This window comes from Bactrocera neohumeralis, chromosome 4, assembly GCF_024586455.1.
Source record: "Bactrocera neohumeralis isolate Rockhampton chromosome 4, APGP_CSIRO_Bneo_wtdbg2-racon-allhic-juicebox.fasta_v2, whole genome shotgun sequence".
NCBI classification, from domain to species: Eukaryota; Metazoa; Arthropoda; class Insecta; order Diptera; family Tephritidae; genus Bactrocera; species Bactrocera neohumeralis.
In genome coordinates, this window is record NC_065921.1 from 82,122,892 (window position 1) to 82,411,249 (window position 288,358).

At 33.2% G+C, this 288,358-nt stretch overlaps 5 protein-coding genes across 27 annotated transcripts; 2 read left to right on the forward strand and 3 right to left on the reverse strand.

Moving 5' to 3' along the window:
- The first annotated feature begins 7,216 nt into the window (after positions 1–7,216).
- Positions 7,217–16,676, forward strand: LOC126757300 (uncharacterized). The gene is made up of 3 exons (XM_050471087.1): positions 7,217–7,301; positions 15,115–15,490; positions 16,453–16,676. Exons 1-3 carry the CDS (start codon positions 7,250–7,252, stop codon positions 16,607–16,609), a joined length of 585 nt encoding a protein of 194 aa, XP_050327044.1. The 5' UTR covers positions 7,217–7,249; the 3' UTR covers positions 16,610–16,676.
- Positions 16,677–27,305: 10,629 nt separating this feature from the next.
- Positions 27,306–33,020, forward strand: LOC126757297 (procathepsin L). Of its 2 annotated transcripts, none has more exons than XM_050471084.1 (4): positions 27,306–27,395; positions 30,572–30,748; positions 31,962–32,158; positions 32,228–33,020. In XM_050471084.1, exons 2-4 carry the CDS (start codon positions 30,593–30,595, stop codon positions 32,928–32,930), a joined length of 1,056 nt encoding a protein of 351 aa, XP_050327041.1. In that variant the 5' UTR covers positions 27,306–27,395; positions 30,572–30,592; the 3' UTR covers positions 32,931–33,020. The 2 variants fall into 2 exon arrangements, with proteins under 2 accessions (XP_050327041.1, XP_050327040.1); XM_050471083.1 differs by having other exon boundaries at positions 27,317–27,422.
- Positions 33,017–34,521, reverse strand: LOC126757299 (U3 small nucleolar ribonucleoprotein protein IMP3). Its single transcript, XM_050471086.1, has 3 exons — positions 34,291–34,521; positions 34,026–34,237; positions 33,017–33,312 (listed from the first exon to the last, which is right to left on the reverse strand). The coding sequence occupies exons 1-3, from the start codon at positions 34,425–34,427 to the stop codon at positions 33,113–33,115; spliced, it is 549 nt and encodes a 182-aa protein (XP_050327043.1). The 5' UTR covers positions 34,428–34,521; the 3' UTR covers positions 33,017–33,112.
- Positions 34,522–38,721: 4,200 nt separating this feature from the next.
- LOC126755576 (patronin) lies at positions 38,722–83,040 on the reverse strand. Of its 13 annotated transcripts, XM_050468239.1 has the most exons (27): positions 82,961–83,032; positions 82,009–82,214; positions 80,187–80,498; positions 79,922–80,010; positions 79,724–79,862; positions 79,410–79,660; positions 79,215–79,315; positions 76,807–76,956; positions 72,985–73,074; positions 72,323–72,478; positions 69,546–69,608; positions 67,839–67,988; positions 67,625–67,754; positions 66,601–66,836; positions 66,393–66,532; positions 66,193–66,303; positions 65,878–66,024; positions 61,887–63,110; positions 61,277–61,822; positions 60,472–60,708; positions 58,639–58,828; positions 57,468–57,545; positions 53,434–53,505; positions 52,592–52,690; positions 46,868–47,056; positions 41,214–41,496; positions 38,722–40,411 (listed from the first exon to the last, which is right to left on the reverse strand). In XM_050468239.1, the coding sequence occupies exons 2-27, from the start codon at positions 82,039–82,041 to the stop codon at positions 40,267–40,269; spliced, it is 5,361 nt and encodes a 1,786-aa protein (XP_050324196.1). In that variant the 5' UTR covers positions 82,042–82,214; positions 82,961–83,032; the 3' UTR covers positions 38,722–40,266. The 13 variants fall into 13 exon arrangements, with proteins under 13 accessions (XP_050324196.1, XP_050324198.1, XP_050324197.1 ...); XM_050468241.1 differs by having other exon boundaries at positions 65,878–65,991; positions 82,009–83,040; XM_050468240.1 differs by having other exon boundaries at positions 46,868–47,050; positions 82,009–83,040.
- A 1,719-nt stretch (positions 83,041–84,759) lies between these two features.
- Positions 84,760–174,014, reverse strand: LOC126755583 (transcription factor collier). 10 transcript variants are annotated; one of them, XR_007666505.1, is made up of 12 exons: positions 167,084–167,486; positions 156,819–157,036; positions 156,481–156,536; positions 131,787–131,860; positions 124,225–124,293; positions 94,318–94,399; positions 93,002–93,182; positions 92,307–92,588; positions 92,064–92,211; positions 91,757–91,980; positions 89,271–89,479; positions 86,362–86,460 (listed from the first exon to the last, which is right to left on the reverse strand). XR_007666505.1 is itself a non-coding variant. In XM_050468262.1 (11 exons), exons 1-11 carry the CDS (start codon positions 173,925–173,927, stop codon positions 86,369–86,371), a joined length of 1,545 nt encoding a protein of 514 aa, XP_050324219.1. In that variant the 5' UTR covers positions 173,928–174,014; the 3' UTR covers positions 84,760–86,368. The 10 variants fall into 10 exon arrangements, 4 of the variants coding, with proteins under 4 accessions (XP_050324219.1, XP_050324217.1, XP_050324215.1 ...); XR_007666502.1 differs by having other exon boundaries at positions 91,712–91,980; XR_007666507.1 differs by having other exon boundaries at positions 89,271–89,449; positions 167,084–167,482.
- Between the last annotated feature and the right edge of the window lie 114,344 nt (positions 174,015–288,358).

Below are 288,358 nucleotides of genomic sequence, written 5' to 3' on the forward strand. Positions count from 1 at the left end.
CTGAAACAAGTGCATTGCAGCGGATTCTTCATTCGGTGTGTTAAGGTCACACTAAGCTCAATGATTGCAAACTAAGATATGAATATATGGACTCCACAGTTAGGTAAGCTATTACAGCCGATTCCTGGTATAATTCTGTGTTAACTGAAACTTCTATAGATGGATTGAAATTTCGGGTTTTCGGCAAAATGAAACAACGGGTGGTGCAGTGTACTGGAAGATCTCAACGAATTGAAGTTCAAGAAGCTCAATTTTTAGGTTTCGTGGGCTCGAAATTACTACACATTTACTGTATTGTAATATTTGTAATAATTTGCTGTGTAAGTGAGCGGATGGGTGAAAACTAGTACGGAAAGTAGGAAGGTGAGTTTTCTGTAAGGAGCTTTCCATCAATCTTAGCATCAGGCTACCGAAGCACTAGCGCTGAGCTCGCCAACTATGTGCTCAAAGATAGTCAAGTAGTGATTTTCCTCATTAGAAATAGCATGAAGCTGCTTCATAATCAGACTCTTTCGGGTTCTAGGTGATAGTGGAATATCTGGCTCTGAGCCAACTCCATCTTGCCGCAATCGTAGGTGTTTTTACTGGACACTGTCCAATACGCATTCATGTAAGGCTAAAAATCTTGTCAGACGCTAGCTATCAAAGTTGTGTGGAGGAGGGTGAGGTCTTTGCTCGACTGAAGCTGAAACATCTCGGTGGTCTTACCTTCGACAAACCAGAAGACAATGCCAAAACTTATATTAGCCATCTCAACAAAAACAACGAAACGGCGTTCTAAGCTGTTCAAGTGAGATTCTCGTTAGGATAGACCCTTTAACATAAGTTAACCTAACCGGAAATGGATAATATATATATAAATGTATAGAAATGGGTTATGTAAGCGAAGCAAATGGATCTGGTAGTCAACGAGGATAAGGCGAAATATCCCCTGTCATCAAACAAACAGTCGTCGTCACTAACGACTTGGCTTCCACGTCACCGTTGACTGTCTTAGATAATTTCGTCTATCTTGGAATCAGCATTAACATCAACAACAACGCCATCCTCGAAATTCAACGCAGAATAACTCTTGCCAACAGTTGCTACTTCGGACTTAGTAGGCAATTGAAAAACAAAGTCCTCTCTCGACGAACAAAGACCCAACTCTACAAGTCACTCATCATCCCCGTCTTGCTATATGGTGCAGAGGCATGGACGATGGCAACATTTGATTAGTCGGCGTTAGGAGTTTTTGAGAGAACGGTTCTGCGCAAGATTTATGATCCTTTACGCATTGGCAACGGCGAATACCGCAGTCAATGGAACAATGTGCTTTACGAGATATATGACGACATTGGCATAGTTCAGCGAATTAAGAGACAGCGGCTACGCTGGCTAGGTCATATCGTCCGAATGGCTCTCCGAGATTTCGACGCAGTATACGCCGGTGGAAGCAGAGGAAGAGGAAGACATCCACTCCGTTGGAAGGACCAGGTGGAAAAGGATCTGACTACACTTGGAATTTCCAATTGGCGTCAAACAGCGAAAAGGAAGAACGACTGGCGCGTTGTTGTAAACTCGGGTTATGTATTTTTTTGTAATGCAGTATCTAAGCTGATCTCTTCACACTACAAATGACTGTATTTTATCGATTTGTAGATAAAACTAAATTACATATATTATGGGGTCGCGCTTTCCATACTTTTTTTGTGATAGTTTTGTCTGCAGCTAAATTTTAATAACCTGTACGCAGACGCACAGAAGTTTGTGCTTTCGAAAAAATTGCTATAATTCGCCGATGAGCACCGAGCACCTTCGGACGATACTTAAAACTACATAAAAATACGCAATGATTCGACGCGCTACGAGTATTTGAAATAATTACCACACATACGCCAACACAAGACACGACACTGGAGCCACAGAGAACGAGAACGAGACCGAGATCGAGATTGACATTTGCAATAAAGCCACCTTTCAAAATCCATGGATAACAACTATAAAAGTGTTTAAAAATAGAATGAAAACGATCGCATTGGACACTGGCTGGAAGTGGAGAAGAATTCCTTGCGCATTGGCCTTCGCCTTCGCCTGCAACAGCACCAGCACCAAAGCCGTAGCCAGAGACAGAGCCAGAGCCATCGTCAGCGTCATCGGCATAGCCATCGCTAGCGTCATCGGCATTGGCATCGGCAAACGGCGATGGCCATCGTCTTCGTCAACAGCGGCGGCCGCGCACGCGCACACATCAAGGTAATCGTAAAGGCGCGCGCGCAAAAGACCAATTTCTGCCATTATGCCAATATCTAGGAGTGTTGGACATTACGATTGCACCGGCGAACGAGTGCGCACCTATTTTTAATATCAGCCCTGCGTTGGGCATTCATTTGAAATTATCTCGCATAAAGTGCATGCCATGGCACTTGGAGCACCAAGGAAACGAAAAAAACCAACCACAAAAGAGTAACAATAACAAAAAAAAAAACAAAAAACAACAATAATACAAATAATAATAATAATAACAATAAGAGATAAAATAAAATGCGCAAATAAAGCAGAGTCCATCAAATAAAGTTTTAAATGAACAATGGGAGCCGGGGTTCAATTCAGTAGACAACGACAAATTGTTGAAATGAAAAAATAAATACTATGCTCGTTACAATCGTGCGCTCTCGTGCGGGTACGAACGCTACACACACAAACAGAAATCCACGTTTCTATGGGTGTGTGTGTGTGTGTGAGTGGAGAAAAATACGGGCAAAAATATATGGATAGGGGTATGAACCTGGCTACGGGAATAATACAAAAGAGCCGGGCGCGAACGCACGCGAGCGGCCTAGCCAAACGCATTAACCCATACACAAAGACACCGCTACATATTTATATTCCACATACATACATACATATATACATACATACATGCAATCATACATACATACTTATAAACATACATATGTCCGTTTGTATGTAAGCGCACCTTCTCATAGCTGGCATATTTAGTGTCCCAACATAAAGCCATGCATGCCACTATGCTGATGGCCCCACTAAACGCCTGTGTATGGGCGCGCATGCGTATAGGTGAGTTGCTACTAAGACTAACTATGGAAAAAACTATTTCCGACCACAAAACCACAAAACGTGATACAAAAAAATACCACACAAAACAAAAAAAAAAAAAAAAAACTAGAATAAGATAGAAAAAGCAGCAGCAAGTTGTAAGAGGAATATTATAAGAATCCCACTGGAACGGAACAGCTTGGACGTCTCTGTCTTTAGGCGCTATTGTGCACCGTAATACGCTACAGTGGCGTGAAAAATTATATAAGTATGTTTACTTAGTGTTGCTTTAAAAGAGTCAATAGTGGGAAACCTGGAATTTAAATTCATGCTATGTTGTTAGGTTAGGTTAGTTTTGATGAAAGATGTTCCCTTTCTGAGATACCATCAATAACGTGATTACTTCTTTTGATATCCCATAAAGCGATCTATCTGTTCCAATAGCTCCACATATAAGGAAGGTGTGGAGATTTGGAGATCGCACTTGGCTTACTATATGCAGTCCTCCTGAACTCGACAGGAGTGCAGAACTCCTGTACTCGCTCTCAGAAGTAAGAAAAGCTACTTGCGGCCAAAACAAATTTACTCAGGCGTTCAATATCTATCCCCACCAGCTCGGTGGGATATCTGAAAGTGTGAGCTCCCAAGTGTTTGAACCTTAATCTCTATCTATCTAACTAACTCAAGAAAGCAATGCTGAGATGTTTCCACGTCGTATACACGTGTATATGTATTCGTGTATACAGCTTCTGCAGCTGGCGCCGAGTAAGATTCCCAACCTTACAGCATGGACGGCGATAAGGTAAATACCTAATAGAACCCTCACAATTAGGAAAAGGCTTACTGAGGGAAAAGAGCTCACTGGATCTTTTGTGATCAATATTGGGCCAAAAGTATCATACGACAACGCATAAACCGATCACAGCTTAACGCTGGGTGAGTTCCCGTGAAGCCCAGCTATCCAGTAGTCGAACACACGAGGAAAGGGGAGAACAACCCGTTCCCATTCTACATATAGCGGAGCTAGAGGACTCTTTCTTGCCAGCTCATCAGCTTTAGAGTTGCCTCCGATTCCGCTGTTGCCTGGCGGCCCATACTAGTCTTATCACAAAGTGATTCGTCATTTTACGTCGAGATCTTAAATTGAAAGCGTAAAAAATCAGGCTTATGCAAGAAATGACTCGACCTTCCCAAGCGACTTCGTTTCACTCTATGGGCTTTTGAAAAGTTCCAAGGAGATCCGACGTTTTCTAGCCAAATTTTGTCCAGCGATAAGGCCCATATCTGGTTCAATAGGTATGTAAACAAGCAAAATTGCCGCATTTGTGACAAAGAGCAACTAGAAGAGATTCAAGAGCTATTATTTCATCCAGAAAAAAACAACGGTTTGGTGTGGTTTGTGGGCCGGTGGAATCATCGGTCCATATTTCTTCAAAGATGATGCCAGTGAAAACATTACCGTTAATGGCGACCGTTTTCGCGCCATAATAACCAACAATTTGCTGCCTGAAATTAAAGCTCGTGACCTCGGCGACATTTGGTTTCAACATGATATTCCCCACACACCGCATCAATCAAAGGATTTATTGAAAGAACATTTCGGTGAACATATGTAAAGTCCAAAGTCTATGCGCACAATCCCGTTTCGATTCAGGCCTTGGAGCAAAATATCAGGCGTGTCATTCGTCAGTTACCAGTCAAAACGCTCGAAAATTGGACTCTACGGATGGACCGTCTAAGATGTAGCCGCGGCCAACATTTGAAAGAGATAATCTTCAAAAAACAAGTGTCAAAGAATGTTCTTTCGAAAAAGTATGAAACCTCGAAATGGGTCACCTTTTACTTCGTTGTTGTAAGCACAATCCTTATCATAACAAGAAGAATTTCCACTGCAGTGATCTGGTGGATGAAATGAGTTGGCATTAAATGGAAAAGTAGTTTAAGACTTTATATGAAGAGATGAAATCGCAGGTGATAGTAGAAATAACATACAAGTTTAATCGGTAATATAGCTTGAAATTAATGAACGGATTTACTACCCAATCAAAAAAGGTCCAACCAAATAAAAAATAACCTAATTTAATCGGGTTTTAACAAAGATGTAGGGATAGAATTGGATAGTATGGGGTAGATTTGAAGAATCTAGTCTGATATGGTGAAGTAGGAACCAAGAGTAAATAATGAAATCGGATTATATTGGATCAAGAGCTGAAGGTTTTGATCTAATAAGCTCAAATAGGATTCGAAGAATAGAATTAGGATGAATAGAATCAGATGGGAACAATTTTTCGCCAAATATGAAGAGGTATAATGGTATACTATAATACAGATATACAAACATGATTCTGCGCTAATAAGATAGTATATATGATTCGAAGAGAAAAATTCGAATTGGATGAAATCAACACCGGAAAGTTTGATTTGTAGGAAAAGGTCCGAAGAAATTCCAAGTGGATAAAAAAATCGAATTCGAATAAAAGTACTTGCACGGAATAGAAAGATGAGAAAAAAATGAGAGATAAAAGGGATAGAAAGTGCAAGATAAAAGTTAAAAAAATAGCAAACAGTAAAGAAAGGTCCGATTGTAAGACTTAGTAAGCAAATCTTTCCGAATCCGAAGAAAGATCCGATTGTAATCCTCAGCAAGCAAATCTTGCAACGAACTCAAATTCGAGGAGAGGCAGCATAGTAATATTTCTTTACGCCACTGTACATTTGGAGCAACACCCGGAATCTTGTGCGCCTCTCAACGCTTCCTTTTTTACCAATATTTATTTATGCGCTACGTTCAGACGCCACCGCCATCGCCACTGCCATCACCACTGCCACCGCCATTGCCAGCACGGTGACCATTGTGGCCACCTTCGCCAACGACGCGGACGCGGACGCGCATTGATCTCGCTGGCATTCTTCACGGCTATGCGATAATGTCTATGCTGGTGTATGTGCGGCTGCATATACACGCATGTGTGTGTGTGTGTTTGTGTGATGTTCACAGTTCACATATCCCATTTATCCGCATATCCGCCTATGCAACAACAATGAGAACAAGCAACCAACAAACAAACGAACGAACGAATGAGCCGTTTGCCTGTCCGCTGGGCCGATTGTCCAATTGTTTTGGGAGGGACAGAGGCAGAGGCAGAAGCCGAGGAGTCGGCGGGAACTGCTCGAAGTCACCAGCAACGAACTTCATTCTTAACCTTAGTAACCGTGAACTTGATTAAAAAGCATTTCGCACATCACTCAGTTCACCAAACGAGCGCGCAAGCGGCAACAGCAACAGCAGCAACAACAACAACAATAACAAAAACGTTAATAACAACAATGCGAGCTCTACGATAAAGGCACAAAAGTAAAAACCAAAATCGAAACAAAACAGCGACAAGATTTATATGCAGGTATGTAACTGTATGCAATGCTGTTTGCCCGTATGTGTGTGTGCCTTTATATATGTATGTGTGTGCGTTTGTGTTTGTTTTGGCATGCTGTGTGGAGCCGTAGGGCATGGAGCAGCGCTGCCGCGATCGCATCACATTAGCAGTCGCCAGCCCGAACGTTACCTGTCCTCAAAGAGCAGCACCAACAACAACTACAACATCAGGAACAACAACAAAAACAACTTAGTGACTTTGTGTTTGCGGGTGTTGGTGTATATATTTGTGTATGTATGTATGTGCGAGTTGACTTGCCACTGCCAGCGCTGGCTCAAAGGATTAACACACACACACACACACGCCCGCACACAAGTGTATTTGTAAATAATAGCCGAGTCAAAAACGTAGCGAAGCGACAAAGCGACAGCGAACACACACACACAAAAGTCAAAGCAGTCAAACGTAATTATGTCTGTGTGTGTGTTTGTAATCGAAGTCACAAAGCCACAGTTAAAGACGAAGCCGCCATGGTTTAAGAATTCTTCGGCGAGTCTTCGACTTCAACAACTTTAGAGTTCTTGGCTGTGCGGAGTTTGTGTCAGTTGGTCTTTTGCAGCGATCAAGAACGAACGTGTCTTCCACTCGTTCACGGAACAAAATATAATTTTACAACTACATATATCCTTACAAATATACATATATACATATATATATACAGCAATATTGTGGTGTAGTTCTATATATAATAGTGCAACAAGTTGAAAAATTGGTTATTAGTGTTCGATTAATTGGCGGAAAGAGTCTCTCTTGTTTTGTGTCTTCACGTAGCAGAAATGGCGAAAATTATTTTGATCTGTTTACTGAGCGTGTTAGCCTGCGTCTCAGGTTTGTACAAAACTCTACATACAAACATACACAACATACCTAATATTTAAGTGCAGAACAATTTTTAATGGCAGCAAATCGTTTTTGAAGGAACGGAAGTATCAAAAGGTTTTGAATAAAAATTCGAGCGAAACTATTAAACATTTCGAAGAAAAATTCGAAAATTTTCATTAGAAATATTTTTAATTGCAATTATTGTTAAAGCATGCCTCCTGTACCAAAATTTTTCAAGAACTTTTCGTCAGCATTCGTTACGTGCATCCCGTCTAAATGCAGCATAAGCTTTATACAAAGTCTAATACAGATGAGCATGGCATATTTTTGGATTTCTGTGAAGTCCTGTATGTATCTGGCGCAGGAAAATTGTAAGGTTGCAAGAATGTTGCTCAACATTTCATTCAAAGAATTTCAAACCAATTAAATTTAAAAATTGTTAAAGGATATAAAAAACTGTTTTTATCGAGATTTTTGAATATTTTTTTGTAAAAATTAATTAAAAAATTGCCTTTATGCAGATTTTTGCAAGTTTTAGTGGAAAATAGAAAGTAAACCTTTTGAAACTATTTCGGGAAAAAAATATCTTTTACAATTTATTAGCAATTTTTGAAATTTGAATAATATTTTTTTATTCGAAAACTTATTTTTAACGAAATTTTTGAATACTTTAGTGAAAAATTAAAAAAATTTTAGCCAGATTTTTAATTTTTTCAGTAATAATAATAATTAAAGAAACAAAAAAGTATTTTACCGAAATTTTTGAATACTTTTGAGAAACAACAAATATTTTCAGGAAATAATAAAAAAAAAATTAAAAAAAAAGAATTTTATGAAAATTGAAAAATGAAACAAACATGTTTAAAATAATTTATTACCAATTTTTTAAATTTTAATAACATTTTTTTTATTCGAAAAATAGTTTTTATGAAGATTTTTGAATGTTTTGGTGAAAAATAAAAATTAATTGCTTTTAGCCAGATTTTAAAATTTTCCAGTAAATAATAATAATAAAAAATAATAAAAAAAAATATCTTAAGGAAATTTTTGAATATTTTTGAGAAACAAAAAATATTTTTTAAATTATTTATGAACAATTTTTTTTACTAATATATATTTTTTTTAATTGTTTGATTGAGATTTTTGAATTTTGGTTTTTGTCAAAAAGAAAACTTGCTTTTCCATGTTTTAAGAAAAGTTGAAAAAATTTTAATTTTGTGAAAAAATATATATTTTAAATAAATTATTAGCAGTTCTTGAAGATTGTTTAAATAATATTATTTTTTTATTCTAAAAATTATTATTATCAAGATTTTTAAAACTTTTCGTGAAAAACAAAAAATTAAAAAAATAATTTTATCGAAATTTTTGAATATTTGTGAAAGAAAAATATATTTTTAAGTAACTTATTAGTAATTTTTAAGAGTTTTGGTTAAATAATCGTTTTTTTGTTTATTCTTAAAATTGTTTTATCAAGATTTTTGAAACTTTGTATGAAGAAATAAAAATTAAAAAAATCGTTTTTTGTAGCTTTATTGAATGTTTTGGAAAAAAAGAGATTTAAAAAATTATTTCTACGAAATTTTGAAAAGATTTCTTAAATTTATTTTTGTTTTAAAAAAGTTTTTAAGATGTTTTTTTTTTAATTTTTAGTGAGAGATAAAATTTGCTTTTATCGAATTTAGTCTTACAATGAAAATGGATTAGAGAAATATATAGTTTGTATAATAAAAGACTATAGTGTCAAGGTGTTATTCAAAGTGAAGCTTCCAAAAAATTAATTAACACACAAAACAACAACAGAATATCTACATATTTATATATATATTTGGTCTAACAAAAAAATATTTTTCAATCTGTAAAACTTTTGTTTTTGTTAGACCAAATTGATAAATATATATTTTTTAATTTTGTTTAATTATTTTTTTATGAAATTTGCACTTAAATTTAAAATATGTTTGATTATTATATTCTTTTAATAAAATCAACAAAAAATAAAATTAAAATGATAAAATTTTTTTTGTGTTGTTAAAAGTTGCTATACAAAAAATAGGCAGGAAGTGGTTGTAAGAAAACAGTTTTTAAGATATATTACCATTTCCTAAAAAATAAAAATATATAATTTGTACAAAAAAATAATCACTATGAAAATTATAATGCTTTTCGTTATTTCTAATTTACTGAATCAATTTGAAATTAAAAAAAATTAAATTTTGCGAAAAAGTTTAAAATAAAAAAAAATTAGAAATATTAAAATATCACAGAATTCAGTGCCAAAATTTGAAGCACTCACCATAATTTAAATCTACAAAAACATAAATGGAACAATAATATAAAATAAAAAATTATATAAAAAATAATAATAATATAAAAATAAAATATTTCAAAAATAGCATTGAATATTTTTTAATCAAATATATATAAAGAAATATTATAAAATAAAAAAAACCTGTTTTAAAAATTTTATAATATTTTTTCCCTGCATTATTCATATAATAACTTATAAAAGCACTCACCCAAAATTTTGCTGGCAGAAATTTCTTAGAGAAAAAATGCTGAAAAAGAGAAAAATAAACGTAAATAAGTATTGAAAAAAATTACTTGAATTAGAATGGAAAAACGAGTAATTATAAATATTTCAGTTTAATAGGCAAACAAGAGCTACATACATACATATCGTCACCTAAAATGCAAACAACGCATCATCAAAAAATAAAAATTAATTTTTTTATTGCTTACGATTTACTACAACATATTACATATATGTAGCATAAAATTTTCAGCTGCCGCTGTCAGATATAACTAAATTATAACCAATATATAACTACTAAAATATAACCAATAATAACTAAAAAATAACCAATATAACCATTTTATAACCAAAACTCAAATTTTGTTTCAATATTAGTGGTTTCTATTATATCGTTTTTCCTTCGCCAGTAAACTTATGAAAAGTGATGTTAGGTTATTTTGCATTTTTTCTCTCTTTTTCTATTATTATTATTAATTCCAAATTTATTTAAATGTGCTATTGCACACCAAATAATTGAATTCGCTTTGCCAAACAATTGTTGAAACCGTTAGCCATTTACATAGGCAAATAGCGTGGATGACTATATTAGTTGTGTGTGTGCTTTATATGGAACTTTATTAAATAAGCGTGTGGACTTCAATGTGGTTCTAATAAGCTTGCAATAAAAATATTTTAAGTTGTTAACCGTTAAATAATAATTGTATTAGTTATGAATTAACGGTACGTTGACCTTTTTATTTAATTATAATTTTTTGGTTTTAATTGAAGCAACACGTCATTGCATATAAATATGTACATACAAGTATAATATATAAAGAGTCGGACATAGCTTTAAAGTGACTCACAAACTTTTTAAATATTTAGTTGATGAATATTTTTTTTTGTATATCTCAAATACAAATACTAAAAGCATAATAAACAAATAAGTAATAATAATAATATTTTAAACTAAAGACTTAAGCAACGAACTTGCTTCGTTTCGTTGCCTTGGAATCAATAATGGAACCTATTTTGGCAAAATAAAATTTAAAACAGCATGGTACGTTAACTTCGGCTGCAACTAAGCTATAATACCCTTCATAGGTGCATTTGTTACAGCATAAAAGCGTATAAAAGGATCTTTATCCTGATTTGGACTGATCAATTTGTATGGCAGCTATATGCTATAGTGGTCTGATCTGAATAATTTCTTCGTATATTGTAGCTTTGGCTTGGATAATAATCTGTGCGAAATTTCGTGAAGATATCTTATGAAATAAAAAAGTTTTTCATACAAGGACTTGATTTAGATAAGCCAGTTTGTATGGCAGCTATATGCTATAATGGTCCGCTCTGAACAATTTGTTCGCATATTATAGCTTCGGCTTGGACAATAATCCGTGCGAAATTTCGTAAAGATATCTTAACAAATAAAAAAGTTTTCTATACTAGAACTCGATTTGGTTCGGTCAGTTTGTATGGCAGCTATAAGTTATAATGGTCCGATCAGAACAATTTGATCGTAGATTTTAGCGCTGGCTTGGATAATAATCCGTACCAAATTTCGTAAAGATATCTTGTCAAATAAAGGAGTTTTCCATACCAGAACTCGATTTAGATTTATCGGTTTGTATTGCAGCTATATGTTACATTGGGCCGATCTGAATAATTTCTTCATATATTGTAGCTTTGGCTTTAATAATAATCTGTGACAAATTTCGTGACTATGTCATGTCAAATAAAAGAGTTTTCCATATAAGGCCCGTATTTGGATCGGTCAGTTTGTATGACTGCTATAAGTTATAATGGTCCGATAACGGCGATTCTAAGAAATGAGCGTTTCTTGGAGAGAAAGGAGCGTGTGCGAAATTTCAAATCGATATCTCAAAAACTATATCAATTAATTCACTTAGTTGAGTATAAGGAATAAATAAATTTCCCCTACCTATTATGTGTATGTGTAAATTTTATAAAAAAATACAAACTTTAAATTAAATTTTACTCAAAAAACTCATTATTAAACATTCCTAGAACACGCAACGGGTTAACACTATTCCTTTCTATATTTACTTTGACACTTGAAACCTAATAAGCGCGGCTAATATTGAATGAGTCATGTTTGCCTGCATACAACAACAACAGCAATAGCTCTTTCATTTTCATTTTTGGTTTGTTTGCTTGTTGCTTTTAAACCTTTTCAATGCGTTGCGGGCCAAAAGGAGTGCGCACATGCCGTTGCAACTTCCATACAAACACACAGACATACATACATACATATGTACATATATGTATGTAGAAGACATTAGGAGGAAGACATTCTTCGGCGCACACCGGCATACAAACAAGCGAAATTAAAAATGCACAAACACACATACATACATGCTTATAAGAGTTAATGTATGCAAATATGCTTGTATGTTTGTATGTTTGCATATGTAAATAAATAAATTTAAGTGCAGCGCTTACATTGCAGCCAATCAGCCAGTCATGCCACACACACTTACACAAACATACGTACAATTTTTAAAAACCGACGTTGACTGTCACGTTTCCACAGCTGAGACATACGTCAAAACTAAATACACGTTGAAAAGAAATCAAACAAAATATGGGTGCATTGTATACAAACACACACACACACACACACACACACACACATAGAGAAGTGAAGAAGGTGAAAAATATCAATGAAGCCCTGCAAAGACGCCCAGGCATGGCAGGACATACCTATATTTACATTTATATATATTTACATAAATCTTTATAAGTGTGTTTGTTTGTGTGAAAGCCTGCTTGTCACATTAATGCAGGCATATTTGTTGTACATGCCACCCAGCTGCAGGCTGACAACGCCACACAATGCACTTGTAGAGACAGGCCGCTTGCGTGTGTGTGTGTGCCTTTGTTTGCCTTCGCCTTTTGTTTGTACACACACTGATTAAAACTATGCTCACACTTCGAGGTGCTCAAAACAGCCATCGGAAGTGGGAAGCTCATGTCCAGAATAATTTAAAATAATTTATAAAAACGACTGCTTCGGTTGTAGGTGATGCATGTAGGTATGAGGTGTATATAGTATGTTAGCGGATAGCAAAACGTTTGAAAAATATTGAACATTTTTTTATAGGTCAAAAGCATGAAAAAAATATCAAAACCTATAAAATAATATCAAAAATCCATAAAATTCTTTAAATTTATTTCTTAAATATTTTATATATTTTTTATATATGTATGTATTATATATAAATTTTTATATGTATTATAATATATAAAAATATTCAACTATAAAAAATTGTTAAATAAATTTAGAAAATTTAAGAAATAATTTTTTTTTAATTCAAAAATAATTAAAATAATTCTAAAAAATTGAAAAATAATTTAAAAAATTCAAAAAACGAATTAAAAATGTTAGAAATAAATTCAATATATATAAATAATGGAACAAAAAATGTCAATTAAAATTTTTGATAATTTTCATAGAGCAAAAATATAAAAAAAATATATAAATAATTTTTCAAAAATTATGAAAAAATGTAAAAAAAATTAAAAAAATATTTAACTAATACATATTATATTATATAACAGATTTAAATATACAAAAACAAAAATCGCAAATAATTTTAAAAAATTTAAGACATTAATTCAAAAAATATAAAAAATAGAATAGAAAATGTGAATAAAAAAGTATTTTAGAGTTTTCATGTTATAAAAGGGTGAAAAAATACATAAAAGAAAAAAATATATAAAAAATATTAAAAAAAATATAAATAATATATTTAAAAAAATATATATAATAAATGTATAAAAAATTAAAAAAAAAACTATACAATAATACAAAAAATACGTAAAAATATTATATGTATTACATATTATTTTAGAAAAAAACAAGAAAAAACGTTAACTTCGGCTGCACCGAAGCTAATATACCCTTTACAGGTGCTTTTCTTTTAGTAACTATGTGTTCAGTTTGTATGGTATCTATATGCTAGAGTAAACCGATCTGATCAATTTCTTCGGAGATTACAATGTTGCCTTAGAAAATAATCTATACCAAATTTGGTGAAGATACATTGTCAAATGTGAAAGTTTTCCATACAAGAACTTGATTCAGATCGTTCAGTTTATATGGCAGCTATATGTTATAATGGTCCGATATCGGCCGTTCCGACAAATGAGCAGCTTCTTGAAGAGAAAATGACGTTTGCAAAATTTCAAAAAAATATCTTAAAAACTGAGGGACTAGTTCGAATATATACAGACGGACGGACGGACGGACGGACAGGCAGACAGACGGACATGGTTAAATCGACTCAGCTCAACATACTGATCATTTATATATATACTTTATAGGGTCTCCGATACTTCTTTCTGGGTGTTACAAACATCGTGACAAACTTAATATACCCTGTTCAGGGTATAAAAAAATAATTTTTATAAAAATATAAAAAATTTCAAAATTATATGTGAATGTATATTTTAAAAATAATTAAAAATATATTAAAGAATATTATAATAATTAAAGAAAATTAAAAATACATAAAATTATATAAAAACTACATAAAAATAATATACAATAAAAAAATTATATAAACTGAATTTCAAAAATAATTTAAAAAAATTGAAGAAATATATAAAAAGAAATATAATTGATAATCTGAATTAAAATTTCGTTGCAAGTTTCTGTAGGTCAAATAAAAACAACATATAAAAATCCATAGAAATATTATAATATATAAAATATTTAAATATACATATACAAAAAATTTCATAAACAAATAAAAAAATTAATACTTATTTTAAAAATAAATAATTTAAAAAAAATGAAAAAATTATATTGAAAAATTAAAAAAAAAATTAAATACTTATCATTTAAAAAATTTATTTTAAAAATAAATTAAGAAAGTAATTTTAAAAATTCAAAAAAAAAATATTTTAATAAAACATTATTAGAATCAAAAAGAAATTTATTAAAAAAAAAATAATAATAATTTTAAAAAATTAAACCTAACCTTCCATTTTCCCTTTTTTATAGCTGAATATATTTTTATTTATTTAATATGGCGCTTTGCTACCACGTGGAGCCATAGGATACAATATCCATATATACACATTTGTATACACACATACTCATTTACAGTACAAGAAAAGAGAAAGGCATTAAAAATGCAATAAAATAAATTCAAAAATATAAAAATAAAAAAATTAAAAAATGTTCATATAATTTATGCATTTATGCAACACACACTCCACACAATTAAAATGAAATTGAATAATCATCAACAACACACACACTTTATATGCACACAGGTCAACGCATCACCACCATTCACCTGGATGGCGTACAATACTTCATTAGCCGCATGAATCCCTATTCGCCCGAACTCAACTACTTCCTCGCCTATCAGTATTGTCGTTCGTTGGGTCTGCAGTTGGCGTCGTTCGAAACGAAAGAGAAAGCCGAATCAATGACGACATATCTGAAGAATGCCGGTTATGGTAATTATGATTTCTGGACTTCCGGCAATCGTTTGGGCACCGGCATGTTCCTATGGATGAGCACTGGCCTGCCGTTTAATGCGACCTTTGACTTCTTCGAGAATTCAGCCGATGCCATACAGGCTGGTCTGCTCGATCCTGTTGATCACAATAGCAATACATCGCCACAACGGACGGCGCGCGACAGGTAAGTGAACGTTTACAGTTTACCGTTGATGTTTGTCTTCAGTCTATGTCATTAAGTTCGTCTTACGTGTTGCGGTTAATGCTTGTAGAAGGCAGAAATGGAAGTTGTTATCAGAGTTTATCTAGTATAGTAAGCATTCCTTACGAGGTCTTTATTGAATAGGTCGTTATGTTCTGGAAATATTGACGGAGTTCTGTGTAATCCCACAAAAAAGCAGCGATTGATAGAAAAATCTCAAATAGTGTCTACTTTATTTGCTGCATGAAGATGATATCTACTCTGCCGGTTTTTTCTGATTAATCCCCTAATTTCGAAGAACACGGCAACAAAATCGTCACCCGGTTCAAAGTTTTGCCCTTAAAAAGGGTTTAATTATTTTGTTTAGATCAAAACCAAATATGTTTTAAAGGTTTCCCCACTAACTGTAGCTGAAAGTCTCTGCAGGCCCTCTTCAATTTCGATTAAAAAGGATTGGTTGGTTGAAAATTGAGGCACATGAGCGCTAAACCGCAGGGAACCTTACTTAGGCCATCATTAGGTACCTGGTGGTAACCAAATTAAGCCATATCCGATGGATTTTGTAAAAAAAACTGATTTTTTCCACTCCATCGAACATCTCTAACGTTGGAGCATAAGAAGTCATGGATTACTACAATAAAAAGATTCCAAATCTATCATAGACCTGTACACTTTCATTTTTCCTTTGAAATGTTCGCTAAGCAGTGTAGAGACCACAAATAGGAGAAAAGCAACAAAATGATGATTTGAGCTCTCGAGCTCTATAGTCAAAAACTACTGAGAGACCTTGGAAAAATTCATGACTAGATCTCAGGATCCCAGATCAGGTTTAAGGACCTTATACTATATATGTATATATATTATTTAACTTTAATCAAGAAATCTTATGTATATCAAGTTTCTCACTTTACACTTTCGTACAACACTTATTTGACCCTTTACAGCAGTAGCGGCGCTGAAAAGGGTTGCGTCATTTTGAAACAACCCACATTGAAATGGATGCCCGAAGACTGTTCGGCTGTGAAAGATTTCATTTGCGAACAAACCCGATGCTATTACTACAATTACGGCAGTATTCCAGTGTCATCGGCGCAGGGGTAAGGACATCAAACTACTACTCTTACCTAAAAAAAATCACTGAATTCACAAATCAAACAACAACAAAAACAAATAAATCAATAATAAAATTAATAAAAAACTTAAACACTGACTAATAATTAATAAAAGAAATTAAAGAAAATAAAAAGTAATTGAAATAAAATTAAAATAAATTGAAGAGAGCAAGAGCTGAAAGCGCGCGAGAGAGTGGAAGAGAAAGAGAAATCACAAAAATATTTAATGAAAACAAGATTATGGAGAAATAACTAATATTTGCAGACTCTAAAGCTTGCTCTAAAATTTGTACTACAACAAATCTCTTGCACAAAAACAACAACTGAAAGAAAGCATAGCATTCTGCGTGAATTTGTGAAATTGTTTATTAAAGTAATCTATTTTTAAAATAATACGCTAATTTTTGTAAAACTGAGTATATACCAAGCAATATATATTTAAATACATATATATTCACCAACACAAGCGCAACAATGAAGCGTCAATAAAGAAAACAAAACAATACTTACAAATATAGGTGAGCTAAACCCCAAATCATAAAAAATACAATAAAAAAATTAGAGCTAAAACACATTAAAACTAATACTAATACTTAAGTTAACACTTAAACAGTGACTCAGAAAATTGTGCAGGTGTGGATTTCACGACTTTTTATACATTTTTTTTAATGATGAGAGAAAAAATGTTTTAATACATTTTTTTCTAATAATAAAATAAATAAATTTTAACAAAAAAGTTTGTTTTTTATAAATTTTACAAAACAATTTTTTTTTTTAACAAAAATTTTTCTTATCCAAAAAAATAAAAAAAAAAAATTCTAATAAATAAAAATATATTTAAATAAAAAACTTCCTCTTTAACCACTTTTCAGCATTAATTTTTTTATGAAAACACAATAACAATAAAATTTAAGAAATGTTAAAATTAATGGCAAATCTATTGAAACCATTTTCTTTTCGTTTCTTACTGTTTTTGGCAGTATTTTTTTTTTATTTGAGCAAAAAATATACTGAAAATTATAAATATTTTTTTTACTCTTTTAGTTTTTTGTATTACCATTTTTTACCGGAATTTTTTTTCAAAACTTTTAATTAATAATAAATCTATAAGTATAAAAATCAAAAAAATGTGTTTCTAATATATTTCTTTTTACCCTTTTCAACAGTAATTTTATTTTTTGAAAATTTTGGCAGAAATATTCCAAAAAAAAAGAATTACATAATTTATTAAACATGTGTACAGGAAAGGAGGAAAATTTAAATCATTATTTTAGTTTTTAAATATTTATTTTTAATTATTTAAAAAAAAATTTTTAAATTTTTTAATATGTATAAATAAAAAAATTAATGAAATATAAATAACGCGATGTAAATTTTAATGAAACAATAATTATTTTTTTTAATTTCAAAAAAACTTAAGATTTTTTTAATAAGTTATTTTTAATTGCAAAATGAAAAATAAAAACTTTAAAAAAAGATTTATTTTCTTTTAAAATGCAAAAAATCAAATTTCAAATAAAAAAAGAAAGAAAACAAAAGAGTATACAAAAAAAGATTTTAATTCCGAAAAAAAATTAATTTCAAATTGAAAATATTTTTTAAAATTGAATTAAAAAAAAATAGTAATAAGATTTTTTAAGAAAATTTTAAATAAATAAATATTAATTATTTTTTTTTGTTATTTGAAAAAAAAAATTAAATAAGTTTCAAATAGAAAATGAGTATTTTTATTAATAAATTATACTTTAATTGCAAAAAAAAATTTAAAAAAATAAATAAACATTTCAATAAACAATTATTTTTTGCCCAAAAAAATTAAATTTCTAATTAAAAGTAATTTTTTAAATTAAATTTCAAATAATTAATAATTATTTTTTTTTTCAAATTGAAAAATGCTAAAACAAACTTAAATTTTCAAATATAAAATAAAGATTTTTATTAATAAATTATTTTAATTACAAAAAAATGCAAAATAAAAAATTTAATTAAAAATTTTTTTTAATTTTATTAAAAAATTAATTTCAAAACAAAAACATTTTAAAAATATATTTTTTTAATTGCAAAAAAAATGCAAAAGGAAAAATTAAATATTTATTTAATAAATTATTACTTTTTTTAATAGTTAAAATTCCAAACAAAAAAATTAATTCAAAACTAAAAATAGTTTTAATAAAAATGTAAAATAAAAAATAATAATTTTTTTTTTAAATTGCAAAATATATAAAATTTCAAATAAAATGTGAAGATTTCAGCAAACAAAATTAATTCGAAAAATAAAAATTGATAATAATAATTATTATAAAAAAAAGAAGTAAATATTATAAAAAAACTCCAAAAATATTTGAAAAGCAAAAATCATATAGCTTATACTATTTATACTCTAACGGTCACAACACACAGTCTGCATAATTTTCTGAGTCACTGTTTGCGCCATATATGCATTTACACATACTCATGTAGTTTGAAGAAAACTCGAACGACGTTATAAAGCAATTAGTTTGTCATTTCTCAAGTGCAAATAACGTTTCATTTCGCTACTAACAAGCCTACAATAGCAATAACAACAAACACAGCAACAGTAGAAGCAGAAAAAGTACCGCAAATAAATAGCTAAAATGAAATTTATGCCGCTTTTTCGAATTTATTTTTTCATATTTTTTACGACCACAATTACTAACCTCAAAATTGTAACCGTTTTGTATATGTCCATAACAGATATTTTTAAGAATTTCGTGGTTTGGGGCTTAGCTGCTTGTAAAACACAAAGACAAAGATCTAAAGCAAATGTCTGTTCGAAAAAAAATTACAAAAAAAAAAAAAAATAAAGAAAAAAAGTAAATTTTTGAGTTTGCCATGTTTTGGTGTTTATAATCAGCGCTGATCGGCTAACAATCAGCATAAAACGTGCATTAAGGATTATACATATCTACACACACATATCATGTCGCCTCTTTTGTATTGCTATTTGTAACAGTAAACTCTAAATACAGTTGTTTGTATGTAATGTCTCAGTAGTGGCTTGAAAACGCAACTCTTTTGCACCTCTAACTCTGAAGCTTTGTGCCGTCGCCATGTGTTCGTGTGTATGCGTGCATGCCACAGTGTCAACATAAAAGTCGATACGGTATATTAATGACCATATACATATGAACAGACGAATGCAGACGAACACATGCGCACGCACGCACGCTGACTTTCGCAAGCTTTTCTCTTAAGCGCTATTACTTGACTACAATCTTATTTTTATTGCTGGAAATTCATTTCTAATTGCATTTTTATTGCGTTTTCTTTCATTTTCCCCCCGCACGCACATAAACAGCCGTCCAGTCACCTCGACCACTTCACGCCCCACTGTCGACCCCACCAAGCTGAGCCTATCCACAACTCCGTTGCCGCTCACCATGTCCACATACACACCTTTCTCGAAGCGCTCCCATCATGATGACGAGCATGATGAGCCGCAGCTGTCTTTTGTCTCCTTGAATCTCGATCACGATCTGGAGAGTGGCGAAGAGGAGGCCAAGAACGATGAGCACGACACTGAGCACGAACACGAACATGAACATGACAGCTTCGATGCTGACGATGAGGAACCGGAGGATGAGAAGAAGCGCACATTGCCCGTCTATGAGGGCAACAATGATTTGCATATTGGCAACAGCAAAGAATCAGCCGAACATCAAGTCGAACAAGATGTACACAACGATGCACAACAACAACAGGAAGCGGGCGAAGAGGAAGACGATGATGCCGCCAACGAAGAAAACAACTCGGCTTCGCATGAGGATAGCGGTGATGATGTCGATACCAAGCGGAATACGGTTGGTGAAGATCAATTGAAGACATTGCCGATACCAGCTATTGCTGCGCCCGCCGAAGTGCCCACTGTTGAGGTGCGTCTCAAGCAGATCTCACAGGAGATTGAAAAGATGGCCGCTGCCAGCAATGAGAATCAACGACATAACATACCAGCGGCTGGTGTATTACATCATGACAATAACAACAATGATGTCGATCGACAATCGTTCCTCTCGCTCACCGATCTCATACGTACACTACGTCCGAATAATAAGCAGGAGAGAGAGAGGGAGAGAAAGAGAGAGAGAGGGAGAGAAAGGAGAGAAAGAGAGCGAAAACCGCAAAACAAAAAAGAAAGAGGAAGATCTTAGAAATGAGAGCGCGATCATGAGAAAAATAGTGAGTTAGAGAAAGAGAGCGAAACAGTAAAAGAAAACGAGAAATCTTAGAGATGAGAAGCATGATTTTGTGCAAAAAAAGGAGAGAAGGCGCAAAAATATAAGAGAAAGCGACGAAAATACAAAAGTGGAATAGAGATAGCGAAGGAAAGCGTAAATAGCAGAGTTAAAAATAAAAGAGAGATAACTTACATGTGAGAGAGGGTGATCTTGAGCAAAAAAACACGGAGAAAAAGTGCAAAAATATCAGATAAAAACACAAAGCGATGTGCGAAAGAGACAAAACGTTGCGAGAAAGAGACAGAGCGATGTGAAAAAGAGAGCGAAGCGCTAAAAGAATTTTAAGCGCGGCAACGGAGACAATATTACATGTAAACCACATATCACTATATAACGCATAGATCCTTACGATCTCGCATTTACTGTTATGCGGTAAAATTATAATTTAAAGAGAGAAAAAAATATTTGAGCGTAACTTGAAAGAGCATTATAGATTATACCCACCACTATTGTAAACCTTGACTAAGTAACTACTGATCTTAAATCGCAAATCCTACATATATTTAGTAATTTTGCAAACGAGCACGATTCGTGTTGCAAAAGCCTTAACTATACGAACTATGCCTTAAAATGTAGCCATAAGCTGCAGTAAAATATTTTTTGTAATGAAAATCTAATTATTTTTTGAAGCCCGAAAAGTATTAAAACAAAAATTGTACGCTTCGGCTAGACGGCAGGTGATCAACGTGTCTAACGGTTACGCGTAAAACTGCAACGAATACAACGAGCGAGTAAAGCGAATAAAGCGAGTACACAAACCTAAAGCAACAACGTGTAGACGAGCGCAGCACCGGCGCACGCTTCGTATATGTTCGTTTGCAGTGGCCGAAACGTGCGAGTACTTTCACATGGCGTTAGTATTAACAAAAAATAAGAAAAAAACTATAAAATAAAAACACAAATTAATAAATTATAAACTAACTCTAGTAAGCGCTGGCGACGAAGACTACTTAGCACGGAAATTTCATGAATTATTTGCGATGAAAATATTTTTAAATTTAAAAGTAAATACAAAACAAATATTTTTAAAGAATTTTTTATGCGAAAAAGAAAGTAAAATTTCATGAAAAACAATGTAGTTCGTGTGTGTACGAATTATATAATATTTACCTAACAAAAAATAAAAATAAAATAAAGATTGCAATAGAAGTATGTACCACAAACGATTGCTATCGGCAGTAAAACTAGATTTGTAAGCGTAAAATTTAATGTATGTAACTTTTACGAGCCTATACAGGGCAAATGAAAATTTGTGCGCGTATGTGTATTCAATAAAAACATACATAAAACTATAAAAGATAATGAATTTTAAATTGAGCAGCTGTAGATTAAGTTATAAAACCGTAATTGCTTACTCCATTAACCCTGAAAGCAGGAAATGCCAGTCAGTGGAAATATACTAACAATATGGGTATGAAAGGGATGGGTATAGACGTAGATAGAGAGGGAGAGAGAGAGAGAACGAGAGATACAAAAAAATAGCTTCGGCTGCATCGAAGCTATCATACCCTTCACAAGTGCTCTTCTTATAGCAAGAAAGGGTATAAAAGATCTTTATCTTGAATTTTATCGGACAATTTGTATGGCAGCTATATGCTATAGTGGTTCGATCTGAACAATTTGTTGGTAGATTGTAGCTTTGCTTTCGGCAATAAACTATGCAAAATTTCATGAAGATATATCAAGAAATAAAAAAGTTTTTCCTACAAGGACTTAATTTCGAAGGATCAATTTGTATGACAGCTATATGCTATATCGGTTCGATCAGAACAATTTCTTCGGATTTGGTAGCTTTGCCTTGGACAATGAACTGTGCCGAATTTCATGAAGATATATCAAGAAATAAAAAAGTTTTTCCTACAAGGACTTAATTTCGAAGGATCAATTTGTATGACAGCTATATGCTATATCGGTTCGATCAGAACAATTTCTTCGGATTTGGTAGCTTTGCCTTGGACAATGAACTGTGTTAATTTTCATGAAGATATCTCGTCAAAGAAAAAAGTTTTTATACAAGGACTTGATTTTTATCGGACAGTTTGTATGGCCGACAGAGAAGTAGAGAGAGAGAGAGAGAGAGAGATGTACTACCGATGCAAAGAGAAAGTGAGCAAGAACTCTTATTACTGCGTAAGCTGGAAAGCATAGTTCAGTTAGAGATCGACAACGAACTCTACATACAAACGGGGTAATAACTGCGGTTCTTAAAAGCAGTCGATATAGAGATGACAGCGGAGCCATTGGCTCACTCACCGAAAGTGATCCTCTGGCTCTACGTCCCCATAGTCAAGCCCATTATGTTCTATGGAGTCTTTATGTGATGGAGGGCTCTAGAAAAGACCACACTTGCAAAGAAATTCGAGAGCGTTCAACGGGCGGCGCTCATCAGCATGTGTGGTGCTCTAAGGTCCACTACACCCATGGCACTTAACGCCATCCTGCACATATTGCCCGTGGACATCGCCGCAAGGTGTATGGCTGCGAAAGTTGCCATCAGACTCAAAGGTCTGGGTTCCTAAAAGAACACGAATCTGAACACTCGGAAATCCTCACTCACTTTTACTTCATACCGGATCACTTGGATCATGGAGTGGCTAAACCGATCTCTTACGGCTGCGGCTCCTTCTCAATCCATATACCGGCGAGAGAGTTGTGGATAGGAAGAAGCCATTGGACGAGAGGAGTAGTGAGCTTCTTCACGGATGGGTCAAAGCTTGGGGGGAAGGTTGGTGGAGGGGTCTACTGTCGAGAGCTCTCCATCAACTACAGTTTCAGACTTCCTGACTATTGCTGTGTCTTCCAGTCCGAGGTTGCAGCTATTAAGGTACTGCTCCGGAGTGCATTCTTCTTCAGTGAAGTGCACTCAGATAGCAGAGCGCCGACAATAGCCTTGAACTCAATAACAGTGCGTTCAGGACTGGTGAAAGAGTGCCTAACCTCGCTATCAATAGCATCGAGTGTTTTTATGAAAATATTGGTATGGATGGCAGACTTCTGAAGAAAAGGTATCCTAGAACCGCTATCGGTAGAATGGGAGGCGATCAGTGCTCCCGTATCCTCTTGTGTTCCACTAATAGCGGGGCTGGACCACCATTGGTACATGCGCTGTCGCAAAAGCCTTTTGGCTCAAGAGCGATCTAAGACTAGCCTATCCCTAGTTTTGGGGCTTTTAACGGGTCATTGCCCTATTGGCATCCACGCAGTATACTAGTTGGAAATCCTACCAGACACCATCTGCAGAAGCTCTATGGAAGAAGATTAGGTGGAAACAACTCAACACTTCCGTCTTGACTTTCTGGCGTTTGGGAGCTCAAGACTTAAGCACCTCGGAGCGCATACCTTCAGACATCCACCGATACTGAAATGTATAACTTGTTTTCGATCTATGTAAAAGGCAATGTGACGTATTTAGCCTTAAAGCAGACTCCTTACAAAGTCAATACAACCTAAAGATTTGGTAAATTCTTTACATTTTTGGAAAATTTCGAAATTTCCATGAACTTTTAGAAGAACGAGACTGTAAATATGTCTGTTCTTTTAGGTTTCTTCTGTACCATCTCAACATTTCTGACGAAAATAGAAGTCAAACCACTTTAATGTGATATATGTAAGTTCACTTGTGGATCTCTCGTCTATGGCTTCTACTATTTAACTATTAAGATTTTTTTCCGACAAAGCAATCTAAATCTGTTGTCTTCTTGCATTGAACCGTTACTTTTATCAGAAAGCGGGAATAAAAATTCTAAAACCAGACAAAAAAATATTGGTCAGTGATGCCATCGTGTGACTAATTAGCATAAAGAAATACGTATGCATATTGGCCTGAATAACTGGATTATGCGCTTAAAAGAATGCAGACATTAGGGAGGTACTTAAAATGTACACGGTTTCACATACAAGTACAACTTTTGATTTAAACATCGAAATGTTGCCTTTCAAACGTCAAAATAAAACATTTTCTATGGAAGCTTAACAAATAATTGATGCCGATTAGGTGCGCAGGCTTCTAAAGAAATGTATATTGAGAGAATTTATTGAATCTGAAATTGACCTTGTCCCAAAACGATTTATCGTTAGAGATCAACATTTCTACGTGCTAGCATTACCCGTATTAATATTGATTGTGGAAGCAAGCTTGAAAAAAATCGGTTTTGAAATTTTTTAAGGATCACCCTAATGCGCGTACAAACACTAGAGTAATTAAATGACTGCGTCAAGAAGTCTACCAGCAACTTTCTTTTTTCTTTGCAATTGCTGTCAATACATACGCCCATCATACTAATAAGAATCTACTAGTGTTAGAGATTCTTTGCCGCTACATGTTTCGGATTCGCAATCAATTAAAATGATAATTCGAGTTATTAGCAGTTTTTCAGCAAACCTGTCTGTTGGAAGGTGATACAAGTTCTGTGCAAATCAATCGATATCAGGTAGGGATATCCCGAATTACTTGTACATACATACATATGTATGTATGTATGTAAGTACGTGTGTACATACATATGTATGTACATTCGGGATTTTGGTGAAAATTAATTTATTACTATTTTCATATTTACAACTAATGGAGTTATGAGAAATCCCGAAATTTTTCGGGATCCCGAAATTAATTTTTAGTAAACTCGAATTTTCGTTATGCACTAAATTTATATATGACATTTGTAGTGAGTTAGTTATTATAGGTAGTTAATAAAATTATGAAATCCCGAAAATTTTCGGGATCCCGAAACTAATTTTTAGTAATCTTCAAATTTGTTAGCCACAAAATTTTTATACATTATTTTTACCAAAGTATGCTAATAAAATGGAAAATTCTGAAATTCTTCGGGATCCCGAAATTAATTTCTTTACGATTTAATTACACTATCTGGCCGGGCATAATATTTTAAGTTACTGTAAATAACGAAAAAAGGTCTCGTATGTCAAAAGGCCCTTAATATGTATAACATCAAAAATGTCAAACTTTACGCTAAAGTAAGCGGGTCGGGGGTTGAATCCGGAGAAATCGGATCTGCTTGCGGCTCTTGAACTAGTAGTAAACCTGCCACCCATAGCCCTCTTCGCTGAAAACTGCGCAGCAAAATCGGCGGGACGACTACTGGCAGCAGGAGAATTTACATATAGAATCTTTGGACATACTATAGCTCGGTGGATAATGGCGGTTGGCATGAGCCCACTTTTCAACTCGGAAAGAAGGTACAAAGTAAACATGTGAAAAGATGCCTGGCGCAAAGATATGTTAGCTAAGCGCAACATTCTAAACATCTGTACGGATGGCACGAAAATGGACGATGGAGTTGGTGCTGGAATACACTGTCCAGAGTTAGGCATAAGGTAATCTTTTAAGTTGCCGGACCACAGCAGTATATTTCAAGCTGAGAACTTTGATATTGCGAAACTGCGTAGCTGGCATCTAATGCACCTGCAGCTAAATCCAGAGTCAACATCTACATACGTAGACAGCCAAACCGCAATCAAGGCAGTAATTTCTCTCGCATATCGGCCTGAAGTGTTTTGGGACGCAGGGCAGCAGTGGAAATTGTTGCCAGAAGTAAGCAACTTCACTTCTACTGGCTTCCGAGGGCAATGAAATAGTGGTCGAGATTGTCAAGAATTGTGTACGGCTAACATCCGAAAACGTGATCAACATTGGAAAACCCATGCATTGTCTATTCGACGATCTTGACAGAAGCATAATAAAGAAAACCAAAACACGATGGAACGAGCTACCTGGGTGCAAAACTGCAAAAGTCATGTGCAAAACGATAGATCGGAAACACACAAAATTGCTATTGGCACTCGGTAGAAGAGATTGTATAAACATGATGCGAATACTAACTAGTCCTGCCCGCAAGATGGGGTTGACAGATCGAGAAGACTGCAGGAAATGTCTAGAGCAGGGCACCAGGAAAACAATGAAGCATCTATTGTGCACTTCTCCCGCATTGGTAAGCATCTAGAGTCCCCACGGTGTGATACACTGATGGAGGTATAGATAGTGATGCCGCAGAGTTTGTTAAAATATCGCGTCAAGCGCAGGCATCCTAAAGGAAGACTACTCCGTTGAAGCAAACTGGTCTATGCGTGGTTTATTGGCCTACCAGACCTTACGCTAAAGAAGTGAGTCGTAAGATTGCAACACTAGAGTTGCCAAATCCCGAAATAAAAATAAAGGTAATCTACATATAACCCCTTAAAGAAAAAAGTTGTGGTGATTCCCTCATAACTCAATTTTCGACCAGCAACGGTAGCGTCTTAAAACTTGAAGTGCGCTTCTAGCTGCGTTTCGAACGAATTTCTAATTAATTTTTTTTAATTTTTTTATTTTTTTTTTTTTTCAACCAATAGCATTTTGAATTAATTAGTGACCATTAGCATACGCTAAGCTGCTACCTATATCAAGCAAATCTTAATTGTGCTATAAAAGCGGCATCATCTGACCGCAGAATCACCATTAGTAAGGTGGCTACTGTATAGCAAGCATCTTCGACTCGTTCCGACTACACAACCCAACTACCGGTTATTATTATTATTGTTTTTGACATTGTAAGTGTGTGTGTGTGAGTGTGGCTTGTGTTTTTGTGAAAATCTTAATTCACTGCCAAGATCAGGTGCTGAAGTAAGCACAAAATTACAATATAAAAACAAATTAAAACAATAACAACAACAATGTGCTGTAAAGTAAATATAATATTGTGTGGTTGGTGTAATTACAAAAACAAAGCAATAGTGATATAAGTAAAAAGGTTATCAACTAAAATAATGATTGATCTGAAGCTAATGATATAGAGAAGCGCGATTAACGGAACACAATGAGAATCAGAGGATTCAAATATTCTAAGTAGAAAAATATGCATGAGTATGTGTGCGTGTGTGTGCCATTGGAGCCACATTGATTATGTAAATGAGAGGAAACAGTTTTGAAATTATAGTTTATGTTTTGAGGTTAAAAATTAGCTCCACAAGGTTATATTTGAGTGGTTATGAAACAAAAATGGAAAAATGATAAAAAATAAGTATAAAAAAATTAAAAAAATGTATGTATGTAAAATAAAAAAAAAAAAACACATATATCTGTATGTATTACAAAATATAGTAACAGTAAAAAAATAATAAATAATAAATACAAAAAAATTAAATTAATATTAAAAAAAATAATAATAATAAGATAATAATAATAATAAAATAAAAAAACAGTAAAATAATAAAACAATAAAAGCAATAAAAAATAATAAAAAAAATAATAAAAAATAAAAAAAAATAATAAAAAATAAAAAAAAATAATAAAAAATAAAAAAAAATTATAAAACTAAAAAATAAAAAACAGTCAAAATAAAAAAAAGAATAAAAAAGGATAAAAAAATAAAAAAATTTTTACAAGGAAAACATGTTTCCACGCGTTATTCAATGAGAAAAAATTCTAAAATGTTAAAATAAAAAAATCTGAAAAATTAAAAAATATCACACCCAGCGATAAGAATTCAAAGAAATTATGTCATTTATATAAAATAAGTTTTTTAAATTAAAAAAAAATCTAAATTGTCAAAAAAAAAAAATCTGAAAATTGAAAAACATCACATCCAGCGATAAGAAAGAAATTATGAAATTTGTAATTTTAATAAAATTACATAATTTCTTTCTTAATTCCTTAATTTTTATAAAAAAACTTATTTTTTAATTTTTTTCTTAAATTGTCTTTGTGGCTTGAAATTTTTAAATTAAAAAAAAAAATTAAAAACAAAAATTAATAAGCATTTTAAATACTCTTTGTGGCTTGAAATTTGTAAACTTTTATTGAAAGAAACTCATTTTTAAATTTTTTTCTCAACTATTTTTTTAAATTTTTAAAAATTTTAATTTTTTTTCCATACTCTGTGGCTTCATTTTTTTTTTAATTTTTAGGGAAGTTATTTTTTTACTCCAATACTCTGTGGCTTGAAATTTTTAATTAAAGGAAACTTATTATTTAGTTTTTTATCTTCAATATTCTTCTTTTGTTAATTTAAAATTTTTCTCAAATACTCTTTGTAGCTTGAAATTTTTATAAAACTCTGATTTTTTAATTTTTTTCTTAAATTCTCGTCGTAGCTTGAAATTAATTTTTTATCAGAAATACTCGCCTTTTTTAATTTTTTAAAATTTTTTGTTTTTAATTTTTTAAACTTTTTTTTTTAAATTCGGTTTTTAATTTTATGTCAACTACTCTTTTTTTACATTTTTAGAAAATATACTTTTTTTTTACTTAACTTTGGAAAAACATTTGAATTTTTTAATTTTTGGAAAAGTCAATTTTTTTTTAATTTTTAGAATAATATTTTTTTCTCAAATACTCTTTGTGGATTGAAATTTTTTAAACTTTTATTAAAAAACTATTTTTTTTTCAAATACTCTCATTTTAAATTTTTAGAAAAAATCAATCAAATTTTTTTTAAATTATTTTAAATTTAAAATTTAAAAAAAACAACTCATATTTTTTTAATTTTTAGAAAAATAAACTTGTTTTTTATTTTTTTCTCAAATGCTCCAATAAAATTTTTTTTTAATTTTTAAAAATTTAAAATTTTTACTGTCTGTGGCTTGAAATTTTTTATATAAAAAAAACGTTTTTTTTTAATCTTTATAAAAAAAAAACAAATTTTTTAAATTTATTTCTCAAATACGCTCTAAGGCTTGAAATTTAAAAATTTTGTTTTAAATTTTTTTTTAATATTTTTCTCAAAACCTCTTTCTGGCTTGAATTTTTTTAAATTTAAAAAAAAAAAACTTTTTTTAATTCTTTTCTCAAATACTTTTTTAATTTTCTTTCAAATAGTCTTTGTGGCTAGATTTTTTTTAAATCTTATTAAAAAATTGTAAATCGATTTTTTAGTTTTAATATAAACTTTCTTTTACTTTTTTTTTATTTTAATTTAATAAAAAATATATAGTTTAAAAAATAAAGGAAATGTGAAAGTCTTGTAGCCCCTAAACCGATAAAAAAATACATTTTACTTACCTTTGACAATGTATAAGAATTCCACTTTTATTTTTCCCACTCGACGGTTGATTTTGAAGCCCAAGCTGGCTTTTCACACACACCAAAAGGTGACCAAAAGTTGCGTGACAAGTCATAATTAAATACAAATTGCTGATTTATGCGCTGAAAACAAAATAGAAATGTTAGAAATTAGCTTATTTATTAATAGTTGACGTCTTTAAGTACAATTAGTCTCAGATTTCTAAAAATTTTAATGTTTTCTTTAAAATAAAATAAATCCCCGATTGCATCTTTGTAATAGTTATTACAATACATACACTCACACAGATATACACATGTACATATAAACACACATACATACATATATAACACTAAATTGTATAACACTGCACACATAACTGTTTCAGTTTTCAATTTTGTATTTATTTCTGTTTATTTTTTATTATTTCGAAATTGTTTTTTTTTTTTGTTTGTGTCGGCACGCGGACTCATTTGCATATTGCCATATTTACATAATTGATTAGAAACGGAAAAAAGCGAAGAGTTTTGTCTTATTTTATTTCCACCCAAACAAGTGATTACTGTACTTCGAAACGGGTCTACTCATTAGCATTTCTTAAATGCTTTGGCAAAAAATAAATTTATGAGCTTTATAAATTATACGGTTTTTTTATAATTTTTTTAATAAAAATTTTTGCTAATTCTTTATATTTGGCAGATTTTTTACATTTTAGGCAAAATGCGTTTTGGCCCGGTGGTGTGGTTGTTACCCCTCCTTTTCGCTTTAACTGCGGCACAATTTTCGAGTTTATTCAACGCGCCGAAGAATATAGGAAGCGGTCTTAGCAACCTCGTGACAAGCGGCCTGAATTTTGCGGATCATGATGACTTCTTGGTAAATATTTAATATTTATTATTTCGTTTTTTATTATAAAAAAATTTATGAAATAAACATAAATAATATTAACAAAAATAAAATAAGAAAGTTATTATTAAATATAGAATAATGAGAAAATTAATAGAAAAGTAAATATATGTACATATATACGTGTACATACGTATGTATATGTATGTATAAAAAAAAATATAATATAAATTTTTGGTTAAATATAAAAAAAAATATTTAAAAAAAATTAAAAAAAACAATTAAAAAAAAATATTTTTAATAAAATAAATAATTTAAAAAAAAAAAATATTTAAAAAAACATATTAAAAAAATTTTAAAAAATATAAAAAAAATATTTTAAAAAATATAAGAAAAATATTTTAAAAAACTTTAAACAAAATATTTTTTAATAAATAGCTGTTTAAAGTTATTTTAAATAAATTATATTTTAATTAAGATAAAAAAATATATAAAAACAAAATAACGTTAAATTCTGTTAAAACGGTATAAAAACATCATTATAATTACAAATATTTTGTAAAAATATAAAAAATAAGAAGAAAAAATTGTAAAAAAATATAAAAAAATTTAGAAAAATGTAAAAAAATATATAAAAAAATTTTGTAAAAAAAAAAATAAGAAAATAAAAAAATTTTTTTGATTAAAGAAATAAGAAAATATCAAAACAAATTTTTTTGATAAAAAAAATAAAAACAGTTTTGTAAAAATATTAAAAAAAAAAATGTTTGATAAAAAAAAAATAAAAAAATAAAAAAATAAAAAGAAATTTTGAAAAAAAATAAATAAAAAACATTTTGAAAATAAAAATTAAAAATTTTAAGTTACATTACAGTACTTGTCCAATAAATTACGAACGAAAACAAAAATTTAATATTTTTAATATAATTTAATAATATTGAATATGATTCAATACAAAAATATGATAATTTAAGTTTAATGTATATAGCATATAAAAAATATTTTTTTTTTAAATACGCCAAATATTTATGTTTTTATTAATGATTAAAGTTAGAACTCCGGATAATTTTTTTGTTCGTTCGTAATTTATTGGACAGGTACTGTAAATATTTATTTTCCTTCCATAATTAACTTAGCTTATATTGGTTATAACTATTATATAAAGATCACAAAGAATTAAACAAAAAACTACTAATTCTCTCCATTTAAATCTCATTTTCTCCCTGCCTCTCACTCAATACAGCTAAAAACCGGCAAAAGCTATTTCGATGCTGCTGAGAAGCAACTTCGTGAAGCACAATTTAATGCAAATAAAAATTTGGTGGCCTTGACCAATACCGCCAAGAAGGGTTATACATTAGCGTTGAACAAGTTTGCCGATATAACTAAAGCAGAATTCTTGAATTTCTTCTGCGGCAACTCCAAATCAGCTAGAGGCGAGTGAGTAAACGAATGCAGTACACAAGTCTCGAAAACTGTAAATATATACAAATTTAAACATATTTTTAGAGCAAAGGCCAGCGTAGATCGTCAGGAAGCCAAACCGCCCACCACCAGAGTGCCGGACGCCTTCGATTGGCGCACTAAGGGCGGTGTCACACCGGTGAAATTCCAGGATAAATGCGGCTCGTGTTGGGCCTTTGCCACCACTGGCGCCATTGAGGGACACATATTCCGTAGCACTAAAAAATTGCCAAATCTTTCCGAACAGAATCTAATCGATTGCGGTCCAGTTGATTTCGGTCTAAACGGTTGTGATGGCGGTTATCAGGAGTATGCGTTCGCCTTTATTAAGGAAGAGCAAAAGGGTTTGCAAGACAGCGCCTCGTATCCGTATGCGAATCAGAAGGATACTTGTAATTATAATGCCGGAAATAAGGCAGCCGAAGTAAAAGGTTTCGCTGTGGTCAAACCGAAAGATGAGAAAACAATGAAGGAAGTTGTCGCCACCTTGGGACCGATGGCCTGTTCTGTGTACGCCATAGAATCGTTATTGCTTTACAAGGACGGCATCTATGCCGATGAGGAGTGCAATAAGGGCGAAGTGAATCATGCGGTGTTGGTTGTAGGCTATGGCAGTGAAAAGGGCAAAGACTATTGGATTGTAAAGAACTCATGGGACAGCAGTTGGGGAGAGGAGGGTTACTTTAGATTGCCACGCGGTAGCAATTACTGTGGCATCGCCGAAGAATGCAGTTATCCAATTGTTTAAATTATGCAAGGGATTAACTAATTCTTCTACATAGTGTAATTTGAGAGAAATATACGATTTTATTAAAAAAAAAATTGCATTGTAAATCATTTTTAGGCACATCATATAACATATGACTTATATTTACTTAAAAGGAGTCGTACAAATATCTTTCATTAAACAAAAAAAAAATATTAAATAATTTAAACTAAAGCGAAGTCATCACGTTCATCATTATAATTCAAGACGTGCTGCTTAATCTTGGAGCTATCCACCCATGTGACGAAGTCTTCCAAATTGCGTGTTACTAAAAATGCCGGATCGGTAATCATATCAGGGCCCACACGTATATGTCCTTGCTCAATGAGATCTGTCGCATTTTTGAGATTTTGTGATAGACGATCTTGAAAAATATAAGATGGTTAGCGTTTTTTCTTTAAAACAATTTATATATAAGAGTCAGAAAAAGCATTTGTACATACACACATTAATTTATAACAGGAATGCAATTTTAACACTGGCATACAAGATATCGAAAAATTTGATTTTGATAATTTTTAATTTATGATATTTTTTTTTTGTATTTGTTAACACTAATAGCGGATGCAGAATTTTTTTTTAGGGGACTTTTACCTTCCAACACATTTTCAATATTCATGTTACTTTGTCAATTCTTCTGAATTTGAAATAATATTTCTGAGTTTGGGGGTTTTGACAACCAAAAACACTCCGATGGATCCGCCACTGGTTAACATAAGTCGAAACTATTCGTTTTATATTTTCCAAATAAAAAAAAAGAAAAAAAAGATGGCTTATAATACCCTTCACAATTAAAATAGTTTCCATACAAAAACTTAATTTTGATCAATCAGTGTGTACGGACATGGCTAAACCGACTCAGCTCGTCGCGCTGGTCATTTATATAAACTATATACTTTGTAGAATCGTCGTTGTTTCCTTCTCGCTGTTACAAACTTCTTGTCAAACTTGATAATTATATGCTCACCGGAGCTCATACATGTACTATTTTTTAACTGCACACTTGTTTCATTCACTCTTTGCTTAATGCTAACCACTATATTAATTCGATTAAATATTTCCAACAAAAAAACTTACTTTTCACCATTACCACCGGTAAACGACGTCTACAAAAACTACTCGCCGACACAGTGCTTGCAACCGATAAATCCATAGTATTGCGCGTTAAGCCCATGTCATAGAGCTTCTGTAGCAACATTGAACCCGCTTCGGATTTAAAAGAATCCGTCTTCTCCAAGTTGGCAATTTTTTCACACAGAGTGCGTATCTCACGCGATAACTTGTTGTATCTAATATAAAAAACATTAATACAATAAAATATAAATACAAATATGAAACTCACTTGGTATAATCGGCTGGCTTGCGTATGTGATAGCGCCGTAAGATTTTTGTTTCTTTTCCACCATTATCTACTTTCCATGTGATGAAGTCAACTTTCTTAAGCAATTTCTGCTCATGGTATTTTAGTTTTCGTACCATTTTATGAGATTTACTGCAAATAAATTATTGCAATGTGCACTGTTTACTACAAAAAAGCGTGTTAAAAGCGCGGTCAGCTGTTTGGTTGTGCTACGTTGGAGATAGATTTATCGGTTGCCAAATCGATAAATGAATATACACTGTAAGTGATTTTTATGGATAATATGCTATATATTGAAAGTATAATAATATATGTATATGAAAATATTGTAGAATTTGTCATTAATCATATGTTATTGCTAATAACGTTTTTTATTTATTGTTGCTAGTGCTACAAACAATTGCTTTGTTAATAGAGTAACACAGGATGTCGCGTGCGTAATAAAAATTTTCAGACAGGGTGAACATCGTTAAAAAAATGTCCAACATTTGTATAAACAACTTGTTGATCAGCAACATTTCTTCATTGAACATGTTGCTAGCAACTAATTAAAAGTCTTTAAAGAACTTTTTTCTAAATTATTTTAAGAAAATGGAATTAATATGACGTTTTGGCCATACAATTCTTACTTTCGGAATTCCATAGTTGAATGCTTATTTGCTATACCACTAACATGGGATTTAACGTTGTGAATTCGAATATCGGAGCTTTTCTCTGAAAAAATGTGTTAAGTTTCGAAACTTTAGGAAAAGAAAAAATGCACAGTGGGCTTCAATAATGTTGTGGACAATGTCAAAAACTCCAATACTTTGGAGTCAGTTAGCTCCTGCTGTAAACTATTTTTTTTTTTGTATGTTCAATGTTTTTTACCTTGAACTGGATATAGTTTAAGTTCTCCACAAAGTTTGTAACACCCCGAAAAACACTGATGACCTTATAAAACAATAAGTTCTATATATATTTTGTTTAAATTTGTTATAATTTATTTATATGTATATTTTTTGGAAATAAAAATACACGATCATGCGTCTCTTCACCTTCATTTACCTTCACTTATTTTGTTATTTTCTGCTCACAGAAGAATATTTTTTCTTTTAGATTTACTTTGTTCGTTTTATATAACTTAAAATAATGTTTAAATATATGTATATATATATTATAGTAGGTGATAGTACAAAAAGGTTAAATAATACAATGAGCATAAGAATTTGAGTGATTTTCTTTTGTTATAAAAAAATAATGTGAAAAAAGCATACTATATGCTAAAATAACAATCTTTTAAAATTTATAGAATTTTCTTTTTGTAATTTATTTGTTTTGCTGTTTTTTAATTATGGTGTGGCACACAACTCAGCCCAAAATAGTAAAATATAGTTTCTTAATGAAAAAAAAAATTACGTACACTGAGCTAATAAACCAACAGTGGTGAGTGGAATACTTGAAGACTTGCCTTATGTGCTTAACAAATAAGATAATTATTTTCACTATGAAGCAGTTGAGCAAAAAGTAACTGAAGCTAAAGGAAAGGGCAGTATGGAAAACAGTTTTGTTACATATACACATAAATAAAACTAAAAAGCAGCTAAAGCTTGCGGTTAAAAATCGTTTCAAGAATTTTGAGTTGAGTTTTTAGTTATACACACATATACATACACCTATGTACATACATATGTATTTTAAAAATTGTTTTTTTTTTATTAATTTTTTATTTTGGAAAATGTCTGTGAATCTCGCTTTGTCTTACAATTACATTCTTTCAGTTATGCGTATATACATACATAAGTACATAGGTATACTTGACCGTCCTTTGAAGATTTTGGAAAACAATTGTTATATTTTTTGTTTGCTTTTTAAAAAAAATATTGAAATATTTGCTTTTTAAAAAAAATATTGAAAATTTTGAGTGCTACTCAATAATTATCTGGTGGACACAACAAAAGAAAATTATTAAAATTTAACAAAATTTTTTAATTTAATTAATGTAGGTTATAACATCAATAACACCAGTCTAGACGATTTTTGGGTCTAACTTCTATGTTAAATTTCAATTTCACCTACACCAAAAATAATAAATTTTGCTTTTGGAGAAAAATATTTTTTTTACCAGTGTAATTATAAAAATATATAATTTTCCACATACAAAAATATACATACATATTTTTTATAAAATGATTTTAATGCAATAAAACTTGATTTCAAGAAATTGAGATTAATTAAAATGTTATATTTATAAATAACATAAATAATTTAGTAAAAATATAATTAAAAAAATAAAAACATATTACATACATACATATACTTATTTTTTGAGATATAAGACAAGTTTGTATAACATTTTTTTTGTAGCAAAAAATTTAAAAAAAAATTAAATTAAAAATAAATAAAAATTAAGAAAATAAAATTAAAAAACTAAAATAAATTAATAAAAATTAAGAAAAAATAAATAAATAAAATAATAACATATTAAAAACTAAAAAAAAGAAATAATAATAAAAATTAACATTCAAGAAAATAATATTAATTTTGTTTTGCCGAAATTTAAAAAATAAATAATAAAAAATAAAAAAAATTATGTAAATTAAATAAAAAAAAAAATAAAATACTAAAAAACTAGCTTCAAACAACATAAAAAAATATGTCAATTTGGTGAATTATTGCTTATTGAAAAACTTAACACGTTTTGCTAAATATTGATAGAAAAAATTTAAATTTTTGAAATTTAAAAAAAAATATAGTAAATTTTTAAATTGTGCATAATATGTTTACTTAAAAAACAAAAGAATTAAGAGAAAAATATATGTATATTAACAAACCAATATGTGCCCAATTTAATATTTTTCAATAAAATCAAATTTTATGTCTATAAAAATTAAAAAAAAAAGTATTAAAGAGGAATTTTTACAATTTTATATCTTTGAACAAACATAAATTAAAAAAAAAATATTAATTAATGTTAATAATTTTGCAGATAAATACTGTCAGGTGTCCACCATGCTTAATAAAATTTAATCTTAAAGTACTATACAAATAATTTCTTTGAAAATAACATTTTTTGAAATTTTTATTAACCAATTTTCTTTAAAATTACGTTCACAAATATATACACAATTATTTGACTGCGACAAATATGCTTATGCGCCTAAAAGTAAATTTTAAAAATGTTTTTGATCAATTCGTTAATGGTTAACCGCCTAAAAGTAGGCAATATATTTCAAAAACATTTTGCTCACTTCTTAAGCGCCTAAAAGTATGCAATGACTTTCAGAAAACATTTAATAAATTTCAAAAAGTATTTTTGTTCACTTCTAAAATGGTCTTTTAGTAGTTCTTGAAGTTTTGCTCACTTTGAAAATGATGATGCGCCTAGAAGTATGCAATGAGTTTCAAAAAACATGCAATAAAATTCCAAAAATTCTTTTTGCACAACTCGAAAATGGTCTTTTAGTAGTTCTTGGTATTTACTATTACATTAGCCGCCAATAAAATACAATTTTTTGTGCATGGAAACCCAAAATTCCAACAGGAATTACTTCGTAAACCAAATAAAATACATAAAAAGCAGAAATTTTTTTTATTTTTCCGCGAAAAGTTTTCCGACTGTGGTATGAAAATGTACTTAGCAAGCAAGCAATTAAAATCGTGAAAGGTAACTATTAAGCACATCACAAAAAAATTTCGTTTCGATTTGCGCGCGTATTTTAAACGGACCAGTCCGAGTCAAATTTGATCAGCTGCTATGTATGTACATTAGGGTGGGTAAAAAAAAACACGAAAAATGGTGTTTTTTATTTTTTTTTTAAGTAACGAGATATTGATTATCAAATATGAAGGCCGATCAAGAGAGAAAAAAATTAAAATATAAAAGGCAAGAAATAAAAAATAAAAAACACATTAAAATAAAAAAATATAAAAAAAACAAAAAATAAATTAGAAAAAAAAATACAAAAATAAGTTTAAAAAAATTAAAAAAAAAATAAAAAATTAAAAAAAAATAAAAAATTAAAAAAAAATTAAACACAAAAAACAAATAAAAAATAAATTATATAAAAACGCAAAACAATGCGAACAAAGAAGAACAAACGCTTATGAAAAAACCTCACAGACCATTTGGTAGAGTATTTCCTACAAAATCTATAAACCAAGATATTTTTTTCAAGTACTTGGAAAAGAGACTTGAATTTTTCTATCCAGCGGAGGACCTTCTTGTTGCAATTAAGCGCCTATATTTGGAGAGATTCTTGTAGAGTTGCCAAAGCATATATTTTTCAGCGTACAAAAGAAAAAAAAAAGCATGCGTTTTCGAGCCACCCTAATGTACATATTTATGCAACACATGTCTGCTGTCAGCTGCATTGTCTTGCTTACACCCACTTGCTTCACAGCAGCAACAAAATCCACAATTTATGCTTGTAAGTATGTATTTATGTACGTATTCATATTTATTCGTTATGCTTTTGTTAGGATATCCAACACTTTGCATATGTGTATATATACATATATATGTATGTAATTTATGTGTATATATGTATATATATATATGCTCTAAGTATGTATGTATGTAGTTGTTCCACATTCAATTTATTGCTACAAAATTATTTCTATGAAAGAGCGTTTAAAAAAAATCCATTCTATATATATTTGTTTTTTTTTTCACATAAAAAAAGTTTAAAATATAACAGTATTAATTAATTAATTAAAAAAAATAGTTAAAATAATAAATCTGAGTTCACTCAAATGTAAGATTACAGTGAATACTATTAGTTTTCGTACTTATTTGTTTTTATAGCTTATTTCGTTTGCTGTTGTTGTTGTTTTGTAAAATTAGCATTTAAAATAACTAGTATTTAGTACAGACAACGAGTAGGTGTGTGTGTGTGTGTAAGTGTGTTTGTATGCTTTTTTTTGCTTTTTCTCTCGTTTTGTATGTCTGTTTGTGTGTGTGTGTGTTAGTTAAAGAGCAAAAGAAGTATACAAGTATAACTTTGACAAGAGCCGTTAAGTTACATACAATACAATACATACATACGTATTACATGTACATACATTTGTATGTATGTATGTACTTATGCATGCATGCATGTATGTATGTATATGTAGCATATTACATAGTGATTATTTTTAAATAAGTTCAACAGGTGTTTTATACTATCAAGCTTATAAAAGAGAATTAATTAAATATATGTATACATATATATATTTATTATTATTATTATTATTAATAATATTTTTCTTTAATTTCTGTATGCATGTGTACGGATATATGCCTATATACATAGATGTGTATGTATATATGAATATCCTAGTTGTATAAGTATGTGTGTGTGTACTGTAGTGTGTATGTGTGTGTGTGTGTGACAGTTTGCGCCAGCTTAAGCTTATATTTGGCTTTCCAGCCACACAACAAGACAGACAGTTACGTTTGGACTAACTCTCTCTTGCACGAGCGCGCTCTTTTTCTCTCTTCTTCGCTTTACACACTTTACGGCGCTGCGCAGGCGCCTTTTAACTTTAAGTTTTGCAGTTAGTAAATGTTAGTTATTTACTGTTTTTTCAATTTTTCGCAAAATTGTTCTTGCTTTTTGCTTTTTTCTTTGTAAAACTTGCGCGCTTTGTTCCTATTTTCCTTAATTTTTTGCTTTTTTGCATTATCAATCAATGATGCCATATATATATTATATATATAAGTTAGGTATGTAAATGTATATGCATATATGTATATATATAACTTTCGAACCAACAATTTACATCTACATAGAAGTATGTATGTATGTAACTCAGGCAACAATTTTCATGATGTCTCGGCTGTTTTTGCTTCTTCTCTTCGTTTTCCGCCAGCAGCAACAATATTATCGGGCAATTCCTTCAAGCACACATACACACACACACAGAGAAGCGTTGCCATATGTGGTAGTAGTAGTAAAGCGGCCACTTGCGCGCCATATTATGTAACGCTACTCCTTATATAACTAACGCCATATCCTTTTTACTGGGCAAATGCACCTTCTTGCCCTGCCACAGCGAGTTGTGAATCGTAAATGCATCGATGGTGACCGTTAGATGTTTTGTATGGACTTGTGAAAAGCATTTTCCGCCTGAGTTGTATCTATTAAAGAAAACAAAAAAAAATTTAAATTATTTATGCTCACATTAGGGTGGTTAAAAAAGAAACAAATATTTAAAAAATAAAAATTATTTATATTTTATAGCGTGCGCCAAAAAACCGCTAATATTAAAAATAACATTAGGGTGGGTCAAAAAATTCGAATATTTTTTTGCACTTGGTACTTTGAAAAATACATGTCCAGACATCTCTAAGAAGGTATGGGCTCTTAATTGTAAAAAGTTCGAATTTATGCTCATTTTGGGCCAAAAAAACCGAATATTTTTCACTTGGTACTTCTGAAAAATAGAACTCCAAGAGGGTGTGTCCAGTTGTAACGGGAAGGTTCGGTCCTCATTTTTTTTTAGAAAATTGAATGCCCTAAATATTATCTTAAACCTTACCGTTTAAAACATATTAACGGTTGAAATTTGATTATTTTAGGGCAATTTTTTTTTCTTCGGAAATTGTATAACACAATAAATCATTTAAATTATGATTATATTTTTGTAAAAAATTTACGACACTACAAAAATGGAAAATCTGCAAGGCGGAGGACCTTGTCATTACAATTGAGAGTTCAAGCCTGCTTAGAAATGTCTAGAAACGTATTTCTCAGAGTACTAAGTGAAAAAAATATTTGAATTTTTTTGACACACCCTAATGTGAATAAAAATAATTTTCATTTCATATGTGGCAAAATTTTCTTATAGCTGTCTAAAAACTATTCTTCAGCATACCAAGCAAACAAATTTTAATTTTTTTGAACCACCCTAACTCTACTACGTACAAAGTTTATACTCACTTGAAGAATTTGTCAAACATGACTTCATCCACTTGACTAGGTCCCGTACCGTACAATTTGGTTACTTGATCCATTTCGGGCACATAGCTGTACAATGCACGGAATTGACAGCCGGCATCGCGGAAGAGCACGAGAAAATGTTTCGCTTCGGAGCGTGCAATCTTCTCGAGTACTTTTTGTTTGGCCTCACGATTCACCGCACCGGGAAAAACGCAATATTCGACGGCATTCAATATGATGCCACGATTCGATTTGGCCGCTGGTTGCTTATACAGTTTCGGACCTGAGAGAGCGAGAGCATAATATTTACTACAGAAATGTAAAAATAACATTTTTTTGTGTTTACAAAGACTTAATGTTTAGGACAGACTACCCATATACTATATGTATGTGTATAAACGGTAAATATTAAGTAAGGCATGTAGGTACGGTACAAGTGTAGCAACAATAAACTGCAGTTAACGGTAATATTAAAAAAATGAAAATATTACAATTTATATTTATTAACAACTTGAATAACTTATGAGTAGAATATATTACTAAATTTACGAAATATTTGGAACTCAACGAGACTATACGTTTAGGGAGCATACTTGTTCAAAATTTTAAGGTTATGTATGTAGTAAAATATAAAAATATTTTTTAATTGAAGGTAATAATAATTATAATAACAATTATATTGAACATATTTGATACTAAAAACATATTTACTAAAGTTTTATATAAAAAACTAAAATCTCTGCAAAATATAAAAAAATATATAAACAAATATAAAAAAAATTAAAAAAAAAAAACAAATTGTTAAAAGCGTAATAAATTGACAATTTTTCACTATATTATTAGATTTGACAAAAAAATACGAATAATTTTTTTTTATTGTTTAGTCACCCAAATGTTTGTGTCTAGTTAAGTAAATTTTTTCGAAATATAAAAGAAAAGTTAAAAATGTAATAAATTGACTATTTTTCACTATCTAATAAGATTTGATAAAAAACAAATGAATTTTTTTTTATTTTTTGGTCACCCTAATGTTCGTATCTATTTAATAGTACATTTTTTTCGAAATACCAGCTATTACCTACATACATATGTATATTGAATAGATTTGGTACAGAAAATGTATTTATTAAAGCTTTATAAAAATAGTTAAAAATCTCTATAATTTAGAAAAAAACATGTTAACTTAAAATTAAAAAAAAAAATACTTAAGTGTATAATATAACAAGTAATTTTCAAGATCTGATTAGATTTTATTAAAAAAAATAGTAAATAATTTTTTTTTGTTTTTGGGCCGCCTTAATGTTCGTATTTAGTTTGGTACACAATTTCAAAATAACTGCTTTTTAATGCGATTTTTCTTAACGTTCAACTTAAATAAAAAAATAAACAGTAATAGTCATACAAGATTAATAATTAAAAAGTAATAATAATAAAAAACTATAATTCTTTAATATTAAATTTTTTATTCCAAAGCTTGAATAAATTAAAACAAATAATTTATCAGCATAATATTGCATAATTAGATTTGATTTCAAAAAATTCGAATTAAAATATTTTTTCGTTTTCGAACCGCCCTAATGTGGTTTTTAGAAATACCTACTTTTTAATGCGATTTTTTTAAGATTTTACTTAAACGCAAAAATAAATAATAATAGCAAAATAATAATAAAATAATAACAGTAAAATAAAATAATTTTTTCATATACATAATTCGTTAATAATAAATTTTTTCAAAAGCTTAAAAAAATCAAACTGAAGCAAATAATTTATCAGCATAATAATAGATTTGATATTTAAAAAAATTTTATTCTCAACTTTTTCTGCCCACCCTAAGGTTTATATTTACTATATATTTTTCGCAAGACGTTTGTTATAAATATTTTCCCTAATATTTGCTTAAACTAAAAAAAAAAATTAAAATTAAAATTAAAAAATAATAAAAATTAAAAAAATAATAGAAATAAAAATAAAAAAAATTAAATAAATTATTTTATAAATTTTTTTAAATTAAAATTTTTAATAGAACTAGAAAAAAATGAAATTAACCCAAATAAATTATCATCTTAATATTGCATAATTAGATTTGATTAAAAAAAAAAATACTTGTTAAAAATTTTCTCAGTTTTTTATGCGCACCCTAAAGTTTATATTTAGTATATATTTTTCGCATGGCGTTTGTTATTAATATTTTTCCTATTTGCTTGAACAAAAACGAAAAAATAAATAAAAAAAAATAACAATAATAAAAAATTTAAAGAAAAATATAAAAAAAAAATAAAAAAAATTAAAAAAAAATTGTAAAAAAATAAAAAAAAAAATTTAAATAATGACATAAATTATTTTATAAATTCTTGAAAACTAAAATTTTTACTCCAAAGCCAAAAAAAAATAAATTTCAGAAAAAAACATTTATAAGCATAATATTGCATAGAAGCTTCCAATATTTTTTTCGCAATTCCGCACCACTTTAACTATATATATTTAGCATTATTAATTTTTCACTTCTTGACTTCCTATTTTTAAGGTATATTATATACATTCTTTTGGAAAAATTCGAATTTTACGTCTATTTATTTTCTGTTAGTTATTATGCTAATGTTTTGGTTTTCAATGAAAGAAAAAATAAATAGAAATACAAAGCATGCAAATAAGAACATCCCTAAAAGGCATACATATGCCAACTATGCATACAAGTCTTCAAAACTAGCGAAGCTTGCATATAATGCGCACTTATTTTCATAAAATATTCTTCAAGCAAAAAAAAACTTAAATAAATGATACATGCAAAAAAAAAAAGAACAACCCTAACACATTAACATAAGGATAGTATTTTGGTAATTTAACAAAATTTCAGATGGCTTGAAATAACTAATATGTATAATACGCAGCCGACAATATTCTAGTCAACGAAAAAAATATTAAAAATAAGTCTAACGCAATAAGAACAGCCCTAGTACTTGTGTATGTCACATATTTTTCTAAGAAAATATTGTCATTTCTACAAATACATACTTAATAATTTTTTTTTATATCTTATTACGATAAAAAAGACGACACAAATAAATAACCACGCCCATTTTTGGTCTTAAAATTATTACTTATACATATATTTTCGTTATTCGTTATTCGAGGATTCGGATTTTTTTTTTATAAATAATTATTACAGCGATTAGGCGAAAATGTTTGAGATAATGGAGCTGAAGTCAAAGAAATGATACGTGTGCATGTATTTCTATTTTTTTGTTCATGTATATTAGGGTGAGTCGCTTATGACCGAGAAAAAATTATATACATATGTATAAAAGCATAAGATCTTACTCGTTCGAAATTCTGAATTAAAATGACATTTAAACGAGTTTTTGGTAGGGTTGACTAATTATTATTAAAAATAATATAAATAAACAAAAATAAAAAATAAATAAAAAAGTTAAAAGTGTAAAAAATTAAAAAACAAAGAAATTCAGAAAAAAATTTAAAAAAATATATAAAAGAAGAATTAAAAAAATAGTTTAAAGTAAGAAACAAATTAAAAAAATATATATAAAAAGTTTAAAGTTCAAAAATAAAATAAAAAACAACGAAATTTGGAAAAAAATTTTTTAAAAATTTAAAAAAGAGTTTAATGTAAAAAACAAAACAAAACTAAAAACAAAGAAATTTTGAAAAAAAAAATTAAAAAAATATATAAAAAGTTTTAAGTAAGAAATATAATAAAAGAAAATTTAAAAAAAAAGAAAAAATTAGGAAAAAAATTTAAAAGAAAAAAATTAAAATTATGAAAAAACTTCAAAATATTGAAAATATATAAAAATTAAAAACCCTTTTAAAAAAATTTAAGAAACAAAATTTTAAAGAAAAAATTAAAAAAAAATAAAAATATATAAACAAGTTTACATTAAAAATAAAAAAAATCAAAAACAAAGAAATTTGGGGGAAAAGATTTAAAAGAAAAAACACAAAAAAGTTTCAATAAAAAAATCTAGAAAGAAAGAACCAAATGGAGATTAAATTTTCCTTAATTTTTTTAGAATAGCCATAATAATAAAAATATTTAATACTTTTTAGTTAAAAATTTATGAATTTAAATTAAAAATGAAACTAAAATTAGTTTTCAAACATTTTTTTGTAACTTTATTATAATTTTGCGCAAAAAAAATGTTTTTTTTAAATCATATTTATTAAAAATTTTTTTTGAACGTACGAAAATTTTTAGATCCAATATTTTTTTTTATTAATAAAAATATTTAAAAAAAATATTTTATTTGTATATTTTCATTAATAAATAAAGAAATATATTTTTTTTTATAAAAAGATTAAAAAATAATATATAAAAAATAAAATATAAAAATAAAAAAATTTAAAAAATATAAATATAAAATATTAAAAAAAAATAATAATAAATAATCTGCCACTTGGCTGCTGAATAATAAATTTGTAACACAAAAACTTTTTGCTGACTTTTTTAAAAACTTATTTTGAACTAAAAATGTTTGTAGACCAAAGTCAATTTTTTAATGTGATTTTTGTTGTAAAACATTAATTTTCCATTTTCTAAATTTTTAACTATTTTGAACAAACGAAAATTAAAAAAAAAATTCAATTATTTTGATAATTAATATGATTTTTGTTGTAAAAACAATCAACTTTTAAAATTTTCAATTTATTTTTTAATTATTTTGAACTTACGAAAATTTTAAACAAATATACATATGTATGTACATATGTATATAATTTTTTATTTATGTTTTTTGATGCAAAAAAATCATAATTTTGATGTAAGAATTTTTGTAAATCCAAAATAAATTTTTTATTAAGAATTTCGTTGTAAAAAAATAAATTTTCTAGTTTCAATTTTTAACTATTTTGAACTTACGAAAGTTTTAAAAAAATATTTTTTTAGTTATTTTGATTATTATAATTTTTAATTTATTTTTTCAATAATTTTGATTATTAATATGATTTTTTTTGTAAAACAATCAATTTTAACTTTTTTCAAATTATTTTTTGTTTATTTTGAAATTGCAAAAATTAAAAAAAAATATTATTTTTTAATTTATGTTCTTTGTTGTAAAAAAATCATAATTTTGAGTAAAAAAAATATCATATATAAATAATTTTTTTAAACACATGGAACCCACCCTAATGTGTCGAGAATAATATATTGCAATTGAACATAGTAAAAAGGCACTCCTTAATGTGTGTATGTATGTAAGTAAGAATCACTTTACGGAGATTTTTCAATTTAAATAATTTTTTTAATTAACAAAAATAAAAAAAAATAATAATAAAAAAGTATAAAGAAAGATACATTTTTTTAATGCAGAAAACTCAAAAAAAAAATCATCAAAATCAGGAATGAAATAAATTAAAACTCATACGAGTACACACATATGTATGTATACATATGTATGTATACATATGCATGTATGTATGTCTGTGTGTATGAATGTACTATATGTGTGAACTGTGTATATATACAAAAATAACAGTATATGTATTTTCATATAAAATGCATTTGATGCGTACGTGCTTGTGGCTGAGTGTGCGTGTGTGTATGTGTTGTTCATAAAAACAAAAAATGTATGCAATAGATATGTATTTGTATTTGTTTTTGTATTGATTAGTTATGCGTAGCAAACAAAAAAAATACAAACCCGAATATTCCATTGAGCCTAGATTGGCCGATAGCAGGCCCGATCCATCATCGAAGCCGCGTCGTTTCGATATCAAACCTGGTGGCAGTGAGCCCGGTCCGGATGGCGACGGCATATGCCTACCTGAGGCCATGCCCGGCGATGGCGCACGACGTGGCGGTGTGGCACGACCCAATCCCGAATCTGTATCTAGGCCAAGGTGCGTTTCGGTACAAAACAACAATACACAACAACAACCAACATGAGCAACGACAGCGAACGTTCATGTGTAGATAGGCAGAGATACAGGCAGGCAGGCGGGCAGACAGGCAGGCGGTTAGACGGGCAGGCAGGCGTTCACACAGCAATATTCACACACGAGTACGGTTCAGTTACAAAGTAGTGTTTTTGTTTTTCAAAATTCGAGTTTTTTTTTGAAATTTTGAGTTTTTTTTTGTTTTTTTTTTTTTCAATGCGGTAATGACAGCGAGCGTATGGGCGAGCACGTTAGGTTTGACCCGAATTTGTATGATGTTAGTTTGGAGAAAAGATAAAAAAACAACAACGCATGTGCATAATTTAACATTTGCCAAATATAATGAAGAATGTGTTTTTTAGGTTAAGTTTAGTTTTGAGCTTTTGGTTTTTTTTATAATTTTTTAGATTTTTTAGTAAAAATAAAATTATATTAACTGAATGCAATAAGTAACTAGCGTTTTTGTGGTTATGTAAGTTAATATTTTGCTTCGAATATGCGACTGTTTGTTAACTCAATGTAAATATGTAAGTTTATAAGTATGTATGTACATAAGTTTTGTGTTAATCATTTGTGCAATCTGTCAAGTTTAATGCGAATGTTTTGGAAAACAGTTGAAAATTCTTGAGGAATTTCAATCACATTATGACAGTAACATATATTTATTAATATATTTTGTATATGTAAACATATATGTAGGTATGTATGTATTTACATATGTACAAATGCGGTTATGTAAGTGTTTGAGTATGTAAAATATACATATATTTGTACATAAGTATGTAAGTGGTTTGGTAAATTATATTTGTAAGTTATGAGAGATTTATGGTTAAAATATTATGCGATTATTTCTTTTAAATTCTTTATGAGCACGCTTCGCACACAAACTTTATGTTTTCATTAACTTTTTCCTGCTACTAGGCTGTTGACTGCTGAATTTGTAGCACACATATTTTTAGATCGAATTTTTTTTAATTTTTCGAAAGCGTTTTGAAACAAAGTAAGTAAAAGAAAAATATTTAAAAAAAATATTAAAAAAAGAAGTATAAAAAATTATAATAAGCAAGTAAAAAATAAAAAAAAATAATGAATAAAAATTAAAAAAAATCATAATAAGAAATAAATTAAACAAAAAAATATTAAAAAGGTTAAAAATTTAAAAAATTAAAAATTAAAAAAAATAATAAATACGTAATATTAAGAGAAATAAAAATACATTATTTTAACTTTTAATTAAAAAAATGGAAAATATTCCAATACAAAATATTAAAACAAATATTAAAAAAAATAGAAATGAAAAAAATTAGAGTAAATTAAATTAAAGGAAAAAATATTAAAAAATTTAAAAAATTAGAAATAAAAAAAATAGATAAAAAATATTAAAAACAAAAAAATACAAAAAAACATTAAAATATGTTAACAAATTTTAAATTCAAATAAATTACATATTGCAATTAAAAAAATGCAAAACAATTTCACCAAATATTTTCAAATACAAAATATTCAAAAAAGTTAGAAATAAAAATGTTTAAAGTAAATTAAATTAAATATTAAAAGAAAAAATATTAAAAAGGTTAAAAATTAAATAAATAATATTTTTTTATTTAAATAAATTTTTATTTTTTATTTACAAAAAACGCAACATAATTTCACCAAAAATCTATTTATGCTATAAAAAAAATTTTAAGTACAAAAAACATTGAAATAAAACAAAATTCCAAAAATTAAAAAGTTAGAAATTAAAAAAAAATTTAAATTGCAATAAATTAAATTAAAAAAATATAATAAATTAAATATCTTTTTAAATTAAATAAATTAATATTTTCAAAAACCGCTAAATAATTTCACCAAAAACATATTTATGATATAAAATTTTTTAAAATATAAATAACATTGAAATAAAAAAAATTCCAAAAATTAATTAAAAATTGCAATAAATTAAATTAAAAATAAAAAAACTAATTAAATATATTTTTTTAAATTAAGTAAATTAATTTTTAAAATACTGGCAAAATAATTTCAACAAAAAAGCGTGTATACATTTTTTTAAACATTCAAAGGAAAAACTATATTACATTTAAAAAAAAAATTAAAAAAGCTAAAAATTGAAATATAATATTTTTTTATTTAAATTAATTCATTTTTGTTATTTAAAAAAATATTTTTTATTTACAAAAAAATTTCAAATATAAAAAAAGGTTAGAAATTAAGAAAATAAAAAATTAATTGAAAATGTAATTAAATTAAAAATTTCAATAAATTAAATTAAAATTAAAAAAATTAATTAATTAAAATTTAAAAAAAATAATTAAAATAATAAAAAATAAATTAATTAAAATTAAAAAAAAATAAAATTAAAAAAATTAAATTACAATTAAAAAAATAAATGAATTAAATTAAAAAAAAAGTTAATTAAAAATTAAAATAAATTAATCTGTTTAAGATTTGTTCTAATAGATAACAATTCAATTCAATCGGTAATAATTAAAAAAACATTAAAATTCAAATCGTAATTAACAAAAAAATATTTAAACTTAATAATTCAAAAGGCATAACAGATTAAAAATGTTAAATTGAAGTATTTTTTTAAATAAATTTTTTGAATTTTCTTAGTGAAACAAAAATAAATGCAATTTTTTTTTGGTTTAATTTTATAAATTTTTTTTCGTAACTGTCTTTTCTAGTATTACTTTAAAATTTTTTGAATTTTAAAAAACATTGGTGTGTTACAAACTCAGTCACTTATATCCTATTTGTGTAGTTCGAAAGTTGTCTATTTTCAGAGCAACAATAATTTCAAAATTTAAAATAGCATTGCTAATTTTAAGACGAAACTTTCAATAGCCTAAAAGTATGCAACAAGTTTTCGAAAACTTCGTATATAACAAGCTCTATTCGTATATTCAAAACTCGTAGTACTTTTGGACAACTGCTCTTTTTTTTTTTTTTTTTTAACTTTTAGTGCAATTATCCCAGAAATATGCAATAAATATTTCAGCAAGTTTGAAAGCAGCATATTTTGCGGGAAATTTTCGTAACTAAAAATCACAAAATGCGTAAACAAACCAAAATTAACTGTACTTGTATGACTGAAGTTTTGTTAGAAAAATGGGCGTGGTTATTATAACATTTCAACTTAATTTGGTATTATACACAAGATTTTATATGGAATGTGGCACGCATTTTACAATTTGAGAGTATTTTATTATTTAATATGAATCTGAAGTTGTTATAAATATTCCTGACGTTAAAAATTATTTAAAAAAAAAAGCAACAAATAATTAAAAAAGTTATTCATATGTAAAAAAAATAGTAGGGTGGATCAAAAATGGAGTAATTTTTTTCGCTTGGTACACTGAAAAATAGGTTCTTGGCCACCTCTGCGAAAATCTCTACAAGCATGAGCAATGGTAACGGACTCCGTCTTACATTTTTCTATTTATATTTTAAATTTTTATTAACAGATAGAAAAGTTCACATTTCGCTTCCACCTACTTGAAAAATTAGGAGTTCATACTTGGAGATATTTTCGTATGAAGGACAAAAAAAAATTTTTCTGAGTAATAAATTTAAAAAAAAAAATACTTTTTTTGATCCACCCTAATAAATATGTATATTTTGGATGAATTTCATGTAATTATGGAAATCTATTTTGCAAGATTTAATTTTTTGCTGTTTTTTTTTATTTTCAAATTTTAAATTTAATTAAAAAAATTAAAACAATTTTAATTTGAAAAAATTTTTTAATTTTTAATTTAATTATTTGAAAATTTTGTTTCGAAAACAAAAAAATTATTATTATAAGAAAATTTTTAAAACATCTTTTTTTAAATTTCAAATAATTTAATTTTTCAGTTTTAGTTTTATCAAAATGTTAAATCTGAATGAAAAAAATATATTTCTTTGAAAATATAAAATAAAAATATAAAATAAAAAAAAATATATTTTTTTGAAAATATTTTTTTTTAATATTTTTTTTTTTTTAATTTTTTCGGGCAAAACATTATTTTTGAAACATTTTCAGACAAACAATTTTTCAAATTGTTTTAGTTTATTAAATCTGAATGAAGTATAAAAAAGTTTTGCAGCAAAATATTTTTTTGAAATAATTTCATTTTCCAAGTTACTTTTTTTTAATTTTCAGCAGGTAAGAAAATGTTTTTTTTTCCGCCAAAAAATAATTTTTTAAACTTTTTTCGACAAAGAATTTTCTCAAATGAATGAAGTAAAAAAAATGTATGCGACAAAATATTTTTGAAATGATTTCATTCTCCAATATCAATATTGTTAATAGGAAAATATTTTTTTAAATTTTTTTCTGGTAAGAAATTAACTTTTAACACTTTTATTGACAAACAATATTTTCAAATTGTTTTAGTTTCATCAAATATTGAATACAAATTTAAATATTTTTAGAAATTTATATATTTTTTTAAATAATTTAATTTTCCAAAATTAATTTCGAATTTTTTTTCTCTAATTTTTATCCGGTAGTAAAATATTTTTTTAACTTTTTTCCGTTAAATTATTTTTAAATTATTTTTAAATAATTTAATTTTTTAATACACATTTTAATATTTAATTTTTTGATAAAATGTTAATTTAGTAATAAAAATGAAATTATTATTATTTTTTAATTTCTTTCGGATAAATGAATATTTTTTTTTAATTTTTTTTTCAAATTCTTTCATTTTTCAAAATTAAATTTTAAGGAATTTTTTAAATTTTTTTTCGGTAAGAAAATATTTTTTTAAAAAGTGAAATCCTTCTTCCAAATGCAGCACTAATTTTTTATGCATTTACACTATATTCACCTCACGGCTAACATGAAATATCAGTATGTGTTTTTTATACAAGAATAAAGAATTTTTTATTCTTTTTTTTTTATTACTTTACAAAATAAAGCTCAAGCACAAAACTTTCAATTTTACAAAATTTACATAAAAAATGTATTAATTAATAGTCTAAGAGACAACGACAATAAAATGTATGAAATCTCACAAAACACTATAAAGGTGCTGCGCACGCGCTGTATTGCGCATAACGCTACTGAACGCATTAAACGTAAAAACGATTTTCGAAAACTGTACAATACGTTTATGTATGTACGTATACATCACAAAAGATAAAAGTTCACCACAAGTACAATTCTCGAAAGTAATATTAAGGCCAACACAAATGAAAAGTGGAAAGGAGGAGTAAGTAAGATATAAGTAAATATGTATGTATATTGTTTAAATACGAGTATGACGCGTATAAAATACTATACTTTGGGAGCAACAAGTTGGGTAAAAACAATAAGAAACCAAAACCAGAACCAAAACAAAAACCAAACCACCAACCACCAGAGAGTAAGCAATTTTTGTTGTACATATTTTTTTAAAAGGCTACGCAGATTAATATTACTTGCTTTTAGCCAAAATGCTTTTGTTTTTTTTTTTTCATAATACAATTTTTTGTTTGTTTTGTAATTGGTCTTCGGTTCTTACCACACAGATTCATTAGCGAATTCGACTTGCGACCACGGAAATTAAGGCTACTTCCTTTAGCTACAGATATACGTGAGCGGCCTCGATCGACGGTTGGTTCTGGAAAAAGGCCCATAATATAGGCGTTTGTTTTGGTTTGTACACATTAATTAATTTAAAAATGTTTTTTTTTTTTAATTTTTTTTTTGTTTTTGGTAGTATATGCGGTATTGAAGTAGTTAGAAAAAAACGGAAAAATATAGAATGCTCTTAGAATAGTAAGGTTAAGTATGAAATAAAAACAATATGGTAGCACTAAAATAATTGAATTGCATAAGCGACCACTTTGCGGGCCGACCCGAGTGCCAACACCACTTCTTCCCCCACTTGTGTTTGTTTGTGTGTGTGTATATATATATAAATAATAATAACTAGGGTTGCTAAAAGATATTTATAAAACTTAATATATATATTTATATATATAATATGCAATAAATATATAGTTATATACACTTTGCCAGCACAAATCAGTCGGGAAGCAGTTCACCTTCTGCACCAGGTGAGAGACTAAACGCACCGTGGGTACATGCATATGCGCGCATGTCTGTATGTATAGTATGTGTAAGTGTATGTGTATATATAGGTTATATAATTGTACCTTTACGCATATATAAGGATATTGCTATGTACTTAATGGGCTTATATGTACTAACACATACATATATGTATATTATGTATAGGTAATTATAAATATACATATGTATATGTGTATGTATAGGTAAATAATATTCGTATGTATGTTTGTTGGTAAATAATTGGTAAGTTTCATAAGTGTTTAGCTTAAATTAATACCCATCACCAACCTCTTGATGCTTTATATGATCCCCTGCGCCCAATCGGTGTCGAACTTGTGCTTGGGTATTCATCAGGTGATTCTGTTCAAAAAATACACATATGTATATATAAGTATAGTATGAGTTGTTTAAAAATAGTTAGATGAAATAAGGTTGCAAGTGCAATGAAATGGTTATTATGTAATATATGCCTTATATAATAAAATAAAATAACACTGCAACACTAGCATGCTAAAAAATATATATTAGAAATTTATGTATGCAAAAAAAATATAATACATTTTTTACTTTTTTCAATATTTTTTAAAAACAATTTTTACTAAAAAAATATTTAATTGAAAAAATATATAAAAAAAATGTATTTTTAAAATTTTTATTTTTAATAAATAAATAAAAAAAATATTTTTAATGTTTTTTTATTATATAAATTATTTAATTTTTTAATAAAAATTCAGATAGAAGAAATTATTTAAGTATCTTTTATTAGAATAAATTTTGTATTATTTTTTTAAATATTTAAATTATGACTTTTTAACTTTTTTAATTTTTAATTAATTTATTTAATTTTAATATTATTATTTATTTATTTAATTTTGTATTATTTCTTTAAATATTTAAATTATGATTTTTTTTAACTTAAATATTATTATTTAAATCATTTAATTTTTAATAAAAATGTCGGGTAAAAAAATTATTTACACAAATTTTTTTTCCAATTTACACAAATAATTTTTTTATAATTTTTTAAATGAAATATTTTTAAATAAATTATTTAATTTTTAATCAAAAAAATACATACAAAAAATATCTACTATATTTCATTTCATAAAAACTAAATTTTGTAATATTTTTAAAATTATTTAAACAAATTTATTTTATGTTTAACTTTAAATTAAGATTTTGCGCTATTTTTTTAATTATCTAAACCATTTTCTTCTTAATTTTTATGTTTCATATTTGAATTTTTTACTATTTTTTAAATTATTTAATAATTATATTTATTTATGTTATATTATGTTTATTTTATAATTTATATTTAAATTTTAAATTATTTAAAACAAATTGTTTATTTATATTTTTCAGTTTTAATTTTGTATTATAAGTATCATTTTATAAATTCTTGAAAGTAAATCTTTCATTAGTTTTTAAATTTTATTTACTAAATAAACAATTGCAATTAGAAAAAATTTTTAATTAAAATCATTTTCAAAAAATTGTTTAAATTTATATTAAATATTTTTTCATTTTATATTAAACTTGTTTAAAATTTTAAGAAATGTTATCAAAGATTTTTTAATTATATATTTTATTATTAAAAAAAAATTATTTATTTAAAAACATAATAATTCATTTAATTAATTAATATAATAAAACTCAAATAAATATTATTTCTTAATTATTATTTTTTTTATTAAAATTTTGTGTTATATCAACATTTAAACCAAATTTTTATAAATTATTATTTTTTAATTAATACTTTAATTTTTTTAATTAATTAATTTTTTTCAATTTTATACAAAAATGTTGCGTTATTTCCACATTTAACTCAATTTGTCAAATTTTTATAAATTATTATTTTTTAATTAATACCTACTTTAATTTTTTTAATTAATTTTTTTCAATATTATATTAAAATTTTGCATCATTTCAACATTTAAATCAATTTATACGTTTTCAATTTGATATTTAAAGTTTGCATTATTATTATTTTTAAATTATTAGAACCAAATTTTGTATTAATTTTTAAATTTTTTTTTTGTAATTTTATTAATTTCATAAAAAATTGCGTTTAGAAAAATTATTTAATTAAAATAGAATCTCTGAATCTAAAAATTTTAAGATTTATTTTAAATATTTTTTAAATTTTATATTTAAGCTTGTTTAAAGATTTAAGAAATGTTATCAAATATTTTTTTTAATTTAAGTTTTTTAATTTTGATTTAAATATTTTTAATATTTTTTTATTTAAAATTTTGCTGCTAAAAAAATTATGTAAGGTTATTATTTCCAATACTAAAAATTGTATATATGTATTTCAAAGTATCAAAGCGCCTAAAAGTATATTATAAAACACAAGAAAAAACGTTAACTTAAATTTAATGAGGATACCTCGTCGAATAACAAACGATTTCCATACAAGCACTTGATGCGGATCATTCATTTTGTATGGCATATATGTACATATGTATGTACATATATTTTGCTATGATATAGTGGTCCGATATCGGCCGTTCCGACAAATGAGCAGTTTCTTGGTGAGAAAAGAACAGGTGGAAAATTTCTGATCGATATCTCAAAAACTGAGGAGCTAGACAGATTGATATACCAGACAGATTGACGGAGATGACTAAATACCGTTCCCACGGTAGTCGGGTCTAAATAACCGGAACGGACTCGGATTTTTATTCGCCCAAGGACTGTCAACTCGGCACTATAACTTTGGGAATGTTTTGTGCCGCTACAAGCACAGCAAGAATTAAATCGTAAACGTATCTGAACAATTTTGGCGCTAATTCTTAATGTAACAGTTTTAAAAAATTTATACTACTATACTAAATTTATACTTAAACTGCTTTTAGGCGCATGTAATAAGACTTAAATGACTTTTAGGCGCTCAATCCTTATATTAATTTAATACATATTTTCAATAAGAAAATTTATGCAAAAAGCAACAAATTGAGTTAATACCATTAAACAACAACACAACAAAAACTTAAAACTTTTTTGCAATCAAAATTGCTACAAGACTGCGAAACAAACTCGAAATGCAAAAGCAAAGTTTAAAGAACGGCTGTTTGTCGCTTAGATAAAAAATAATAATAAAATGGAATATAAAACTGCTTCACAATATTTAAATTATGTTTTAAAAAAATAAATGATTTTGTAGACTGGCTTCAATCCGAGTTAAAAAGCTGTCGCAATTAATATGAGGTGAATTATGCAATTTGAAATTTTTATAATTTTTGTTAAAACATTTAAATTAGTCTTTAATGCATGTAGGTTGGTTGTTGTAACGCTGATGATATATTGTATGGCTAGCTGTAACTGCATGCTCATATAGGCCATGCAATATTGCTTATGTAATTTATGAAATGAAATTATTATTATTTGTTCAGTGGTATATTGTTTGAGTTGCTGTAGCTAAAAATATTTTTTTTTTAATGTAAAATGTTGTTTTGTTTTTTAAATACTTAGTAACTTAAAGATTTGACTATTTTAACTTTGCTTTTTATTTTTAACTATAATTATTTTTTTTTTAATTTCTTTTTTCCTTTTTAATTATTAATTTTTTTTCGAAATTATTAAAAAAAAATTTTAAAAATTTGGAAAAATGTATTTAAAAATAAAAGGAAAATTAAGAAATGAAAACAAATGTTTAAGAAACTAAAATAAAAATTTGAAATATTTTTTTTTTTAATTTTAATTATAATATTTTAAAAATTTGGAAAAATTTATTTAAAAATAAAAGGAAAATTAAGAAATAACAAAAAAATGAAAGAAAAAAAATATTTAAAAAACTAAAATAAAAATTTAAATTTTTTTTTAATTTTAATTAATTTAATTTTTTAATAATTTTATTTTAAAATTATTTTTTATTGAAATTTCTGAAATATTTTTATTTAATTTCTTAACTGTTTTAATCTTTAAATAATTTCTTTCAAATTTCTTAATTTCTTTTTTTTAATTTATTAAAGTTTTTAAAATAAATTTTATTAAAATTTCTTAAAAATTTTTATTTAATTTTTTCTATTATTAAAATAATTTGTTTCAGAAATTCTTAAATATTTTTTTTTTCATTTTTCCAAATTTCTTAAATTTTCCGAAAATCTCAAATATTTTTTTTTAATTTTTCCAAATTTCTAAATATTTTTTTGTTAAATTATTAATTATTTTTTACCTCGTACAATATTTCTTTAATATTTTTTTCCTTATACTTTTTTTTAATTTTTCCACTATTTTTTCTGCTAACCCTTTTAGCTATACTATATTTTCATACACACAAAAAAAAATTAGTTTTGCTTATGTTTTAGTGGATTATTTACCTTTCACAGTTAGAGAATCGTGCGAGCCTCTATAAAAATCTCTTCTCAGCGTGTTGGAATTGCTCAATGTACCGTAGGCTACATAGTTTTGCAGCGAACAAATGCAGCCAAATGGCGTAATTAACACACAACGGAAAAAAACAACAACAAATAAATTATGAACATTAAATAAACAAATAAGAAAAATACAACAAAATTTTTGGGTTTAAAGCGAAATGTAAAAACAACAATTGGAGTTGATTGCTTGCATGCCTCGCATTCTGATTTTGTTTTTGTAAGAAACAAATTAATAAGAAAAAAACGCTTTTAAAACACAACACAAAGATGTTTGGGAGGAAAATAAGCAAAATGTCACGCTGCACAAAAACAAAAAATTAATAATTATTCGAAAGCAACAAACACAGCACACAAAAAATACATTTCGTTTGGAAAAAAAAAAATTTATTCAAAAAAAAAAAATTAAAATGTACAAAAAAAAAAATTTTTAATTCAAAAAAAAAAAATAATTTAATTTTAAACATTAAAAAAATTAAAAATATTTTTTATAATTATAATACGTTGCAAAAAAAAAATGTGTAAAACTTATGTAGTGTACTGCCAAGCCCAAAAGCTTGAAAATATGTGCATTTTGTATTTGAAAATTCAAAAATAAAAAAATTAAAAATATATAAATGTTTACTACTAAAAGCTTTACAAATCACTCAAAATGCAAAAAAGAAAAATATTTTTTTACATACCATTACATAAGATTTCGTTATATACATTTGTATATGTATATACCCACTGCTATTTTAAAAATATTTTTTATTCAATTCTAACCTCACTTTTGCAGTGTTTTTAAAGTGGTGCGATAAAAAGATTTTTTGTGACTTGTGTATGTGTGTGTGTGCACGCTTAAATCATAACTGTAAAGCAGCTTTTATGTGATATTTGAATTTATAAATTTTTTGGTGTGTTTTTGATAAATTACAACAATTATATACAAGGAGAAGTAGAATGTAAGGCATGTAAGTTGCAAATAGTTTTGAAATTGTATCGAGCAATAGAAATACATTTACAAAACGTAGCAAGCAACAATTTACAAGTAGAAGAAAACTTGAACTCGCTAAGAAACGGAACTAAGGATTCTTTTTTTCAAGTGTGTGTATGTGTGTCTTTGGCGTTTGCTCACCTGTTAGATTGGTACTAGAACCTTTTTTACTACGACTAGAAATACTCGATGCTTCACTCAAGTCCACGGAACCGTCATCGACATGTATGGTCTTGGGACGTGGCCGTGTGGGACGCGTTTGACGCAGACGTGGCGTTGTGGAATTCTGTGTTGACTGTTTCATTGTTAATTCGCGATCAAGCGTTTTACCCTAAATTGGATTGGAGAATGGATAATGTTATTGAAAAGTGTAATAAGACGAAAGTTTATTTCAAAAATTAATTAAGGTTAAAATTTTAAATTTTTCAATAAATTTAATTCAAAAAAATTTTAAAAATTAATTTAAAAGAAATTAAAAAAAATTAATTAGAAAACAAAATTAAAAATCGAAATTAAAAAAAAAATAATTAAAATTAAATAATTTAAATAAAAAAAAAATTACTTAAAAAATTATAAATATTAATTATACTGATTGGAGAATAGCTCTTGTTATTGAAAATTTGTAATAAGATAAAAAAATTATTCCAAAAATTAATGAAGGTTAAAAATTAAAATAAAAATATATATATATATGTATGTATATACATATGAATATACATAAAAAGAATTAAAATATATTAGAAAATTAAAAAAAAAATATTCTGAATTTAAAAAAGTAAAAAATAATTAAATAATAAAATAAAATAAAAATTTTAAAAATAAATAATAATAAAAAATATCATAACAATAAAAGTAAAATAAAAAAACAATAAAAGCAATGAAAAATACAAAACTGAAGTTAATATAAACCTTTAAAAAAAAAAAAATAACAAAATTAATTTAAAAAAAACGTTAATTGAAAAAAAAAAATTTAATTAAAAAAAAAATTAATTAAATAAAAAAAAAAATAAATTGAAAAATTAAATAAAAAAAAGAAAATAAGAAAAAAAAAAATTAAAAATTGAAAAATAAAAAAAAATATTTTTTAAAAAGAAAAAAATAAAAAAAAAAAAAATATTAATAATAAAATATAATAACAATAAAAGATAAAATAAAAAAAAATAAAAGCAATAAAAATAAAATTTTTGGGGAATAATATAAATTTTATGGAAAATTAATTAAAAAAAAATAAGAAAAAAAAAAAAAATTAATGAATTTAAATTAAAATTTTAAAAAAATAAAAAATTTTATTGAATATTTACAAAAAAATAAAAAAATAAAATTAATAATAATAAAAAATTTAAAAATAAATAAATAATAAAACCAATGAAATAATTTACAACTAAAATTAATATAAGCCCACAACTAAAAAAAACAGAAAATATTAAAAAACAATTATTGAAAAATAAAATTAAAACTAATAAAAAATTAAATTAAAAATACAAAATTCATAAAAAAACTAATATTTTGAAACTATAAAAATAAAACAAAAATAAATAAATTAATTAATTAAAAATAAAATTAAATAAAACAATTCTTTAATTAAAAAAATCTAATAAAATAATTGTAATTAAAAAAAATATGAAATTAAGCCATAATTAAAAAGCACAGAAAATATTAAATAATAAAAAAAGTTATTGAAAAATAAAATTAAAACCAATAAAAAATTAAATTAAAAATAAAAAATCCACAAAAAAAATATTATTTTGAAATAAAAAAATAAAACAAAAATAAATTAAATAAGTAAAAAAAAAATAATTAATTAAAAAAATTAATTCGAAAAAATTAAAAAACCTTAATTGAAAACCAATTAAAGAGAAAAATGTTAATTAAAAAGAAATTAATTTACAAAAATTTTATGTTCCAAAAAAATATGTAAAAAGCTAAGCATACAATACATAATTTTACTTGTTTTTATATTTCCATTTTGCTTACCTCCCGTTCGGCCTCTTCGATTGCCTTTTTCAATCGATGTTGCTCCAAAATTGCCGCCCGTCGCGCCATTTGTTCTTCTTTCTTGCGCGCCTTCTCCTCTTCCTTTTCGCGCTCCATTTCACGCTTGCGTGCCGCTTCGATTTCTTTACGCGCCTTCGCCTCCTCTTGCTGTTGGCGGCGCTGTAGTGACTGTAGCATGATTTTTTCTTTGCGACGCTCCATTTCATCGATGGATTCCTGGGTGTGAGAGGAATGTGAAATTATTGATTGGAAAATGTAAAAAGTAAAAAAAAAAGAACGAGAAGTTTATATGAAAGATAATAAATAAGGGTTACTAATATTCGTTATTGTGATAAAAAAATATTTATTCGTTAAATGAAAACGTTTTCCATACAACACTTTTTTTCCGATTGTTCAGTTTGTATGGAAGCTTTATGCTATAGAGATCCGATCTGAATAATTTATTCGGAAACCATTTCTGCAGGAACTTGCATCATTGAAGATAGACGTAAATGAAAATTTTTGCCAATTGATTCCGATGTTCGGTTTTAAGATATCGATCCGATCTGAAAATCGGAGAATAAACTTAGGTTATGTCGGATTTCCTGAAGATATCTCGAAAAAGGGAGTTTTCTGATTGATGTTCATTTTGTACGGCAGCTATATGATATAGTGGTCCGATATCGGCGATTCCGACAAATAACCCGCTTCTTGGAGAGAAAATGACGCGAGCAAAAAATCTGATCGATATCTTAAAAAACAAGGGCTACTTCGCAAAAAACACAAAATCATTTTCAACACTTACCCGATCCAAGTTGGTCACGTCGGTGCCGATGACCAACGCCTTCGCCTGACTACTGCTACCACCCGCACCGGCGGCATTTGTAGTTTGATGACTACGCGTTATGGGCGGTGAGGACGACAGTGCCGCAGCCGTCGCCGAAACACTGAATTGATGTACGGGCGAACGTGGTTGCGCTACTGGCGCTTTTTGGCTATTGAGGTCATCATGGCGTAACTGTATAGGCGCATCTGTGTACTTATTGTATGTAGCCGTATTAATGTCGCTCATTTTGCCACCATTCTTAAGCGTATCCATATTGCCGACGCCACCGGCGTACTGACGCAACAGCGTGCCACCATTGTAGGTCGGATTGTTGTCTTCGCTGATGCTGTGCGAACGATTGAGTGGCTCCATTTTGGTGCCGGACAACGCCTGGTGATCGGTGCTATCCATGCTGCGCTCCTTCTTCGGCGAACGTTTCGCACGCAAGGGTGGTTTCGGGCGTTTGGGTTGGTTATCGTCGAACGAAATGTAAAAGCCTTTCTCGGTTTTCGCATCGCGTGGATCCTGTTAAAGTGTGTAACGGGCATAATTATATAACGGTTTATATATTGCTTATAGCAGGCATTACCTGAAAACTGTTGGCGTTGACAGCGGGTCTGGACGGCGACGGTATGCGATAGGTTAGGTTGCCGCTGGTTATGTGCAACTTTTGCGGCAACAGCTCGTTGCCACCGTCGTAGCTGCCGTCACTGCCGTGCTGTTGATAGTGTTGCTGTTGTTGTTGTTGTTGCTGCTGCTGCATTTGATACTGCTGCTGCTGGTGTGCATAGTCGGCGATGCGCGTATGCTGCATCGATTCGATTATATTACGTTCCAACTCCTCCACATCGTCCTCATCGCCAATAAAGCATATGCTCTGTGGCGCCATCATATCATCGCACATTTGTTGGCCACCCGAAGAATTTGAGGAAGACGTCGCCGCTGTTGGCGGCGCTTGTTTCGTTGTCATTGGCATATTGGTGATAGAGTGTTGACGCTGCAGGCCGCCACCGCCGCCGCCGCCGCCGTCGTTGCTGTTGTGTTGCATGTGCTGCGGTGAGGAGCGGAAGAGATGCTGATACTCACCACCGCCATCGTTTTGATGCAACACAAATCCACCTTCACGTCCACTGTTGCTCGCCATTTGATTGGACTTCTTCCAAGTGTAGTTGCCGTCCATGGGCAACGTTGAACGTTGCTTTTGCTGTTGCCATGCATTCACATCCACCAAAGGCGCTTGCGACTGCTGATACTGTTGTTGTTGTTGCTGCTGTTGCTGCTGCTCGTACACCGATTGATTCCACGTGCGTCGTTGCGGTTGCGCCGGTTGCGGCGACATTTCATGCGGATACATGGGATTCGGTTGTGGTGAGCTCGGATCACGTCCGTAGTCATCGTACATGCTGGCCCGATTCATGTATTGCGGTGGCGTTTGGTTGTGGTGTGGTACGTATTGCGGCGGACCGGGTGGTCCACCGTAGACGTGATTGTTGTAAGGAACCATATTATCGTTATATAACTTCTGTGGTTGCATGTAGTGTGGTTGTTGTTGCATCATTGGTGGCGGCTGCTGTGGCGACACATATTGCCCGTGTTCGTTTATATATTGCATTGGCATTGATGGCATTTGTTGCTGTTGCTGTTGTTGTTGTTGGTAGGGATCGCGACTGGGCGGACGCGAGTTGTAGAGATTGGCATGTGGATTGTATGGGGAATGTGCAAGATGTGGTGTCGAACCGAAATTGTGCTGTTGTTGTTGCATTTGCATTTGATTGAAATTGTCGCTGAGATGTTGTTGTGAACCGTACGGTGGCTGCGGCGGGTGAGAGGTGTGTATGTTATATTAGTTTTTAATTTACAGTTATGCGTGTATGAAACACAAATAATAAATAGAAACAAAAACAATTATTGTTGTAAGTGCGCACATTGGGTTTGAGGCGTTTAGGCATTAGTGGTGGTTGCGGTTTGCCACACAAAAATGTGGTTTTAGAAACAAAAACATTTTTCCATAAATTCTAGGTTATAAAATTAAGTTGCATGAATTAAAAAAATTTAAAAATATTTAAAAGAAATTACAAACAATTTGAAATGAATTAAAAAAATTATAGAATTAAAAAAACACGAAACTTTGTGGAAAAAATATTTTTTTTAATATAAAATGTTAAATATTTTTTTTTAATATAAAATATTAAATATATTTTTTATGCATATATTTTTGTTAATTTTTAGAATTTTTCCACAAGTTTGTTTTATAATTTCGTGTTTTTTATAATTTTTTAAGATTTTTTTTACATTTACTTATGATTTATTTTAATATTTTATACTTTTATTTTAAATCTATTTATTTATCTAATTTGATTAATTTTTCAAAATTTAAAATTAATTTTAAATAAATAAAAAATTAAAAAAACACAAAACTTAAAAATTGAAAAAAAATTATTTTTTAAATATAAAACGGTAAAATTTTTTTTTTATAATTTTTTAAGCTTCTTTTTAACTTTTTCAGATTTCTTTAAAGTTTTTTTAAATATTTTATACATTTATTTAAATTTTTTTATTTATTTAATTTAATTATTTTTCAAAATTTAAAATAAACTAAAAAAAGTGCAAAAAATCAAAATTAATTTAAAAAAATAAAAAAACACAAAACTTAAAAATTAAAAATTGTATTTCTTTTTAAGTAAAATAGTGAATATTTTTTAGTTCATATTTTTTTTTTAATTATTATATTTTTTTTTTTAATTTTTATAATTTTCCTTTTCATTTTTATAATTTTTTTAAGTTTCTTTATATTTTTTTTTTAATTGCTTTATAGTTTTCGTTTTATGAATTTAAATATTTATTTAAAATTTTCTAATTTAATTAATTTTTCAAAAATATTAATTTAAAAAAATATAAAAATTAGAAAAAATATTTATTTTTATAATTTATTTTTACGTTTTTTAATATGTAAAAACATTTCTTAAGTTTTTTTTTTAATTTATATTAAATTTTTAATGATCTTATTAATTATAATAATTCAAATTATTTGTAAATATAAGCGTTAGGTACAATTTTGCAAAAAAATATAATAAAAGTACAACCATGCTATATAACCTCAAAAAATTTGTCGAACTCATAAATCGCTTGATTTGTGGCGAGAATTTTGAAGCGTAATCGCGTTAATGAGCAGCTTGAGCAATCGCCACATTTAAGCTTCAATACTAATTTAATAAGTTATAGCGCCCGAAAATATGCATTTTAAGGGTCTAGTCAATATTCCCTCCTACTGTTTTTAAATATTTTGATTGGAATATCCACAGCATAGCGAATAAAAATGAATTAATATTAATTGCCAGACTGCCAAATATCTTAAAGAGCACGGGAAGAAAAATGTAAAGCTTCGAAATTCGGCTAACGGTACTTCATTTGGTATGCATAAAACCCTACCTAAGTCATAAAAACTCTATAAAGATTGGGTCATCAAATAAATGAAGCTCAAAAGTTGGAACTTTGGTTAACGGTACTTTATCTAGTACGAATAAATCGCTACCAAAATCATAAAAAAACCTTAGATAAATGTCATTCCAATTTACGCATTATTCAAAAAACAAAATAGTAAACTAATTAGTTCTAATATTATCTCTCAAAAGAACAATCTAAAAATTGCGAATTTCAATATAAAAAAATTGTTTTTCGAAACAATTAAAGGGATGATTTACCCTGAATCAAAAAAAGTAACGGGAATAAGTGCCTCAGATTTTGAGATATTGATCTGAAATTACGCATTCGCCCTTTTTTCATCAAGAAGCTGCTCATTTGTCGGAACCGCCGGTATCGGACCACTATAGCATATAGCTGTCATACAAACCGATCGGTCGAAATGAAGTCCATGTATGGAAAACTGTTTTATTTGATGAGATATCTTCATGAAATTTGGCATGGATTACTTTCCAAGGTAGGGGTACAATTTCCGAACAAATTGTGATGTTCGGACCACTATAGCATATAGCTGCCATACAAACTGATCGGTCAAAATGAAGTCCATGTATGGAAAACTTTTTTATTTGACAATATATCTTCATGAAATTTGGCATAGATTATTTTCCAAGGCAACGCTACAATATCGGAGAAAATATTTCAAATCTGACTACTATAGCATATAGCTGCCATACAAACTGTCCCAACAAAATCAAGAAAAATATCATTTTATACCCGTTCATGCTATAAAAATGCACTTATGAAGGGTATTCTAGCTTTGTTACAAACGAAGTTGAACTTTTTTCTTGTTTTTTAAACTCCTCAGTTAGCTTTTAACAAACAATTCAATTTTTAAATGTAACTCCCGAATGTTACTTCACACAACAACAATGTAACTAATAGGAAATTTCCTATAAAAACCGCATTTTCACAGAGCTAATCGAAAGTTATTGTTATAATAAGCTACTATAATACTGATATGCGAACCAAATTTGCGCACCTTAACCTCACTTTAACGTTTTTCTTTTGCTTTTTTGATATGCGAACCAAATTTGCGCACCTTAACCTCACTATTACGTTTTTTTTTTTTGCTTTTTTGATTTTTTTTTTACTTAGACTACCTGATTCAACATGTTGGCCATATGCTGTGCGTGCATCAGTTGTTGCGCTTGCAATTGTTGTGCTTGTATTTGGTTTTGTTGGACTGTTAGCTTTTGAATATCCTGTTGTATATCCTGTAAATTCATATTCATAATAGCCAGACTTTGCTGTATTAGAGAAGTACAACAACAACAACGACAACAAAGAGAGAGAGATGGTGTTAATAAATTTAAGGGTTGGTTAGTTAGCATTTCAATTAAAACATAAATAAGTACATATTGAGATAAAAAAACAAGTTAAATTCAGCAATATTAAGTATTAAAGACAAGCGCTACCTGATACTTATCCAAGTCGAGCGGATCAAGATCTGGCGTACGATTGGAATCGTTACTCAATGTCTCCCATTTCAACACCTCCGACGAGGCATCCAAATCCTCGCGTGCAAGCTTTAAATTTAATGCGTAAGTACGTGTAGTTAGGTGATTAACGGTTAGTAAGAGATTATAGTATGAATACTGAACATTGCAAATGTTACCTTTTCCTGATGACGCAACAAGGCCATTTCAATGCGTCGCTTATCCTGTTCGATGCGTAAACGCTTCTCTTCGAGTTTCATGCGTATATTGGACAATTTGGAGGCGTTCTCCAGCGTGCGCAGATCATCGTCGTAGGGATCTAAGCGTATAAAAATATAGATATAGGATTAGTTTGCCTTTCAGCCAACAAGTTCAAATGCTACGCACCAATTTTACTATTATTCCAAGCCTCCACTTTGCTTGAGCCAGAACTTTGTGTTGAGCGTCTGGTCAACGTTTGCTCATAATCATTCGTGCTGCTGTCCTTGCGTTCGGCATACTGCTCTTCCAGATTGTCTTTTTCAATGGGATGTTGACGGCGTGTCGAGGGCATCGGACTGCTAACCGTGCTGACAATGCTGTTCAGTTGAGTATTGGAGGCATTCATGTTGACATTATCGGTGCTGGGGGGAGGGAGGAGAAAGTAGAGCATAAAAATATGAAAAAATATGTTAGCTTCGGTTGTACTGAAGCTGTAAAACGCTGCACAAATAAAAAAGTTTCCATACAAAAGCTTGATTTTGGTAGTTTGTATGACAGCTATATGCTATAGTGGTCCGATCTGAACAATTTGTTAGAAGAGTGTAGCAATGTCTTAAGCAATAACCCATGTTAAATTTCGGAAAGATATCTCGTCAATTGAAAAAGTTTTCATACAAGAACTTGATTTTGAATGGTCAGTTTGTACGACAGCTATATGATATAGCGGTCCGATCTGATCAATTTGTTAAAAGATTGTACCCTTGTCTTAGACAATAACCCATGTTAAATTTCGGGAAGATATCTCTTCAAATGAAAAATTTGTCCATACTAGTACTTGATTTAGATCGGTCAGTTTGTATGACAGCTATATGATATCGTGGTTCGATCTGAACAATTTCTTAGGAGATTACACAATTGTCTTAAATAATAAGCCATGCCAAATTTATTGGCGATATCTCGTCAATTGAAAAAGTTTTCCATACAAACACTTGATTCCGATCGTCCAGTTTGTATGGCAGCCATATGCTATAGTGGTCTAATCTGAACAATTTTTTCGGAGATTACATTAATGCTCTAGTCAATATCTTATTCCAAATTTCGTGAAGATATCTTGAAAACTAAAACAGTTTTCCATACAAGAGCTTGACTTTGATCATTTAGTTCAGGGCTCAACAATATAAGGGTTAAATTTTTATTTTTTGTGTAATACCTTGCATGTCGCTTCATTAAGTATTTCTCGGTCTCACGATCCTGCTTCTCCGAACCCGAATCGGTATCGTAGCCAAGTTGTAGCGTGCCGCGTGCATCGGCAATGGAGGAGCGTACGGCAACAGCGGGTTCTGCGGATGTAAAATATAATAATTTCATGAAATTCGTATTTCTATGCTCAAAAACTATATTTTTCAATTCTTTTTCGTACTCACCCACACTAACATTGGATAGCTTTCGTTCGCGTTCACGCTCACGCTCGCGCTCAAAACGTCCGACCGCATTCAATTGATCTTGAGAGCCACCGAAATTCTCAATTGTCAATTGTGAGTCTTCGCTGGATGAGTTTCTGCGTGAGCGTCGTCCTGAAATACGCAGTAAAGTGTGTGAAAATGTTACAAAGTGTTTACTGTTAATTTATACATGAATGGACATGACAAATTATGAGCTTCCAAAACTAAAAATATTAGTGCGCAACTACAAAATACGAAGAACATGCATTGAAAAATAAGCAAAAAAAAACTTTGCGTTTTGCAGTTAGACAATACAAGAGAAAATGAGAGAGGATGCATTTTGTTGAGTATAAAAGTGCAAATAACGGTTCGTATAAAATATTTGAAAAACTCGTGTAACGTAGTAACGGTAAATGTGCAATGTAGCATAAAACTGGTGATGTCCAATAATTTCTACTTAAGTTGCTGACTTACAAGTACGAGTACACTTATGACACCAAGAAAGCGGTAAAGAGTTCTTTTTTTGAAATATGTATTATACATCTTTTTTAAATTACTACGATTTCTAATTAATAAATTTGAATTTAAAATTTTCAAGTTATTAAATTTTTTTCATATAAAATATTTGTATTTTGATAATTTTAATTATTTTATTTAAAATATTATTGTATTTAAAATATTATTTAAAATATTAAAAAAAAATTATTTAAAATATTAAAAAAAAAAAAAAATTATTTAAAATATTAAAACAAAATTGTATTTAAATTATTAAAAAAAAATAATTATTTAAAAAAATTGTTTTTGATCTCAATATTTTTTTTGTTATTTTAAAATTTTAATTTTCGTTTTTTAAATTCTCAAATATTATTTTTTCATATAAAATATATTTTTTTAATATTGAATTTTGTGTTTTTTTAAGTTGAAATATTACAAAGTTTTATTCTTTTTTTTATTTTAAGATTTCAATTTTTTTTTTTAATTTCAAATATTATTTTTTCATATAAAATATATTTGTTTAGTATTGAATTTTGTATTTTTTAATATCAATATTTTTTTATTAAAAAAAAAATTTTTGATCTCAATAACTTTTCTGGTTTAAAATTTCAATTTACGTTTTTAAAACTTTCACACATTATTTTTTGATGTAAAATAATTTTTTAATATTGAATTATGAGTTTTTAAGTGCAAATATTTTAAAGTTTTGGTCCACAATTTTTATTTTAAAATTTCAATTTTCAATTTTTAAATTAAAAAATAAAATTTATATAAAATATATTTTTTAACATAATTTTTTTTATTTAAGAAAAATTGTTTGATCTCAACAATATTTTTTTGTCGTTTTAATTTTCGTTTTTTAAATTTTCAAAACTTTTTTATATTAAATATATATTTTTTTATATTATATATTTTAAATAAAATAATTAAAAACAAAATTTTTGTCTCAATAATATTTTAACATTTTTTTAGTATTTTAAAATGTCAATTTACGTTTTTCAAATTTGAAAATTGTTTTCAAACACGGTATATACATATGTACATATATAATTTTTAACCTAAAATTTATGTTTAATTTAACTACCAATTTTCCTACCACTTTCTTGGTGTTGTTGTATGGACAAAAATTTATACAATAATATATATAGAATATATATTTTATTTGTACTTTTTTTCGTTTTTCATGGGATTTACCTGCATAACTAGGACGCCGATTTTGTTCCCAATTGCTGGGTCTGCCTGCTGGTACGTAATCACCTAATTTATTGGAATGAGTTTGATTTTTAATATTTAGAGTACGCATTTGTACGTGTTGACAATTTGTATGTGTTGTTGTACGAGACGAGTAAATGATGTTAATATATATGTTTCGAGAATACGTAAATTTCAACGATTTTAAAAAGCATTAAAGACGAAAAATCTAAAACTTGTTTTGTACACAATTTTTACAAAAAAAAATGTTATTTTCTATGATTCATAAAAGCGAAAATTCAAAAAAAGTGTAATAAGCTTTGTTAACTGTTTCAAAAAAATGGTAAATGTAAGCTAAGATTTATAGTACATTATAAGTAAAATGCAGCTAAATGTGACTTTAGTTGAGAAAACAAACTCAAAGCATTAGCGCGCACATACACATTGACAGGTGTTTCATACAAGAATTACAAAAAAATTTTAAGCTAGACTTTCAGTACGCACTTGAAATGAAATTTTGAAAATAAAAAAATATTTTTATGGAAGTTAAGAACACAAAAACAAAAAAAAAATACATATAAATTTACAAAAATAAAAAATAATAATTTAAAACTAAAACTACAATAAAATACATAAGAGAAAATAAAAAGTATTGAAAAAACCCCAAAAACATGTAAAAAAATAAAAAAAAAAAAACAAAAAAATATTAAAAAAAAAACAAAAAATTAATATTTAAATAATGAACAAAAACATATCAAAAAAAAAAATAATATTTAAAAAACAAAAATATTAAAAAAAAAAAACAAAAAAATTAAAAAAAAAACAAAAAAATATTAAAAACAAAATATTATAAAAAAATTAGTAAAGTCAAAAACCTAAGAATTAAAAAATAAATAAAGTGAAAAATCTAAAAATTAAAAAAAGAGATAATTTAAAACTACAAAATAATTATAACATGATTAATTAACTCTAAAAAAATAAAAGAGGACAAAAATAAAAAACTAAAAATAATAAAAAAAATTGAAAAGTACATTTAAGTTTAAAAAAATAAAAAATATGAAAAAAAATTAAAAAAAATAAAAACCAATAACAAAATAAAATAATAATAATTAAAATAATAAAAAAAATTTAAACAACAAAAAATATTTTTGTGAAAATTAAAAATATAAATGATAATAAAAAGAAGATATTTTTATGAAAATGAAGAAAACAAAAATTGAGAAAAAATTTTACAAAACAATATAAAGAAATAAAAATAAACAAAAAACTTTAAAAAAGGATAATACAAAAATATGGAAAAAATAAAAATCCAAAAAATAATATAAAAAAAATATAAATAATAATGGAAAAAATTTAAAAATACATTTTATGAAACACAAAAAACGTATAAAGAAATGTAAGATAACAAAAAATAAATAAAAAGAATGAAAATATAAAAATATGAAAAAATGAAAAATAATAATTTAAACCTAAAAATTAATTAAAATATGAAAAATTAAAAAATAATTATTCAGAACTAATATATGTATATAATAAAAAAAATTGGAAAATGTGCTATTTACAAAAAAAAGACATTTTTTTATTAGGGAAACAAAAATATATAACAGAAATAAAATAAAATCAAAGAAAAAATAATAATTTTTATATATTAAAATTTAAAAATTAATAAAAAAAAATGGAAAAGACAACGAAAAATATTTTTGCGAAAATTAAGAACACAAAAATTTAAAAAAAATAATGATACAAAAATTATAATAAAATAAGAATAGAAAAAAAATAAAAAACAGAAAAATCATAAAAAGTTGAAAAATATAAGAAAATTAAAATAATAATAAAAAAAGTTACCTTTAAGAAAAAAAAACAAAATAAATTAAAAAATAATAATATACAAAAATAAAAAATTAATAATAGATAAAACAATTAAAATAAAAAAGTTATAAAACACGAATTTAAAAAAAAATAATTAAAATAATAACAAAAAAGGATATTTTTAAGAAAAAAAAAACAAAAAAATTAAAATAAAACAAATTATAAAAAAATATAAAAACTAATAGGATTTAAAAATATATATATATTTTTTTAATAAATAATTAGGAAATAATTAACAAATTCACTTTTATATTATGATATTGATCAACTAGCTATATAATTATAAATTTTTTTAGTAATAAATTGTAAAAAAAAATATAATTTCTATATACATATGTATGTATGTATGCAGTAAATTGGTAAGCGGAAAGTTATAAAAATATTTGAGAATAGATTAGATAAAAAAAACCGCTCGAAACTACAATTACGAAATTGAAAAAAAAAACAATAAAGAAATTGTTTTCTAGCAAGCATAATCTATTTTAATGCAATTTTTTTCTAAAACGTTGAATTTGAAAGATAAAGCTGCTGATCAGTTAAAGAGTTTATTAGAATATATTTTTTAACCAAATTTTTGATATTTCATTAAAAAAAATCAGATAAATATAATAAGACAGAAAAGAAATTAAAATAGTCAGAAAAATAAAATAAGTAAGAAAAAATAAATAAAAAGTTGTCAGAAAAAATTATCAACTAAAATACAAATTTCAGTTTTGAAAATCAACGAGAGTAAAGCGTTTTTGAAAGCCTAGCTTAAAAAGTGTTAAAATATTAGAATTTTTCAAAAAAATTTGTATCACATACAAGCATACAATCATGCACATACGTGCATGTACAGTACATATGTATGTATGTGTGGCCAACGGCACGTTAGTTCTTACGGTACATACATATGTTAGTTATTTACAAACCTCTTTCATCAGCCTTAGTCTCGATATTTGATTTTTCTTTCGATTGACGCAAACGTGCGGGAACCAATGGCTCCTGTTGCTGTTGATTGTGTTGTTGTTGTTGTGAGTGCAACGACGATAGGGTTGTAACGCCACGTGACTTATGAACAACAAAGGCTACGCAATGCAAAATTGAAAAAAAGTGGAAAAATTGGAAATAAAAAAGTTCAAATTAAAAAAGAATTCTGCTGGTGAACATAAGAAGCATTAATGAGGAGCCGAAGGCAGGTGGCTAAAGTGCGAGCTTAAAAAGTACATATGCTGCTAGAGACGAAATATAAACAAATTTATGCAAATTTAAATTCCAAAATAAAATATGCACACAATTTAGATTATAAAAAAAAAATTCATAAAAATAAAACACATAACCTCAAAATCATATTTAAACACATTTAATGCAATTTTTGAACGAAGAAAACTGCAAACTGGTTTTTTGGCTTGCTTTACACAGCATTTTGTACATTTTCGTTATTTACAAAAATTCTTCTTCAAAACTTTTCACTTTCATATAATTATAGCACAAAATATAGCGTACATAAAGCGGACTTTGAGGCCAATTACGATTCTAACCTCAAAGTTAGCTTTATTTCGCCGCTAATATTTATTTGTAAATAGTCGTTTACCTTCGTTTTCCGAATTTCTTAACCCCGCATTTTGCATTATTGTTGCAGTATTATTTCCATACACTACTTCTGACGAGGCCGAATTCGAAACTAAAAAAAGAAAAGAAAAATAATAAACAAAAAAGTTTAACGGTTTATTTTCAACATAAACGACCTAAGCCACCTTTGCAGAGACTTGGAAGATATGGCTGGTTTAGGGTTAATTCATTCTATTTTACAGTTGTTTTTGGCAGCAGGGGTCAGCTGGTGTGTTCGGGGATTGTGCGTGTGCGGACAAAAACAGTTAGAAATGAGTTTTGGTTAGGCATTGCACGCGATTTGAGCAATTCAGGGGCTTTGAGGTTAGAACAGCATGGCAAATATTGCGGAGTAGTGATATATTGAGTGAAATAGAATTTAAGGTTTAATTTTACGCTTTCGATCGATATTTTGGATTAGGGAAAGACAAAAATCAAGGAAATATTTGAAATGCGCCTAAAAGTAGATATTTAAGTTTAGAAATCATTATTTTTATATATGAAAAATATATTAAAAATGAAGCATACTTTTAGGCGCGCGTACTTTTTGTTAAAAGTGCTCAAAAATTTATTAAGGGATATTTTTCAGTTGTAAATACAAAGGTTATTTATTGGGCAAAGATTTTTTAACCAATTTTTTTGCTCGAAATTTTAAGAAATCTCTGCGAAGAACTTTTTAAACTCTGATTATATTTGAGTAAAGCTTTGAAATCACATTTCAAGATATTATGGCGGCTCGCAACAGCGTGTTTTAGTTTTCAAAACAATAACTTCAAATACTAAATTAGTAAAAATATAAACAGAAGTTAACGAAAATACAAAAATAACTTAGTTCAAAATAAAAAAAATAGCAGAAAATCGAACTAGTGTTATTTTTAAATATCAAGCAAAATTTTTTGTTTTTAAATAATATTTTTCTGGTTAAAAATAAAATTCAAAACACTAAGAATAATATAAAAAGTAAATTATTAAATTTAAAAAAAAAATATTTGTTTTTTGAAAGTTGCAAAAAATATTTTAAACGGAATTAATGAAAATGCGGTAATGTTTTTTCTACTTTTTTAATTTTTTCGAGAAATATTATTATTTTTTATTTATTTTTTTTTAATTGATTATAAACATTTTTTATTGTTTGTTTTATTATTATTTTTTCATATCTTCGAAAGAAAAAATGTACTAACATTTATTTTTTTTAAATTGTTATTTTTAAATTAAAAAATTAAAATTCTGAAATTTCTAAAACATTTTTTTTATTATTTTTTTTAATATTTTTTTTTTGTTTTGAAATTCTCAAATGCTATATTTATAAAAATAATTATTATTTTCAACTTAAAAAATTAGAATTTTGAATTGAAAATTTCTTTTTTGATTTAAAAATTTCAAAACCCATTTTTAATAATAATTATTATTTTTTAATTTAAAGGATTTTAATTTGTTATAATTTTCAAAAATTATATATAAATATTTTTAATATTTTAATAAAAAAGTTAAATTTTGGTTTTGGAATTTGAAAAAACTATAATTTTTATTTTTTAATTAAAACAAAAACCATTTTCAAAATTAATGTTATTAAAAAATTATTATTTTTAATTTTAAAAACTACTAAACCAAAAAAAAAATAAATTAAAAATAGTTTTGAAATTTTGAAATCAAAACAAAATATTTCAAAACTAAAATAACAGTTATAAAATATTTTAGTTTTGATATATTTTGTTTTGATTTCAAAATTTCAAAACTATTTTTTATTTATTTTTTTTTTTTAATTTTAGAATTAAAATTTATACAGTTATAAAATATTTTAGTTTTGATATATTTTGTTTTGATTTCAAAATTTCAAAACTATTTTTTATTTATTTTTTTTTTAATTTTAGAATTAAAATTTATATTTAATAATGTAAAAAATCATGTTATAAATTGTTAATATTTTAAATTAAAAAAATTAGAATTAAAATTTAGATTTGAAATTTTCAAAATGTATATATTATTATTATTAATATTTTAGTTTACTAAATTAAATTTTCAAAAATGTATTTTTAAATATTAATATTTGATTAAAAAAAATTTAAATTTCTAAAGAATTGTAGTTCCATATAATAAGAATTATTTTTATAATATAAACAATTAGAATTTTAAAAATTTAAGAAACGATTATTGTAATTTTAAAAAATTTGATTTTGATTTCAAAATATTTTTTTAATTAAAAAAAATTTAATTCAGATTTGAGAATTTCAAAAATTATGTTTAAAAATTAATAATACTTTAATTAAAAAAAATTAAATTTAAAATTCTAAAAGCATATTTATAATAATAATTGCTGTCATTACTTAAATTAAAATTAGTTTTAAAAATTTTTGATTTTGATTTCAAAAAATATTTTATTAACAATTATAATTTTTTAATTGAAAAAAATTTAATTCAGTTTAAAATAAAAAATATCTAAATTAATAATTAAAAAAATTTCAAATTCTCACAGCTACATTTTTATTTAAAAAATTAGTTTTAAAATTTTCAAATACTATTTTTTTATAATTATGATTATTTTTTAATTTGTAAGATTTTAATTTTGATTTGATAATTTTAAAAACTATTTGTAAAACTATTGATTTTTATTAAAACAAAAATTAATTCAGATTTAAAGACTTAAAAAATTATTATTGTATTATTATATTATATTATTGAATTATTTTTATTTGCTTAAATTCAAAAAATTCAAGTTGATACTAACTAGATCAAATATACTTTAAAATGCAAACAAATGTACTAACAAATTCTAAGTAGCTATAAAAAATTATAGCAAACCAGTATCTATTCGGGTCTTTAAATTTACCAGGGAAAGGGAATTGATTGAAAGACTGCGAAACAATTTGTAAACGTTTTGGAACACTGTTAAACCACAGTAAATTGAAAATTAAAGCGCAAAATTAATAAAGACATACGAAATGCGATATTTTCGAAAATTCAAAAAACTATTTCGAAGCATGTAATTTAAAAAATAAAGATTCTAATGGACTCAAATTGCTTGGCTGATACATTTTAGGTGACAACACAACATATTTACCATTTTTTGTGATATATTGCAATATAAAAGAGTAAATAATTGTTTTTGGTACATTTATTTTTTTGTATATATTTTTAAAAAACCTTAAATTTCACAGAATCAACGCTTTGGCGTATTTGTTAGTTAGTAGTGTGCTAATTTGCGCTAAACGTAAAAGTGCGGCTTGCTGGGCAAAGCTGTTAGGAACTGAACAAGACAGTGAGGCTGCCGAGTGCTTAAAGCTGCCGTACGATGCTTGCTTGCTTTGAGATGCGTGAGTGGCAAAGCTGCCGCGGCGTTGCAAGGCACACCAAAAACGCTAATGCTATAGGAAATGAGAACTAAGCAATGGCGATTGTTGTTGCATGAAATGCTGAAATGCTACGCATGAGACAAAAAATTATGAAAACTGATGAATTCATAAGGAAAATGCGAATGAAATCAACTTCGAATAAACGCATACAAAAATATATTATATATGTATGTATTAGAAACTGAACTGCAAAACATTGGAACGCAAAAAATCAGGTGTTTATGTGCGTAATTAAACGAAAATTTGTAGAAATGCGCACAAATGAACGAAAACATGCACTAATTAATTAATTAAGGACTGCAACGCATTTGAAACAATTGCAACAATATTGAAAAATTATATATTAGAGTATGTAGTATATAATAGTATATGTATGCAACACATAACAATGCTAAACAAATATAGTAACGGAATTTTTTTTGATACTGTTTTTCTATGTTTTATTTGTTAAAGACCTTGAAATGGAGGTCGATTCGTTGGCGAGCCATAATTCGAATCTGAATCGCTTCTCAGATCTGGAATTGGTATGACGGGCTGCATTGTGAGACCCCTGCGATGACATATTCCATGCTCATTAACGCCAAAGTAACGCTTACTGATGATCTCTACAAGAATGCGTGTGGCACACGGTTTTTGTTGTTTGTTATTATTATTATTTTTTGATTTTTTGTTTTGTTTTCGACATTTTTTTTATACAGAGAAAGAGAGATTAGGTATAAGTGTGTTGGTAACTGCATTGAATTTCTGTTTTAAACAATTAATTGTTAAAATTTTAGTTACATTTTACGTTACTTAATTAAATTTAATACCTAAGCATGTGGGCGATTTGCGGTGGGAAGTACACCGAACAGTTTTTATAGAGTTAATAGATAGTAGGGAGGGTGCCTAGACGAGTTGAAAGCAAAGTAATCGAAAAGTTTTGAAATCAAAAAGTACTTTACCATGGAAAAATACAATAACGGTTAATAAGTTAAAACATTAAAAATATAAAAGTTGAAAAAGAAAAAAATTTAAAAAATTAAAAAACATTTAAAAATTATAAAAATTTCAAAAAATTACAAAAAAAATAAAAATAATAAAAAAATTACAAAAAAAAATTCAAATAATAATTAAAAAAAAATTCAATAAATTGAAAAAATATCAAAAAATAAAAAAAATTTTAAAAAAATTTCAATAAATTAAAAAAAATCGAAAAGTTAAAAAAAAAAATTTAATTAAAAAAACTTCAAGAAAACCGTTAATTTCCTTTGCACAGAAGGAAGGAAATTGCACCCTTTTCAGGGTATAATTAAAGAAATAAGTCATACTGCGTATGTGTGTGGAGCGCGTGGAGCAAGCCAATTTTCTAGACTAGTGTGAAATACTTTGCGCTTTTAAGGAATTAATTGATATTTTTCTTCTCAAAGGTGGGTAATGAGCAAAATTGCAAAAAAAAAACAATTATACAAAAATGTCACAAACAAAAATTCTAAAATGATAAAAAATAAAAAGAAAAAAACATAAAAAATTTAAAAGCAAAATTATAAAAAAGTTAAAAAATAAAACAAAATAAAAAAAATAAATTTATAATTATAAAAAATAAATATAAAATAAAAAGTAAAAAAAAAATAAATAAAAATAAGAAAAAAAAAATAAAAAAACCTAAAAAAATAAAATAAAAACATTAAAAAAATAAAAACAAAATTTATAATAAACAAACAAAATTATAAACAAATAAATAAAATTAAAAAACAGTTAAATAAATATTAAAACAAAACGATTTTACTTCTCAATAAATTGATATTTTTTGCATTAAAATAATTAGGAACAGTTAAAATTTAAAAAATAAAAATAATAATTAAAATTAAAATTAATTAATAATTAAAAAATAATAATTTAATAAAAAATTTAATAACAGATAAAAATAAATTTATAAAAATTGAGAAGCATAAAAACTTAAAAGCAAAGTCATAAAAAAATGCAAAAAAAACTGTAAAAAATTAATTAGAAAAAGTTAAAAATAAAAAATTTTAAAAAATAGAAATATAATAATATAAAAAAAAATTTAATTAAAAACAGATTAAAATAAATTTATTAAAAAAAAAATTGAAAACAAAATACAAATAACAAATAAAAAAAATTGGAAACAAAATTATAAAAAATAAAAAAAAATATTATGGATAAAATTAAAACAATCAAAAAATTAAAAGCAATAATTATAAAAAATATGTAAAATTAAAAAAAAAAAACAAATTAAAAAAAGAACAAAACAATTTTACTTCTCAAAAAGTTTATGTTTTTTTGTGGATTAAAAAAATTAGTAAAAGTTAAAAAAAATATGAAAAAGTAAAACAAAAAAAAAAATAAAACATTATGACAATTAAAAAAAAATTAAAAACAAAAATTATAAAAAATTAAAGCACAAGTTTTAAAAAAATTATAAAAAAGAAGTATAAAAATTAATACAAAAATTTTCTTTCTCATTAATAGGTTTAAGTTTTTTTGCATACGGCAAAATTTACAACAGCTGCTGCTGTCTAACAAACACTATTGTCTGCCTGACTTTTTGCAAGTGCAAATGTATTGAAAGTACAAGTACGCGAAAGGTAGAACAGAAAAAGAAGAAGCAGCATATATGTACATATGTAACAACTTCAAAGAATTGATATTTTACAGTATTATTTGGCAGTTTGCTTTGCTTCCAACATATTTGTAGGCGCGCTCATGAGCAGATGTGCAAACAAAACCAAAAAACAAAATAATAATAATAAAACAAAATAATAATAATAAAACAAAATAATAATAAGTACAAGTGGAAATGCGCTAATTATAGCAATAGCTACTTAAATACATACAATAAAACTCATAATGCGGGGCAACTTACCTGGCGCATCCATGCCTGGATAGCAAACACATTTTGCAGGATGGATTTCGAAGAGTAGAAATAAATCCGCCAAAAGTACAACTAAATTCAGCTTCATTGAACTGTGAAAAATAGAAAATGCAAATAATAAGAACAAGATGCACACTTGTAAATGCTAAAAATATGAAAGGAAGGAATATGTTTGTAGGTACGCACTTGCGCATGTATGTAACATCTTCGGGCATCATATGGAACACATTATATGGCAAATGTTTTTGACAAAAATTGCTGACTAAAGACACATTGTGTACGGAATCCTCGACGGCTGGTAAGTAATTAATACGCACAAGCGTCCATGGTAGCGCTTTCGGGCAATAATACGATATAAATAAAGCTAAACAAACGCCATCACATAAGCTCTGATAATCGTGCACTGCTGGAATGTTGGGCACTTGTAGGCGCACGCCCTGTCATTGAAGAAAAAAATAGTTTAACATTTTTGCAACTTTAAAATGGCATGTGCATGCTACATTTTCATCCGTTGCGCCCAATTCGACCTCGCGGGCGATGCGTTTCTTCAGCGAAGTGCACGCATGTGAGATCCACAGCAACAGCAGCTGATCGAAAGGCTGATCGTGTGGTAACGTTTGGCCATTATTACCCGTAATTCTGTAAGAATGTAAGAAATTCGTTTAAACTGTTATTATTTGTTATTTTGTGGCACTCACCTGGCAACAGCGTTAGCTATGCGATCGCCCGAAGTTATTTCCTTTGCGTACAAAGTCATGAGTGATTGAATCACGGACATGTGGGCGTTCTAAAAGATAAATAGGACAATAATTAAATAAAAAAGCAACAAAAAGTTATGTTGATACTATTTCGAAATTTTTTGAAAATCAAAATTTTATTTCGAAAATGTTTACGTTACGTTACCATCCTTGATACACAAAAAATATCTTTAAATATAAAATAATAAAAATATTTAATACTTACTATCCTCAAAGGATTGGTTTGTATCAAAACCGTTTCGGTTAATGGCATCTCTGGTGACTCAGCGACTGGCACACCCTTACGTGACAATGTCTGCAATATGGACCAATGATTCAGACTTTGATAATTCGGATCCGAATATATGTTGGATAATGTCTGGCAGTATAGCGTTGCATTTCCCATTTCCACGACAATTTGCGGTTTCAGCCGTTCCTGATTGTCATGATCGGTATAGAAGGGTTCACGCAAATTGTCTGGAATATTATTGTTGAAGGCTTTGGCGAGCAGCCACTTCACGGAAGCACGATGATGTGCCTGCAGAGCGAAGGAGGTAGAAAAAATAGATTTAGTTATTTTGTTTTAGATAAAAAGTATAAATATGATTTGTTCTGCAATAGGCGACACGTTTTGCTACTTTTATAATTAATTATTATAATACTTACGGCAAGTTCATTGCTACCTCTTTTGACCACCATTTCGCGACATTTTTTTCGAGCGTTAAGCACTTCGTATAACCAATGTTGACATAATCAACAGCATAAACGACAATCCGACCCGGCAGTAAAAAGGTATTTATATACTAATAACAACAACAGCATTTTTTTCTTTGTATGCTATGTAGAGGGCGTAAAAGGGGGTAATCAAAGCACAACAGCGACTTTTTGGCATGCCATAGCTTTGCTCACTTTTTGGGTGTAACCAAATCGTCTGATGGCTATCAGCAGCGTAGGTAAAATAAAAAGCTTACGCGATAGTGAAGACAATACACTTTTCTTTTAATCATAATTTTTTGTTCTTGTTTTTGCATATGCAAAATTTTTCTTATAATACATTGACTCACCTAATTTTTGTTATTGGATTATTGCAAATTCGCATATGAATTTTGCTTTGGCTAGCAATTTGATTTGTAACCAAATAGGAAACAATACAATTTGTTGCTGTTACAGTATTTAAAATGACAACATGCCTGGGTTATTTTCTTTTTTACATTTTAGAAGCACTTAAGCTGTTATAAAGAACAGCGAAATAAAAACCTATCATACATACATAAAAAATGTAAAAACAATAACAATTTTAAGGTAAAAACGTAAAAAACTGGTCGCTGACATATTTATTGAGTAGGTGGTTCGCCAGGTGCTTGGCTCATAACGCTTACGGCAAAACGTACAACTTGCAAAGCTTGTATGTAAGTAAGTAGGTGGACAGAGAATGAACCCGACAAAGGCATATATTTATATTTAATATATAACCAACATTTAACGCATGTATATACACATAGTTATTTAAGTGAGTTACTATGATCGCAGCTATCAATTGTTGGTCTTTACGCTTTCGATTTCCTAATTGCTTTTAGATTTTCTTAAATGCATCTAATAGCGTACTGCCAGCAGGCGTACACAAGTTGCAACAATTAAAAGCAACTTGAAAAACTGCTACCTACAATGTTAGCGTGCATACTCGTCCATATCTACAACAAGTGTATGTACTACATGAATGAATGAATGTGGAGTACATGAGCAGCTATGTAGCATACAATGCGCTTCCACTTCACAGTTTCTACTAGACGAAAAAGCGAAAAATGCTGTTTGACATTTGATGATATCATAGTTTTTGCCTTTATGCTGCCGCTACGAAATTCGTGGGTAAACAAGTGCCAACGACTGGGCTGGCATACTGGTGTTTTGCATACATATTGAGCACACGCACATTATAGATAAATATGTATTTACACACTCCTATATTGAAATCTTTTCGGTTTTATGTTGTTGTGCTCGTTGCAAGTGTGTCGCTTAAAAATAGATAAGAACGCACACATAATACATACCTGTCTAGTTTCTTGCTGTCCAGCATCCATCATGCATCAATTATATCCAGATCAGACGTATATCTTCTCCCAAATGACCAGCAGCGGGTCGTTTCAAGAACCGATCCGTCCGATAGTCGTCGTTGTCGTTGTGGTCGTGGTCGTCGCAATCGTCTTTCGCTCAGCCACGAGCACCGTAATCCACAAGAAGACAACAGCAATCAATCCTTCGATTCATGCAACAAAAAAAAAGAAGAAAGCAAAAAGCCTTCCTAAACGAAACTTTCTTTCACACGTATCTCATAGACACACAAATATTTCAACAACAAATTCCACATTAATAAGCATAAGCTAGTGCAGTTTTGGAAAGGTGCTACGCCTGCTTAAAACTTGTGAATCACTCTCTGGCGTGTTTTTTGCTTCTTTTTTTCTTATTTTTTTTTTGTTATAATGCTTTAAGCCCCACCGGCGTGGGGGTTTGCTAGTAAAGATTAAACGCACCAGTGCATCAGCTGTTGCGACTTATCGATATTTAGCCACATAACACGCACTTCCCCAACACAATTACTTCAAATTCAATTAATTATATAAACAATTAACAATTTGTTTGGCTTTTCTTTCACTTCGCTGATGTTATTTGGATAAATACAAAGATTATCTCATTATTAAATTCTTTGCTCAAAAATTTTCTTCAACTTTACACCAAAACGACAAAAAAAAAATAAAACAACACTTGTCTGCTCGTTCGCACGCACACTTGCTACATGCAGCCGCAAGCAGTGGCTTTCTCTATCTCGCACATATGTTTAACACGCGAGCCACGACCCTAACCGAAAATGGGAGTCGCGTAGTGAAATTTTTATTCGGCCGCTCGAGAAATTTGCTATTTTTCATTTAAATATTACAATTTCACTCTGTATTCAAATCGATTTCTTTACCGTCTGTCTGCTAATACCAATTCAACATTACTCACAATTAATTTGCAATAAAATTTTAACAATTTTCGTTTAGCTTTCGCAGCTCAATAACAGCAGAGCGAATTTGATCAAGTGAAAGAAAACGTCATCTGCGTTGTTGCCAGATGTGTCGTAAAGAGAAAATGAGAAATGTCTGAAATGACAGCAGTCGTAACGCCATTACGCTGCGTTACGTTTAATAACGAAACGGAAGTTACGTAATGACGAAATACGTTAGGTAGTTATATAAAGAAATGTAATTTGTGATTGGGAATTGAATATTTAATGAATTTCGTTAATGTATACCAGATATACATACCAGATAGTTTCATATGGTGTACTCTAATTTTTTTGTTTGAATTTTTTTGCTTTGAGTTTGCAACACTGTATTGGTTTGGGAGATAAAACGAGCGGTGTTTGGAGTCGGCAATCGGCTGGCGGAAGCCCCTAAGGTTTATTAAAAAAATTGATATTTTTTATAGAAATGTCTACACTTTCTTCGAATTGAGTGAGTTTGCTTAGCAGAGCTAGTTATAATTTAGTTCAGAAGGAGCTGCCAGCAGGTCCAGGTTATAAGCCTGTGTGTTTTAAATTTGTGTATATCATAGTCCAGTCATTTTTTCTGACATCTCGGAACTCAACATAAAATATCATTAATTTTTTTTTTAATTCTACTTCAAGGAAGCGAGTTTCATACTTACAGTTCAAAATTACAACATACTTACTTAAAATTTCCTTTTACCACTAAATTTATTTTTTTCAACACTGTTGAAATAAAGTAAACGTACGCTTTTTTACAGAATTCAAAATGTGTATGTATTTTAATAATTAATTATATTTTAATTTTTATTTTTAAATTAATTATTTAATTTACATTTTCAATATATTTTACAAATATTAATTAGAAACACTAAATATTACCGTACGAAACAGTTACTGCGTAAAATGCCATATTTTTTTACAATACTGTATTCGTACAGGCAATTGTAGCTTATAACTATAATACAAAAAAACAATTTACGGCGTGTTTGGTAATATGGTAAGAGTATTTGCAACAACAACGTGATAAGAAAATTTCGGAATTAATTAATTAGAAATAACAATTAATTTTGTAATAAAAAATATTAAATTAACATATACATATTAATTTAAAAAAATATAATTATAATATAATAAATTAATTTTAAAAGAAAAAATGTATGTAATTAAATTATATTAATTAAAAAATAAATATAATTTTATTAATTTTTTTTTATATAAAATTTGAATATTTTTCAACAAAATTTTGTATTAAGAAAATCAAATATAATCGTATTAAATACATTTTGCTTTAAATGAAAAAAATATAATGTGTAAAATTTTTAAATAAAAAACTAAAAATTTGTAAATTTTTTATGGAAAATATGAGTTTTTCAAATAAAAATTAAAATGAAATTATTTAGTTAAATTATATTCATTTTAAAATAATAAAAATTAAATCTAATTTTATTAAATAAAATTTTTGAATGAGATTTTAATTTTTTTATTTAATTAAGTCTAAGTCTTTTAAATAAAAAAATTTATAATTTTGTTAAAATAAAATTTGTTTTTTAATATATTTTTTAGAAAAAAAAATTTATCTAATTTTACTAATTTAAAAACTTTAATTAAAAAAATTAAGAAATTAGATTTAATTTTTTAAAATTAAAAAAATTTATAAAATTAGATTTAAATTAAAAAAAATAGATTTAATTTTTTTAACTAATAATTAAATTAATTAAAAAAATTAAATCTAATTTGATTAATTTTTTTTTAATTAAAAAATTTGGTTCAAATTTATTAGACAATTTTTTGTTAAATTATAAAAAACATACAAATTATTTTCATTTTGTTGTTGCGAAATATCCCTAACCCATTAAGTATCAAATTTTTTCAACATGCGTAATTTGTTTCATTATTATTCAACAATATTAAAAACATGAAAGAAATTATAATTTTAATTTCAAAAATCTTTGCGCTTATAAAGTCACTATATTAATAAAAACTTGCAAATTTTCATATTTTCATATTTTTTTATTCATTCATATATTTATTATTAGATTGCTAGCATTGTTCTAGTTAAGTATTTATTTTTTTGTTCAATATTTTTTCACTGTGAGCAAAAAAGAAGAAAATTCTTGCTAAATATCGGCTAAACTTTAATGCTAAGCTATTGTAAGTGTGTATGCTTGAGTATATTGTTTAATATATGTATGTGTGTGTTGGTGTGTGTACAAATATGTGTGTATGTTTGTATATATGCTTGTATGATCAACTTTATGTGTGTGTTGCTGTGTGTAATTGCAGTTTTCTATTTTTTGCTTATAATATTTTATATTTTTTTTGATAAATTTATGCTGTTAATTTTTTATATTAATTATGTTGTTGTTGCAGACAGAAACTTCGTATACAAATTCTTCTAAAATTCATTAACTATCTACAGTGTTTAATTTTAACTTTTTTTTTTTGAAACTTTTTTCAAAACCTTTTTTGAAACTTTTTTCTAAATTTTGTTTTTGAAAATTTTTAAATTTTTTTTTTTTAATTTTTTTTTATTAATTATTTTTTAATTTGTTTTCACATATTTTTATTTTATTTTAATTTTTATTTTTAATTTTTTTTTCTGTTTGTGTGTTTTTTGTTTTGTTTAGTTTGCTGATATGAATTGTTGCTGCTATTTACAGTTGAATATGTTCGTTTGATATTATTTGTCATTTTTATATATTTTGTTCTTAATAAATAATTTTTAAATTTTTATTTTATAAATTTTTAGTAAAAAAATGTATTTACAAAAAAAAGTAAAAAATGTAAATAACTTAATATTATTTTTAATTAAATATTAAAATATTAAAACAAACCTTTTTTTTCGCTTCTGTATATGTGTATGTATGTCATTATTAACAAATAAACTGTAATTCTTTATATTGCACGCGAAAACAAAAGGTAATACATATTTATAATAATTTTAGCTTACTTAATTATTTATTATTTATTTTTTCAACTATATTATATGAAATGATTTTTCATGTTATGCATCTATTAACGCTTAATGTTGAAGAAAACGATATATGTATATATGTATTTTATTGAATTTACTTTTTACAAATTCATTTTTTTCTATTTTTCTTATATGTATGTATGTATAAGTATTTAAATTTAATTTTAATATTTTTATATAATTTATTTTCAATATTTCTCAATATATTTTCAATATTTTGTATATTTTTTTGATTGATCATCGTTTTTCCATCCCCGCCTTGGCTTAACACTAGTAAAAAGATATGTAATTTCGAATATGATTTTTGTTGTAACCAAATCGCAAATGCTCATATGTTTTATGTGAGTATGTATGTAGTAGATTTCTTTGATATTTGCTGTTCCCATATGTTTGTAAGCCAATGCGCATTTTATTTGGTCGATGTCACCAGTTGGCTTGTGCCATAGCCTTGGGTGTTGCACGTTGGCAGCGTGAATGGATTGAAGCTGAGGCCGCTCACTCCTGGAAGACATAAAAATAAATTTGATTAAAATCTAATTTATAGTTGTACTGTATAAAAAATGTATTTGCTTTGCACTGTAAATGCCTCAACTATGCAAATTTTGACTATATAATGTGGCTGAACGAAAGCTTTCAAGCAACGCTTTGCAGCTTTTATTTATCCGAACTTAATGCTTTCATTATACCTTAACAACTACAAATAAACCACAAAACTTTCACAAATCTTAAAAAGTTCACAGAAAACGAAAGCTTTTAAAAGCTTTGAAGATAATTTTTATACGAACTATTAGCAAGCTTTAGCTTTTTTGACACTTTAGTATTTTAAATATGTAAGAATTATAAATAATGCGTTTGCTTAGCGATTACAATAGTTAATCAAGCTTTAAAGCTGTAAAAGAGCTTTTCAGATATACTACTTTGGCAAAAATACTTCAAGAAGCCAAACATTTCAAGCAGAAAACAGCATAAATACTAAAACAAATTGATAATCCAAATAAGCTTTTAATATCTTCTACATCTTTATAAAAAGCTTTCGTGCAGCTAATTTTTTTTGTTTCAAGTTCAAGTTCGTATTCAAGGCAGAAGTGAAAGAAAAATAAAAAGTATAAGTAAAAAAAAGTTCAGAACCCAGATAAGCTTTTAATATTTTATAATTTTTTTTTTTTAAAAAGCTTTATGGCAGATAATAATTTTATAATAATTTTTTGAGTTCAAGTTCGGATTCGAGGCAGAAGTGAAAGTTGTTGTAAATGCAAATAAGCTTTTAATATCAACTTCCACAGGTTTTAATTCATACAAAGCTTTATAAAAGCTTAAACATACAGCTTTTTAATTTCGAATGCTCTAAATTATTTATTCATTTCAGATTAAAATGTGAACGATTAAGCTGGAGTAAAGAAAAAAGTTTTAAAAGTGAAAAGCTTGAGAAGAGCTTTGGCACTGCTAATAACCAGCAGCAAAATTTTATATTTTAACTAAATATAAAAATATTTCTTGAAAATTAAAAAGAGTTTGCTAACAACTAAAAAACAAATTAAATTGCCAAGAAGCTTTCAAAGAGCTTTTTAAAATTTTTTAAGTTTTAACTCTGCTTACACAGAAATTCATATTTTAACTAAATATGAAAATATTTGTTGAAAATTAAGAAGAAAACTAAAAAAAATCAAATTGCCAAGAAGCTTTCAAAAAGCCTTTTTTTATTTTTAAGCTTTAACGCTGCTTGCAGTGAGAATTCTTTTTGAACTAATTATAAAAAAATTATGAAAATTAAAAAATATATGTTAAAAAAAATAAAACTTTTCAAAATTGCTCAAATGCTTTTTTTTCAATTTCTAATGTAAGATGTAAAACTATTAAGCAATTATTTCTTTCTAAAATTAGCTTTATTAAAAAGGATTTTAAATGTGTTTCTTGTCCTATTTTTTTAGTGAAGTAAAAAAGCTCGAAAATTGCTAAAAAGCTTCCAAAGAGCTTTTTTTTAACTTTATAGGACATAATGCTCAAACAAGCCATTATTGTTTATTAAACTAAACTTACTTGAAATGCAAAAATTCTGCTCAAAATCTTTTTACCTCAATATAAAATAAAAAACGATTAAGTCTTCGTTTCTTAATAAAAAAATCTTACCTAAATAGCTTCGTAAATAAATTTTTTGTGTTACTTTGTTTATTGAAATAGCTTTTCTGTAAAAGCTTATAAAAATTCTCCAAACTGTTTAACAGCTTTCAAAGAGTTTTTTTTTTGAAATTCCTTAATATGAAATAAAAAACAGTGAAATAAAACAAATTTATTAAAATTAAAAAAAAAATTTCAAAAATTATTAATTTTTACAAAATTGCGCAGAAGCTTTAAAAGAACTTTTCATAATTTTTTAGTTTTTACTGACATTAGTTTACTTAAAAAGCTATTTTAATAACAGTTTTTGTATTTTTGATGAAATTGTTTTTCTTTAAAAGCTTAAACAAATTCTCAAAATTGCACAAAAGCTTGCAAAAAGCTTTTTTAATTTCTTAATATTGAATAAAACACAATTAAGGCATTTTTGCTAAATAAACTAAACTTGCTTAAAAAGCTTGCTAAATATCATTTTATATATTTTTTTCTCTAAAAGCTTATGAAAAGTCTCGAAATTGATTAAAAGCTTCCATAGAGTAATAGTTTTTAATAAAGTAGTTTATCAATCAAATTGCCAAGAAGCTTTCAAAAAGCTTTTTTAATTTTTTTAAGCTTTAATTTTAAAAGCTTATGAAAATTCTCAAAATTGGTTAAAAGCTTTATAAGAGCTTTTTTTCAATTACTTTATAAAATAAGAAACAATTAAGAAATATTTTTCTTAAACAAAGACCTTTTGTATTTTTTTAATGAAATAACTTTTTCTAAAGCTTCGTAAATAAAATTATATATATATGAAAAAATGCAAAGCTGTTGTATGTACATAATTAAATATGGATGTATGGAGTGAAGTGCTTTTTATTATTTGAATTTTTTGGAACAATGCTCAGGCGCGTACCCGGAAATGGTTACCTGTCCTTTTCTATGCAGACAAACGCAAAAGGAGCAAGAAAAGGAAAACATTGTAAAAGCTGCTGGTACGCACCTGCGGGTTTCAAGTCACAAAAACCGGACAGGTAACCTACAGTGTTCATAGTCGCCGCAGCTCAAGCGCATAGTGCGACGTGGAAAAAAATTATTTGAATAAAAAACAAAATCGAAAACTACTTTTGCCACAGTATTTGCATAGTAGACATTTCATTGGCAACACAACTAAGTAACTTAAATGTAAAAAAATAAATATTTCTCATTTGTTATACCGTTAGCTTTTCACAGAGCAAATGCACGTAACTCTCGGGCTGCACGCTCCGAACGCTCTACACGGCGGCGGTTGCGATTGAGGCGGCTGGATTGTGCCACGGCTGGTGCGCATGGTGGTGGTAGTGGTGCGGATGTGTGTGGTGGTGTTGCACTAGCGCCTGATGCCACGGTGACGACACTGTTGAGATTAATGGCGAAAAGGCACTGCCTGAGCATATTTCGTATTTTTGATGTTTTTTTGTTTTTGTTTTTTTTTAGTTTATATATTTTTGTTGTTTGTAGTTTTTTTTGTTTATCAAATAGTGTTTTTTGTTTAATTTTACAAATTTTACAGCATTCAATACAAATTTTTGCAAAACATAACACCAAATTACAATACCGTTACGTGTAAAAATTGTATATTTAAATAATTAATTGTGTGTGTTTTTATATTTCAAAAGTTTTTTTTTTAGAACAAGACCATGCAATGAAAAGAGAAAAAAGAAAAAGAAACAAAATCGCTGCGTTAACAACTAAATCAATTATTTACATACAATACACACTAAGAAAAAAATTAAAATAAATTATTACAAATATAAAAAAAATATTAAATATTCATTTTATGCCTCGCATTTATTTTAGAATTCACTACAAAGCCTTTGGTGGCACACGAAATGCTTAAATATTAAAATGAATTGATAAAATACTTTCAGCTGCGTGAAATATTTAATTATTTTTCACAACACTGTATACTAAATGCATAAAACTAACTAAAACTACAGTGCTGTGTATAATAATGGGTACAATAAAGACAGAGTGCAAAATCGTATGGACTGAAAACAAATTTTGAGCGACGTCAGTTTAGCAGCGCGCTCCGAGAGCAAGTTGAGCGAGTAGAAACTGATGACACACCAACCGTTCGCACGACATTCAGGTTACGTAATCAGAACGGACCCGAATTTTTATCCGGCAAAGGACTGTCAAGTCGACATAATTCTGGCACTACAACAACGAGAGACCAACTTCGCCAAATAAAAAAAATCGCTAGAGTCACGTAGACCGCGCAGATACGCAGATATTATTTTATACTCCTGTAGAGAAGACATTTTTCAAAAGGTGGGGTCTCTCATTGAAAGTAGTACTCTGGCTTTATGAAACCATAGTTCATTATGTTCAATGAGGTCTTTGTGTGGTGAAGGGCTCTAGAAAATACCACACTTACAAGGAAGCTAGAGAGGGTTCAACAAGCGGTGCTCATCAGCATGTGTGGTGTACTAAGGTCTATGCCAATCATGGGTCTTCAAGAGATTTTGCGATATTGCATAGATATATCCGGAAGGCGTATGGCCGAGTAAGTTGCTATCAGCCCTGAGACTCGTTACTGCTCGCAGGTTTTGAATTTATACCGGGTCTTTTATAACATGAAGTCGCTAAATCAAATACTGGTGGTCGCTAGAGGACAGGGGCAGTGAGCTTCTTTACGGATGGAGACGAAGAGGAGGGAAGGTTTGTGGATTGATACATTATCAGGAACTCTCTATCAACTTCACTTTCAGACTTCCGGATTATTGCAGAGTTTTCAAGCCGAGGTTGCTGTCACGAAGGTAGAGGTAGGTTTACTGCTGCAGAGTACAGTTTTCTTCAGAGGAGTGACTAAACACTCGGGGCTGTGAAACTCACTGACCGTGCGTTCAGAGCTGCTTAAGGAATGCCAAGCCTTGTTATCAATGACCTTGAGTGATTTGGTAACAATACTACCAAGTACAGAGGAATGCAGGCAACTATAAAGCTGAAGAGCTGGCAAGGTAAGATATCATAGCTCCGCCATCGGTTGAATGGAACCGTGTCGGTGCTGCCCTCTCCTCATCTGTTCGACTCTTGGATAGCTGGACTTCGCAGGGACTTGGTCAGCGCTGGGCCGCCATCGGTTTATGAGCTGTCGCAATATCCTTTTGGCACAAGACCGATCGTAAAAGATTTAGAGAGCTCTTAGCTCTTAGTAAGGCTAGCCTCTCCCTAGTTGTGGGAGTTCTAACAGGCCATGGTTCCATCGGTGAAACTTATTTCATAAATAAGTGTAACGACAGTCAGATTTTCCAAATAACCGGTTTTTTTATACACCGGGGAACAAGAACAAGGTTCTGCCTATTTTTCTCAGAAAAAAATTTTTGAAAATCGGGAAAAAAGTAAGCTTTGGAGCGTCCTTATACGTGGAGCTCTTAGAACAGATAGATTACTTTATGAGTTATCAGAAAAGTAATCGGCTTATTGATAGAACCTCAGGATGAAGACAATTTTATAGTCGATGACTCATAGGACCCTAAGAATTACGCGTCTCATGCATAAATTTGTAAACTACGTTCAACACTGCGTACATGTCTAAGAATACTTGCTACAGCTAATACGTTGTGACACATGCACTCAACTATCACTCTAAACTTCTACAGGTACTTAAACTTACTGCTGGTGGAGTTGAAAACACTGGCTGGTGAGGAGGATAACGTACCCATATTGGTTGTGGGGCCATAGCCATTAGCGGCCACCGTAGCGCCATAAGAGCCGCCCGAACTGTGTGGCGTCGAAGCGCTGCTGCAATAGCCGCCACGTGGACTCACGCTGCTCGATTGGGCGCGCTGATAGTCGTCTTCGGTCCATTGGCCAGCGGTATCCTGAACGCTTACAGCCAGCTGGCCGGTGTATGAATTGAAGCCGGTCGAACCGCCGGGAGATCTAAGAGATAGAGAAGAGAAAGGTAGTAAGGAATTTGATTAGTTTTGTGTATAAAAAGCTGGTGTACTGAGCTTGCGGCTTACCTTGGCATGGAGTACAAGGCCTCGACCAAATCGGCTGCGCGTTTGAGTATGATTTCCTTTTGTAATTTCTCTGGATCGCCAGGATGACGTGGTATGAGCTTTTGCAAACGTTGAAAACCGTAATCGATGGTCGGCTCATTGAGCGCTGCTTAAAGAGAAGAGAAAAGAAGAGTGGGGAAAATGGGGTTTAGTTATTAGTATATAAAATATTAGGTTTTTTAATAACCATTTATTTTTACTCACAAACATAGACAAATCGGCCAGGCGAACCCTTGCAGAACTGTTTGCTCTTATACGACAAAGTCACCTCCACCACACCGGGTATGTGACGTGGTGGTGTTTGCACACGAATGGCATGCGATGTAATCAATTCGCTCCAAACGAGCATTGTGCCGAAGACCACTTGGAGGCCATCAAAGAAATTATCACCCACAATAATAACGGTTGCGCCGCCAGAGGTCCAACCCTCGCTGGGCGAAATAGCTTTGATGCAGGGCGTGGCCACGGGCAATGGTGGATAAAGACCTGTAGCGAGAAAGGTTGCAGATTTAGTAAAGTGTGGCACATAGTATTGTGGGTAATGATAAGCGGGAAAGGGATGCGTGGTTAAGTGTACGACCGTATTGTAATTTTTAAGCGAATTCGAAAAAAATTAAGCAATAAAATAATGAAATTTGAATAATGAAAATAATAATGGCTAAAACTTAATTTGCGCCTGAAAGTGTGCCATAAGATTTATATTTAAAAATCAGAGGCATACATTTAGGCGCAAAAACTATTTTAATTATTTTTCTAATTACAACTAAATTCAAAATTGTTAAACTATTACTAAGTTGAAATGAAAACAGTTAATCTACTGCAACATTCTCAAATGCTACTCTTTTCTTTACTAAAAAATTAAAAACCAAAATAAAGTGTAAATCAATTTCGTTACGGACCATCATAGGTACTGTCAGGCGCAAGTGGGTGACCCGTTAAGGACAGGGAGGAGTTTCCTGTACCTTCCGTGGTATCCAAACGTTTGGCGCGGCGTCCATGCTTCGAATTGTTGTGTACGAACATATTATCGGATATAGCCAGTAGTGGGCCATCAACGGTCACTTGTGTGGAGATGACAACCTGCGGGAGAACAAAAAAGTTGTAATGAAAAAATTCAAAACTTTTTTATGGTCAAAATTATAAATTTATTATTTAATAAATTAGTTTTTAAAATTATTTTCTCAAATTAAAATATAAAATTACGAAAATTCGGGATTAACGACTTTTTTCGGGATTTACTGTTATTAAGAGAATATTTCATTATGACATTAATTTAATTAAAAACATGTTAAAATACAAAATCCTGAAATTTCGGGACTCATAAAACTTTTCGGGATTGGAAGCTGTTATGCCAAAATTTTACCATGACACTAATTTACTTAAAAACGCTTTAAAATACAAAATTCCGAAATTTCGGGATTCAACAAATATTTCTGGATTGGCTGCTGATAAGCGAATACTTTATTATGACACTAACGTACGTAAAACACGTTAAAATAAAAAATCCCGAAATTTCGGGACTCATAAAACGTTTCGGGATTGAGTAAGAAAATATTTTATTTGACAAAAATTTAAAACTAAGTTTAAAATATTTATGTATTTATGTATCAAAAATTGAAAAAAAAAATATATATTATCAAATATTAAAAAATACAGTCAGACAGCGCTAAGTTGAAAACGACAAATATTTAAAGTTATTCTATTTTTAATAATTAAAAAAGTAAATTGTACAAATTTGGTATTTAATAATTACCGTTAATTTTTTTTTTTATAAGTAATTTATATAAAAGTACTTTAAATTAAAAATCCCGAAATTTCGAGACTCAAAATATATTTCCGGACTGAATGCAGAAAATTTTATTAAGATACAAAATAAAAATTAATTAGGAAAATTTTTCAAATATTAAAAATCTCGAAATTTCGGGATTCGTAAAATGTTTCGGTACTGAATGCCAATAAATGAATTTGGCGACCATGACACAAAGTAAAAATTAATTAAAAAATATTTGTCAAAATATGCACAAATATTAAAAAATACAGTCAGACAGCGATATTCTGAACAAAAAATTAAAAAAAAATTGTAATAAAAACTTTAAACATTTTATATTTATAAAATAATTGTTTAAAATAATTACTTTAGCTTCCTTTAGTCTAACATATCCATATATGTACATACAGGTAACTGTATAAAACATATAATTTTTAAGTACTGTACCTGAAAGCGTCTCATATCTCTGGGATTGCCGGCATTTTTTAAACAGTTTTGATTGCATTTCAAAAAGAATTTCAGGAAAAATCTGAAAATAAAAAATATGAAAAAATGTAAATTGTTAAAAGTGATGAAAAACATTTTGATTTATTAAAAATATATTATTTTAACAAATATATGATAATGTTATAGTTTTATATAAAAAAATATTAATAACTATTAATAAATATTAAATATTTTAGTTAATATTTTATTAATATTTACTAATATATAATATTTTAAGATAAACATGACATTTTTTAATTATTGATATAATCCACAAAGTTCTTGTTCGAAATTTTTAAATTTATAAATTTTTTCCGTCGACAAATTAAAAAATATATATGTATATCCAGCAGTTTCTTTATATTTTTACAATAAATTGTCTCTCTCTTTCTTACAATAACCTTCACGCTAGTTAATAACATAACCTCAACTGGTTTTACTGTGTCTTTATTCTATTAATTATCTTAGTAAAGGCACTAGCGATAACCATTTTCACGTCAACACCCTTGGAACAATAGAACTTGTTTTGACAATCATTGTACCGCTACAAACATAAGCCGTAAACAACAAACAATAACATATGATAAAAGTGGATACTCGTAAACAAAAAACAAAGACAATTTTCTACTGTCAAAAGCGTCGCATGATAGTCCTATAAATAGCACTAGAATCTGTAACAAAGACTAAAATATATATTTTTTACTCTGCAGATTGATAATGAGCCTTTAACGCGCTCTCAGTCAGAATAGGTACGTTGATTCCGTATCGGAAATATAGGCAACTGATAACTGAGTTGAATGTATACACTCATATGGAAGGCGAGAGATTTACAATGTCCTCTACCGGAGAAGCAACCGGTAGATCAACTCTCAACTTTTGGATACGACAACGTATTCAATTGACAGTTGGCGGTTATGAAGAACAGCTGATTTATGTTTACCTGCCGAATGTTTGTGGCATATCTTTACGTTACGTACACCAGTTCATTCCCATACTTATCCGTCATTGACGTTTCACGTATCCATTCTAACGCCGCCTTTAGTAACTTGGCTATGACAAGAGAGTACATAGATTGTACTGCTAATTGATGCTCTATTTATGCGACAACCAGCTGTTTGCCACGCATAACCGTTATGACTTTTCAGAAATTAATATTTAAATTTTCTGATTCTGAGCTCTTGAGTCTTATTGAGTAAAACCCATTTACTTATCTTTAAAAGTTAGATAACAGCGATACAAGAAAAAAAGCCTCGAAGAAGTTTGATTTCAAAGAAGATTTCCTGCACCAACTTCATAAATGTCACAATCGGATCTGCGATTTCTGTGGTCTCTGGAGCTCAAAGTGTTAACAAGCAGTTTGAGTAAGCCAAGTATTATATAATAACACTTACATGATGGTTTAGCAAACTACTTGTATAGTCTTTACTTGAACATATTGAATTTGAAGATCTATTATAAAGGATTTTACAAGGACTAGTACCTAGCTAAGTAAGGTAGAGAGTGGAGAAAGCTAGTTTTTGAAACTGACTCAACTACGTACAAATTTTTTAAGGTGTTTCCATAAGCAACCATTGCCTTTTCTTGAACAAATAATATAGATTAAATGGGCGTGGAAGTGAATGAGAGCAAGACGAAATATCTGGTGTCACCAAACAGTCGTCCCAGTCGCAACTTGTTTCCCACGTCACGGTTGACAGTGATAATCGATTTCATAGATAATTTTGAGACCAAAAATATAAAACTCTATAAGTCACTCATTATTCCCGTCCTGCTATATGACGCAGAGGTATGGACGATGACAACATCTGAAGAGTCGACGTTACGAGTTTTCGAGAGAAAGGTTCTGCGGAAGATTTATGGTCCTTTGTGCGTTGGCCACGGCGAATATCGCATTCGATGAAACGATGAGCTGTACGAGTTATACGATGACATTTACATAGTTCAGCGTATTAAGAGGCAGCGGTTATGCTGGCTAGGTCATGTTGTCCGGATGGACGAAAACACTCCAGCTCTGAAAGTATTCGACGCAGTACCCGCCGGGGAAAGGAGAAAGAGGAGAACCTCCACTCCGTTGGAAAGACCAGGTGGAGAAGAACCTGGCTACACTTAGACTCTTGGAAGAACGGCTGCAGCTCTGTTGTAAACTCGGATATTACCGCCTAAGCAGTGTCTACGTCAATAAGGAAGAATTCGTGCGTACATAACCTCAAAACCCCCGAAATTTTCGTTCTTTATCATAACAGTTGCCCGCAGAGCGTCGAAATAATTGCGCCACACTTTTATTATTATTATTAATTTGTCATTTTGTGTATTTCCGATACGAATAACGGCATCCGATTGACTTAAGTTGCATATTTAAAATAATATTTAGCTCACTTTCATATGGCCGCGAGCGAAAAAAGCAACAATATACGCACTCAACGCGCACAAAATAGTGTCAAGCACTCGCACTGCCCTCATTCCTTCCTCCCACCCTCAATCCCAATAATGAATAATAAGGAAAACAGATGTTTGCCTCGCGGCGTAAAAGTTTATTTGCCTCTTTAGTTGGGCGCTTTTTCCTATACCAATGACCTCGGGTGCTTTTCGCCAGTTGATCTTTATCGAATATACGCTTAGAAGTACATATGTATGACAGCAGGCAGTCCGGCGACGTGTCAGATTGTCCTTTTGGTGCGGTTGTGTGCGTGTGCGCGCTCCTGCGGCGTTCACAGCGCTGAGACGTTTAAGGGTGCCAGCCAGTGTGTAAGGAGCACCGCGGCCGAGTGTTAATAACAAATCAGCCGAAGTGGCGTACACCGGAAGCCGGTGATACTCTTACTTATGTGCATAAACAAATAAACTTAAGCACTTAAGTGCTGCCTGTGAGAGGCACTTATGGGTTTTGAGTTCTCATACATACACACATACATACATATATATGTAGAGGTATACCAGGTATTGTTTAGCAATTTGTTTAACGCATTGAGGGTGTTAATAGATGTAAATTATATTAACGAATGCTCAGCTATTGCATTTTTTCTCCACGACAAATGTCGAGTTTTCACTTTTTCCGGACTAATATTTCAACACTTCGATTCCGTAATAAAAAAAATTGAGGAAATAAGCGTCACAGGCATGTAAATTTTGTAGACAAATGCCGCGCGGCTCATATTTCTGCTATTGATTAACTACTTTGCGTCAGTTAGAGGGGGGTGGGAGAGGAAAGAGAGGAAGACACGCAAATTCTTGATTATGCTGTGTTGAAAAATGATTCCGGCAAGGTTTATATTTCGATTTTTTTTCTAAAGTCAGAAATGCACAGATGTTCAATTTAAGCAAGCGAGATGGAAGTAGAGACTAGATGACGATATTTGTGGAAAGGTAAGGGTTTTAAAGCGGTGCAAGCGTTTGCTAGAATTTCTTCGGCTAAAAGCTTGATTGCTAATTGAACGAAGTTTCTTTACTATTTAAGTATAGCATCTTAATTTTTTTCTAAGATACGGATAATCTTTTTAGAGACACTTTAGCTAAGTACGTTTGTCCATTTTAACCTTTGATATCAGAAGAGCCTGGTTTTCGAAGATATGTTAAACATTGGTAGCCTATTTCTTTTCCAAAAAACTGTGCATACAGAGATTTTTCCAATAAACTGGATATTTCCATATTTGTTTTAAACATTTTTCGACTCAAAATGTCTGAATCCCGATCCCGATTCTGATTTTTCAGTCCCGAAATTTCGGTATTTCTTTGAAAAATTCGAAATGGGAATTTTCGCATTTGTTTAAAAAAAATTAAATTTTTTGTAAAATTTTTCAATCCCGATCCCGATATTTTAATCCCTCGATTTTGACATTCTGAAATTTTGGGATTTCTTTGAAAAATGCGAAAGTCTGAATCCAGAAATTTCCGTATTTGTTTTATAAATTTTGCGATGTATAATTTCTCAATCCCGGTCCTGATTTCTTAATACCAAAATTTCGGTATTTCTTCTAAAAATTTAATGATTCAAATTGCAATCTCAATTCCGAAATGTCTGAATCCCGTTCCCGATTTTTTAATCCCTCGATTTTTAGATTCTGAAAGTTCGGGATTTCTTTGAAAAATGTAATTGTCTGAATCCGGAAATTTCCGTATTTGTTTTAAAAGTTTTTTGATGTAAAATTTCTCAATCCCGATTCTGATTTTTCAATCCCGAAATTTCGGGACTTATGTTAAAAATTTCATGATTCAAATTGCCTGCATACCGATACCAATCTAAATCCCTATCGCTATCTCGGTTCTGAAATTTCGGGATTTCTTTAAAAAATGCAAAATGGAAATGTCCGCATTTGTTTAAAAAAATTTAAATTTGATGTAAAATTTCCCAATCCCGATCCCGATTTTTTAATCCCGAAATTTCGGGATTTCTTTAAAAAGTTTTCCGATTAAAAATTCCGAAGCCCGGTTTTTTAATCCCGAAATATTAGAAGTAAATGTCTGAGCTTCATGTGGCCTACATCAACAAATTATTCAGTGACAATAGCTTTATTTTTTAATGATGCACAACAATTTGCTCAGCGCTCTCGCATTTATTTGCTGTCTAACTAATTACCATATATGTATGTACATACACATACATACATACATACATACATATGTATGGCATAGAAACGCATAATAGTTGGCCTAATTTGAGCTTGAGGCCATCTGCTTGCCGAATTTTTATCTCAAAGCCGAGCAATGTACCAAAGATTGATACTGTGCGATGAACTCGTGTATGAATGTATATTTGTATATCTTTGCGATTTGCTTGTGGATAAATGGACAATATTTTTTTCGAGATAAGTCAATTTTTATGTAGAAATAGTATTTATGGGATTTTAGAAGTGCATAACTGCCGATTTTTGTTCTTGACAAAAAGCGAAAAATTGAGGTTATGTGTTAATGTTTATGAAGAAAGAGTGAAGAAAAGACAACTGTTTGCAAAGGGAATGTGGTCCAAGCCAAGCGAAAAACTTTAGAGTAATTTCGGCTATTTGAGTTCACAGCGTGCGTCAAAATTTTGTTTTTGAGCTCCATATGTACTATAGTTAAGGCCATATCGACAGAATATCCATGAATCGGCGTGAATAATTCAGGAATTATAAAAGCGGAGCAGTTTATGGAACTTTACTTTAAAAGCGCCAAAAACCACTCTGCTCTTTTAAATAAATAATATTGTTTCAAATATAAGACTAAAATAATATCAAAAGGGTTTGCGACTTTACTAAAAAATTTTGAAGTGATATACATTAATATGTCCGTTTAGTCACTCAGTTTTTGAGATATCGTTCTGAAATTTGGCTCGCGCCCTTTTCTCCCCAAAAATCTGTTTATTTCGCGGAACCGGCGATATCGGACCAGTATAGCATATAGCTGTCATACAAACTGAACGATCGGGCCCAAGTGCTTGTATGGAAAACTTTTTCATTTAAGGAGATATTTTCACGAAATTTTGGACAATCATGAATTTTAGAAATTCGGATCTAAAGCAAATACGATGCTATCTGGAAAACTCATTTGACGAGATATTGAAATTTTCAGCTTTAATCTGACAATAACATCTCAGAAGAAATAGCATATATATAGCTGCCATACAAACTGAACGATCGGGCTCTAGTACTTGTATGGAAAACTTTTTCATTTCACGAGATATCTGCACGAAATTTGGCATGAATTATTATCTGGGCCAATACTGTAATCTTCGAAGAAATTGTTTAGATCGGATCACTATAACATATAGCTGCCATACAAACTGAACGATCACAGTCCATCAATTTTGTATAAGAGCTGCTATACAACCGAAGTTAACGTTTTTTTTATTGTTATCTGTTAAAATCTGGATATTCTTTAACATTTTGTGTAATAAATTACGTTAAGTGTGGCAACTCTGTTTTGTAAATGCATGCATAACAAATAATATTGAGTAATATATCAAATCCAGATGTTCACTGGAAGACAGACAACTGTGTATACATAGGTATGTGGGTACATACATATGTATGTGTGTTCAAATGTATGTTTGTATGTACATATCCAACAGTATTTTGATAGGCGAGGCAGCGCCTAAAAATTGTGTCATCCCAAGAGACACTTAAAAAAGTAACAAACAACTACAAATGTATTTGCATATGCAGCTTATGTGTCTATGTGTGTGTGTGCATTTATTTTCACTGATAGTACACAACAACAACACCAGCACTATACAAATTTGTTAAGTTTAAAGCATATTAAAATGTTAAAAATAACGGGAGGCTGGCAGACAAACCGGCTGAAAGGCCGAATGGGACCTGTGCGCCCCGACGATTTGCACCGGGAGGGTGTCGGGTGTCGTGTGTCCGTTTATCGCTGGCACTAAAGTGGCGTAGGTTTTTCAACAATTTTTTTGTTGCTCGTTGCAATCGCCACTGCATGTGTTGGTGATTTTTATTGTTATTTTTTGTTTTTGTTGTAGTAATGTTTGTGCGTGCGTGTCTGTTGCAACTTGCAATGGTTTTGCGTTGCATGGTGGCGCTCGCATGTGGAAATGCAACACCAAATACTTGTCGCTGGTAATTTGAATACCGAAGAGCGCATCGTTTTATTGCACAACAACAATAGCAACAAATGTTTGAAACGTTTATGGCTCATTTGTAGATTTGTATGCGAGACATTTATGCATTTACGCGCACTTATACACACAGCTATGCATACTTATACATACATATACATATACATACGTATGTATGTATGGGTATGTGATTCTGAAGTGTTTTTATTGTTTTCATGCTGCGCCGTCGACATGTTGTCACTACAATCACTTAATTTTCTCAGAAGTGTAACGAAGTGATAATGATAATGATTAGCTGTAAAATAAGGAAGTTGAAAAATTATAAGGGAAAATTGGGTAAAAACCGAAATTTTCAAAAAAATAAAAAATAAAATATAAATACTTATGTCTGTATGTATATAGTTAACTTTTATATATGTACATATGTATATGTATGAAGTTGAAAAAATATAAGGGAAATTTGAAAAAAAAAATTTCAAAATTTTCCAAAAAAAAATATATATACATACATACATATGTATGTACATATGTATTAAGTAACTAAAAAATTAGTAATAGCATTCTCTGCTGTAGAAAAAGCATGTCATTGCCATTCGCCGGACACATAAATATTTAACCAGCTAAATAATAAAGCGACAGAAACATGCTCATTTGTCGCAAGGACTTGCAGATGGGTGTAGATTTCTATATTTGATTGTAGTTATTGTAATAAAACTTGTAAATTATGACTACAGCTGTCATGTTTGTATGTAAACGTCGATATATAGTATACTTTGTAGGACATTTTCGTCTCGTCTGTGCGTTACAAACTACGTAGCATTCTTAATATACAATATTCAGGGTATAAAAGTACAAAAGCAACAAAAAAATATGTATATGTATATACATACATACATATATTAAGGTGGGTCAAAAAAATTCATATTTATTTGGCTTGGTACTAGGTTCTTAAACATGTAGAAACCTTTAAGAAAATCTCTCTAATTGTAAGCCTCTAGTTGTATCGGGATGGTCTTTCGCCTTACACTTTCCCATTTGGTTCTTTTTATCAGAAAGAAATGTTCTAGTCTCACTTCCAACTAATTGTAATACAAATAAGCGCTCATACTTGGAGAGATTTTGAGGAGTTGACTAAGAACCTATTTTTCAGATTGCCAAGCGATTTCTTTTTTACAAACTATTTGTATTCTTATACATATATACATATGTATATAGAAATGATATTGTGTAATTTTTCTGAAATTTCTAATGCAGTTATTCATGTTTTCAATTTTTTTTTTAATTTTTCTAAATTTTTTTTCATATGTTTTTGGAATATTTTTTTATGTTGTTAGATGTTGCTTTTGTAACATGCATATTTTGTTATTTTACTGAAATTTTTACTATATTCTTTTTTAATTTTTTGAAATATTTTTTTCATTATTTTTTAAATATTTTTTTTTGCTTTATAATGTTGTTGGTTTTGTAATATGTTAATAAAAATGATATTTTGTTGTTTTACTTTTATTTTTACTGCATTTTGTAAGTTTATTAAATTATTATTATTTTTTTAAATTTTTTTTGCAAATTTTTCGGATTTCTAATATTGTTGTTTGTATAACATGCTAATAGACATTTTTTACTGTATTATTTTTTTTAAATTTTCTAATTTTTTTTTAATTTTTTTAATTTTTCTTAATTTTTTTTTTAATTTTTTAAAATTTTTTCCACATGTTTTATTACAAATGGTTTTTCTTTTACTTAAACATTGTTACCGTAAATTCTTTTTTATATGTAGATTTGCAATATTTTTCTTTTACATTGAAATTTTGTTTTTTTTGAAATTAAACTTTTAATAACATCCTTATGCAAATAATATACATATCATATTTTTCTGAAACTTTTATTACAACTTTTTTTTCGTTTTTCGATTTAAAAAAAAAAAATTTAATTATTTTGCCTTTTTATAATAATTTTTTTATTTATTTATTTTTATTTTATTTTTTCCCACTTTATAATATTGTTGCTTTTGTAACATGTTTATAGAAATGACATACATATCTTATATTTCTGAAATAATAAAATTTTAGTTTTGGCAAGCGCGCAGTTAAATCACCATTTTCGTAAACTCTGCCTGCGTATTCTTCAAATCTTTTTGTGTTCAATGTTGTGTGTAATTAGCCATTAAAACTTTCAAGCGGCACGTGAACGTGACCAGCTGTTCTTAATCGGGGCAGTTCAATAAGTAAATGTGTCTCTATTCACGGAAGGCAATAAAAATTGCCTTAAATATTTTTTTGTACAATTTTTTGTTTTTGCTTGAGAAAATATGTTTTCTAATGCTTTTTTCAGTAAAATTGGAATATAAATAAAATTAAATTTATATAATAATAAATTATTAAATAAATATATAAATAAAAAAAATAAAAAAAAATAAGAAAAAAATAAAAAAAAAAATAAGAAAAATTTTTTAAAAAATATAAATATTTTTTTTTTTTTATAGTTGTAATATTTTATTAAAAATAATTTTTTTGATTTTTTATTTCAATATTGTTATAAATATTTATAATAATGAAATTATAAAATAATTTAAAAAAAAATATAACTATTTTTTAAAAACAAAAAAAAAAAATATATAATTTTATTTTTTTAAAAAAAATTATAAACTTGATTTTACAAAACATTAAAGTTTTTATGTAAGCATTGTATTAAAATAAAATTTTTTAAATAATTTAAAATTAACAAATTTTCGCTATCAAAATTGCCCTTTCACAATTATAATATTTTTTTTACCTAATTTTTTGTAAATTTTTTGTGTTTATTGTTTTAAAATTGTTATAATTTTTACCTGTTTTACCCACTTTCAAAATATCTTTTTATAAATATAATATTTTTTTACATAATTTTTTGTTAAATTAAAAAAAAAATAATAAAAAAATACATATGTTTAATAATTTTTTTTTTTTGCGGAAATTCAATAAAAAAAATTTTAGAAGAACTGTATTTAAATAATAAACTTCAAAATCTGAAAAATTTGCACTTTAATTTTTTTTTATAATTATAATAATTTTTTTGAAAAAGTTTTTTTAAGGTTTTTTCAAATCTGTTTTTTACAAAAATGTTTCTAATAATTTTTCCTACAAAAATTCGATAGAAAAAGTTTAATAAGCACTTTTCGTAAAATTTCTTAAATAAAGAAGAAACAATTTCAACTTAAGCATTATATTTAAATAATAAATTTTAAGAATTTAAAATTTCGTCTTGCAAAATACATTTTTTTAAGTGTAATAATTATTTTTTTATCACGCTTTGTTAATTTTTTGTTTTTAAAATTATAAAATTATTATAAGTTTTTTGTTAATTATTTTAAATTAATTTTTTGTGAAAAAAAATTAAAGAAAAAATTTCAACTTAAGCACTATAATTAAATAACAAACTTTAAGAATTTAAAATTTAACAAGTGTCCTCTTCCTGCAAAAAATCAATAAAAAAAATATTTTTACTGCCGGCACAAGAACGCCATAAAAATCGAAAAAAAAAAATATTGCAAAAACACAAATGTTCGGTTTGACTCCACATTTTAACGGTTTCAATGTCAAAGCGGCAATTTTTTGGCGAACAAATGTGTTTGCAAGCAACTGGAGACACAAATAAATGGAATAACGCTAGCAATACAAACACACATACACACGTGGGCACAGCAAGGCTTTCACCTATACAAATGCCTCGTTATGCACCGGCCACCACCATTTTGTTTTAGTTATTGTATTTGCCGTTTATTGCCGGTTACACGCACACAAACACAAATACACATGTCTTTTATGCTGCCGCAGCCTTTATGGACACCAAATCCATATAAATGTATATATATATATACATATGTATGTATGTATGTATGTGTGCAACAATGTCCTGTTGTCCCCACCTACTGCCCCGCACAGCCACTGTCCGGCATCCACGGCCAGCGCAAATCGACATTTCACGCACCGCACACATACACACGCACACGCGCGTATTTGGGGTGAATCCCTTTAAGCGCGTTGACTCCCCCGACTTATTTCTGTATCCCTTTGCCAACACTTTGCTTGTTCTTCGTTCGTTCTTCTTTTTTATTGCTCTTGTTATTGTTATTATTGCAACAACTATATATTTTTTCCAACCGTTACTTTTTCTTGTTGTTGTGCGCGCTCTTATTTTATGCCATTTGTTGGCATTGTTTATGGTACTCCCCCAACAACAACACACACACATTTTTCGATGGCTCGGCAAGGCAATGGCTGGCAGTGATGGCGGCTGGGTTTCCTGTCGCTTGTGGCAATGTTGAAAGTTCATTGTTTTCGGCTAGAACGCCGCGCACAAGTATATATATAGCCGATGTGATAAGGGTTACTTGATGACGTGATTCGACGTTCTTGGCTCCATAAAAGTGGCTAAGTCGCATAAAGTCACGCAGAAAGCTCTTACTTATGGCCGTTATTTGGGAGGCAAGTAAGCAGCAAACACAAATACACACAGCCACGCACACAAACGCACACTTACGTACACATATACACACATTTATAAACGCTTACGGACACGCTTGCATAGTTAAAAAGCAACTTTGTGTTTTGCATAGCATACTTTCAGGGGGTGTTTTGGTTTGTTGTGCCTTTGTTGTCTCAAGCTTTCACTTTCGCTTTCTTTTCGCACACATACACACGCAAAGCAACGCACTCTCATGCATACATACATATGTATGTGTCACAGCTTCTTTGAGTAGTCACTCAATTAGCACTCACTCAATTGAATTGTCTTTGAGTGCTGTTTTTGTTTATGTCAAGGCGTCGGTAAATAAAAGCACCATTGAAGTATGCGAAGAAAGAAACGGTGGTTTTGCTTGTGAGTATGTGCGTTTGTGTGCGCAAAAGAAAGCTTATGATGCACTCAACACGCATTTTCCTTTGTCAGCATACTTATTTATATTCTTCGAAGTGTGAAAGTGCTTTTTTCGTGTGTCACGCATTTCGTGCATTTCTCTGCTTCGCATTTTCGTGCTTATAGGTAAATACATACATATATATGAATGTGTATATATACTTATATATGTTGGTGAATGTCTATATTCTAGTTTTTGGAAAGGTTTTTTACGCACAAACTTACTTGCTCATCGTTTGTTTTGGTTCTTTGCCCCGAAACTTTGGCAAGAAAGATTATCTACATCGTCGTCACGGTGTTTGGCGTTAGCAGATACACACATACATACATTCATACATATATACATACAATCTTGGTTATAAACATCCTTATAAATTTATATACATCAGTACAAATGCCGTTGAATTAAAGTGTGCCTTGTGAAAATTCTTTTTAAACACAAATATTTGTTTTGCGGCATCATTTCGTAACTGTTATAGATATTTTTTTGTTATCCAAGTATTGGTTGTATTTTCAGTAGCCTTTCTTTCATACAACTTTATTATGAAAGTGTAAAGAATGTGTTTCGCGTGCTTCGCTCAACTTATGTTCAACGTAATCGGCCTACTGAGCGTAGTATTCGTAACACCATCACCCATCTTGAGACCCAGCATTCATTATTGGATAATATTCGACCGAATAGACCACGTCCAGCAGTGAAGAAAATATAGCAGCCGTAGCTGAGAGTGTACACCAAGACCGTGGAGAGTCGATTCGGTGCCGTTTGCAGCAACTCGGACTGACGTATGGAACGACTTGGCGCATTTTAGGTCGAGATCTTAAATTGAAAGCGTACAAAATCAGCTTATACAAGAACTGAAGCCGCTCGACTTTCCCAAGCGACATCGCTTAGCTCTAGGGGCTCTTGAAAAGTTTCAAGAGGATCCGACGTTTTCGAGCCAAGTTTTGTTCAGCCATGAGCCCCACTTCCGGCTCAATGGGTATGTAAGTAGGCGATATTGCCGTATTTGAGACGAAGAGTAGCCTCAAGAGATGCAAGAGCAGCCATTTCGTCAAGAAAAAACAATGGTTTGGTGTGGTTTGTGGGCGAGTGGCATCAGCGGTTCATATTTTTTCAAAAATGATGCCGGTGAGAACGTAACCGTCAATGGGCGTCCATAATCGCGCCATGATAACCGACTATTTGATGACTGAAATTGCAGTTCGTGATCTCATTGACATTTGGTTTCAACAAGACGGCGTCACTTCTCACACCTCGCATCAATCAATGGATTTATTGAGATAACACTTCGGTGAGCTGATAATTTCACGTTTTGAGTTGGTCGATTGGCCACCAAAATCGTGTGATGTCACGCCGTTAGATTTTTTCCTGTGGGGACATGTAAAGTCTAAAGTCTATGCGAACAATCATGCTATACTATTTTAATCTAGAAGTTCCGTTTCGACGACAGTCGGGTCTACGTAATCGCAAACGATTGGATTTCTAGCCGGCCATGGACTACCAACTCTGCAGAATTCCTTAAAAGCGAGTTTACGTTTTTGCTGACTAACCAACTGCGCAGAGTAGAGTCATGACAGTTTTTCACAGAGACACGAAATCATAAGCCAAGGAGGAAGTTTGTGTTGTTCTTTTTCAAAATCTGCTTAAGAAGTCTGATTTTTTATATAAGTTTTCCTATCGGAATGAACACACTAGCTTCTTTCATCTTCAAACTCATCCAATGGGGAATATGTAGTGTTTCAGAAACTCTCTGAATTTATTCTTGTTCTTGCGACTTTTAAGATGAACCCTAAGTCCTCTATCCGACGAGTATCTCTTCCAAAAAACTGACTTCCGTCTTGTTAGAAACAAAGTATTCAGTGGTTATCAGCATAATTCTGGACTCCACATCATGGTTTTCAAATATTAGAGCCGATAGTCGATCCAACATCGGGTTGTTCGTAGTTTTTTAGCGTCAAGCTACTTTCAACTCGTCAAAGTTTGGCTATAATCTCAGTTTCCTACGTATCAACTAGCAGGGCAAATGTATGAAATGAAAATACGTGAACCCAGGCGCTCCAACTGTTACCTCACCTTTCGCTATGCTGGGTTTAAACGAGCAGAACTCAGAATTTTTTCACTGCAATCATCAATTTGGAGGATGGAGTCATTTGTCTCTACACATGACTCCATCTTCCAAGATGATGAAAGTTCTTTGATTGCCATTCACATCGGAGTGGCCAGAAACGATTCTTTTACATATGGCTCAAGCAGCTCACGCCTTCTGCTCCTAGACCAAGCATCCTCTGGGTAGCCTAAGAACATCCGTTTGAAAGGTGAGCTAAAGTGAGAAGGCGAAACATGCCCTCTACAAGGTTGTGCGCTGGGTTTGGGACCCGCCACGAAAAAAACGCCCCAATGAAAAGGAACAAAAGGCCTCGGAAGAGAAGCTGTTGTTAACTCGGCTATAATCGCGTAAGGGTTTTCTACGCGAGTAAAGAAGAAGAATCATCATCTTGAGCTGAGCAAATCTCCGCTTTTAACTGCATTTCGACGGAATTCGTGAACTCTGCTTCTATAATCAGCTTAAAAAGTTTCCTACATAGATTTGCTTGAGACAGTTTCCGCTAAGTCGGCTTACTAAACTTCGTCAAATAACAAACGATGCTTCATAAAAGAACGACGACTTTCAACCTTTACTTTTTTGCTTTTGTAAATGGCCGCCGCAAGCTTGAGCTTGAGCTGATCGCCAGCCACAACCAGCCGTATTTTTCGTACTTTTTGTCTGCAGAATATATTTTTAGAGCGAACTAATCCCAGCTCGCGCTATTATTAATATACGCCTCTACCAATTGTGGATCATGTACTGGGCCGCTGCTGCCACTTCACACGTCAACACGGGACCGAAAGTGGGCATTCAAAACGACGCAGAGCCGACAAAGTGCGCGGTAACTTGACTTTCATGGCTGCGCGGCGCATGGATGCACGTAATCGGTATTGCACAAAAACCAAAAGGGACAAAGGGCAAGGGGAGGGCAAGAAAAAACGAACGCCTTAACGAATAGAGTTACCAGCCAGCCGAGTGCAGGCGGATCAAGCAAAGAAATGAGAAATATATATACGCATTATATACATATACATATGTGTGTGTGCAGGAATGGAGGGGGAAAAAAGCGCGCGTACGCGACTGGCGTGCTGAATCCTTAATAAGGAAAGCAATTGCCAATTGACAATCAGCAATTGCCAATTGCAACACTGCCATTGCGAGCGCTGCGTGCATGCGGGCGCGTGAATGCGTGCGTGCGTGTGCTTGTGCGCAGGGCATCTTCAAAGCGTTGCCATACCTTGCAATAATGAGTAGATTAGCGCAGAGATCGATGCGCTTTTTTATGCTTCAATACTTTTTATTTTTGTTTTTATTGTTGTGCGGTTTTTCATTACGATTTGGGTTTGTGGCAGCCAAGCCCTGTTGGCTGGCTGGCCACTTGGCTGGCTGTTGGCTGTTGGCTTGTCGCGCAACGCTTGTTTCATGTCCAAAATCGTAGTGAACCACTTTGGTGGTCCGCGGATCACATTTGGCGGTGGCCAAGAGTGCGCGGTAAATTGTTTGTCACGCTCATGTGGACGTGACATTTGCCAGAGTCGCGCCGCGCCGCCGTTGGGCTGATGAGCCGCGCGGCCGCAGGAGCCCAACTCGGCTGCTGACAACCGGTGGCGTTGCTGATGATGAGTTTGCGGCTGCTGCGAGTGATGATGGGCATGTTGTTGGTGAAGCTGTTGCGGCGGGCAATGAGAGCGCAGGAATTTCGGCGACATATAGAGCGCGTTTGCGGCTCAACAATGTAGTGTGTCCGTCTGTGCGTGCATTTCTATGTGATACAATTCAATGAAACAAGCGTGCAAACAAGCTAAATGCGTTCGATTCCCGCAGCTGCAAAAACAGTAGCTACAAAAACAATACGCGAAAAGTTGTATAAAATTGTGGGCAACAACAAAAAATAAAAATAAATAAACGAGCGCGCGGCTGCATAAAAACCGTGGAATGAAATGAATGTTGTAGTTGTATGGTTTTTGGTGCTTGTAAGCAAATGGTATAACAAAAGCAACAACACACAACACATGCACTTATTTAGTTGTATGTTACAGTGGCTTAATTGAATTTTCGCTTTTTTATAATTGAATGCTCGCTGTGTGTTCCGCCTTATGTAAACTGTTTCGTTAGTTTTTTGTTTTTTTTTTTACAGTTGTTTCGATACGTTTTCGAAAGTATGCTGTAGTTGCTTTATAAACTTTAAAATTCCGTTAATTAATGCTTTTGCATAACTTTTTTGGTGGAAAAAAATTATTATTTAATTGTGTTTGAAGAATGACGCGGTTGAGAAAAAACAGAAAGAAATTATTATTGAAATAAAAATTTAATAAAAATACCAAAAAAATTTGTTTGAAAAACAAAAAAAATTGCAAAAGAAAAAAGTTATTAAAAAAATAATTTTTGAAAACCAAAAGACAATCGTTTTTGAAAAATAAAAACAAAATTATTTTGAAAAAAACAAATTTTTGAAAAAGACAAAAAAAAAGTTTTTGAAAATCAAAAAAAAAAAATTATTTTTGAAAATTGTTTAAAAAATAAAAAATAATAATAATTTTTGAAAAAGACAAAGAAAAATTATTTTTGAGAAACAAAAAAAAACATAATTTTAAAAAAGACGAAAGAAAAATTATTTTGAAAAAACAAAATTTTGTAAAACAGAAACATTCTTAACAGAAAATTCTTAAGCACCAAAAGTTTTAAGGAAAATATTCAAATAGTTTTTATGCAAATTAGAAAAGTAATTTTTGTCAAACAATACTTTGACAAAATAAAATTTTCAAAAACAAAAAAATATGAAAAACATTGGAAAACACCATTTTTGAAAACAATGAAAAAAAATTAACAAAAATAAAATTAATAAAAAAATATTATTAAAAAATACATCCAATTGTGTAAAAATTGATTTTGAGGATAAATTAAAAAAAAATATGTACATATACATACATACATACATACATATATTTTTGAAAAACAAAAAAATTGAAAAGTCAAAAAACAAACAGAAAAAATAGAGTAATTAATAAGAGTAATTAAAACTAATTAAAATTAAAATTTAATTAATTATTAATAATAACATATACATACGTAAGCATATACATACATACATATATTCCAAAGCACTAAAATTAAAAAAAAAAATTAAGTAATTTTTATACAAATTAAATGAAATATTTTAAAGCGTAATTGCAAGTAAATACAGAGTAATAGATAAAGAAAAACAAACGGTTGAACAATAATAAATTATTATTCAAAAAAATTGGGAAACATCGAAAAAAAAAATTTTTTAACAAATTAAAAAAATATTAAAAAAAAAACAAATTATTTTCGAAAAAAAAATCATTGCATAAAAAAATAAAAAATAATTTTTGAAAAAAAAGGAACTCAGGATCAAAAATGTTGTTTGTATAATTTTACGGAAAATTTATCGTAACTCTTGCCAACGGTGCGGTGCTACTTCGGTCTGAGTAGGCAATTGAGAAGTAAAGTGCTCTCTCGGCGAACAAAGATCCAACTCTACAAGTCACTCATTATCTGCGCCCTGCTATATGGTGCAGAGATGGACGATGACAACATCTGGTGAGTCGGCGTTACGAGTTTTCGAGAGAAAGGTTCTGTGGAAGATTTATGGTCCTTTGCGCATTCACAGCGGCGAATACCGAATGGATGATAACACTCCAGCTCTGAGAGTATTCGACGCAGTACCCACCGTAGTGAGGACAGGAAGCGGAATACCACCACTCCGTTGGAAAAGAGAGTGGAGAAGGTCCCGGCTACACTTGGAATCTTCAATTGCCGCCAAATAGCGAAAAAGAAGAACGATAACCGCGTAAACGGTGTCTACGCCAATAAAGAAAAAGTTTTACCAGAGATTATAAGATTTAAAGTTTGATTACGAAAATATGTGGCGATTGACTATCTTCATTTTATATTGCATATAAAGTTTTTTAACCAAATAACAGCACCTACTACACCCCTTAATCCATGTGACCCTTCATCCGTCCTCAACAATGCTTCATCCTTGCAACGGAGAGACAAAAAAGTCCTAAAACCATAAGCACGTACGAAAACATCGTCGTAACTGTCAGTTAGCTGCCAATATGTACGAGCGTCGTTCGCATTAGCCGAGCGCTTTATCTCGAAGCTGCCGAGCTAAGTATGTAAGCTTACCACCGCCGCTTGTCGACAGCAATAACATCACGCGCTTATCACTTTTTTCGCCGCTGTACTTGTATGATATTAAACTTACAATATTTACGATTATTATTAATTCAATCCTCACGCTATTAAATGGTGAACAACAACAACACACACGCACGACCGAAGAACCGGTGGAAAAAGCGAGCCAACGACAGCGACGCACTATTATTTAGTTGGCTAAGCCAATTTGCACGAAACGACGACGGCGGCGGCGACGGCTTAAAGTGGGAAATCAATAACGTCTTTCAGCGACGCGGCTTTTGTAGTTTGCAGTTTTTTTTTGGTATTTTTATTTAAAATAAATCTGCTTGATGACTCCAGAGAATACTCTTAACGTACATTTAATAAGCGACACACACATACACACATACAAGTCTACCTCATGCGACCTAAGTACACGTGTATCTAGCCCCCACCAAGCGCGGAGCGGACGCACAGCAGCTCTTCTAGCCCGCCGCTGATCCTTCGCCATGCAACCCCACTTTAGTGAGCGCCGCCAGCGTCCGAGCCAGCGTCACCGTCACCGTCACCGCCACCTTGACTCTTGGCATTGCCTAAGGGACTCGTATTTCTGCGCGTCGCGTGCCGCATTACATGTGGCAGTAGCTGTCGAACTGACGAGCTGCTGCTAGACCCCGGCAAGCTAGTATGTGTCTTAGCGTTCTATTCTTATGAGTTTTTGTTGCCGTTTTGCTTTGCCTTGCAGTTTCTTTGTTGCTCTCGCACGGCTTTTGTCGTGTTGTTGACGGTTCCGTTTGTCGGCAAGTCAATCATTGCTATTAATCAGCTCAGTTATTGCTGCTGACCGCTGAAAGTTAGGAGGTGGTAGACAAACAGAACATTGACAACAACAAAGCGTACAAATATATAATAAGTATGTGTTGAAAGAAAGCAAAGCCGCCAGTAAGTAGCTCAAAAATACTTTGATTTTTCGGTAATTGTGGCTGTCAAGCGGCCGTGTCTTCGGGAGGAATGTGCGTTGACTGCGGTTGTGTTTGATAGGAAGACGAACGGGTGACGCACCGATAGTAGCTGAGTTGAATCGAGCGAACAAATATTTATTAAACACTTTTTAAGCTCATTTTAGCATGGAAGAGCGCTGGATTAGTGGATCCTGACCCAAGTTGTGTCCAAAGCCAGCGACTTCTTCAGCTCCACACTTGTTGAGCTAATTTTATCATTGAAGAGCGCTGGATTGGTGGATCCTGACCGCTGGATTAGTGCATTCTGACCCAAGTTGTGTCCGAAGCTAGCGACTTCTTCAGCTTCACACTTGTTGAACTCATTTTGGCGTGGAAGAGCGCTGGATTAGTAGATCCTGACCCAAGTTGTGTCCGAAGCCAGCGACTTCTTTAGCTTCAGATTAGTAGAGCCTATTTTATCATTGAAGAGCACTGGATTAGTAGATCTGGACCCATTATGTGCCAGAAGCCAGCGACTTTTTCAGCTTCACACATGCTCAGCTCATTTTGGCTCTAAAAAGCGCTAGATTAGTGAATCCTGATCCAATATGTGCCAGAAGCCAGCGACTCCTTTAGCTTCTCTGCTGGAGAGCTCATTTTAGCATGGAAGAGCGCTGGATTAGTGGATCCTGACCCAAATTGTGTCCAAAGCCAGCGCCTTCTTCAGCTCCAGCGTTGGACTGGTGGATCCTGACCGCTGAATTAGTGGATTCTGACCCAAGATGAGCCAGAAGTCAGCGATTTCTTTAACTTCACATTTGTTGAGCTCATTTTTGCATTGAAGAGCGCTGCATTGGTGGATCCCAACCCAAGTTATGTCCGAAGCTGGCGAATCTACAGCTTAACATTTGAAAGAGTAATCATTGAAGAGCGCTGGATTAGTGGATTCTGGCCCAAGATGTATCTGAAGCTGTCGACATCTATAGCTTCACATTTGTTAAGCCCATTTTACCATTGAGAAGCGCTGGATTAGTGGATCTTGAACCAAGATGTGACTGAACCCGACGGCTTCGATAGACTTGACAGGAATTTTCGCTTTTGTTTACAAACTGATGTCTTTTGGAAACACTGTAGCGATCTCTATGCCTCTTTTTCAGATTCTACAAATTCAATGGAGGCTTCCTACTACACTTCTCGATAGAAAAAGTTACGACATCGAAGTTGTGGACTTTGAATCTTGCCTATAACATCTTTTCATACTTTGCTAGGACTGGTCGCTAATTATGTACTGTCCGTTTTATAGGAAGCTTCAGATGCTGTCACTAAAGCTTTCTCTTAAAGATCTGAGCGGAAGTAAGCGCAGTCCAGCAGCTATGTTTTCACATTATCTCAGAAAACTTTACTAGACAACTTCTCTCTTAGCAATTTATGCGTACTCGCTTCTAATAAACGGGTCTAATGGAAGCTTAAACTCGATAGGAAGCTTATTACCGTAAAGAATATTGGGAGACAGAAGAAAATCCTCATCAAATGGCATTAAATAATACTAATTATTATCGGCATATTTCAAACGATACAAAGTGCATTGACTGTCCAAGTCTTCGAACCTCACAAAAAAGACATAACTGAAAAAGTAAGAAATAACAAAGCTACGCTACCCAAGCCTCATGCCTAAATCGAAGTACGATTGAGCTTCCTAACTCGCAATCAATCGCTTACATACCAAATCACGCTGCTACATCATCAAATCGTCGGCGAAAATGCCGTTTCAACAAAAGAATTTAGAATTCGTTCATAATTTTCTAGGACGACACTGCGACCAATAAAAAAAGCAGAAGGACAAAATAGACTAGCGGCAAGTCCAAAGGCTTACAAATGTAAGCACTGGCACTGCAATGCGGATTACCATTGTTCTACCGCCAGCCAAGACACAGTCGGACACCCAGAGTCACTTAAATAAGTGCAGCGAGTACGCACGCGAGCTCCAACCGAATGCTTTAACTACACGAGCCAGCCGTCCGCCACATGACTACCTACATATGTATATGTAGCGGTATGTGGAGAGGAAAACTCACAGCATTCAACACAAATATACGTTTGCTTCGTGTGTTTATAGTTTATCGTTGTTTGTGGTGATGCATTTCAATTATGCGACCTACGTTGTATTGAGCATTAAGTTGCAACAGTTGGACGCCTGCTACCGAAAGCGCAAACTTGCACGGAGGTCCACATAACTTCAACACTCATTCACCCGACACAGTGACGACGGACGACGGACGACCACGACGACATCATCACCAATGGCAGCAGCACCACCACCGTCACTGCCGTCAGCGGCACCATACTCATCACTCGATGTTCTTGCTGCCGGTGTTGTTGAGTACATAGTTCGTCGTGTGTGTGTGGAGCTCGCTCGCCCATTGTCTGCAGTAGTAGGTCATTGCTACGTTGCGCACGCTGAGCGAATCATCATACAAACTCATAACATCAAATGCTGTCGAAGCCGCAACAATGGACGTGGACTAAGTTCTATACAATAAGTTTAAGTGTGCGTTCCGTTTTGACATAGCGACGATAGAAGTATAAAAATCAAAGTTTACAATCTGCTGCAGTGCCGCACGAAACGCCTTGCCATATCACCCAGCCACACTCTGGCATCCCCAAAACTCTCTATCCCCGCCAGCCAACAAGCCGCGTATTGTCGGAGACTGCGGCTACGCTGGGTTCCAAACTGCAGCGCTTGCTGTAGCACTAACTGTCCACCGGGTTGTTTTAGTACGTTCGTCGGTTAGTTGCTGGCTGTGTTTTTGTTATCTCGGCGCGCTGCCGGCTGACGGCGTGTTGCGTATGCACACATATGTTTTATTTATGAATTCTGCCATTTCGTCGTACTTTTTTTTTGGGACGTGGCGCGAGTTGGACAACGCTGCAATTCCGCCGCGGCACATTGTCATTGCGTAGAGGTCTGCGTAGTCCGGCGGTTGCCGAAATTGCATGTGAAATCAACAAAAGGCGGAAAGCGACCAAGCAGCCAAATTTACAATTACTTGCCGGCCAGCGGACCGATACAGCGACCAAAGCAGCCCCTTTAGTGAAGTGGATCTGCTACACTTTGCGCAGCAAACCTCCACTGCCGTCGCGCTTGGAGTTCCGGAGCTCCGAGCTGCCATTGTCCAGCTACGTTGCGGTCTTCGCTTTGCCAGCGCTTATACGTCATGCGTCCCTGCGGTGCGTTCGATCATCACCACTTCGCTGCTACTGGCTTACGCGCGTCTGTGTTGCACGAAGAACGTCGAGCGGTGGTGGGAGGACCGCTTGCGCTCCAAAGCTATTGTCGTTTGCTTGGCTGGTGCGACGTGTCATTCGGTGTTTATCTTTTTATTTATGATTTGTTAGTCGAACAGGCGGAAAGACACTTTGCCAGCAATCTTTCACAGTGTTGTTGTATTTTTTTTCGTTTTTAACATTTTATTTTCACTTTGCTACCACTTTCCGCTACTTTTTTTATGCCGTGTATCAACGAAATTATTGCGACGCTTCAAGTACGCGTCGCCTGCCTGCCGTCCTGGCCGCCTGCAAGCTCGCCTCTGCCTACCTTACGGTGCACCGTTTGCCCGGTTGACTTCGTGTGCGTCCGAATATTAAGTGAATGAAGTGTATGTATGCGACGGATCATTATTACGTATTTCACGGTGTGTGGCTTTAACAAGGTCTCGTTTAAATGCTTCTTCAATGCTATGCCGGCATTGGAGCCATGCACACATCCTAGCACTTGCGGGCCAACGACTCGGAACAGATGCGTGGCAATGTTTTGTTATTAGTGGTTTTTATAGAGAGTCGCTTGTTTCAATAAAGTGTTTTGTTTACACACACAGAGAAATACACGAGAGCTGACGCCTAAGCACAGTCGTTCGAGCTGGAACTCACACATTTCGGCAGGTCTTCTCAACGTGCAAGCAAATCCGCGGAGCTTGTATGTATTTTTTCGGCTCGTCCACATTCCGCCCTCAGTGAAAGTTTCGTATGCGTATATTTTTTGACTGTTTAGCAACCATCGTCCGACCGTCGCCCGCCCGTGCAGCCGAAGGCAGCCCAGCCGCGCGTAAAATTTGTATGACTGCCTACGGGTAAGTAAATATTAATGCCTTGCGTGACTACTTACCTAGTCAGCTGGTTAATTCAATAGATACTTGATGCATTTGACTTGAATTTTATGCAACGGACACGTAAGTGCGGTCGAGACTAGCCGAAAAAGTAACGCTAAAGCTAAATTGTGCTGTTCTAATTTCAAAAGCCAGACAATCGTCATTGAACCGTGAAATATGCCGAAATATTTGTATTATATTAACTATTTTCCATTGCTTAGTCAGTTGGTGGAGAAAAAAGGGAGGTTAAGGGTTAAATAGAATTAGATGCAGCCAGGATTGCCGAGCTTGTTGTCGATCTGATCTCGTTGGCTTAGAAATATGTTGATAGTTTGATTTGGAGCTCGCTAACTATCCAGATATGTCGGATTTTGGACTTATGGATATTCATGAGCTCATAATCCGCACAGCCTGCCTAGGAATCAACTAGACCTCGTTGAAAGGAATGTTTGTACGAAATGTAACAGTTCCCAAGGATATCACTATGTCCTGGAACCCATTCCAGGTGTATCGTGAAATGGGTTCCAAGACTCAGTGATATCTCTATACAACTGGAATGGGTTCCAGGACTTAGTTATAAGCCTAGGAGCTGTGAAGCAGATGAACTAGCCATAACAAGAACTACAGTACAATTAGACTACGGAAAAGAGGCAATTTATAAGCTTCTGGCAATCGTGGCGTGAGTGGAATATGATCTCTAGTAGAAGTGGTAACATGTCACTGTCTAATAGGCGGACATACCAGTGGACTAGGAACGCCATATAACGACTGCTGTAGAAGCTCTGAGCAGGTGGAAAAAAATACTGTACAACTTCTTTTATGCGAATGCGAAGCTTTATATAGGAAAGGAATCTCCACTATCGATCATGGGTTTTTTGACGACGTCTCGGAGGTTTAGATACATGTTTTAGTACTGATGAACTTCGTAAGAAGCAAGGGGGGAAATTCAAAGAGGAGCCATTAGAACGAGTGGACTTTAGTCCTGGTGGTATCACAATGGGTTTTCTAAAGGCCTAAGTGCGTCGGCCCTGCCTATTTACCTAGTTGAAAGTAAAGTTTGTACGAATTGTGCTAGGACAAAGAGTCAATGTTCGAGCCTTATAAGATCAACTAGTATCGTTTCGAAGATCAGCTTTCAGCTGTAAAACTAATGAAAACCAAATAGTAGGTTCAGATAATCTTTCTGGCTTGAACCAAGCGTTCTGTGCGGCAGCAACCTCAGCCTGACTTCGTTCCAACAGATTTGATGATAAGAACCATGACTTGCAACTGGTTATTGATAAGATTGCTACTTTTAGAGTGACACTCTTTGCTAAGTGGCAAAAACCGGATCCAAAAGGCCATAAAGTGACAGCTCAAAAAAAATTGCCTTGCTGCATGGCTGTGAACTTAGGGATTATGGAACCATTCAGAAGATGCTTAAAAGAGACAATTTTGAGAATTATAATTACTTTTCAGTTGTGAAGCGCTGTAAAACTCATCGGCTGCTTTCTTAGCCTATTTACTTAAGTAAGTTACATAATTTTTCGTCTGGAGGATACTGTAGACCTGATTTTTATGGGGCTTAAGCTGCCTTGGTAGGAATTTTCGATATGTTGCTTTGAAAGCTATGCAGAGAACTCTATATGGTATTTGCTATGAAGTTCGTAACATCCAGTAAGAAGCGTCGGAGACCCTAAAAGGTGTACTGCATACAGTATACTATATAAATAACCAGCGTGACGAGCTGAGCCTTAGCCATATCCGTCTCTCAGTTTATATGTTCGCGAACCATGCCCTCAATTTTTGAGGTATCGATCTGAAATTTTGCGGACAAGCTTTTTGTTCTAAAAAGCTGCAAATTTGTCGGATTCGCTTAAATCGGACCACTATAGCATATAGCTGTCATATAAACAGTCTATCAAAATCAAGTTCTTGTATGGAAAACTTTTTTATTTAAAAAGATATCTTCACAAAATTTTGCATGGATTATTGTCCAAGACAAGACTACAATATCCGTAGAAATTGTTCAGATCGAACCACTATATCATATAGCTGTCATATAAACTGATCGATCAAAATCAATATAAATATCTTTTTATACCTTTTTATGCTATAGGAAATCGACTTGTGAAGGGTATTATTGCTTTGGTGCAGCTAAAGTCAACGTTATTTCTGGTTGCTCCCAAAATTACTACAAAAACTTGCAGTATAGGTATCTAATCACTTGAGAACCTCAAAGCGTACCACAATGCTTGCTTTAACTATAACTTCCGATGTCTAGTTTATACATATTTTTCTTTAATAGCACTCGATTCCGATCTCTGACGTGAAGCAAAGATTGACGAAAACTATTGAAATGACGCTCCCTCGCTCTGCCGTAACTCGTCGTAGCATTAGGTTCCTTAAATTCGAAACTTCATATGAAAACCCGAGCAAGCGCCGGCAGCTCCCACGAGACTTTATTAAATTTATATTTTTCAGCTAATTTACTTTGACACACCACATAATAAAACAACAAGTGCAACAACAATGATTCAGCTGCACTCATTTTAATGTCGCAGAGTCATTAGCTTTTACAGGAGTGTGCCTCGCCACCCACCGAACTCAGCAACTGAGTGCATTCACGATGGTTTATTTATATTAAATTGAGCATGGAAGCAATTTACATATATCTATATACATATACATATGTATATCTATCTATACAAATATACAGTTAAATTTTTTTCGCGCTGCAGTTGTTTGTTTGTATTTTAATTTTCTAAATGCACTTGGAAATTGTCAGCGAATAAAATGGTGTTGCAAAAAAAACCACAACAAGAACAACAAAAATGCAAATGCTTTATAGCGTTAACAAAAACAAGCTGTTCGCCCTTGCGGTCAACAACGCCAATAAAGTTGAATATTCGAGCGCGCACTGTAAGTTAGGATGAGACATAGAACATTTGGACACGCGGCTTGGAAAAAATTTAGTACCCAATGCCGACGACCACATGTCCTTGCTTACTTTGGCATATATCAAGCGTTAATAAATCAAGCTGATAATTGCGCAGCTCAGGCATAGAAGGCGAAATGATATGGAAAAAATTGAGTGGCATTGCAGGAGAAAAACAATCAATTACTCATTGCTCTAAGTGTTAAAGAGAGCGCTGTCGGTTTCCCTCTATCACTATCTGGTAGAGAAGTGCAATTATTAAAAGTTTAGTGTTCATGTTCATCTTATATAGAAATATATATTTGAGACTCGCGGAAGTATCGGAACCCAGTCACATCTCTTCTCTTGAAAGGTTTTGACACCTGTTTTGATATCTGAGACAAGAAAACTTAGCCATCTAGATCTCTACTCTTTTCTCGAAAGGTTTTCGTATCCAATATGCTATTTATGACAAAAAAACTTAGTCACAGAAGCATCGGAACTCAGTCTCCTCTCTTCTCTTGGAAGGTTCTGACAATTTATATGATGTCTGAGGCAAGAAAACTTAACTATCTAGATGTAGTATATTTTCTCGAACATCCTTTTGACATACTATAAGACAACTGAGACAAGAAATCGTATTCCTCTAGATCTATAATCTCTTCTTCAAAGGTTTCGGAGTCCGATATGATATTTGTAACAAAGCAACTTGGCCATAAAGGCAGCGAAACCCAGTCTCCTCTCTTTGTAAGTTTTGACATCTTATTACATCTGATCTGATAGATCTTTTCTTTTTTCTGGAAAGGTTTCGTTATCCTTTATGGAATTTAAGACGATAAAACTTAGTTATCGAGATATCGGAACCCAGTATCATCTTCTGATAAGTTTTGAGATCCTCTATGACAACTAAAATAAGAAAACTTATCTTTCTAAATATATACTCTTTTCCTGAAAGGTTTCGGTATTCGATATGTTATTTGTGGCAAGAAAACTTGGCCATAGAGGCTGCGAAACCCAGTCTCCTCTCTTGGTGAGTTTCGACATCCTGTATCATACCTGGGCTAGAAAACTTAGTCATAATCAAAAAAAAAAAACTTTTGAAAACTGAAATTGGAGAGTTTTTGACTATCATCCATAACAGTACTCTTCGCTTAGCGTCTCTCAAGCATGGTATTCTACCACTTCTCTGTTATCTGAGACAATTGCGATACAGAATCTGCGCAATAGAACAGACTGTTTAGGGAAACATTTCAACGAAATACGATCGGCTCAAAAATTTGGAAAAAAACAATGAATAAATCGTGAGAAAAAAATGCAAATAAGGGTAACGCATACCGTCAGATTCGACAGAGCATGTAGGTAATCCCAAAATATGTAGTTTAGATCAAACTACACAGCAAAGGGTTACACATGTCACAATCGCTCATAACTAATCTCCATCAAATACTATCGGCACGAGCATCAAAACACCGTTATTAACTGTAAGCAGCTGACACTTGGTACGCGTAAGTCCAAAGCTAAGTTGGAGAGAGTTATCAGTACGCATGGATAATTAGTTTTAGTGATTCCGTCCATTTGGGCTGCTGTCTTCCGACCAGTCAACGGGCAATTAGGACGCACGCTCTGTCTACTCCACCTCCGCCCGCCGTTAATGTGCAAGTGTGCAGCGCGTTATGTCAATTTTTATTGCTAAGCCAATTAAGCGGAATATTTCCGAATTCCGTGTTCCTTTCGGTTAGTCTCTACCCATTTGTCGTCGTTTTTTGTGTCTGTGTCTGTGTGTTACCTTCGTCGTGTTTCAATTTTCCGTCGGCGTTGCATTCGTTGCCGCAAATTGCGTGCGACCCGCTACTGTAGCAGTGAGCAGCATCACTGCATGCAATTATCATAATTTGTTTGACACGTGACTACAGCAGGGGAGGGACGAGCAAGAGCGCGCAGAGAGAAAAGGAAGGAGAAAAGGATATTGCTGCAGCGCGTGTTGGTAACTGTAAAGCGCAGGGGCGTGTGGCTGCGACAAATTGTAACAAACCGTACAAAAATTATATGCGTAACGGTATCAATTTACAACTTGCTAAGAGTGCATACGAAATTTCAGGTTTTATGCATAATCTCGTGTACTTCATCGGCGGAGAGGTGGAGTGAGTATGGTAGGGTTGCAACTTGATGAGAGTTAGATAAATTTACTTAGTGACTACAGCATGCAATTTACTATCTAACATTTTTTTTCAATATTCTATAATAAAAGGGTTTGCCGTAGGGTTGCCAACTTGTTTTTCGTTTAATAAATTTTTGATAAAATAAAAATTCGCGATATTAATATTTAATTTTGACTTTAAGTGTATACATATTAATATTTATTGATACATATGTATGTACATATATCGGTATTAAAAAGGGTTGCCATCTATATTTTTTATTTATTATTTGTAAAACAGAAAATATATATATTACATGTATGTCTTTCAAATATTATTTGTAAATAGAAAAAAATATTTTTTAAAAAATATTAATTAAAATTTTTAAACAGTGGCAACAATTTTTCAAGATACATATTTACGAAATTAAAACGTATAAAAAGAACAATATTCTTAAAAAAAAAATATTAATATTAATTATAAAAAAATGTTTAATAGTGTTGCCACACGTCAAAATTTTCAAAACAGTTTTAAATTATTATTTTTAAAAACAGAAATATATTTATCAAAAAAAATAATTTAAATTTTTACCCAGCGTTGCCAGGTATTAAAATTTTCAAGAAATTTTCGAAATTAAAATTTATACAAAGAACAATGGATATTCTTAAAAAATATAAATTTTTAAACAGTGTTGCCACAAATCAAGTTTTTCAAGACATTTTGAAAATATTATTTGGAAAAAACAAAAATATATTTATCCAAAAAATTAATTTAAATTTTTAACCAGTGTTGCCAGGTATAAAATTTTTACACAGTGGCAAAATTTTTTCAAGAAATTTGCGAAAGAAAATTAAAAAAAAAAACACTATTTAAAAAAATAAAATTAAATAAAAAATTTAAACAGTGTTGCCACATATCCAAATTTTCAAGACATTTTTAAAATATTATTTATAAATGAACAAAGTCTTAAAAAAAATAATTAAAATTTTTAAACAGTGTTGCCACATATCCACATTTTCAAGGCATTCTTAAAATATTATTTATAATATGAGCAAAATCTTAAAAAAAAAATAAATTCAAATTTAAAATGTATTTCAAAAATTTTTATATTATAAATTTTGCTCTAAAAATTTTATATTTTATTTGAAACCTGAGTGGAGACATTGTCTGCTAGTAAATTTGAGCCTTTAAGCCATGTCATGCACTGCGCTTGTATTTATTTACATATAACCGTACAATGTACATATGTACATAAGTATGTAGGTATGCCGTTGCAGAAGACAACAAGCAGTAAAATATGAGACCGTCTTCGTTATGCGACGCACTCGATAAGAATAATGTCAATAAATCAATGATATGCATTTTTGACATCTACGAAAAGGAGACACACAAATAAACAAGGACATGTGACAAGTACATATACATACATATGTATGTATGTACAGCTAACATACAAACACACAAAATGCATATGAGTTGCAATGCCAGTGGCAAGCAGCCGGCTACAACAAGGACCTGTGCCTTTCCTGCACCCAAACCGACACAAGCAAGTGCATAAATATGCTGGCAGCACCGTGCAAGGACATACATACAACAACAACAAGTATGTAATGTACGAAAGTATATTATAAGCCATTCTTCAGTTGTGAAATGATGAAAAGCTGCTTACGAGTAATTTTTTGTGAAGACATGACGGCAGCGGGCTACTGCTCCACCTCACACACATACATACATACATACATATATAGATGCCGCTACAACAACTCGTTGCCAGCTGGTGGCAACCTTCATTGCTGTAGGCACTTGTTTCCTCTTAAGTACATCATGTGACATATTAGTGTTTTTGTTTTTGTTTTTGTTTTTGTCTTTTCGCATTGCGCGTATGCAAATTGCTCGCGGCATTGTCACGGCATTACAAAACAACAACAACACCACCTACAAGCAGTGTTGTGTGTGCTTAACGCCAGAAACGTCAATAATGTCAGCACAATAATGCTTTTGTTGTTGTTTCTCTTAGTTGTTTGTTGTTGTTGTTGTGTGGTAATAAATACGTTTTTTATAATATTGCTACTTACCGATCAATAATGACAGGATCTGATGGTGTCTCATTGCGGTTGCCACAACTTTTTTTATCACAACAGCGACTGCAAGCAGAGAAGAAGAAGAGAGAGAGAATTGTAATATTGCAAATTATTTTATGATGAAAATGTAAATGTCAGCAATTGTTAAAATTAATTTTTAAAGGCAAAAAAAGGAGTCGTGAATTTAATGACTGTTGATGTATGATTGTATACAGTTACAAAAAATAAATATGTACATATGTACATATGTATGTGTAAATAATGTATTTAACATTCAAGGACTCATTTGAGTGGAATTTTTCGCGCTTTTGGGTGTGGGAATAATTTTGAGTAAAACTTTGACCAAGAGAAAGAATATATTTTTTGTTTATAATTTTTTACTACTTTAAATTTAATTATATTTTACTAATATTTTATTTAACAATTAAAAATTTACTAAAATATATTTTTGATATTTTTAAATGATACCTTTAAAAGTTTTATGTAAAAAAAATAATAATATAAAAAATACTTTTTTACTTCTAAAATTTAATTTTTTAACTATTATATGAAATAAAAGAGAATATAAAAAATTTCTAAAATTAAAAAAAAATTTTAAAATTTGTTAAATTTTTTTAATTCCAAAATTTTTTTTTCAATTCCAAAATTTTTTAAATTTTTTTTTTACAAACAAACTGTTGTTCAGCTCTGAAATTTTGATTTTAATTATATTTGATATCATAAAAAAACATATTTTAAAATTTTGAGCTTATTTCATTAATTTTATCTAAAGTTGTTTTTCAAAATTTTTTTTTTTTCAAAAAAGCAATACGTTGTTAAACCTAACTGAAAAATTTCGTTTTTAATTATATTTGAAATCAAAAAACAACAGTCTTAAAAACATAAAGTTTTCTAGATTTTAAAAATATTTTTTTTTTTAAATTATGTATTTATAATTTTGTTAATTTTGAGCTTTTGTGTTTTGAAACAACTTTTACATAAAATGGAATGAATGAAAAATTATTTTAAAATTTTAAGTTTACTTAATAAATTGTTTCCTATTCTTTTTTTTTTAATTTAGTTGTTAATCTAACTAAAAATTTATGATTTTTTTTTGCTGATCATAAATAAAATATAACAAAATAAATAAAGCAAAAAGAAAATATAAAAAGCAAATTTTTTCAATTCTATATTTTTCAATTCAATTTTATACTTTTTTGCTAAGCTTTTATGTTTTGAAGCAACTTGAACAGAATTTTAATATTGAGGCAGAAAAATTAAAACGAAATTTATTCTCAAGCTAAAGCAAAATTGATTTTATTATTAATGTTTAACTTTTTTTAATTAATTTAATATTTTAATTAATTTTTTAGTTTAATTTAATTAATTATAAATATTTTTTTAATTTTTGGACTAATTTTTTAATTAAATTTAGTTATATTAATTAATTAATTTTTTTAATTATATATTTAATTATATGTATATTTTTGTATTTTCCTTTTTTCATTAATTTAATAAATTAATTTGAATTTTAATTAATTAATTTGAATTTTTTAAATTAATTTATAAATTAAATTTAATTAATTTATTTAATTTAATTTAAAAGAATGGATTTTTATATAACTTTCATTGTTGAAAATGTATGTTGTTTCAAAATTTTAAACATTAAAAAAATAAACAAAACTTTATAGAAAAACAAAATATTTTTCATTATTATATAATTTTTAATTATATTAATTTTTGATATTTTATGTGTACTTTAAGAAATGCAAAAGTACTTTTTAATACTTTTAAAAATTTATATTTTTTAAATATCATGAAAAAAAGAATGGAAATGTTTTAAAACTAAATATAAAAAATTAAAAAATATAATATAAAAATATATAGAAAAAATTTAATTAATAAAATTAAAAAAAAAAAAAAATATTTTCTTGAAATAAAAAATTGAATTAATAATTTTTGTATTTTAATTTTTAAATTAATTTAATTAATTAATTAATTTGATTTTTTTAAATTAATTTATTAATTAAATTTAATTAATAATTTTTTGTATTTTCATTTTTTAATATTTTTTAAATTGAAGTAATTAATTGCTTTTTAATTTATCATATCTCAAATCAGTTTTTCTATTTTTTGATTTTTTTCGAGTTTATTGTTTTTGCGGTCCTAAAAAAAATATTTCTCTCAACCCAAAATATCTCACAATTATTTTTTAATATAAAATTTAATTATGCATTTTTGTATATATATGTACATACATATATATTCCTTTTTTCATTAATTTAATTAATTAATTAATTTGATTTTTTTAAATTAATTTATAAATTAAATTTAATTAATTATTTTTTTATTTTAATTTTTTGTATTTTCCTTTTTTCATTAATTTAATTAATTAATTAATTTGATTTTTTTAAATTAATTTATTAATTAAATTTAATTAATTATTTTCTTATTTTAATTTTTTAATATTTTTTATATCAATTACTTTAATTTAATTAAAAAAAATTAATTGTTTCTACTTTTTTGAATTAATTTTTGCAAGTTAATTGTTTTTGCAACCCAATAAAGAATAAATATTTTCTTGAAGCCAAAATTTCTCATTGTTATACCGTTACTTATAAAAAAACTTCCAGCAATTCACCAAATTTGTACAAAAGCTTTACGGCTTGTTTTATGTAAATATGATTATTATATACGTAAAGGTGCTTATTCAATATACAATACATACATACATACATATGTATGTATGCACATGCATATGAACACCGTTGAGTCGGTGCAAAGTCAACAATGCGCCGTCGCCGCCATCACCATAATCGTTCAGGCAATTTCACAATACGCAGAATAGACAAAATGAAACTTGTGGAATATTTCATTTTTTTCTATGCTTACAACATTATTTTTGTTATTGTAATGAGTTGAGAAGGAGCTACGAGGAAATGTGGGAGAGTAAGTGAGTTTGGGCGGCAGTTTATCAGCAACAATTGACTGCCATAGAAGCAAAGGCAGGTGTTTGATTGTGTTGGTGTATGACTTGTGCGGTAAAAGCTACCCTGTAGGACATAGACTTTGAAAAAAAAAATTTTTTGTTGTAAAACATATAAATCAGCTGCCAAAATTATAAATAGCCTTTTTTAAATGCAATTAATTATGAACTGGTTTGAATAAAACTAGTTATAAACTGGTTTGAATATAGCTAGTTACAAACTAAGTTGAATATAACTAGTTAGCAACTAGTAAAAATGTCACTAGTCGCAAATTAGTGCTTACCACACCAATTCAAAATATTTTTTTCACCTAGAAATAAATTATGTAAATTAGTATTAACAACAAAAACCATTTAAAAAATTTAATTTTCAATTCCAAATCTCTACAGGGCACTCTTAGTCCACAGCGCGTATATAAAATGGGCGAAATGCCAAACGATAAAGACGCCATTGTTGTTTGCTTTATATCATTGCAACTGATGATTCGACAACACGCCGCCTCACCGCCCTCTTCCGACAACCACCCACACTCACCTCCAGTTCACCAGTCACCCACACAGCTCGCGTACCGGACCATTTCAACCCACTACTATTGCTGCTATGCTACAAGCACTCGATTAGGTTATGCTTCGTTGGACATCCCTTTGTCCGACATCCTTCTATTTGTGTAGGTGTTGAAGTACCCCACACACACACACACAATTTCGCTGTGTGTTTGGCTCATAATAATGGCCACTCGAAACGGTTAACCAAGTGGTTGGTGTTAAAGAAAGCTTTTTATGGCTGAAAATTGTGTCTGTCTACGCAAAGAAGCTCCACTCAAGCAGTCTTCATTTCCTTCTTTTTAACTCAATTCAAGACGAATTTATTTCGGCGAGATAATAAGATGAGGCAATTGAAGAAGCTCATTTTAAAATTATTTCAACCTTAAAGCTCAAGAGCGGGCGCGAAAACGACAGAGAGAGTGAGAATGAGAGAGAGATAAGGAAATGGTGGAAATGCGACAAGACGATGATTGAATTCATAAAAAAAAGTAAATAAATGGATTGAAAGATTGTGAAAAGCTAATATTTTAAGCCTAAGGCGTAAAAGAGTGCAAAACAACAAGAAAATTAAGGCCGAAGGAGAGCGTTAACATTTGTTGGACTTAGCTAGTGATGAAGCGTGTAATTTAATGTTATTCTTTTGGGTTAGGAATAGCAAAAAAATATTGAAAATGTTGGAGAAAGAAAATAAGTTCGAAAAAAAATGGATTGTAATAGAAAAAAATAGAAAAAAGAGTAAATAGTAGAAGAAAGCTACACAAAGGCGAAAAGCTGATTTTTTAAGCTCTGGGGAATTGTGATTCTGCAACAAGAGATTGTAGTCGGAAAAATTAAGCAAACATACAGACATAAGTATGTATGTATGTATAAGTAATACAAAGCGTTGAACTCTTGGCAGGCACAGAAGAAACTGAAATAAGAGAACCGAACTTCGAGATTTCGGGATTTTTTACGCAAGGCATGTCAAAATCTTTTACATATAGAACATTTTTTCATTTTAATTATACATTTATGACACAGAAAGAATGTTTTTAAGAAATTTATTTGTGATTTCGGGATTTTTGTTTGCAAAAAACGGGATCCCGAAATTTTTTAAAGTTTTAAAAATTTGATTTTACATTAATTGCAAGAAAATATTTTTTATTTGTGATTTCGGGATTTTGGTTTGCAAAAAACGGGATCCCGAAACTTTTGAAAGTGTTTAAAAATTTAATTTTACATTTTATAAAAAACAGCTTTTTTAAAACTTCGGCGTGTCGGGATTTTGGATGAGCTAATTAATGGGGTCCCGAAATTTTTTTAAACTATAATGTACAGTTATTATACAAAAAGTACGTTTTTTATAATGCAAGATTTTGTGATATTGGACAGGATCCCGAAAATTTCAAAAATATAATTTCAGACTTATTACACAAAAATACCGTTTTTTAAAAATTCGGGATGTCGGGATTTTTGATTTGCAAAACAGCGGGATTTTTAAATTTTTGAAAATTTAATTTTAGATTTATTACACAGAAAGAACGTTTTTTTGGAAATTCGGGATTTCGGGATTTTTGATTTGCTAAAAAGCGGGATCCCAAAAATTTTTAAAATTTTTAGTAATATAATTTTAGATTTATCACATAGAAAGAAAGGTTTTTTAGAAATTCGGGATTTCGAAATTTTTGATTTGCAAAAAAGCGGGATCCCGAAAATTTGAAAAATTTTTTGAAAATATAATTTTAAATTTATTATATATACATATATATTATATTTCGGGATTTTTGATTTACAAAAAATTGGATCCCGAAAATTTTGAAATTTTTTGAAAATATATAAAAGAATGTTTTTTTTTAGAAATTCGTGATTTCGGAGGACACCTGAGACTCTAGCAATAAAAATGTACTTTATCCCAAAAATTATTTTCGGGATTTGCAACACTGTGTGGGATGCCCGCAAACTGTGCGAATTGCCTTTGAAGCTGCAGCTTAGCTGGAAGTTATGCATTGAAATACTTTGCATTTTCAACAAAGATTATTGGCAAACCAACAAAAATAGACTGTTATATGCTGCAAACGCACATGTATGTACATACACACTTACAAGTGTATGCGGAAGTATAATACACTAATCTTATGAGCAAAATTTACGCCCTTCTGACTCTTTGGGCGGCTGGTAGGATTTCAAAGTAAAGCATACCTTGCAAAATATTTCCATATATTCGTGAAGGTGTGCATGTGTATGTATTCTGTGTGGCATATTACGTTCCAAGTGCAGTTCATCAATGAACAGGAAATTTCGTTAGGCACCAACTTTGCATACATCGCCACACATATTTGCATAAATATTTGAATGCGATTGTTTATTTTGGCGCATTGCCTGCTGAAGGGCGCTACGAGCGTGTTTGTGTGAAGTATCAATGACACTTAGCGATTTCTAAGGAGCAGCTGAAGGCTGCCAATTTTCATGTCTTTTTTTTTGCCGCTGATTTGTGGTAATTTTGTAAATTATCCGCTTCGTTTGATGAAAGAGAATAATATTTATGCCAACGTTATGAAAATAAATGCAAATGCGCCTAAAGATATGCAGCGAAAAGTTCTAAGGAACTTAAAAATGTAAAATTTCGTTATTAAAGTGATCAGCTGATATTTGAAAATGATAATTTTTGCAATTCAGTTGAAATAACTATCGATTATGAACCCGAAAGAGGAAACCATTATGTTCTCTCACGACCTGAAAAGTTCTAATTACTTGCACCAAATTATTAAAATAATAGTCTTCGGCTTTACAAGCACAGATGCTGCTTACAAGGTAAATTTTGTCCAAATTTTGACAGCGAACCATACAGACTAGACGAATTTCCGGCCTTAAATACGATCTTCTTCGAGTCTAATCTTCATTTTATAGACTAACTTCGTAAATACATCCGAAATGACTCCATTTTATTGTGTAATTTGTTCATACTTATATCCGATATTTCTCACTTTATTTCATGTCTGAAGTGATATTTTCCTGAGCCCCGAAGAAAACAACATTTCTTACAATGTAAAAACTGCCTATAAACTAACCTGTATAGTAACCTGTGACGTCTTAGTCATGGCTAGTACTTAATTTAAAAGCTCAGACGGCAGAAACCAAACTTTTTACTAAGAACTGCTATATATAAATTGAGAAATTTGGTCTCTAGAATAGGAAAGATACAAGTTGACAAGTTGAGGAGTGCTGAGCATTGTCTAAAAGTTTCGTATAAGATTTCTTTCTGTTGAGTTGAGTCAGTAGGTAAAAAAAGACAGTAAGGCAATGTATTCATAATCCGAGTCCAGAGAAGACTTCGAATTAAGGTTATGTTGAGAATACCACAAGTCACCGAGAGGACTTCGAAGTGCGTTCAGTAAATTAAAAAAGGCAATAAGGCAGTAAAGCAGTGGAAATCATAAACGGAGTCCACACAATACTTCGAATTAAGGCTATGTTGAGAATACTACAAGTAACTAAGAGGCCTTCGAACTGCGTTTGGTTATACAAGTTGACGATGGCTCCGTATATCGTCCAAAAGTTTCATATAAGAGTTCTTTCGGTTGAGTTGATTCAGTAGGAAAAATTGCAGTAAGGCAGTGGAATTCATATTCGGAGTCCAGAGATGACTTCGAATCAAGATTATGTTGTGAATACTACAAGTCACTAAGAGGCCTTCGAACTGCGGTTGGTTCAACAAATTGACGAGGGCTCGGTATGTTGTCTGAAATTATCGTAACAGAGCCCTTTCGACTGAGTTGAGTCAGTAGATAAGAAAGGCAAAGAAAATCGTATTTGGAGTCTATTCAAACTATAAAGAGGTCCAATCCTTCGGTTGAGTTCAGTAGAAAAAGACAGCGGAAATCATATTCGGAGTCCCTTCGAGCTTTTAAAAATCGAAATCTTATGGAGATCACATATTTTTTTATCTATTTTTGAAGAGATTTTCGGTCTCAGAAGCCTCCTATATTATTTTCCGAGAGCCTACCACCGATTCAAGTGTTATGTCAAACATATACATACATTTTACTGTTATAAAATCGACACTTACCTGCACATAACCTCGTGTGTCAACAGTACGCGACACATTTCCGGATTTTTATCTTGTCCTTCGTAAATAATCGCCTAGAAAAACAAAAGCAAAATACAAAAAACATCACTAAATTACATTGTTTATAAAAGTAAGTTGTCATTAGCGTAATTATTTAAGCATAATTATGTACTACAAGCGAGAAATACAACAACACACGCCTACATATGCAGGCACTGGTGTTAGATGGAGTACAACTTTATTAGGGAACAAGTGAGGAGAAAGGATCAGCAAGCAAGTGTGACATGGGTGACACTGTGGTCATTCACAAATGACGAAAGGTACAACAAACAAACACACACAGTCATATATATAAACATACATACACTCACATATATCATCAACAGTGTTGGCCGAGTGTGGTCAATATTTATTTTGTGCACGAGACACACACTTGTAGAGGTTAGATTAAGTACACACATACTTGCATGTATGTTTGTATATATGTATTTTGGTAAATATATATGTATTTATTTGTTTTCTTACCAAAATAAGGTCAGTGTATTTCGTATTATCGGCACATATTATCTTCTTAGCAAATAACAGTATCAAGTGCGCATTGTGTTGTTGTATTTGTTATAAGGATAGTACTAGAAAAATGTTAGCTTTCATTTATTTGCATAATGGTGAGTTTCGAAAGTGTTTACAAAGGAAAATTGGACATTTATATATGGCTTCATTTGTAGGGAAGGATATATTTTTTGATAATTTGTTTTTGTAGTGTTAAATTAAGAATTTCACTGTTTCCAAAAGTTTTCAAAATTTTCCAAAATAGTAAAAAAAAAATTCAAAAATATTTCAAAACTTCTTTGATATTTTTGAATTGATTTTCAGAATTTCACTGTTTCCAAATGTTTTCAAAAATATTTTTCAAAATTTTCCAAAATATTTAAAACAAATTTCAAAAATATTTTAAAACTTTTTTGATATTTTTGAATTGATTTTCAGATAATCTTGAAGAAACTTCACACATTTAAGAAAGTTTTCAAAATATTAAAAAAAATTCAAATGTACTTAAAAACTTTTTTGATATTTTCGAATTCATTTTGAGATACTCCTGTAGGGGCCTCACATATTTCCAAAAGTTTTTAAAAATATTTAAAAAAATTTCAAAAATATTTTAAAACATTTGTGATATTTTCGAATTGTATTTCAAATATTTTTGAAGAGTTTTCAAAGATATCTAAATATTTTTCAGATGAGAAACTTTTTTTACCATTTTTTTAATATGTTAAATACATATATTTTAATGTTTTTAAAGATTTTCAAAAATATTTTTAAAAAAATTTCAGATATATTTTAAAATTTTTTTGATTTTTTCGAATTGATTTTCAGATGTTCTTAAAGATGCTTCACAAATTTAAAGATTTTTTAAATAAAATCTTTTTTTTGACCATTTTTCAAATATGTGAATTATTTTTGTTTTTGCTTTTAAAGGTTTTTGCAAATATTTTAAACTTTTCCGTCCTTTTTGAATTGATTGTCACGTCGCAAAGTTTTCTAATTTAGAAATTTTCGGAAGCAAAGCTTAAAATTATTGCATAATATTTTTTCGTTTCTAAAAATTTTTGAAAATTTTCGATCTTTCGATTTTTGAAAAATTTTCAAAGATATCTAATCACTTTTCTAATGAGATGCTATAGTCGAGAAATTTTTTGCTCCAAAAAAGTATTTTTTTCCGAACTGCTTTTCAACTTTTTTCAAAAGTTTTCGAAATTTTTCAAATATTTTTCGAATAAAACAATAAACAATCATTTCGAAAATCAAGTGTCTGTAAATTTTCATTCTTACTGGCTACAGCTTGAATATTTTTCTAAATATTTGATTGGTTTTATAAACTTTTCGAATTTTTCTGAACATTTGCACAGTTTTCGATTTCGAATTTTGAAGTGTTTTGAAAGGTATCTAAACATTTTTCAAATGAGATATTTGATTCGAGCAATTTTTTGTTTCTAAAAGTTGTTTTCCTCAATTGCGTTCCTACCATTTTGAGCATTTTTCAACGTTTTCCAAATATTTTTTCAAATGTCAAACTATTTCGAATATTAAGTTTCTGTAAAATTTTATTCTGACTACAATTTGATTTTTTTTTCTAAATAATATTTTGATTTTCTATTATTTTCAAAAATTTCTAAACATTTTTCAAATGTCAAACTATTTCGAAAATTAAGTTTAAAGAAAACACATTTTTACTGAAAACAGTTTGAAGTTTTTTCTAAATATTTGACAGATTTTCTAAAATTTTGGAAGTTTTCTGACCACAGTTTGAAGTTTTTTCTAAATATTTGACAGATTTTCTAAAATTTTCAAAGTTTTCCAAACATTTTTCAAATGTCAAACTATTTCGAAAATCAAGTTTCTAAAATAATCATTTTAACTGATCCCAGTTTGAATTTTTTTTCTAAATATTTGATAGATTTTCTAAAATTTTCAAAGTTTTCTAAACATTTTTCAAATGTCAAACTATTTCGAAAATTAAGTTTCTAAAAAAATTATTTTTACAGACCCCAGTTTGAAGTTTTTTCTAAATATTTGGTTGGGTATAACTTCGAAAATCACTTGAAAAATTAATTGTTTATTGAAATTCGAAAATCAGTTAAAGTTTTTTAATATATTTTTGAAATTTCTATTAAATTTTTATAGTTCCTAAAATATTTTCAATATATTTTAAACGACTTTCTATATACTAGGTAAATTTTCCAAGATTTTCTATGGGGTTTTAAGGTTTTTCTGAAATTTTTTCGAATATAAGTAATCATTATATGTAAGAATTACATATGAGTAATGAAGAACATTACTTATTTAGACAGCATTGTAATCAGACGCTCGGGCATATGACAATATGCGAACAAAACCGATGTTGTCTGATATTTTATTTGTTGAAACCGCTAATTACGTTAGACTAACAGTTAATTGCGGTAGATAGGCGATATGCATATGTACAAATAAATATGTATATTGTATATATATTTACATTTGCATACATACATATGTATATAGACAGACAGAGCCTTCTAAGTTGAGCGCGAGCATTGTTTGCTGTTTGATGCCGTGATAAGCGCCTGAAACTACACGCTGACATAATATGGACTTTCTCTACAAAAGTTGCCACAGCCGGATGGCTAAGGATCTGTCATTGTAAGTACATACATATGTACGCTTATTAAGAGAGCTGTCAAAAAACGATTGATGGCAGCGTGGGTCAACGCTTAGCTGCTGGCGTAGGGCGAAAAGTTGCAGCAAGGTGCTAACTAAAGACAAAGGATATGACAGCAAGGACGTGTTTGTATTTTTTTTTGTTGTTTTTGAAATTTCGAAATTGTGCCATATGCACTAGATGTGCCACTAACAAGTAGTTATGCATGTACTGAAGGGTCTCGAAAACTCGAAAGTTAGTTGAGTGATTAGCCATAAAACCACAAGTGTCGAATAACAGTGGCGGCCAAAGCAGGCTGGCGCAATTTCGTTCGACGCGTGTGCAGCAACCTTTTTACCTTTTTTCTGTTTGAGGGTTGAACTCATCATCGAATGTATGTAGAAACACAAATAAGTAATATTTACTTACACGAGAGATAAATAAACAAACAGACAGGCGAACAAACAAACATTTGTTGCCAATATGTACTTGAGTACTTGAGAGCATCAGGCAGGAGCGAGAGCAGGTCCTTTGTTTGCCGTTGTTGTGCAGCCCTTCAAAACGGCCGCTGCTGGTTGCTGCAGTTCGTCTAATTTAAAAATAATTAAATACAAATACCAGGGATTGCACTCGCCTTTTGTGCGTCATATTTATAAATCTTATTTCCTCGCCAACCTCGCCACCCACCCAACCTTCCTTCTGTTGTGCAACAAATGTGTCGGGCGGCCGCGTTTATTTCGTGATGATCGTCGCTTCTTTTATACGTGAATTATGGGCCTGGGCTTAGAGATAATGGCGAAGTAGTTGTTTGTAATTGCTGAAGAATGCAGTGGCAGAACAACCACCCAGCGCAGAGAGGGGTATTGGGCGCGAAAATGATAGCAAAAGCGGTTAGGTGTATGAAAATGGCGCACAGTGGGCTCTAAAACTGGTTTTATTTTCAAAAAAAAACTATAATTGAGTTTTTATTAAAAGTATGTTTTTTTATAAAAAAATACTTTGCAAAATTGGCGCACAGTAGGCTAAGAACTGGATTTATTTTACAAAAAATGTATAATTAAGTTTTTATAAAATTATTTTATTTTATTAAAACAGAACTTTGAAAATTTGAGCGCACAGTGGTATAAAAACTAATTTTATTTTACAAAATTTTTTTTTTTTAATTTTAAATAAAACTATATTTTTTTATAAAAAAATATTTTGAGAATTTGCGTGTACTGTGGGAAAAAGGTGCTAATTTTAGAGGAAAAAATTATTGTTACTGAGCTTCTTTTGAAAAATATTCTAAGATGATGTTTTTATTAATATTTTTGCAATATTTTTTATATAATTTTTTTCATATTCTTTTTGTTGTATAATTTTATGCAAACTTTTTTAGTAGAAAAAATATTATTTTTTTAATTTTTTTATTTTATTTTGTTTTTTGAAATTTTAAATATTATTCCTTAATTTTGGTAAACTTTAAAATGTTATTTTCTTATCAAACATTTTTTAAATTTTAAAAATTATTTCTAAATATTGATTGATTTTAAGATATTATTTTTTACTTTTTTAATTTAAAGAAATTTAAAAAGTATTCCTAAATTTTCGTTAATTTTTTTCAATAATTTTTTTAAATTTTAAAATATTATTTTTCATCAATTTTTTTTTTAATTAAATTAATTTATTGAAATTTTAAAAATTATTTCTAAAATTTGGTAAATTTTAATACATTAATTTTTGGTCAATAATTTTTTCTTAATAAATTAATTAATAGAAACTTTAGAATTATTTCTAAATTTTGATTGACTTTATGCTATTATTTTTTATACATAATTTTTTTAAATTAAATTAATTTATCGAATTTTCAAAATGATTTCTAAATTTAGGTGTAAACTTAAAAATATTTTTTTTTCAATAATTTTTTTTAATAAATTATTTAATAAAAACTTTAAAAATTATTTCTAAATTTTGGTTGATATTAAGATTTTAATTTTTTTGATTAATTTTGGTTGACATTAAGATATTAATTTTTTTAATTAAGTTAATATAAGCTACTTTTAAAAATTAATCCTAAATTTTGGTAAACTTTACAATATAATTTTTTTATCCAAACCTTTGTTTAATTAAATTAATTTATAGAAATTTTAAAAATTAGATTTGGATAAACTTATATTTCACTTTTATTTTATCCATACATTTTTAAATTAAATTTTAATCTCAGTAATATTTAAAAATTATTTCCAAATTTGCGTAATTTTAGAAATATTATTTCTTTGACGTTAAGTTTTTTTATAAATTAATTTTTTTTTATTTAATATTAAAAATTTTCTTTAATTAGGTAATTTAATTTTAAAAATCTTCCTAAATAAGGTAATTTTTAAAATATTGCTGATTTTATTTGTTTAAAAATTTCTTATTTTTTACTATTTTTTTAATTTGCAATTTTTAATTGTTAGGGTAAAAATTTTTTTTTTAATATTTTTAATTAAATTTGTTTACTGAAATTTTCTAAATTATTTCCAAGTTTTGTTAATCTTGTAAATTTTATTTATTTTTTATAAATATTATAAATTGATTTTTTAATTTTATTTAATTAAATTTAATTTTTTTAATTAAATTTGTTTTAATTATTTTTTTAAATTTGGAAAATAATTCCTAAATTTCGGTAGTTTTTAAAATATTACTGATTTTATTTGTTTACAAATTTCTTAACTTTTTAACAATTTTTTTTTTATTTTCGGTGTTACAGTATTAATTTTTTTTGTTTTAATATTTTTATTTTAATTTTTTACTGAAGTTTTAAAAATTATTTCCAAATTTTAGTCATTTTGAAAATATCATTTTTTTCATGTAAATTAATAAATTAAATTAACTAATTTTGTTTTAATTAATGCAAATTTTTTTTAATTTAATTTAATTTTTTTAATTAAATTAATTTTTTTTTTTAACTTTTAAAAATAATTCCTTAATTTTGCTAATTTTTAAAATATTTTTTAGATATTTTCTGATCATACATCATCTAAGTTTGTTTTTTTAAATTTACAAGCCCACAATGCACCACTGCAGTTTGCATCATCATTACCCAAAAAACAACAAACACCAGCCGGACGCAGCGGGTAGTACGAAAAAAAGCGGCCAACTACTCAAGTGTCAGACGCGCACTCGCTTTTAGCAACATATGTGCGCACTTTTACATCACGAAAATGTACCAGCCGCCTGACTGGGGGGTGCTGCACACACACACGCACACTTGTATATGGAAGCACATTCGAATCAAACCAGCAAAAGGTAATCAGAAATTAATTTCTGTAAGCGCGCACGAGAGGGCTCATCAGCCCAAATACATGCTTACATGCAAACAAACATTACAGTTATCTGTCTACATTTTCTAAGCGTGCTTACGAGTGTGCGTGTGTGTACATACATAAATATATGAATATCCTTTCGGCTTACAACTATCATCCCTTATTATCCCGTTTGTCAGTTTAATAATCATTTTTTTCTTATTTGATATTTATAGCATTGCTGTTGTTGTTGTTGTTGCAAAAGACAATGAATTGGCATAAATTAGAAATTAAGGTAAAACTGAGCACTCGAACACAAGTGCGTATGCTCGTACACATACACACATACATATTCACGAAGCGCCCCGCCACCCCGCGCGGCGTCGGTAGTTAAGCCCAGCATGTGGCGCATGTGTCAATCCGGTCGAACTAATAATAAATCGCAGACGCAGCCGTCGGGCGGGCAAGTGCAAGCTAATGTTTCAACTAATTTCGAGACAAATAAATATTAAAAAAAAAAAAAAAAAAAAAACAGAAAATAACGGTATAACACATATTTAGCATTTTCGCACTTTCGATATTTTCCGTTTTTGTTTTTACAACTTTAGTGTCTTGTCTGCTAGCTAACCCTCGTTTCTGACACATTTTCGCATTTTCTCCCTTTTCACGACATTTTTTTGTTTTTGTATTCTGGTTAATGGCATTTTGGTGTTTTTGCAGAATTTACATTTTTCGCCTAATTTCTGTAAATTTATTTCTGCTGTTTTCGTTGTTTTTGTTTGCAATTAGTTTCTGCGGCATATTTTGCATTTTTGCAGCTCAGCTTGTTGACGACTTGAAAATAGGTCTGCTTTGGCTGACTTTTACAACTGACATTGCAAACCGTTATCAAAAACGGATCCTTTGTTGTTATTTAAAAAAAAAATTAGCACAAATCAATTAAATGCTAAATAATTAATTTTTTGTATATGACAGTTGAGGCTCGTCTGCAGAAAAATAAATACTAAGAAAACATAACCTCAATTTTTATGATTTAATTTATGAATTTTTTTCCAATTTTCAACGAAAATCATAAGTTAGTATATTTCATTGACAATATCGAAAAACTGTGTTGTTTTTTTTTTTAAATTTTCATTCGGATGTCTGTATATTATATAACAGAAGATCTGAATATATTACATAAGTATGACTTTATTTTCTTTGACCATTCTTTTCCACAAATCTTTAAAAATAAAGCCACCTTAGACCTTCTCTTTCCTCACCATCTAAAGGTTTTCGACAAATAGCGAAAGCTCTAAGCTTTTATCAAACTGTTTTGCTCTTATAGATATAGTGAACGCTCTATGAATGTGGCCACTTTTCACTACTGTGCTCTACAACTTACATTTTTCGACGAATAGTGAAAGCTCTTAGCTTTCATCGAGCTTTTCGCTGCTTTTTGTAGAGAAATTTTCGAGTCGCAATTACATTTAAAGGCTCTAAGCTTTCATTTAAGCTTTCATCAAACTTTTTTGCTGTTATGGATGTAGTGAAAGCTCTAAGCTTTCATAGAACTCTTTTGCTGTTATGAATGCAGTGGAAGCTATAAGCTTTCATTAAACTTTTTTGCTGTTATGAATGTAGAGGAAACTCTAAGCTCTCATAAAACTTTTTTGCTATTATGAATGTAGTGAAAGCTTTAAGCATTCATCAAACTTCTTTGCCCTTATGAATATCGTGAAAGATATAAGCTTTCATCGAACTTTTTTACTGTTATGAACGCAGTGAAAGCTTTAAGCATCAAAATGTTTTGTTGTTATGAATGTGGCTTCCTTTGACCTCGTCTTTTGCGCAACAACTTGCCATATTTCGATAAATTATGAAAGCTCGAAGCTTTCATCAAGCTTTTTGCAGCTTTTCGTAGAGAAATTTTCGAATCACAATAATATTTAAAGGCTTGATAAGGCTTTCAAGAAATGGAGTTAAGATCTCATAGCTATTTCAAAGCAGCTTTCGGGAAAACATGGTTCAGAAACCACCTAGTTGAAACACCAGGCGGAAATTGAGCGATTTTTCTTGGACAAATCATGTTCTTTTGCTTTTTTTGTTTTTTGGAGAAGTCATTTCACTATTCTGTTTTTCTAAAGCAATCCACTGAAACTATCCACGATCCACTGTCTATAGTATTGAGAAGTTCTAATCCTGAATGCATTCTCTCTCTTAAGTTGTAACTTCAAATTACTTTAATGCTCTCTTTTTGGGACTAAATTTCGCTACAAAAATGGGTTTAGGATTTCTGAAACAGTTTCTTTTTCTCGAATACAGTTTTTTTCTCGGTTCTGTGGCCTTTAGATAGAGATAAATTGAGGCTTGCACCGCGATCATAGTTTAATTTTGCAACGACACACTGATAAAGTACAGTAACCTGCTAAGTGATGTTGGTGCGATGTGGTGCCTATTTGAATGCATAGATCCAATCGCCTTTATCCTGCGTCTACAAGGTGCTGTGCAGTCCAGTAAAAGCTGCTCGGGAGTCTCTGCCTACATGACATTCCGTAACCTTTATAGCTATTAGACTTCTGGTACTTAGAGGAGTTTTAAATAATGATATATTCGGCAAGGCTTTTAAGTTTCCTCAAGTTTTCAAAAGCTTTGTAGAAAAAAGTTTCCTATGTAGCGAAGACTAACCGGAATATTCGGTTTAGCTTGGTATGAAAACAGACGCTACGGAGCATTTATGTCTTAAATTGGCATATAATTTGGAGAGAAATAAGTTTAAAGGAATTTTTGAAAGTTCGATTATTGAACATTAAAAATTTTTTATGAAAGCTCTTCAAACTTCTCTGACTTAAAAGAGAAATGGACGTTTTTAGAGTTTCTTTAAGCTAGGTCAGTATTTTTTAAATATTAAGAGAACATATTGGAGAGAAAGTACCCGGATCCCTCCTATATAACCACTTTTAGCAGTAAGAATAATAGTAAAAATCGTGTCCCACTAAATTTGCTGTTATTCCCGCGTCGCTAATCGCGTCAATATTGTTTTGCAGTTTAAATTATTTCAAAGAAAAAAAACCAACCGAATTCCATCGGCTAAGCAAAAACAGTAAACGAGCCACTCATAATTGATATCATGTCTGCTCGTCTTCGAGAATTCTTCGAATGGAACTGCCATAAAGCTGACGCAAACTAAACCAGTTACTTTTTTTTTACACACACCGCAGCGCTAAAGGGATTATCTCCACACCATCGCTTCTATGCGGAGGGAGCAAAAAACCCGTTCACCTCCAACTGCCGTGGACGCGGCCGGTTGTCAAACATTTGAACAACAATTACAAATGCCAAACTTTTGATGCGACTGATTCACAGCAGCCATAATAATAATACAGTTAACAAACATTTAAAAAATGCAGTCGGGCAATACCGTAAAGGGAGCACAACAAACACAGGCACACAAAAGAAGAAAAAGAAAAGAAAAGAAAAAACAATCAGTGGCCACAAAACGTACGAGCTGAAGAAAAATACAGAGCGTTTTATTTTGTTTGCCTCGCCTACTACACGAAGCTCTAACCGTACCCCAGCCAGCGACTAACTTTGCGCAACACCAAAAAGTTATAAGTGATGACAACAATAGTGATGATGATGAAATAAATCTGCGACAAACTAAAAGCCATCAATCAATATGGACACAAGCATAAGCGGCACCGAAGATATGGATCATCTCAGTGTGCTAGCTGCATATGCGACGCAAGCGTTCGGCAGACAATAGCGAGCTGCTGCTCCGTTGCTGCCTTTGGTCACAAAGTAACGTGGCGTTGGATGTGTTGGTCAAATAAAAGCATGTCGTTTTGGAGCTGCAGAGCACTATAGTGTGTTGAGTTCTGTAATGATGCAACATTTTTGGAATCCCGAAATTTCGGGATCCCGAATTGTTTTCGGGATTTTGTACAAAATTTTTGCGAAAATATTTTTCTAGCGGAATAGCAGACATGAAAAGTATTTTTTTGCGATTTTATAAGATGAAAATGCCTGCTTTACTTATTTTTTTATCAATTTTACCCAAAGTTTAAAAGCTGTTATAAAACAAAAAGAGAAACATCAAAACAAATTTTCATCATCCAGCAAAAAATTAAAAACTGTTAAGTTAATAAAAATTTTAAGAATAATAAAAATTTCGGGATCCCGATTTTTTCGGGATTTGTACATACAACATTTTCTAAAATATTTTATAACTCAATAAACACTGTTTTTTTTTATTAATTCGAAAAAAAAAAAAAAAAAAAAAAAAAAGTTTAAATACCGCTAATCCGGAAAATTAAAAGTTAAAGGAATATAAAAAAATTTGAAATATAAAAAAATTTACCAAAGACATCCAGAATATTTTTCTTAAACCAATAAAGCATAACATAATACATGAATTTAAACATGTGATCCGGATTAAAGAATTTATAACTCCGGATTACAAACACTGAAATTTTGAGTTTTTTTCCGGATTACAGTGGAATCCTGAATTAAAAATTAGCGGGCCTCTACTGTATCCCGATATTTTTTGGGGCTGTACATACAACCTTTTTTAAAATACATACATACATACATATGTATGTATGTATGTAGATATTTGTATAACACAGTAAAGACTGAGAATTTTTTTATAAACTTCAACAAAAAAAAATCGGTATTTAAAAACTGGTACTGTAAACAATTTTTCAACACTCAGCAATAATACTAAAAATTTTAAAATATTTAAATTTTAAACTAAAGAAAAATTCGGGATCCCGACTTTTTCTTTTTTTTTTTAATTTTTTTTTTAATAAATTTTTTTTAATATTTTTATAACGTAATAACAAGTCAAAACATTTGTTTCATCTTCCCAAAAAGATTTCGGGATCCCGATTTTTCGGGATTTATACATAAAATTCTTTCTATAATATTTTTATTCTTTAATAGCTTCACTTTTACTTTTATCCGTAAATAAAAAATTTCGGGATCCCGAAATCCCGATAATATAAAATCGTCAAAACTAACTCTTTCACTGCTTATAGTATATGTATGTATGTATGTATATGTTTGTAAGTGGGCTGATTAGCGGAAAATGCACAGAGGCGGCAAATATTTGTGCAAACATTGTGACTAGTACTACGTACATAGCACCAGGTCGAATACGATGAGCTGGACAAAAAAGCGCCCACCTCGCCTAACAGCCAAAAGTGTTGCTTGTAGCTAAAGCGCAGTGTAGACAGACATTGCGGCAACATACTCAAACAGCGCCGGAGAAGACTCATTGCTGCAGTGTGTAAACATAACTCGCGCCTCCTATGGGCTTGTATGCCTTCTACTTTGACGAGTGCGGTGTGTGTAGTGTAGCCTGAAGCTGGAAGGTAGCAGAAGCTGACTGTTTGCTTGTGCTTAGATAGTGATTTATCACTTTAAGCATTCCGTTTTTTTTGCTGCTGCCGCTGCTGTGCTTATGGAAGTTTAAACAAGCAGCGGACGTGGAACACAATCATTTAGTGGAACTGCAATAAAACTGGCGAGTGCGAGGAGCCGCTGTTGTCCGTCCAGCAGTAGCTGATTAAAAATGAACGCTTGGCTATCTGCGACGAGTTGAAACAAAAATGAAAAGAAACACAAACTAACAGCAAAGAAATGAAAACAAACTGTTGCACAGGGACTTTGGACCGTTATGCAAGCGCAGGAAGTACGAAGTGTAGAGCGTAGAGCGGAGAGGAGAGAAAGAAACGAAGGAGAACGGATGCAAGGCTGGCTAGCTGGCTGACTCCGCGCATCACTGGTTCGTGAGTATCTGGCAGCGGCATGCGGAAGGAGTGCACTATGTCCGGTTAACTGTGAATTTAAATACGAATTTGTCGAAATAAAACGAAGTCGAAAAGCGAAAAAAACGAAAAAAGAAGAGCATACAAGCAAACAAAGCAAAGCAACGTGCAACTGCAGCAAAACAAGGACGATACAAGAGCCGGGCAGTTGTATGCTGGAAGCGTTTTTTCTGAGACTGTTTTTTCCCGTGGACTCGATGAGCGACGGAAGTAGCGCATATAGAGCAAAAACCGTTAAAAAAAGTGAGGCAAAGCATAGAGCTCGCCTCCGAGCTAAACCGTTTAACTAAAGTTGAACAAATTGTTTGCTTAATTGTTAAGCCATTCAGCGCAAGTGGACGGCAGAGCGTGAGTGCGAGTGAGTGTGAGTGCGATTTGGTTTGAGGGCAGAGTACTGAGAGAGAAGTGACTGTTTTCTAGGCATTTGAGTGGTCAGTCGTGGTGTAGCAAAGCTTTAAAGTTAAGTGTTGCTAAGTGACGCAAATGCCAGGTGACAGGCTGTCGAATTCTACAAATTAAAGGTTTATTGAATGGTTGATTAAGCCAGCTTTTAGCAGCTTTTCGAGGGTTACGAGGACGAAAAAGTGATCGCGGACGATGGAAAATGAGATACAGTTTTGTTAGCACTTCCGTTCAAATAACAAATAGATTTTCTCACAATTTAGCATTACTAGTATTACAACAACAATAAATTTCTAATTATAAACTCTTCATCTGAGTCTTTGGTGCTGCAACTGTGGGACGGTCTGAGCCGAAAACACAAAATCCCGTCGGTTGCTTCTATCCTTTTGCTAGGCCACGCGAGTTATACAACTAAAATGCATAGAGGTTCCTAAGCACTTGGTTTCTTCATTGGATGGGTGGGCACCTATGCTTCCGCTGACCACTCATGGGCCTCGTAGGAGGTTGCGTATCGTCTTCCGTACGTACGACATTGTCTAACCAGCGCATTTGGTGGATTTTAGAGTTCAAACAGTTCGTAGTTAAATTTTCCTTCATAGTCTGCGGACGATTCCAAAGACCTTGCGGCGAAGTGTTCGGTCGAATGCACCAACCGCATTTTATCTCGATTCAACATCGTCCACGTTTCTGCGCCGTATAAAAGGACGGAAATGATAAAAGACTTAAAGAGCGTAATATTAGGCCCTCGAAAAGAAAGGTTTTGGCAAATGCTCCCCCGAAAACTCAAAAATATACGAAGAAAGCTTTGAGCTACTGAGAGATTGTAAACCGTATCATTGTACTATACTTTAAATATAGAAGAGTCGAAAAAGTGATCGAAATACCATCTCCACCGATTGAAAATACAAACTGAAGTTAGATTTATCGAACCTCGGTTTCACAACATCCAAACTCATTGAAACTGTTGGAATAGCACTCAAAGTCTAATCGAATCAACCTCAGACGATAAAAAGACCATCGGAGGTCCTCGGATCAAAACAAAAATAATCATAATTCGAACTTAGAGGGAGGAACATTTGGCTAAGAACATCCAAAACTATTGTAGAAGCAATTAAAGTGTAACCGAATCAACCTGTGATAATGACAAGTCGATCTGAGGAACTCGGAGTAAATCTTAAGTCGTCGTCCGAATTCGACAAAATTGTGTAGCCAAATTTAAAGTCATCAGAACCAAACCGGTGAAAATGTATTTCAGCACATCCAAGCTATTGAAGATGTCTGATAGCAACCTCTAACCGGTTCAAGCTGAGATAATGAAAAGTAGATCTGAGAGCTAGGAGTACATATTAAGTCAGCCGAATTCGATCGCAATTGTCTGGTAGCTTTTTGGATCGATATATAAATGACAAAAGAACTTAGAGGAAGGGGCATGTGTTGCAGCACATTCAAAGCTCTTCAAGATCTCGGAATACACAAAACTGTCTAATCGAATCAACCACAGACGATAAAAAAGAGCATCGGAAGAGGTTGGAGCAAATCTAAGATAATCAGAATTCAAATTTAGAGAGAGGAACATATGTTTCAGACCATCCAAAGCTATTGCAGAGGTCGGATTAGCAAGCAAAGCCTAAAGGAATTAAGCCGAGATAATGAAAAGTCGATCTAAAGACTTCGGAGTAAATCTTAAATCATCCGAATGCGATCAAATGTCACTGCGAACTTCTTGGATCGATAAATACAAAGCGAAATTTCGTTGGAAAGGCATACATATTAGCTTAGGATGCTACAAAGTCGCTATAAAATGCACATGAGTTAAAGAAAATCGCAATAGTCTTCAACAAAAGAGAGATAAAGGGAGAAAGAGAGTCAACTGAAAGTCGATTGCTCACTGCAGAGTGACTGAATTTGATAGTTTGAGATAGAAAGACAACATTACTGCGTTATACTGGATCACTGCTTTAACAAAAATATTTGGTACATGGCTTACATTCATGTCCGAGCAAATTCTCAACCAGTTTATCAAGTATTTGACTTTAAGTATTAAGAGACTAACTTGTTTCACTGACTTAAGATATTATATTACATTACAAATTATTTTAAGAATATGAATATATATTATATGAAGTTTCTTCTTCCTTAAAATGCTACCACCTTTGCTTTTTGGACATTCTGCTGCCTGCTGCTCTATACATACAACTGCTGCTTAACCTCAAATGACGCAGCTCGTCGCTCCGTCTAATCAGCTGCTGTGCTCCAGCATATTAAGCTTGCAACCAATGTTTACTAAAAGCAAATCTCGCAGCGATTACGAGTCTATCAGCAAAAGAAAGCCGAAGAGTAAACAGAAGCCACTGAGCTTAAGCTTGTTTTATGTGCCTAAGTATTCACTTAAGCAGCCGATAAAGGTCGTACAGGCATTACGTCGCCGCTTTTCATGTGATTTATGATTTCTGCTTCTTCTGTGGGCTTTTGAAGGAAAGGAATGGTGAAAGAAAGTCTGAAGAACCTGCTAACAAAAAGCATTCATTAAGTTCGAAAAATATTATCATTCGAAGAAGGCGAGTGCGCTCAATATTTGCACTCATACCTCGCACTTTTACCCTGCCCCTGCGCATGTTGTGCATGCACGCGACACACGTTGACAAGCGATTGGACGGCACGCGACAGTGTGAGCGCACAAGAGTGGTTGCAAACGGGGGCAGGCGAGCGCTTCATACGGCTATATGGGCTTTGGGCGACGATACTCGAACAGGAAAAGAACAATCATTTGATCGGATTAGGTGGGATTTGAAATTACATCTGATATAAAGGAAATTATAGTAGAGCAACACACTGCAGGTACCCAACGCATACACATACAAACATATGAGAACATGAGTGTGCGTTAAAGCGAGCATAGATGCCACATTGGTGTGGTGAGCGCGTTGGGTTTGCAAAAAAAAATGTTGCACAAATGTTATCTCTTTGCTGGCACCAGCCAAAAAAACTACCGAAAAAGGTTGCAGCGCCATTGCTTAGCATACAAGCAGGCGCAAAGGCATATTTTTTTGCAAGCTACGGAAAAAAGGGATAGCAGGTTGCATATATTATGGGGTTGTTAAGCCATTGTAGACTAGTAGTACATAATATCTCATATGCATATGATTAGCTTACATATATGTACATATATATGTACATACATACTCACACATACACATACACATATAATTGTGATTACTAACAAACATTTATGAGTCTCTGTATGTACGCGCCTGCAGCCATTTCGACCGCGTTATCAAACGTGTTAGAGTTAGTATTTGCGGCGGAATATGCAAATTGGACGCGCTGAAATTATATCTGCCATCATTTCTCATAACTCTTTAGCTTTATTTTTTTCGGTGCATTTGTAGTGTAGTGTTGGCAGCGCGCAATTTAGAGATGAGCGCACGCATTGCAGGTGGATCATAATATGCGGTGTTAGGATTTTACAACTTTTTCATAATTTTTGTAACCAGTTACCGACTAGTGCAAATGTAACCAGTTCTAAATTCTAATGACAAATAATGATAAGAGCACGCATTGCAAGTGGTGCATAATATGCGGCGATAGGTTTTGGGAACTTTTATATAATTTTTGTAACTAGTTACCGACTAGTGCAATTGTAACCAGTTCTGAATTTGTTTAAAAAAATAATTTTTACAACTAAAAAATTCGTTAGAAAGCTAACATTCAGAGAAATATACCAATTTTATAAATGGTTCCAGACTAGTGACACACTAGTTACCAAAATACAACTACAGTTGAACTTCGCTAACTCGAATCACTACAAGCCACAAAAAACAACGAGTTAGAGAGGCTTCGAGCTGTGAAAGAAATTTGTATGAAATTTCACTTCTATTGCCAATTCAAGAGTTCGAGTTATGGAAAACTTCGAGTTATGGAAGTTATCCATATCCATATTGAGTTATGATAGTCTCCATAAAGCTTTATGAAATCAAGTTGCATAAAAATTAAATGCATTTCCAAAAATTACCAATTTTTGATTTTTTCCCTAACGGTATATGACCCTCATATCAACGGCTGTAAAAAAAATTTCGCAAAAATAAAAAACTATATACTGAATAGTGCCCATAGAGTTTTTAAAAATTTATCAACTACTTTGTTTTTAGCTGGTATGGAACTAGTCCAATTTGAACTACTTTTCAATTAGTTCATTTTTTGTATTTATTTTAAAATTCGGCATTTATTTTAGTTACGTTAAGTATTAATAAGTGAAATTTTAGCGCTTACTCCATTACTAGTACAAAAACGAGTACTAGGCCATAAACGACTAGTATCGCACTAGTCGCAGATCGATAGTAAAGTAGTGGCAACGACAGCTTATAGTGATTAAAAGCTGTGTATGAATTAATATATGTATGTACATACATATGTATGTATGTAAATACTCTGCTAGTACTAATACTTTCTTGACTAGTTTGAGACTAGTTTCAAGACAATAAAAATTTTTACAGCTTATTGCGTTTAAGAGTTGTATATTAATTCATATATGTATAAATGCATGTACATATATACTCTGCTAGTACTAGTACTTTGTTGACTAGTTTGAGACCAGTTTCAGACCAATAGCAAATATTAACAATTTACAGCTTATAGCAATTAACCGTTGTGTATTAGTTCACATATGTATACCCTTTCCTTATTGGCTTCTAAATCAAAGTAAATACCCAAGCCTACCCTTCTCCTCTTTCCTAACAGATAATCAGTTAATAATTAGGGTTAGGTTTCCTCATGTAAGTATTTTTTTTGCTTGCCGCGTTGCAACAACGACACTGCACTGCAGACTGCAACTGCAATTGTTCACTGCTCATTTTCGCTACTTAATTTTGCCGCATTGTCCCGCAGCAACAACAACAACAATAGCGGCAAAGTGCAGCAACACTCATATTAACAATACCAAATGGCGATTATGCTCATATTTCAAGCATTTGCGGGTAATTTTCAAAAATTTTCACTAAGCACTCATACACATACATTCATAGGCGGTTGCAAACGCGCTTTGTTACAAATCTATGCTTTTATATGCATTTCGCCCCTCACAGCACCACCCTTCGGAGTAGAATTGGCAGCGCTCGGCCGACAACTGGCGCTGGCGCTGGCCCAATATCAAATCAACTAATCTCGATTTCACGCATTATTTTTCAAAAGTGAAATCTGAAACTCGCGCGCGCTGAAAAAGCGCCGATTAATTTGCGCAGATAAGTGGCTGAAATATTGTACGGGTGCAAGCCAGCGGCTAGGCGCGGCGTTCGGCATTCAGCGCTCGCTCGACGAACGGCCGTTTGGGCCGGGTGAATGTGCGCTAACGACGCATTTTTGGCGTGCGGCACATATGGCGGTATTATATACAGTTATATATACTAATATTAACAATATGTGCACACTTTTACACACACACATACATATGCATATATGCATATACTTTTTGGTGCCATTTGAAGTGACCAAGTCCATTTTGCGCGCAATGTGTGCGATATTCATAGTCATCTGCACATATGTATATTACATATGTATGTATGTATGTACATATATATCTTCATGTTTCTATGCATGTGTTGGTGCGTTTATCCGCTAGTCCATTTTTCACATATTTATGGCTTTTGGCCGCTTTATCTGTCCGTTTAACTGAGACACTTTACGAGTTTTCGCATTTTTTTCGCCTTTCCCCCTCTCTCTCTCTCTCGCTCGCTCGCCGCTTTGCAGCCGATTGGCCAGCCGTCATATGACTGTCAGTGCCAAGTCAGCCACCATAAAGTCACCGCTTATTGGTATTTAATATTTTTTAAATGCAATGAAAGGCGTATAAAGTGTGCCGCAATGAGAAGTTGGCGATAAAAGTGTTGGCTTTAACATAAAAATGCAAATAAAAAATGCTAAGTGCTCATAATTGCGCGTTATTATGCAATAATTTATGAAAATATAATAAAAAAAATAATATTAAATAATTTACGCATTTATATGTATATATTATAAAAAATAATTTACATAAATTTTATAAAAAAAAATTTTTTTTGTTTGATTTAAATAAGTAAAAAAATCATTCAAAATGTGTTTTGAAAAATAAAAAATATATATAAATAGTAAAACTTTATTAATAAACCAAATAAAAATTAAAAATATTACAAATAATTACAAAATATTGATTTTCAGAAATTTAAAAAAAATATTAACAATAAATCATTTTACTTTTTTTCGAAAATTTAAAAAAAAAAATTTTCACTTTCAAAATATTTAAAAAAAATATTAACAGTAAATCATTTTATTTTTTGTCAAAAATTAAAAAAAAACAATATTGACTTCAAAAAAATTGAAAAAAAAAATTTTAACAAAAAAACATTTTATTTTTTGTCAAAAATTAAAAAAAGTATTGACTTTCAAAAATTTTAAAAAATATTGACAGTAAATCATTTTATTTTTGGTCGAAAATTAAAAAAAGTACTGACTTTCAAAAAAAAAAATATTAACCATTTTATTTTTAGTCGGAAATTAAAAAAACAATATTGACTTCAAAAAAATTAAAAAAAAAAATATTAACAAAAAATCAGTTTATTTCTTGTCAAAAATTAAAAAAAAATATTGACTTCAAAAAAATTTAAAAAAAAATATTAACAAAAAATCATTTTATTTTTTGTCTAAAATTAAAAAAAAAATTTATGACTTTCAAAAATGTTTAAAAAAAAATATTAACAGTAAATCATTTTATTTTTTGTCAAAAATTAAAAAAAACAATATTGACTTAAAAAAAATTTAAAAAACAATTTTAACAAAAAATCATTTTATTTTTTGTCAAAAATAAAAAAAAAACAGTATTGACTTTCAAAAAATTAAAAAAAAAAATATTGACAGTAAATCATTTTATTTTTTGTCGAAAATTAAAAAAAAGTACTGACTTTCAAACAAAAAAAACAATTATAACCATTTTATTTTTAGTCGGAAATTAAAAATAAAAACAATATTGACTTCAAAAAATCATTTTATTCTTTGTCTAAAATTAAAAAAAACTACTGACTTTCAAAAAAAAAAATATTAACCATTTTATTTTTAGTCGAAAATTAAAAAAAAAATCAATATTGACTTCAAAAAAATTAAAAAAAAAAATATTAACAAAAAATCACTTTATTTTTTGTCGAAAATTAAAAAAAATATTCACCTTCAAAAATGTTTAAAAAAAATATTAACAGTATAAAAACTAAGATGATATTTTTAGTCGAATATTAAAATTAAAAAAAAAAAAATTTTAATTTGGGTAGTCGAAAAAGTATTTTCGTATTTTGTCAATAGATGACGTTGCAGTCATATATCTCCAGTGCTACCAATCACCTTGCATCATACATGGAAAGGTCAGAAAAGCTTCAGCTTCATTTAACCAAAAAGAAAAAAAAATCGAGGAAGTTGAAAAAAGGTTACAGCTGTTCAAAAATGAGTGAAAATAATGAAAAAATTCGCTATTTCTCGAAATTTTTATATATTGTATGTAGAAAAGGGAAGAATGCCAGCCAAGCCACCAATGAAATTTTGTGAAGTTTACGGAGACGATGCTGTATCAGTTCGTGTAGCACAACAATGGTTTGGTCGCTTCCGTTCTGGAAATTTCGATGTGAAAGATGCACCTCACTCTGGTCGACCTATCGTTGAAAAAGTCGATGAAATTATGGAAAAATTTGACCAGGACCAGGTCACATAAGCAGCCATGACATCGCTAAAGAACTTAACATTCATCATCAAATGATTTTGAATCATTTAAAAAAGGCTGGCTACAAAAAGAAGCTCAATGTTTGGATACCACATGAATTGTCTGTGACAAATTTAATTGACCAAATTAACATCAGCGATACTTCGCTGAAACGAAATGAAATCGAACCATTTCTGAAGCGAATGGAAATAGGGGGGAAAAATAGCCAGAACTGATCAACAGAAAGCGCCTCGTCTTCCATCAGGATAACGCTAGACCACTCACATCTTTGATGACTCGGCAAAAACTGGCAAGAGAAGCATGTGAAAATTACTTATCGCATTTTTTCGCCGAGAAACCAGAAAAGTTATACACTGATTAGCGGAAAAATGGCAAAAAGTGGTCGACCAAAATGATACATACATATATTTGGTTCATTAAAGTTCATTATAAATATAAAAAAAATAAGTTGAAGTTTGATTTGAAATACGAAAAGACTTTTTCGACTACCCAATATACATATGTAAATAGTAAAAAATAATTCAAAAAAATATATTTATATTAATAATATTAAAAAATTAATATTAAAAAAATTTAAAATATTTCTTAAAAATATAAACATTTTTTCATTGTAAAATTTATTTAAAAGTATTATGAGTTTTTTGCAACTAATATTTGTAATATAATTTAAAATAAATAAGCATTAAAAAAAATAAAATAAATGAAATAATTTGTTAAAGCACAATGTGAGCATATTTAAATTATCGCAAATAAATAATCTATGTACATCAGCCAACTCGCCTCAATACAAATACATACATAAGTATAAGTAAGTAAATGAAGAAATGAATCTGCGTGTGAGGCAGCAAATGAGCATCTGCATATACTACATACGAGCACCTACATACATACATGTACTCGTATATGTATAACTACGTATACATTGCTATTGTAATAATGGCCGACCGATAAATTTTATTGCCGAACGATAACAAACGTGGAAATTTGCAAAAATGCTTTCAACATATTTTACGCGCCCAATGCAGTGAGCGCACACACAAATATGTATGTATATGTAGGTACATATGTAAGTAAATACGCGTATACATGTATGTATAGAAATGTGTATACATACATACATATATTTAATCAAAATGACTTTCGCCTATCGACCTGTCCGCACTCGCGCTCAAGCCTATACATGTATGCACGTGTTGGTGCCTGTTTGCCTGCAAAATCACTGCAGTCACTTGACGGTGCTTCGCTTCGGTTCGCGGCCAATCGGCCAATGAATGCTGTTGGCGTTCGCTGGGCGCGTACGTGTGAATACGCAGAAATTTGTTGACATGCAAATTTATTTTATCGCTTAATTAACGCGTTGAAAGATAATTTGTCATGAAATAAAGTGCGACCATGATTGTGTGCGTGAATATAAGTACATATTTACACATCATACGCACATAATATGTATGTACTTATGTAGCTGTAAGTAGGAGTATGTGAGGTATACAAATACTTATAAATAGTATAGCAAGAGATTGAACAATAAACAGACATGTTTTAAATTGAGTGATTATAAAACACTACATAAATACTTATGTATGTGCTCACAAGCGCTATATAAAAGTTTAAATTTTTCGGGATTAAAAATGTAATTAATACAGCTCTCTCTACATTATTTTATAAATTTTTAGATTTTGGAATTTTAGAAGTTGAATTTCGGGATCCGGAAAATTTTCGGGACTGAGTAGCACTTTGCGCAATTTTTGTATTACGTTTTTATTTAGCTTATATCGACATTTCGGTATTTTGGATGGTGCATTTCGAAAGTTTTCGGGACTCAGTTTTTCTTATTTTTTAAGATAATTGCGCTTAGTACTAAAAAAAAATTTAAATAAAATAATGCAGCATCCAACATTTCGGGATCCCGAAAATTTTCGGGACTATTTTTTTTTACTTTTTAATAATATTGAACTGAGTAGAGGACAACGATGTTTTGTAATACGCTTTTATTTGGCAAATATTGACATGTCGGTATTTTGGATGCTGCATTTCGGGATCCCGACAATTTTCGGGACTAAATTTTTTTTTACTTTTTAATAATATAGAACTGAGTAGAGGACAACGATGTTTTTTATTTGGCAAATGTTGACATATCGGTAGTTTGGATGCTGCATTTCGGAATCCCGAATTTTATCGGCACTCAGTTTTCCTTATTTTTTAATAATAGTGAATTGAGTTGAACTTATCAGATAGAAGTATTACGCTTCTATACTCAAAACAAAATGTAAATAAAATAATATGGCATTTTGGATGCTGCATTTCGGGATCCCGAAAATTTTCGGGACTAAAATTATTTTTACTTTTTAATAATATTGCGCTAAAAGATTTTAAATAAAGTATTATGATACTTCTAATGCTGCATTTCGGTATCCCGAAATTTTTCGGGACTCGATTTTATTTTTATTTTTTATAATATTATACTACAAAACACCAAAAAAAAATTGTGGAAAAGGTTAAAGCTAGCTGAGCCCAACAATTTGCTCAGATTTCACCTAAACCACCTAAAGCCCCTAAACCTCAAGCGGCAGCCAGCGCATTTTTTACCTCGCATACTAATCGATTTTCGAACGCACACAACAAATCAACACGCCAAACAGGTACTAGCAACATTTTTTTGCCAGCTTTTTTTAACGGCAATAAAAATTCGTCAGTCAAGAAATTAATTACCCTTGACAAAAGGAGCAAGCTACGCACTGACACTCACTCACCGAGTCATTCATTTGAGGAGCTAAGCACTTAACGCACATTTGAAAGTCAATTTTTTACACAGTGGCTCTCTATACACTAGATGCCTTTTCAAACACAACAACAACTCCAACAACAATGAGCTTTAAGAGCAAACGTGTAATAAAAACATAAAAAATCCAACATATGCTGCCGATCCTTGCCGCTCGACACTCTCACGGGTCTTAACGAGTTAGACACTTTTTCTAAACACTAAATGCTGCGTTTGCATTTCGTTGCGTTTCGCAAGCATTAGCGGATATCACACACACGCACATATGTGTGTTTATATGTGTGTATTTTGGTTGATGTGTAGGCGTGCCGTGCCGACCTGTGGCAAATGAGCTAAAGGACGAAAAAAAGGAGTTTACCAGTGGCCGTCGCACAAATGGGACTCCCACTAAATGGGTCTACATGTGTGCGAGAGTAAAGGGGTAGCGCTTAGTCCGAGCGCTATATGCCACCAGAGGAGTATATGTGTGTGGTTGTATGTGTGTGGTAACACCCCTATTAATTCTTTTTTGCTGCTGCTCGTACATGTTTGACAACTCAATTTATTGGCGTGTACCATGGACGCACTTAATTAACTGTGACAATCAATTTTGTACGCAACTTATGTTCGATTTCACTGCAAGCGCGCACATATACACACACATACATACAAGTATACATATGTGCGATTAAAGGTGAATATAAAAACAAATGGCAAATGGCAAAAGTGTTGCTATATTTTTTTGGCGTTTGGAGCAGATTCATAAGAAAAAGCTACGAAAAAACTTTTGCCAACGAAGAAAGTGATTGCAGGTTGCCGGCGATTTTACTCGCATGAGAGAGATACATATGTTTAAAGTTTCAACACTTCGATTTTTTTTTGAGGAAATTATTTTTTTAAAGTTCAACACTTTGATTTTTTTTCAAGAAATTAATTGCGAATACCCGGTGAATTTGCTCGCATGAGATTTTTAAGAAGTTTCAAACTCTTAAATTTTACTCGTAAGCGATTTTCTAAAACTTCATTTTAAATTTATTTTTTCAATTTTTTATATAATTGCGCTTTAATCATTCTAACTTCCATGCACTCTTAGATTTTTATCGCATGCGATTTTTAAAAAGTTATTTTTTAAATTTGTTTTTCATTTTCAATTCGCTATCAACACATGAAATCATTCTAACATATTCAAATGAACTCTTAGATTTTTCTCGCATGCGATTTTTTCAAAACTGTTTCTTTAATTTTTAATTTTTGCTATTCTTTGAAATTTGGATTTTTTCAAATATTTATATAATCACGCTGAAATCATTCTAACATATTCAAATGAACTCTTCCATTTATCTCGCATGCACATTTTTTTCAAAACTTCAATTTTTTAGACTTTTTTTCAATTCTTTATACAATCACGTCTAAATCATTCTAGCATCAACATACTCTTCGACTTTACTCGCATGCGATTTTTTAAAATTTCGTTTTTTCAATTTTTTTTTTTTAATTCAATTCGCTATATAATCATGTCATGTCAAATCATTCTAACGTCATCAGACTTACCTGCTTTGTCACCGAATCAATGAGTCGCACAAATATGTCCTGCTCCTGACGGGCACCTGTTTAAAAGAAGAGAGCGAAAAGGAGAGTAAACAACAATAAATTTTATGAAAATATATTAACAAATATATTTTAAAATACTAAATAGATTGCTAAATATACTGTAATAAAAAAAACAAAATCATCAAAATTATACAAAAAATCGCTCAATTTACAAAGAAAAGTAATATAAAGTGGAAATAAGCGGACCTAACCTCTTCTAGTAAAACAATTCATTTATTTGAAATTTCTCGAAATTTTTATAGTTTAGTTTATTTTATAAATTATGTTTCATTACTCACCATTCGCATAGAGCAACTGCAGCCGATATTGTATGCCATTATTTGTTTTTGTCGCATCCGATTCTGAATCCTTTTCGATAAAACCAATAAATGCGGTGCGTTCGATTTCAATCGGTTGCCCGGCACGATCGTACAACGCAATAACGAAGTGGAAAAAGTTTGATTTGCGTAAATTACTCGGCGGCTGTTTCTCGAAGTGAGCGCGACCAATGCCCAAACTGGAAAGAGAAAAAAGAAAATGTTAGATATATGAAAATTAAGGAAAGTTTTTTCTAATTTTCAAGTATAAGAAATACATAAAAATACAAATACATATAAGAAAATCTGCACTGAAGCAGTATAATAACCAACTTTCTCGCCGAAAAGCTGCAAAAAGCAAATTTATTGTTCCAAAACGTAGCATACCTTTACGCGCGCACATTTTATATATAGTATTCTTTAGTTTAAGCTAGCGTAATCAAATTTCCAATGCAAAATTCATGAAAAGGGAAAGGCAATAACTATTTATTAAACTATTTCTTAAAAAAGCCATTAACAAGGTGTGTTCCAGCAATTACTAATACAAGTCCTCGCATAGCCGATATAAGTTGTATGCATAATTGGCTATGAATGCATGGCCTTATCAGGCGATCAAGTAATCGACATTTAGGTATCCAAAGCAAGCGTAGTTTCACGTCATAAATTATGTCAAATTAATTGGTATGGACTGTGTCACTAATGACAGGCGACAAGCGCGCGAAGTAATGATAAATGTTTAATACAGTGTTTTAGAAAAGTAATGAGAACAAATATGTAGTATAAGGGAAGACTGGTAAATAGATAGATTGTGAGGCCAGGTATACTATAACGGTATATAAGTTTACGGTAACAGTAATTTAGTACAAAACACTATATTTTAGGGAAAAGCTGTGAACAGTGTGCTGGGAAATTATGTATTGATGGAAATAAAAATATTGAAAAATAAAAAATAATAAAAATTAAAAAAAATTATAATTAAAAAATTATTAAAAATTACAAAAAAACTTCAAAAATTTTTTTTAAAATATTAAAAAACAAAAAAATAAAAATTAAAAATTAAAATAAAAAAATTAAAAATAAAAAAATTAAAAAAATTAAAATTACAAAAAAATTAAACCTTAATAAAGTTTAAAAATGTGTCTGAAATAAACATAAAAAAAAAAATTAAAAATGAAAAAAAGTAAAAATTAAAAAAGAATTAAAAATTAAAAAAAAAAAACAAATTAAATTAAAAAAAAAATAAAAAATTTAAAAAATTAAAAAAAATTAAAACTTATAAAAGTTTAAAAATGTGTCCAAAATAAACATTAAAAAAATTAAAAATGAAACAAAAACGTAAAAATTAGAAAAGAATTAAAAATTAAAAAAAAAAAAACAAATTTAATTTAAAAAAATAATAAAAAGTAAAAAAATAGTTCAAAAAGTTAAAAAAATTGTCCGAATTAAAAATGAAAAAAAAAAATTAAATAAAAAAAAAAAAAATAAATTAAAAAAAAAATAAAATTAAAAAAATTAAAATTAAAAAAATAGTCTGATATACATATGTAGGTGAAGTTTTTTAAGTAAATATCAATAACAAATGTTGTTAGTTTACACGCTAACCAATTTACAATCATAGAACAATTCACAATAACGCTATCAAGAATATATTTTTATACTCTTTGAGGGTATATTAAGTTTGCCAAGTAGTTTGTAACACCCAGCAAAAAGCGTATGAAACCCCAAAAATTGTACATATACTTGTATATGATCGGAGTGCTGAGCAGAGTCGACTAAGCTTGGTCCGCCAGTATGTCTTTATATACGCGATTTCGACCCTTAATTTTTGAGATGTTGCTCTGAAATTTTGCTCATCTCATTTACTCCTCAAAAAGCCGCTTATTTGTTGGAACCGCCCATATTGGACCACTATAGCATATACATAGCTGCCATACAAACTGGCCAATCAAAATCACGTACTTGTATGGAAAACTTTTTTATTTGATGAGATAACTTCACGAAATTTGGTGAAAAGTATTATCTAAGACAATAATGCACTCTTCGAAGAAATAGTTTAGATCGGATCATTATAGCATATAGCTGCCATACAAATTGACCAATTCCCAATCACGTACTTGTATGGAAAACTTTTTTATTTCATGAGATATTTTAATCAAATTTGGTATGAATTATTACTGAGGGTAAGACTATAATTTGCGAAGATATTGTTCAGATCGAACTAATATAGCATATAGCTGCCATACAAACTGAACGCTCAAAATCCAAGATAAAGATTTTTTATACCCACTATGTCATAAAAAATGCACCTGTGTAGTGTATTATAGCTACGCTACAGTCGCAGCTAACAGTGTTTCATATTTTTTCACTGCGAAGGCCTTTAAGAGTTCATAACTCCAATAGTATATTGCTAATACGCAAATATTTAAAGGCATATGGCTATATTATGCGTATATGTTTGTATGTATATATGTATAAATATACACATGTAAATGACTTTATGCACACATATGTACATATGTATTTGTTATGTTCGACTATTTATGTGCGGTGTCCATGTCAAACAGACATGATAATTGCAATGAGTGGTTGCGCATATGTTAAATGTCAACAACTTGCCGGCACATGCATACAAACGCACACACACATGCATGCATTCGGAAAAATAAATATAGTCAGTATGATATGTACAGTAGCTATAGAGTGTGTGTATTACAAAAATGACCTTATGGGCTTGTAAACGCCTTCATACAAGTAAAACACAACAACAAGAACAACTGCAACATATTGACTATTTTTCCATGTCAAAGGATATCCAAAGGATAACGTTGAAGTCACAGCTACTCATTTGGTTATGAGGGGCACACATACCAGTATATTTTAGCTATAAAGGTAAAGCTAGCGTTTTTTTTACTTTTCGCCAACGGTCTTTAGTCGCTCACTCATACACATATATACACACACAGCTATGTATGTGAGCATACACCCCCACTCGCGCATTGCAAACAATTTAATTTAGAAAATGCCGTTTTTATCAGATTTTGTTATTTATTCATGGAAAATTGCACCAACGTAATACCGTTAGTTTCTTTTTTCTCAACTTTTTTAATTTTTCTGCGACACACTGCGGTTATTATTAAATAGTTGCATGACAAAATGCAAAATTACAGTCACTCCTTGTCGGACACACACACACTGACACATAGATATATATGCATATGTATGTATACATGTACATGTTTTTATGGAATTAAAAGGTATGCGAACGCTTTGTAATGAAGATTAAAATTTGTTATTTAGCAGCTGACAAAGGCATGCCAATGCTTGGCAAATAGCAGCCAAGTGGCGAATATTTGAAACAAAGCGTTTTTTGGCTGTAACTTTGTTAAAAATAAAAATTTTTATTTAAAATTTTTTCATTAATTAATTTTTTTTATGCAATTTTTTTTTAATTTTACTTATTATTTTATTATTCTAATTTAATTTTTTTTACGAAAACATAATTTTTCTAGAAATTTTGTTAAATAATGCTTCATTTGAATTTCATTTTTAACTAAATAAATGTTTTTGTTATTATTTTAATGAAAACATACATAAAAAAATTTTATTAAATAATTTTTTATTATTTTTTTTTTTAAATAATTAAATAATGAAAAAAAATGTAATTTGTTATTTTAATAACGAAACCATGTTTTTTTTAGAAATTTTGTTCAAGGTCTTTGTATTTAAAACTTTTTTATTAAAGCGAAAAAATATTTTTCTACAAATTTTATGAAATAACTTTTTTATTTAATTTTTTTATTAAACTCAATTATTGTATTCCTGATCGAATATACTTTTTCTAGATATTCGATTTTTTAATTAAAATCTTTTTAAAACGAAAACATACTTCTAGAAATTTTGTTAATTATACTTACATATGTATGTATTTGTATTTAAAACTGTTTTATTAACCTCAAAAATATTTTTTCCAGAAATTATATGAACTGTTTGTTAAATTTTTTTTATTTAAATATAAATTATTTTTTATTGTAAATAATTTTTGATTTAATTTATTTTTTATTTTAAATAATTTTTAATTTTCTTGAATATTTGATAATTTTATGATTTTCGAAACTATAAAATCGCTAAAATATAATTTTGAAATAAAACAATCAAAGACTAATTTTCTAACAAATTCCTAAGCAAATAAGATTATTTTTAAAATATGCGAAATTATAGAAAATAAAAATATAACAACAATACAAATTTGTTACAAAAATATTTAAAAATATAAAAAAAATGTTTAAGAAAATATTAAAAAACAATACTCTATTGACCTCTTTAAAAATAAAATATGATTAATAAAATTACAAAAAAAATAAATATATTAAAAAAATGTGAAAAAAATATTTAAGAAAGTATGTATTAAAAAACTAAATATTTTAAAATATTTTGTTCCACTGACTTTTTGAAAATAAAATGTGAATTTTTTTAATAAAAATATTTAAAAAATTAAAAAAAAAAATATTAAAAAAAAAAATATTTAAAAAAAAGTATGTACATAGTTAAAAAAATTAAAAAAATATTTAAAGACAACTTTTTCTACTGACTCTTTAAAAATAAAATGTGAATTTTTTTAATAAAAATATTTAAAAAATGAAAAAAAAAAATGTTTAAAAAAATATATTAAAAAATATTTAAAAAAAGCATCTATTAAAAAACAAAATATTTTAAAAAATTTTGTTCTACTGACTCTTTGAAAATAGAATGTGAATTTTTTTAATAAAAACATTCAAAAAATTAAAAAAAAAATATTGAAAAATATTTCAAAAAACAAATTTAAAAAAGGTATGTAATTAAAAAAATTAAAAAAATATTTAAAAAAATTCTCTAATGACTCTTTAAAAATAAAATGTGATTTAAAAAAAATTAAATCTGAAAAAAAAAATTTAAAAATATTAAAAAAACAATGCTTTATTGATTGACCTTTCAAAAATAAATAGTTAAATTAAAAAAAAAATATTTATTAAAATAGAGCATATAAAGTAAGTCGTCGTTGTATTTTATTCATTATTTCCTATACAATTTACAACTAAACAAAATATTTGTGGCCATGACAACAAAAAATAAAAAATATTAAAAACATTGTTAATGATAACAAAGAACAAATTGTGTTTATTTATTAAAACAGTGTGTTTGGGACATAAGAAAGTAAATTCACACGAAATTCCATGAAAGAAAACATTTTTTTGTACAAAATAATAATAAAAAACTCCAAAACTGGGTTATTTGAGTTTTTCACAGAAATTTTGAGGTTATGTGAAGAAGGCGCAAAGACTAAAGTTTCAGATCTTTTCATTATCTACAACTTTGTCATACAACTTTTTTCTCTAGGACTCACAGTTTTGGCGCAAACCGAGATAAACCATGGGTAACCCTTAAGAATTCAACAACGCCCCACTCATTCCTCTACCCGACCTCAGATCACAGGTAAATTATTTTTCATTCAATATGTGTTACTTTATTTTCGTTTCCGTTGGGTTTCAACCATGAATGAATGTTTTGCCTAGCTTATATACATACATTGTATCTAAGTATATAGTTATTTGGCTCAGGAGACTGTCTATAAAAGTAATGAAGTAACCAAGTATTATAAAAACAATATGCTATGCTAGTCAAATAAATATTAAATTAAATTTTTCCAGCGTTTACAATTACACAAACGCACATACATGCATATATGTATATTTGAGCGAAGCGCCAGCTATAGAACGTCTCTTTTCTGCCCACCTCACACTTCATGGCAATTATAAAGCATACTTTTAATTTAATTGGCCGCTTACAATGGCAACAATAAAAGCAAAAGCCCTCACCTCCCGCCATAAGTGCTCACAACTACTCATTCGCCGGCTAATTTCTGACCTTTATACCACGTCGAACCACACATAACCACACTGAGTATCTTTGCGTGTGTGTGTGTTTCCGAGTATAAGCTCGTAAATCATAAAAATGTGTAAAACTTCAGTTGATTTATTATGCAAAATCGATAGTCGGCAGGCATTTTATTTTACATTTATTCAGCTGACAAAGTGGCTGCAACGGCGCTCGCTCGGCACACGCTCAGTAGTATGCTTGTATGTGGATGCATATGCATCGCTATATTTATATGGTCATATGTAATGCATTTTATTGCTCCAACATATGCGATTGCATAAGCAATTGCATTGCTGAATTTATTGACTGAAAGATATTGTGGCGAATGCCAGCACTGAGACAGCGAGAGGCCGCAAACAGCACTGCCTTGAAGAGGATGTGCGCAGCAAGTAGCAAAGTGCGAAGTAGCATTTTTGTATATTTTGCACTTAAATGTGCAGTATTTGTAAGATGTTAGTAAATTCTGTAATTTTTTTTAATACATTAGACTATTGCGGAAGGCTTTGAAAATATCATTTTTATATAAAAAAGAGAAAAAAATATTTTTTTGAATTTTTCGTACAAATTTTGAGATTATGTGAAAAAGTTGTTAATACAAAAGTTGTAGATCTGTTCATTACCTACAACTTTGCCATATAACTTTTTTCGATAGGACTTGTGGTTTTGCCAGAAATCGAGTTAAACCGTTGCTAACCCTAAAAAATACAACCACGAGAAGAGGAAGGGAAGGGGTCCTCTTTCCGACCGTAGATCGCACGAAAACTATTTTTCCTTAAATTTTTGTTATATTTTCTTTTTTTTTTTAATTTTATAAAATAACTTTTTTTTTTGAAAATTTTTTTATGAAAATTTCAGCGATGAGGCTCATTACTGGCTGAATGGCTGCGTCAATAAGCAAAATCTGCGTTATTGGTCAGCCAGCAATCCACACATACCTACATGAGTCACCATTGTATCACAGAAAAATTACGGTTTGGTGCGGTTTATGGGCCGGCAGCGTCTTTGGTCCGTACTTCTTCCGTGTTGATCAAGACCCGCACGTTACTATGAATGAGAATCTCTACCTCTTAGTGATAACCAAATATTTTTTTACCCGAATTGGCTGCTATGGACTTGGACAAAATGTGGTTCCAACAGGACGACACCACAAGCCTCACAGCGACTGTCACAAACTGAAAACTAAGTTTGGTGAACGTATTATCTCACGAAATGGCGCGGTTAATTCGTCACGTCGGTCGGCGATTTGACGCCGTTAGACTATTTCTTGTGGGGCTATGGTCAAGTCTATGGTCTCTGCCAACAAGCCAGCGACAATTGATGAACTTCATACGAATATCGAACGTGAAATTGCAGCAGTATCGGCCGATTTATGCTTGAAAACCGTCGAAAATTGGCTTCAGCGTCTGGACTTTGTGAGGTAAAGGCAGAAGCAATAAAATTTTTGAAAATAATTTTTATTTTTAAAACCTTCTGAAGTGTAATTTCCCTTTTTTAAGATGTAGGTGTACTTTTGTTAATTAATTTTTTTTAATTTTCTTAATTTTTTTTCTTAAATTTTTTTAAATGAAAAAAATTGTTTCTTAATTCTTTTAAATTTTTTTCTAATTTTTTTAATTTTTTTTAAATTCCTTTTTTTTTAATTTCACTTTGTTTTTATTCGAAATATATTAAAAAATCTTAATTGCCTTGAGATAGTGACAGAAGCAATAAAATTTTTATAATAATTTCTATTTTTAAGCGCTTCTGAAATGTAATTTATTTTTGTTTAAGATATAGGTGTATTTTTGTCATTTATTTTTTTTTTAATTTTTCTTAATTTTTTTACATTTTATTTAACTTTTTTTAATTTTTCTAATTTTTAAACATTTTTTTTTTAATTTTCTAATTTTTTTTTTATTTTTTTTTAATTTTAATTTGTTTTTATTCGAGTTATATTAAACAAATTTTGAAGCAAAAAATATCCGTTCATTTTATTATGTTTTCTTTGCAGCAATTAAACCGCTTGCAAATTTTTGCCTCCGGTGTTTGTTGAAAAAATAGCATTTACAGTTAATATGTATAATATATGTGTGTATACAATTAATAAAGCCTTTGTTCCACGCTGCACAATACAAATATTTTTTATCTAAACTTATTGCCATTGTTTGATGATTTATACGTACGTTATATAGCGGTGCATTTTTCGGGATGGTTTGGGTAGTTTTTGGAACGGCTATGTACATAAGTTATATAATTTTACTTGTTTTATTTACACATGCAATCATATAATATTATTCAAAGAAAATTTGTACATATATTAAGTACAATCATATATTGCACATACATACATACATACTTGTACATACATACATGTACATATATGTATGCATGTAAATATGTACTATATTTTAAAGCATATGCTCTGAGTTTACGATATAATAGAAACCACTCATGTTCAAAGAAAATTTGTATTTTGGTTACAAAATGGTTATATTGGTTATATAGTGGTTATATATTGGTTATATCTGACAGTGGAAGCTGAAAATTGTATGCTACATATGTATGTATGTATATGTAACATGATCTAGTGAATCGTAAGCAATAAAAACTCGATTTCGATTTTTTTATAAAATATACATACATGTATGTATGCACATATTAATATTGATGTAGTCATTAATGTGAGCCTTATCTATTAATACTTCACCACATGGCTCTGTTTATGGTTTTGTTATATACTTATTTAGCTCAGTTTTTGCTTTGTGAGTATGGAAAACAATTTATAGAAAAAATAGTAACTGAGCAATATGTGCGGAGGCTGTGGTGCAAGCTCAAGCAATAATTAATGCAAAATTTCATGATTATATCTTAATGAATAAAATTTTTTTCATGCAAGTTTTTGATTTTGAAAGGTCAGTTTGTATGGCAGCTATATGCTATAGTGATCTGATATGAACGATTTTTTGGTATATTGTAGCAGTGCCTTAAGCAATAATACAAGCCAAATTTCATGAAGAAATCTGATCAAATAAAAAAGTTTTCCTTACAAAGACTTGATTTTGATACTACAGTTTGTATGACAGCTATGTGCTATAGTGACCTGATCTAAACAGTTTGTTGTTATATTGCAGCGTTACTTTTGGCAATAATCTGTGCCAAATTTCATGAAGATATCTCATCAAATAAAAATGTTTTCCTTACAAAGACTTGATTTGATACTTCAGCTTATATGACAGCTATATTCCATAATAGTCCGATCTGAGCAATATCTTTGAATATTGTACCGTTACAAAGAACAATAATTCTTGCAAAATGTCATGAAGATATATTGTCAAATAAAAAAGTTTTCCATACAAGGACTTGATGTAGATCATTCAATTTGTATGTCAGCTATATGCTATAGTGATCCGATCTAAACAATTTCTCGTGAGATTGTAGCCCTGCCTTGGAAAGTAATCTACACCAAATTTCGTGAAGATATCTGGTCACATGACAAAGCATTCCATACAAGCAGTTGATTCCGATCGTTCAGTTTGTATGGTAGCTACACGCTATTGTGATCCGATATCGACAAATGAGCAGCTTCTTCGGAAGAAAGTAATGTGTGCAAAATTTCATAACGATATCTCAAAAACTAAGGTACTAGTTGGCATATCTACATACGGATAGCTGGACTGGGCTAAATCGACTGAGCTTTTGTATGTAATTTACTTTAGTAAATGAACAGAAATTGTAACTTCCCGTCAATATTTACATATTTGGGTATCATATGTTTACATACGCATATTTCTGCACATATATGTATGTATGTATACATACATACATACATATGTATGTATAAACTCAATTGCTGCCCCCAAAATTTGACATTATTTTCTTTGTTCGCGCGTATTTGCCTTCCAACAGCAATGATTATAGTATGTATGTATATGTGTGTGTACATACATATACATATAGCTCATATAATGTAACTGTATAAGCACATGCACACTTTTTCCAACAAAAATACGAGTAATTTCGCGTCAAATTTAATTGCTCGCCAATTTGCCGCTAAATTTTTATAGATTTTTTGCACAAAAAAAAAATATTTTTTAACCAAAATTTTTTTGGAGGATTTAAATATAGTATGTATGTATGTGTATATTTTTTGTATTCATCTATATTTTTCGCATTTATACATTTTTCGCATTTATCTACATGTACATATGTATATCTTCGCATTTATAATTACATACGTATTTATACATTTTCATTCTTATTTATATTTTTCTCCTGCCACTTTTTAACTTGAAATTTTCCACTTTTGTTATGCTTTTCAAATAAATATTTATGTGCGTATGTGTATGTGTATCTACCTCAACGCCTTGTCTTGATTGTGATTTGCCGTCGCCAAATATAAAAGTCCCGCTGTCATCTTCTTCAAACGCTCACAACAACTACTACTGCTAGTTGGACTGCCAGAGGCACTCACACGCGCACTTTCGCTTTCACTAACAATTTCGTAAACGGGAATTTCGACGCTATTTTTTCTCGCTGGTGGAAACATCTCACGCTTCAAGCATCTCAATGAAAACTAACCAAACAAAAAAGCTTTCGCAGGACAAACAAACAAAATCCCTTTACCTTACACGCACACTCATGTAAATAATACTCAAAAAACACAAATAATACTCACACACACATCTGATAAACAACACGCACAGACATATGTATATACAGAGTCTTATAGGCACACATACATACATACAGAGACGCCTACGCACACACAGCGAAACGCACGCCAAAATCGTAAGAAAACCCTTAGAAGAGCAATAAGCCGCCGCAGAACGCGCTTACAGCAAGGTATGCAATAAAAAAGGAAGCCAAAGTGAAAGTGAAAATAACAAGAAAACACTAAACATAACGTAAACAAGAAAATATTTTTTTTAACTCTAGAATACCCTTCACAAATAAAAAAGTTTCCATGAAAGAACTTGATATTGAGCGGTCAGTTTGTATGGCAGCTATACGCTATAGTGGTTCGATCTGAATCATTTCTGAGAAAATTATAGGGTTGACTTAGATAGTAATACATGTCAAATTTCATGAAGATATCTCCTCATATGAAAAAGTTTTTCTTACAAGAACTTGATTTTGATCCTTCAGTTTGTATGGCAGCTATATGCTATAGTGATGCGATCTGCACCATTTCTTCAGAAATTGAATTATTGCTCTAGATAATAATTCTGTCTCAAATTTTTCGAAGATATCTCTTCAAATAAAAAGTTTTCCTTAGAAGGACTTCATTTTGATCTTTCAGTTTGTATGGCAGCTATACGCTATAGTGGTTCTATTTAAATAATTTATTCAGAGATTATAGCGTTCTTTTGGACAATGATACACCTCAAATTTCATGAAGATATCTCTTCATATGAAAAAGTTTTTCTTACAAAGACTTGATTTTGTTCGTTCAGTTTGTATGGCAGCTATATGATATAATGATACGATCTGAATCTGAACTTCGGAGATTACATTATTACCTCAGATAATAATCTGTGCCAAATTTTGTGAAGATATCTTCTCAAAAAAAAAGTTTCCCTTACAAGGACTTGATTTTAATACTTCAGTTTGTATGACAGTTATATGCTATAGTAGTCCAATAACGGTGGTTCCAACAAATGAGCAGCTTCTTAAAAAGAAAAGGATGTGTGCAAAATTTCAAATCGATATCTCAAAAACTGAGGGAACTGAAGAGGTATATAGAGACGGAAAAGGCTCGACTCAGCTGAGGACGCTGCTCATTTATATATCCATATACCTATTTTAAAGGATCTCCGACGTTTCCTTTTAGGTGTTAAGAACTTCGTGGCAAACTTAATATGTATCTTATTCTGGGTATACAAATAATAACAACAACAACAAATATCAATAAATAAACTGCGGACATACATTTCACGGCTTTTGAGTCAAACGGCAAAGGACTTCATTATGGAGTGCGTATACACAATGCGATGCCCAAACAAACGCACGCTCATACATACATACAGCCAAACACTTATACAAACATACTGCCAAACACTCACACATACATGTTGCCAAACAAAGAGAATGCGAGAAGTAAACAGTTAATATACATAAGCTTGTGATATCTAACTTAACTAGCGTCGGCAGCGCAGATAATATGGAGTAGGCGTAGAGCAAACCCATACTCCTGGAGCAGAGAGTCACCAGCCAGCAAGCCGGCTCCAGAAAATGAAAAAGGGGATGAAAGTTGGCGCGAAAAGTGCCACAAATGGTTGCCAAGTGCGTCGGAAAGGAAATTTCGGAAACTGCTTGAGCGCCAAGTGAATAAATTTCGAAGTAATTTTGAGCACTTAATTGAGTGGAATTTTGAGTTTTCAGATTTGAGTGCAGTAGCTTAAAGTTAATAAATTTCGAAATAATTTTGAGTGTTTAATTGAGTGGGATTTTGAGTTTTTTAATTTGAGTGCGATTTTGAGTTTTTTTTTAGTATTTGATTTGGAGTGTATTTGCTGAGCGCGTTTACTTTTTGACTTTCTGTTTAGTCAAATAAGCTTTGACACCGCAAAAGCTACAAAATAACAAAATACATATATACATACACATATACACATGCAAAGACACATTTGAGTGACGTTTGTATTTCTACCGGCGGCTTTCGAAAGGACGCCAACTTGCTGCTGTCTTCTTTCTACGACTTTTTCAACAACATTCTGTTGCTTTTTTGGCCACAACGAGCAAAAAAGTAAAACGCAATAAAACACACAGCCACTGCACGTGGTTCCATGGGGTCACATGTGACTTACTACCCGTGTGCGTGTGTGTGTGTGTGGGTAGCGCTTTAATTTTCGGGGGAGACTTTTGCGAGACGTTTCGCATTACAAATTCCCAACGGTAAAGGGTGGCATGCAGCCGCAGTGGCGTCGTTAGTTAGCGATCTTGTGGGGGGCGCAAGGGAGTGCGTTGTTGTGCGTAGCTCAGGGATGCTTTCAACTAAGCGTAAATATGGCATGTGTGCGTGCATGGCAGGTAAACAAATTACGCGCATTTTCTCATTTTCATTTTCTAGAGTTCACTGCCACCATTTGCCGATTTGTTTGCTTCGCAATGGCGTTCAGCTGGTGGGCGAAGCGAGTTGCTTTGTTTTGATGTTGGATTTCCAATAAGAATGTATGCACATTTGTTTGAATGCAGGTTGTGAGAGTGTCAATTACTAATCAAGGCCGTGGGGCGCTTGTAAATTAAGACAAACTAAATTTGAATAAATGTCGGCTTGTTTTGACTTAGAAATTATTTTTATTTTTTACAACACTATTTATTCTCGATTTTTTTTCAGCGCTTTGAAATGTTATTATAGATGAAAAAGTATTCTAGTTGCAGTATTAAATATAAAATTGTGTAGATTTTTTTATTGCACTTTTTAATTAATTTTTTTTTATAATTTTTTTAATAAATTTGTTCATTACATTTTCGACTTTGATGTTTATAATATATGTATACGCGAAATAGTCCCTCAGTTTTTGAGTTATCGATATGAAATTTTTGCACACATCCTTTTCTGCTCAAAGAGTTGCTCATTTGTAAGAGCCGCCGATATCAGACTACTATAGCATATAACTGCCATACAAACTGAACGATCGGAAGCAAGTGCTTGTATAGAAAACTTTTTTATTTGATGAGCTATCCTCGCAAAATTTGGCATAGACTGTTGTCTAAGACAACGCTAAAATCTTCGAAGAAATTGTTCAGATCGGAACACTATAGCATATAGCTGCCTTAAAAATTTAGCAATCAAAATCGAGTTAAATGTATTGATATACCCTTTTATGCCATAAGAAATCCTACTGTGAAGGGTATTATTATTTTTCAGTTGTTCAGTAGTTGCCATATTTAAATATTTTTTTAACCTTTTATGCCATAAGAAATGCAACTGTGTACGGTATATTAAAGCTTCGGTTAACGGCTTTTCTTGTTTTGTTTATTTAAAATAAAAACTTAATGTTAGAAATAATTATTAAAGGGAATGGAAAAATTTTTAAAAAATTGGTCAGTCATAATATATTACTATTATAATATTTTTTTATTCACAACTATATTATTTTGATTTTAACGAGTTTATTTTTTATGATATTATTTACTATTCTTATTATTTAATTACAAAATTAGGCTTTTCAATTAAAAAAAAAAATTATTTATAAAATATTATTCGCTTTCTTACTTTTTTATTATTTATTTTTCTATTTCTTAATATACTTACTATTGTATATTAATACACAGTTTCGATTATAAAAAAAATTAATATAAATATTCCTCTAATTTTTTGATAAGTTGCTTTTTATATAGTTTTAACACATTTAAAAAAAAGTAATTTTTATTATTTGATTTTTTTTTTAAATTTTGTATTATTATTGAAAATATTCTTTAATACAGTTATGTTTATAAAAAAATATTATAAAAAATATTTTTTATTATTTAATATTTTTATAAAAAAATTGAATATAAATATTTCTTCGCAATTTTTGATTAGTTAATTTTTATTAAATTTTAACTCATTATTTGGAAAAAGCACGTTTTACTATTTATTTATTTGTTTTAATGTTATATTATTATTAAAACTATTTTTAGCACAGTTATGTTATGATTAAATATTGTAACCCATTTTAATAGCCATTTAAAAAAATGTATTTATATAAATTTATGTTAATTTTAATTTAACTATTCGGAGTAAAAAATTAGTTTAATAATTTTGATACTTAAGTTACTTTTTCTTAAATTTTTTTACCCATTTTAACAGTAATTTAAAAGGAAAAAATTAATTTTGTAATAACTTGACTGTTAATTAAATTAATGGATACAAATAAATATTTTTGAGTTTCGAATAATTTTTTAACACAATTTTTCTACCTTTTTTACAGCAATTTAAGCAGAAAAATATTTATTTTTTTAAATTTTTTGAATTTCACTTTAATTATTCGACTAATTTTATTAACTATTTATTCGAAAATTTAATTTTTAACAGTTTTGATATTTTAATTACTTTTTTCCTAAATTTTTATACCCATTTTCATAGTAATTTAAGTAAAAAAATGTTATATTATTTTAAATAACTTGACTTTTAATTAATTTATTGGATATAGGTAAATAATTATTTTAAAGTTTTGAATATTTTTTTTGTTTAATTTTTTTGCCTATTTAAACAGCAATTAAATAGAAAAATATGTCTTTCCTTAAATTGTCTTATATTTTAATTTAGTTAATTTTAAATTTATAATTTTAGACTAATTTTATTAATTATATATTCGAAAAAAATGTTATTAATTATGGTACTTAAATTACTTTTTCCTTAAATTTTTATACCCATTTTAAAGCAATTTATTATTAAAAAATACTTCTTTTCTTAAATTGTTTGAATTTTAATTTAGTTAATTTAAAATTGTTAATTTTAAACTAATTTTATTAATTATTTATTAGGACAAATACGTTTTTTAATAATTTTAGTACTTAAGTTACTTTTTCCTTAATTTTTTTACCCATTTTAACAGCAATGTAAATAAAAAAATTAGTCTTATGTTTTTTAATAAACTTGAATTTTAATTTAATTTTTGAATACTCACTCATTGGTTATAAAAATTATTGTAAAATTTTATATAAAAAATTATATTTTTAATTTTATTATTTCATTTTTTTAATTATTAACATTTTTTTTTATTTTTTTCATTTCCGATTGTTAATAAAAATTAATTTAATTAGTTTGAATAATTTTATTCAATTTATACCCATTTTAACAGCAATTAAAAAGAAATTTTAATTTTTTAGTAAAGTAATTTTTGATTTAAAAAGCATTTTAACAACCATTTAAATGGAAAAAATATATATTTTTTTGTTTTCTGTTTTAAGCAATTTTAATTTTATTTAATTATTTTTAACATTTTTATTCAATTTAATTTAATTAATTTTTGTTTATTTTTAATTATTATTGATAAACATTTATTTTATTTTTTTTAATTATTATTAATAAAAATTAATTTAATTAGTTTGAATTATTTGAATATTGAATTTAAATAATTTTTTTTTTTTTCAAATTAATTAATTTTAATTTTTATTTAGTTATTTTTCACAATTTTATTTAGTTGTTGTTATTAAAAATTATTTTAATCATTTTGAAAATTTTAATATGGAATTGTTTGTACAAAAAAAATTAGTTTAATTATTTTAAAAATACTAAATAGGAATATTTGAAAAGCTTCATTTCTCAAATTGCATTTTACAATGTTGTTTAATTTGATAAAAATGTATTATTTTTATTTAAAATTACGCAATTTCAAATATTTTCAACAATTTTCATGTTAAAAATGGCATGGAAAATTTATATTATAGACTACATTGCCTATAAAATATTAAATTTGATTTTGCGTATATATTTATTTTATTTTTATTAAAGTCTTATTAAAATTTAGTTTTATATTTCCAATTTTATATACTTTTAGTATTATAAAAATTTATTTTTAAAACTTGCCAGATAATTATTATTGTAAGACATTAGTCATTCTACAAAAAAAAGGAAAAAATGAAAAATAAATTTAAATATTTAAAACAAGAACAAAATTAATAATTAAAATTAATAAATTTAAAAAAATTTGGTTTTTCACTGGTCTTTCTACGACGATTTTTTAAATTTCACTAGAAAAATATTTGAAATTTCAATTAATAAAATTCATTGCTGGAAGATTGAGACTTTCAAAGCTGCCTTTAGTTTTTTAATCATTTTCCCCTTCTACCGTAATAATTTATATGTTTGTATGTGTATAAAGACATATTTCCATAAAATTGCAGAATTTCAAGGAATATATTCCAAAAAAAAAAAAAAAAATAATAATAATCCGTACAGCTTCTCAATATAATAATAATCTACTCAGCAACAAACCCACTCGCACACACACATAATCAATTTTCTCCTATACCAAACTGCATTAACCGCTAAGCTTATCTCCGCTATCAAAAAGCAACACAAAAATACCTTAAACTTCAAATATACCCATTTTATCACATTAAAACCAAAAAACAAGCCGCTCGCACTTACTTGGTCTGATCGATGACCGGCTGCATCCAGGCGCGCGCACCCAACGGCTCCTCCTTCAGCGATGTCATGGGGCCGCGCGGCTGATTCATATCCGCCGCGGTCGGTGGTAGGCCGAACATGAGGCCGCTGGCCGAACGTGGACCCGTCGACGGATAGAGTTTGCGACCCCATTCCAGCTCGAGCGTGGGCCATGGTGTGGCCGAGCTAAAGCCCGGTACTGGTTCGTCGGAACGCAGCTTGAGGCCGTCACAAGCACGTAGGGGATGTGAAAAAGAGCAAATTGTTGGTGCGGGTGCGGGCGACGATGATTTCAAAAATTTCTGATTAAAGCGGCTTTTTTTATTTTGGTGATCAGCGTGTGGTTATGATTAGCACGCTGGTTTATTTTAGCACAAAACTAGTTTGTTTTAGCATAAAACTAAAATAACAACAACACTAAACGCGATAATTAGTTTATAGCGCGCGTTTCAATTTTGAGTTAACTCTGCGCAGTTCCACATTTACAGTTATGACTTGCAATATTTACAGTTATGACTTTCGGCTTTTTAACACTTGGTCCCCTAGGGTACTACGTCACGCGCGTCAAAATTTTACACAAGCACTTTTCTGCCGCACAGTCACTGTCACCCAACAACAAACACTTGTCGGCACGCAGTCAATCAATTGGTCAGTCGCACGCTCACCGCTGACGCATACGCAAATTCCTCGAATGATACCAGGAAATTTCTCAATATCGAATGCGATTTGACAACGGCGCTGATTTGTGTCGAAAATTGCATTGACGCTCGACTACGGTAGCACTGAAACCCGCTGAGAATTCGATATTTTTCCCCCGGTTCTGTGTGGGCACACAATAACAATAACAACAAAAATTGTAACAAAACAATTCAGCTTCTGAGCTCTGGCACTGTGTGTTTTTCGGCTCAAATATGTGTGACACTAACTCTCTTGCCTAAAGTTCTTGCGACAGCTGTACCGTCCCGAGTGGCTGTTAAACCCCAACTGAATCCCGCAGTGTGATGTTATGACCGGCAATGCTGCTACAACCACTGCTGCTGCTACGACCACTGCGGCGCTAGCACAATACCAGCGCACGACGAGCTCGGCACACAGCGCAACACGGCACAGAAGCAGCGAGCCAACGAGTCAAAACCAACCAGCCAGCCAGCGCCTCGGCACGGTCACAATGCGACGCAGCAGGCGACAGCAACGAGCCAACGAATCACCATTGGCGAGGGTTCAGGCGCAGCTCAGCACAGCACAGCAATAACAATAAGCGCATGGGAGTGTGCTAACGGTTCGATCGATGTGAGTGTGTTTGTGTGTGTGAAAGCACCACTGTTGGAAGTACTAAGTAAGCGCAATAACAAAAACAATGGTGGTGCAGTGGCAGCAGTGCTCTTCAGCATTTGCTGTTGTTGTTGCGCACGCACAGCGGCAAAGGCAGAGCCAAAGAGTCGATAGCGTAGTTTAGTATTGTTGTGGTTGTTGTTGGGAAGCGCAAGAGCTGCTTTGCGAACTGCTTTGATATTAGTATTGTTGTTGTTGCAGTCAAGTAAGCAGCCAACCAACCACCAGCGACCGGGCTTCGAAGGCAACAACAACAGTTTGGTGGTTATATGCCAACAAAAACAATAACTTGGTGGTTATATTCCAGTAACAACAACAAGAATCTAGTGGTTATATGTGAGGAAAAAAAACAACAAAAGCAATAACAATAACAACTGAGATACTACATGCCAGTAAGAACAACAACTTAGTGACTATATGCCAACAACAATAACAACAATGCATGGCAGCGCTGCGTACGAAAAGAAATAATAAAATCGTGTCAATTAGGGAAAAGAAACTACAACAAAAATAAGTTGTAATAATAAAAGAAAAGTTGAAAAGGAAGCATTTTAGAAGACCTAACCTATCACTAGTGGCGCTGCGCTGAGCAGGCGCATCGGCGCACGGCACACGAGACGCCAAATTGCTGTCGGTGGAGGAATTCGCCAGCGACGAGTAGGTGCACTAAGCGCTCGTCAGTGGAATAACAAACACATATGCGGCAGGGCTGGTGTAAAGCAAGAAAGGAGCAGGAGAAGACGTGTAGTAAAGCATGAGAGGAGCGTAGAGGAGCGTATGCAGCGCTAGCTCAGCTCGTAGATGTGAGGAACCAACTTCAGTGCTGCGCGATTATTGTAGAAGGCAGTGTTGAACGTACAAATACAAGTTGTTGTTGTTGGTAAGCATGTGTAAGTGCTCCTAGACACTATGGTTGCTATTCGTGGGCCAAATCGTGGATCGTAAGGTGAAGATGTAGGCCAAGATGTAGTATGCTTGTGAAGATAAGACACAGCGACTATAATTTTTGTTGTTATATGAGATATTTTGAAGCAGTTTAGTTATACAGGGTGCCAATCAAGTTTTATTTTGTAGTCATATCTACGATTTGATTGATTTTTAGCGTTTATTTATTATATAGTTTATTTCAAGCGTTTCTAAGTCTCTTTTAAACCCGTTTTGCTCACTAATAATTTTCCCAAAGCAATCAATAGCTATCGTTCAAGGTTCTCAATGAACTTAAATAAATTTCCTGTTGAAAAAGTGATCCTATTTTGTTGTACTTAACTGTATGTGTCAGAAAAATCCTAAAATTTTATTTCTGTTAACTTAAAAAACTTATATAATCACCCTGTATAATTTTTGTTCAATTTCCCTGCTCCAACATTACTGTAGGTGCTTAACAACCGACGCAGATTTAACTGTTGTGAATAGGAGAATAGGAGCTGGCTTTGCAGCGCCGAAGGAGCCAACAAACGAACATATGTGGATAAAGTAATGTAGAGGAGAAAGACAGAAACAGCAATGGCAAGTGCTGGAAGCTAAACTGGTCGGAGCAGCACGACGATAGTGATTAGGAGGCGTCCATAATGGTTAATACAAGTTAACATAACAAAAAAAAAAATGGAAATAAAAATAAAAAAGTAATAAAAAATTGAAACAATAACAAAAAAATATAAGAAACGTTAAAATATATGTATGTATGTATGAGTTTGGAAATACTTACATACATTTGTACATATGTATGTATGTATAAAACATACATATTTGAAAAAGAATAAAAAGTATAAAAAATGATAAATAAAGCAAATAAGAGAAACGCAAAGCAAAAACGGTAGAAATGAAAGTATTAAAAACAGCAGTCTATACATATACATATGTACATATGTATGTACATATGTATTTGCAAATATGCTCACATACACTACATGTACATAATATGTACATACATATACATACATATGTACATATCTGTATACAGCTGTTGTCAACTAATTGGAAACAATAGTTCTGCTTTTGCTTTGGCGACTTGTGTCGATTGCAGCTGAGATAACGGTACATTTCGTAAATAAATATGTACATTCGTTAAGTACACACATTTATGAATTCATATATCTACTATAATAAATAAAAAAAATTAGAAATAAAAAACTAATTTGTTTAATACATTAAAATACCAAAATTAATTAAAAAATTATAAAAAAAAACTTAAAAACCAAAATTTTGAAAATTTATTAAAAAAATAAATAAAATACAAAAATTAATCAAAATATTTCAAAAAAAGAAAAAAAAATATTTTAAGTTAATTTACTATTTTATTAATGTTGTAGATAACATCACCGTTAATTCGGCTGTTCCGAATTTTTGAGGGGTTACATGGGTTTACAGGCTTCAAAAAATCGATTTTTTTATTATCTTTTTAAATTCTGCAACACTTCCAAAATATTGTCCTAAATTTTCAAGTTGATCCTAGTAATAGTTTAGGAGGTACAGTGTTGAGAACTTGTGTGCTCGAGGCTAGCTAGGCTAAGAAGGCCGTTATTAAGCGCGTTTTTCTCGAAACTGCGTTTTTGAAGTCGGTTAGCAAGATTTATCGAGAACTATACAACCGATCTTCATGAAATTCTACACAGGTCTTTGAGATGCAATTCTTAAAGACTTGGACAAAGAATGATATTTTTCGATTACAACTACTTGAAAAAAAATTACGTGAAATTTTAATTTTTTTTGTAAAAAAGTCTGCCAAAAATCTAATTTTCGGTTTTTTTCTTTCATCTAAGATCTAAGTTGAGGTTTGAACCAGAACCACGTATTTTTTTCACTTTAGATGATCCTGTAAGGAGTTATCCTGTCAACGCGGGCGTATCTTTTTTCCGAGGGGTCACCGGAAATGGCGACGCAATGACCGAGTTTCAAATATTTGTTTCCAAAAATTTAACAATTTCTTTGTTAATAGTGTATGTTTGTAATAATAAAAAATTTTAATATAATATTTAATTTTTTATGTGAGAAAAAAATTGTTGAAAAGGGCTGTTTTTTACCCGATGAAACCCATATAAGCCTTTAATACAGATAATAATGTTTAACTGTAATCAGGTTAACTTCCTTAAAATAACATTATTTTTTATTTATTATTATTATTGTATGTATGTATATTGCACATAAGCAACTTTGCTTCAACCCAATTACAAATAAATCCGAAAATATTGAAGGCAACCGATGCACTGTAGAAATCAGCGCACGAACCAACCGCACACTGAGCAAATTGGAATGCAAATGATACTGGCAAGCGAATGAGTAAAACAACAAATGCTTAATGAAACTGAATTTGAGTGTACATAAACTTACATACATATGTATGTATGTATGTAAGCATTAGCAGTGAAACGTGTGAGTATGCATTAAAAATGCATGTACAAACATGCTAACATAATGTAACTGACAGCTAATTAGCAGTTCGTTGCTGCTTTACGTATTTTTTGTTTTTTTTTTTATTTATTCTATTTCTATTTCTTTTTTGTTTTTTGTTTTAGTTGCGCTGACAAGTATTAGTTGCGATTGGCCCCATTAATGAATGCATAAAAACGAACTAAAATAACACACGCAAATGCAAGCGCACACGAACACATACGCATATGCACGACTGCAAGCGACAATCGACTCTGCTCGCCTGCCTAACCGCTAGTCAGCCCGATTGTCTGCCGCATTTCGTCACTGTGGCTTGTTGGTCGCTCGCAGCATGCGCAAACAAGATGGCTCAGTATTACGCAAACTCCCAAGTGAGCAGCGCACACATACACATGCCAGCTGACGAAGCATACACAGCAGTTTGCCATTGTCATGCGATTGCATACGCACACACGAACACTGAATGAAGCTGAAGCCTGTTCGGTTTAGTTAACGCCCCTTCCCAATGCTGTTGCCGCTGGCAGCACTGCTGGCGTCGGCATGCGTGCGTTTCGACGCTGCTGCTGCTTGTTGGTGTTCGGTGTTGTGTGTGTGCGCGCGTTGGTGATTTGTTGTGTGAAAGCAACGCTGTGATTGGCGGTCATTTCCAGTGCCGTTATGGCGTGAAAAAGTGGTTGCGGTGCACAGAGAGCGAAAGAGAGAGAACAAGTGATAGAATTCACTGTAAAAAAATTTAATATGAAATGTTAGCGGAACGTAGTGGAATAAAGAGTAGCGTCGATAAGGCAGTGTTTGGCTTTATAATGCACTGCTTGATGGTTAACATCATTGAAAGAGGCGCTAAAATTGTTTTGTGCATGCGTTTTGAGTGTTTTGGCGCAGAATTTTAATAGGAAGTTTTATAAATTTCTTTTAATATGAGTTTACTAATTTTTTTAGTTATTGAAGAAACACAAAATATTGAAACATAAATTTGATTGTTTGACTTTGGTATAAGCATATTTTATAAGCCCTAAATAACATTTCAAGTGGATATAACAAATTCTTCAGGTTTTTTTTTTAAATTAGAAAAAATCAAAAATTAATAATAATTTATGTTTTTGTCAGCAAATTCAGTTAATGTCATTGTAATAATAAGACATATTCTAAATATAACTGAATATTAAAAAACAAAAATTAATATGAAACTGTCGAAATTTTTTTAGCTGTCCAAGATACATCCAAAGAAGTTCCAAATTGCTGCCGAAGATTTTTTAAAGACTGCAATAAATGTTAATAATAGGAAAATTATCGATGTAGAAGTCGTAAAGCGAAATATTCTTGTAAGCATTATACTGAGTAAAATTATGAATGAACTCATTTTGTGTTCCCTTAAGCCTTAAGGGGTTATGTCCACTTGTAAGTCAGATAAAAGGTGTTTTTGTAAACTTTTTTGAAGAAACATTTTTTTAAATATATAGTAAATACAAATTTTCACAATTAACTATACTATAAACATGTATATAAATAAAAATTTACAGAATTAAATATACTATAATAATCGGTGATTAATTTTAAATAATTTGACGGCGAGGAAGATTCTTCTGCTTAAAATTGTCTCAAATCCAAAAACCAAAAAAAAAATTATTATTACAATATATGAATACAGGTAACAGCAAAATTTTGATTTTTTGGCTAAAAAAAAGCTGAAAACCGAATTTAAGTAAAACGCGTTTAAAGCTTTGGTAGCCGATTATGGTAAGACCGCAGGCGGCCACACATAGACCAGCTTAAGGACCATTGTGCTACCGGGTGGAAACCAAATTAAGCCTTCTCCAGTAACTCAGTGGATTCCGTATAAAAACCCTGATTCTTTACCATCCCAGCCGCACAATGACTTTTAAGTCGGAGCATTGGAAGCCGTGGAATATGTGTCGTCTCATTCAACTGAAGGTTGGGCATTCGCATAGATAATGTTCCAGTGTTTCATCATCTTCCCCGTGGGGTCTGCATTCCAACCTGCATTATGGTTGGTTGGTTGAACGTCAGACCGCAGGCGGCCACACATAGACCAGCTTAAGGACCATTGTGCTCCCGGGTGGAAACCAAATTAAGCCTTCTCTAGTAACTCAGTAGATTCCGTACAAAAACCCTGATTCTTTACCACCCCAGCTGCCCAATGACTTTTAAGTCGGAGCATTGGAAGCCGTGGAATATGTGTCGTCTCATTCAACTGAAGGTTGGGCATTCGCATAGATAATGTTTCTGCGTTTTATCATCTTCCGCGCGGGGTCTGCATTCCTCCATATCCACTTTTCCCATTTTCTGGAATAGGAATCTTAAGGGTAGGTGCCCTATAAAGACCCCTACTATGTTACTATGCTTTTTCGTCCGTTCAACATCAAAACTACCCCAAAGTAACTGTTTAGGATATCCTGTGTTCCAGAACCTCAGGTGTTCCCTTGAAGAATTGTGTCTCCAGCTGCACCTGAATGACAGTCCATTTTCTTCTATTCCTATATGTGAGCCGATTATACTGAGTTAAAAGTTTTTAGTATTACGCTCATATCTGTGGAACTATTTGCCGGATCAACTTTACGTTTGCGAAGAATATTTTCAAATTCATGTGCAACGCTTTTTTTTTTAAATTATAGCAAACTTGTCTGGTCGCAAACCTTATAATTCAAAGCAGACATACATATAGGACCCATTATATTCAATATCTTTCATATGTAAAGCAAAGTATGGATTTATGACAAGTATTTGGGTCACTGAGCCAGCAATCAGCTCCATAATATCATTCAATCAACAAACAAAAACAACTTCATAGCCAAAAAATAAGTAAACGCTCAAAAGCATGCTTCCCACAAACACTTTCGCATATTTGTGCAGAAATCATAAATAGTTACATACATACTTACATACATATAGATATGTGTATAAGTGTGTATACATACACATATTTTTGCTAATGGCACATCAGGCTTCCACATAAACGGTTGGACCATCCTTTATTCCAAGCAGCCATGCAACTCTATGACTTTTCGCACTTCTTCCATGGAATTTTAACCCCTTCCGACAGCGAATACGACTGCATACACATATCAACACAAGCATACATATTTGTACATACATACATTATGTACTTGCATCTATACATGCACATATGTACACATTTTCTAATTGTACCCGTTTGCATTGTATCGAGCGAATTTCACAGGAACAAGTGTCGGTACCTTGGCCGGCAGCACTGCGGTTACTCCTGCTGTGTTGTTGTGTGCGTGCAGTTGTAAGCCTTTTAAACCGTTAAAAGTACTGCATTTGCTTGACTTCCATTGGCATCCAGCGGTGCAGATTATCACTGTTATGATTTGCCATTTGTATGGGTTTTCCTTCGATTATATTGTTTACCTAAACATAAGCGTAAATAAGTATAACGGTTTAGCTAACTGTAAATTTAGAAGCATTTATGTACGCAAACTTATAGATCTATTTTCAAGAAATTTTAAAATTGCAATTTGAGTACTAAACGCGAAATTCCATAACAAAAAATTATAAAGGATCTCACAGGGTCTTACTTGTTCGTTTTCTTGAAAGTCCAACTAAAAAATTGTATGCAGATATGGCTACAAACTAAATTTAGACTAAGATTTCACCACTTCACATTCTAACCTCAATTCGAAACATTAACACGCCTGAGAAAACTTTTATTAGGGATGATCTTGACAGACCAATCAAGGTCCACAAACTGGGAACAAGTTCCCATATTTCATTTTCATCGTTTAGAGCGATTTCTCGGTTTTTTTTTGTCATTTTTACAAAGGATCTCACAGAACCACTTAATATTAAAAATACTTCTAGAGAAACATGTCTCTCGCTGGTCAAGTCGTAATCTCTATATTGGAAAATAAGGAAATTTGGATTATACTAACTATTATACTCAGTGAAAGTCAATGGTCTATACTGAAAAAATATGAAAAATTTACGTGAGGTTGGTTTGGAAATGACATCAGCTGCCAGTGGAAAGAAATGACTGGTTGTCAGATCGGCCCAGAATCGCCTTCACATGTCTAGAGTCTCTTTATACCGTGGAAGAATCCATTTTTAACGAACTTGCTCCAGCGTATGCGCTGTTTCATACATTGAAGTATTCGGGCAGACTGAAGTTTTTGCAGTAGGGAACCGAAAACTAAGGGGTAAATACAAAAACAGTAAATTTAGTGGCTCTCTGGTCGACACAGAATCGCTTTCAGATATCCAGAGTCCCATTATATGGTAGAAGAACCCGTTTTTGACGGACTTAATTAGCCGGAAGTCGGTATCAAGTAGTTCGGACAAGGTTTTCTCTTTGATACATTGGACCGAAAGATTTTTAATCAGTTCTGTCGAGAAAAAATAACAGATCTTCGAATAATTAGTAGTTTGAGAGGTGGCGTATCAATTTTTAAGTATTTACCATTTATTATTATTTATTTAATTTATTTTACCAAGCCTATTTTTATGAGACCTTTGGAAATAAAAACTCAGAGATACGAGTTCGCCAAAAAACAAAGCGATGCGGATGTGAAATGTTTCTTAAAACTGACTAAAGGCTTTAGGGATTATCAAAGTATTCATGAAGACTTAAGTTTTTGCAGAATTGACCCGAAAGATACAATCACTACAAGGTAAATACAAAAATTCCAAATTTAAAGCCTCTCTGCTCGGACCAAAATCGCTTTTAGAAGTCTAGACTTCCATTATATGATGGTAGAACTCATTTTTGACAGAGGTTATCTAACGGAAGTGTGCGTATTGGGCTGTTCCGACAAGGGTCAATGTATGGCGAAAGGTTTTTAAACAGTTCTGTCGAGAAAAAATAACAGATATTCGACTAATTATTAGTTTGACAGGTAACGGATCAGTTTTCGAGTATTTACCACGCCCGTCTTTATGTGATCTTTGGAAAAATATTCTCAAAGCGACGACTTCAATGAACAAAGAAGAACGACGAAGTTGCGGATTATTTTAACGGTACGATCTTAAGCGCTGAAAACTATCAAAATATACGCGAAGACACAAGTAAATTTTGAAGATCTGAAAACTAGCAGGTAACTAAAACAAAATACCAAAATTAGTATTTAATAAATCAATTTTCGGCCAGAATGATTGAACAGAAGCAGTTGCCGATAAATTGTTTGATGGCTGCGCTTCGGCGAATGCAACATGCTGGCAGTAGACATGCCACCAGACAGCTGTCAACGAAAGGTGTACATTGTTGTTGTTGTATTTGTTTATAGTGCGGCTGTGCGCCACAAAATGCTACCAAACTCCGCAGAGATTTACATATTTCCAACTTGGTATGAGTACTCATATATACATACATACATATGTATGTATGTGTGTACGTACGTTTCAGTGTGTGTGCGTGTGCGGTGTCAAGCTCTTGCCGCGTAGGGTTAATCCAATAGAGCAGCAACAGCCGCGACCAAGGGGCACCTGGGAATCGGGGAACGGCAGCGATTTTGTTTGGCTACAGTCACGCGCTGTCATATACATATGTAAGTATATGTATGTACATATATGTATGTATGTACATATGTGTGTTTGTGTGTCAAGTAAAGGTTATTAAGGTGTTGCGTTGGCGGCTGTGCGTCTGCAAACCGCTGAAGTGCGCGCTGATTTCCGCTGTTGCCGGGCATACAACACAATAAAATGCAACTCTGTGCCGATTTTTCAAATTAGTTGTGCAATACTTTACGATTGATTGGGTGCAAGTGGTTCAAGAGGGTACTTACTCGAAGATTGTTAAGGACGATTGAATACATACAGTGTTGGGCCAAATTTTAGTAGCACTTGTTTTTTTACCTGGAAGGTTATTAACAACGTTTCTTATACCATGTAAAGTTTGTATACCCTGTTTGTAAAGAAGTTTTTAACACCCATAAGGAAATTTTAATAATATGGCTCATACTAAATTTTGTTATTAAATTTTAATATTGAATTTTAGTTTCAAATGTATATAATATAATGTTTTTTGTGTTATAAAAAAATTTAAAATTTTTGCAAATCTAAAGATGTACCTAATAATATGTCGAGTACTGTTTTTTATTTTTGTTAATATTTTGTGTAATATATTTTTTAATTTTATTAATTCTAAAAATATTTTTTTTTATGAAAAAAGGTCAAATAATATGGCTGTTACTGTGTTTTGTCATAAAATTTTAGCTTCAAATGTGTTAAATATAACGGTTTTTTGTGTTGTAGAAAAAATTTCAAATTTTTGCAAGTCTGTAGATGTACCTAATAATATGGCGGGTACTGTATTTTTTAATTAATGTATTATATAACATATGTATGTATCTTATAATTTTAATAATTTTTAGAAATTATTTTTTATGACAAAGGGTCCAATAATATGGCTGATACTGTGTTTTTATAGATTCGAACTTTAGCTTCCACTGTTTATCTATTTTGTTTTTTGTTTTATGGAAAAATGTCAAGGTTTTGTATGTGTATAGTTCGTTGGTTTCGTTTAATATGGCGCATATTGTATTATTAAAGACTTATTTAACATATTTTTTAATTTAAATAATTTTAAGAATTTTTTTATGGCAATGGTTCAATAATATAGCTGTTGCTGCATTTTGTTAGATATTATCATTATATTTCAAATATTTATTTTTAATTGTTTTCTTTTGCAGGTCCTGACGTGCCTAATAATATGGCGAATACTGTATTTTTTTATTAATGTTTTATTTTGCATATGATTTTAGGAAACTATTATTTTTGACAATGTGTCCAATAATGTGGCTGAAACTGTATTTTTTCATTATTTTCACTTTTAGTTTCAAATGTTTATCTGTATTTTTTTTTTGTTTTAAAGAAAAATTGCTAAGCATGTCTATAGATGTGTCTAATAATATGTCGAGTAGTGTATCTTTATATCAATATTTTAATGAAATAGTGTTTTAATTTCATTAATTCTAAGAAATAATTTTTTTCAATATGCCCAATAATATGGCTGATACTGTACTTTGTCACAGATTCGAATTTTATTTTCCTATAGATTCGACGTTTGGTTTCAAAATATGTACATACATACATACATATGACAATAATGTTTTGTTTTGTTAAAAAAAACAAGATTTTGCATGTTTGTAAATGTGCCTAATAATATGACGACTACATTATTTCTTTTTAATAATTTATTTTACATATTATTTATTTTTAATAAGTTTAGGAAATAAGTTTTTGACAATGTGTCCAATAATATAGCTGAAACTGTATTTTTTATTATTTTGACTTTGTTATTGTTTTTTTTTGTTTTAAAGAAAAATTTCAAAGTTTTGCATGTGTGTAATTGCTTCTAATAACATGGCGAGTACTGTATTTTTATAATAATATTTTGTAATATTTTAAATTTTTTAAAAAAATTTTAGTGTAATCATTTCAAGTGTATCTAATAATTTTAACGGCACTGTAATTTTTAATATACAGCCATATTTTTTTTCGTTGCAAGTAGGCACATGCTTAGGCAGCCGCCATAATTATGCTTGCAGTTATGATTTTTCTTGTTTCTTATAAAGAAACACACACATATACATACATACATACATACACACATACATATTTTCATAAGCACACCGCTTTCGTCTCTCCTCGGGGAGCACTAAAGTCAAGACATAACTCATTAATAGTTCATTTTATAGCGAGCACTGCGTATGTGTGTGCATATGCATGTATGTATGTATGCATTGCTATGCGCTACTATAATTAACCTTGTCTTTGGTGGTGCCCCGCTTTAATATGGACAAATCACAAAAGAAAAAATCACAAATTAAATATTCAATACCGCTACACGTCTGGGAATAATCAAACGAGACTATAAGAAACACGCACACAAACATACACACCCATGCACTTATTTTGTTGTTGTTTTTCGTTGAAAATCGTCCAACCATAATACGAGGATTTCATGCCTATTAAAGGCTAAAGATTAAATACTCAGCAAATTATTGTTTTAGTTGCTGTTGTTGTTGTTGTTGTTGTTGTTTGGCTTGCACTGGATTGCGACTGTCTCCCAGGCGTCATAATCAAGCCATTGAACTTAGCTGATACGAATTTATATTGGCGCACATCCCCTGTGGCAACGCCGTTTGACACGCGGCGCATGCTGCAAAGCCTTCCCGGTGCCCCGCCCGCACTAACCGAAACATAACCGCAACGTTTGAGTTACTCCAGTCCAACCTTTGACTGTTTGGCAAGTGATGAACGATTGTTCACAAAAAGAAAAGAAAAAAATTTACAAAATCTCTCCCACTCAGTTGGCGCTCCACTCTCCCTCTCTCACAACTCAATATCGCTTGCAAATCATCTGCAAATCATTTCAATTTCACGCTTTTGCCCGCTTTTTAAATTGCGTTAACCGCAAATTCGTTAAACGAGCTGTTTTATGTGCTTCCAAATCAACTCTGTTCACCGTTTTATTAAATAGAGCGCAGCGCGTCAGCATCTCTCTCACACTCATTTTCATTTCCTTCACACAAATCAATGCTTTCGCGCAATTCCAATCGCTGGCGTTGCCTATATTCACATTCGCGATTGTCTTCGTCGAGCGTTCTTCGTATTCGGGGGCGCAGAAACTGTCGCGCTTTGCGCTCCTTAATTCAATTTTCTCTAATTTTATGATTCGTCAAATGTGCGCTCGCGAATTCCACGACACGTTGATGACATTTAAAACTTTTTAATGGGTAATCAAATTATTTGCAATCGTTACATTGTTGTGACGGTTAATGGGGAGAAACCGAGGTGGATGGGAAGAGAGCGTGTGCAAGGATGTGCTTGGAGCGTTGCTGGGAAGCTTAGACGCAGGCATATTGTTAATGAAGCCATTATATAATTTCCACGTCATTGCGCTCATTAAGTTGGATTAAAGAACAAGAACCGAAAGCTTTTCGGTTAGAGAGAAATAATAATATAAATAAGTAAGAAAGCTGGGATCACCCCCAGAGTATCAGAAATAGTATAAAGCCAAAAAACTGCGAACTTTCTTTGGTTCCCACCAAGATTATTAGAAATAGTCTAAATCTCTCTTGGAAAAACTGCTAAAAACTTTCTATATGTACCTGGTCTCCAAGTTAGGTCGTCAGGTTATCTCATTAATTGTTCTAATTTTATTTGACACCTAAGCCCCCTTTCCGTAGACCAGGTCACATATACAGATTATTTGAGACGGCTATGTCTTTTGGTCCGCCGAAGGTAAGGTCTAAGTCAACTAACAGTACAAAATAGGCACTGTTTGGCTTTAGAGCAACTGGGAAAGCAACATTTTTGAGGGAAATCGTATTTAAACTCAAGCAGTGTTTGACCTCTTAACTCGTTTGGATGTAAGGTCACAACTGAATCCTTACCCCAATTTCATCGGGTTGAAAAAGAGTCGGTCCACCGATGTCTTCCAGCGCTCTAGCGTTGAATACATGGATCTCTAATGAGCTCAGTATGCGCTGGTAAAACTACAAAACTTGTAAGACGGAGAGATCCTTCTGGCCCAAGTAGAACACAAGCGGTTCTATGAAGCATGTTTCACCTCGTTGCTATGGTAGATGTTCTGACTGGACACTGACCAATGGGCTGACAGCCGGTAACACTACATATGTACGCGAATTGCCAAAGATGTGTATATGGAGGAGGAGATGGAATCATCTAAGAGCTTTCCACCCAACTGTCCTGCTTTTGTCAAACTAAGGTTGCAATACCTCGGTAGATCAAAACAGAAAACCAAAAACTAGACTCGCTTAGTCTGCAGACTTCTTTGTTCTCATAGAATGCTTCGAATAGATTGCAGCTGTTACTTTGGATGGAAACTTTAAAATCTTCATATATCGAAGTCCAAATGGTTAGTCGCCCGGCAGTTAGTTATCAATAGATCTTAACTCAGGAAAGAAAAATCACGGCCATCTATTAATTTTCCTTTGATAAATCATAATTCATATTTTTACGATCGCCATCAGAAAAAGAGATTACTTGTAAAAGAAAGTCTTCAATTCTATGATGTAGACAATCACATGCCCGCTTAAAAGATGATAAGGCTCTATATGATAAGAAGTTCGGTTTTTTGGCCTCACTTTTCTCATCGTAACATGATATTTCGGTGCTCCGGTCTCTTTGGGGGAGCTTATTAGTGCTGTACGAAATCCTTTTGGCTCAAGTTCGATTGCAAGGGGTCCGGTGTGCTCTTTGTCCTAAACAAGGCTAGCTCTTCTCTTCTAGTTGGGTTGAGTAGGGTTCCAACAGGTCATTTCCCCATTGGCGACGATGCTTTAAGGTTGAGAATCTTATCAGATGCCAGTTGTGGAAGATATATGGAAGAAAAGTGGATGCATCTCGTCACTTTCTTTGCCTTTGCGAGTTCAAGGCTTAAACGCTTGGGATCACACACTTTGGGCTACCACGGAGTTGGTGCGAATAGAAATGAAATTTGACTACGGTGATTTGTGATGACCGAAAGGCGTTTTGTCGACCTATAAGATCAAGTGCAAGTATTTCATTTTTATGGTTCCACAACGGACTTCAATTGGTAGTCCAAGTGCGGTATTTATTATGAAAATCAGCCATCTTACCATATCTTGATTATTTTAAACCGCTTTACAGCAATACGAGAATTATCATCGACCTGAGTTACTAAGACTTTTTAATATTTTTGAGTATTATCTCATATGAGCTATAACATTTTTTTTGTGCAATATCTTCAAGTAGCCTTGAGCTTTATGGATATTCTCAATCAAAAAGTGAGCCACTTTGATGGTGAAGGCGAGTTGAAATCTTGTTCACCGAATCAGACATCGTTGAAACTCGGCAGCCATGGATTACAAGCTTTAAAGAGGATAATCACGGTAGCGTGATTTCTGGAGAGCGCCTGCTGGTTTATTTCTTTACAGATGTTCACTCTGTGATCAAATAGCCCACAGGTAACTGCAACTTGCATATTTTTGTTGTTGCCACTTGCTGGATATTCATTTTCATGCGGTCAATGTACACGCGTGTTAAACTAATTCCAATAACAACACTTTGGCTAATGATTACGCTGATGACTGATTATCTTTCTAGTTGGAATCGCATATGGACCGAGTATCCTCTTCAAATAACAACTCAACTGCCAACAAATTTATGTACAGATGTGCTAATATTTAATTATTATTTACAGATAACTAGGAAAACACAAATTAACTCCTTTGTATAACACCACAAACACATACACATATACATATAAACAGATGCACATATACATATATGCACACATGCACGCTTTTATTTTCAAATACAAATTCATTGAAGTGAAAAGCAGTGGAAATGTAGCAACAACAACAATGCTATTTGTATGTGAGCACATCAAAACAAATAGCGGATATAACAACAACAGTAACAACAAACACTTCATAATTATTGCAATCTGATGCAAATGTGTAAAAACCGGAAATTTAAATAAAACGACAAAGCAACAAATAATAAGAGAAAGATAGAGAACAAGAGCGAACACGAAAGAAAGAGTGAGAGAGAGGTAAACAAAGCATGAGGGGAGTGTGGAAAAGTTAAAATGCCTCAGAGTGGCAGGAAATCGGGCGGAAATGTATGCAAAGTGATACATTGCCGCCGCTCAATGACAGCCAAGACCAAGGCCAACGCACAATATGGCATGGGCGGCAGGCTGCCAGGACATATGGAAGGATAAATGATGCAATGGCCTCTGTAATTGTTTTGATGGGGAGGCGAGGTAACTCTTTATTAACGAATGCCACTTGAAGTTGCCAAAAGTGAAAATGATATGGATGGATGTATGTATGTTGCAAGTGCAACACAAAGACGCAGGCGTGCTGGGGTGGCTTATGCCCTCAAGTAGCTACATATGTACATATATACTTATATGTTTATCTATAGTGCGTAGAAACAATTGCAACATTTGTTCGCCTTTACGCGAGGTAGTTAAGGTATTGTGGCAACAAATCCGGTGGTTGCAACAGTCAATAATAAAAATATGCCGCACATACACACATACACAATCACGCAGCGCATACATTAATTTCGTATAATATTTTTGCACATATGTGCCACTTATTTTATAAAATCAATTTCCGCTTGCCACAAGCAACAACCAGTGTATGCCTCATTGATCATATTTGCTTGTTGTTTTGCTTTTTTATACCCTGCACGGGATATATTAAGTTTGCCATGAGGTTTATAAGAGCCAGAAGGAAATGTTGGAGGCACTAGAAGGAATATATATATAAATGTGTCTTTATGTACATATACATATGTGTGTATATACTACCAGTGTGACGATTTAGCCTGGTTATATGGGAGCTAGCCCCTCAATTTTTGAGTTATCGTTCTAAAAATTTGCACACATACTTTTCTCCTCAAGCAGCTGCTCATTTGTCGGTATCATCGATAACGGCCCACTATAACGTATAGCTGCCATACAAACTGAACGATCGGAATTCAGACCTTGTATGGAAAACTTACTTATTTTGTGAGATATCTTCACGAAATTCGGTACATATTACTTTCGCCAGCAGCGGTACCTTCTTTGCGAAAATTGTATCAGATCGAACCACTATAGCATATAGTTGCCATACAAACTGACCGTTTAAAATGAAGTAATTGTATAGAGAACTTTCTCTTTTGACGAGATATCTTCACGGAATTTGGCACGATTTATTGCTCAAGATAACGGTATAATCCCCGAAGAAATTGTTCAGATCGGTTCACTATAGCATATAGCTGCCATACAAACTGGCCGCTCAAAATCAATTTCTTATATGGCAAACTCTTTCATTTGAAAATATATAATCACGAAATTTGACACGAATCACTTTCTCACACAACCCTGTCATTTCCGAAGAAATTGTTCAGATCGGTACACTATAGCATGTAGCTGCCATACAAACTGACCACTCAGAATCAAGCTCTTGTATGGCAAACTTTTTTAATTGACAAGATATCTTCACGAAATTCGGCAAGAATTATTGCACAAGATAACTATACAACCTCTCAAAAAATTATTCGGATCGAACCACTATAGCATATAGCTGCCCTACAAACTGACCGCTCAAAATCAAGTTAAGTATATTTTTATACCCCTTTTTGCCATAAGAAATGCAGCTGTGAAGGGTATTATAGTGTCAATGCAACAGAAGCTAACGTTTCTCTTGTTTTTGTAATTTATATGGCATAAGCTCGCTTTGCTGCTGGTCGCTGCGGCCCCATGCTGGTTGCTGATATTCATGCTTGCATATGCAACACGGCGTCTGTGTGTATGTGTGTGACATTAACAAATGCAGTTATTAGTTAAGCAGGCTGAGCGCTTAGCTGGAGGGGTGAGCGCTACTCATATTTATGTATATGATATACCGCCCGCTGTGGGTTAAAGACAGCTGAATTGGTCGTTAGAACTGCTAGGCTGTTTATTTTTTCTACCTCTGTTTTCGCGTTTTTTTTTGTTATTTTAGCTGACAAATGTGAAAATTAGTGAGTTAACTAATTTTCTAATGGCTCTCTGAGGCATAGCGGGTGGTTATACACCATAGACAGAAGCAGGTAGGAATCACTTAGTGTCAGGTCCGGACTATAAGTTGGATGCTACCAAACAAGTTTCCGGAGCTTCGGGCAAGTCGCTATTGATGTGTACGGTGGTCTGTATCCAATCCTATTGACCACAGCACTAGGCTTCTGGGCGATTGCTTCCTTCAGAGGATTAAATTGGGGACAATACAAATCAGAATTAAGAGTTTGGCCGTAGGAGAGCACATCAAAGCAGCTTATCTCCTACCAATCCCACCAAATATATAGCAAAATCTTTCTGATCGTCAATCCTGGCTCGGCCACTGGTTGAAAAGCACCATGCTCGTTTCCGCTTGACGCTATCGTAAATTACCCAGCCCCTGGTTACCGTTTCACTTTGGAAATGGATCGATTTGGTTGCGAGTCTGCTGAGATTCGTGGGTGGAAGCTCGTTCCATGAGATTTTTTCTACTTTAATTCGTGTGACACCTATACATAGAGTATCCAGCTTTATTTAAAAGGTTCTAAACGGTTTGTTTAATATAAATTTCAGAGTATAGTATCTTCTAGTTTACCAATGTCTTGGTCTATTCACCCATATTGACAAATGGACGGTCCTTTTTAGAGCTGTGTTATGCGACAATGAAAGAAAGTCGCGGTATTTAGATCAAATTAAATCGTCTAGAAGTTCGCAAATCTCTGTTGGTCATCCACTCGGAGCCGATAGGCTGACGGTTGTCGATTTTAATTTACGGAAATTAAAGGATTTCATTAATTTCCAAGCTCATGAAGATGTATGGATGGATCTCAGAGGAGGAGACTGCCTACCGCCACTCTTATGGTGGTTGGATGTAAGATCCGTGTTATGGAGATTATAATACTTCGATAAGTACCAAGCTCATGACGAGGTATGGAAGGATCACAAAGAAGTGAGACTGCAAATTTCGGCTCTTATGGTGGATAGATGTAAGATCTATTTTATGGAGATTAAAAGACTGTGCTAATGACCAAACTCATGAGGTTGTACAAATGGATCCCAGAGAAGAGAGAAAACCTACTTATAATCTTATGGTGGTTAGATATAAGATCCGTTTTATGGAGATTAATAGCCTGTGCTATTTACCAAGCTCATGAGGATTTATGGATGGATCTCAGAGAAGAGAGACTGCCAATCTCCACTCGTATGTTGGATAGAAGTAAGATCCATTTTATGGATGTTAGAAGACTGCGCTAACTACCAAGCTCATGAGATTTTATGGATGGATCCCAGAGAAGAGATACTGCAGAATACCAATCTTATGGTGGTTAGATGTAAGATCCGTTTTATGAAGATTCTAAGACTATTTTATGGAAATTAAAAGATTTCGTTAACTACCAAGCTCATGAAGATGTATGGATGGATTCCAATGAAGATAAGCTGCCTTCCGTCACTTCTACGGTGTATGAAAGTGGATTCCAATTAAAGGAAATTAGAAAACTTCGCTAGCTATCAAGCTTACGTGTATGGATGCAGTATCAGCAACGTATGTCTGGAGGAAGGAGTCATGTGTAGAAGTACACGTAAGAGAGAAAAAGTTCTGTGAGCTCACGACTGCCGGTCTTAGACCAAGTATGCTCTAGGTAGCCAAAGAACATCTCTTCGAAGTCCAGCTAAAGTGAGAAAGCGAACCATCCCCAGCTGAGTTTGGGATCCGCCGTGTTAATACGAGTGCCATATATCCTCCTTTTGTATATAAGAATCCATTGGTTTTGACGAACTTTCGGATTACGGTAAGATCTTCGGAACTCGTGTCACACTTTGTGATTTAAAAGTCCTTCAGGGAGTTCATGTAAAATGAATTATATCTATATTTTGGAAGGTGTTTACCACTCTTTCATAAGCTAAGTAAGGTTCCCGCTCTCACCAAGCGACACAGAAAGCTTTTGCCTCCGCCACCACCAGCACTTAATGAGTATCACGCAAATCATTAAATAAAAGTACTCCAACTCAAGTGCAATTGTCGAAAAATCACATTACACGCTTCGGCGAATCTTAACAGATGGAAGTCGTACAATATTTGCACATTATTTACATTATAACTGTACACAATGACGTGTAGTGGCCAAAAAATTAAAGCAAACATACTAAAAATGTACACAATTGACAGAAGAGTCCTTTAAAAAGCGAGCAGCTCGCTGCATTTGTAACCAAAAAAGTGATTTCAGGCGCGTATTTACCGAATCCTTACCCCTTTCCCTCCGGCACTCCGGCTTTCAGCGAATTTTTGTAATTTTTAAACAGCTTTTTCGTTCACTTTTTTCGGGGGTTTGCGGAAATTCGTATATTATTCTTCATTTCAATTTTTTTGCGTTCTTTTTTTTTACAATTTTGGGCGCTTTGCATCTATTGTATTCGTGAAATGTGATTCGGTAAATGTTTAATGTGCTAAATTTTTAATGAGTGTGCGTTTACCGAAATTTGTGTATGCCAAAGGATATGTAAATTTTGCATATTTGAGTTCATATATCTATATGCCTATACTTATGTATGTATGTATATGAACATAGGCGTTACTTCCTACAAATAGGGACCACTCCTGCAACTAGTCTCACATTACACATGTTTTTGGACCAATACTTATACATGCATTTCAACATGCCTATATGAGACTAGTTGAGGGAGTGGTCCCTATTTGTAGTAATTTAGGTAAGAGTACCTTTTCGCTGTTCTTCCTTTTTGCTATTTGGTGCCAATACGAGATTCCAGATCCTCCTCCACCTTATCCTTCCAACAGATTGGAGGTCTTCTTCTTCCTCTGCTTCCCCCGTCGGGTACTGCGTCGAATACTTTCAGAGCTGGAGTGTTTTCATCCTAGGACGACATGACCTAGCCAGCGTAACCGATGTCTCTCTTGATTCGTCGTTTATGTCATACAGCTCATCTTCATCGAATATCTCGTTGCCAGGACCAAAAAAATCAAAGCATCATAAATCTTTCGCAAAATATTTCGCTCGAAACTTGTAACGTCGACTCATCAAATGTTGGGATCGTCCATGGCTCTGCACCATACAAGTATAGCAGGATGGGAATAATGAATGACTTATTGAATTTGGGTTTTGTTCGTGGAGAATGGACTATACTTCTCAATTGTCTGCTCAGTCCGCAGTAGCACCTGTCGGGAAGAGCTATTCTGCGTTGGATTTCTAAGTAGACATGGTTGTTGGTGCTACCGCTGGTTCCAAGATGGACGAAATTATCGACTGTTAACACCAACGTAGGACCTTATCAGCTATCCCGTATCACCCGAGAATTTCGAAAGTTATACATCTGAATTGTGAAAGTGCTGGACACTCGCAGAGGAAGTGTAGAAGTGTTTCCTTATTCCCCTCGAGTTCGCAGATGCGACAAATATTTTTGTGAGGCAAGCCCATTTTTAACGCGTCTTCTCCAAATGACCAAAACCCCATTATGGCAGCTGTAAGTTATATATGTATGTATACTTTCTCTGCACCCATTTAATAGGTCTTTAGTTGTTGCCTGGTCTTATATTGATCAAATCTGTTTTGCTATCTTGCATTTGACTGTAGATCTAAGCTATTTGTTCAAAATGAGTATTTAGCTTCATTTTGATCGTTTCTGCGGGCACGGTATTGTCTCTGCCTCAGGCTTATCTAGACAGGCCCTGTCTGCAAAATAATCGCCCGCTTTTCCGAAAATGTTTTGTTTGGGAACCCAAATTATGGACAAGTTGAACTGACATGTCAGTGAGCTTAAGGCCTTCCTCCATTTAATTCTGTTTGAGCTGCTAGTTTTATTTGGAAACGAAAGGAGAAAGAGATATCAAGATACTCGGCGTACAGTATATTTATTTATTGCAAAAATGCCCATCCCTACTCTACAGTCCCGTCGGTATAGATTGAGGTAGTATTCTCCTGTCCTACCAAACCTCTTCTTCATTCACAACTAGAGAATATTCGCACCTGATAGTCACCATTGAAATCCAACCTTCGGAGGATATAGTCTGATATATTTAGATTTCTTTGGAACTGGTTCAGTGTATTGCTTTGTCCATAGCTTTTCGTGTTTCAACTTCCTGTCGGCTTGCTTCTTATAGCAGAAAATGTATCTACTTTCCGTATGAAAACATCTACGGGCAGTTGATGCAGGAGCATATTAAGCGCATCTGTAGGGCATGATATAATGACCCTGGTAACTCCTGCAAGATTTTTTAACTGGTTGGATAACTAGTACTTTCGTAACTACTTTAAAAAAAGTATATTCCGAAAGAGGTTTCTGTTCTTAATCAAATAGTCTTATCTATATCTATTGGGTATAGAATGCTAGGAAACTCGAAATATATTACTCAGTGGCTTGATCATGTTTTCAAATAACTCGGACGTCCGGTGTGTTTTACGTGGGCACCTGCTGACGACAGCCTTACTCCACGGCGCTCAAAGGCACAGCGGATCAAATCAATGCGTTGATCAGCGCCCTGAGAATGCAAAGCAAAAAACTCGGACCAACAAACGAAGTTGGAAAAACCCCGGCCAGTGACTGTCAACTTAAGAGCATTTCTCCGAGTGGTTTTTTGGTAGTATTTTCTATCGCTACTACAACAACAATTCTTGAAAAGCATAAAATCTTTGTTTCCGGTATAAAGTGATTCTTTTTCAACCAGCTACAGGAAAATCGACAAGTGACCTAAATTTCACTAGTTGTGTAACTAGTTATAAAGAAATCAGTTTTCTAAAATTCTTTACGGGGTTATAATATTTTTCAAACACACAATTTTTTCTTTATTAGTTTTATTTTTGTAAGTCAAGTTATATTTTCGGCAGCCACTTATCCACTCTCCGAACAATTCGCTCATGTTTGTTTAAAAATTTGCCATTTAAGCGCCTAATTGCCACAAAGTTGTTTAGTCTCTTGAATCGTTTGAAGTTTTCGTTATGGTTATTATGCCACGGAGAGAGGGAGAGAGAGAGAATTTATCTCAAGGCGCTTGGCAATTTGTGGACTTATATTTTTGGCTTTTGTTTGGAGACAAAATTTTCAAAAGCTTTTATTTTTTTAATTTTGTTTTAACAGCGCTTTTGTTGTAACGGTAGCACGTATGAGTACATATGTACATACATACATATGTATATTGTATAACATTTTCTTTTTCAAGCTTTAATCGTTTCTTTTGTGTGCGCTTAAATGTGCCAATAAAAAGAAATTGTAAATAGGAGCAGGAAAGCAAGGGCTTTCAGAAAGTTGGGGGAAAAAGAAAACAGCAACGTTAACTTGTGTTGCATCGTAGCTTATACCCTTCACAGGTGCATTTCTTATACCATAAAAGTGTATAAAAGTGTATTTATCTTGATTTTGAGCGATCAGTTTGTATGGCAACTATAGGCTATAGTAGTCCGATTTGAATAATATATTCGGAGATGGTAGCTTTGGCCTGGAAAATAATTTATGCCAAATTTCGTGAAAATATCTCGTGAAATAAAGGACTTTTCATACGAGGACTTAGTTTCGGTCATTCAACTTGTATGGCAGCTATATGCTATAGTAGTCCGATTTGAATAATATCTTCGGAGTTTATTGCTCTGCTATGGAAAATATTTTATGGCAAATTTCATCATGATATCTTGTCAAATAAAAAAGTTATGCATATAAGGGCTTGATTTTGAACGGTCAGTTTGTATGACAGCTATATGCTATAGTAGTCCGATCCAAACAATTTTTTTGGAGACAATAGCTTTGTCTTGGAAAATAATTCATACCAAATTTCGTGAAGATATCTCGTCAAATAAAGAAGTTTTCCATACAACGACTTAGTTTCGGTCGTACAATTTGTATGCCAGCCATATGCTACAGTGACCCGATATCGGCGGTACCAACAAATAAGTAGCTGCTCAAAGAGAAAAGAATGTGTGCAAAATTTTAGATCGATAACTCGAAAACTGAGACAGTAGTGCGACGTTTCCTTCTGGATCTTAGAAACATCGTGGCAAACTAAAAACACCCTGTTCAGGGTATAAAAATTGTAACTGTAAAAGCTGCTCCCTCACACCATGCTGCTCACGGCTCCTGCTTTCATATACCCACACACTGACACCTATACCTCGTCGAAAGCGTATACGTTCACTTTGTTTTTCTATTTTCTTTCAAATTTTTTGCTTACAAACTTCCAACACACATTACCTCCCCGCTCCTCCCCACGCATACGTGTAAGTAACTATAAAATTGCAGCGGTAAGCAAAGTTTTGCACAATCTCGCATTCAATTGGCCGCAGACAGGAGCAGCATCGGTGTTTGTGAACGTAGCGGGTCCGCTTGGCTTGCCTTCACTGAGCTCGGCTGCTTGACTGGGCTCTCGGCGTTCCCCTGGTGTGCAATTAGGCCGTAAACTAAACATGTGCGGGTAGCTGCTACGCACCACATACGCACACACAGATCCGACCGCATTGATGAATCTTTTGTCCCGCACCGCCACAGTTTATACACCGTTACTGAGTCAACAGATAGCACAAAAAGTCCGATTACTATTTTGTAGTTGTTACGACTAGCGAATAATAGCAGCGAGTACACACATATGAGCAAATACAACACTGTATGAGCGTCCATACAAACGGGTATTGGCTTCTCCTGCCACGAAACCACGCAGCTACACGAGATCACACCACAAAACTACCGACGATGACGACAACGACGACGACGACGAGGAAGATGAAGGCGAGGGCACATTTGCCGCTTTCATCGCCCCAATATGGCACTTTTGCTCCATAATGGGCTGTTGACGGTTGATTATTAACCTCTGGTTGTGCGATTAGTCGTGCGAATGTCGGGCGGGCGATAAAACGTAAGCTTATAAAACAATAGAAGCGTACAAGCGAGTGGGCTGAAGGAGGTAATGAAATCCGTACAAAGTGTTTGCAGAAGACAATGAAGAATATATCAACGTACTATACTTGCCGACGGAACGGACGGGGGTACGAATTAAAAGAAGCAGTGCGCAATGGATCTGTGTCAACTTTCAAACATTTGCTGACTTTTTATTGGCTTTCACAGGTGGCAACGCCGGTGGTGGTGGTTAGTGTTTTCTTTTTTATGAGATGCAAATAATGGCGTGCAAAGATTTCATAAAATACAATGTTTGCACAGAGCTCTAAATGCGCTACGTGACGTTCCATTTGCTGGAGCAATATTCCCACAAATTCAGTGAAAGATGTCAAAAGGTCCAGCTGAACGTCAGTATGTGAATATGGTATTGATAGCCGATGGTAGGAGCTTCAGCTTCCACTTGATTGTTCTCGTTTTCATGTAACCGAAAAAATCAGAATGTCAGACGTCCCAACGTCGCATGAGCTTAAGAAACTAAAAGCGCTTAAATCAATTTGAGCTGAGGAAACCAGATAAAGCTGGTGAGCTAACTGAAGAAAAACTTCGTAAGCCACTGATCATCGTAAACGACTACATTGAGTTTATGATAATTGGTCGGATAGTCCTTGATATCAGATATCAGCTGCCATTAACCAGCCACTTTCAAGAAGATAGATGGCATCTTAGTCTCGATTATATCGGATTGGGAACGAGTTTGGTTTTCGTAGTTCTCTTGCGCTATATCGCTAGACTCGTAGCTCCTGTGCGACTGCGAGATATTTCGGACCTAGTACGGATCGCAGGAGACCCACTAATACCTAAGAGTACTAAGGGATCACAATAAACCGGCCTTCGCAGTTGTCTAATTGGGTTCCGTTTTGGATTCTGCGGAAGATTTGTGGTCTTTTGCGCATTGGCAACGGCGAATACCGCAGTCGATGGAACGATGAGCTGTACGAGATATACGACGGCATTGGCATGGCTCAGCGAATTAAGAGACTACGGCCGCGCTGGCTAGGTCATGTCGTCCGAATGGATGAAAACACTCCAGCTCTGAAAGTATTCAACGCAGTACCCGCCGGGGGAAGCAGATAAGTTGGAAAGGCCATGCCCTTCGAGTTAGTTTGAAGGGATAGACAGAACGGGCTGTGACATCATTTTGGGGCATTATCTACTCGGTACGGAGATTTTCGATCAGTTTAAGGTTGAATCACGAGTACAATATCAAAATTTGGAATCTTATTTTCGGGCGGTTATTAAAGGAAACCGAAATAGACTTCATGTGCGTGCAGCAAAGAGACTGTCGATGTTGTGGGCATGAGACATTCGGTACTACTTTCATCTTATGTCGAGCTCAACGGCTAATCAATAGATATTTTATACTCTATTTGAACAAAGCGCCATTTTTACTTCGATATACTCCACTCGTGATTGGTAATTATTGACTTTTCGAAAGCTAATTTCACATCATGCTTATCAACAAGATTATGACGAAGTAACCAAAATTATTAGCGGCAAATGAGAAATAGAATGAGAGCCTGCAAAGCCATGTGGGACAATTTAATTAGGCGAAGTCAATTCATATTGCACGCCACTCATTCTAACAATGTCCTTTGACCTCAACTCAGCAGCGGTAGTTGAAGATATCAATCAAGTCTTCTTGGATTAATCACTACCGCCACAAGTTCTGCCTTTTTTCTTTATTCTCTGAGAAAGTTAAACAAGCATAATGCACTCTCCACTCCAAGCCGTATTACGCAATAAAACCCGAACAATTCGACATATTCTCTGAATGGGCAGCCATAAAAGCAAGTACTAGTTTGTATACAAGCGTATCATCCTTCCGGCCTGGCGTGATGCCACATTTTGCGCGTTTTCAGCGCAATTTTCACGCCCCCTTCAAATGTGACCCGTCGACCCACGCAGCCTGTGAGGCTTCTTCTGGCCATTTGCAACGTTTATCAGTTGGTTTTATGCGAAACTCTGTTGTTCAGCAAGAAGTGATCTCGTTTTTTGTTACACTTATAGCTGCTGCTGCTTTTGTTGTTGTGGCCTACGTAAAGCTCTTATTTGCTCTTGGACACGTGACACCGCTGACACGTGTTAAACGGTAAGGGTTTCGCAAAGCCGAGCGTCAATTGAGCTATCATAGCGAGTGATTTTGCCGTTAACTGTAAAGTATGTGTGAGTGTGTGTGTGAGTTTGCTGCCTACCAATTGTTGGTTAAGCAGGCGCGTACAAGCAATTCACCACGCAAATATTTCCGGCGGGCGTATGGAGCGTTAGCGGGTTTGACGCGTGCGACGGGCGGGAAGCCATTATGCCACAAATCGATTAACAATGTGCTTATGTATGTTTTATATATGAATGTGAGCGTATATGTTTTTTGTTTTGGGAACAAAAGGAGACCTTTGATAGTTATCAATTGATAGTTTTTGTAGAGAAAAGCATATAATCATATATACTTATTGGATAAGACTGATTAATTACTGGTAGGTAGCTTGGTCACACATTATATATACATTCTACATGAAATTATACACATACATACATATGTATGTATGTATGTATGTATGTACATGAGACATGTTTACTTACATACCTGCTATTAATATGGATGTTGTTGAACTGATTCTGTATGTACAGGGCTTCCTGGTGTTAGCCAAAAAAATCTGAAAAATATTTAAAAATTATTAGAATTGAAAATTTCTTATTAAAACAATAAAAAATTTAATATACCCTTCCCAAGTGCATTTTTTATAACATAAAAGATATCTATATCTTCATTTTGTTTGATCAGTTTGTATGGCAGCTATATGATATAGTGATCCGATCTGCAATATTTTTTTGAAGATTGTAGCCTTGTCTTAGAAAGTAATGTATGACAAATTTTATGAAGATATCTTGTCAAATTAGAAAGTTTTTCATATAAGAACTGAATTGGAATGGATCAGTTTCTATGGCAGCTATATGCTATAGGTATCCGATCGTAACAATTTCTTCGAAGTTTGCATTATTGCTTTAGGTAATAAGTTATGCCGAATTTCGTAAAGATACATATCTCTTTAAATGAAAAAGTTGTCGATACAAGCGCTTGATTTCGATCGTTCAGTTTCCATGGCAGCTATATGCTAAGGTGGTCAGATATCGTCGGTTCCGATAAATAAGTAGCTGTATAGGGAGAAAAGTATGTGTGCAAAATTTCAGTACGGTATCTCAAAAACTGAGAGACTATTCTGCATATATAGAGACAGACTGACATTGCTGAGTCGAGACAGTCTCGCCAGGAAGCCAGAAAATACTGCATTTATTGCTTATTCCACAAATAGATACCATAACCCGAACTTTAGTCCTGTTATCATTGGAATCCGCTCCTTCTTTATTTGATTAGCCCTAGGATTTCGAGCATATTAGCTTAACTCTTGATATGAGACTAAACACGCTTTGCAGACAACATTCTTAATAAATTTATTTGGATTTTGTAAGACTTTAGTAAACCTATTGGTTGGTTGGTTGGCTGAAAAGGGTGGCGTATGAGCACCAGACCGCAGGCGGCCGCTCTTAAACCATCCTTAAGCCCTGATCTCGGTTGGTAACCATATTAACCTAACCCAGTAACTCAGTAAATTTGCTATACAACTTGATGCTTTTCCACCATAGATGTCAAATGTATCTTAGGTTGGACCATTGGAAGCCGTGGAATGTGATCCATCTTATGCGGCTAAGAGCCGGGCATTCGCATAGATATTGTTCCAACAGTACATCATCCGCCGCGCATGCTCTGCATTCCACCTAATCCACTTTTTCCATTTTTCGAAGATGGGATCTTAAGGTTAGGCTCCCACAATGTTCCTAAGCTCTATTTTGCCTAGCAGTACGAGCTTATTGGTATGCCCACCATCGACACTACCCCAAAGTAACTTTTTGGTATACCCTTTGTTGCTGGTATTCCAAGACCTGAGGTTTTACTCTAGAGTCCATTTCATCAAACAGCCCTTGAAAGAGCTGAATGGTCCGAAACAGCTAAGGGCAATTGTATTTCCATCTGCCCCGAGTGGACCATTTCGTCTACCCTTTCATTTCCAGCTATATCTATATTCTCAGATGATATTAACCGAGTTACCTACTAAATGTCTAGTCATTGTCTGCTTTTATGACCTAATAGAGCTTAGTATTGTTTATGAACTTCTTGGTTAGAGCAGAAGCCCATTTGACACCTTCCTTGATGTCCACAATTTTGGTTTGAAATAATGAGTTGTAGTTTGAAGCTACTTTCTGTGTATGGATTACTACAGAAGAAGCCATCTCTACTTAGAAATGTCGATCACATAACCAATGATTCAATCTTTTCCACTGTGGGTGGGTCTCCTCTTCTTGATCGCATTGCCAACTTAGCTCGAGTTCATGAACAAGGTCAAGTATGATACCATGCCAGTAGTGACACCGACTCTGGATCCAATAACCTAAAATCATGAGCCGGCTGACTTTAAGCATAGACAAATACTTCATTTATATGTGTATTGGTCGGATGTCGAGAATAAGTTCTAGAGCCTTTATTGAGTTAGTTTAGTAAACTTATTAGACGAACACTTAACCCGACACTAATAAACTACATGGACTTTTATAAAAATAGTAGTTGAGTCTTAGATCGAACAAGAGGCCTGAACTATAACCTAATCAAATGAATAATATCTTGGAATTGGCATTATGATCTAAGAACTTTAATATCGTCCAAGCAAGAATACAAAAACTGCAAAGACAGGCTTCCATTTCAGCTATGAAATTTGAGATAACGCCCGAGGCACAACTTTAGAAATGACTTCGTGTTATAATTTTTTCAGTATACGCGTATTTGTAAAAACAGTGACAAGGTCGAAAGTATACCGGTTAGAGTCCAAACATTGATGCGAGAAATTTTACAGTATTATTTGAAAAGTGCCTGAATGACCGTTAAGAAAATTTACTATTTCTCGAATCCGAAATATCAAAAAGCATTTTCTGTGTCGTTTCTTATGAACATTTCTCTATTTTAGTATTATAAAGTTAAGGTCGTCTTGCAAAAGCGACAAAAAAAGTATTACTCTGAATATCCGGTAGCAAATCGCATATATGAACATTCAACGAAAGAGGGTGAGAGATTGAAGACAATTTATCCCACGTCCGAAGTTCTCAAGTGGGTCCAGTACTCTACAAAAAATGTTGGGATATTTTTTCTCGTACAATTCTTTACAACCGTCCTAGGGTTCCGTTTTTCTCTCTACAGGCCTGCTCATATAAGCTTTTATAGGCCTTTATAACATATAACCATGCGAAATTTGTTGTGTTTATATAATTAAAATTTATTACCACATAATTTTAAAATTTTTTTTAGAACAGTACCAATTTTTTTATAACTCTTTCGTTTTCGAAATTAATGAAGTAAACCTTCACAACTCATCAAGTGTGAAATTTTTAAATTTCAATTTCAAATAATCCTCAAAAAAAAATACAAAATTATTATTTTTAAAATAAAAAAATCCTTTCACGCATCCTTTTTGCATCCTTCTATACACTCATCTGCATACAAATGCATTTTTGTATTTATTGCCTGTTTCTAGTGAGAGGGGATGATTCTTATTTATTAGTTATGGCCAGCAAAAAAAATCAAAGCAATTTTTCATGAATACCGAAAACAAAAACCAACGAAAGGACAAATGCCTTGAATTCGTGTATGCAGATTAATGAAGGGTACATAATGAACCGCTTGAGTTAGCAATGGAGAGAGCAGAGAGAGGTAAAGGGTTAGAGAGAAAATTATTTACATATGTATGTACGTAGGCACATATAAAGGTCGTACTCGAAAATTAAAAAAATAAAATAAATAAATTATTAAGGAATAAATCAGCTCAGGAGAGAAAATCAGGGAGTTCAATTATTCTTGAAAACCCAAAGTAAGATAAAATTTTGATTAGGAATATTAACTAGGGCTATATTAAGAAGAAGACACTAAGAAAAAGCTATATTTTCATAGGTATTAGAGAAGTGGGGCTTTTTATGGAACCTTGACAAAATGTTAGGTTAATCTGGTAGGCTAATGAGCCACTAGCCTGACTAGTTGCAGTGCTTTGCGATACCGAATGGTGGTCTCACTATTAATACCTCTGAACGTGGGGTCCCCAAATGCTTAAGGCGTAGCTTTGCCTTGGGGGTCAAGTGCTTGAGATATGCTCCATTGTTTCCCTGTTGCCTTGCTTCTGACATTTTCTGCAGTCTTCTCACTCCATCAACCCCTTTCTGTAGGCGTGCGCAGCTACCTAACAATGATCAATGATTATTACGATCATGTGCCTACAGTGCCTTCTCTCGAAGGTTAGTAGAAATTTTGTAAATTTTCGCATTTAGATCTTCCGTGCCATGGTTCTATCCAGATAGTCGTAGAGGCATCTCTTCCAACTATCTCCCTCGATGTCTTTGTGATCTGGAACCACATAGAATGTAAGTCGCTTGCTTTTGACGACACTCTCCATTGATTGTAAGAATTATAATATATTGCAACGGGTAGTATGGCACCCCACATCAGGAGATGAGTTAAGGAAGTACTTTTCCAAAGCAGATAACCGCTTGTTTTCTGAAAAGCCTGGCAGATTGGTTTCTAAAATCTAGGAATATGATTAAAAAAAAAAAGTATAGGCTTAGTTTTAGTTCGCTAGATTATACCAATCCCTTTCAAAAACTCTCCGTAACGGATATTTATTTATTCCTTACTACTCCAACCTAATTAATTTTGATTGGTAGTATTCGATAGTTTATCGGGTCTTAATTTCTTATCGACGCATTATATTCGAACCTAACTGGAAACCCGATGAGCTGGCCAGAGGAGGCACCTCTGTCCCGCACACAACGGAATTGAACAGAGTTGGATATCCACTAGCGTCTTGCTTTCTAGTACTCGACCAATGGATCTCGCTTACCTTTAGCAGGGGCTGTAGATCTACAGAACTACTTGCCCTTAGCCAATTCATCACCTTCCGCATTAGTAGGTGTTTTTGCAGCGCGTTCATGTGGTAAGGCTGAAAATCTTGACATGCCCTAGTTGTTCAATTTGTATGAAGAAGGGTGAGGTGGTGAAGCATCTCAGTAGTCTGACCTTCGGCGAATCAGGAGACATAGCCATCTCAACAAATTTGTGATAGGCTCAAAGCGCTTTGTCGATTTACATTTTATAGGAATTTTTAGGTACCTTAACAGACCGGCGCTCTACGCTGTCCAAGTGAGATCCCAGTTAAGATCGACCTCTTAACCTAACCCTAACTTAACCTAAGCCATCGAAGACTATTACATATTAAATTTCCTCTCTGTAAGCTGCGAGAGGAACCCATGTATTTGAATTTTTTTTTTGGTATGATGTTGCTGTTCGATCCCTCAATGAATGATATCGCAGCCGCATAAATTCAGGTTGTTGATCAGCACTTACCGATTCGCTTCCAATCGGATGGAATTTGAGAAATGATGCCCTGCCTAGCAAGCTTATCGGCTTTGCAGTTTCCGTAGATTTCGCTGAGACCAGGAACCCAAAAAACTCTATTATGGGAAAAGATTGTAGATATTGCATGCACACTTTTACTAATTTTGCCGATCGGCTATCGATGGGAATGTACACCTCTCTGAAGAAAGTTGCACTTCGGAGCAGTAGATCTTATGTTACTTTGATGGGAGCCACCTTCCCTTGAAAGACTCTAAAAAAGTGTGGTTGTCTGAAACTAGAGTTGATCGAGATCTCCCGACAGAAGACTCCACTCCACCACCTAACTTTTCTCTTAACACTGATCCATCCAAGAAAAAGCTCACTACACCACTTGACCAACTGCTTCGCCCCGACCAGAAGTTCCTCGCAGGTGTGTGAGCTGAGAAGGAACCGCGACAGTTCATCTAGAGCAAAAAAAGCTATCCTTTAGATGCACTAAGAGAGGAAGAGTAAGATATCTTATGGGGTGAGAACCCAGAAAAACATTCTTTCCTATCCTTTTCTCTCTTAAGTTTAATTGAAATACTTTGGATTGATAGTGCAGAGCTTAACTGGATACAAAACCTATGAAAAGTATGAGCTTAAAGTCTTCTGATGTTTTTGGGCAAACCTCTAGATAACGCAGCATTATTAAAGCTCAACGAATTTTACACAAATCCGCAAGCTCTTGTTTGGATTTCCCAAACCTTCTCACGCAGTGGAAAGCCTGCATATGGAAATTGCATTAGAGCTCCCGCTGGTTGCGGTTGCGGCAGACAATCTCGCAACATATAAACCGCAAAGGACATGAGACACTTCACAAAAGCACAACCTTTGAAATGGCTGCTCCTCTGGTTGCCATTTATCTGACACCTACTTTACTTATATACCATGTGCATAAGCGCCAATTGCAGCTCCGACCGGCATTCCAGCTCGTAGTGCCCGCATTATCAAGAAATTAAAAGTCCACTGGCATTGACTGCATTGAAGCTTTTCGGAAAATTGCACAAAATGCTTTTTGCAAATTGCTGCATCGTCTTTCTAATTAGAATGGAGTCAACGTCATGACAAGTTGCACTTAGACAAACCTACACGGACTAAAAAGGATCGGCGACAATTAGGCTATCACAGCCGCAGCCACATGTGAGCCATTAACACTCTGTGCTGCCGTTGCGACTATTGTGGGAGCTTCGCATGACAGCCTGCACTTGTGAGAGGCGGAACTTGAAAGTCGCTTTTGCATTCGATTTCGTTTCGTTACGTTTCATTTGTTGCTTTAAATCAAACACGGAAAATCAATTCAAAACTTTAATCAGCATTGCGGCGTAGAGGAGACACAAATTCGATTTGTCGTAGCAAGGACTACTTGCCTATAACGGAACTCATACTCGAAACTCATAAATGTTGGTTGGTTTGGCATGATGTGTAGATGCCTTGTCAGTAAAGCCATTGGAATCTCTGCGGAGTCAGTGTGATTTTTTTAGACATAGTTTCAAGTAATATACCGGTTATTAACCAGTTACTTTTCAACTAGTTGCTGACATGATTGCAGTCTCAGGTTGGATATAACTACGTAAAGTATTAAAGAAAAACTACTATATGGATATATAATTTAATAAGCCTTTTGAGAATTGATAGCCGGCACTTTAAGCGATTGAATTTCAGCCTCGAAATCCAACGCAGAATAGCTCTTGCCAACAGGTGCTACTTCGGACTGAGTAGTCAATTGAGAAGTAAACTCATTTCTCGAACATCGACGAACAAATACCAAATTTTACAAGTTATTCATCATCCATATATAGCGCAGAGGCATGGACGATGACAAGAAGTGATGAGTCGACGTTACGAGTTTTCGAGAGAAAGGTTCTGCGGAAGATTTATGATTATTTACGCATTGGCTGCAGCGAATAACGCAGTTGATGGAATGAAGAGCTGCAGGGAGATACAGGGTTTGTCCGGAAAGTAATAGGGCTCAGTCGATTTAAAAAAATTTATTGAACCAATCGTTACAATTCTTTCAGAACTTTCAAAATAGGCGCCTTCCAAGCATTAAATACCACACGGAAGGCATTCTCGGGAATAGCTTTGAAAGCCGAGGTCTATGCTGCATGGATCCACTCTGGGGGCCACATCTGGGCTATATGGCGACTGCGGAAGCGTTGGAATGCCGTCTTTGATTAGGTAGCTGTTCACAAGAAAGGTGGTATCAGCCGGGGCGTTGTCGTGTCGCAACTTCCAATTGGCTGCGATGTCTTATCGGACCCGATTGACGCTTTGTTTGAGTCTCTTGAGGACTTCCACGTAAAACTTGGGGTTAAACAATTGAACACTTACTTAGTCGACGGTTCAAAACTTTGCGCACACGAGTCACATTGTCAGTGCTTCGACAAACAGATCTTCCAGCACGGTCTTCATCAGCGACTTAGTTTTTGCCCTCCAAAAATGCCTGGTGTCACCGAACCACACCACTTCTTGCTAAAGCAACAGCTGGGTAAACCTGCTTGACCATATCATGTCTCTGTCGCAGATTTAACGAGTTTCACACAGAATTTAATCGCGTACCTCTGCTCTAACGAACGCTGCATTTTCGGCTTGCACCACTCACAGAAACACGTCGCGCGAAAATGTTTGTTCTGACTCTCCAGGTGCTCGGAGACAACTGACCAGCCGCTCGTTCGTTAGCTAGGAACGCCCTCTACCGAATCCAGTCGGTTCGGCGGAAGAAAATCAATCCTATTACTTTCCGGACAAACCTTTAGTTCAGCGAATGAGGAGTCGGCGACTACGCTCGTAAGGTCATGTCGACCGAATGGATGAAAACACTACAACTCTGAGAATATTCGACGCAGGACCCGCCGGAAACAGAGGAAGAAGAAGACCAAATGGAGAAGAACCTGGTTACACTTGGAATCTCCAATTGGCGCCAATCAAATCCAAAGTCCACAAAACTTTGAGCATTAAAAGAATAGCGCCCAAACTAATTTCAGAGCGCTCCGTTTGCAACTAGTTGCGCCAATAGCGCTAGAGCTTCGATTTCTCTCGCGTTCTTTACATCTTATGGGCATTCGCTTGCAGACAATTGAACATTGTGCCCCAGAGTTGTAATTTTTTTCGAACACAATTCAAGCATAGTGATTTTGCCTTACACCCGACTGCATGTCCTGCATAAATTTTCCACTACTAGCGCGGCTGCTGAAGGCAAATGCATGTTGCGCATATGTGTGTGTATAAATATGCATATGTGTATGCCTGTGCATGCTTGCGGTCCCAAAAAGCGAAATAGTTCTTTGCAGCTCAACAGCAATCAAATTTATGAATTTTTTCCTAATACACTCAAGTGTTGCAAGTGCCACACTTTGTATGGCTATGTGGCAAGTATGAAAAAAAAATAAAAATAAAAAATAGAAAAATGGAAAAAATTAAATAAAAATGTAGAATAGAATAATTTTATATGCAAAGAAAAACCATCTGCATGACAGAGCACACTAGCGCGCTTTTCCCTAAGGAGCGCTGAGCAACCAGCCATGTGTGCGTATGTGTGTGTGGTTGTGACTGCGATGGTACGCTGTGGCAAAAGTAACAAATAATATTTTCCCCACTAACCCGCCGCAACGAAATGCCTACGGTACTTTTGGCATGAAACAAGCAAATGAAGTAAATTTCATTTTCACATTTACAATTTTTTCAAACATTTTTTTTCATTGCTCCTTTTTTTGCTTTGCTCCTTGCGTTTGTTTGTTTCTTGCGGTGGACAGCAAGGAATATGGAAACAAGAAAAAGCGTTAACATATATTGATACCCTTCACAGGTACATTTTTGATAGCATAAGAGGGTATAAATAGAATTGCAACTTGATTTTTAGCAATCAATTTGTATGGCAGCTATATGCTATAGTGGTCCGATCTAAACAATATGTACAGAGTTTGTAGCTTTGAGTTGGAAAGTCATATATGCCAAATTTCATGAAGATATCTCGTCAAATAAAAACGTTTTTCATATAAGAATTGGATAGGATTCGGTAAGTTTGTTTGGCAGCTATATGCTATAGTGGTCCGATCTGAAAAATTTTTTCAAGTATTATAGCCTTGTTTTGGAAAAGAATACATGTCAAATTTCACGAAGATATCTTGACAAATAAAAAAGTTTTTCGTATAAGTACTTGATTTTGATCGTTCAGTTTGTATGGCAGCTATATGCTACAGTGATCCGATCCAAAACATTCAATTGGCGAATTGTAGCCTTGCTTCGGAAAATAATATGTGCCAAATTTCATCAAAATATCTTGTCAAATAAAACACTTTTTCCTATAAGAACTGAATTGGAATCGTTCAGTTTGTATGGCAGCTATATGTTATAGTGGTCCGATTTGAACAATATAAACGGAGATAATAGCCTTGCCTTGGAAAACAATACATACCAAATTTCATGAAAATATCTTGTCAAATAGAAATGTTTTTCATACAAGCACTTGATTTCGATCGTTCAGTTTGTATGGCAGCTATATGCTATAATGGTCTGATATCGGCAAATCTGACAAATTGGCGACTTTTTGGGAAGAAAAGAACATATGCAAAATTTTAGGGCGATATCTCAAAAATTGAGACCTTTTGACAAACCTAATATACCCTGTTCAGGGTATGAATATACATACATACATATACATACATATATGGCACAAGTACACATACAAACATATTGTATGTATGTAAATGTGTGGCATAATGTTGATGGCGAAAATAAAATAAAATTTTAAAAGTAAGCTTTATGTGGCCAAGCGGTAAGCACACACCAAAATACACACAAATACACATACACCGATATGCCTATATATGTAAGTACTTACACATAAGAAAAAATTACTTTAAATTAATTTCGTTTGTGGCAGATGACTTTTGACTGCTTTTTTATTTCTGCTTATATTTTATGTTTCTTCTGCTTCTTCTACTTCTGCTCACTTCTCACTTTCTGCTTCATTTTTATATGCAAGTACATTTATTGTATTGTGTTGATTTTGTTATTGTTTTGGTTGTTGTTGCAGCCTGCTGTCGGCGTGTTTGCGATTCGTTAGGAATAAGTGAATTTGAGCGCTGCCCGCAAGTTATGTTGCCTTTCAATGTGAGTGATTTCGCAATGGTTTTGTCCATGCACCCACACATACATATGTACGTATATGGATTTGCATATGTATGTGTGTGTGTGGGGATGAAAAAGATTGCGTGGGTGTTAAAAATGTCAAGAATGCCATAGAGGCAAAATAAACACGCTCAAATTGCTTGGCAGGTCAGTTGATGCTGCTGATTTGGTATAAGGAAGCTTGGAAGGTTTGGCAGTTTACAAAGACATATTTATATGCACGTACATACACATGCATGATATGTACGAATATGATAATACATGCAACATTTGATTACAGGTTGGTGCGAAATTGTGGAAGGCGCATATGTACTACATACATACATATACTCATATTGGTTTGTTATATTATTATTGCTCAGTTTAACAAATTACTCCTTGTTTTCTAATTTTGGCACTTCCAGATTTTGGTAGCAAAAATTTTGAATTTCGGGATCCCGAAATTTTTCGGGATTAAATGCAACTTTAATTGTGATCGTTTATAATTTTGGTAACAAAAATTTTGAGTTTCGGGATCCCGAAATTTGTCGGGATTAAATGCAATTTTAATTGTGATCTTTCATAATTTTGGCTCTTCCAGATTTCGGTAGCAAAAATTTTGAGTTTCGGGATCCCGAAATTTTTCGGGATAAAATGCAATTTTAATTGTGATCGCTTATAATTTTGGCTCTTCAAGATTTCGATAGCAAAAATTTTGAGTTTCGGGATCGTTTCCATATATCATTTTTAACGTTTTTATATTTCGGGATTCAAAATGTAGAATTTCGGGATCCCGAAAAATTTGCAGATCGAAATTTCAATTTTGATGGAAAAATTGTAATTTCAAATTCGATTTTCTTTGATATTATGGTTTCGAAAATTCAAAATTTCGGGATCCCGAAAAATTTGTAGATCCAAATTTCAATATATAAAAATATATTTTTTAAACCTTATCTTTACGGTATCAAAAATTTAGAATTCCGGGAACCCGAAAATTTTGAGAGGAATTTCTACTTCCTTCCTATTTTTGAGTTAAATATCGCATAATGTCACACCAGCTACAATAATTTTGGACAACACTGTACGATTCTGCATAAAATAATTGCTTTTCTACTTTTATTTCGCCATGAATTCGTAATGACAAATTCTGTATTTTTTAATCAACGCAGGAAAGTTGATTGCCGACAAATAAATTCAGTATTTCATTGTGTTTAATTACTAAAAAATGCAAAAATTTCTTTATTACATCATAAATATTTTTAATACAATTTAAAGCAGTATCCTCAGGTGGACTACGCTCAAGAGACAGTAAAAATTGAGGCGCTCTCAGTCCAGTTAATATCAGCCCATGGCTAAACAAACAAGAAAGCAAGAGGCAGGCAGTGAAATTTTCGCAGTGACTTTGGAAAATATTTAGCCAATAAATTTTGAGTCCAATGTACGAGCATGTGGAAACTGTGGACGGTTCAACTTTAGCAGTAGTTTAACTTTTGTCGAAGTGAAAAAGGAGCTGTCGGCCTTTGAAGCAGAAACTGTCGTTTCTTCTTTTCGCAATTTGATGCCAAGTTGAGATACCAAATGCAGTCATGTCTTTCTCCACCTGATCTCTCCAACAGAGTGGAGATCTCCTCTTCCTCTGCTTCCCCCGTCGGGTACTGCGTCGAATACTTTCAGAGCTGGAGCGTTTTCATCCATTCGGACGACATGACCTAGCCACTGTCTCTTAATTCGCTGACCTATGTCAATGTCTTCGTATAACTCATACAGCTCATCGCTCCATCGAATGAGATATTAGCCGTTCTATTGACAAGGATAGGTTAGCCTAGTTTAAAAGCTCGATCCTAGTAGGGATCTTACTTGGACAGCTTAGAACGCCGATTCGTTGTGTTATCTAAAATTTCTATATAATAGGTCATAAGGCCCTTACAAATCGACAAAGCGCTTTAAGCCTGTCACAAATTTGTTGAGGCGGCTAATATCAGTTTCAGTTATGTATTCTGGTTCGCCGAAGGTAAGACTACCAGTTTGTGCAGCCTTAGTCTTGCAAAGGCTGGACAATGGAGCTGGACATTTTCTAGTGAGAACCGCTACTACTGCGGCAAGATGAACTTTAAGGGCAAGATATCTTTCGTTCTACTCGCAGCCGCACAACAGCTGGTCATCAACCAAGGCCTGCAAAGTATACACGAGATCCAATGGTGCAGTGCTAGAACTCAATATGCCAATGGAGATCCAATCTGGTCCCTCTCCAATGTAAGCGAGGCAAGGATTCCCCCTCTGGCTAACAAATCGCTTTGCAGTTGCTAGCGATACCGCTATGACCAGGCATCCAATCGACTCTGATGATTAAGTTGCATGATGCTATTTCTGGTGGAGACAGACACTCTTTAACCTCTCCTTACTTCGACCAATCGGTGAAAAAGCTCACTGCACCGCTTCTACTGCGACTCCTTCCTATCCACGTATCTCTCGTAGGCATGTAAGCAGAGAAAATGCCTCCACAAGTGGCCTCTGCGACGTAGTGAAACAAGTTTTCAGCAATGCAGTTGAAGGAGGAGAGAATTTCGTGTTAATTTTCGATATTTCGAGCTTCCTTGATCCTGTAGCAGCAGAACGTCTGAGAAAAGTGTCTGGCGGTGAGGAAGATTTTACTGCGGGATCAAGGTTTCGGAGAATATTCTCAAATATAATATATCGATTTTTGAAATTTTCGATTTTTTGAAATTCACCCGTGGATATAACCGCCCGAAGGAAGAGGCTTTAGAGAAATACAAGAAAGTGACAAATGTAATTGTTACGAGAGAGATTTTAGATGGGTGTGCCTACATTAAACTCTCAAAATTGCACTTCTAAAAATTACCGAATATTATGTCGAAACCCACACTCACATAACGGTATCTCCGAAGAGCTCATACGCAGCTCGCAAACTGCTAAGCTTACCTTTTAATAGGCATTTAAATTATTAATCTCGTAATACAGGTATTTATAAATTAACCAAGCTGCTAGTTCAGTAACCGGAATGTAACCGCAAAGGGACGCACACACACACATTTGTATATAAACATGAGAACAGGGAACTCTCCATCTTGTGAGGTACTTAAAAGTTGAGGACGGACGGATGGCAGTTTGGCTGACTGTTTGGTCTAGTTTGACAAACGCATGTGTGTGTTTACTAATGTCTATATACATATGTATCTGTGTGTGGGTAAGTGCGACTGCTCTCGGTTTTGAAAGGTTTTCTAGGAAACTCTTGTGTTTGTTTGCATGTAATTTGTCGACATATACAAACATGTATAAACATTAAACATATAAGAATCCACATTAGATATTCGCCACAATATGCCTGACTTAATAATAATCAAATTTATATGCATCGTTATGTCTTTTAAAGGATACTATAAAGGCAGACAGACAAGATGACGAGACGCACGCTCACTGCCATTGAATGAAATGCATTATAGCATGACAGTAAAGATATAAAAGAGTTAAAAATAAACAAAATGTATGGTAATGTGTTTAGATTCGGTTTTGAAGCAAAATGACGAAAAGTGACTTTCGGGATCCCGAAAATACGGGACTAAATTTTCGGGATTTTACACTGGTTGGTGTGTAGTTTGGTTTTCAAGCAAAATTACGATAATTGGCGTTCGGTATCCCGAAAAGATGGGGCTAGAGTTTCGGGATTCCACTATTTAAAGATTTTTGAACAAAAAAAAATACATTTTTGTAAGGAAATAAAGCAAAATTACGACAACTGTTTTTCGGGATCCCGAAAATACGGAGCTACATTTTCGGGATTCCACTATGTAGAGATTAATAAATAAATAAAATGCATTTTAGTATGACAGTAAATGAATAAAAGAGTTAAAAAATAAACAAAATGTATGGAAATGTGTGTAGATTCGGCTTTGAAGCAAAATGACGAAAAGTGGCAATTAGCTGTCAATATCCCGAAAATGTAGTCCCGTATTTTCGGGATCCCACTATACAGAGATTATTAAATAAAAAATGAGTTTAGTAAAGAAATAAAAAATTTAAAATAAACAAAATATATAAAAAGCTGTGTAGTATGATTTTCAAGCAAAATTATGACAATTGGTTTTCGGGATCCCGAAAGTACGGGACTATATTTTCGGGATTCCACTATATACAAACATTGTTGGGTTTAAAGCAAAATTACGACAATTAGCGTTAGGGATCCCGAAAAAACGGGACTACATTTTCGGGATTCCACTATGTACGCATATGACTTTAGTCTGCAAGCAAAATTATGACAATTGGCTTTCGGGATCCCGAAAATAAGGGAATAAACTTTCGGGATTCCACTACAAGCAAACGTTGTTTTTGGTTTTCAAGCAAAAATACGACTATTGGCTTTTGGGATCCCGAAAACTCGGCACTACATTTTCGGGATCCCACTAGGTACGCACTTGATTTTATATTTGAAAATTACGACTACTGGCTTTCGGGATCCCGAAAATACGGGACTAAACTTTCGGGATTTCGATACTTAGAGTTTAGTACATAAATTGTAAATGCTATATTATCTTTTACACATCTAACTCGGCGAACAGTTCCATCCAAATATACATATGTATGTATGTAACTCTTCCTTTTTTCATCATCTATCACACATTATTCATTAAATTTTACAGCAAATTTCACCTAAATTTCATAAAACTACACAAATTTCTATTTTCACTTTAACAACCTTACACACATCCACACATACAAATAATTAAAAGTGAATGTATTGACATTTGTTGCTTGGATTTTAAGATTCTCCCCAGTCACACAGCGCTCCAACTGCCTACACAGGCTAATTTCGAACATTGCTACTCTCAGTTGATGTTTTCTAGTTTGTGGGCGTATGTGTTTTGTGTGCGGTCGGCGGACACATTAAAAAGCCAAAGGTTACTCTCTGGGGAAATATTTTAAACTCCAGCAGCAGCAGGAGCGCAAATAGTCAAGCAAATATGCTGCACACATACATACATATGTATATCCATATAAATAAATATAAATATGTATGAAACACAGATGGCTTGTAGGGAGTGTAGGTGTATACACATGCACACATACATATGTCCTGTTTATTTGTAACTGTTACTTATGCGTCAGACACGTACTCACTACTGTCATTAAAGTAGTTAGCTACTGATGGCTTCTCGGCCGAGAAACCCCGCCACTCAGTCTATTACTCATACTACTTTGCATACAGTATTTCTGTGTGTAGGAAAATTTTGTGTCATAAAGCCGAAAATGAATCAAAATTTTGCCAAAAATAATTAATCTTATAAGCAGAAGTAGGTATAATATGTCTATTTATTTTAAGGGTCACCCGTTAATGTATTCCTCTTTATCACTTAGTTTCCTCTCATAAATGAGTTTATAGTTAGTAATTAACTGCTTACTCTTATGCAGATAATTATGTTAAAAACTCTTCTTCCCAGTTATTAATTTTATTTTCCAACAAAACCCCTAAAAGGATCTATTAATTTCATTTGCTTTTGTTGAAAGCTTTGAGTAGTGGATGATGATCTCACTTTTCATATGAAAAAGTTACCATATGAGCTCGCCGAGACAGTACACTCGAAAGTAGCACTCTCACAAGCGACAGATGTGAAATCCTTAAAGGATAGTATAGACAATTTTGTTTATATATACTTCCTTGATAGTGCTGCTCTAAACACAAGCAAGGAACCTTGGACTTTTTTCTCACCAAACCACTCAACAGATACTCTTGGACCCTCCCGGCGCTCAATTCAGATCACTCTTTGATCTCCGTAGAGCTCACAAATCACCATTAGTTTCTCCCCAGGTTGACACCAAAATTTTACTTACTTCACTTAAAAAGAACATTAAGAAACTTCTGCCCTCACTTGCATTCTAATCAACTCTGTAGCTGACATGGATATGGCTGTCGCGAGTCTGACTGAGGAAATCCAAAGTCTGCTACCTTATCGGCTTAGTCCAATAACTACTCGAGTGTAAACCGATAACGGCGTAGTCCTCCAGGGTTCCAAACTCGTACCAATACACCACATTTATCGTTACTACATCCCAACCGAAGGAAAATCCTCACGGCCCAATACGCTGATGGCATCGCTTTTATGTACAACTCCCGTACTATTAACTACAGCACATCTGTCCTCAAAAAATTCATCCCTACAGTTATGGTAGCTACTGTTTGTGGAGATTCGTTATCAAATCAGAGATAATCTTATTTTTTCCGGCCTGTTTTTTTAAACAATCATTTACGAGAGATCGGAGTTGTCTAAGTAAATCGTTGCAGTCAAAGCCAACGGCATTTTCATTTCACCTTTGTCGCCAACTCAAGAGTTTCTCTAAGTACCAAAAACGTGCATTCAATGTCATCATCAGAAGCATAGGCTTTAACGCATCCGTATTTGGAGCTTTGCACCGCCTCGATAAATGTCGAAGCTTCAAGGCTCATATGTAAATGTATCTGCTAAGACTTCCTTTGGTTTGTTAGAAACAAATCGTAGATTCTTGTCTGACCTCTATCCAATCGGCAGTTTTCTTCTGCGCTGCTAATATCCGCGCGTCAGTATCGTCCTACCGAATCTTTCTCCACCTCTAGTAAAAGGTTCATAACCATATTGTTGGTAACGGATGTGGGAAGGTTTGTAGGCCTTTCATACGAATCCGACGCCTACTCACCATGGTGTCTTCTTGAAGATTTGTCCGCACATTATATAAGCAAAAAAACGGTCAAAACTAAATGGAAAAATCGCTTCAGTTCACCACACAGAATCTTAACTTACGGATTCCAATATGTTAGGTAAACTTTTCCTTCTGACGGCTGTTTGAGAGACTGCATCTTCATTACAGGTACTCTTAAAGACAACTTTTCGAAGTGATACAGCGCATTTACCTTAGCAACTTTCGATATAAACGAGCTTCAATATGCTGAACTTACGTAAACCTCGAGCTCAGTTCGACCGCGTTCGCATGGAATGCTGAAGTGCTTCCTGAGATAATTTTTGGACCTAAGACGAAAAATTCGTCATCGAAAACCAAACTTCCTGAAAAAATTTCCAAACAAACAAATAAATTTACGTTAGCTAACGGAATCCCTCTTAATACGGCTTCAATCCCTACAAATAGTTGATACAAAATCAACGCAGATCAAAATTGAAAGCGAAAAAAAATACTAATAATCTCTATCAAGCTCTGAAAGGACTCGCATATCGTCTTGAAGGCTGAAGAAGCTTAATAACATAATAGAACATCAAATCGAAATCCAACACCACGGATTTTATGTTGAACTGACTTACACCGTCTGTTATCTCAATTACCTGGAAACTGATCTGTAAGTATCGCTTAGAGAACCAGTTTAATAAGAGCTTGAAGAGCAGAGAAACTTACACAACTCTGACTTTTCCTTTAAGGGAACAGTAAGTGGCATTCATGGGTATCGTCATAAATTGATAAATGACTCTTGGTCTAATGAAAAGAACTTAGACCTGTCTACTAAATCAGAACAACTACGGTTCCGTCATAGCAGCTTCAAGCTGCCGACTAACTTTCGAAATTGTACCAAAAATGAAAAATTATTTCTAAAACTGCAGTTTGAGAGGCTTGAAGCTACATGTAACTACCTCATTTTGTGTCGTTAGCTCTTATTGAATAAATCCACCAGTTCAAAAGGCATGAGACAGCTTCAGCTTGAATATCGAGTGAAAATATGTAAATTGTCGCGAACTTCTCCAATATCCATCAATCAAATAAGTCCATTGAACCACACCATTCGTCTGCCAATTGCTCTTAACCTCAATGCATAAAGCATACCGCCAAATCTATGCAGCAAAGTCTGCCAACACCAAGATTCGGCTTATCCTTAGCAAGCCTTTAAATCGAATGCAAATGTCATTGGAAATTACCATTATTTTGAGTGTCAAATTCAATTTGTGGAAACTTACATTTCGAAATTGGGGCGACAACGGGCACAACCACTGCGATTGCCAACTGCGGCAGCCGCCAAGTTTCGTGCAACAAACAGCCACGCCATTGAAGTTCATCTACTCGCTACAGGTGCAGACCAAAGTTCAAGGTATGTGCTGATAAGTATGCGGCATCAAAGGAACCCTCCAGCGGTTGGTCGGGGTTAACTATGATTTGAATGACTGCTTGGCATTTCACTTGTGTGTTACCCTTTCAACGCGCATTTTCAGCAATTCAACAGCACTTTTCAGCAGGTGCAACCCTGTCTAAGCGCTATTGCTTTCATTATTTGACGCGCCATTTTCGCCTACGTCACGTGTCATGTCACTCTACAGAAGCTGCGTTGAAAATTTAAATTACACGCTTTCGCTGCGCCTAAACCACAACGATTTCAAATGCGACGCTGCGTGATAAAGTACAAGTAGTTGGAAATGGTGGCTGAGGGAAACGCGACGGGTTGAGCTGAGCTGATGCCTCAGTTGACGAAACTAGCATGAGATTGGAGTTGTGTACGACAAGGAAGGTGTCGGTATTCCCATTTTGATGTTTGCGACTAAGTAGCGCGCGTTAACGAGTTACTGACAGCGACGACGATGACGAGGACGACGACGGCGGCGGATTTAAGGAATTTAGTACAAATCGAAAGTGCTAAGTACCCAATGATATCTTATCTGCGGCGTCAAAAGGAACTCGTGCCTGGAAGTCTTAAACAGCGGCGTGTGACGAGCGCGGAAGTGTGGTGAGGTGGAGAGGAGTAGAACCAGTGGAGCCCTGCTCAACGAATGAAAGAAGGTGGCGCAGCAGGATTTTTATTAATATTTTTTGCAGCCACAAGTTGGAAACTTGAAAGACAAATGTGTCAAGTGTGAAAAAATAATAAATAAATGAGCGAAAGAAGTAAAAATAATACAGAGCCATAGCGAAGACGCGGGAAGCGTCGGGCGGTGTTGAAAAAAACTGTGCAAAGGGGAAGTAAACTGTCATTGTTTACACATTTGTTGTGTTGTCAGCGAGTGTTAAAGCGTTGCAAAAGAATTTTTCCCATTAATCAGGCGCATAATTTTCGTTGACTTCGCAACAAATGCTCGTTTACACATTTACTCCGTAGAAGCTTGCACATTTTTCGAGTCGTCACGCGCACTGTGTGTCTTTTTGTTAAGACGCGAGGAGCGTGCTCTTATCATGAGTCTAAAGAAGTTTGGACAGAAGACTAAAATGAACGCGGAAGACACTGCGAGATACATAACCATACAGAAAGCATTGTGTCTTGACTTAGCCGAATGAAAAAACTAGTATAGCTCACAGCCAGTTGCGAAAAAGAAGAGCCAAATTAAAAAAGTACATCTCGGGATTAAAGAAATTCACAAAGTTTCTTAGTCTCGTCTGAAACGAACAAAGGTTTGTTGAAATCTCGAAATCCCGCTGGTTAGAGAGGTAACCCTTTTCCCATTTTCATTCAATTGGAATCGAGTCGGTTTTCCGATTTCTGCTTGCGTTCCGGCGTTGGACCTCCAATGAGCTCTGCAAACGCCGATCAACAATCAGAACTTATGCGGCTGTGAGATCCTTCTGGCCTAGAGTGAACCGTAAGATGTCATCTGAGCTTATGCGACTGCGAGATCCTTCTGGCCCAGTATGAACCGAAAGATGACAATCAAACTTCTGGTTCTTAGTAAAATCATTCTCCCCAAAATTATAGGTGTTCGGACTGTACACCATCCAATAGGTTTACACGTGGTGCTGCTAAATATCTGCCGGATGCTTTTTGCTAAAGCTGTAGGGAGGAAAGTTTCGATCTTGTGAGCCACTTTTAAGAGTTTAAGGGTGAGATTATTCGATTTTGAACAAGACCACGACCTAACCTAATCTAACGCTTCAGGTTGAGTCACCTGTAGCCATTTACCTAACAGGATATTGCGCAACCGAGGCTTCATTGATTCCTTGTGTTCAAGGTTTATGGATCCTTTAGATCTCGACATTATGTTACATGTTCAGTTTTATCCGCAGATTGACGATCAGCTTATAATTCTGGTACTTTCTTTCCGGACAGCATACATATTAGATGATATTATAGCTTAATGCTTATAATACCTATACTTAACGAGGTATAACTCCTAATAAGTCTTTCATAAACTTTGATGTCAAGTAAGTAGTAATAAATGTCGTTCTTCGGAACGAGAGAAGCCGAATCACACCTCCAATGAAAAGGACACAACAGCCTTACGCTGTTGTAAACACGAAGCCATATTTTTAGTACTCGACCAAAGTCGTGTAGAACCCTGGGGAGGGATGATTCGCCTTCTCTCTTTAGCTCGCCTTCAAACGGATGTACTTTGGCAACCCATAGAGTACTTGGTCTAAGACCGGAAGTCGTGAACTGCATGAGACATATGTAAAAGATTGGTTTCTGGTCACACCCGTGAGCGCTCAGAGAACTTTCCTTCTTCCAGCAACGTCCAAAAAATGACACACAGTGCACGGTTTATTGAGCCTCACAGTGATTGTTACTTAAAGATTTTTAGCTTTTTAATATTTTGCTTTCTTTATTTATTTGCCACGAATGATATTTGACCATATTTAGCCGCGACGACTGGTGTTTGACAACCGATCGATTCATCTAGATTGGACCGCGCCAAAGACGTCCAAGACGCGAAGAGAACCGATCGAAGAACGTGCATTGGACCAACAGCAGTCGCAGCCACAGCCAGCAAACGACGAGACTTACAACCGCCAGCTATGAAGTCTGCGGCTTGCAGCCTCCCGTCGCCTGTTGCAGTCAGCGCCGCCTTCGCCACCGCCAATCGTTAACCAGTTTTAGTTATGATATTTACTTTGCTGCCATCAACATCGTTTGAGCCAAACGTTAATTATGCCAGACACGTGCAACTTGCGACTGCAACTCCAATAAAGTGATTTATTTTTTTCATTACCTCATTCGCTTGATTCGCTCAACTACACAGGAGTATTAAGCGGACCGCTCCGTTGGTTCGTTGGTCAGTTCGGCCGTGGGCTTGTGGTCCGTTTGTGTGCACTTCCAATCTGCGTCCGCTTTAGGTAGTGCACTGGTGCCATGTAGACATAGAGACATTTAATGAATATGGCGTTGGTGAGCTACGTGTGTTGTTAGTACAAATCTTTCTCAGTTTATTTGTTGTAAAAATTTGTTAGAATCGTAATAATTAGACTTAGTGGATAAGGTGTAGAGTTTATGCGCAACTTTCGAAATGGCAATGGCTTTGGTGACATACATACATACATATACGCTTATATGAGGTTTTATGTGGGTAGTGTTGTCTATAGGTCCGACAAATAATAGTTCTACGTTGAATTTTGAAAAGAATGAGTAAAAATTATATAACTGATGAGAATTCTGTATCTTTGTTACAAATTAGAAGATCTTTCTTCTATAAGAAGGACTGCTGACTGAGCTCAGGCTACCAGTGGCTACGGCTTGGCGACCTGTAGACGGCTTCAAGTTCCTTGGTTAGCTGTGAATACCCAATAGAAGCCACTGACCAAGAGCGACAGGAAAGGAGAATTCGGCTTTAAAGACCTGAAACCTTCTATGACTCTTCGGTGACGAAGTGAGTAGATGCCACCTCGACATATTAGTTCATAACCCATAAGGAGCAGCCTCGAGGGATCACCAACCCATTGTCACAAAGGAAGACAACAAAGCGACGTGGTACGCTACAATGGAAGACGTTACACAAAGTCCCTAATTGCTAAGCTCAGCCGGAGTCACAGTTGTCACATAGTGGAGATAACCTACAAAGTCGTAGGTTAGCTATGTTTAACAAAGAAGCAGCCTCCGATCAAGGGCAATGCACAAACCGTAAACCAAGAAAGCAAGCAACAAAGTAGGACCACGCTTTTGACGAAAGTTTTGGAAACGTATGTATGGGTTGACAGCTGACGGGCGCGGCATTCTGTTACTTCAGTATACAAGTGTGACATTTTGTAGAAATAATTTTCAAGGTAATGTTACAGGCGTCTCCTTCCCTTAAAACCTTGGCAGATCTTGAGATATGTTCGGTGCTACTTCGCCATTAGGTTGGCGATACAGGCTCAGTTGATTTAAGTCCTGACTAGTGCATTGGTTCTGGCTCTAAATACAAATTCCCATAATGTTTCGTGTTTATCATCATGTGGTCTTCCTGGAATGCACAGATAATCATAGGAATCGAAAATACAACTGCACGATCTAGCTGAGAAAGCAGTTTGAAGCCGGGTGGGAAACGAGAGAGCAATACGGAAGAAACGGGTTTCCCTATGCCAGAATCAACAAACAGGCAACGAGAAAATAGAACACCAGCTACCAAACGAGTCACTTGGAACGGACACAACTCTCCAAGGCAGTAGATCATTCTTAAGAATGATGACAGCAGAGAATGAGATTAGCTCCTAAAGAGTCAAATCAGCCATATTAAGGCAAAAAAAAAATTAAATAACGAAGTTAAAAAATAGGTACATGAGTTGGATGAGCTCTTCGACATTATCGGTAGCTTGCGTCGGAACTGGAACAAAACGAGATGAAAGAACAGAGCAAACCCCTGACAACACCCCGAAGGACAAAAAGACGGCAAGCTTCAAAAGCAAGAACGCACCAACAGAATAGGAGTACGGCCAGAAACAGTGCTAATTTAAATGGCAGATGGTCGCAGTTACGTTGAGGCGCTAAACGACAACACGTCATGACGGACACTGTAATGACCTTGCCAACTTTAAAATAGCTTTTAAGACAGCTTAAACACTTTACCTCATCAATATTGAGACATTCTCTTCCTAAAGGATGTTAGGATAAAAAATTTTAGACTCAATGGAAACTGGAATAGTTTCATGTATCCTTTGAATCATATAAAAAAATAACTAACGGACTTGATATATATCCATCTCGAGTCTTTTGATATCCAAAACAAGAAAACATGTTACCTGCGGCTCCGATGCTATGATACCCTTCAAAGTTTTTGAGATATTGATCTGAAAGATCAAGATAGCAGACGTTCTTTTCTCCCCAAGAAGCTGCTTATTTGTCAGAAGCGCCAATCTCGGACCACTATAGGATATAGCTATCATACAAACTGAACGATCGGATTCGAGTTCTGGTATGAGAAATTGTTTTATTTGACGAGCTATCTTCACGAAATTTAGCATGGGCTGTTGTGTAAAGTAGTGGCTTAATCTCGAAAGAAATTGTTTAGATCGGACCACTTTAGCATATAGCTGTCATACAAACTGACCGATCGGAATCAAGTTCTTGTATGGGAAACTTTTTCATTTGACGAGTTATCTTCACAAAATTTGTCACAGATTATTTTCCAGGGCTAAGGTACGATCTCCAAAGAAACTGTTCAGATCGAACCACTATAGCATATAGCTGCCATACAAACTCGCCGCTCAAAATCAAGATAAAGATATTTTTACACCTTTTTATGCTATAAGAAATACACCTGTGAAGGGTATTATAGCTTCAGTACTTTCTCAATAACTCATGCTTCCAAACCCTCTCTTTAAACTAAGTACTCCAACAAATTTGAAACTAATTTGTATTAAACATACCCTAAATCACTCTAAAATGTCAGTCGCCGTAGATGAATGTCTCATTCGATGGCGCTAATACCGAGTTAAATACAGAAATAAATTATACACTAATTTATATGTTAAGCCATTAATAATGGAGAGCGTCCGCGTGCCATCAACACATGCATATGCAAGTATGCTTAATCCTCGAGGAATTCAATTGGCTCATTGTCGGCATGCGTGAGTGTGTCCAAGCATTCCCGAATATATTAGCATTAAGTGCTCGCATTTTTATGCCTCCCCGCCGTTGAGCCGGAGCTTGTTAGCCGCTGGAGACATACAAAAAGGCGCGCGTGAAGTAAACGCGCCGAATGGCAGCGCGGCGACATGGTTGCGGCACCGTGCCCTCGTGTCTCGGCGTGACGTGTTGTTGCCACAGTGTCACATTAATAACACATTTACTAAATTAATTAGATCTTTTATAGCGAACAATGTTCGTGTTAATTTCAACGAATTAAATGATAACATCTTATGGCTCACACATCGGCGAATTCGTAGCGTCGGCGAAGGCGAAGGTGTCCGGTGAATGAGAGCACATAAGTGAGGGCACAGCAGTGAGGCGCTCACGTGCGTAACTAAATGGACGTACCTGCGGCGCTAATAAGCCGAGATGAAGTTTTGGTCAAGAATACAGTGCTGCTTAAGGGTATTATTACTTAGTTCAAGTAACGATGGTTTTGTAATAGAAAGTTTGAGCCTTTGAGAGAACTCAAGTTGCACCGCATCCTTAGGTCTATTGTGCCCAGCAAGATCGAACTCTGAAAAATGTTCTAGTTTAATGAACGGAATGTGATTCAAAAGCTTTAGTTTTGTAACATTTCAAGAATCTTTGAATTTACAAAGGAACTTTGGTCCCTGCTTTCGAAAACTCGGTCACTTTGATTATATTAACTGAAAAACCGAACTTTCGTCGCCTTTGGAACTTCTTAACCCAGTGCGGCAACTGAATTGACTACATATTATGTTGACTCAGTGTTGCTTTCACAATTTTAAAAGAACAAGGAATCGTTTTATGAAGAGCTCTTCTCAAACCAAATTTCGCAAACCACGCGACACCTCAGACACAGTCATTTTTCGATTATGCTGGCCATTTTCAGAAAGACCTCACCCAGACCAGCTACATGTTCATTCTGATTTTTCCCTCTAAAGCTCTTTGGGCCTATAAATAGAATGACGAGCTGAATCGATTTAGCCATATCCGTCTGTCCGATCGTCTCGGAATGACTGGATCTCCGATGATGATGTAGAGAGGGAGGGATATCTAGAAAGCAGGAGGAGATGATAGGGCCAGGTGTAAGGCAAGACCGCTGGCACAACGGTCGAGTGACTTATGAGTACATTCGGGACGTTGAGTTTTTTGAGGTATTCCGCTTACGGGGCATGGGCCTCGGAACGCATTTTTGCATCAGAGGCACCTACATATCTGATAGTCGGGTTGTTTTTGTGGGGCGGAGGTAAAGGACTAGGTGCATGTAATTGCAAAATGCCCGATGTACTTGGATGTTCGGGGCCTGGGTAGTATGGGGATTAGCTGGACTGATGGATGTTTATATTATGTTAGCAGTGTGATCTCCACGAGTCGAAATGCCGAACAGTTAGAACGTTTCCGCGTGAAGTGTTTAGGCGGCGAAGGCGTTTAACTGAGAATAAGGGTTAGCTTCTTGTGTGAATGATGTGTGCGTATGGCGTCCAACCCCTGGTTCGCCAGTCCAGAGCAGTATGGAAATTCAACTGGTAAAAGTTTCGGCTACGACAGCTGATCGGAGACTTAATTCTGGTACCACGAGGAGCAGGAGCCCTTGGAGTTCACTCGAACCTGCTCATGCGGACTGGCCCTTCGAGGAGTATCGAGCTGGTTGTGGTTAAAACCCGAATGCGGGAAGATTTAACACTTTGTCAGTTGAATCTGGAGTTGCATTGCAACCGGGTGCCGGACCCGAAGTACAGCAGAGGTTTTAGATGGGCATCGAACCCTACCAAGGTGGTTAGGGTATCTATTCAACACTGCCAATTGATGCTGATCAACGTATTTATTTGATCCGCTGTGCTTCTGAGCGCCATGGGGTAAGGCTGTCGGCAGCAGGTATCCACGTTAAACACACCGGACGTTGTCCCATTGTCCATCTGACCATCGATCTGTTTGTCCGTCTGTATATCCGCGAACTACTTCCTCAATTTTCAGTTATTGTTCCTGTGGCTTATCAGAATTCTCCAGCCCCTCTCCGTCATAGACGAAAGTGGGCTTCAGTCTATTATATTTCCCTCTAAACTTCTCTGGTCCCCTAAAATCCGGTTCCGCCTGCAACTACGCGCCACCTTACCAACTTACTTTCTTTCCTCCCATTCATCAGCTGGAGAATGAATTGTTTTCCTTCGAGCTGTTGACATAATAGGCGCTGATGTGTTTTTGTATTTGTTTATATTTGGTATTCAACGACTGTTTTGTGACTTTTTTACAGTCACTAATAAAAGTTGTTGCATTTGTTGTTGTTGTTGTTGTTACGCGGCATGGTCGAGCACTTCAACAGCGTGTTGTTGTATTTGCGCTCATCACTTGAACGAATTAGTTTGACACCTTAGCGCATAGCGCGATACTACAACGGCGCTTGCAACATAACAGTTACATAAATTACCAACTTTCATTTGCATAATTTCAATGCAATGCAACGCTGCATATGTACATGGCTTTCTTTTTGTGTTTTTTGTTCATTTCTCACCCATGTGCAACAACAAACAGACGGCGGACACATCTTTATCGGCGATGAGCGGTGAAACGCTTGATTATAAACCGAACTTATAACACTCGCTCGCGGACACGCCCTGCTCATTTAGCGCCAACACCCAGTTAACACACACACAGGCATGTTCATATACATACATACATATGTATATGTATATACATAGTGGCGAGTCGGTCGCATATCGAGCGTTTATCAGCGCTTCTCTAAATGTTGCATATATTTTAACTTTCGCTGCTGCCTTGCCACTCTTTTAACTGCTGTTATTGTTGTTGTCGTCTCAAATCTTGCCTCATTATTTGAACAGTTGTTCCTTTAGTGTTGGTAATTTATTTCATTTGTCCTTTTTTTCGCCCCTCTTCTTCGTTAGATGTCGTAATTTTACTCGTTTGCAACCCCTCGCGTTATGAACGAGCGTCAAAAAAGGGTTACAGGGTGTCCCCTTCGCAGTGTTGAGTGCGTGTAATAAATGCCGCTAAGGTCCAACTGCAAGCGTTTTTTTCATTATTTTTCTGTTTTGAAATATTAATTTGTAAGAAGGTGGTCATATGTGTTGTTTGTTGCCATTATTTTACAACAAACCCCTTGATTTTATGACGTTTACGTGTATAAATATTAGATGAGGCAAAGTAGCGAACGACTCGGGGGGAAAGGGGCTTATGACATGTATATTTTCATGTATGCAAAAGGACATTTAAAGGCACTTACAATTTTGTTGTTTTTTTATCTAATAAATTATTATTTTTAAACCAAATATGTGCTGTCTTCAGTCTAAAGCAAGGTTTCTCGAATATCCAAGAGTAGTTATTTTTTGAAGCTCGTGACCTTGGCGACATTTGGTTTCAACAAGACACTTCCCACATATCGCATCAATCAATGGATTTATTGAGAGAATATCGATTGGCCACCAAGATCGTGTGATATCACACTGTTACGACTTTTTCCTGTGAGGAAATGTAAAGTCTAAAGTTTATGCGGACAATCCCGTTTCGATTCAGACCTTGGAGTAAAACATTACGCGTGTCATTTGCCTGTTACCAGTCAAAATGCTCGAACGAGCCATCGAAAATTGGACTCAACGGATGGTCCATCTGAGACGTTGTCGCAGCCAACATTTGAAAGAGAAAATCTTCAAAAAATAAATGCCAAAGAATGTTTCTGTTTGTGTCTTTTTCATTACAGCTTTTTGCATCCTCGACCACCTTAATAAATGATTGGATATCGCAGATATCAGAAAGCTTCGGACAGTTATTGTCATCGTCGGTGTTTTATGCATTTGCAGAGTTCTAGGAACTTCGAGTTCGTATTGTACGTCTTTTCAAATTATCTATAAGAAATTCTGAGCGGAACTTCTCAAAATAGTTTCGTATAAAAATCTTTTAAAATAATACTAGCCAACCTCCACTGGCATCGTCATTCGTTTTGTGTCAGAAAAGTGACAGAGGCCAAAGTAAAGTATGTCAAATATTAGAATATGGTTAGGTTAGGTCGTAGCGCTGATCCAAAATCGATAAATCACAGTTGGACAAATAATTCGGTTTTTGCGTTACCCGTAAACTCCTAAAAGTGGACCACGAGATCCTCATAGATTGACCAAACGTTTTGAGCTGACCACAAATTTATTAAGGCGATTAATATCAATCCCAGCAACTCCCAAATATCAATCCCAAAAACTTCGCAAAGGTGTGTCTACCGAGATACTTCTATCTTAGTTTGGCAAATGCCGGACAATAGAAGAAGAAGTGACAAGATGATCACACCTCGCCTTCCTCTATACAGTTTTGGCAAAGAGCGTCGAACAGAATATTTAGTTGTGCCGCTTGTGAACCTACAATTGCGGGGGATTTGATTTTGCTAAGGTTCACTAGTTCGGATTACCTCTTACGGTTCACTCTGGACCAGAAGTTGTCGCAATCGCACAAGTTCTAGTTGTTGATCAGCGCTTCCTGAGCTCACTGAGGATCCAAAGCTCCGCCGTCAGAAGGCAAGAAGGCAACGGACAACCGATTCGCTTCCAGTCGGATGGAATTCAGTGTCCTCCTTAGAAAGCTCGTTGGCTTTTCAGTTTACGGCGATTTCGCTGTGACCGAACACCCATACAAGTATAATATGGAAGCGGCTTACAGCTTTCGCTAATGAGGTCATGTATTCCATGACCAGTTTTTAGTGCACAGTCAGCGAGCTCAAACCCAGTATAGCCGCTCGGCTAGGATGTGAAACATACGTCTTTTATTTCAAACAAAAAAGTGCGCTACAGCCACTCAACCGGCAGAATCCTGCCGATTTGACAGTCCTTTGCCGATTAAAAATCCCGGTCCTTTCCGGTTAAGTAAGCCTGACTATCGGAATGATCTTCAAGTTCTGTTATCTTTCGACTTGAGGGATAAAAGAATTCAGTTTCAAAGACACTCAGGTTTACATAAAAGGGAATCCTTAACCTACCAAAAACTGCCAGTTTAGTATTTTTCAGAATCATTTGTGAAGTTTTTCTACTGTTCTCTGTATAAAACCTTTGTAAATCAATCCAAAGTATGAATTTCAGCGAAAATTACTATATTCTGAATGATATGGTAAAGAATTCTCACACAACCGACAGAGAATACAAAAAGGACAGAGGTGGTTCTCACTTCTAACTTAGTGGAAGCATCCGGAAAGAGTCTGACGACTCCAAAAATCTCTAATAGCCCTAAACCAGTCGATGAATTTTTTCAGCAGATGGCAGCAGCCACTTTTGCTGCGATCCACTCTGTGTCTGTTGATATCGATGAATAAGTAAAAGAATCATACCACTTTCTATGATGCTGTTTCATCATTTTTGGATTAAAAAAAAAACAGATTATCAAAGCAGTCAACCTGACGTTCCAAAACATTGTAGAATCCACCACCATGTAAGCCTTATGGAAACAGATAACTTTCATTAGCACTTCTGATCTAATATAAGACCGAAGTCTTTGGTAATTTTGAAAGTTCTGAAAACATCCTAGCGATCAGCTTATGCACCGAAAGTCTACAAGCTCAAGCCTAAGCCAAAAGTGGTCACAGAGGCGATTGCTTAAGTTTATCATGACTGTTTAGGTTATATTTTGCACAATTAATGAAAAATGTGTGCTTAAACACCAGGAATTTTACCTCTATATGGCAGCTTAGACCTTTGTTTGAGCTTCTCAATCGTCATTGGTTGGAGTGCTTCGAATCTCGTTCGATCTCTAATTGGTTCATGTTAATTAATTAATTCGAGACGGTTTTGAGAAACAGCTAGTGAACAGTTAGTCACGATTTTTAAGTGAGCCAAAGGTTTTAAGGTTTTTTTGTTTGTTTTTAAGATTATCCCATTTTCACGCCTACGGATTAAGATCTTATCGAAGGCTAAAAGAAGTTTATTACTTCACCAATGCAAGGAGCAGCCTTCCTTTAAATGAAAATAAAGAAGTTCATACAAAAAAATAACAATAAAACGCGCCTAAATGGGCAAATAAGATAATTAATTTTATCATTTGTGGCCGAAGCTTGCAAAAACACCCGCGAAGGAGCTTACATTTTAGGTTACTCGACACATACCAATACATATCAATTTCATAAATGCCTACACCTCACCAAAAACGTATGCATTTATTTAAGTATTTATTTATATCTATCGCTTGGAGAGCATCACCATCACCAGCAACAGCAGCACCAGCACCGGCGTTGCATCATTACAGTACGAAATCATCATTGTCACCTCCATATCGGCGCGAATGCGAGTACTCGCACATACTCGTGCAGTCTTGCCGTTTATGTTGTGAGTATGTTGTTGGCATGTCGCGAGTAATGTTTACAGGTATGTTGCACTTCGTTTTTTTTTTGTTTCTTATTGGTGCTTACTTCAACTTACACTTTAACAACAAGTCGTTCATCATTTGCGGATGACAAGTGATCAGTATTGGACGGCCGAAGCACAAATGGATGGAAAGTGTTTGGGAGGTTGAACGGATGGTGGCTGAACGGTTGGAGGTGGATGGTAAGCCGACTGAAGAATGGCTGGACGGAGGATGGAAGGAGGGTATGACGTTGGACGGACCAACGGACGGAAGGTGGATGGGCGGTCGGAGTTGGATAGTTGAACGGAAGGTGGATGGGCGGCCGGAGTTGGGTAGACGGGCGGAAGGTAGTTGGGTGACTGGGGTTGGATAGATGTATAGGACGGAAGATGCTTGGGTGACTGGAATTGGACAGACGGGCGGAAGGTGGTTGGATAGACGAACAAACGGAGGTAGAGAGTCCAAAAAATTGAGGGAAAGACGGTTGAACGGTGGAGACAGTATCGATGTGAGAACGTACGGATGGTTTGTGCGCGTATCGACAGTCGGACGTTCACTAGTTTAACACCAGCTGTGACGTGTTCGCCTTCCATGCTTCCAAACAAGCTTCCGTGCGCTTTTAACACGATGTCTTGCTTCGATAACGACACTTTTTATGCACTACAATCACTTCTTTTCGCAGTTGTTGTTCGGTCCAACAAATAACTTTACTCATATCTGATCATGATTGTGTTCCACACACTACAAGGTGTGCGAGGCAGTGAGAGGCAAGTAAAGTGGCGAGTAAGTAACTAAGTTCGCCTCTCCCGTTGACACGTCTCACGTCTTGTCTTCGCACGAACTATGAAATGACAGTGCTGATGGTGTCTCATTGTTGTGGCATGTGTTGTTGTTGGCGTCGTGTCAGCTTCCTCACTCCTTAATTTCATTTATCGTCACGTCAGCTCATCAGTTATTTCACTTCAGTTCGTCTCTTATTGTTTTTGTAGCGCAGGCACTTTAGCAATCTGATCAATATTTATTAGTAATTATAAATGCTTCTTACATTATCGGCTACAAATTAAGATTTTCACAATTGATAAGCAAACTGGTGGTGAAATTCTGTTACCAATACGAGTGAAAATGTCCAGCGGCCAACATACCGACATATCGTGGCTGGTGATGGATGTGTGAAGTCTTGTGACAGCTTTGTGAGGTTATGAGTGTACAATTTTATTTGTTTGTCAGCTTTTTGCTGTTTTTATTTGACACATGTGATGTTGGTGATAAGCAGTATGGCACTCTGTTGGAATTTGAACTAATCTTGATCGCTAATATTTGAAATTTTTGAGGAAGAAGTATCGGTATAGCTTGATATGGAGGTTTTGAGAACTCATAGGCAATATGCATTCTATTTATAGAACTTTTTAGAAGAAATGGCCTTATGGATAGCTACTAAAGTCTTACTGTGTAGACTAACGACCTTCGTAGAGCACGTTTCAGCAGAACCTCCGATGTTCGAAACCTAATCAGGCATATTGTTCGTAACGTTATGTTAGTGTTAGTTAGTAGTTAGTGTTGATAAATATTGGAAGACGCTCGAAAGTGAAAAAATCAAATCAGGCATAATACGGAAAAATCCGGAGACTGGCCTCAGAGGAATGGACAGTACTATAGTGTTGATAAATCTTAAAAAGACTCTGGAAAGTGAATGAACAAATGAGCCATAGCTAACTCCGAAAAATCGGTAGAGTGGCCTCAGAAAAATCGACGCCTGAGGGCAAAATGAAAGAATTAGGAATGAGTGAGTTCGCAGTTTTCGCGCACGAAAATTATGACAACTTGCACTAATTCGTGTGTAAGCTAAACGATACAAAAGATTTTTAATGGAATATGTGTTATTTCAAACATATATTGTAAGTCATGTTGTAGATAATCAAACTTTCCAGCCGACTCCTTTGGAGAATATGAATTATGGATAGGTCAAAGGACTCTCAACGTCTTTCGAAACAAATTAACACAGTCTTAGTCATCCTAGAACATGTTATATTTCCAATTACCCTTTTGCATGCACATTTTAAAGTCAATGACCTCTTTTTTCATTTTATGTGGTCAATTACCCCTTTGTTTCCAGTTAGCCAAGTCAACAACCTTTGCTTACATTTTACGGCGATGATCTTACCGTTAAAATTTAGTCAAGAAAACAAACTCTGTTTATCTATGGGGTCAATGATCTTCTGTTTACATTTTTTGCTTTTGTTCAGATCGGACTACTATAGCATCGGTGGAGTTGACTTAGCTTAGAACGTTTATTTTTATGATATTTTGCAGTTAAATTTCTGCATTCATATTTCATATTTACATTCAATGACCCTTTTGTTTACACTTTTCCGAGATCAATGACCATTGTTTACAATTAGTCAAGTCACAGCCTTAGTTTACATTTAGCCAAGTCAACAACTTTTGTTTACATTTGAAGGTCAAAGACCTTTTTGTCTACATTTAGCTAAGTCCGCAACCTTTGGAACCAATGATCCTTCTGTTTACATTTTACTAGATTAATGACCCCTTTCTAAATTTTTCAGGTCGGACTACTATGGCATATAGCCGTCGGTGGACCTGACTTATCACGCTTGCTTTGTTTTTTTACCAGTTCACATTGAAATTTCTTCACCCTGTTTTGATCACTTAAATCCATAAATAGCTCCTCAAAAGTTCTCCATGCAAGCACTTGTTTCGGATATCTCAGTTTATATGGCAGTTGTATGCTATAGAGTTCCGATATTGGTGATTCCGACAAATGAACAGCTTTTGGAAGAGAAAAGCACGTGGCAAAATTTCAGATCGACTGTGGACTATGGAACCAGTATTAATACCAACAACAATGTCCGTCTCGAAATCCAATACAGAATAACTCTTGCCAACAGGTGCTATTTCGGACTGAGTAGGCAATTGAGAAGTAAAGTACTCTCTCGACGAACAAAAGGCAAAACTCTTTACATAAGTCACTCATTATTCCCGTCCTGTTATATGGTGCAGAGGCATGGACGATGACAACATCTGATGAGTCGACGTTACGAGTTTTCGAGAGAAAGTTTCTGTGGAAGATTTATGGTTCTTTGCGCATTGACAACAACAAATATCGCTTTCGATGGAACGATGAGCTGTTTGAGATATACGATGACATTGACGTAGTTCAGCGAATTAAGAGACAGCGGCTACGCTGGTTAGGTCATGTCGACTGAATGAATAAGAACACTTCAGCTTTGAAAGTGTTCGATTCAATGCCAGCCGGTGGAAGGAGAGTAAGCGGGGGACCTCCTTGAAGAGATCATGGGTAAGGGGGACTTGGCTACACAGTTACACAAATAAAAAGTCAATGGGTCTATATAATATACATATGTATGATATATAGGTATGTATGCATTGATGTACTTATGTATATGGATGATTCTGCATTTTCCATGAGTTCTTCAAATATTTTGATGTCAAATAATTTACGCCAATCAAATTTTTATACAAAAGTAAAATATTTATATTGTTATTAATTCATTGTAGGAAAATATGTTTTTGTATGCGTCTATATGGAGAAAAAGCAAAAACAATTGCAAATAACTATTACAAGCTAAAACTATTGGGAGTAGAATCCCCGAAGGGCATCAGCAATAAAAGGCTGCACAGTTCAAAGGAATCAAGGCTGGTGGTCGAATATAATTAGATTTTGACATTCACTCAGTGGCAGAGATGATGAGATACACATGTAAATACATACTATGTATGTACATATGTATGTAAAAGATGACAAATATTCAAACTAAAGAAAATATGAAAGTGTTTAGTCATGCGTTAGAAATATTTGTGGAAATATTGTAAAAAAAAATATATGACAATAACAGAAAAGACGCTAACCTCGGCTGCACTAGAGCTATAATACCCTTCAAGGGTGCAATTTTTATAGCACAAAAGGCAATAAAAAGATCTTCAGATTTTTAGTTGACCTTGAGAGATTTTCACCACTTGGTACACATATTTCATAACTCTAAGTTCCACTAAAAGCCGATTCAAACTGTGGAGCTGAAGTGCATGTACCGTTTCCACGAAAGTCGGGTCTACGTAACTGGAATGAACTCAGTTTTCCAGACCGACAAGGACCAAGCAGAGGGGTGTCAGATGTATAGGGTTAGTAGGGCATGCAAAAAGGTGGTTAGTGTCATGCGGGGACTCGTTTCACGCTGGACATATATTTAATAATTCAGGGTCGATTCTGGAAAAGTAGGAATTTAACCTGCTACGATATCCAGAAGGAAGCTGCGCGAGGGTCGATCTCGATTCTCGCGGCAATTCGAGCTCGTCATCTGCAATAGGTGGTGGTTGGACTCCAACTACGCCATTCACTGAGAGAGAGTCGGTTAAGGTGTTAATAGCTCCACTAAGAATGACGGTCAGTGCCTGTCTGAAGTTTGTTGCATCCGAAGTCTGATCGGCGTATTATTTTAACTCACCGACGTAGTTGAGGAATGACCTCTTGATGTATCTGGGAGGGCATTCCGCTACAAGCTGCAGGTATGTTTTCTACGAAAACCCCGCAGCAGAAACTGCTAGACGAGGAATACATTATGCTCTTTAACTGAAACATACCGGCCTCACTGTGCAGGTGTTCGATAGGAGACCTCAAGAGACATCCCGCTGTAGTTCAGAGTGCAGTTTTCTGACATGTCTATAGCTTCCTCATTTGCGTTTCACTGCATCCAGGCGACTATATTGGTGCGGCGTTATTAAGAACCATCCTGCCAATAGGCTTGTAAGTTTCTTTGTCTTTTCACCATGTGCTGCCTACTAGCGACTTGAGGATTTTGTTGCGGCTCTGTACTTTCGCAATAATCGGGGTCGTGTGAGTAGTGAAGGAGCACAGGCTGTCGAATGTCACATCTAAAATCTTAGGGTTATTGACAGCCGGAATTTCAACGCCATCGACTGCAATATTAAGATCAAGTCTGTACTACTTCGTCCGGTTGGTGAATGTGTTCGCTGGACGAAGGTTCCGTGCAGCGAGGAAGCGAGAAACGTCAGAGAGATAGCCGTTTGAGCACGTGCCATCGATTCCATTGTCCGACGTCATTAGCGTGCAATCATCAGCGTACGAGGTGATAGAAATTTCTTTTGGTGGTTAAGGGAGTTTCGAGACGTAGAAGTTAAGCAGCAACGGGGAGAGGACACCAACCTACGGAATTCCCTGTTTACCTCGAAATAGTACGGATAATTGTGGACCACTCAAGTAGTTCATAGTCCACCTCCTCAGCCCTGGAGGGAGCGTAGATTTTTCGATGTCCTCAAGTAACGTTGTGTGATTGACTGCGTTCAAGGCTTTTGACAAGTCCAACGCTATTAGGATCGTAAGGTCATGAGTTATCGGGGCGTTTATGCTAAGTGCTGGGGTGGTGTTGTGTACTTTTCGGAAGCCATGTTGGTGGTTTACTAGACTTAGGTGATCCATCTACGTTACTTGTATTGGCAACAACGGTTCGCTCTCTTCCGTTCTGGAAATTTCGATGTGAAAGATGCACCTCGCTCTGGTCGACCTATCGTTGAAAAAGTCGTTGAAATTATGGAAAAGATTGACCAGGACTGTCACATAAGCAGCCATGACAACGCTGAGGGACTTAACATGCAACATCAAACGGTTTTGAACCATTTAAAAAAGGCGGGCTACAAAAAGAAGCTCGATGTTTGGGTACCACATGAATTGTCCGTGAAAAATTTAATGGACCGAATTAACATCTGCGATTCTTTGCTGAAACGAAATGAAATCGAACCATTTCTGAAGCGAATGGTAACAGGAGACGAAAACTGGATCAAATACGACAATAATGTGCGAAAAAGATCATGGTCCAGCGTGGTGAAGCTCAACAAATGGTCGGAAAGCCAGGATTGACGCTCTAAAAGTTATGCTGATTGTTTGGTGGGATTGGAAAGGAATTATCCACTATGAGCTGCTCCAGCCTGGTCGAACGATTGATTCTACATTTTACTGTCAACAAATGATGAGATTGAAGCAAGCAATCGTAAAAAAAACGAACAGAAGTGATCAACAGAATGAGGTTCGTCTTCCATCAGGACAACGTTAGACCACACACATCTTTGATAACTCGGCAAAAACTGTGAGAGCTTGGCTGTGAAGTTTTGATGCATTCACCATATAGCCCTGACCTTGCACCATCGGACTAACAGTAGTTTCGGTCAATGCAGAACTCCCATAATGGAGTAAAGTTGGCTTCAAGAGCAGCCTGTGAAAATTACTTTCGCAGTTTTTGACACACCAGAAAAGTTTAACACTGATGGAATAATGTCTCTAGCGGGAAAATGGCAAAAAGTGGTCGACCAAAATGGTAAATATTTGGTTCATTAAAGTTCATTATGAATATAAAAAAATAAGTTGAAGTTTGATTAGAAATACGAAAAAACTTTTTCGACTACCCCATATTTGTCTAAGAATGCATATTAAACCTTCTTGCTCTTCTCTCTGTGAGAAGAAGTGCTCTTGAAAGAGCCGACCATACCCGATTTAGTAGTCCAAAACAACAACAAAAAGTCACTGAATATTCATTTCAAAACTGTCATAATACTAGTAGCTGAGCAAACTGTTTTTTTCGTTTTAATTTTTTCCGATCATTGTTGCCTCAGCTATTGTTGTTGTTGCTGCTATTGTTCGCGCAAGCCTCAAAGCGCAATTATTATTGCATTTATTGATTAATGACTGCGCCGTTGACGCTTGACGTTTGACATTTGTCGTTGTTTGTAGTTTTTCCAATGAAAATGGAGAGAAGAGTGAACACAGAAACAATAACAATAACAACAAAAGAGCAGAAAATCAAAGAAAAAAACTAGAAAACGGTAATTTTTCCAACAAAGACTATTAACTGCTGTATTTGTCATGACAATGGCAGACACACACACACATGTACACTGGTAGTGCATTTGTTTGTTGTTTTGTTGATAGTGTGTTTGTTGTTTTTGTCTGCTGTTTGTGGCAAAAGTAAAAATTGCAAGCGACTAAGCGAAATATGCTGTCGTAGCGCACACACACATATACATACTTGTGTGTATGCATACATATGTATATGTATGTGTGTGTGGACTTATGATCATTGAATTAAATAGTGTGGCAACACGACAATACCGCACAATTTGTAATTTGCTACCAATGCCTGTTATACTATGTATATATGACACATGTACATGCATATGTATGTATGTGTATATACATATGTATGTATGCTTGTATTAGTTACCGCTACACTTTGCAACATCTGTGGCAACAATAATTTCTAATTCGTTGCATTGTTTGCAGCACTGCTTAATGACTATGGCTTGATGACTGGTTAACAAGTGTGTGATTACAAGTACAACAACAACAAAATACAACAACCAATGATGAGGTGTTAGAGCAACCACCCCCAAGCAAGACTGCTAACCATACATATACAAACATACATACATACATACATATAAGCAACCAAAATTCTTTACGCGTAATCCTACACCCGTTTGCCCTAGCAGGTCCCGTTATATGCCTGCTGCAGCTAACGGTTTAGTTTTCAAATGAGCACTTGAATATTTTTTAATTGTTTGGGTGGCGGCTGATGCGCGGCGGCACTGCCTGCGCGCATAACACACGTGACGCCCTTGAGCTTGTTGTTGTATGCATTGTTGTTGCATAATTTTTGTTTACTTAATACGCATTCTTTTCACTGACAGGCGGCTGTTGCTACAGTGTACTTTTGTTGCGCCACCATTTTCGCTTGCTTGCGGCCTTCAATTCGCTGATTTTTCTCAGCACCACGACATACAGAGTTGCAATTTACTAAAAAAAAGCAAATATCGTTTAATTTAATTATCCGCAACACGTGTTGCCGCTGGCTTGAAACAGTAAATCCTTTACAGCCAACGCTGTGGGAACAATGAGCAACTTGCTGCTACAAAAACTATTTGTAGAAAATCTGGCATACACTTGTTTTTGTTGTTATTAGATTGTTTGAAAATTGCAATTGAAAGCGTGTGCAAGTGCATAAGTGAAACGTTTAAAGTTTCAAGTTAATCCGCTTATACGAAAGTTTGGACTAAATCACTGAGAATCACTTGGTCTGACTGACCATGGCCGGTTTGGGTAGAAGCGGAAACGTGGGAATGGAATATTTTATATAGTTATGTTAATTTAGCAAATAAAGTGATTTCAATTTAAATTGCAATTTTTTTTAAATCCCGAAATTCCGGGATTATATTTTCGGGATCCCGAAATTAACAAATAAAAAATTATTTTAAATAAGTCTTTTTTATTAATATTAAAAATACGTAATGTCTACTTCGAGTTTTCGGGATCCCGAAATTGGAAACCCAGAAATTATTTAATTCTATAGCTAGATTATAAAACTAAGAGAATAGTAAGTCTTTTAAAGTTATTAAAATTATCTGAAAATACTTATTTTCCACTTCGAGTTTCGGGATCCCGAAATTGGAAATCCCGAAATATTTAATTCTATAGCTAGATTTATAAAATATAGAGAATAGTAAGTCTTTCATAAAGCAAATTACAAATTTTCAAATCCCGAAATTTATTAGTATACAAAATTTATGTACAAATTTACATAAATATGTAAAAATGTACATACAAAACTATGTATGTATGTACATGTATGTATGTTCTAATTCAAATTTTCAGAATCCCGAAACTTTTGTCAATTAAATTTATGCAAATTTGCAAATCGTTAAAAATGAAAAAAAAAAATCTATTTGCAATTTCCTCAGAGGTTAGAGTTTTTAATTATTTAACCTAGAGTTTTAATTCTGACAACTCAAAACTCATTTTGGAACTCATCGAGATGAAATTCGAAACCACGAAATTTTTAAATTCCATATCTATATACAATTTTGAAAATAATAGATCTTTCGGGATTATGTTTTCGGGATCCCGAAATTAAAATTTAAAAATTTGTTTTAAATACATACGTCTTGCCTTTGAATGATTAAAAGTATTTAATTTCGACTTCAAGTATTCGGAATCCCGAAAATTTTGCCAATTATTTTAATGCTAAAAAATTTTAAAATATTATATTTGCAAAACATTGATATTAGAGGATAATTGATATTTATTTCAGGCGTTAGTACTTTTAGGTATTTATCTGAAGTCTTTATTTTGACAATCAAAAAAATGTTTAAACTCATCGAGATAAACTTCGAAACCACAAAATTTTTAAATTTATGTTTGTCTATTTAAATTTGGTGAATAAAGTTCCTTTAGTGAAAATTACAATTTTTAAAATCCCCATATTTCGGGACTTTGTTTTCGGGATCCCGAAATCTATTTTAAATTGGTTCTAAAAATGGTTTTAAAAACTCTTATTTTATTAGTATTAAAACTACTTGTTTCCTACTTCGAGTTTTCGGGATCCCGAAATTCAAAACCACAAAATTTTTAAATTCCATATATTTATGTACATATAAGCAATACAATAATTTTGAAAATAATAATCTTTCAATGTAAGTTGCAAATGTTTAAAATCCCGCAATTTGGGGAATATGTTTGCGGGATCCCGAAATTCGAAATTCCATATCTACACATACATAATTTTGAAAATAATAAAACTTTTAATGAAAGTTAAAAATTGTTAAAATCCCGAAATTTCGGGATCCCGAAATTAAAACACAAAAAATTATTTAAAATAAGTTTTGTTTATTAGTATAAAAATATTTATTTCCTAATACGCGTTTTTGGCATGTCGAAATTTTTGTTACATACATATGTACATACATATGTATGTATGTATGTATGTATGTATTTTGAATAGTAAAAAACTTTTAGAACCAAAGTGACAATTTAGCTACACTGACACTGCGCTCTCCAGTGGAGGTTGTACATCTCGTAGATCACTCCTCGCCATAAAAATAGATTCTATTCTAACCCTCGAACACTCATTCCCAAAGCAGTCACATCTACTTCCTCTCTCCCATAACACTTCTCTCTTCACTCTCTCTTTAAAAAACCCTTCTACTCAGCTCAGCGTGCCTGCTTAATCGCGAAATAACGCCAATTCCTGTTTAAAGTAGTGCCTAATTAATTTATGACTACCCAGCATTAGTAACTACTCAATATGCATAATTAAACACAAATTACAAATTCAAAATCGCTTTTCATAACCGCTCACGGTGCACAGTGTTGACATCGATTCGCCTGCTAACTGTAATTAGATTGAATTTTTAATTTTTATAGCTCTGCGGCTAACCGCAAGCACTCAAGGCGATGTCCTTTCAAAAGTCTTATTATTTTAATGTTCACGTTTAGAAGTCGTCAAAGTGGCCACTGGGAATACTAACTCCTTCTATGCTCCTTTCGTCCAGCTCGAACGCCGAAAAGTATGCTATCTTATGCTGATTTCGCCGAAATGTATGCTTTTCTTAATAGCGGTTTTTTCTTTCTCAGCTTGTTTTGCTATACTTTTTTGTATATTTATATCTGTATATTCCCCAAAGTCTCATTTACTTGCTTCGAGGTTATTTCCTTATTAGTTAAACATTAATTGCAACAAGTGCCAAAAAGTATTTCGCTTCAACCCTTCAACGGCATATTATTTTACGCATTCAACGCATAATTAAGGAGATTAGAAATGACATTTTAAATACAATAGAGCGGGACGGTTATGTAAATGACCCAAAGATGTCATTGTAATGCCATTTGAGGTGAAGAAATATGAAAATAAAAGGCGTTTACGGAACTATGGCGGATAAAGAATGAAATAAAGAACTCGGGAGTTTGCAGGAGATGTCGACTGAGAATACTTAACCTAAAGGAACTAATTAATAGCAGTTTCACAAAAACTGTAACGGACACTTTAGAAGAATCTTAGTTAAATTAATACCGCTTCGGCTCTTTTAAACTCACACTCTTACTCTACAAGAATCATTTTCACTAGGTACGGAGACTGCTAGAATTGCGGTTATAAAATAGTTCTCTGGATATATTGCGATCATCTGAGGTGCTTTCGAGTTCCGAACATTCTAAAATGAGCAATGTTCCTATGAATAGAACTCAGAGGGTGATACACGGTTTCGAAGCTGTAGCCCAGACCTTTGAACTAATTGAGTTCCCTTTCCAGCTGATTCCAGAGTGTAGTAAAAAAACTATACGAATATAAAAATTATACGTATTATTATCTTCGCTCTTTCAAAATACCTCTGACCTGAAATTTTCAACTCACGAATTAAAAAATTTTTCAATTTCAAAAAGGTGGCAGCTCGGTTGATTTAATATTTTCGTTTAACAGACCAAAAAAATGAAATATGTTTTATGAATAATTTTAAAGAATATTTGGCAACTAATTTAATATTTTTTCAAAAAGGTGGCAACAATATACAATTTTTTCTTTACCAGTTTTAATTTTCTTGTGCACATTTTTATATTTCAATACAAATTATATCATATTTTCAAATGATCAATTTATGAAACTTAAAATTTTCAAAAAAGTGGCAGCACGGATTCAATATTTTTTCGTTTAACAGACCAACTGAATAAAATATATGTATTTAAAAAATAATTTTCAACGGCTTTTTGGCAATTTAATTAATACGTTTTGAAAAGGGTGGCAACACTAATATACTTTTTTATGTTATTTGTATTTGAAAAATATAGAGCATTTTTAAAACTCACATTTCAAAAATAATTTTCAATGACTTTATGGTAATTTAATTATTAGGAATTCAAAAAGGTGGCAGCACTAAAATAATTTTTTATTATTAGCTTTAACTATTTAATACATATAATTATGTTAAAATACCAATTAAATATATGTACATATGTATATTAATATTCAACTTAAGAAATTTAAAATTTTCAAAAGAGTGGCAGCACGATTGATTTAATATTTCAGTGCAAAACTGAATCAATCAGACAAACTGCATAAATTTGTATTTTGTTAGAATAATTTTCAACCAATTTTGGGAAATTTAACTACTTTTTTTCAAAAAGGTGGCAACACTAGTACACTTCTTAATTGTTTTTGCATTTAAAAAATCTGCAGCATTTTAAAATTCACTTATCAAAAATAATTTTTAACTACTTTTAGGCAATTCAGTTAATAATTTTTCAAAAGGGTGGCAACACTAATATAATTTTTATGTTTTTTTGCATTTGAAAAATATGCAGCGTTTTAAAACACAAGTTTTAAGCATAATTTTCAATGACCTTTTGGCAACAAAACGACGCCCACTCTAAAGCTTTATGATTTTAGTACGCTGGTATGCAAATTTGAGCTATTTTTTGTAGATTTTTTTTCCTGCAAAAGCTGCTATCACTGGCTCTCCTGCTGCACATTTGTTTATTTAATTTTTTTTTTGCCATTATATTTCGAACTTTTTTTCGCTTCGACGCGCTATTATCTTTAAAACTTGTCGAAGAAGATACATAGCCGAAGAGCATTAAAATTAACATATAAATAGGCAAGTTGTGTGGCACAAATCCGAAGAGGTTTCTCAGCCAAATCATCAACTAAAGCGCGCGGTACACAGCCAACTCGCACACTCGCTCGCCCCCGCCACACTCACATGGCTGCAATGAGAACCCGCATTCAAAACACCCACGGGTGCAATAAAAGCTCATACAAGAACAGTTCCATTTCCACATACACACACACGCACTCACACACCCGCATATGTTAAATATATCCTACATGCAGCCATACTACCGTTATAACGGCAAGTGAAATTTATTTAGAATTGGCAATGCATTAAATACCGCTACTCTTGTCGGAAGTACCGTTGTTTACAACAACATCCGATTAAAAATTATGCAATCGCATTAAGCAACACACACACGCACACACCCGAGCGCCGAGTAGGCAGTAGAGTGTTACCCTAGAAAATCTGAGTTCGGGTTTATGGAAAATGAGTGTGGAGATAACTACCGGAATGGCGTTGCGTAATAAGTGAATGCTCATCAACACTTAATATTTGGTTGCCAAATGGGCGTATGAGTGTGAGAGGCGTGGGCGGAGTGGGTAGAACACACAACAAAAGTGCTTTGGACTGAGAGTTAGCTGGGTCAGAAGTCATGTTGTCTATTGTTGGTAATTTTGCAACCCCGTTATAAATTGGCAATTTTCCATTGACGCACAGCGTTGCTTTTCAGTTGACGTGGCAGATAACGGCGGTTGTGGGTCATAGTCTTGATGCCAAGCGGCAGACGGCAGTCTGTATTTAAATTGAAGCTCCGTGGTGGCGCTTGGTGCCTGGTGAGCGATTAAGCTTGTTACGTTGATGTTTTACTTGGCAATCGCAGGCGGTGGGAGATTTACTTAAGCAACGGGAATACAGGATTTCTTAGAAGAGCTGATATACATAAATATTTAAATTTAAGATTACTAACAAGACGCTTAGAAATATCTCAATTAACTATTATCAAGTACCAAGTAGAATAGTCCACGAACTGTAGAAGTGAGGTTCAGCTCAATGATCTAACCTACTTGTTTACGACTACAGTTTATTGTGATTTTCTGGAGCTGAATAGTCATGTTAGCGAAGGAACATTACCTGAAATGCAAGAAATCGTCGTCCCCGTGCGAAGCTCGCTTTCTGGTTGAGACTTTAGGCACCATCTTAATCAAGTTCAATACAAGTATGAATATTTTCGGTTGATAGAGTTCATGTGGGAGAAGCAACATCATCGGGAATGCCAGAAATTGTCGTCTCTTCCCGAAACTCGTTTGGTAGTTGAGACTTTAGGCACCATGTTCCTCAAATTCCATACGAGTATGAATATTTTCGGCTGGAAAAGCTCATGTTGGTGAAGGAACATTATTTGTAAAGCCAGAAATCGTCGTCTCTTCCCGAAACTCGTTTGGTGCTTGAGACTTTAGGCACCATCTTCCTCAAGTTCCATACAAGTATGAATATTTTCGGCTGAAAAGCTCATGTTGGTAGTTGAAGGAACATTATTTGTAAAGAAGGAAATCGTCGTCTCTCAAAAATTTTCATCTCCGAAACTTCTTTGCTGGTTGAGACTTCAGGCACTGTCTTCCTCAAATTCCATACGTGTATGAATATTTTCGGCTGGAAAAGCTCATGTTGGTGAAGGAACATTATTTGTAAAGCCAGAAATCGTCGTCTCTTCCCGAAACTCGTTTGGTGCTTGAGACTTTAGGCACCATGTTCCTCAAATTCCATACGAGTATCATACGAAAAGTCTATCCGAGTAATAAGCAGTGGACTTCGGGTACAATCTTCCATTGCTTAAAGTGATTGCTTTTCTTAGTAGCGGAGTTTATTATAAAAAGCAATTTCTATACCCCTTTCTCTGCTACTAAGCTCTTCTCTATTTATATTCTCTTCTATTTTTGGACTCTGTTTTCTTTCTGTCCTGTCAATTTGCATTTCTGCTTTCTTTGTGGCAATGGTTTTGGAGCTGCTCGGTTTGCATGCCCAAGTGTCCATTTTAAATTAACATTTGGACATTATAAATGCGGCAATGACTGACTGACTGACTGAATGCAACGTTAGAGGTTTTATGTTGTCGTGATATGCGATGGTGTAGGCATTTAGAAAATTTATTTTGAAAGCAAATATATGTATATCTGGGGACGATGTACATAGCTTTTTGGTGGAAGGAAAGTTCATGAATACCGTTTATGAGCTAAGCCCAAGGTATCTAAATCTGGTTACCAAGTGGGCAGAGGTAAATGGAGTAGTCATAAATCCAAATAAAACTGAGCTTACTTACTAGAATATAGAAAATCTCTGAGGTTATTCAGCCCTCTTTGGGAGGCTCTTTTCTCTAAGAGGTGAGGTAATTGCGGCTTATCCTTAATAAGATGCTCTCATGAAAGCCAAATGCAGAAAAGAGAGTGACAAATAAGTATATTGGTCGCTTTATAAATTATTATATTGTAGAGGGGCAATTTGGAATATCAAAAGTAGTGATCTGCCTTATAAAATTATTATATTGTGGAGGAGAAAAACTATTTGGAATCAAAGAGGTCCTCATTGGGGTCTCTCATTCTACACATTGCACTTGTAGAAGTGTTCTGGCTCTATAATAATCGGGACCAGAACTCACTGAAATTCTTTACAACCTAAATCACAGCATCGCAAAACCTTGTCCTGGAGGTTCTTTTTCAGCGCACAGACATGCGAGAGACTTGTGGGTGGGCGAAGCCGTTGAAAAAGGGGTGCAGTGAGCTATTTCATGGTTCGAAGTTAAGCGGGAAAGTATGTGGTGGAGTCTTCTTCCGCGAACTCACCATCAACTCTAGCTTTAGACTGCCAGACCAAGAAGGGTGAAAGCAGGAGGATGTAAGGAGTTAAGAGTAAAAGTAGGAGGCGGATTTTTCTCCAATTTACTCTGATTGGAAGCAAGTTGGTTTTTCGATGGCTTCATACGTTCTGGAGTTGAATCTATGGACCTTCCGTTGGCTCAGCAAGCGCTGGTCAACAAGCAGAATGTGCTACTGAGTGATTCTTCTGACACAGATTGAACCATAAAAGGTCCTCCGAACTACTGACTCTTACCAAAGCCAATCTCGCCGCAATTTTAGGTGTTCTGACTGGACACTGTTCAATAAGTTCGCACGCGATGTGGCTAATTATTACGTTTGATACTTCTTACCAAAGCTGTTTGGAGGACATCTTATCTCTTCCGTCTTTATGGCTGGATTTTTGCCAAATTGGGTTGAAAATATTGGAAATGAAAATGAAATGGTGAACCCAGCGAAGTCTTTGGGATTGACATTAACAGGCTTAATAAATTTGTGGTAAGCTCAAGAGGTTACTCCGTTGTGTGAAGATCTGGTGATCCTCTTAGGAGTTTATGGGTAACACTAAGGACAAATATCAGTCCAAGTGAGATTCCTCGATTTTGGATCAACCCCACGAACTAACTTAACCTAGCCACCTTATCAAGTAACGGTAATTTTTATACTTCGAAAGCTTAATTATTAAAATATAGAAACTGGCAACCCTCTGGCTACTTCAACCCTTACTAATTTGAGTCGTGTAACCCAATTACCAGCACAAATTACTCGCACTTTAACCCTTTATTGACGGCACGCATATCAATAAGTAATAATTTCTATAGAGAGTAGGAATGAGTGAATGTATAGCATGTACATATGTATATATAAAAGCATGTAATATAAAATTGAGTTTATATGTACATACATACATATATGCCTGTGTGTGAACACCAACAAACATACAGCAAATATGCGATGCAAGGGCTGTGTGAGTAACAATTTAAGTGAACAAGTGTCTCTGCAGTGTTGCAATTGTTCATGTTGTTGTTGTTGTTGTATTGTACGATGCATTAGGCAAATATCTGCGACATGCCAAACTCTGTCTAACAGCCGCCTGCGAAATGCATTTCGTATTCTGACATCCTGACTGCAGAATGCCAAATCAAAAAGACGCACACAAACATACAATGGTGAAAGAGTGAGAGAGAACGAGCTTACAAGCGTTTGTGTATGTGTGTGTGCGCGTTTTGATGCAATTGCTTCATTGTGAGGCAGTGAGAAACCATCATGACGTATTTTGCATAATTGATGACAAATTGAAATCGTGTTTATCTGTATTGCCTAATGCCCAACGCCCGGGCATCTCTCTCTCTCTCTCTCACTACATTATTCCCCCCTGCAGCAATGCAATCAAGCACTCAAAGTGGCAGCAGTGCAGTCAGTTTGCAATTGCTCCAACTTCTTGTACATTCTGCACCATACACTGGGGGCTTGCAGCAATCGCTTAGTTGGAGTAGCGCAGACCCCACCACAATAACAACAATAGCAAACAGTTGGCTGTAAACAATTTGCACTAATGCAAATTGACTTGACTGTTTGAAATCGAACATTGAATGAGTGTATATTCCATAAATACAGTTTAATAAGTGTGAATTTGAATCGACTGAAACGAAATTGCGTGACGCAACGAAATACCGTCACGCTTGATGTTAACATAGTCTTATCATTATAAAGCTGGAGGTATTTAAATATGTTCTTTAGATTTGTAAGTTTAGATTTTTAAGAGAAAAAATATTTTTAGTGTTGCCAGCTATTTAAAATTTTTAATTTTGTGTTAAATAAAAAAATAAATTAAACAATATACATATGTGTTTGAAACTGAAAAGGGTTAAAAATGTTTTAATTTTAAAAATTTTTTTGTGCGGGGTTGCCACGTGTTTAAAAATATAGTTTTTATTGAGTAAAAAATATACATACATAAGTTAAACAATTTATGGGTACAAAATTAAAGGGTTTATAAATGCTTTTTTATATATTTTGTTCAAGGTTGCATACATATGTATTTAAAACTTTAATTTAAACTTTAAGTAAAAAAAACTATAAGCTCAACAATATTTATATGGGTATAAAACTGAAAAGGTTTAAAAATGCTTTTTTTTAAAATATTTTTTGTGCGGAGTTGCCACATGTTTACAAATTTATTTTTTAAGTAAGAAAAGTATAAGTTAAAAAATATTTGCCCATTAAACTGGTAAGATTTAATAATTTTAACAAAAAATATTTTTTGTGCGGAGTTGCCACATTTTTACAAATTTCAAATTGTGTATGTAACAAAAAATATTTATTACAATATAGTTACAAAATTGAAGAATTAAAAAAAAATAAATTAAAAATAATTTTCGGAAGGATTGCCACCTGTTTAAAATGACTTAACCCGCTAAATTGATGAAGTTACTGAAGATCTGTAAAATTGATATAAAAAAACAAATTCAAGAGAATTTCTTTCGTAGAAATATTTTGAATAAGGTTGCCACCTTTTAAAAAAAAATAATTTTGAGATAATAATTTCAGTTTTAACGACATTTGAGATATATATATTTGGTACAAAAAAAAAATTAATATCATAAGCAATTTATAGACTTTCATTACACTTCTCACGTCCTCATTTTTTCTCTCCGAGTCTTCCGTTCTCTCCTCAATACGTCTACTTCTCATTTCCCACTAATCTGAACGCTTTCGATTGATTACCATTTAATGCGCATTAATTTACGCTCAGCGCTGGCATGTGATTTGCAGCCATCATATGGATTTAGTCTACACACAATTTTCTGCTGCATCGTAAATCAGGCTCCGCCATCATAAATTCACCAATTGACCACAAATGAGTACTGAGCTAATTTAACTCTAAATTGTAGATACACGCGTCTCAATGGTTTAAAGATTTGTGGCCGCTAATTCAATTGATCCCTTGGGTCTTTAAAGTGATCGGAAATCAAAATAAGACGGTATGAGTCTAACATTATTTAGGTAAAGTGAGTAGTTGTCGGCTGTTTTTATATGTAATATGTAAATGAGATAAGAGTAATAGACTTTGGAAGATTTTGATGTTAGCAGAATCGAGCTTCGAAGACCTATTTAGTATAATACTAAACGATAGGCCAGCGTAACTAGTCCATGTGAAAAATTCTCAGAAATATTACTAATGTTATAAGAACTCATGAGTTCAGTCGATCTCTACATATGTATGTAGTTTCCTGGCATGGCAATAAGGTTTTAAATGTCTGGCAGGAATCCGGGTCATAGGAATAAAACTGCTGGGTATGCAGGGACGATACACTAATAATCTTGCTCTCTATTGGCACTACATCGGTATTTACAAAAGCATATTCGTCGGACAGTGGAATCTACTCGATAAATATGTATGAAAGAATCAAAAAGTATCACAAGAATGGTAACACACTAGTAAAAAGTCACGGATGGCCCTTAGGATAAAAAATCTCGACTGGGTAAAAAAAACATTCTTTCGCCATGCTCGGTTGTTATCTAAGATATGATTTTAAAATCCCTACTATTCTAATTTTTACTGATCTTACGACGGGCTGACATACCTGTTTAAACTAACTGTCGAAGTCCATTAATTTCAGTTTCAGTTCCATTAATGATCAGAATGACGAACTGAATCGATTTGGCCATATCCGTCTGTCTTCCTGTCTATTTGTTTGTAAACACACGAACTCGCTGGCTAGGTCATGTCATCCGAATGGACGAAAACACTCCAGCTCTGAAAGTTTTCGACACAGTATCCCCACTCCATTGAAAAGACCAGGTGAAAAAGGACTTGGCTACACTTGGAGTCTCCAACAGAGATTTTAACATTCCAAAATGGCGGCTCGAATATGGTGGACGGAAATTAAAAATTTATCGGTTTAGCTTGAAACTTGTAACTCGGGGGTTCGCGGAGTCATTGACTACGATTATAAGTATCGACGAAAACTGGCAACAAATAGACTCTTATGTAGAATAGGTACTACGCACTAAAAAAAAAGACGAGGTGGACGCAGAGTCTCCTACCACAGAGAATTCGACTCAATATAAGGTGAGCCAAATAGCGCGATACTGGCTACAAAGTCGAGGCATCCGCGGACGCAGGGGGAGTAAAACTGAACTACGATAGATCCATCTTTGAAACCTTGCACCAAAGTAATGCGAAAGCGGTCCTGGAGCAAGAGAATGAGTCATAGTAGAAGGTGGAAGTTTTTAGTGGGTACACCCCTCACGTCGAAAGACGATTCCTCTATGGTGCAAAAACATTTTAAACCCTCCTTGCATTATATGTTATAAGAAATGCTTCCAAAAAGAAGGAAGAAGCCAAAAAGGAGGAGTCCGAGGAAGATGACGATATGGGTTCCGATCTCTTCCACTAAACAGCACTACTCTAAACTTGATTATAGCTTCAATGCAGCCGAACTCAACATTTTTTTCTTATTCTCAATAAATTTTGCATATTTCCTGCCTACTTACATGTGTTTGGCCGAATTCTTGTTTTTTTTTTTTATTTTTCTGATAAATATTTGAAGAGGTCACCCGCTGCGACTGTGCCACCGTGTGCCACAAAAGTCACACCCACTTAGTCGCTTGCCAGGTACATGTGTGTGTGTGTGTGTAATACTTCAGTGACAACTATTAAGCAGGACTCGGCTTCTTTGGCTACTTGCGCCTTAGCACGCCCCTGGGAAATCAGACGCTGACAAAATGATGCTTTCGTACCACATTTTATTTTTTTCTTTTTGCTTTTGTTGTTGTTTTTTTTTTTTGCCCGATGACTTGCTGTCGGCTTTTGAGTGCGCGCCTACAAAGTTGTTGCTTAATTAGTTGATTGTTTGTCCTTTTTATAGACTTTATTGGTAGTTGGCAACGCGTGGGTGCCCTGTGCCTATGTGTGGCTGTGTGTGTGTGTTTGTGTGCTGAATATGCAAATTGTTGACGAAAGCGCGTAAATATTTTAAATATTTACGAGCATTGTGTGGCGCTATGAATGCTTTTGTGTTGCTATTGTTGTTGTATGGTTTTACATTTTTTTCTTTACGTTTTTATTTTGTTGTTGCTTTTTTATCATTTTTAATATTTCAACACTCAATGCCAAGTTTTTTGCTTCATTGATTTTTTTTGTTTTTTTTTTCAATTTTTTTATTGTTGTTTATTTTTCAATTTTTTGTTGTGTTTAAGTTTTTTGTTGTTTTTAATTTTTTGTTGTTGTTTTTGTTTTTAAATTTTTTGTTGTTGTTGTTTATATTTATGCACTTACTTTGCATGAATTCATTTTAAACTTTTTATTTTTTATTTGTTTGCTTAAATGTGATTTTCCCTTGCGCCTGGCTTCATATGCATGTGTGTGTGTGTGAGTGTGCGTGCGTTCGCTCACTTTTGAACATAACAGATTTCTTAATTTAATTAACCCGACAACACCAACGCCCAGGCAGCAAGTTGCCACAGCGCAGGACACTCGTCGCTGCATATGAATATTTATGCATGTGTGTAAGTGTTGTTGTTGTTGTGGCTGCATGTTCTCTGCCAGATTAAAAACATGTTCCGGCCAGCTGTGCTAAATGAGCTCCAGCCGAAGTTCGTAGCTACATATGTATGTATGTATGGGGGAATAAATTCTCGATGTCTGTTTCCGAATTGCGTTTTGATATAAATTTTTGGGATTTTAGCACTTTTTGGTGACTTTTTTATACCCTGAATAGGGGTCTGCTGGTATATAGGGGAACTACTCGGTTCAGTTCTTGAGATATCGAACTGAAATTTTGCACATATCATTTTCTCCTCAAGAAGCTGCTTATTTGGTGGTACCACCGATATCGGATCACTATAGCATATAGCTGCCATACAAACTGAACGATCGGAATTAAGTGCTTGTATGGAAAACTTTTTTATTTGTGGAGATATCTTCACGAAATTTGGCAGAGATTATTGTCTAACACTACACAACAATCGTAGAACATATTTTTCAGATCGGTACACTATATCATATAGGTGCCATACAAACTGACTGCTCAAAATCCAGTTCTTATATGAAAAACTTTTTTATTTGACAAGATACCTACACGAAATTTGGCATAGATTATGGTTCAAGGAAAATCTATAATCTTTGAATATAATTATTTAATTCCGAATACTACAGCATATAGCTGCCATACAATCTGAACGATCAAAATCAAGTCCTAGTATGAAAAACTTTTTTATTTATTGAGGTATCTTAATGAAATTTGGTGTGAATTATTTTCCAAAGCAAGGCTATAAACTCCGAAGAAATTATTCAGATCGGACTACTATAACATAAAGCTGCCATACAAATTGAACGATAAAAATCAAAATAAAGTTATTTTTACACCATTTATGTTATAAGAAATGCAACTGTGTAAGGTATTATATGCACGTTGCAGCTAAAGTTAACGGTTTTATTGTTTGTTTTGTTTCGAAATTCAACATTTCTTCCGCACGAGCCGAATCCTTGAACTACAGAGTTTATACACTGCCTGCAAGCGCCTGAGTATGTGAAGCCATTTATGATATGTGTGTGTTTTTGTTGTTGTTGTTGCAAGTGTTCGTGCGTAATGCATTTGCAGGCTTAATCGGCATGAATTATGCCGCCAGGCACATGAACCAGCACTGACCGGCCGTTGTTTGCCGTATTTAAGTGAATATACATAAGTGTATATGTGTGTGTGTGTGACAATTTGACTTACATGGCAAAAGTTCTGTCGTAAAATGCAAAAATTTTCGCACAAAATTTAATTGACCCAATGGACGACGAGCGCGCGGTCGCCGGAGGGCCAAATGGACGAAGGACAGGCGATTAAGGCGATGCTTATGTGTATGTATGTATGTATGTATGTGAGTACATACTATATAAGTATATAACTATGACAAAATCGTCTGTAAATATATATGTGTGTGTGTATGTGCGCGTGCCGCCCATTTGGAGCGCCACCAGCAGCGCGCAAATTTATGAAAGATGCGGTAAGCCAGGGAACGACCCTCGAACAGGTGAATAGTGTCGCCACATACAAGCACTCACACACACACACACACACACACACGCGCTCACTCACTTATTTATTTTTATGCATTCACTCACCTGCATTTCGGCGCGTCGCCATGACACATTTGCAATTCGTTGTTGTTGTTGCTGCTGTTGTTGTTGTTGCCGCTGCCTCTTGTGGCGCTCATTGCAGGCTTTTAAGCTTTTACGCTGCCATTTCAGTTGAATTTTATGCATTTTTATTTCAACTCTTCTGCCTTTGCTCTGCCACTGCCTGTTTGTTGTTGTCCACGTGTGTGTGTTTGAGTGTTGGGGTTTTTTGCTGTTTTTGCACTTTGTTTTCCCCATTTTATTTGCTGTTTACTCACCTGGGACGCCGCATTAAATAATTACCACAAATGGGTTTGGCGATAATTTTGTCACACAAATTAATAATTGCAAGCGGCATAACGGCTGATACGACTGCACGCACACATGCGCACACCCACACATATACACACACGAATTGCTGGAAATGCCGGCAAATAGTAAAAGTGGTAAATGTAATGCATATCTGCATCATTTACCGGAATTTTTCATTACATTTCACCGTTATTGATATCGTGTGCAACTGTTGTTGTTGGGGCATACATAGAACCGCCTCACTGACTTACTGTGGTTAAGCTTTATGTTTTTGCTTGGCTGCCACATTAAGTGCATGGAAATGCAATGCGTTTGTTATTAAAGTGTTTGCGATGGCAAGATTTAATGAAATTAATTGCTTTTAAATAGTTTAAAGGCGGTTTTTCAGCGGCAGTAGGCATACGAGAGCTAATCGTAGAATTAAATTATGAATTTTTTGAATTTTCACAGCAAATTTTGAGGTGTTTAAGTCTTTAAAGCCACTATTTATTGATTTGTTCATACAAAAACCTGATTTTGATCGTTCAGTTTGTACGGCAGCTATATGCTATAGTGATCCGATCTGAAAAATATGTTCGCAGATTATTTCTTTACTAAAAGCAATAATATATACCAAATCTTGTGAAGATATCTTGCCAAATAAAAAAGTTTTCCATACAAGCACTTAATTTGGATCGGTTACTTTGTATGGCAGCTATATGCTATAGTGATCCGATTTGAAAAATATGTTCGGAGATTATTTAATTGACTATAATAATAATATATGCCAAATTTCGTTAAGATATCTTGTCAAAGGCAAATTTTTTATTTACAAATATTTAATTTCTATCGGTTACTTTGTATGACAGCTATATGCTATAGTCAACTGATTTGAACAATATATTTGGATATTATTAAGTTCTCTGTAAAAATAATCTGTGCCAAATTTGAAGAAAAAAAACGTTTAAATAAAAAAGTTTTTCATACAAGGACTTCATTTGCATAGGTCAGTTTGCATGACAGCTATATACTATAGTGATCCGATCTGAAAAATATATTGGGATATTAATGATTTGTCTGAAAAAAATAGTCCATGCTAAATTTGAGAAGAAAAACGTTCAAATAAAAAATAATTCCTCCGAAGGGCTATATTTTGACCGATGAATTTGTATGGCGGCTACATGCTATAGTAGACTGATATCGACCATACCGACAAATATGCATCTTCTTCATGAGAAAAAAAATGGTTGCCAAATTTCAGTACGATATCTCAAAAACTGAGGAACTACTACGCGTATATACTGGCAGATAGAGTCAAGACTAAATGAACTCAGCTGGTCACGCTGATCATTTATGTATAAAGGCTTCCCGAGGTTTCCTTCTGGTTGTTACAAATTTTGTGGCGAACTTAATATACTCGATTTAGGAGCTTAATAACAAGGATGAGTAAATATTTGTTAGACACATTCATAGATATTTTCCGTTTCCGTGAGCATGAACCTCAGTGAGGTGCCACAGTAAAGTCCACATACTTATTGATGCCTATCCTAAACTAATGTCTCTCTGTAGCTTGTGATATCAGTCTTTTTAGAACATCAATGATTGATCCAAACAAGAGGAAGTAAAAAAAATCAAGCAACGGCTACTGCTACAATTGAATGGTCTTGACAAGATGATGCTGCCACTGTATATTCTCTACGACAAAGATATAGTATCTATCTATTATAGTCGTTATGGTAGAGGTAGAAAGCATTATCCAACTAAATTAGAGGATTTTGTGGAATCGAGGTTTGTTGTTAAAATTACGGAGGTACGACGTGACAACGTACTTAGGAAATACAATCAGAGCTCCAAGTACGAGAAAAATCTCTGGACATAATGATAACATACAACTGTGTTTCTCCATACCCGCTTTCAATGAGTCACCAGTTAATTTCTAATACAAGGACTTATATGTAAATGCTAAGGCATATTTTGGGCTTAATTTTGGTATATTCTGCCAGATTTTGGTGAATTTATAAGGCCTTATTGCCATTTTCCAAGTACAACCAAAAATTATATTTACACGTTACTAAAATAAACCCATTTGCCGAGGAAAAAGGACACTGAAAAAGAGTCAATCAAGACAATTCTAATATTCAAAACCAATTACCCTAAGAGTACCCGATATCAGGTCGTCGGATTTCGATCATACTTTATGTATTTAGTGAATCTGTAGTTCCAGATTTGTGGAAGCTCAGCTGTAGTTGCTTTCCTCAAAAGAGAAATTAGACATAATAAAGAATTTAGATAGATGCCAGATCATATTGTTATGTCAAAAATGACTCATAACAGTGGACAAAATGTACTTAAATGACATAAAAGGATGTGGTTCAATTAGATATACAATCAGAATGCAGAAGAAAATTTGACTTACCAAATATTGTATTTTATAGGAAGTTTAGTGACATCTGACAGCTGACAAGTGACCGCTTCACCAATAAACAATTCGATTAAGAAAAGGAAAATAACACTTGACTGATCCCGCGTTGATTTGCCAAAATTTTATTTTATAGGAAGTTTGGTGACAGCTGACAAGTGATAGTGTGAAATAAAGTTTTTAAACAGACTAAGTAATTATTCATGCATAACCTGTTCTCCTAAGAAAAGTCAGTTAAAAAGTTATGTATTTTTAATTTTTATAGTTTTTGACAAATGACAGTTGACAAGTGACCACTTTAAAATTCAAATATTCTACAAATAATTATTTCTATTAAGTAAAGGTTTATAACACTTGACTGATGCCGCGTTGATTTGCAAAATATTTTATTTTATAGAAAGTTTGGTGACAGCTGACAGCTAACAAGTCATAGTGTGAAATATTATAATTTACACATACAATATAATTGTACATGAAAATCACCCTGTTCTACTAAGAAAAGCCAATTAAAAATTTATGTATTTTTATATTTTAGATTTTATGACAAATGATAGCTGACAAGTGACCGCTTAAAAATCCATATTTATACTAAAATAAATATTCCGTTTATGTAAAGGATAATAATACTTGACTTATGCCGCGTTGAGTTAACAAATATTTTATTTTAAAGGATGTTTTATGACAGCTGACAGCTGACAAGTCATAAAATAATATTTTTTATAAATTCTATATAATTATACATGAAAATCAACCTGTTCTTGTAAAGAAATCAGTTAAAAAGTTATATATTTTTAATTTTTATAGTTTTTGGCAAATGACAGCTGACAAATTAAAGTGTAAAATAATATTTTTTAAACGCTCTATATAATTTCAAGAAAATTAATACGTTTTTTGAAAAAAATGAGTTAAAAAATTATGTATTTTTTATTATTTTAAGTTTATGACAAATGACAACTGACAAATGACAGTTTAAAAATCAAATGTGCAAATAAATATTCCGTTTAAGCAAGAGATAAAAACATGTGATGGATGCTGCGTTGATTTTGTATTTTATAGTTTGTTGACAGCTGACAGCTGACAAGTCATAGTGTGAAATATTACACTTTACACACTCAATACAATTATACATGAAAATCAACCTGCTCTTCTAAGAAGAAAAAAAAAAATTCATTAATTTTTATATTTGAGTTTCTATGACAAATGACAGCTGACTAATGACAGTTTAAGAAATCAAATGTTCCACAAATAAATACCCCGTTCAATCAAACGATAATTACACTGCTAGCAGAATTTAAATAAAGAAAAATATATCTGCAAAATTTTCTCTGCACGCACACAGGTCTAAAAAGCCAGCGAAGTGAACAGGTGGCAACTGCTGCAAGACAAACAAAGAAAAAGCGAATATTTGCATATCAAAAGTGTAATCAACACTTTTAACAACACAACAGCAACAACAACAACAAGCACAGCAAATGTCCAACACAAATGAGTTTATTATGCCACAAAAGCCACCAGCAACAACAACAACTGATAAGCAAACAAACTGACCCCACTGACAATAAGAGCAATAACAACAACACAAAAGCACAAATGGAGCAAACGAGCAGGCGAACGACATTCATTTGGTTACCGTTATCCAGGCAGCGTTGTTTGCATGTGTGTGTGTATACACGCATACATATGCAAATGTTGTAAAACTCGTTCGACCGGTTGGCCGGCCATTTGGCGCTATTGAAAGCCTCATTAGACATCACTCACACGCATGCATGACAATATGTGGCATATATAAATGCATGTGTATGTGTGTTTGTGTGAGCGATATTTGCATATGAGCGCCAACATGCTCCAGCCATTGCGCCAAAAAAGAGCGAGAAAAAAGAAAGCCTTTGTGGCGCACACCTCATTTTCATGGACACTTACGTGGCAAGCTGGCGGCAACTGGCGGGGTGGCGGTTGCCATTTTTAGTGAGTTACCTTCATTATGCCGTTATGCCGTTGAAAAGTCACAAAAAAGGGTTATGCCTAAATTCAACGCCATCATAATCAGCTATGAGGTCAACTAAGCAACCCAACCTGCTGGTTACACACACTAACTGCTTATCCTATACACACACAAGCATTAGTTATGTGTTGTTGTTGTTGCTGGAGCGGCTAACACACCACGGGCTAAGTAGTGTGTAAATCTTTTGGGATGGTTTTATACATTTTAATGCCAGAAGGCGTGAAAATTTTTCATTTGGGTTAATTTGCCATGCAAATTGTTGAGTGTGTGTGTGTGTGTGTGTGGGTCACATATACTTACTATATATACCAGATAATATTTATGTGAGCATATGCGTTTGTTATTCCACATATATGGCGTTAGACATTAAAATGGTCGCCATCATTCAAACACATGCATATATATTTATGGTGTGCTTTTAGGCGCTTTGACGTTGCTCATTAGTATTCGTTAACCAGAAATGGGTGTAGTCATAATTTAATGCACTGCGTGCTAAATATTACTGTGTGAAAGTATATGAGGCGTTGTTGCGCAGACAGAGCATACAAGTTTAAGCTTCTCAAATTTAATTAAGATGGAAGAGCGGCTAATGGTGTTAATTTCAAAGTAATAAATATAAGAAAATTTAACTGGTTTGTGCTAAATGTTTTTTCTAATGCCAATTAGGGCATCCTTAAGCTGGTATAAATCACAAAATTTATTTAAAATAAGGTTAAAAGACATGTTAATTATTACATTTACAATATTTAGTCAGAAAAAAGTGGTCTTTTAGAGCAGAGCTGATAATTTTTGTCAAGGAAAAAAATCATAAAAGGTTAAAACACTTCGGAAATGAGAGATAAATCAATCAACAGCAAAGAAAAAATAATCTATATGCGAATCGAGGTCGGCAAAAGTAAGGAGAGGGGCGTGGTTGAATTGTTAAGTATTAAAAATGGTTTAACTCGTTTTCCGGCAAAACTACGAATCCTATAGAAAAAAGTTATGTGGCAACATTGTAGGTAATGAAAAGATCTATAACTTTTATGTATATACTTTTTTACATAACCTCAAAATTTATGTCAAAAATTCAAATAAACAAATTTTGAGCTTTTATTTTCAACTTATGTATATAAAGAAAAAAAATTTTTTTCCAGAAATTTGGTAGACTCTTATCTTTGAAATGTCGAAACTCAAAAGGATTTCAAATTTTTTACCGCTAAAAATCATATATTCCACAATGAAATATTCCGATTAAGCAAATGATAATAACACTTGATTGATTCGCCAAATATTTTATTTTATAGGAAGTTTGTGACAACTGACAGCTGACAAGTGATAGTGTGAAATATTATTATAATATACTCAATATAATTATACACGAAAAACATTATGTTGTACTAAGAAAAAACAGTTAAAAATTTATGTATTTTTATAATTTAGATTTTATGGACAAATGAAATGGCAGCTGAAAACAAATAAAACCAAGTTTTCCAAAAAAAAAAAAAATATTTTGATAAATATTTAATTAAACGCTTTGTTATACAAGTTTTTTTTTTTATCAAAAAAAAAAATTAGTTATAAAAACATTTTTCAACTGAAAGTAAAGTGACTTTAGTTAAACTGACCTATAGTTAACCAAGTTTTATTTATTTTCTGATAAAATAAAATGAGTAAGCGTATAAAAAACAATTTTTCAACTGAAAGGTAAAGTGACCTTTAGTTAAAGTGACCTTTAGTTAACCGGAAAATTTATTTATTTGTCTGATAAAATAAAATGTGTAAGCGTATAAAAAACAACTGCAACTCAAAGGTAAAGTGACCTTTAGTTAAAGTGACCTTTAGTTAAAGTGACCTTTAGTTAACCGGAAAATTTATTTATTTGTCTGATAAAATAAAATGTATAAAAAACAACTTTCTCAACTCAAAGGTAAAGTGACTTTAGTTAAAATAAAAAACAACATTTTATTGCAAGTTTACTTTAACTCAAAAGCTCAACATTCTTAACTAAACATTACCAACTTACGGGTCGTTTAATTCCCTCCTGCATAATAAATACCACTAAAGTTCACTTTAACTACCGTTTTTTAAAGTTAACTTTAAAAATATTAGATTTATTTAAAGTTCACTTTAACGTTTTTTCGAATACAAGTTCACCCTTCTTAACTAAAATCACTATTTCAGTTAATTCTCTGTTCCATAATATATGTATATTATCACAAAAGTTTACTTTAACTTTTTTGTTAAATATTGCTTTCAACGTTTATACCTTTTTTCGCTTAAGTTAACTTTAAAACACATTCAGTAGTTGCCTTAAACGGTATGATTATGAGCAATTTTATTGGAGGAAAAAGAGATGTACAAGATATCACCTCAATATCTAAAAAACCGAGGTATCCGGAGGCGGTCAGTTAATCAAATTACCCAGATATCAGCGACAATCATGAACTAGACACCGCGTGAAATAGACTTAGGTAGGTAGAACGGCTGTCTAACGACGCACCCAGGCCTTTAGCAGGCCCATTGTAATACTGTCAAGAATAAAGTCCTCTCATTCTATTGGTTCCTCTCTGAACAATTCCGTGCTTCTGATGATGTTTATTAGTACAAAAAGTTTTATCTATGCAACCTCAGAGGCTTCGTCAAGAAACCAACGACCGATAGTTGTAATTGTCTTCCTATATGGGCTCTACTTAGAATATGTTTAACAGTATCCTATTCTTCTACCTCCTGACACCTTCTGCAATAGTCGCTATATGGCGTTTTAGTTTTTTTCTTTTGAACTATATAAATTTGTACTTTCAACTTAAAATCCTTTTCTTCGCGAAGTGTCACTTGTGATGGTAATAATGTATAACTTTTAACTTTTGTTAACTCTCCGTAGTTCCTTCCAGTGGATCCCACCTGTTCTGGCCCCATTATCATGAATGCTGCCGCAGAACGGGCTAGTTCGTCGGCTAGCTCAATGCCCGCTACCCTTTTATGCCCCGGCACCCAGATTAGATGTAAACGGTTGCAAGCGGATAGGTGTTTCAGCCTTCTTATACGCTTCTCAGCTCCATATGAGACAATAGGCCTTACGATCATAGTATACAACCATCTTATGATACCTGGCTTGCAGCCCCAGGATCTGCCAGCTAGGCGTCTGCATATGATGAGTTCCTTGGTGGCTTTGGACAGTGCTAAATCCACGTGCATATCAACGTAGGATTGAGTCTAATGTGAGGCCAATAAATGGTTTAGCTAGTTTATCTGCTTCACAGTTCCCAAGGTTATCACTTTTTCCTGGAACCCAAAGCAGGAATTCTTCCATTTTGATATAATTTTTAAGTTACATAATCTATTACGGATTTTAATCTCATTTCCGTTAGTGATCTCTGTTAATGAAATTGTTCTGTAGAAATATTCTATGCTTTGGGAGCGGAGGACCCTCTTAAAGACTACTTCTGCCAAAATTAAGGCGCTCAAATCAAAAAAAGTATTTTTATAAAAATTTGTGAACTTAAAGTAGAACTTTTTCAAATAAAAAAAAAAATATGTAAATGTTTTTCTGCTTAAATTATCTCCTCTTTTATACATTTGTAAATAAAAACCACTATTTCACAACTTAAATAGATTCATTCCACATTCGCAAATGCAAATAGTGATTACAAAACTTTAATCATCTAACTATTGCCAAAAGCAGCGGATTCACACACCCCACAAACACTCACTCAGCCTACCAACCAAACCTGTCAGCTTGTCTCCTAGCGCTAAACCAGCGAAACACAATGGAATGGAACACCCAGTCCACCACACTTTGCTTGCAACATACAACTTCCAGTCCGCCAGTCCGCGCACCAACAACGAACTCCCCAAAGGCTCCACCCAACTGGCAGACACCGCGCAGAGCGGCCATTGCGCAGCTGCAAACTACAACGAGTGAGTATGTGTGGTGCTGTGTGTCTGTGTAAGCCAGTTAGGCTGCCACCCACAGCACGAAGGCGGAGCCACACTAAGTGAGCCCGACAGCAAGTGGATGCTTGCTTCTCTTTTTCGTCCAGCGACGAAGTGTGTTGGCCGTTTTCCTTGAGCCGCACATACAAACAGATATTTCGCCTATAAGAAGTCGCCTACCAACTACAAAGTGGCTGCAACTAAAACTACGCGCGGCGCTTAAGCACCTCAGCTTGTGTGTGTGTGTGTGTGTGGCGAGTGTTTGCCGTGTGACCTCACTCACTGGTGTGTGCCCCAAGAAATTGTGCAAAAAGTGGAATAAAGCAAATATGGCGTTTCCATTGAATTAATTTCTTTTCGAATTACTTTTTGAAAATTTTTATTGCAATTGCGTTTTAATGTTTATTTCACTGTCATTCGCTTAATTGCGCTGTGCCACAAGAAACTTTTCATACATAAAATATTATTTCGTTCATACATTTGTCGTCCAAATGTTTATACATACTCGACACATACCGCTATGGTCTTGAGATATCCACTAAGAGATTGTAGCAGCAACTTTTTGCGTTAATAAATAATTAAGTGAGTGTTTATGTCCATAACTCCGCATTAATATTTATTTTTTTTTTTATTGGGTCGTTTACTATATAATTTAAAAAAGTTTGTAAAATATTTTATGAAAATATAAAGGGTCCATTTCGAGGTTCTCTCGAACACAGAAACTTCAAATTTAATGTGAGATGTTTTTTATCATTCGAAAGCACACTCTTTGGGATTTATTTTTTGAAGCGGCTACGTCTCAGATCCATTAAGTCCAATTTTCGATGACTCCTTCAAGCATTTCGACTGGTAACTGGCGAATGACACGCGTGATGTTTTGCTCAAAGGCCTGAATCGGAGCAAGATTGTCCTCATGGACTTTAGACTTTAAATATCCCCACAGGAAAAAGTCTAGCGGTGCCCAATCGACCGGCGCAAAATGAGAAATTATCTGCTCATTGAAATGTACTCTCAATAAATCCATTGATAGCTGCGATATGTAAGAAGTGACGCCGTCTTTTTGAAACCAAATGTTGCCGAGATCACGAACTTCAATTTCTGGCAACAAATAGTCGGTTATCATGACGCGATAATGGTCGCCATTGACGGTTACGTTCTCACCGGCATCATTTTGCAAGAAATATGGACCATCGTTGGATTGCGTGATGCCATAGAAAATCCCGACGTTCACTTTTCCTTTTCTCTTTCACTTTTTGAGATTCTTTTCGATCACCAATAATAGTGTTTGTGAAATTCGAGGCTATTTTTCTCGATTTGACATTAAACTTAAGTTGGAGCTGTATTCGCATAAGCCGAGCATCTTCTATGAAGCAGTAAGGTTATGTACATAGTTCTGTTTCAGGTTAAAGCCACACTAACAGCTCACACTGCAGCTCCATAGTTAATAAATCCAATAGCTCAGACAGTAAAGAATGTCTCGCAAAACCGCAAATTTTGCCGATAGACATTGGTTGTTTCCGTTGTTTAAAAGTTAAGTGCGGTTAAATGACGGATCTTCAAGATGAAAATATCACTTCTATCCGTACTATAAACTTACACAGTCCTTTGTGAAGCTATAAAAAGAGCTCCTGTAATCAGATGTAATAAGTCGTCAAAGTGTTTTGAGGCCAATACAAACCACTCAGCAACATTAATTCTAGTTTTACCATCTCAACGAAATATCTAAAAGTGTGAAATCCCAAGTTATTAAGCTTCAATTTGCCAAAAGCGAGACAGTCAAAAAGGAATTATTGAGTTGGTTTTATCTCATCCTTTTCCAAAGAGCTATTGCATCGGCTTGCGGTAAGATTGGATACTGATAGGACAATGACCAGTAAAACCCCCTATAACTACGAAATGCCTTGCTTTACTGAGAACGAAGAGCTCAGTGAACTCATCCTGTCATCTGACAGCCGGCCTAGCGTTTAAGAGTGATTCTTAGACCCCTACCATTTATATGGAATTTCGGAAAATAACTCGATTCAACATTGGGAAGTATTCTCAATTTTGGATTCATATCTGATAACCGAATTTGAAAAAACTGTGGAGCCATATTTTTGACGTCAGTTCAGGTTCTTCGGAACATGTCTGTCCCGTAGCATACTACCGTGCTAATTCTTCCAAAATGGCAACATAATGTTAAATAGCTCTTAAAATCTACAAATCAAAGGTGAAGGTACAAACTTCAGCAGGTTGAGCTCGACTTATTAATAATCTTCTGTAAAACATCCTATACGGCTGTTGATTTAAATATTGATAATGATAGAGGAATAAAATTCATGGATTAAGATAGGTAAATAGGCTGTTCTTCATGAGGCCATGAATAAAGCTGCTTGGACTGCTAGAGATGTTGTTTGTGAGTCCCAGAACACCTAACCACAGATCAAAAGGACGGTCCGACTAATAACTACACCAATAATATCAACTCCAGCCGATACGCCGGGTTCGTAAAATGTACGATAACCAAGATCGTTCAACGTTATTCCAGCAAGAGTTCATTGAGAGTTCCCGTCAGAAGACCCTCCTGTAACCTTCACCTTGAAAAAGCTCACTGCGGCTCTTCTCCAGCGTCTCCGGTAGCTTGCTCGGCACAGGAAAAAAATCCTTCTATTAAAAAAACAAAAAGCATTTGAAAAGCAAATGAGCCTAGATATATGGCGTTGGCAAAAAAGAAATGAAATTACCTTTCTGACTATATTAATAAAAAGAAATCTTCTATATTTGTACATTGTGATTAAATTTAATGCTTCCGTTAGCAATCCAATTTGCACTTTATATTAAACTGACATTTGCTAAAACATAAATGACGCAATCATTTTTAAAGGGTAAAACACGACAAGCGAGCCAACCGAAGCAGACATAGCTCCAATATACTTGCACCAAGCCACGCTTGTGAGTAAGGATAAACTTGTGACTGACCTTAACTTGCTACACATGGGTTACACATAGGTTTGGTGCGCATATGGAATGGATATATAATCCACACAACCCACCAACTTCGAGCTAAAAGGAATTGAATACTTGCAAGACGAAAACCATTATTTTAAAAATTAATATTCGCACACAAACTGTTTGGCACATTACGAAAACATGAAGTGTTTCTCAAGACAACTCAACTGTCGACTGTCAAAGGAATGTGGCGCGTACAACAAACAGCACATACAAACGAGTACCAGCCGAGACCTACGTATGGCAGCATACAGAATCACAGAGGCCGCTCGTGGCCATAACTGAACTTACACTACCAACGGCCGTCCGTCGCCAACCGCCAGCCGGAAAAAGGACATGTGTAAGCGCTCGGTGTGTGCGTAGTTAGTGGCAGGAGGTGAGGTCATAAAAAGTGTCACTTTGGCAGCGGCCGCACGAATTTAACGGTACAATTGGGGGTCGAGCCAAAGAGCTGTACAAAATAAAAAATACCAACAACAACGAAGCGAAGATATGGCATAACTTAATAGGAAGTCAGTCGTCTAAAGAAGTCAAATGTTGTGACGGCCGCTGCCAGCGCGGCTTCTAGTCGTGTTGAACACGCTTTGTAGCGACATCGACCAGGCGATTAAATATTAATGCCAAGGTGTGTTGACTCCGTCCTCACAGCCGCCGTCAAGCTTAAATAATTTTGTGGCTATGAATTTTTAACTTCAAATGTTGTGGGCACAGGCAGCCGCTGCGACACTAGTGCGGCCGTGTAACCCACGCTTGTGTGCCTTCAACATTTGTGTGTGGACCGTGTCGTTGCGCTAAACATCATTTTTTATCCGCCGTCGCCTTTTCGAAACCGATTGAAATTGAAGTGCATAAAAGCGGCTAAAATTTGGTGTTTATGCCTTTTGAACAGCCGTTGTGACGATGGCGTCATCAAGCTGGCTGGTGGCAGGAGCTGGAGCTGGAGGTGTCCTTAAAGTCCTTTCGAAATTTAGTAATTTAAGACTAGCAGTTCTACCTCGTGACTGTCATCAATTTGCTTGAATTTATACAAAAAACCTCGCGAGAAGCTTAAATACAAAATGGTTCCGCGAAATATCTAACTTCCACGTCTTCAGAGCTTAGCTTTTTTATTCTACTAGTATGCGCTACTTGTTGTCTATTAATCGCTACCGAATCTTGCGTCAAATAAACTGAGGAAATCGGTCAAGCTAAAGCATTATCGATACGAAGTTCATCCTTCTTCGGAAGTCAGTTTTCGTTGGTGGATCCATAGAAGTTGCGTAATCATCTTTAAGTTCGCAAAATGTCACTACTCTCAACATAACCTTCAGGAAGGAAGACGGTCAATCAATGTTTTTTGTCCACTCAAAGCTTATCCTTCTTCGGAAGCCAGTTTCTTCGTTGGTGGATCCGTAGATGTTGCTAAATCACCATTAAGTGTTCCTACTATCAATATAATCTTCGAGGAGGAAGTCGGTCAACCAATGCTTTATGTCGATACAGAGTTCATTCTTCTTCGGAATCCAGTTTCTTCGTTGGTGGATCCATAGAAGTTCGCGAAATGTCTCTACAAACTTTATCTGTCTTCGTAAGCCAGTTTCTTCGTTGGTAGATCCATAGAAGTTTCGTCTTCACCTTTAAGTTCAAAAACTGTCCCTACTATCAGTAGAACCTTCAGGGAGAAAGTCAGTTAATCAATGCTTTATGTCGGTGCAGAGTTCATTCTTCTTCGGAATCCAGTTTCTTCGTTGGTGGATCCGTAGAAGTTCGCGAAATGTCTCTACTATCAATATAACCTTCGATCGAAAGAATTCGGTCAATCAATGCTTTATGTCGGTACAAATTTCATCTGTCTTCGTAAGCCAGTTTCTTCGTTGGTAGATGCATAGAAGTTTCGTCTTCACCTTTAAGTTCAAAAACTGTCCCTACTATACGTAGAACCTTCAAGGTTTCCGAAGTTCTGGAACTAAAAACTAAACTATGTTAATTGGTCCGCCATTCTTGAGATTCGTCGCGTCCAGAAATAATATATTTCGGTTCTCCAGGCTTTTGAGTTTGGTCTTGCTTCCTGTGCTTCTTCATCCTTATCAGTTTCGTAAGCTTATTCCATATAGGAACGCTTGGTAGCAGAAACTTGACCCCTGTGTTCAAATTGACGTTCCACATTAACGGAGATCAAAGCTTTCCGTCCTTTATAGTTCTTTACTCATAACCGACTTTAATCGGAGGTTCCAGATAATCTTACGCGGATGCCGAGAAGTAGATCAGCTCAACTACATACATGAACTTCTGTCTGGACTGCCATTTTCTGAAGATTGTCACGGATTTTGAAAACTCTAGCCAGCGAGATCAGATTTTTTCGGTCCATTATAGTTCTTTACTCAGAACCGACTTTCATCGGATGTGGTTCCAGATCCTCTTACACGGATGCCGATATAAAAGTAGGTCAGCTCAGCTACATACATGAACTTGATCCATCTTCTCAAGACTGTCACGGATTTTGAAAACTCTAGCCACTTATATTAACCGTTAGACGAGTTGGTTCTAAGTTTTATACGGTGGATATTAATTTTATATTGTGGGAGTATCAGCTGTAAAGAACATTAAAGCCTTTACCTCATTTCGCCGCAAATTTAAGAACAGAGCCCTTTGCTTAAACCAAGCATATCATTTTCGACCAGCTGTCACTGTTGACATTTCAACACACATACAAACATAGAAAAAGGGCAAACACGAAACAACAAACAAACTTAATTTCAAGCATCAATTGGACATTTGGCAAATTTGACGATCAATAGTCATTCCGACACAACTCTGATTAGATGCCTTTCGAACCCTTTCGCCGTGGCGTGGCCATAAATGTGATTGTAAATGTGGACACCTCTGGGTGTTTGCTAACGCCAATCACCCATAAAACCGTTTTGGACAGCTTGCGGACTGGCCGATGCGATTGCCTAACGGAGTTTGTGCGGAGTACCGCACTTCGTACAAACCAATTCAATTACGAAATTGGAAATAACGGTCATAACAGAGTAAATAAAAATGGCAGAACAGCAAATAAAATCTGTACGAAATGTCAGGTGGGAGTGGAGACGGAAATTCCGGTGTTTATCGCTTGACATTTGGTCACAGTGTGTCGTTGGCCGGTGCGTGTGGACGCGAGAGGGGTGCGAGTGTTCGGAGCGCTTGTGGTCAGCACACCGTTAGGTGGTAAAATGTGCGTTCTCAGGTGAGCGGAAGGGTTGTTGGCGCTTGTTGCGGTCAATTTTATTGGGTTTTGGTGTGTTGAGTGTGTGTGTGTGTGTGGGTTCATTTATTTGGACGCGGATATGTTTATCTTTGGTGATATGTTTGATTAAGGACCACAAATTGGCACACTTTCTGGCCAATAGACAGCCAATCAAGTGTTGCGAAAAATTTGTTTTTATTTGCGCTTTTATGATGGGCAATTTTAACGGTATATGTGGCTCATTACATGGCATGAATTCAGTAAAAGGACAGACGTTAAAGTGCTTAATAGAAATACATACAGGTATATTGAAAAAATTAATTGGAAAACAGTTTTAAAGTAAAATATTTTCTCTTATTAAATTCTAACTCAAACACTATAAGTAATATTTTTTGATTTTCTGCATACGAAAAAAAAAATTTTAAATATTGCCTACATTTCGGCGCATTGCTGAAAAATATTTGAAATTTGTTTCGACATTTACCTCCAGGATTTCGAAAAAGTGTAGTCCAATTAGTTGGGAAAAATTGTGTATACTGAAAAAATATTTCCAAGCATTGCCTATATTTAGGCGCTTTGCTAAAATTTTATTGCATTATGTATCACCTTTTATTTTTAACTACTTTTTCTTAAAAGTTTAGCTCACTATCGTGAGAAAAATTTTGGATACGGGGAAAAAATATTGCAATATATTGCCTACATTTTGGCGCATTGCAAAAAAATTTTTAAATTTATTTCCTTTACTCAAAGTTTTGAAAAATTATAATTTATTTACTTGGGAAACATTGCGTGTATGGAAGACATATTGCCAAGTATTGCCTACATTTAGGCGCAATGCTAATTTTTTTTGGAATCTGTATCATCGTTTAGTTCCAGCTTTTCGAGCAAGTATATTTCATTACTATGAGAAAAATTGCGCAAATTGGAAAAAAATATTGCTAAGCATTGCCTACATTTTGGCGCATTGCTGAAAAGTTTTGAAATTTTTACCTACTTTTACTTCCAGTTTTTCGAAAAAGTATAGCTAATTACCATGAAAAAAATTGTGTAACCAGAAAAAAATATTCTCAAAAATTGCCTACTTTTCGGCGCATTGCTCAAATGTTTTCAATATTGTATCTACTTTTACCTCCAGCTTTCGAAAAAGTATAGTTAATTACTAAAAAAAAATTTGAAATTTATTTCTTTTACTTCCATTTTCTAAAAGGAGGAAAATTTTGTACACCTAAAAATATTGCCAAGCACTGCCTACATTTAGGCGCTTAGTTGAAAAATTTTTGCAATTTGTATCACCATTTGCTTCCAGCTTTTCGAGCACGTTTAGATAATTTACTTGGGAAAAATTTTGTTTGCCGGTAAATAATATTGCCAAGCATTGCCTACATTTTGGCGCATTGCTAAAATTTTTTGAAATTTCTTTAATTTTTAGAAATGTCTGTATGATTCAAGGAGACCCAGAGAAAAGTGAAAGTAGAACGTTTTTTTTAGACTAACCGGTATATATCGACATCTGATAACATACGGGTTGGAAGTTTCTATGTCAACTGTGTTGGAAGCAAGTTTTCGAACCGGAAAAGTGTCAGTTTCAAACATTCTTACACATTTAACATGCCTGCTAACAAGATGAAATTTTGACAGCTGTTTAATTCAATAATATGTGACTCAAATAGCATATTCCAAAGATCATAATACTTGTAAGTTGAAGCCTATTGGAAAAGGTAGATAGAAGAACTCCACATTGTCAGGTGTTCCTATTCACATTTTTTTGAACCTTAAAGTTTTATTGCTTCCTCAAGCCATGACACGACAGTATATACTAACCTAACTTTACAATAAGCGTATTGTGACCCTGATAAATGGTTCATCAGCCTCTCAAATGAAGGGAAGAGAAGAGAAGAGTCTGAAGAGCGTGAAACTCTTGGCCGCAACGTGGGAGCTCTTACTAGCCTTTGGGCTGAGTGACTCGTCTTCAGACCTTCAAATTATAGAATAGTTTTATGCTTTATGGAAGAAGACGAGTTGGAAACATCTCAACACTGCCTTCTTGGTTGGCCTGCGTTTGCAAGATCAAGGCATCCGACTTCCCACCGTACTGATGGGAATAAAAAGAATACAGTTGAAGCAAAAACTTGCCTTGATAACGAGTTTCCGGGCAATGCACCAGGCAAATCAACCATCAAAAATTGGTATGCTTAGTTTAGACATGGTGACATGAGCACCGAAAACGGTGAACGCAGTGACCGCCCAAAAGTGGCTGTTATCGACGAAAATATCAAGCAAGTCCACAAAATAATTTTGGATGACCGTAAAGTGAAGTAAGGATGGCAGCTACTGTAAAGATATCAACTGACCATGTACTCATATCATTCACGAATATTTGGGTACGAGAAAGTTCCGTACAAAGTGGGTGCCACGCGAGCCCACTTTTGGCCAAAAACAATGACGACTTGATGGTTTGGAACAGTGTTTGGAGATGTTCAAACGACTTTTTGCAAAAGTTATGTGACAAAGAATGAAATAAGACTCCATCTTTTCACTCCGAAGTACAATCGACAGCCAACCAGTGGACTGCACACGATGAACCCGCTCCAAAGCGTGGAAAAACCCAACAGTCGACTGGCAGGGTTATGACGTCTGTATTTTGGGATGGAATGATGGAATCATTTTTATTGACTACCTTGAAAAGCAGGTATCAACAGCGATTATTACTGTCCGTTCTTGAACCGTTTGAAGGACGAAATTTCTGAAAACGGCCGGAATTGAAACAAAGGTAAGTGCTATTTCATTGAACCGTGTCACAAGTCAGTGAAAACATTGTCAAAAAACCATGAATTGGGTTTCGAATTGCTACCGCATACATTGTATTCTCCAGATCTGGCCCCAGCGACTATTTCCTGTTCTCAGATCTCAAAAAACATGCTCGCTTGGAAGAAATTTTCGCCGAGTGAAGAGGTGATCGCCGAAACTGAGGCCTACTTTGAAGCAAGAGACTTCAAGAATTGCATCAAAAAGTTTGAGGATTGCGATAATCAGTGTATCAGCCTTGAAAGAGTATGTTCAAAAGTAAATTTTACCAATGGTGGCCGGGGACTTTTCAATTGACCCGTTAGTATACCGAGAAAGTCAAACAAAAGTTATTGAATACAAAAATATGTATGCCAACAAAGGATTAGGCTAATCAATACACCAAATAAACAAGAACGAAATGTAAATATGTGTGTATTGAGCATGTATGTGTGTGTAGGTAATTTCAAAACTAAAACAAAAACCGTTATTTACCCTTTGTTTTAACTGAGTTATGTGTGTTTTAGGCAATTTCGAAGTTAATCTATGACAAATATTTCGGTGTACCGCTGTGCTTTTGTTGTACAACAGTTTTTTGTTTTGTTTTTGGAAAATTTTGCACACCTCAATGATTTTGCGTAAACAATAAAAGTGGAGTGAAGTGAGGACGCCAGCAGACAGCACTGCGATATACATATGTATATGTATGCATGTATATATGTTTGTACATATACATACATATGTACAATAAAGTACACTCAATATCAATCCGCATAATTGACTTTGACACACTGAAATGAAATATAATGAAGTGAAATAAATTGGAATGGCATGAAAATGAAATGAAATGATGATGCTTAGTTGCACTTGCCACACATATACATACATACATATATACACACATGTGCATATATTCATCTAGAAATTCATAAGGAATAATGAAAATCATTCAATTTTAATTACAAACCGCAAAGGCGAGCAAAAAATCAAATCAACTTGTAATTAACGTTGCTGGCGGAAGGAAGAAGCCGAGCCGAAACGAGCAGACAGTTGATTATGCTGCGCAGGCTGAGGCGAAGGAGATGGAGGCGGAGTATATAGGAAGACCGAGATTACAATAATGATTGTTTGGCAGCAAAATGATTGCTACTCACGCCATTGCCGCGGTGTGTGGGGAGTGTCGGTGCGGCTGCTGGATTGCCGTGGAAGTATCATAACAATTTTCACGCTTATAAAAATTGTGCTCGTAGTGTAATTTCGCAGAAAACTTTTTCGCCACGGTTAGGTTTGTAAGTGTGCTGAAACAAAAGACACATATACATGGACACATTTACACTGATAAGACCCAGTAGGGAAGTTGTTCGTTTAGGCGAGCTAAATGCACTGATTGACCATCCCAAACTGGATAAGGCAAAAAAATACGCAGGGAAAAAATAATTGTGAAGATAGTTAATGCAAATAAGTTGTTTGTTTTAACTTAAAATTATATTAAAATAAAAAAAATAACAATTTAACTTTTTAGTGTACTTTTTTCAATATATGGCAACTCTGTCGAAATTAACTTTTAATTTCTTACTTTACTTTTATAAATATGTGGCAACTCCGTTTTAAAATATGTCAAAATAATATTTTACTTTACTTTTTCCAAAATCTGGCAACTCTGCTTCGAAAGGTGCCAAAATTAACATTTTACTTTCATGAAATGTTTCAAATCTCTGTTACGAAATGTGTCGAAATTAACTTTTAATTTGTTACTTTACTTTTTTGAATATGTGGCAGCTCTATCACAAAATATGTCGAAATTAGCAATTTACTTTAATTTTTCCAATAGCTGGCAACTCTGTTACTTTACTTTTACCAATAGTTGGCAACTCAATTTCAAAATATGTCAAAATTAATATTTTATGAATATGTGGCAACTTTGTTTCAAAATATGTCTAGACTAATTTGTTTACTTCTTACTTTACTTTTATGAATAGTTGGCAACTCTATTTAATTTCTTTGTGGAAATTAACATTTTACTTTACTTTTTTCAATAGCTGGCAACTCTGTTACAAAACATGTCTAAATTAACCTTTCACTTCCTACTTTTATTTTACCAATAATTGGCAATTCTGCTTCAAAATATATCGAAATTAACCTTTAATTTCATATTCTAATTTTTTGAATATCTGGCAGATCTGTTACAAAATATATCTAAATTAACTTCTTACTTTATTTTATCATTAGCTGGCAACTCTATTTCAAAAAAATGTCCAAACTTCTTACTTTACTTTTATTAATAGCTGGCAGCTCTGTTTCAAAATAAGTCTAAATTAACTTTATACCTTACCTTTTACATATGTAAATGGCAACTCTATTCTTAATATGTCTAAATTGAACTTTTACTTCTCAATTTAATTGTATGGAGATGTGGCAACTCTATTTCAGAATATGCCGTAATTAGCTTTTTACTTTACTTTTATGAATATATGGCAACTCTGTTTTAAAATATGTCAAAATGAACCTTTTAATTTTATGAATATATGGCAACACTGTTTCAAAATCAAAATGTGTCTAAATTAGCTTTTTACTTTAATTTTATGAATGTATGGCAACTCTATTTCAAAATATGTCAAAACTAATTTTTTACTTTTATGAATATGTGGCAACTCCATTCCTAATCATGTCTAAATTAAATTTTTACTTCTCAATTTAATTGTATGAGATATGGCAACTCTGTTTCAAAACGTCTAAATTTACTTTTTTACTTTAATTTTATCAACAGCTGGCAGCTCTGGTCCAAAATATAGCCAAATTAAAAGTTCCCAAAGCACTTTTCGTGTCATGAGTCACATTTAGATCTGTTTCTCAGACACGGTTCCAAAAAAAGACATAACCTTAAAAAATCTCTCTTCTTCTCCAAAAATCAAGAGTGTGGCGCTAATATAGTATATACTGAGTCAGAATAAAAACTCGGGTTAGATGCGCTGTAAAGTCCAACCAGTTACTGTAACTCCTTGCTTCTCATTGAAACCACGCTAATCATGTCTATAAACTTCTTACCCTTTGTGAGGTCATACCATTCCAGAAAAAAAGTTGTCTGAATCCTACATCTACATTTAATAATATTAGAAACTTCCGACACTTCACCCTCCAGAGATTTACATATCTTACGGTCGTCTATAAAAAATAAAATAAATGGTTACCATAGACGTCATAAGCACCTAATCCAGTACGCGAGAGGATCTCACCGGATGCAATTCCTCCCAGGTCCGGAGCTTTCGATACGGACTGTTGCTCTGCGCCAATCTATAATCTATATAATATCAATAAATTGATGGAACGGAGGGCTCGCATCTTATATCTTTCTAGGCACCGGTTATCTGCCAGCAAAGTTTACGAAATAAAGCATATATGAAAGGGTAATAGGCCAATGAAAGGTCTTTATCAGCAACTCAGGAAGTCATGTCAGGATGAAAGCTGATCTTATCATTAATTAATAACCAAATAGCTTTAAATCAGAGAGCTGATCACCGAGCCATCCTACGCCATCAAATCTTGGTCAGTACCGTTCAAAATGAGCTTGCCACTTGACTCGACAGCCAACGTACAATCTGCGGAAACTGACGCTAAGTTTGATTAGAAGACACTAAAGGGATTTGAGTCTTATTAAGTTGCTACAGGTTTGAAGCCACGACCTACATAGCACTTTTTTCAACACGAATGCCGTGCACAAGATTTTTGTGGAATATACCGAATTTGAATCAATATTTCCCACAGGGTCACAGTCTGCAGCGTGTGTGCAAGTTTCTCCTTAGTGTTTGCACTCTTTCGCACTTTTCCTAGTTGTTCATTTGTTCGGCAACGCGCCATGTCTCCCGCCCCTCACCACGATTGGCTGCTTACTGCCACTGCTGCTTATTAAAAGAAACGACTCTGACTATGCGAAGAAATAATAAACTCAAACCGCTATTATTATTACACGAGCCACACTGATACCAACCACATCCAGACACACATATACATACATACATATAGTATATACTCTTGTACCAGGCACATTAGTGTTATATGAGCGCGATTGGAATTGGCATGTAATGCGTGTGTGTGTATAGCTGAAAGAAATTTCCCCAAGGAACCAGAGACGTCTTTTATTGTGGCAAGAATATAGATGTACCAAATAGAAATTGGAAGCGTCGCAATGCAGTGTTGCAAGGTGTCGGTTGGCTGTGGGGGCGGGTGGTGGACTGAGATGCTATGTGCTTGCTGGCATCATAAACTTGGCTTAACCTCGTAGTGCTGTTGAATTATAGCGAGTTTAGTTGGAGCAAAATTTATGCTAAGAAAAATGCCAAAAATAATTGCTCTTTGCCAAAGCAGCTGCCTTTGCTGCAAAGGCAATGGCGGGAAAGCACAACCGAATTGTGAATTAATCATGCAGCCAACAATAAAAACACAAAAACCCTTTTTTCTACTTCGTCAACGCCGACCACGTACCGGAATTATGCCAGACAAATGCTAAACAAATTGAATTAAAACTTTTACACGCTGACAACTTTTGGACAAGCCGCGCGGCATTCATCAAAAAGTGCGTAGTTTGTGGGTGTGCGTGTTCTTTTCTTCACTCGCTAAGTTGGCCGAGGTAAGAAAAGTGTTGGGAAAAGCATAATAATGCAATAAAATCGGCGACGCGCGTTGTGACTTTGCAAGAGCCAAACATTTTTCACGCATTTTTCATATTTTTCTCACTTTTTCTCCCTTTTAAAATTTTTTTTTCAATTTTTTTCTTATTTTTTTTCAATTTTTTTCGGGTTTTCCGACTTTTGTTTCTCTCCTTCCTTTTTTATTTTATTTCATTTAGCACATCTTTTGCTTGTTATTAAATTATTTACTGCCCTTCGTAGTAAAATTACAATCTGTACGACAAGTCAACAAAATTATGAACACGCAGCGTTGCTTTGGCGTTTTTTTTTTTTCTTTTTTTCTGTCGCTCTCGGCAGCTTGGCCAATCCGTCGCGTTTTGTGTGTAAATAAAATGTGCAAAAGACAAAGTTTTTTCGGCGTCGCCAACTTGGACCTTGGCCACACGCAGTCAAAACGGCAAAAATTAACTAATAAAAAATACAAAGAAATCCAAAAAAAAAAAAAATTATTGTGGCGTCCATCTCGTGGGAAATGTGAAACAGTAAATGAAAATAAATGAAATTTTGTAAGTTGGAATTTTTTCCGTTTGATTTTCTTCGCACATAAACTCGTGGCTTTGATTCGCCAAACAGTCGCCAGTTCGTTAATAATCGTACGCAATCGCTACAAGTTGGCCGACCGCTTGGCCACCACGTCCTTCGGCTGCCGTTCAAGGTTAGCTTTAATTGAAGAGCATTTAAAAAAGGTTTTCTTGCAGCTAACGAAAATCGGTGGAAAACACTCCCTTTAATTGAAAAAGGCGTGGAATTAGATTTGGAGTTGGAGTGGAATATTCAAATCTCGTTTTAACTAAATTAAATAAACGCTCGGTAATGATTTTGAACAGCTAGTGTTGGCTGTCAAGCTCTCAGACGAAGGAGCAAGCTGCGAAGAGCTGTTCTCAAGAGGAGTTTGGGAGTTTTTGAGACTAGTTTGGGTACTAGGACATAGAAGAATTGCAAGCTGATGAGTTGGAAAGAAAGAACAACTCAGTCTCGATGTTGTTGGAGTGGCGATGTTGCAATGTCTGTACCTTGGCGGCCGGCAGATCCCAATAACCCAAAGTAAATCGTAAGAGAACCAGTGGGCTCTTCACCCTCAGCGAAACTAAACTTTCCCTAATTGTAGGTTTTATAATTGAAAATTATTCCATTGTTGTACGCACCGTGTGGAAAGATCTCACCAGATGCCAGTTAGAGGAATGGGAACTGAAACGTCTCTATACATTCTGCTCGATTTCTCGTGATTTGAGAGATCAAGGGCAAAAAAATTTGAATAAGTTGCATAAGGGGCTTCGTTCACACTTAAAATCCACTTATTCTAGTTCTGGCTTCACAAAAGACATAATCAGTCCAAATGCGATCCCTTCTTAGGATAACGTCTGTTACCTAACCCAATCGTCTACGAGATGATGAGGCCGAAGGCCTAGAGACTGGTAAAAGTTCGTTTATAGCAAAGACCGGAAAGAGCTCTCACGCTGGTGCCCATGATTTTGGACCCATTGTCCTATCCTCTTGTCTGTTGAAAACGTTAGAGAGACTCAGGATACTTTAGAAGCAGAATACCGTGGGGTAAACTGTTAATGGCCATCAAAGGCAGGTCGGTTAACACTACTTTGATAGATGCAGTGTCAAGACTGGATAGAGCCCTTATGCATAAAAAAATGTTTCTCGACATCGAGGGAGCGTATGCTCGGCGGCGATTATTAAAGCCCTCTAAAAAGTTGAGGTGGAATCGAACCTTAAGCATATCATTTATAGACTTCTTTGCGACAGAACGAATCTACCGTGGTAGTGCTTAGACCACTCAAAAGGTTAAGAAGAACGCCGCAGGGTGGGCAACTTTCTGCACTGCTTTGAATTTGTGTGGTTAATGACCTACTTAAAGAACTCGAGGAACGAGGCTGTTGGGTGATAGCCTACGGTGACAATGGGATTCTTAGAGTTAAAGGGAAATTCCTAAATAGCGTCTACGTGCTAACCGATGGGTACATTAACGTGGTATACAACCAAGTAAATTTGAAATGATTTTATTTAGTAGGAGGTATAAGATATCAAAAGTGCCTCTCCCTTCTTTCGGGTTTCAAGTCTTCTTCTTCTCCTTTAACTTCATTCCTGAAAACTTGGATTACTGCATCTCAGAGGTCACTCGTGGCAGCTTCTTCACTGCTCACATACCGTCGAGAGATATTTTGATAAGGAAAAGTCACTGAAGAAGAGGCGCAGTAAGCTTTTTCACGAATGAGTCAGAGCTAGGAGAGAAAGTTGCTGGAGGGAGTTTTCTTCAAGGATCTCTCCTTCAGACTTAGCCTTAGACTACCGGACCTCTGTAGAGTTTATCATGCTGAAGTGGCTACGAACTACAGCTTCTTTCAAGGAAGTGAACATTCACTCCGACAGCCGAGCGACAATACTAGCTCTGAGCTCGCTAGTCAAGGGGTGTCTGTTCTCATTAAAATAGCTACTTCACCATCAGACTTGTTTGAGTGCCTTGAGCAAAGTTCAGCTTGGTGCAATCCAGAGTTCTTACTGGACACTGTCTATAAGCAGTGCAGTCTAAGCATCCATGCAGTAAAGCTAAGAATCTTGGCAGAAGCAGTTTTCTGAAAGAGGGTGAGTTGGAAAGTGTCTATACTTTCTCCTCTATTATCCAGCCTTTGCACGACTGAGGCTGAAACATCCCAACAGTCTTACCTTCGGCAAGCCAGCAGACATAGCAGATCTTCAACAAGTCTGTGATAGGCTCAAGCTTTGTCTTTGTCGATTTGTAAGGGTTTTATGATCCAATATATAAGATTGTTTAGGTACTAAAACGGACCGGAGTTCCGTCCAAATGAGATCGGTGTTTGTATCGACTTGTATCCTAATCTAACGTAATCTGATAAGAGATTAGATGAGGTTTAGTACTTGATATGCTATTTGGACTTTAATTACTTCCTATCTTGTTTTCTTCTCTTGTTTGCTTTGACCAATGCAATTTTAGTAAAACATTGCTGGACGCAACTTCTCGAAACTAAAAGATCCAACTTAAAATATTCCCAACTTCTTCAAAAAATACAATCCAATTGACTTCTTAAGTAAAGCAATGCCTTTAAACTCTCAGCAAATCTCACCACCCCCAAAAATTATGTACTTAAAAACTCTACTCAACCTCAATTGTAATCATTCATATCAATTTCAAGCTGGTACGCACGAAATCCTTCGACATACCGACAAACCACCGCTAAACGACAAGGACATTGGTATTTACTCAAACGATTTGCTTTCCGCGACGAAGCCTTGCCGTCATTTTTAATAAATTCAAATTTTTTATGGATTACATAATTTGTAACCGAAGTCAGTACGCAAAAAAAAAAACAAAAAGCCGTAAGACAAGCCCGCACAGCAGCGGAAGCATTTGTGGAACTGCTGTGATTGAAAGCTTTTGAATAGCTCGGCGGCATTGCTCAATGAAGGCAATAAAATTGAGTGCTTACTTAAGTAGCGCCCGAGAAGAAAGAAACCGAAAAGTACGCATAAAATAACGGAACAATAAGATGAATGCCAAAAGTAAGCAAAGAATGGCATTTGAATGGATTTAACCCACTCTCTCACTCTCCCGCAAGCCGCGTCGCACTCACCACCAGCACTTTTGATGCCGGTCCACAGGTACCGGCGCTCCATCTTCATCTTCATTCGCATTTACATTATCACCATTATCCACTATTATTGAAAGTATCAATAATGTGGCAACTGTGACAATGCAACAACACAAACACACCCAGCCACACACACACGCCAGCCCAGTACAAAGGCTCGGTTTGCCCAAGCAAAGCTGTAAATTTATCGAAGCTTCTTCAATCAGTTGACAATGCAGTATTTTATTCCTAGCTCAAGCAGTAGAAAGCGAAGCAAATAGACGCGAGCGGTTGGGGGGTAAGCACGAGTTTTCGCCTCAAATGGAATGCAAAGTGTTATGCCTGCGCGAGCTGCTCTCTAAAGCATATTGACAAAGTGTTCTGGGAATTCAAATCATCTCAACAGGGTTTAGCTCTTAAACCTTTTCTTCGGCGCCGCACACACTGTGAAGGCTTGCGAGTGCTCGTTTGAAGTGAATTGGCAGCTAAAAACGGGATTTCTGTTTGAAAATTGAAAAATGCGACAAATGGAATTTTTGGTGAAATTCACAAATTTACGAATTTAAACTCAACCAGTTGGGGGGTGGGGCGTTATGAGGGTGGCGCTAAGTAGCTGCCGCAAATAAGGTGGTAATGGTGGCAATCTTTCATATTTTCCGTTTTAGGAATAAATAAGTAAAAATTATATTTTTTGATAAAAAAAAATCAGTAAAAGATTTGTGAATCAAACAATCAAAGAGAAGGACAGAAAGCCGTTCCCACGACAGTCGTAGCCAAAACGTAACCGATTCATATCTGGTTTATATCAGTTTTTTATACTGTCAACTCGGCTGCATCTCGCTAAATTTCTTCAGGGAGGCATAATCGAAACGTAACCGAAATGTAACCGGTTTATATCCGGTTTTTCTCGGTTGTTATCCTATCAACCTGTCATCATCCCTCTAATTTACTTCAGGGATGCACTTGGGTCGAAGCAACTTTTCGCTGGCGCATCATCTTCCATGCGGACGACATGGATTAACCAACGCATTCGCTGGGTTTTTTATGCGCTTAACCATATTCTTGTTACCCCAAAGCTCATACAATTCCTTGTTTTATCTTCTTCGATATTCAGCGCACACAGACGGTTCCAAAGATCTTGCGAAGAACAGTTCTCTCAAAACTCCAAGTGCTTTCTCACCGCAGTTCATAAAACAGGATGGGAATAATGGGAGACTTATAGAGAGTAATTATTGTTTGTCAAGAGAGCGATCTGCTTCTCAATTGCCTAACGATCCCAAAGTAGCACTTGTGGGGAAGAGTTATTCTGCGCTTAATTCCCAAGCTTAGATTACTGAATGTTGGAATTTATGCTGGTTCCGATATATATTCGTACGAAGTCCTTAACTTTTCCAAATTCAAAGGTGCCAACAATGACGTACGTGACGTCGATTCACAGCCGAGTTGACAGTCCTTGGTTGGGTAAAACCCGGGTCCGTTACGGTTACATAGACCCGACTGTCATGAGAACGGAGATGCGAGGAATTTTTGTGTGTGGCCTTCAGTTACTTTATCAAGACCTCGTTCACCACAAGCGCAAACTCTTTCGCTTCTTTTTCGAGGCAGCAAATAGCTGTGCCGACGGCTCTGTTCTTAAGGGCTAAGATGTCAATATCACCTGCATACAGACAGTAGCATCAGTAGCATCGTATTTTGAAAATATACAGTCGCACTGCCGTTCAAATTAGCGGTACGTATCCCTTTTTCCAGCATTAGACTAAAGAAGCTGCACGAGAGTGAAACGCCTTGTCCAAAATCTCGTCCGTTGTCGAACGACTCGGAGTGGTCCTTCCCGATTTTGACGGAGCTGATGGTTTTCTCAAAGTAATTTTGAATAACCGGATAAGTTTCGCTGGGATAACAAATTTAGATATGGCGTCTAGTAGCCAGCTCCTGTCAGTGCTTTCAAAAGCGGTTTGGAAATCAACAAAAGGTCGTGGATATCGATCTGTTTGTCAAAGGCTCTTCTCCAGGATTTGACATTCTAAAAATCTGGTATTTGGAGGATTTGACATGTTAAAGCCACACACTCTGATAAGGTTCTATCAATTTACTTATAATGGACTTCCACACAATACTGTCGAAAGAAACTAATACGCAAAGTCAGGAAACCTGATTCCACGATAATTAGCGCAGACTGCGGGATCTCCCTTCTTGTGGATACTGCAGAATATACTCATATTGTAATCATTGGACACGTATCAAAGAACTGCAAAACTCACTTTTTCCTTGAATCAGCTCATACACAAAAGTTTCTATTCAAGTCCAATCACTGAGCGAAACACAGCGTTGAGTAAAAATCAGCTCATGTTGCCGAATCGCTCATTCGCGTACAATGTGAGCCTTCGGTCCGAAATGCTTTGCTCACGTTTGCTCACTTCACGAAATATTTAGCTCACTTTCGCTCAGTGATTGGAATTGAATAGAAACTTTTGCGTATGAGCTGATTTAAGGAAAAAGTGAGTTTTGCAGTTCTCTGGTATGTAAGTATATAGTTTTTGTATATTCTTATGTGTCACATGCATTGCACTAAGAATTTGGCACACAACTTATATTTTAGTATGTATTTGTCATCCCGTCGATATGGAGTAAGAAGATATTTTAGAAAAAATACGTACAAACGCCTACACATTGTCAGCCCGACAAAGGGAAGGAGCCATGTTTGGAATATATTATCTGAAATTATTAAAGAGGATGACACTATTTGGAATGGATTTACACACAATCCTGTAACAATATTTTAAAATATTTGAAATTCTTCAAATTTAAACAGACATATGTATGTAAGTGCTGCAAATCGAACGGCGCTTTTATTCAAGCACAGTGAGTTTATTCATATGCGTTGAGTTTGCTCATACCCATTGAGTTTGCTCATAGGCGTTGAGTTTGCTCTTTTGTGTTTTTGTTTTCATTCAACACGATCATTGTTGAGCCGAATGAGCGAACGCTTGAGTAGAGCTGTTTCAACACGAGCGTGAATAAACTCAGCAAGCAAACGAATTTACCGCAATTGAGCAATCAGTGGCGAAAACATTCACGAATGCCATTTTGAGCGCTTGAGCCGAATGTGCTGATAGTTCGGGCAGGAATAAAGGGTTGTTAAACTTATTCCAGTGTGAGAGCGCCTCAAAATTAGCGTTTTTTATAACATTTTCCATTATGGCCAGATTGAACAAGATTACAATTTTTGGGCATTTAAATTCAAACAATACATTTAGTATGAATAAAAATTACTATATAGCGGTTATTTATTATATGGAGAAACTATTTAAATCTTATTGAAGTATATTATAACAACTGACTTTTGTCCTTTCAATACACAGTAATAGAATTTAAGCTTGTTAGCTCTCAATCATTAAATGTTTTTAATAATTTTCCATTGAAAATAAAACTGATGCTTCAAATTACAAAACGTTTCATCAAATATCTTTAGATTTCACAAATTTATTTAATTTTCATTGTTTTACATTTTTTATAAGTGGTCTTGAACGATGCAACTTCCCTCCGTTTACATATTTTTTTGGTAAGATTTAATCGCCATCGCTTTTTTTAACGTCAAAAAAACTCGATTAGCTGTCAAAGTTCAGTAGGTTTTGACGTATTCTTCACTTCCAGTGAGAGAGGAGTTAAAGATCTCTTTATCTCTGGTTCGGGTAGTGATCGTGCATGAACATTTTTGCGCTCAACGGAAGCCGTTCTCTGACACGTATTACTGCCGCCGGCTCAGCCATAATCCATTGGCGTCTGGGTCTTGGTTGCTCTTAACGCGCCTTGGCTCTGTTTTCACCTCGTTTCGGTCGAGTGGCAAGACGACAATTGTTGGCGGTAAATTGTTGGTGCGGTTCCTTCTTCAAACGTCGCTGCTTTCGCCATTTAGCTCTTTCGAGTAGTGTTCCTTTCAAATATCGATTGTACTCTGGATATCTGCTATCAGATTTCCATTCTTTACAGAAGCTAACCCCCGGGCATGAAAATATTTGTTTGCTGCCTTAACTACTGACAAAATTTTCAGGCCGAACTCCTGTTGGCCGTCATCTCAAGCTCCTTGCGCTCACGTCTTTGCGCCACTCTCTTCTTTTTGCTGAGAATATGTCTTTTTTCCATCTTTTTTATAAGAAAAAAAATCTTTAAATTAAATTTTGAAATTTCCACACATGCACAGCAGCTCACAGCAGCTTGTTTTTGATGATGCATCCATGCAAAACTGTCAGCTTTCACCCAAAAAAGCTAATTTATTTATGGCAGCCTTTTAGGGGCACACGCATTTAAGTATAAAGCGCGCAGGCAAATACGCATATGTGTGTGTTTAATATGCTTATGTATTGGTCATAATAATTTGGGGAAGCTGACCAGTGTCTCCTGCGAATGCCTAACTCAAGCCACACAACGGCAATGAGACTTTGTTTTAAAATGCTATCGCGAAAGGACATCTTCCAGAGTACAGTCAAAAATGACCTTATTGAGTGACCTTTTTTTGGTCAACGTTTGGTCTATTTATAAAAGTTAAATAAACATTATCTTGTCGTTGGAAGCGGAGCTGCAAGCGAACAAGTTGAATGCAAACAAATATGCAACTGAGAATGTGTTTGTGTGTGTGTTTGTGGCTTTCCATGTGTTATTGTGTGTGTAAGTGTCTTTCCAAATGTTAGTAGTGTGTGTGTTTTCATGTATCGTAACCCTTTTTGTGTCCTAAAATACACATATATCTACTTATATGCGCTTAAGTCAGCCCCTGCAATCACGAGCACACACACACAGGAACACTTGCTTGCAGGCTCTTTGTCACATATGTCCTTTTTCAGCTCATTGCCCCACCCGCCAACCCTCATTTGGTTTTTAATGTGTTTATTTTTTATTAGTTTACGTTGTTGTTGTTGCTATTGTTGTGTGGCTTGGGTTTTTGTACTCGGTGACCGCAAGATAACACCAGTCCAAGTGACAGCGTACAGAAGACGGTTGCACAAATAAAAATAAACAAAAGCTTGCCAAACAAGCCAGGATATCTATATTTATATATGTATCTGTGTATGTAAGTACATATGTGCATATGTGTGTGCTTGCTCTTTATAATGTCGCTGACCAACAGGTTTGGCTCTGCCGCACCCACAAGCTTGGCCAGATTTTGGTAACTAATAAATTACGTATTAGCGGCAAGGATCATGATAATTTACGACAGGACTAAAGGTAAAGATACACATTATTTTTCTGTTTTTTTTTTTTGTTTTTGTTTTGAAAAATAAAAGCAACATAATAAAAACGGGTAATGAAGGACACTTTTATGTACACACATATGCTTAAATTCATACGAAAATGGTTTTAAATGAGTGAGTTCCTGCTGTAAGGACTACCTAACGGTATACATATGTGTAATGCATTTATGTGGATTTTAATTGCAAATTAAAGTTTTTATTGCGATTTTCTAACTAAGAAACATGAAAATTTTGTTTGACTGTTCAAAGGGTGATCCATTTTGAGGTTGCCTACTTTCTTAAAAAAAAAAAACACAGAGACTTCAAATTTAATGGGGAAGGTTTATCATTCAAAAGAACATTCTTTGGCATTTATTTTATGAAGATTACCTAATTTAAATTTTATCCGCGACTGCGTCTCACATAATCCATCCATTGGGCATTTGGACTGGTAAGCGGCGAATGACACGTGTGATGTTTTGCACAAAGGCTTGAATCGAAAAGGGATTGTCCGCATAGACCTTAGACTTTACATATCCCCACAGGAAAAAGTCTAACGGTGTGATATTACACGATCTTGGTGGCCAATCGTCCGGTCCAAAACGTAAAATTATCTGCTTACCGAAGTGTTCTCTCAATAAATCCATTGATTGATCGATGTGTGGGGAGTGGCTCTGTCTTATAGAAAGCAAATGTCGCCGTCGATAACGGTCGCCGCTCTCACATCATTTTTGAAGAAATATGGACCGATGATTCCACCGGGCCACAAACCACACCATACCTTTGTTTTTTCTGAATGAAATGGCAAGAAATTGTATAAAATAGCTGAGATGAGTCCAATAAGTCTACTTAAAATATTAGCCATAAAGAAATCGTACATAATGGACTCAGAATCGCCGCCAAAGTATTAATTAAAAAACAAAAAACAAGAAAAATCGTTTACTTCACCAGTACTCAAACCATAATACTATTCACAGGTACATTTCTTAAAGCATGAAAGGATACAAAACCATCAGCTCCGTCAAAATCTGGGAAGAATCACTTCAAGCCTTTCGATACCAGACGAGGTTTTAGACAGAGAGATTCCCTCTCGTGCAGCTTCTCCAGTATAATCCTGGAAAAAGTGATACGTGCCGCTAAACTGAACCGCAGTGGGACTGTCTACTTCAAAATTACGATACCCGAAATATGTATACTGATGTCATATACCGTAATAACAGATACCGTCGGCGCAGCCATATAGAAGAAAAAAGAATCGGAAAAGATTGGTATTGTGGGGAACGTGAGCAAGACAAAGTAGCTGTAGACCACACACAACGATTATTCGCGTCTGGGGTACTACGTCACTCTTGGTAGCTACAAAGTGCGTTCCAAAGTAAACAGAACTTTAAAAAAAAACAGAACAAATGATTTCATCGGCAAAATCAATTTATTTTATTCAAAATAGTCTCCTTCTGCTTCAATACAGCTTTTTGCACGGTTCAAAAGCATGTCGAACGAGTGTTTTAGCTCGTTGGCTGGTATGGCCGCCAGTATGCCGGTGCAAGCCTTTTGAATGGCCTCTACGTCTGCATAACGCTTTCCTTTCATGAGCAAATGCATTTTTCCGAAAAGGAAGAAGTCGCACGGTGCCATATCAGGTGAATACGGAGAGTGGTTAATGGTTAAAATGTGATTTTTGGTCAAATAATCGGTCACAAGCGTCGAATCGAATGTTGGATTCTGAGCAATTTTTGATCGTCAGCCAATTTGTGCGGAACAAACCGAACTGCACACACGCATTCAATGGCAGGATCAATTGTATATTGACTTGTCTGCATTTGGGATGTACAACTGGCGTTATCTAACAAATATAGAGGCAACTGGCAAAGTTTTGTGTTCTCAGCCCAGACTGACCAAAGAACAAGAAGAAAATTATATACAAAGTATTTCATCTTGGTTTGAATAGATCCGTTTTTGCTGCTATGATGATCCGATCTGAACAATTTTTTCGCAGATTTTGCGGCCAATTTGTATGACAGGTAGAGAGACATTATGGAAAACTTAGGCCCTCTGACAGTATCCTTTCACATTTTCTTCTTTTATTTCATACAGTCGGCTCTCACCTAACATATTAGAGTGTATTGTATATGTCCAGTTGCTTGAGACAGTTGCCTGAGACAGTTCCAACTGCTGTGCTGCCAATACCAATGAATTTATTGAACTTTTGACCCATAAGTATAAAGTTCTAAGCCATTCGACTGAAATATTCAACTCAAGAACGATCAGCAGCCACGAAAATATTCGCTCAAATAATAATTTTCCATTCTCTTTGACATTGAGTTTAACAAAATCAATTGTCTAACTTCGTATAAGTACACTTAAGCGCTTTAAACATTAAAATGTAATATATTACAAACCACTCGCAAACGATTTTCATGTAAAAAACAGTTACCTGCACCGTTATTCGCCATTTGTGCGTTTAAGAGGCAGAAAAATCCATAATTTATTCATAAGAAATTATCGCTAATTCAATCGCAGCGCGCAACATTAGATATGAAAGCAATGAAAGCATTGTGTAGCATACATTTAGGGGCAGATGCATGCATATGAGCACACTGTTATGTGTATTATATTCATAAAAGCAGCCTTACTCTATCGCGCATTCATAACTGATGGAATTTGCATATGTTTGTTGTTGGTGCTATTGCTTATTGTAGTAACGACAGTGATATTCCTGCACACACACATACACGCACATCCATATACGCCATGTCACCCACATATGCAGATATATTCATTTAAAAGCGCGCACGTTTGTATTTAATGCCATTTTCACAGTACTCCAGCACTTTCACAGGTACTTAGTACCTTAGCTGGCATTCTCAAGAGGCCACACTGACCCCGCCACTGCCACCGCCGCCATTGCCACCAAAGCCAGCAGCAGAGCAAACATTTATCTTACTTTCGTGCATTTACATGTGAGCCGCGCTGTTTAAATAGGCATTAAGCAAAGCTAAAACTAAAATGAGCGAAAAAAACGACAACAACAAAAACAAAAGAGAAATGAAAGCGGCGGCATTTTGAATTTTCAAATACATGGCGAGTGGAAAAAAATTGAAAAAAATATGCCGTTACCCCTCATAAGGCATTTCCGGCCGCACGCATTGCAGCTTCAAGCTCAGCAGGTGGAGTGGGGGTGAAACAAAACCAGCAAATATATAAATCGTTGTTAAACATAGTAAATGACAAAGGCGCGCTTGTAAATTTGCGCTGAGCATAAAGC

Coding starts and splice junctions, on each gene's coding strand:
- LOC126755583 (XM_050468258.1), bottom strand. CDS start 167,274: ATGTTTCCACCAGCGAGAAAAAATAGCGTCGAAATTCCCGTTTACGAA. Junction 156,537..156,818: donor GCAGTTGCTCTATGCGAATG/GTGAGTAATGAA, acceptor TCTTTTAAACAG/GTGCCCGTCAGGAGCAGGAC. Junction 91,981..92,063: donor GCCTTGTACTCCATGCCAAG/GTAAGCCGCAAG, acceptor TCTATCTCTTAG/ATCTCCCGGCGGTTCGACCG.
- LOC126757297 (XM_050471084.1), top strand. CDS start 30,593: ATGCGTTTTGGCCCGGTGGTGTGGTTGTTACCCCTCCTTTTCGCTTTA. Junction 30,749..31,961: donor CGGATCATGATGACTTCTTG/GTAAATATTTAA, acceptor CACTCAATACAG/CTAAAAACCGGCAAAAGCTA. Junction 32,159..32,227: donor TCCAAATCAGCTAGAGGCGA/GTGAGTAAACGA, acceptor ACATATTTTTAG/AGCAAAGGCCAGCGTAGATC.
- LOC126757299 (XM_050471086.1), bottom strand. CDS start 34,427: ATGGTACGAAAACTAAAATACCATGAGCAGAAATTGCTTAAGAAAGTT. Junction 34,238..34,290: donor AAGCCAGCCGATTATACCAA/GTGAGTTTCATA, acceptor TTTTTATATTAG/ATACAACAAGTTATCGCGTG. Junction 33,313..34,025: donor ACCGGTGGTAATGGTGAAAA/GTAAGTTTTTTT, acceptor ATATTTTTCAAG/ATCGTCTATCACAAAATCTC.
- LOC126757300 (XM_050471087.1), top strand. CDS start 7,250: ATGGCGAAAATTATTTTGATCTGTTTACTGAGCGTGTTAGCCTGCGTC. Junction 7,302..15,114: donor CGTGTTAGCCTGCGTCTCAG/GTTTGTACAAAA, acceptor ATATGCACACAG/GTCAACGCATCACCACCATT. Junction 15,491..16,452: donor CAACGGACGGCGCGCGACAG/GTAAGTGAACGT, acceptor GACCCTTTACAG/CAGTAGCGGCGCTGAAAAGG.
- LOC126755576 (XM_050468239.1), bottom strand. CDS start 82,041: ATGATGGATGCTGGACAGCAAGAAACTAGACAG. Junction 80,499..82,008: donor GACAGCAAGAAACTAGACAG/GTATGTATTATG, acceptor TTCGCTCTGCAG/GCACATCATCGTGCTTCCGT. Junction 47,057..52,591: donor TTCGCTAATGAATCTGTGTG/GTAAGAACCGAA, acceptor ACCTTGGCCTAG/ATACAGATTCGGGATTGGGT.